Source organism: Rattus rattus, chromosome 2 (assembly GCF_011064425.1).
Source record: "Rattus rattus isolate New Zealand chromosome 2, Rrattus_CSIRO_v1, whole genome shotgun sequence".
In the NCBI taxonomy this organism is placed as follows: domain Eukaryota; kingdom Metazoa; phylum Chordata; class Mammalia; order Rodentia; family Muridae; genus Rattus; species Rattus rattus.
This window is the reverse complement of record NC_046155.1, coordinates 166,513,169-166,749,779: the sequence shown is the minus strand read 5'-3', so window position 1 is coordinate 166,749,779 and position 236,611 is coordinate 166,513,169. Positions and strand designations below refer to the sequence as shown.

Here is a 236,611-nt window from a genome sequence, read left to right as displayed (position 1 = left end):
CTCTCTCTCTCTCTCTCTCTCTCTCTCTCTCTCTCTCTCTCTCTCTCTCTCTCTCTTACTTGTCCCCAACACACACCCAGATGTGAACAGCCCAATCTCTCTCTTTTCCTCTTTACTCATCCTGACTCAATCAAGCTTGTGACTTGTTCCTTTAGCCCAACACATTCCATCTGAGGAGTCTGTGCCTATTACAGCCGTCTTCTACTTCCTGGGTCATTCTAAATCAGGAAGGAGGGGCCCCGAGGTGAGCTTGCTAGTGGATGAACAGGGAAGTTACAGACAACAAAGACTCTAAGCCCTCTACCACTTATGAGCTCTCTGGGTTCGTCTGCACTGCTCCTGGCCTCAGTGACTATAACTTCGTGCTGGGGGTGGGGGACAGTACCTGTGCACGCGAGAGAAGACCAACAAAGCCAAAGGGAAGAATGAACATTTGAGTCGGAAAACGTAGAACAATGTGTGCGGGTTTGGGGGCGGGCACCTTAGTGGTAGAGTGCTTGCTCACCGAGCACCTTCAAAGGCCTGAGTTCAATCTCTAGCACTGGAAATTTCAAATAAATAAATAAATAATAAAATCAGTGTGTAGCGGCGTGCAGTTGCGATTGCGGAGGACGGTCACAATCTCCCACATGACAGCTCACAACCATTGGTGACTTTAGTTCTAGGGGATCAAAAGACACTCTTCTGTCCTCTGAAGGCACCAGGCACATAAGTAGTAAACAACCACACACAGAGGCAAAACACTCATACCTATAGGTTTAAAATCTGAATGGATTTACGGCATTCCCAGGACAGCAACAGGAACCAGCCCTCTGGGGACTTGGGCCAACCCTCCACCCACAGTACCAGTCCCCAGTACCCAAAAAGTCCAGTACTCGAATGATTGTGTCAAGGGTTGTGGCTTGGAAGCATTTCCCCGAAGCGCCCAGTACCTGTGAGGAGGAACCAGTGATTGTAGATAATTATACGTGTCCCTCTCTACATCCCTCCCTCAAAACTCTCGTGACTACACCTTGGATCAACATGGAAGTTCTTTTCAGCACCAGTTATTCCCCTGTTCAGAGCATTTCCTTTGTCTGTGATTTTAACCCAAGGAAGAGGAAGGAGAGACTGAAATAGAGGATCTTCCATCTGTCCTAGGACCCAGAGACATTCAAAGGCCTAGGGACGTAGAGGAGGGTAACGCCAGTGTATGCCTCCATTTACTATGGTGGGACCAGAGGGATAACAGCCAACGGTCCGGTGACGTATTCTCCTCCTCTGGCCTCACCTTGAAGAGCAATAGTTGGGTGCATTAAGATGGACTCCTGAGTCACAGATGATGAAGCAGACCAGATCCGCCCCAGTATCACAGACACTGCTAGCTTCCTATCTACTTCAAGACCGGCTCCTGTGGGGGGTGGAGTGGAGGGATTGATGCCTAGTACCCCCCCGAGTATTTAGGCCTTGTCCTTGGTTTGCTAAGTAGACCCCGACACAGACCTGGGCTATCAGTACTTGTGAAGGTGTCCTTATGCACAAGGCTGCAGTGATGCTAAACCAGCTGCCCTTGTCTAGAAGACAGCCATTACCCAGGCAATCACGGAGAGGTTGTAGAGCTTTGGTAGGTACTATGTTGATACATGCTTTCCAAGCTGCCAGCCGGTTGCTGGAACAGGTAAAAGTAGTAATCCTGGGTGCACAGGATGGGACAGCCAGTAGGCTGGACAGGAGGCACACATACTTCAGTGCTGTCCCTCCACCAACGCCCAACATGGCCACCTACCTTGTACACTATTTGTGTTGCCACCAGCGCCCAGGTGGATCATGCACTGGGTTCATGAGGGGGCAGAAATGATCAGACACCAAGTGAGGACAGGAGGAAGAAGGCAGACAATGCTAGGATTGTGTTTTAGCTCATAGCCCAAAGTAGGAGGATAATCACCCAGTCTGTCCCCCAAACCTGCTTCACGGGCCTGTGTGGGGTGTGTGAGCTTCAGGAGGCCAGGGAAGACCTTGTGTTTCCAAAGAAGCCGCCCAGGAGTTCACACTGAACCCTGGCCTGACCTGACTGTTCTGGGCTGGTGAGTCTCCACTTTAGCCTGTCTCTCTACCTCCCCAGGTTGGATTCCAAGCCTGGGCCTCACAAACAGGCTTTTTTTCTGTTCATTCTGTAATTCACCCAGCTGGTGATGTTTTGTGTCCTCAAGGGACCTCAAATCCAAGTGTTTTGTCCGTGCTCTCCTCCTGGGATAAATAACATGCGCCTTGTTATACCAGGTTTTTCGCCTGCCTGGAAAGGGTCTCATGTAGCCCAGTCTAGTCCTGAACTCCAGATTACAGGCATGCACCAGCCTGTGCGATCTAAACCTGCTTTCCTGATTTTTTCAACCTAAGGGCCTCAGGGTCTAAGAGACAGCCCCCCGCCCCCTTCACCTCCCTCACATCTTTGAACTTCAGGCTCCACTCTGGCTGCACTAATCCCTTCAAACTCACCACTACAGAACAGTTCCCTCTTCAGTGCCCCGGGTGCCCACCTTATTGTACTTGGCGTGTAGCCACAGCAGGTAATAGACAAGGCCTTGATAGACGGCAAGCGTGTAATTGTTGTGGAAGCCCGAGGATTCAGAGACCAGAGGCGGTAGGGCAAGGTAGCTCTCCTTGCGTTCCACATGCTGTTTTTGGGGTACATCAAGTAGATGAATTTCTTGAAGGGGCAGATGTATTCAAGGAGATTATCTTGTTCTCCTGGGTAGCCATGGCAACAACATGTAAGGGGAGTTGTTGACAGTTCTTCAGAACATCCCCAGTCTACATTTCCCACTTTTGAGTTGCTGCTTCCCCCGAAATTTAACCTGGCCTATAACAAACTCAGTTCAGTGTCCGTGTGCTCAGCAGCCTCTAGACACACTGTTGGTTGTCCCTTGACTGGAACCCACCCCTTCCACCCCTCAGTCCCCTACGTGCAGCTCTAATTGATCCCTTCCCTCCATCCCAGCTAGGTTGCTTGCCTTAATTCTAACACCCACCTCCAAGTTGCCTTCCTGGTGGCACCATCTGCACGTTTCCCGAAGCTTCCCCTTCCCTCTATATAATCTCACTATATAGCCCTGACTGGCTTACATATTTGAATTCCAAATTCTTCAGCCTTGACCTCACAAGTGCTGAGACCACAGATCTGGGCCATGTCTGAAGTCTGTCAATTACAAATAAGGCTCCCACATCTCAAAACCCTCCCACTTCTTCCTTTCCCTCTGTGATGGTTTGTATATGCACGACCCAGGGAGTGGCACTATTAGAAAATATGGCCCTGTTGGAGTAGGTGTGTCACTGTGGGCATGGCCTTTAAGACCATCACCCTAGCTGCCTGGAAGTCAGTCTTCTGCTAGCAGCCTTCAGATGAAGATGTAGAACTCTCAGCTCCTCCTGCACCATGCCTGCCTGGATGCTGCCATGTTCCCACCTTGGTGATACTGGACTGAACCTCTGAACCTGTAAGCCAGCCCCAATTCAATGTTGTCCTTATAAGAGTTTTCCTTGGGGGCTGAGATGGCTCACGGGTTAAGAGAACTGGCTGTGGGTTAGGGATTTAGTGGTAGAGCTGGTTTCCTAGCAAGTGCAAGGCCCTGTTCAGTCCCCAGCTCGAAAAAAAAAAAAAAAAGAGAACTGGCTGTTTTTCCAGAGGTCCTGAGTTCAATTCCCAGCAACCACACAGTGGCTCACAATCATCTGTAATGGGATCCGATGCCCTCTTCTGGTGTGTCTGAAGACAGCTACAGTGTACTTTATTTATTATACATAAATCTTTTTTAAAAAGTATCTTTTTTAAAAAAAAGTGTTGTCTTGGTCACAGTGTCAAACCATAACTAGTACACCTCAACACCCTCCCACTTCCTCCTCACCCCTCAGGTCTAGCTCCCCCCAACCTCCCCACTTCCCTCCTCACCTCAGGTCTAGCCCTCTAACACCCTCCCACCCTCCTCACCCTCAAGTCTAGCTCCCCTCTTCCCCGTTGCCCTAAGCCCTCCAGCTGCACAGAACTCTTCCCCTGACCTGTCCCATGCTGAGCACCCATCCATCCCCACCACCAGGTTATGCTTAGGGTGGCTCCAGGTCCCACTCCGGGCTGGGAGCTCTGAAACAGCTTCACGGGGGCCAATCTTCTCACCGTTGGCTCCCTATTTTGAAGGGTTTGGGCAGGTCATACTCCATCAACTTTCCCACAGGCAAGAACCTCCTGACCAAACGTTCCTTTCCGTTGTCAACAAGATAGACCAGCTGGAGCCAGAAGGCAGGCAGGCGCGGGCGCACTCCCCAGCTCCCAACCTGCTCCCCATCTCCAATTTTACCAAACCCTCCTGGCACCTCATAGATGATTCTTTCTCAGAAGAGGGAGACCAAGGTCTCATCATTTGAATAGAGGGGCGACTTTTCCAGCTTCTGCAGGTTAAAGTAGGTGCTCCAGCCTTGGGATGGGACTATCCTGTATACGTCATAGCCGCCTTCCAGAAAGTACCAGATCTGTGGATCCAGCAGCATATATGAGTCTTCAGGAACAAGGTGAGCCTCCCTACTCTTCCCACTCCACTGCGCAGTCCTTGGGAAAGTCCCCACCCCCTCCGAGTTTCCAGGACCCTTTCAGAGTGGCACCTCCTACTGACCTTTATCTTGGGGTCCCTGAACGGTGTTCACTCTGACAGGGCAGGAGATTTGGAGATGAACAAGGAGGGCTTGGGGAGAAAAACAGGGTATCTCACCTCTTCATCTTCTGTGACAAAAGTTATATGTCCTTTGTAAGAGTTGAGCATATATTGATGGTGGACCTTTGGGAAGTCCAGAAAATGAAGTGTTCCCTATTGTAACTGTAGGCAGAGAGAGGCAGCTCTCAGCACGGAAGCATCTGGGGTTCTGGGGTACCTGTTTCACTGCATTCCCCATTACAGCAAGTAATCACAGACTGTGTATTCTAACACTGTAAACACAGCTAAAGGACCTTGTGACTGTGGTCAGCTTCCATTGTGCATGAGTGTCCTTGTGCTCTTGGACCTGTATTTCCCCATCTCTGCTTTCTGGGGTTATCCCAGGACTCCGCTATCTGGCCTAGGACAGTAAAAGTACTATCTTGCCTAGAAATGGGGTCCTAACTGCAAGCCCTCTGAGCCCTGGATTCAGTCATGCCTGAAGCTAGACCTTCATCTTGCCATATATCAGTAGATTCTTTGTGCTTAAGTGATTTTTTTGAGTCGTGTTTCTTTTAAAACCAAATGCATCAAGAAAAAGCAGTGTGCCAACTGTCTGTGAGGATGGCATGGGGCCTCTGGGTTCCTGAAGAGTAAGAGGGTAGATGGGTAGTAATCGTTCTCAAGTGTCCCCAGAAAACACTTCCTATCGCTCACATGTATCCAGCCCAGAGTCTCATTTTACAAAGGCCTTAGAGCTGGGAGGGGTGGCTCTGATCAGAGTCCTCACCTGAGCTCACTAATGAGGTCAGGGTCATGGCTTACCAATGAGTTCACCTTCCTAATCTAAGGACCTTGAGTGCTACTCTGGTGACTGGGGGAAAAGCCCACTGAAGGGTTGGAAAGATCTCTTATGTGCTAGCTCCACGCCCTCTCTTCTGGCTTCCACAGATACCTACACTGTATGTGTATACCACCTCCACACAGACATACATACACACACATACTTAAATAAAACTTTACTGGGAGTTATGGCATAGGCCTTTAATTTCAGCATTGGCAGACAGAACTTTGAGTTTGAGGCCAGCCTGGTCTACAAAGTGAGTTCCAGGACAACCAGGGCTACACAGGTGAGACCTGTCTCAAAAACAGATAAAATTATTTATATAAATATGTGTGCACACATGTGTGTGTGTGCGCGCACGTTCATGTGTGTGTGCAAGCGTGCCCATGTATTTGTGCCTGGGTCCCTGGGGAGGTGGCTTATACCTACCTTTGCAGGATGAAATTGCCCCAAATGTACAGCACGTTGTTCAGTGTGTTGAAGTACAAGCCCTGGGGAATCATAGGAGTGTCGGTGTAAGTCTCTGTACCAAGGAGCACCAAGAAGTCCAGGTTCTGAGCTGACCACAGCAGAAGAGAGGAAAAGAGTGCTCACCGGTCTCTTCCTGACCACTGTCCACCCTGGGAGCCACCCTTGCCCTTTGGTCCTACCTTCAGGGATAAACTCTGGTATTTTTAGAGAATATGCAGAGTCTCGAGGCTCTAGAGGTGCAGGGAAAACAGCACCCTGAAAACCTGAAGAACTCTCTGGAACCCTAATCTCACACCCCAACTGTAAGGGAAGCTAGGTTACTATTCTCCAAGACTCTGCTGTAACAACTGAGTATGGTGACTTAATCCCAGCACGCGGGTAGCAGGGGCATGTGGATCTTTGAGTTTGAAGACAGCTTGGTCTACATGGGGAGTTCTAGGCCAGCAAGGTCTACATATTAAAACCTTGTTTCAAAAAACAAAAACAAGGGCTGGAGAGATGGCTCAGTTGGTTAGCACTGACTGCTCTTCCAGAGTTCAATTCAGCAACCACATGGTGGCTCACAACCATCTGTAATGGGATCTGATGCCCTCTTCTGGTGTGTCTGAAGACAGCTGCAGTGTACTTATAATAAATGAATAAATCTTTAAAAAAAAAAACAAAAACAAAAACAAAAAAACCCAAAACCAAATAAAAACAAATCCCCACCCACCTTAAAGAATCTACTGGCTTTCCATTTACGATAGAATACCTTGTTGATTTATTATATTTACTCTGTGAATATGTGTGTGTGCACACAAATGCACATTCTTCAAAACAGAAGACGCTCTGAGGAGTCTTCTCCCCTTCTACCACATGGGTCCTGAGAATTGAGCTTAGGTTATCAGGTTTGGTGACAAGTACCTGTACCCACTGAGCCATCTTGGCCTAGAATATCAAAATGCCAGCATGCGCCCCCACACACTGGGGGTCCAGTTGGAGATTCTCCTGTATTGCTTTTTTTTTTGAGATCATGTATTTCAAAGGAAACATAAACTGAGCTTCTTGTGAGTATAGGACCTCCAGATGTGCTTTTGTTCCTGCAGGCTTCTCTGACTTCTGCTCGCTTCTCCTAGGACACTGGCTTCCCCCAGCCCACTGTACACCTTTCTGAGAGAGTAGCTGTGTGGGGTGGGCATACAGTCCACAGTCCTAGCTCCTGGCTCCGCCTGACTTTGTGGGCAACCGGATTTCATTTCCAATTAAAGTTGACTAGGTAAAACTGCACAATAGAGTCAGTTTTACTAACAGCAGCAGGTTCTCCCCATCGCAATGTATACAGCCCACTGGTTGGTGCAGTTCAAACTCGTTGGGGAGAGCAGAACTCCAGCAGTCCCCATAACCTTTCAAACACCCTTTCTCAAAGGCCTACTACTCCTACTCCAGAACCCACCAAAAAAAAAAAAAAAAAAAAAAAAGGTTGAGGATTTAGCTCAGTGGTAGAGCTTGCCTATAAACTCAAGGCCTGGGTTCGGTCCCCAGCTCCGAAAAAAAAAAAAAAAGAGTACCTGGTAACTTTTCACACATTGACCAACCATCCGGCACCATTTGGAAGAACCGCGAGGCCATCTGAGGGATCAAGACAGGCGCATTATTTTCCGCCATCAGCATTTGAAGGATCCCTACCCAACCAGCACCCCATCAGGGTCCTCCACACCTTGAACCTCTTAGTCCAGGGATTCTGGGGATCAAGCCGCCCTTCAGCCATTATCACTTTACACTTGGACCTACTGTCTCAAAAACATGGTTTAGATATGGAGGTGGGCTAATACAAGCCAATCAGAGCACATCCTGTGGCTGGGTGTTAGCATTAGTGCAGCAAGGTATGGTGATGCACAGCTGGCCCTCTAGCATTTACTGCTGATTGCCACACTTTGGCCCTGTTTTGCCTTTTTAGTTCAAGATGGCTTCCAGCTCTTGATCCTTCTGCCTTAAGGACTTCCAAATGTTGTGGATCATCTGTGAACCACCATGTCCAGTGGTTTATTTAATCTTTTATATTAACTCCTCCCTCCAAATACTACAGTATTGTCATCTGTCCCATTTTACAGATGGGAAAGTGTGTGAGGGAAACCCTGTTGGTAAAAGGCACAGATCTAGGGATTCCATGGAGCAGGCTGGTGGGGTGGGTGTTATCTACAGTTACTCACTGGGGCCAACAACGGGGCCTAAATCAACTTCTCTTTCTGTTTGTTTTTTTCCAGACAGGGTTCTCTGGGTAGTCCTGGCTGTCCTGGAACCTGTAGACCTGGTTGGCCTCAAGCTCAGAGATGGACCTGTCCTCCTCCTGAGTGCTGAGATTAAAGGTGAGCCACCTCACCTCTGCTTATCAACTTATTGACAGCTTTGCTTTAAAAAAGAAAAAAAAGGCTTAAACAAACAAACCCACTGTCTTTTCAGCTGGCCCCGGTAGATGCCTGATGGAAGCTGAGAACAGATGGCGGGTCCCTGAGGATTGGTGCAGGCCCTTTTTTTTTTTTTTTTTTTTTTTTTTCCATGTTTTTTTCGAGCTGGGACTGAACTCGGGGCCTTGGCGCTTGCTAGGCAAGCTCTACCACTGAGCTAAATCCCCAACCCTGGTGCAGGCCTTTAATTCAACAGGCAGACCAGGCAGAGCTCTGTGGGATTTGAAGCTAGCTTAGTCCAACACAGTGAGTTCAAGAGAGCAAAGTTACATGCTGAATCCTGTCTCAAAAACAAACAAGTAAAATGATGTGAGTGAGGGAGTCCTGGCCTGTCCCATGACCTCTGAACTCCCAACAAAGTCCTGTCTAACACTGCATGTGAGCCCTGCACCACCGCCTTATGGGTCCTTGTTTTTTCTCTGTGTGTTTTGGTGTGCCTCTACGTATATGTACTATCTGAGTGCCTGGTGCTGGAGGAGGCCAATGGAGACCATCAGATTTCCTGGAATGTGATTAGGAGAGCCATCTCTCTGTAAGCCTAGCTATCCTAGAACTCCTTACATAGACCAGGATGGCCACAAATTCCTACATGCTATGCACATATGAGTGGGGACACCATGTGGGAGTTGGTTCTTTTCTTGTGTCATGTGGGTCCCAAGGACTGAAAGCAAGTCCTCAAGCTTGGCAACGAGCCTACCCATATCCACACACACAGAACAGCCCTGAGTGCTGCCTCTTCTAAGGACACATGGCAAGGAATAAGAGCCCTAGGTGAAAGTATAGAAAACTGTCCCCTGAGTGCTCAGAAGACACAGGCTTTTACCTGTGATGGTCCCGATGTGAATATAACCCTCGTTCTTGCCAGTGGTGAGGGCTAGGATATATTCAGAACCATTGCCACCGACAAACACCGGGCACAGTTTCTTGATGCACTCACTAGACAGGACACGAACCCAGCCTCCTAGGGGGTTAAGCATGGAGACTCAAAACCAGAATGGGGTTTAGTCAGAATGAGGCCTGGATGCCAACCCTTTCCTTCTGGTCTTACAGAGCCTGCTACCTGTCCTCTTAGCCTGGAGCAACATGTCAGCTTGCTGCTGGGAAGCCTGGAGAGCAATACCTGTCATCACTTTTGTAACCCCTGATCCACCCAATCCTCTACCATGGAATTCTAGCTTGCTATGACTGGTTTGGGTTTTATGATAGGGTTTTAACACTGTAGCTCTGGCTGGCCTCAAACTCATCACTAGCCAAGGCTGCTTTCACACTTCTGCCGCCTTCCTCGGCGTGCTGGGGTCAGGTATGCACCACTGTCCTGGGGCTATTCATGGATGCCTTACCCCTTCTTTGGTTCCCTTGGTTTTGAACTGCATGTTGGACAGAGTGAGGCAAACCAGAGGCCCTTCCAGCTTGTAGCCACTAGCCAAAAGGTATGTGGCTTTCTGAGGCTGGGTGTGAGTAGGAATCACCAAGCTCAACAAGGAGACCAAGAGTTATAGTGCACACCTGGATAAACCTATGTCTGAAGCCAAAGTGCTCATGGGCTTCTGGGTCAGGCACCAATCCACAGGCGTGCCCCACTTCTCCTGCCTTGTCTCCCATCTCCGAGGGAGTGGTTGAAGCATTTCTCACTAAGTTTCCCAGGCTGTCTGGAATCTAATACATAGCCCATGATTGCCCTGAACTAGATAGTCTCAAGTGCTAGGATTAGAGGTTGGCAACACCCCTACCCATGTGTGTGCCACCCCATCTCCCGGGTCTCATGTAGCCCAGATTTATCTCAAACAGGGCTATGTAGCTAAGGGTGACCAAAAGCCCCCTCATCCCCCTATCTCTGTTTCCCAAGTGTTGGGATGAAAGGTGTACACCATGGTAATGCCTAGACTTTTTCCTTTCTGGTCAATATCCTTCTTAGTTTTGTTTCTCTGACACCCACATCCCCCACTCCCACCCCCGATTTCCCCATCCCAGTGTTCTCACTGCTGCCGCGGCTCTTGTCGAAGAGCGTAGTGTAGGTGCCTGTGAAATAGTAGACGAGCTGGTTCTGTCGAATGAAGAGCGTGCTCTCGGTGGCAATGGCATCATGGATAGTGGCTGAGAAGCCAAGAATGGGACAGTAATAGGAGCCGACCCAGCAACTATCAATACTCAGCTGCAGGGGCAGAGAGCGTGTGAGCCAGTGTGAGCCCTCAGCCTCTGAGTTCTAACTGCCTAGATAGTCACACTATCCCAGCCTGAGCACTGTACACAACCTGAAGTTAAACCGTGTACGATGTGTTCAACAGTCCCTGTACCCGTGCCAGAGTTCTGCTCCATGTTGAATCTGGAGAGATGGCTCTGTGGTTAAGGGCAACTCTCTCTAACTCAGTGCCCTCTTCTCGCCTCTGTGGGCACCAGGCCACCAGTGCTCTTAACTGCTGAGCCACCTTTCCAGAACCTTGGGGGGGGGGGGAACAACGTGCGAGAGAGAGAGAGAGAGGGAGAGAGAGAGAGAGAGAGAGGGAGAGAGAGAGAGATTGTATTTCAATGATAATCCCTGTGGAGGCCAAAGACACCAGATCCCCTGCAGCTTGAGTTACAGGTGGTTGAACTGCCATGTGGGTCCTGGGACTTGAACCCAGATGCTCTGGAAGAACAGTCAGTGCTCTCAACCTCTGAACCATCTCTCCAACCCTTCAAGAAATGTATTTTTAAAAAATATCTGGGGGTTGGGGATTTAGGTCAGTGGTAGAGCGCTTGCCTAGCAAGCGCAAGGCCCTGGGTTCGGTCCCCAGCTCCGGAAAAAAGAAAAGAAAAAAAATTTTTGAAACCTATGCTTCCTAGCAGTAAAATTTTTCTTCAAGCCCTGTTGCCTGGAGACTGGCATCTTTGAAGTCCTACTCTATAGTCCCAGATCCCCATCCAGGGTCTAGGACCCAGCACTGCCCAGAAGCCCGAGTCTGCACCTGCCTGCTGTCACTCACCTCCAAGAGAACAAAGTCATGGAAATTACTGTCAGAGAGCAAGATGGCCTTTTCATTATCAAAGCCCCCAAGGATGAAGACGGGTGTGTGGTCCATAGTGTACCACAGGGGTCTTGATTTCGAGAGCCTAAAGTGAGACGGCTTCAGAGAAAGGCTCTGTCAGGGAAAAAGAAGTACCGTTCAGCCCTCACCTACCTGACTGTCCCGCCATCTCCACTACCAGCCAAAGTTCCCGTCCTGACCACGAAGCCTCTGCGGCTTGTCGTCCCCTCCCTAACCTCACTCTCCACCACTCTCTGACCCAGGCCCAGCCTCTTCCTTCTTTCCCACTCACCCCCTTCACTCACGTCTCATCTTTCACCGCCCCACCCCCACCCCCAGCCCCCACCCCCCTCCAAGGCGTTAAGCCCTAGCGAGTACTCTGAGCTCCACCTCCACGGCGAGAAACGCTGCTGGCTGGGTGAATGTGTAGCAAGCACAGAACATGGGTGCAGGGCTGGTGGTGATGAGGCTGCTCTGGCGCATACAGGAGTAGGGAATGATTCCCTCCTTTGGAGCCTCAGCGTTCTTCTCTTTGAAGTGAGTACACACAGCATGTGGGCTGGCTTGGTGGGTAAAGACACTTGCCACCAAGCTCGGTTGTCTTCTGACTTACGTATATGTGCCCCATGTGTGTCCTCCACCACCAAATAGATACACGGATTAGAAAAGTGAGAATGAATCTGTGAGGCCTGGCTTGGTGCCCCACATCTAGGATACTCTAGTACTTGGGAGGCTGAGGCCGGAGTCTCACAAAGCTTGCTGGTCTGTATGATGAGTTCATAGCCCTCTGCAGACTACACTGAAACCTTGTGACAAAACACTATGCAGGAGCCGTGAGACGGTCTGGCAGGCAATGGCTCCTGCTACCTAGTCTAATTTAATGTCTTTGAGTTCAATGTCAGGCAATTCCACATGGCGGAAAGAATACAGGCTCCTAGAAGCTGTCCTCTGACCTCCACATGCATAGCATGGTATAAACACATACAAAACAATGTAAAAAAAAAAACAAAAAACAAAAACAAAAACAAACTACATACAACTCAGTGAGACAATGGGATGGACTGCCACCCTGTGCTTACCTGGAAACCTTGTTACTTTTCAGCCTCTGGCACTGGGGACTCTGTGTGTGTGTGTGTGTGTGTGTGTGTGAGAGAGAGAGAGAGAGAGAGAGAGAGAGAGAGAGAGAGCGCAACCCTCCCTCTCTAGATTACTTCTGAAAGAGGAACTCAAAGGTACAGTTGGGAAAATGGCATCTGGGGGCCAGAGGTCAAGAAAGTGCTCTGCGAGTGGGGTCTGTGTTGGTTTGGCGGTTTGAAGGCAATGTGCGTCTAATTCATATATTGTCCCGGCTGGCAGCCCTCACCTCATATCCTACGGTGAAGACGGGTGCACCACTTGCGTCTTTCCTCAGGAAGCCATTCATATTTACAAAGAACCTGCAAGCAGGCTCCAGTGAGGAGTGCCACCTCAGGGGATCCTCCCAGCTCACAGCCACCTCTCCCTGCCACCTCCCTTTTGCTTCCCCTGCTTCCTTTGGGATTCTGAGGGTAGCCTTTCCTCGGTGTGTGCACACTACCGGAAACAGCACCTTTTCCTGGGAATGAAGGGTCCTATGCCATTGGTGTAGACTTCCACCGAGGCGACCACCGAGCCGTTTTTCAAGGGCATGGGTGTGTACCAGTTCAGGATGCACATGGCCTCCGCGTGGCAGTCCCCTGCTGCATGGGGCACAAAATCACAGAGGTATTAGAGACTGCCAGAAGCCCGGGTGGGCCTCAGGGTGCTCCCAGACTACCTATCCCCACCCACCACCACCAAGCAGTTTGGCCAACCTCTGCTGAGCATTGGAGCAGCCTCCAACAGGATCTGCAGATTCTCGGGCTTCCAACGGTAGAAATTGATTGAGTGTATGTAGTCGATTTGGATCATGGGTTTCATCCCCAACAGGTGGCCCTTTCGGGCCAGCACCTCGCTATCCTGACGGGGAGAAGAACTTAGTTTCAGGGTCCAGTGCCCGGAGACTCCTGGAGTAATGCTCTGCACCTGAGCTAGGTGGACATAGCAGGCTCTCCCCACCATGGAAGGGTAAGAGAGCACGGCTGTGCAGCCTGCTGGGATGGCAAACACTTGTTCCCAGTGCTCCAGCGGGAGAGGTAGCACGCTCTTTAGTTCAGGAGGACATACAGGGGGTTTGAAGTCAGCCTGGGCTATAAAGTAAGACTGTCTCAAAATAAGCAAATCAATAAAATCTAGAAGCCGGGTGTACTAACATTCGCCATTTACCCTCTCAAGAGATGGAAATAGGAGAATCACCACAAGCTTGAGATCAGTCTGGTCTATACAGAGAGTCCTAAGTGAACCAGGACTGTGTATCTGTCTCCTAGGTTTTTAATTCTCTCTTCGGGAATCTGTAAGCACCAGGCACACATGTAGTATACAGACACATAAATGCAGGCAAAACACCCATGGACATAAATAAAATGTTTTAAAAAACGGAAACTTTCAAGTCAAGGGTGGTGAATTGAATCTGTGATCCCAACACTCAGATAACAGAAGCAGGAGAATCACTGTGAATTCAAGGGTAGCCTGATCCAAGCAGGGAGTTCCAGGGCCCTGTAGTAAGACACTGTCTCAAAAACACAAAAAGAGGGGTTGGGGATTTAGCTCAGTGGTAGAGCGCTTGCCTAGCAAATGCAAGGCCCTGGGTTCGGTCCCCAGCTCCGAAAAAAAGAAAAGAAAAAAAAAAAAAACACAAAAAGAAAGCTGGGCATGGTTGTACGCACCTAGCAACCTATCATCCCAGTACTTGGGAGAAGGAGGTAGGAGGATCCTGAGTTGAAGGACAGCCTGGGCCATATATGACCCTAGTTCAAACCAATACAAAAAGCAAATGGTCCTTGGGTGACTGCCTAGCCCCTTGATCTTTGTAGCTTAGTCAATTAACTTTTCTAAGAACAAATTAATACTTTGGTGATGAGTTGTATCATGAGTGAGTTATAGCTTTGGTGGTGTCTTGAGAAAGGATCTTCCTACGTAGCCCAGGCTAGACTCTGTTGTTCTGTAAACAGCATACACTGACGCTTCTTTTTTCACTCCCTTGCTTTAGATTTACTTGTTTTACTTAACGTGCATAAATATTTTGTCTGAATACATGTATGTGGACCATGTGCGTGCCTGTTGTCTGGATGCGTGCGTGTGGACCATGTGCGTGCCTGTTGTCTGAATACATGTATGTGGACCATGTGCATGCCTGTTGTCTGGATGCGTGCGTGTGGACCATGTGCATGCCTGTTGTCTGGATGCGTGCGTGTGGACCATGTGCGTGCCTGTTGTCTGAATGCGTGCGTGTGGACCATGTGCATGCCTGTGGAATTCCCTGGAACTGGGGTGATGTGTGGTTCCGAGCTACCAGATGGGTGCTAGGAATCAAACTCTGGTTCTCTGCAACAGCAACAAGTACTCTTAACCCATGAGCTACCTCTCGGGCCCTGTTGTCAGACTGCTTCCCTAGTAGGCATGGGACCCTAAGCTCTTTTCCCATCACAGAATAAAATAGAGTGCAGTGGTGCACACCTGAAATCCCAGTACACTCCCATGGAGCCTGCAGGGGTAAGACACTCAAAAGTTTGAGATTATTCTTTGCTACACGTCAGGTTAGCCAGCCTGGGTTTCATGAGACTCTTCATCAAAAACACTAATAAAAGCAGCAGGTGGCGATGGCGCACGCCTTTAGTCCCAACAACAAAGGAGGCGGAGGCAGGTCGATCTTTGTGAGTTTGAGACCAACCTGGTTTACATAGCAAGACCCTGTCTTCAAAGAAAAAGCCTACAGGATAAAGCACAGCATTTTCAAATCATCTGCATGACAAACTGCCCTCGTTCAAAATCTATAATTTTCACAAATCCATAGTTAAAAGGTAAAAAAACAAAACAAAACAAAAAAAAACAAAACCTCTTCATTCTAAAATGAGCAAGGGAGGCTGGAGAAATGACTTAGAAGTTAAGAGCACTGACTGCTCTTCCAGAGGACCCAGGTTTAGTTCTCAGCAACCACATGGTGGCTCCCAACTGTCTGGAACTCCAGTTCAGTGCACTTGACACCCTCTAGTAGACATACATTCGGGCAAAACACTAATATGCATAAAATAAAAAAAATTATTTTAGAAAATAATAAAGGGGTTGGGGATTTAGCTCAGTGGTAGAGCGCTTGCCTAGGAAGGGCAAGGCCCTGGGTTCGGTCCCCAGCTCCAAAAAAAAAGAAAAAAAAGAAAAAAAAGAAAAAAAAAAAGATGGCACATGCCACCTTTGATCCTGGCAGAGGCAGAAGGTCGAGTTCCAGGACAGCCAAGGCTCTGTAGAAAGACCCTGTCCTAAACAAACAAACAAACAAACAAACAAACAAACCAAAATGGACAGGGGGAGGTTGGCATGATGGCTCATACCTACAATCCCAGTACAAGAGACAGAGGCACAAGAACTGTTGTAAGTTCAAGGCCAGCCCAGGTTAAATAACATTATCCTGTATCAGGAAAGAAAGAGGGTGGGGCTGGAGAGATGGATGGCTCAACGGTTAAGAGTGTGTACTCACTGTTCTTCCAGATGACCAAAGTATGAGTCCCAGCATTTATGTCAAGCCACAATGGCTGGTAACTCCAATTCCAGGGATTCATCACCCTCTTCTGACCTCCATAGGCAACTGCATGCACATGCATATACCTCCATATCTATATCTATATCTATATTATACATATATAATTAAAAATAAGATGAATCCTTTTTTAAAAGAAAGATTAACTCTTAATAGACACACGGTTCTTATTGAAGGTAGCAGAAGCATTCAGGAGAAAGATAATGAGGTTAGTGTGATTGAGTGAGGGCAGCCCCTATATATAACATACACACACACACATATATGTATGTATGTATGTATGTATGTATGTATGTATGTATAATAGGCACCTATGTTTGAATGCTTGGTCCCTAGCTGTGGGTCTATTTGAGTAGTGTTACATATGGCCTTCTTGAAGGAGGTGTGTCACTGGGGATAGAAGGTCTCCAAAGTCTGCACTATTCCTAGTTCTCTTTCTCTGCCTTTTGCTTGTGAACGGAGGTATAAGCTTTCAGCTGCTGCCTGGTCGCCACCAGGTTCCCTGCTGTGGTGCTCATGAACTTTTATCAGGTTGCCTTGATCATGCTGTTTTTGTCATGGCAATAGAAATGTAGCTGAGACAGGTGTCTGACTCTGTAGATACACTAAAATGTACTGATATGTAGACTTTAGAATGTCACCTTCAGGGGCTGAGGTCACGGTGGTAGCATGTGCAAAGCCTTGGGTTCTGTCCCTAGCCCCTAAACAAAACAAATGACCTACATCTCAATTTTAAAATGGGGGAACCTCGGTGTTTTTGTCCCTATTGTGTTCTTGTATCTAGTGGGAGACTGAATCCCTAAGGCCTTCAGGGTGGTTGAAGACTACTATTAAACTGTATTGAAAAACATTACAGAAAGTGATGGGAAACTGGAGACTTACAGAAATCAGCCCACTCAACACTGTAAACTCTCACCTCTCCCGGACACGTAAAGTTGATTTGCAGGTAGTAAGGAAAGCTCAAATATTTCTGTAAGGAAAGGTGGGGGAAATATCTAGTCACTGACTCATGATCCCTCTATTTACTGACCTCAAATCCCTTTGATATTCTTGATCTCACTTCCCTTACCTCTTGCGGATCAACTGGCGAGTCTACCAACTTACTGAACACCTCAGACACTGTATCGACGGGCTGGTGTTCCAGAAATCGATCCTTGCTGAGATGAAAGCCTACATTCTCAAACTTGTTCAGGACAACAAGCCAGTGGCAATTCTGTAAAGTACCTTCCGTTCTCGACTTCAGCGACAGCAATAGCACTAGCCGCAGTACCCAGAATGCGCATAGGTTTGGTTTTCTCAGCCACACAGGGCTGACAGGGGACATGGCTGGCCAGAACACCATGTAGCTAGAACCTGGAGAACGTGGGGATCAACACCCACTTGCAAGTCGGCTAACTGAGACTGATCTCTAGGAAACCTCTCAGTTTCTGCCCTTTTTCCCATTCCTTTTTCTAGCCCCACATCTGATCAGGCTTCTGGGACCTGCCCTGATCCTGCTCTTAGGCCTTGCCACGCCCCTACTAATACTCCTCGCCCCGCACCTGCTCTTGGCCCCTCCTACAATACTCCTCGCCCCACCTGCCTTCTCTTACTGCAGCCCCTCCTCTACTAATACTCCTCCCCTTGCACCTGCTCTTGGCCCCTCCCCTACTAATACTCCTCGCCCCCACCTGCTCTTGGCCCCTCCTACAAATACTCCTCGCCCTTGCACCTGCTCTTGGCCCCTCCCCTACAAATACTCCTCGTCCCGCACCTGCTCTTACTCGCAGCCCCTCCTCTACTAATACTCCTCGCCCCGCACCTGCTCTTGGCCCCTTCCCTACAAATACTCCTCGCCCCGCACCTGCTCTTGGCCCCTCCCCTACACATACTCCTCGTCCCGCACCTGCTCTTGGCCCCTCCTCTACTAATACTCCTCGCCCCGCACCTGCTCTTGGCCCCTCCCCTACAAATACTCCTCGCCCCGCACCTGCTCTTCCTCCCGGCCCCGCACCTACTCTTACTATGGTCCCTACCCCTGCGGATCTTTTCACTCCGCTTCCTAGTCGCTCTCCCCGCCTTTACCCTGCTCTTGCTCTTCTCTGTTCCAATTCTTGGAACTCCTAACCTACTCTTTGCCAAGTCTCTCTTTTTTTTTCTTGCCTTGCCCGAGCCCTTCCTGCATTCCTCTCGACTGCTCCCCTCAGCGGTCGGCGACTGGGCTCCGCCCTCACAAGGTTCCCCGCCCTCACACTGCTCTTCACCACGCCCCTTTCTCGTCGCTTCTGCCTTGCTCAAGAACCGGTTTCTAGTGTTCGTGTTCTTTCGTGAGTCCTCGCCCACACATCCCTCCTTGCTAGACCCTTTGCCTGGGCTCGAGCTTTGAGTCTTTTTGGAGATCAGGTCCTCGCTACGCTCTCTCTCCTGGCCACGTCCCAGGTCCTGGCTCAAGTCTGGAGTGTTGCCATAGAGCAGATCGTCACTCTGTCTTCTCTCTTGGCCACGCCCCTGGCCCTGATTTAGGCCCGGAATATTGTCGTAGATCGAATTTACGCTCTGCCTCCTCTCTTGGCCACGCCCCTGGTCCTGGCTCAGGTACCCAGTGTTGAAGTAGTTCGAATCCTCGCTCCCCTTTTTCTCCAGGCTGCGCTCCTGGTCCTGGCTCAGACCCGGAGTGTTGTCGTAGTTCGAATCTTCGCTCTGCCTCCGCTCTTGGCCACGCCCCTGGTCCTGACTCGAGCGCCGAGTTTTGCTGTAGATTGGGTCCTCTCTCCCCTTTCTCTCCTGGCCACGCCCCTGGTCCTGGCTCAGGTACCAAGTGTTGATGTAGTTCGAATCCTCGCTCCCCTTTTTCTCCAGGCTGCGCTCCTGGTCCTGGCTCAGACCCGGAGTGTTGTCGTAGTTCGAATCTTCGCTCTGCCTCCTCTCTTGGCCACGCCCCTGGTCCTGACTCGAGCGCCGAGTTTTGCTGTAGATTGGGTCCTCTCTCCTCTTTCTCTCCTGGCCACGCCCCTGGTCCTGGCTCAGGTACCAAGTGTTGATGTAGTTCGAATCCTCGCTCCCCTTTTTCTCCAGGCTGCGCTCCTGGTCCTGGCTCAGACCCGGAGTGTTGTCGTAGTTCGAATCTTCGCTCTGCCTCCTCTCTTGGCCACGCCCCTGGTCCTGACTCAAGCGCCGAGTTTTGCTGTAGATTGGGTCCTCTCTCCCCTTTCTCTCCTGGCCACGCCCCTGGTCCTGGCTCAGGTACCAAGTGTTGATGTAGTTCGGATCCTCGCTCCACCTTTTCTCCAGGCTGCGCTCCTGGTCCTGGCTTAGACCTGGAGTGTTGTCGTAGTTCGAATCTTCTCTCTGCCTCCGCTCTTGGCCACGCCCCTGGTCCTGACTCGAGCGCCGAGTTTTGCTGTAGATTGGGTCCTCTCTCCCCTTTCTCTCCTGGCCACGCCCCTGGTCCTGGCTCAGGTACCCAGTGTTGAAGTAGTTCGAATCCTCGCTCCCCTTTTTCTCCAGGCTGCGCTCCTGGTCCTGGCTCAGACCCGGAGTGTTGTCGTAGTTCGAATCTTCGCTCTGCCTCCTCTCTTGGCCACGCCACTGGTCCTGACTCGAGCGCCAAGTTTTGCTGTAGATTGGGTCCTCTCTCCCCTTTCTCTCCTGGCCACGCCCCTGGTCCTGGCTCAGGTACCCAGTGTTGAAGTAGTTCGAATCCTCGCTCCCCTTTTTCTCCAGGCTGCGCTCCTGGTCCTGGCTCAGACCCGGAGTGTTGTCGTAGTTCGAATCTTCGCTCTGCCTCCTCTCTTGGTCACTCCCCTGGTCCTGACTCAAGAGCCAAGTTTTGATGTAGATTGGGTCCTCTCTCCTCTTTCTCTCCCGGCCACGCTCCTGGTCCTGGCTCAGACCCTGAGTGGCACGGTAGTTCAAATCCTCACTCTGCCTCCTCTCTTGGTCATACCCCTGGTCCTGACTCAAGCTCCAAGCTTGGCTGTAGATTGAATCCTCGCTCCCCTTTCTCTCCTGGCCACGCCACTGGTCCTGGCTCAGACCCTGAGTGGTATGGTAGTTAAAATCCTCACTCTGTCTTCTCTCTTGGCCATGCCCCTGGTCCTGACTCAAGCTCCAAGCTTGGCTGTAGATTGAATCCTCGCTCCCCTCTCTCTCCTGGCCACGCCCCTGGTCCTGGCTCAGACCCTGAGTGGTATGGTAGTTAAAATCCTCACTCTGTCTTCTCTCTTGGCCATGCCCCTGGTCCTGACTCAAGCTCCAAGCTTGGCTGTAGATTGAATCCTCACTCCCCTCTCTCTCCTGGCCACGCCACTGGTCGTGGCTCAGACCCTGAGTGGTATAGTAGTTAAAATCCTCACTGTGTCTTCTCTCTTGGCCATGCCCCTGGTCCTGGCTCAGGTACCAAGTGTTGAAGTAGTTCGGATCCTCTCTCCCCTTTCTCTCCTGGCCACACCACTGGTCCTGGCTCAGACCCTGAGTGGTATAGTAGTTAAAATCCTCACTCTGTCTTCTCTCTTGGTCACTCCCCTGGTCCTGACTCAAGCGCCAAGCTTTGGTGTAGATTGAATCCTCTCTCCCCTTTCTCTCCTGGCCACGCCACTGGTCGTGGCTCAGACCCTGAGTGGTATGGTAGTTCAAATCCTCACTGTGTCTTCTCTCTTGGCCATGCCACTGGTCCTGACTCAAGCGCCAAGCTTTGGTGTAGATTGAATCCTCTCTCCCCTTTCTCTCCTGGCCACGCCACTGGTCCTGGCTCAGACCTTGAGTGGTATAGTAGTTAAAATCCTCACTCTGTCTTCTCTCTTGGTCACTCCCCTGGTCCTGACTCAAGCGCCAAGCTTTGATGTAGATTGGATCCTCTCTCCCCTTTCTTTCCTGGCCACGCCACTGGTCGTGGCTCAGACCCTGAGTGGTATAGTAGTTCAAATCCTCACTCTGTCTTCTCTCTTGGCCATGCCCCTGGTCCTGACTCAAGTGCCAAGCTTTGATGTAGATTGGATCCTCTCTCCCCTTTCTCTCCTGGCCATGCTCCTGGTCCTGGCTAGCTCCTCTCCTTGGTTCCTGGGCAACCTGGCCCCACTGCTCGTCGCACCCCTTCTCTTTAAAGCCCTTCTCCCTCCCTGGTGCTTTCTCCTCAGCACCAGCCTGCCCTTCGGTGCCAGCCTTCTCCTTAGGGAACCTTTCCTGATCGTCGGGCCTCTCTACTCCTTGGGGTCTCGCCTCGCCTCCGGTTTTGTTTTCGCAGGATAATTGCTCCTCATTCCAGTCCTTTATCTTTCTACCAAGCCTGTCCTCCCATTTGGCTCTCTCTTTACTGAACCCCCTCTCGTAAATAATTCTTTCCTTGCCCCAGTATGTCTCTCTGCCTCGACTTCCCTCGTGATCTCTGGGTCTCTCCTGGGTAAAGATTGTCCTTTGGCCGCAAGACCTCCCGTCGTTCCACACCCACGCTGACTTCGCGATCCTCACTGTCCCCACAGACAACTTTTCTCTCCACCTCTCACCTCTCCTGTCCATTCCCTGAACCTCAACCTGCTCTATGTCCCGCCTCTTCTAGCCATGCCCATACTCGTGGGCAGGCTCCAGATCTTAACCACGCCCTAACCTTCACCCCGCCCTTTCTTTGCCTGGTCCTGCTCCTTCCCCAGCTTTTCCTTGCCTTGCCTTCCCACCCCTCCCCTCCCCTCCCCTTTTCAACTCCCTCCCGCCCCCCTCATCCCCTAGGATCCCCGCCCCGCAGTACCAGTCACTTGGTTAAAACCGGTCAACCGTTGCTTGGCAGCGCCTGTTCTACCCCTCTGGCCAGCTCCTAAAATGGCCGCTTGGACTTCCACCTTGCGCGAGGCACGCCTGTGTGGCGCGCGCGTTTCCATGGCAGCGCGCACCTCCCAGTCCCCAACAGGCGCTTAAGGGCTTGAGAACAAGGCTTGAGCAAGTCAGGCTCACAGGTGTGTGGCCCGCAAAAAAAAAAAAAAAAAAAAAAATTGCTGGAAATCGGTAGCTTTGTGCTCAGAAGGCCACGGAGGAATTTATAACGGTTGTTCTGACAGAGGCACTGTGCCTGCTTGACCTCTAGATCAAAACTTCTCCCGAGGAAAAAAGATTTTCCAGAACCTTTGTGGGATTGAGCTAAAGTGATCTGGAAGTGGGCAGATCACATTCAATTAGGAAGCTAGTTAAATATTAGCCAACTTAGAGTTAGGCCTCTCTAGTCAACAGCCTGTAAAAACAAAGGGCCAAAACTTTAGTTACTGGTCACACAAATAGGACCAGAGTCATGTCTCTGATCAGCCACACTGTGAACTGGATAACAACCTTGCCGGGCACTTAAATGGTGCACATTTGTACACTTCAATAAATGATTTAATTAAATTTAAAGATTACTGCGTAGTAGCATATACCTTTAATCCCATCACTTAGGAGTGGGGAGGCAGGGGAGCTCTCTGTGTGTTGGAGGCCAGCCTAATCGACATTGCTAGTTCCCAGACAGCCAAATCTACACAATGAAATCTTTTCTCAAAGAAAGAAGGGGGTGGGGGTGGGGGCAGAGGAGAAGAAAGAAAAGGAAGGAAAGGGAGAAAAGAACAGAGGCTGGAGGCTCAGGCATGTGGTAGAGTCTTTTGCATATGAGCTGATAAAACCCCCATTGCAAGAGAATCAAAAGTTTTAAGATCCTCTTAGGGAGGTCAAGGCCAGCCTAGGTTATAAGAGACCCTGTCTCAAAAAGGAGAAAAAGCTGGTTCCGGTGCTTTGAGCCTTCCAGTTCGTCCTCCGTCGAAGCTTAGAAGAGCTGGGGTTACAGACAAGTACCACTTCGTCCAGTTGCCTTTCCTGCATCCATGAGCTCTAAGGATGAAATTCAGGCTTGAGTGGCAAGCCCTTTATCACTGAACTATCTCCTCCGCCCAGCCCAAGCTGGTCTTGGACTCACATCCTCTAGTCTCTCATTCTTCAGCATATCCTGCCAGCATACGCCACGATAACTGGCAAGTAATTTCAGAACTAGTATGAAGCCTGCGTAGACCACCGATCTACAATGGTCCCTTTGGTCATTGTCCTCTCAGCCCCTGAGAGTTTAGCCATCTGCTACACTATGCTGTAGACCCAACCCTTAGGAAACTGAGGCATGAAAATCATGAGTTTGAAGTCAGCTTGGCTACACAGAAAGCATAATCTTTGGCCCAAGGAAACATTCGATGAGTTAACAATTTTCCATTATATCCTGGTGCCTGCCACATAAGCATTACTGATTATTTTTTAATACTTATTTGTATGTCTATGAGTACATTGTCACTGTCTTCAAACACACCAGAAGAGGTCATCAGATCCCATTACAGATGGTTGTGAGCCACCATGTGGTTGCTGGGAATTGAACTCAGAACCTTGGGAGGAACAGTCAGTGCTCTTAACTGCTGAGCCATCTCTCCAGCCTAGCGTTGCTTATAATAATCGGGTGAAGGACACTGTTTACACTGAGCTCCTATAGTAACTAACTGGCCAACAGGACAGTGTGACTCCTGTTGAAATTCTACACCACTAAGCAAAAGCCAAATTGTTTATCAAATATTCGGAGCAATAAGGAGAGGAGACAAAAGCTGAATCCTCATCCTGGCTAGTTATAAGTTCCCTGTAAACTCAGAGGTGCCTGCCTCTGCCACTCAGATGTTGGAATTAGAGGCCCAGCAAGTCCACACTCTCAACTTTGAGTCATGGCTCTCTAGCCCTGATGTTCTTTTGAGATCGGGTCCTAATATAGCTAAGGCTGGACTAGAACTCCCAATGTACCCAAAGATGGGTTTGAACTCCCAATCTTCCTGTCTCTGCCTCCAGAGTGCTGGGACCACAGGCTTGTCCTGCCTACCACTTTTGGCTTACTGAAACTTTTGAGACAGGTCTCACTCTGCTTTCCGGACTTCAAGCCCAAGGCAACTCTCCTGCCTCAACTTGCCAATTCCAGCTTAGATCATAAATGTATGTATGTAGGTATGTGCACACATACACACACACACACACACACACACACACACTGGAGTTATTACATCAAAGACCATCTAGGAGCTTTGGTCCTTATTAAGAAACAGAGTTCAAAAGTGAGGGAAGAATTAGGTGTTTTATTGACTCCCTGATGGTGCTATATAACAGGATTTACAAGCATTAGATTGCTGGGTGTTCGAGTACCTGAGGTAATGCTGTACAATACCCTTCATAAACAAGTAATCTGAGGCACAAATGAAATACAAGGACAAGGGTTCAAACTTACACACAGAGTTCTGCCTTCGAACCAGGAACAATTACCACTTGCCATTGTTGGTATCCTTTGTGTAGGGTGGGAAAAAACAACACGCACACATATATGCACACCCACAGATTGCTAGTTCCTGCATAACCTATGTGCAGATAAAGACTTGAGAAATCAGTCATACTTGGGTGGAATATTTGGTTTCAGACCCCGGGACGAGGGATTGAAGTGCATATTTTTTTTTTAAGATTTGTTCATTTATTATATATAAGTACACCGTAGCTGTCTTCAGACACACCAGAAGAGGGCATCGGATCTCTTTACAGATGGTTGTAAGCCACCATGTGGTTGCTGGGAATTGAACTCAGGACCTCTGGAAGAGCAGTCGGTGCTCTTAACCACTGAGCCATCTCTCCAGCCCCTGAAGTGCATATTTTACATATCAAACATGGCCTCCAGGTTCTCCCAGCATTCCTCAGTCCCTACCTACCATACCCTGTCCCCAACCTTAAACTTTTTAGCTCAGGGGCTTGGCTACCCTGCCCTTCCCCCAGAGGCTCCTCCCTATATAATCCAGACCTCTCTCTCCCTCCCTCTCCCTCTGTGTGTCTATGTGTTCTCTCTCTCTCTCTCTCTCTCTCTCTCTCTCTCTCTCTCTCTCTCTCTCTCTCTCTCTCTCTCTCTCACACACACACACACACACACACACACACACACACACGTGTGTGTCCTTTCTCTGCTCCCCAATCCCCCATGGTAATTTCCCTGGCCTCAATCCTTGGGACCAGTGAACTTGCCCAAGACCAGCTTCCCAATAAACCTGTCTTTAATCTAATCTAATCTGGCTTGGATTGACTCACTTCACTGGCAGAGAAATAACCTATCAGATGGTGGCGCAACCCAGAAGTCCCCAGCCTAATGGCCCATGTCTTTCCTGTCTACTCGGCAACCACTTCTGTCCCTCTGTCATTCTGTTATTCATTCATTATGTCATTCATCATCTCTTTGAACTCTGTAAGTTCCGTCCCCATCTAGTTTATTAGAGTCCAGGACCCTCCGGGTTCTCTCTACTGAGTCATGGCTGTACCAGAGTTAGCCTCATCTGAACAAAGACCAGGTCTTTGGGGGGAACCTCTGATACAGGGAGGTCTTCTCTGAGGTTACCGCCCCAGCATAAGCTGTTTTGATCTCGGACTATGAATTGGGATGCCAATTCAATAGTGTTGGGATCTCCAGCAACTGCTAGGAAGATGGATGCCACAGGATCTAAAGCAGAAATGTATTCAAATTTGAACTCCCATGTCCAGTTCTTTTGAAAGCTGTGTTCTCCCACTCTTCACCTCACTGCAGCCCAGTCCCCCTTCCCCACCTCCCATCTGTCCTCGCATGGCCCCAGTGGCAGTGGGGACAGCCACAGTAGCAGCAACAGCAATTCCAACAGTGACGGTGACTGACCAGCCTGCTCATTTTAAATCGTCCTGGTCCACCTACAGGAGCAGTGACAACCCATGGTCTCCAAAAAGATATGGACACAATAAGAAAGGACTGTTGGGGATGGGTTCTGTGATGGTTTGTACATGCTTAGAAGGTGGCCCTGTTGGAATGGGTGTGTCACTGTGGACGTGGCCTTTAAGATCTTCACCCTAGCTGCCTGGAAGCCAGTCTTCTGCTAGCAGCCTTCAGATGAAGATGTAGAACTCTCAGCTCCTCCTGCACCACGCCTGCCTGGATGCTGCCATGCTCCCACCTTGGTGATAATGGACGGAACCTCTGAACCTGTAAGCCAGCCCCAATTCAATGTTGTCCTTATAAGACTTGCCTTGATCGTGGTGTCTGTTCACAGCAGTAAACCCTAAGACAGGTTCTAATGCTTTGATTTCGTCTGGAACCTGCTTGTTCAAACCCTGAAGGTCCTGGTCCCCAGTTGATCAACCAATAAAGATGCCGGTGGCTAACGGTTGGGAAGGGGAGATGGGGAGGGGCCTTTAGATTTGCATGGGCTAGGAACTGGGAAAAAATGAGACATTCAATCCTTAGGATCAGTGAACTTGCCAGAGAGCAGCTTCCCAATAAACCTATCTTTAATATAATCCAATCTGGCTGGAACTGGCTCATTTTGCTGGTGGAGAAATAACTTATCATGGAGGTCAAAGGGGAATGAAATCTGGGGAGTTGGTTCTTTCCTTCCACAGAACCAATCCCCAACGGAGTCCTTTCTTGCTGGGTTCCAGGGATCTAACTTAGCTTGTCAGGATTATATAGCAAGCACTATCCCCTGATGAGCCAAATTTTGCTGGCTCAGATTTTGTGCGTGTGTGTGTGTGTGTGCGCGCGTGCATGTGTGAGTTTGCATATGGAAGCTAGAGTGTAATCATCTTTTTTCCTCAATCACTTGCCACACTATTTTTATTTTTTAGTTATTTTGTGGAGGCAGGGTCTTACTATGTAGCCCTAACTGTCCTGAAATTCACCACATAGACCAGGTTGGCCTTGAACACACAGATATTCCACTAGCTTCTGTCCAGATGCTGGAATTAAAGGTGTGTACCAGAGGGCTCTGCTTGAACCCTATTTTCTTGAAGCTGAGTCTTTCAAGGAACCTGGAGCCCACTCATTTGCTCTGGATACTCTAGCTCTGCCCTCCACCCACAAGCTCCAACCCCCCACCAGCCTTGGGATTACAAGGCTGCACCATGACATCTAGCATTTTTTAACATAGGGCTTGGTGAGAAACTCAGGTCTTTGGGCCTGCCTGGCTAAGCCATCGTCCCAGCACCTATACTTGTAAATTGTTTCTTTAGCACCTGAGGTAGACATGTGCCACCGTGAACATCCCTAACTCCCTTTGGAATTTTCTGGTGTCATTATCTGTTGCCCCTGCTAGCCTAGCCTCAGGACTCTCCAGCGTCAGCCACCACAGTGCTAGGATGACAGGTGTGCACCAACACACCCAGTTCCCCTGTGCGACTTCCCAGAATGGTTTGGTACTGAGCCAGCCTTCCTTAAAATTCTCAGTATACTGGCTGAAGTTCCTATTGCTTGCGCTAGGAATCACATGTCTGGGTTCGATGCCTGGGTCCCTGGCAGCCATTTGGACACCAGGAGGAGAGCACATTTGGAAGCTAAGTCTTCTGTGGAGAAAAGAGAATCTGACCCCAGGGCCACCGTGCTTTTCATAGCCACACAGAGTATCATGCTCAGGGCTCTCCCCGACAGTGTTCTGTCCAATTACAACTTAACAATTAGGTTACTTCAGTTTTGTGAGTTGTAGCCAAAATCTGTCTCTTTTTTTAAAAAAGATTTATTTATTGTATGCATATGAGTACACTGTCGCTGTCTTCAGATACACCAGAAGAGGGCACCAGATCCCATTACAGATGGTTCTGAGCCACCATGTGGTTGCTGGGAATTGAACTCAGGACCTCTGGAAGAGCAGTCTGTGCTCTTCACCGCTGAGTCATTGCTCCAGCCCGCCAAAACCTTTTTTTTTTTTTTCCCTGCCAAAATCTTTAAGTGATGTATTGTATAAATAAAATAAGTCCCAGCCCTGAGGGTTATACGTCCTTCTATAGCCTACTCTCATGTCCCTTTAAGCTTGGCACTATATTCCATTGAACATATCATCATCATGATCACCATCACCACCATCATCATCATCATCATTATTTTATTGCTTACATTGTTTTATTGCCTGGCTCCTGCTGAGTGTGGCACCCTGCCTTTGAACTCTCAAGCCTCCTGCTTCAGCTCAGGTTGCAGGCATGTGCTACTGGTTGAGGTCGCCTTTTAGAGTAAGCGTTATTATGGTCACCATTTAGGAGACAGAGTCTGAAAGGTAGAGTGACCGTCCAAATGCATTGGTGAAACATGGCCCAGTCACAGGGCACGCCCAGGAAGACTGGCTCCAGAGCCCACGGCCATCAATGCCCAGTAAAAGACATGGTATCACCACGGGAACTACGCTAAGCTGCTTGTCTCATGCCACTTGGATCTCGGCTCATATCCTGGGTCAGTTCCTTGCCTGTTAAGTCACTGAGGGAGATGCTGGCCCATTGCAGGCCTCTTCCCACAGGTACTATGGCCCATAGACACCTGAGGAGAAGGGACCATTTTTTCTCTTGACTGGCAGGTTTTGGGTTAGTTCCTGTCCCTGGGAAAGATAACCGCGAACATTTCAGGTCCACTCCTCAGTCCTGGCTACTCTTGCCTCTTCTGGTGCCCACTGGAGCTTGTCACTGTCAAGGGACCAGTCGGTCAGTTTACCTCACTGGCTGAAATGGAGCCCAGGGTTGGAGCCCAGAAGAACTGGATGTGCCAGATGAACTATGCAAGAGAGTGAGATACGGAAGAACAAGAACAAAACAAAACAAAAAGGCATAGAAACCACCACTCTCACAAAGTCAGAAAGCCCAAGCGGTCAGAGTCTGAGAAGAAATGGGAGAAAAGATAGGAGGAGAAAATGACTGTGTCAGGGCCCTGAGGAGCGGAGGACACAGGAGCAAAGCGGCTACTCCTCACCTCCCAGTGGAGAGTGTGAGTGTGCTTTCCAGTTGATCTAATCACATGGGGCCCAAAGCCCAGGCCATGTGTGTCCAGGTCGACAGCTACCTGGGGATGGAGGCGTAATTAGCGTGGGAGGCAGCAGAGAGATGCTGATGCAGATCTGTCCGGGCATCCAGAATGTCCACCTGGTCATCCTCATCCTGGTGGAGCCTGGCAGGGTCGGGATCCGGCAGCAAGATGAGTTCAGTGAGGCCATGGAGGTCGGAAACACGGCGGAAAGTCTGCAACACCAGCACCATGGCAACAAGGCCGAGGAAGAGGTATGCTATAAACATGGGGGAGGGGAGACGGAGAAGTGGCAAGTTGATCGCTCATCTTCCAGCTCAGCCTCCAGGGCAGCAAGGATGTGGTCCTAGAGGTACCTCTCCCTTGGGGCTGCTGGGAGGTTCTCAGAGCCCCTTCAACACCTCGTAGAACAGGGCCATTTCTCTGCCCAACCCCAGCCCCCACTGCCAGCCCGCAGGTGCCCAGCCAGCTCTCCAGCTCACCTGTGACAAGCACCTTGTAGAGGGATCGGTAAGGCTGGCCCGGGGCTTCCCCAGGCACATAGTCCCCCAGGCCAATGGTGGACAGAGAGATGAAGCAGAAATAGAAAGCATCCAGAAAGCTCCAGGCCTCCTCAAGGTAGGCGAAGACCGCAGCCGGGATCAGGAAAAATATAGCCACTATGACCATCAGTAGGGCCACCAGGTGCCAGCGGGCTGCCCGCTGCGGGTGCCAGCCCCAGCGCAGGCTCAGCCAGGACAGGGGTGCATGGGTGAGCAGCAGTGACAGGCGCTGGGCTGAGGCAGTCAGAAGTAGCATGGTGACAGGCACGCCCAGGAGTGCAAAAACGATGGAGAAGGCTTTGCCTGCATCCGTCAGTGGGGTCGTGTAGCCATAGCCTGTGGGGAGAAGAGTCCTCCTGCACACTGGCCCCTCCACAGCCTGAGGCTAACCTCCCCTCAACCCTACTGCTCCCCCACTCCACATCCTCCCTGATTTCAATCGTGACACCTCCATCCAAGAGCTGTGATTTCTTCTGATGCCCAGGGAAAATCCCACAAATAAACCCTCAGGACCTGCTTTGAGTTAGTCACATTTAAAAAAAAACTTTACCCCACCAAGTTCTGGGAGATCAAACCCACAGACTGGTGTAGCTAGATAAGCACTCTATGTGCCCCCAGCCCCCCTCACTGGGGAATTCTGGGTAGAGGCTCAACCACTGAGCCACACCCCCAGCCCCTCACTGGGGAATTCTGGGCAGGGGCTCAACCACTGAGCCACGCCCCCAGCCCCTCACTGGGGGATTCTAGATAGGGGCTCTACCACTGAGCCACGCCCCCAGCCCCTCACTGGGGAATTCTGGGCAGAGGCTCAACCACTGAGCCACGCCCCCAGCCCCTCACTGGGGAATTCTGGGCAGAGGCTCAACCACTGAGCCACATTCCCAGCCCCTCTCTAGGGGATTCTAGACAGGAGCTGTACTAGTCACATCTTGAACCCCTCACTGGGCATTCTAGGCCATCACTCATATCAGTCACATCACTGAGCCATTCCTGCAGCCCTTGCCTGACACTGTCAAGCTTGGTCATCTCTCTCTCTGCCTGCTGTCCCCCTCTGGGCTCTGTCCCCTCCCTGACCAGAGAACTGGAGGTACAGTTAAGCTACCATGAGAGTGCTCAGAACTGAATGTGGTTCCTCTGCCAGGTCAATAAGTGCCCTTAACCACATCCCTTCTGCCCAAGCATCAGACTCCTGCGTGCTGAGATGACCCATGTGAGCCACCATACCCAGCCTTATCATTCACCCAGTCACCCTTTCCTGTGTCCAGCACCAAGCAATCCTCTTCATCTTGGTGTTTTATTTCACTAATCTTCTGTGACTGACCTTGCAGTGTGCTGTTTTGATATATTTAAGTGTTGAGTTCTTTTAGGACACATGTGCACGCATGCGCACGTGAACGCGCGCACGCACGCGCGCGCACGCGCACACACACACACACACACACACACACACACACACACACACACACACACACACGTACACACACCACGTCCCTTACTAGTGATTTCTCTGAGGAATCTCTACTAATGACTAAGTCAAGCCCCAGGTTCCCCTGGTGTATTCTAGGCAGGTGTTGAACCCCAAGGCCTCTTTTTTAAGACAGCATCTCATTAAATCTTCCAGGCAGGCTTTGAAATTGGGATTCCTCCTTCTTTAGCCTTCCCGTAGCTGAGACTGAAGCCACCAGGCCTGGCCACAGCATGTTTTTTTTTTTGCATGCTAAGCTATATGAACCAGCTCTAAGACAGCACTTCCCTGTTCCCACTAACTGTGCAGGCTGGCTTTCAGAACTGACCTCAAAAGTCCTACACAGCTTGATGGAACCAAAACTCTCAGAGGACCAGAACACAGGGAACAGAACAAGAGCCCTGTGTTCCGGATTTGAAATCAGAGGTGCCACCCACAGTAGTAGAAGGGATCAGATGTATCCACAAGTTCCATCAGGACCAATGTACCTGGTATAGACCATTTCACCGAAAGTCAACGTTAGAGCCACTTGGCCTTCTATTTCCCCAGCTGTGAAGATGGGCTTAGGGGGCTGGAGAGATGGCTCAGTGGCTAAGAGCACTGACTGCTCTTCCAGAGGTCCTGAGTGCAATTCCCAGCAACCACATGGTGGCTCACAACCATCTGTAATGTACTACTCACATAAAATAAATAAGTCTTAAAAAAAAAAAAAAAAGAAAGAAAGAAAGAAAAGACTCCTTAGCTACTGAATCGTAGAACCGTATCTCCACTTCCTCTCTGTTGGCAACTTTACCAATGTTATTTGCTTTCGTTGTTTTGTTTTGAGACAGGGTCTCACTACATATTCCTGGTTGGATTGGAACTCACTATGTAGTCCAGGCTGGCCTTGAACTTGTAACAATCCCAGAGTGCTAGAACTAAAAGCAGGTGCCACAATGTTCTGTATTATCCTAGCTATGTGATTATGTCCAAGTTGGCCAAGCTTCTTAGCTGTATAGACAGACAGACAGACAGACAGACAGACAGACAATAAGTGGCAGCTACCATACAAGGCTATGGCTATGGCATTGCCTGAATTGTAACCCGGATGTGGTGAGTTCCTGCCACGCTTTGGCTGAGACATTGTGATCTTGGTTCACAGTTGAGGTGCAGCTGCGCAGATGCTCAGCCAGGCTATGTCCGTTGCACCTCTGACCCCCCTCACCTGTCACCCGTCAGAAGTGAGAAATCTGAGAGGAGATGTTAGGGCTGTGACCCACAGAAGTCCAGCCCGGGAGCAGGTCAAGCCGGCTCAGGGAGCTTGAGGAAAACTAGCCCCAGGGGAGACTGGTTCATTGTTTTCTTTGAAGAGACACCCAGCTGTTGCCAAGGACCTCAGTTTGCTGGTCACATGCCATGAGCACCCCAAATGGGGGACAAAGCCACCCACAGTCCTTTAACCAGCTCAATGTGGCTCAGCCTCCTCCCTGTTTCAAGTCCCCAAAGGAAGTCACCTCAGGGAGATGGAGGGTTGAAGAGCAGCAGAATCTGACCTCCAAGCCAGTGGTGGGGTTTCCCAGGTCTGTGGTCTGAGGACACAAGGGACTTTCTGAGAAGAGTTTCCCAGGGTTCTTAAGTGCTGGGGATGTAAGTAGGGGTGGGTCCTACCTGGGCCTCAAAGAAAGCTCTGCAGGGCGCTAATATTTGTGTGTAGGTGGTGCTTTTCTATTTTATTTGCGCACGCGCACGTGTGTGTGTGTGTGTGTGTGTGTGTGTGTGTGTGTGTATGTGTGGTGAGTGAATGTGTGTGCATAGGTGTGCACAGAGGTCAGAGGAGACTTGCCAATCTCTGACCCAGTGCTGGTGTGGCCATACTCAGCATCTCCACGAGCCCTGGGATTTTGAATCCAGTTTCTCATAGGCACCTCCCCCCATGGCTTCTCCTTCATCCTGTTTTGTCTTGTAGAGACAGGGTCTCACACAGTTCTGGCTGATCCTCTTGCTTCTACCTCCTGAGGACTGAGGTATCCCACCATGCCCAGCTGGGGAGTCCATATCCTTAAATCAAGACCAGGATCCTGGTTTAAAGTGAGGCCTCGGGGGCTGGAGGGATGGCTCAGTGGTTAGGAGCACTGACTGCTCTTCCAGAGGTCCTGAGTTCAAATCCCAGCAACCACATGGTGGCTCACGACCATCTGTAATGGGTGTGTCGGAAGACAGCTACAGTGTACTCATATATAATAAGTAAATAAATAAATCTTTAAAAAAATAAAAAAAAAATAGTGAGACCTTGGGGTCCTGGTTCCAGAGGAGGTACCAGCAGACATCATCTGGGATGTGTAAGTTCTCATGCAGCCAAAGCTCTCAAACCCAGGATATCTGAAGGAAGGAGTGAGGTAGACATTGCTAATGTCCTTTCTGGCTGTCAAGTGGAGCGAGTAATAATTTTGGGGGGTGGGGTTCTGTCATAGAGGGCCCTGAATGTCCCAGGTTGAGAGAATGTCGTGTCTCAGGCTGGGGCAGGGCTGGGTGGCAAGGAGATTCTCAGCTGTGGGGTGTGGAGGAGTTCCAGCCCCAGGACACCCCCTGTTTGTGAAATCCTCAGTGAGCCTGCTGGTTACCTGGGTAGCATAGTGACAATTTTGGAATCTTGTTGTTGGTTTTGTTTTGTTTTTTTTTTTAAACACAGGAAAAAAAGTGGGGGTAGAGAGATGGTTCAGAGGTTAGGAGCACTAGCTGTTCTTCCAGAGGTCCTGAGTTCAATTCCCAGCAACCACATGGTGGCTCACAACCATCTGTAATGGAATGTATTGGAATCCAATGCCCTCTTTGGTATATCTGAAGAGCAACAGTGTACTCATATAAATTATATATATAGCAAGCTCTTTCTGAAGTCCGGGGTGAGGGTGGGGTTAGGTGGAGTGGGGTGGACCTGTTTAAAAAAAAAGGAAAGGAAAAATCCACAAAGATATTATAAGAATATGTTTTTGTTTTAATCCTAGGTGTGGGACATGGGGCTGCTTTGGACAGTCCACAGCAGCTGACTACCATTTGCCTCGTTCCCTCGCAGGGGCTGCAGACAGTTTCTGCAATTGTGTCATCTGGAATTCTGGGGCCTTTTAAAAGGGCGTATGTAATGTTAGAGCCCTGAGGCCATGCTGGGCTGTTTGTTGGTCACTGTTGGCTGTGGTGTGCAAAAGAAACAAGAAGTTAGATCAAACGTGCCCCCAAGGAACTTGACTTCCTAATCAGCAAAAAGTCTAACAATAACATTGCCCCTTTCTGACCCTTGACCTTATTCAGAGATCTCTTCCCTTTATCCTTTTCTTTTTGCCCTTATTGGGGAGGGGGTTTGAAAGGGTGTGGGGGGGAAACCCCCATGAAATAGCAAAAGACAGCTACATGGTAGGAAAGAGCAGATAGAGAGAATTTGTTTGGATTGTGTGCTGGGGCGAGGATTGGTTCTCACTGAGTAGGATCCCAGTCTGGTGAAGGAATAGGATTCCCATTCATGAGTTTAGGCGTTTTGTGTTTTGAGGTACTAATGATTGAACTCAGGACCTCACACACGCTAGGCGAATGTTCTACCACTGAGCTACGCCTCATCCCTCCTCGACTGAGTTGAAAGAGACCCTCACGAAAAGGGCGAGAGGTTTAACCGGAAGTGGTTTGGGGTAGGAATCTCAACTTTGAGGACTTCAAGCTGGACAGCGATGGTTCTTCCGTGAGAACACTCTTCTGGTTCGTTCCTTTCTTACACCCAGCTGTTGGGTGTAAGGTCCGAGAACCCTAAGTCCAGAGTGGAAGAATACTGAGAGGTCCCAACAACCCAGGGGAGGTGGAAAGATGGGAGGAGCCCTGTATTAGAGTGGGAAATGCTGGAGCAGGAAGGGGAAATAGGAACTCTCAGTCTGGAGTTCTTGCTGGAGAGTGCCCAAGGCGGAAGGGATCCTAGAAATGGCCTCAGGTCTGGCTAAGGTCTCTTCCTAGAAGACAGGCCTCCAGTAATGGTGCCCTGGGATTACTGACTAGCATGCATGAAGGCCTGAGTTCAATTCACAGTTCACTGGGTCACTGAGTTCAGGAAGAAGCTAAAGTGGGTTGTTCCAGGAAGGACCTACCTGGAGCCAGGAGACAAGGCTGGAAAGAGATGGTGTGCCAGCCCTATTGTAACACAGCCCCTGAGGTTAGACCCCCAAGGAAAGTCCTAGGTCCCTGCTGATCATCTAGGATAATCCTAGGGTTAAGACAAGAGTGAGCCAAGCCCGGTGACACCTGTAACCTCAGCATTTAGGAGACTGAGGCAGAAGGATGAAATTCCAAACCAGCCTGCGCCTAAAGGGAGATGCTATCTCAAAACCAAACAAAAAGGCACCAGAAGGGATGCTATCTGATAAAGTATTATGAAGGGAGTCTCTCTACTCCGAGAGAACTGGGGTGTGTAGTACCTGAGAGGGGCAGCTCGGCTTGCACTAGGACTCTCCAAATGGAACAGCTGCAGCCAGTGCGGGTCAGTTGAGAATGGAGGTTGTTCCTAGAGGATCACCCGGCCCCGGGACTATTGGGATGAAGGTGTATGTTGAGGGACCTGGACGCTGGCCGGGAAGTGGATGATGGACGGCGCTCACTTACCCACGGTGGTGACTAGCGTGCTGGCGAAGAAGAGCGCCGAGGCGAAGTCCCACGCGGGGTCCGAAGCATTGGCGTGTCCCGATGCGTTGGCCAGCACTGCGCGCCCCAGCCGTCCTGCCGCCAGCACCCGCTCCACGAAGGCGTCCAGGGCTTGAGCCGCCACGCACGGGCTGTGCCGCAGCAGCTGCTCCCGCAGCGTCCCCAGCTCTGCCCGCAGCCGGGCTTCGTGCGGCCGCTCCAACCGCGCCACAAGCAGCGCGCCGAGCGCCAGGTACCCGGCGTAGGCGACCAGGGCGCTAGCCAGGAGCGCGCCCCGCCGCATGGTGCCCCTGCAGCCCCGCCGCCCGCTGACGTGGCCCCCGCCGGCCCACCGCCCGCGGTCCGCTTTTAGTTCCGGGAGCTTCAGGCGCGGCCACCGACGCCCCGAAGAGGAAGAAGAAAAGGAAAAAGGGGGAGGAGCGGGGCTGGCGGAACGCCCTGCCACTGGGAAACTGAGGCACGCCCAAACACCTGGTGTGTAGGTACTGGGACACCGGAGGGTGGAGTTCGACGCTCCGGGATCCCGGAGACAAATGGGATGGGGAGGGTGGCCGAGCCCTTTCTTGCTCGTAGTTCCTGTGGGAGTCGTGACTTCTTAACTCAGAACTGAAACTCTCCTCCGAAGTGGGAGCTTTCTGTCTGTAATCTTAACCACCCGGGAGGCTGAAGCAGGATCGGGGGCGAGTTCAGGGCAACCAGGGACAGAGCGAGACAGGCCTCTGGTGATCAGGCCTTAAAACACTTGTCTGACAACATCTGTACCCGGTCTTTGCCTGAGGCACCAGGATGTGGGATGAGTTGTGGGTGGGCGGGAGGGGGAGACGATTTCAGAATAATTGACCAGGAGTGTGTGTATGTGTGTGTGGGGGAATTGTTGGAAGGATTCTGTCTCAATAAATAAACAAAATATAACTTACTTTCATGGTGGCGCACCCCTTTTTCCAGCACTCAGGAGGCAGAGACAGATATATTTCTGAGTTCAAACCAGCCTGGTGTACATAGTAAATTCCAGGGCTACATAATAGGACTCAGTCTCAAAACAAAACAAAACAAAACAAAACAAAACCTATAAGACAAATGCAAAAGATGAACAAATAAACTTCCGGTGTGGTTGTGGTGACTTACACACAATACCCTTAACATCTGAGAAACAAACTGGGCCGTCACAGACTCCAGGCCAACCTGGGCTACCTAGTGAATCCATCCATGTCTCGAACAGGTACGGTGGAGTGGCTGGAGAGATAGCTAAGTGATTAAGGGTATTAGCTGCTTCTACAGACGACCTCCCTCGGTCCCACACATCCCCAGCGCTCACCTGGTAACTAACAACTGTCTGTAACTCCAGTTTCAAGGGACTCCAGAGAATCCAATGCCCTCTTCTGTCCTCCTGGGAAGTCAGGCCAACACAGAGTGCACAGACATAGGCAGGCAAAACACCTCTAGGCATAGAAATAAATAAGCTAATATATTTATATATAAAACCAGGGTAGGGATTCCTACCCTGATAGGTCCCTTCTACCCAGGAAGCTGAGATGTTCCTACATACATTTGAAATTTTAAAGGTGGAGGAGTTGGGCATAGCCCTGTCTCAAAACAAAACAAAACAAAAACCAACAAGAGGCAGGGGCAGGGGCAGGGGCAGGGGCAGGGGCAGGGGCAGAGGGCTCTCTCTGAGAGGCCAGCTTGCTTGACAGAGGGAGTTCCAGGTCAGCCAAGGTTACAAAGTGAGACATTGTCTCAATATTAAATTAATAGGTAAAACTAAAAGAGGTGTTTCCTTTATTTTCTCCTGTGGGTTGCCCCAAACCCCTCTCTGGCCTGAACTTAGAGCTCTCTTACAGCTGTATAGGGCAGACAAGAATCCTCCCCACAACTAGACCACAGCTCAGATACATGCAACAGGCTCTATTTATAAAACTGTGGTAATTCTTGGGACAGAGCCCAATTTAGGGCTGGCAATCTCTAGGAAGAGATGCCTGATAATAAAAACAGCAACAATAGTTACAATGTCCCTGCGAGGGCTTAGTCAGGCCCTGTCTGTGTACATATGCCCTTTTATGGAGGCCTTCACTCTCCCACAGGATTCCCAATAAACGAAGGGGAAAATTAAAGCTTACCGAAGAATGCAGGAACCGGTCAGATGGGTCAGCGGCTAAAGACACTTCTGGTCTCTGTAGGTGCCGCAGTACTGCACCCAAACCCACTTACCTCTACGTATTCACACACACACACACACACACACAAACAAACACAAACACACACCACGCCTAAGGACCTGAGATCAATATCCCTGGGACATGTTGAAGGTGAGAACTGACTCCTATAAGTATCCTCAGACCTCCATAGGCAAATGGTCACTCTCATGCCCACACTTACACACAGATATGCACGCACACACAACAAACACATACACAATGGAGTAAAAGGCAGACGTTATAGTAGTGCGTGTCTGTAAGGGCTCGGGAGAGAGAGGCAAGAGAACTGGAAGTTCGAGGCCATCCTCAGGTACATAGTGAGTTCAAAACAGCCTGGATTATGTGAGAATCCTTTCACAAATAAATACAGGAGACAGAACAGACAGGTATGGTGGTGTTCACTTCTTATCCTAGCAGTAAAAGGAGGGAGAGGCAGGAGAATGACAGATGTCGCAGGTCAGCAGTTAAGTGCACTTGCTACTCTTCCTGAGGACTGGAGGTTCAGTTCCCAGCCTCACGGGGCAGCTCACACCCATCAGTAACTCATTTTCCAGAGGATCCGGTGCCCTCTTCTGGCTTCTGAAGGCACATATGTGGTACACTCGCAGGCAAACTATCTATCCATCCATACAGACAAACATGTATGGTATCTTTTCTGAAAAAATTAAAAGCAGAAAAGAACAAATATTTTCGAGTTCGCATCATTCATGTCACATGGCTCACAACGCCCTATTAACTCCAGTTCCAGGGGCTCTAACGCCCTCTTCTGGCCGCTGTAAGAACTACACCCGAGTGCACCGCTCCCCCCACTCATACCCACATAGCTTAAAAAATAATAATAATTTTAAAGTTGAGTTTTAACCTAGTGGTGGTGTTGCACACCTTTAATCCCAGTATTCAGGGAGGCAGAGGCAGGCGGATCTCTGAGTTCAAGGCCAGCCTTTACTCTTATCACACCATTGCTACACCACCACCACACTGCTTTTTTTTCCTAAATTTATTTTTATTTCATGTGCAGTGGTAATTTGCCTGCATGCATATCTGTGTGAGGCTGTTGGAGCTTCTAGAACTGGAGCCATAGACAATTGTGAGCTGCCATGTGGGTGCTGGGAATTGAACCCAGGTCATCTGGAAGAGCAGTCAGTGCTCTTAACTGCTGGACTGCTGAGCCATCTCTCCAGCCCCCCCCCCCTTTTTTTGAGGCAAGGTTTCTATGTGTAGTCCTGGCTGTCCTGGAACTTGTTCTGTAAATCGAACTCAGAGATCCACCTGCTTCTGTTTCACAACTGTTGGGTTTAAAGGTATGTGTCATTATTAAGGGCCCTAAACTCTTGATCCTTTTGCCTCAATATCAGGACTGCCACATACCTCATTTTACCTTTTTCTTTTCTTTTTTTTTTTTTTTAAGATTTATTTATTATATATGAGTACACTGTCGCTGTCTTCAGACACACCAGGAGAGGGCATCAGATCCCATTACAGATGGCTGTGAGCCACCATGTGGTTGCTGGGAATTGAACTCAGGACCTCTGGAAGAGCAGTCAGTGCTCTTAACCACTGAGCCATACTGTCCAGCCCTCTTTTTTTTCTCCTTTTTTTGAGATGGTTTTAAGTAGTACATGCTGGCCTTGAACTCAGTATATAGCCACGGATGGTCTTGAACTTCTGAACCTCCTGCGACCACATCCCAAGTGCTGGGATTACAGGTGTGCGCCAACACATCTAGCTGCACTATTTATATAAAAGAGGAGCATCGAGGACCCTGCAATAGGCAGGGATTCAGCAGACACTTGTATATAGACAGATGCCTATCTATAGTCACCCAAGAGGCCCACAGCAGGCCCACATTGTCTGCCTTATTAGTTTTTTTTTAAAGATTTATTTATTTATTACTTATAAGTACACTGTAGCTGTCTCCGGACACACCAGAAGAGGGCATCAGATCTCATTACAGAAGGTTTTGAGCCACCATGTGATCGTTGGGAATTGAACTCAGGACCTCTGGAAGAGAAGTCAGTGCTCTAACCACTGAGCCATCTCGCCAGCCCTGCCTTACTAATTTTAAAAAGGTCATAGATGATGGATTGAAGACGAAGACTGAGGTTGAGAAATGGAGGTAGGGCCCAGGAGTCGGACGCTAACACAGAGGCAAAATGATGTGTCTCAACAAAGGACTACATCGGATGCAGGTCTTCTCCCTGAGAAGCCAAATTCAGACGAGGAAAGGGAAGCCACATGATAGGGTCACTTGCTCACCACCTCCTTCTGGAGTGCTATCACTTCCCAGAGGAATTTCCGACCATTTTTCTTTGCCTCCGATAAGTGAAAAAAAGAAGGACAGATTTTTCTTTGCCTCCGATAAGTGAAAAAAAGAAGGACAGAAAGGGCTAACCATGGGTCGTGGTGGCACACGACTGTAATTGCTGGATTTGGAAGGTAGAAGCAGGAAGATCAGGAGTTTGAAGTCAACCTGGACTGTGTGAGACCTTTTCTCATATCAAGTGGGGGCGGATTAAGGAAGAGAGAAAAGAGACCCTGAGTGAAACAAAGGAGGAAGTCGGTTTTCAGGGTTCTATGCTCGAGGTGCACTTGTGTGCATTCAACTGTGGGAGCTGTGTGCAGTACCTGTGGCAGACAAAAGTTTTGAGGGAAAATAGCCGTGTGAGAAAAATTTTATGAACTTCTGAGAAGTTGCCTAAAGGTACCTTCAAAGAAAGACACCGGCTCTTCTTTTTTTTTTTTTTTTTTTTTTCCATTTTTTTTTTTTTTTTTTTTTTTTTTCCCGGAGCTGGGGACCGAACCCAGGGCCTTGCGCTTGCTAGGCAAGCACTCTACCACTGAGCTAAATCCCCAACCCAAGATACTGGTTCTTCTGACCTAATATGCTGAGGGCCTCTTTTTCTTTTCTTTCCCCTTCTTTTCCTTTCTTTCTTTCTTTCTTTTTTCTCTTTTTTTCTTTTTTTGAAACTAGAGCTCACTATGTTCAAAGCATAGACTGCCTTTGAACCCGTGACTTTCTATTTCAGCCTCCTTTTTTTTTTGTTTGTTTGTTTTTTTTTTTTTTTTTTTTTTTTTTTTTTCAGCCTCCTTAGTATTGGGAATTCAGAAGTGATCCACTAAGCTGTACTTCGTTTATCAGCCTAAATGGATGCTGGTGCCACGTTCCTTTAATCCTCAGTCAGACATATCTCTGTGAGTTCGAGGCCAGCCTGGTCTACAGCGTGAGATCCAGGTCAGCTAAGGTTACACAGAGAAACCCTGTGTCGAAAAACCAGAAAAAAAAAAGTGAGTGCTACTTTTGTGTAAAAAGGATAGATGAGCGGGCATAACTGTGATAACCCATCATTCTCCCGCCTTTCACCCTTCTTCAGCCTTCCTGTGTTCTCAGCTAACTAAATCGAGTGCCTGCCTCTACCGAACTACATTTCCCGTCGACTTCCGCGCTCAACACTAGGAACGTTTTCCTTCCTGCCTGAAGCCTTCTCCTCCTAGGCTCCTACCAGGCTCCGCCCCGCTGCCGCTAAGGTCCGGCCTCTCCCTTTACGTCATGGGCCCCAGTTCCCGCCTCTTATGTAAGCCACCGCCCACTCAACCAGTTTGCCCCCCCGGGGGGCGTGGCTCACTCGCGCCATCGTGAAATCTATTGGGTCGCTCGGTACCATTGGGGTGTGGCTACGGAAACCGGGCGGGCCCATTCCGAACTGCGGCTGTGGCGTTCGCGGTGGTGGCTTCTAAGCATGCACGCGACAGGTTTGGCGGCGCCGGCGGGGACGCCCCGGCTGCGTAAGTGGCGTACGTGGCCAGCTGAGGAGATCGGGCGGGCGAGGGTGTGGCGGGGCCGTCGCGACGGTTGGCGAGGTCACTCCAGGTCAGACGGAGGTCACGAGATCCCGGACCTGGAGTTTCTAGGTGTGCACAGCGCAGGGATGCCACGTCCGGGTAGGGGGCGCATCGCGGGTATGTTCTTTAGAAAATTCCTTTAAAAGAAAGCAAGTTGGAGGAAGATTTAAGTGTGATGTTCAGAGAAACGCTACTTCCATTCATTTGCAGTCAGCGATTTGACCTCCTGTGCTACCCCACCTTTCCAAGGCTCTCCAGTGCCCACGAGCTGTCACCCACGCTCCGTAGTACGGCCCCTGGGCACTCCCTGTGCGGACAGGACCATATTTACAACCCATTTACAATCGCAACCAGTACTTATTGTCCTGTTAACCTCCTTTTTCCAGCTCTGTTAACCTCTTTTCCCAGATGTGAATTTGAATTCCTCCTGGTCTCTGTATATATATTTCTATGTCCTGTTCGTTTCATTTATTCATCTAACATACCATTACTCCAGTGAATCTTGTCTCAGGCCTTGGGCTAGAATTCGGGTACACACTAGTACCACCAAAGCCCTGTAGTTGTTGCTTTCTTACAGCTAGAGTTCAGGAGGAAGATAGAGGGAAAAGATAGAGTTCAGGAGGAAGGAAACGCGTCGGTCAACAACAGTAGTTGGGGAGTAGTAAGAACCAGAGAGAAAGAGGGGTGAGGGTGGGATCCGGATTGTGAGTAGGGTTTGAGGAGGTTCCATTTACCCCCTCGCTCCTTAGCATCTGGCCGGCCTGTGATGTGTAGCCAGCCAGCATTTATTCCTGTCATAGAACGTCCAGTACAGAGCAATGGGACTGCTGTGTGGGGGAGTGAGGGGTCAGTGCACACTTGGGAGTTGGAGGGAAGAGGGTTATGGGTTTGAGGCCTGTCTGGGGCAATCTGTGTTTAAAGAAAGTGGTGAGGGTTGGGGATTTGGCTCAGTGGTAGAGCGCTTGCCTAGGGAAGCGCAAGGTCCTGGGTTGATCCCCAGCCCTGAAAAAAAAAAAAAGAAAAAAAAAATAGTAAAAAAAGGCTGTAACTTTTTGGGGGTTGGGGATTTAGCTCAGTGGTAGAACGCTTGCCTAGCAAACACAAGGCCCTGGGTTCGGTCCCCAGCTCCGGGGGAAAAAAAAACAAAAAACAAAAAACTATAAAGAAAGTGGTGGGAGAAGTCAGGGGTGGATTCCCAGAGATGGCTCCAGTAAGGGCACCTGCCACAAAGCCTGACAACATGACATTGATCTATGGTGGAACAGAGAATGATTGTCTAACACACACACACACACACACACACACACACACACACACACTCCTAAGATGAATTAGTTCTTCTTAATAGGGTGCTGGGCAGATGGGTTGGGTCTGGGATGGAGGTGTTGAACTCAGTTGTTCGGGCTGGAGGTCTCCTTGCGTCCTCGAAGAGGGCATGCTTAATGATGAACCGTAGGGGACTCCTGGAGAGGGTGGCAGTGGAGGCCTGGGCCAACAAGATCCACAGTTGGGTTGAAGCTGAGGAGGGAATTCAGGAACCTGGGCGTTATGAAAAGGGAGAGCGAGGGAAAAACGTTTGAGCAGAGTCCCGAGTGTGACTCCTCCTGGGGGATTGAGGATAAAAGCACTGTGTGTGAAGGAGAAGAGGAGGCCTTGGGGCTGGGCCCAGAGCCACTGACTGGGCTGACGGCAGGTCACACAGGGCTGAGGAGGTGTTAGAATTTGATTCTCTGCATGGTGGTCCTTGATCTTGGGCAGAGGATGAAAAGGTTGACGTTCATTAAAGGGATCTTACTGGCGATAGGCCTGTAAGGCAAGTAAGGCATTTGTAGTTCAAGCACTGGTAAGGCAGAGGCAGGAGGATTACCCATGAGTTCAAAGCCAGCCCAAGCTACAGAGTGAGTCCTAGGACAGCAAGAGCTACATAGTGAGGACTTGCCTTTTTTTTTTTTCTTTTTAAAAGCCAAAAAGATAAATATATCAGAGGGTCACAAAGCAAAGACTGTAATCCCAGCCCCATGGGAAGGAAAGGTAGGATCTCAAGTTCAAAGCGGCTTATGTCGTTCCTTCTAAGTCAGCCGTACCTGGGGAACTTAGCAAGACCCTGGTTTTGGCTTTGTTTGTTTTTCTTTTGAGACAGGTTTCTACTATGTAGCCCAGGCTATCCTGGAGCTCACTATGTAGCCCAGGCTGTCCCGGAGCTCACTATGTAGACCAGGTTGCTCTCAAACCTATAGAGATCCTCCTGACTCTGCCTCCTTAATGTTGGGATAAAAGACATGCACCACCGCACCTCAGCAAGACCCTGTCTGTAAAATAAAAGGGTTGGAGGTGCAGCTAAGTGTTAAATCCCTGACTAACACGCACAAGGCCCTGGCCAGTGCTCAGTACCTTTAAAACATAGCATCTCTGGCTACCCACTGGAGACTTCCTTCAATGGGGCTAAGAATAGGCAAGGAACCTGGTGTGGTGGTGCCACACACCTAAAAGGCCCGCACTGCAGAAAATCGTGAGTTCGAGGCCAGCCTGAGCTACATAACAAAGCCCCGACTCAAAAAAACAGAAGGAAAAAGAAAAATAGGTGAGAACAGGCAAGACGCTTAAATCCAGTAGGCAGGGGCAGAAGGGAAGGTGAGAGGCACTGTGAGAAGCTAAGGGACGGTTGGCAGGATGTCAGAGGGGAGCAGGAGGGCGGGAAGGTGAGGCCTAGAGGCAGCTGGTGGGAGTGCTGTTGGGGGCAGCACACCTGGGACTCCGAAGGCCTTGGGAGCGGTCAGAGATGGAGCCAAAGGCACCGTGGCTGTGAGATTACACTCTGTGGGAGGAGGGCAAGAGTGGAAAATCAGGTCACCCGTTTCTGAGAGCTGGAAAGGATCCAACGCAGAGATGTCAGGGAAGGCAGGAGCCCTGGTCATCTTATCTGCTGCTATGTCTACTGTCAACAGGGCCTTACTGACAGACGCACCAGCCAGACGCTTCTGGGCGAGACATGTGAGGTGAATCGGTGGTTTTGTGGCATCTCGGGAGCAGGGCTGGAGGTTGGCACCACCTGGGTTGAGGAGCAAATGCTCATAGGAGTGGAACAAGCTAGGCCAGAGAGAGAGGCCTGTTGTCGTAGATACATGGAAGATGGAGGCAGAAGGGTCCTGAGTTCAAGACCAACCTGAGCCAGCTATATAATGAGAGCCTGTTTCAGAAAAGGTGTGGGAGGGGGTGGGGAAATGACTTAGTCAAGCCAAGTGCACCTTGCTCAAGTGGAAGAACCTGAGTTTGCACCTACGTAAATAGCCAAGCACGGTAGTCCCTGCTGTGACCTTCAGAGGCCAAGACAGGATTCCAAGGGCTTGTCATCTGGCCGGGGCAGCCAGACCAGCAAGCTACAGGTTCAGTGAGAGATCTTGCCTCAAAATGTGAGGTGGGGAGGGATTGAGAAACAGCTGTTGTTGGCCTCTGTACACACCTGGGCCCTGTGCGCACACACAAACACATACAGGTGACCCTGGAGACATTGGCTCACCGGTTAAGAACACTCGTTCAGCCAGAGGACCAGGCTCCGCCCCTAGCACTCATAGGGTGGCTCTCAGCAGCAGGCAAAACTCAACAACATATAAATAAAATGTCTTTAAAGCCAAAGTGGCGGGCTGGAGAGATGGCCCAGTGGTTAAGAGCACTGACTGCTCTTCCAGAGGTCCTGAGTTCAAATCCTAGCAACCACATGGTGGCTCACAATCATCTGTAACGAGACCTGATGCCCTCTTCTGGCCTGCAGGCATACATGCAGGCAGAACACTATACATAATAAATAAATAAATATTAAAACCAAAGTGGCACATGTTCAGGTAATCCTCTGGTCTCGGCCTCCTGTGCTGGGATTGCAGATGTAAGCCACTGTGCCCAGCTGCCCTGGCAGTGTGTGGGTGTCACAGCACCTTCACTCACGGTCTGACTGCTCCTCCCAGTGCTCAAGTATCTGGGACCCTGGGCTACCCTGTCTCTGCAGACACCACCTCCCACCCCTGCTTAGATCGGTTTGAGAAGATAAGGGACTCTTCTCGCTTCCTCTCCTCAGCCCAGTTCCGCACAGATTCAGCACGCCCCGCCCCCCAGCTCAGTACTTAAATGGCTACCTTCCAAATCCCCGCCCCAGCCCTGTCCGCCAGGGTCTCTAGCCTGGCCCACTCAACCGCCTCGACTTCCCGTGTTCCCCCCATGAAGTCAGATGGAACTCTTACAAATAACTTTGGGGTTTTGGTTTTGTTTTATGCCGTGCAGGGGAATTGAACCCTGGTCCCTGTATGTGGATGCTCGAGGTCAACCTTAGATTTCATTCCTCAGGCACTAGCTACCTTGGGTTTGGGGTTGTTTTTGTTATTGTCCTAAAGATTAATTTTTTATTTGTGTGTCTGCGTGTACCAGTAGAGGCCGGAAGTGGGTATCAAACTCCCTGGATTTGACCAGTTCCTTGGCGGTCACGGGTGCTGGGAATTAAACCTGAGTCCTTCAGAAGAGCTGAAGCACTCAGCACAGCTCAGCCCTTCTCCCAGGCCTTCCACCTCATTGTTGGTTTTGCTTTGTTTTTTGGGAGAGAGTTTTGTTTGGTTTTTGAGATGTCCTGGCAAACTGTATGCATTCCTCCTGGCTCTCCTGGAACTTGCTATGTAGACCAGGTTGGCCTGGGGCAGAGATCTTCCTGCCTCTGCCTCCCACACTAGAATGAAAGGCATGCAGCACTGTGCCTGGCTGGGCCAGCCCTTGAGGAGAGCGTGGTCTTGTGGTGCTGAACCTCAGGGTCCTTGGTCTTGGTCCTCTCTATGAAATGTGGGCAATAGCAATGCCTTGAGAAGCCCATGGTCATCTGGTACATGTCACCTTTTGTGACGCTTAGAGAAGCTCTCACCCATGCTCTCGGAGGGTCTTTTTCTTCCTGACCCTTAACCCTGTGCTTAAGTCTGACTTGGAGCATTTTATTGATAATTTAAAGATGGTAATAGCATCAGTTGAATCGGGCTGGCTGTGAGTAAATGAACTTAACAGTTGTGTTGTACACACAGGGTGGGGTTGGTGCTCCATACTAGCCAGGGAGCTGGCTGGGTTGTTTCCCATATCTGTCCCATAGGGCGAGCACCCACTCGAAGCTTGTTCTGGGAACAAGAGGCCATTCCCGCCCTGGGGACCCTACAGTGAACAAGAGAAAAGAAACAGCTCGTCTGCCAGTGGATGCTCAGTTGCTGTAGACATCAGTAGAAGAGGGATTGGTGGGGGTTTCCAAGAGAACACTGTATGTGTCAAGAGCTTGGGGCAGAGAGCAGGGAGCCACGAGAGTTGGGGGAGAGCATTGCAGGCTGAGGTATGGCCGGTACCGAGCCCCGAGCTGAGTATGTGCGTGTCAGGGACACTGAGGGGCCGGCTGGTGGAGACTCAGGGGAGTCAAGTCAGGAAGGGGTAGGAGCAGAAGCTCTGTTTGTCATGGTTGGTACAGGATTTATGCAGAGACCCCAAGATGAAGGGGCTGTCAGCATTGTCATTTGTATAGATGGAGAGGGAGGGGGTGAATGGTGGGTGGGTGACAGATGGGTAAGTAAAGGATGGATGGGGGGTCAATAGATAAATGGGTGATGGGTAAGTAGATGAATGAGTGGGTGAATGATGGATAAATAGATGATGGATGATGGATAAGTAGATGAATGGATGATGGATAAATGGATGGATAATGGATAAGTAGACGAATGAATGGATGATGGGTAAATAGATGAGTAGATGATGGGTAAATGGATGGATAATGGGTAAGTAGACGAATGAATGGATGATGAGTAAATAGATGAGTGGATGATGGGTAAATGGATGGATGGATGATGGGTAAATGGATGGATGGATGATGGGTAGATGGATGGATGGATGATGGGTAAATGGATGGATGGATGATGGGTAAATGGATGGATGGATGGATGATGGGTAAATGGATGGATGGATGGATGATGGGTAAATGGATGGATGGATGGATGATGGGTAAATGGATGGATGGATGGATGGATGATGGGTAAATGGATGGATGGATGGATGATGGGTAAATGGATGGATGGATGATGGGTAAATGGATGGATGGATGGATGGATGATGGGTAAATGGATGGATGGATGGATGGATGATGGGTAAATGGATGGATGGATGGATGATGGGTAAATGGATGGATGGATGGATGATGGGTAAATGGATGGATGGATGATGGGTAAATGGATGGATGGATGATGGGTAAATGGATGGATGGATGATGGGTAAATGGATGGATGGATGGATGATGGGTAAATGGATGGATGGATGGATGATGGGTAAATGGATGGATGGATGGATGGATGATGGGTAAATGGATGGATGGATGGATGATGGGTAAATGGATGGATGGATGGATGATGGGTAAATGGATGGATGGATGGATGATGGGTAAATGGATGGATGGATGATGGGTAAATAGATGAGTGGATAATGGGTAAATAGATGAGTGGGTGAATTGTTGATGGCAAGATAGATGGACAGATGGATGATGGACGTAGGGATAGTTGGCTGATGGATGGGTGGTAGACGTCACAGCAGGGGCTATTTTGGTGACCCTTGCCCCAGCTGTGGCAGGAGAGAGTGATGGAACCTGAGCAGAATTAATGAACCCCCTCCCTTTCTCTCTGCAGCCTCAAAGCGGAGGGTCCCAGTGTCCCAACCGGGCATGGCTGATCCCCACCAGTTTTTTGACGACACGAGTTCAGCCCCGAGCCGGGGCTATGGAGGCCAGCCATCACCTGGTAGTCTGGGTTACCCCACCTCTTCATCGGAGGCAGCCTTCCTGGCTGCTCCTATGTCCAACATGGCGATGGCCTACGGGAGCAGCCTGGCCGCTCAGGGCAAGGAGCTGGTAGATAAGAATGTGAGTGGGCTGGCATGGTGGGCTGTAAGCTGGGAGCAGTGTTGGTGGGGCCACAGGGCCTTAGGTTTGAGTTCTGCCTCTCCAGATCGACCGCTTCATCCCTGTCAGCAAGCTCAAGTATTACTTCGCCGTGGACACCGTGTACGTGGGCAAGAAGCTCGGACTGCTCGTCTTTCCCTACCTTCACCAGGTGAGTAGCACCCGCTCCTCACCTGCCTGGAAGCAGGGTGGAAGGACCCCCCAACCCCCACCCAGGGTGCTGCCACTGCCCCAACTCTCTCCACAGGACTGGGAGGTCCAGTACCAACAGGACACCCCCGTGGCGCCCCGCTTTGACATCAATGCTCCAGACCTCTACATTCCAGGTTGTCCCCTCCCACCAGTGCCCGGGTACATCTGGGACAGGTATTTGGGTGCCTGGTGCCCAAGAAGGGCTTCCTCCCTCTGATGAGTGTCTGTGTCTACCTTCCACAGCCATGGCTTTCATAACCTACATCTTGGTGGCCGGCCTTGCACTGGGGACCCAGGACAGGTAAGAATCCTGGACCAGGGCAAGACCTGGGGATAGGAGGCCAAGAGCCATCTGAGAGGCCTCAGCTCTCTCCTGCGACAGCCCCACCTTGTGGCCAGTCATTTCAGTGATACCTTTTACCCATCAAACCCATTTGTGCTGGGCCACCTTCTAAATCCAGCCTTCCTTCTTCTTGGCCTCCACCCACAAATCTACCCTTTATGTCCACAGTTCCCTAAATAAGCTGCTTCCCACCTTCACCCCTTATAATGTCTGCATAGCAGCAGCTAAAACAAAAGCTCTAAGAGTGGGCCTGGCCTCCTCCCCATCCTGTAAGCCGTCAATGGCTCGAAAGTCAAGCAGCTTACCTGGCCCTGCTGCTGCTGCCTCAGGGCCCTTCCCCACCAGTCCCTGACTTTGTCTTCAGCCCAGCTGTCCTTTCTTTAGGGAGGAACCTTCCTGACCCCCTCACACCGCTGAGGTCCCCATCTAAGACCTGACTTGAGTGTCACTGTCTAGGGAGAGACCCAGATCATTGGTGCTCTCTGTTCCATCTCCTGTGCTGTCAACACAGGGCTGCTTCGGCTGACGCTCAGGGGTGTCTCTTCTGGCAGGTTCTCGCCAGACCTCCTGGGACTGCAGGCGAGCTCGGCACTGGCTTGGCTGACTCTGGAAGTCGTAGCCATTCTGCTCAGTCTTTACCTGGTCACTGTCAACACCGACCTTACCACCATTGACCTTGTGGCCTTCTTGGGTTACAAATATGTGGGGTGAGTGCTCCTGCCCTTGCCTGCCAGTCCCAGACTTGGCCTCTTCTCCACACTGATTCCTCTGCCCCCTCAGGATGATTGGCGGGGTCCTCACAGGCCTGCTCTTTGGGAAGATTGGCTACTACCTGGTGCTTGCCTGGTGCTGTGTGTCCATCTTTGTGTTCATGGTGAGTGGGGCATGGGGTGGGCTTGGGGGGCGGGGTGAGGCTGAGGCTACAGGCCTCCTGGACAGGCTTGGGGGTGTTTTTGGAGCATCCAAATCTCAAATCTGGGGGCTAAGAGAGCCTCCTGGAAGAGGGAGTCTCTTATGTGGGTCAAGAGACTGTCAGGATGCTGGGCTGGGGGCCAGGGTTGCCCAGTACACAGGCTCGCTCAGGCTCTCACTCTCGCTCTCACTTCTGTTCCTATCTGCTGGGCTCTCTGCCAGCATGTCCCTGAGTCCTTCCAGCTGGAGTAGAACCCCAACTGGGGCCATGGAGACCGCCATGTTTGGGTGTTCTAATCTGTACTCCGAGTGAATCACCTCTTCTACTTAAGCCTCAGTTTCTTTTGTAAAGTGGGATGCGTGGTGACCGCACCTGGGCTCTTGGGAGGATTTAGAGCAAGCATGAGGGGGAAACAGGATGGCAAACACTGGCAGTGTCCCACAAGCATAAGCCTGGTCATCATGTAACGTTGGGGGGGCTGGAGAGATGACTCTGTCAGTAAGGAAGACCTGACTTCAATCCTTGGACCCCACATTTTTTTAAAAAAAGACCCAGAGTAGATATACCCTTACGGTCTCAGAGCTAGGAATGTGGAAACAGGGCATCTGGTGCTCATTGGTCTACCAGCCTAGCCTACTTGGTAAACGCTTGGTTAATGAGAGACCCTATCTGGAAAATACAGTGGACACTCCCCAAGGGTCCTCTAGCCCCAACAAATATATGTACATGTACACACGCACGCATGCACATCCAAAAACATCAGGGCCTGTGAAGTGTCTAAGCAGGTAAAGAGGACTTGCTACCAAGCTGGACGACTTGAGTTCTATCTCTGGAACCCAAATGGTGGAAGGAGATATTCCGGTGGGCGTGGGGGTGGGGGTGTAAGTGTAGGCATCTGAACAAAAACAGAAAGAAAGTAGCTCTTCTAACTTGTCTTCTGGAGCTGGTGTGTTTTGGGAGTGTTATTCAGTGGTAGGGCACTGGTCTGTGAGGATCTGTTGCATGAAGGGGGACCCTGTCTCTGGGTAGGTGGAAGCAGCCGGAATCTACAATTGGTAGGAGAGCCTCATCTGGCCTCTGCCTTTGCAGCTCACCATGGTTTGCTCTGTGTGCTTGGGGGAGGTAGCTATTCAATAGACCCTTCTAGGAACACAAACTGGAGGCCACAAAGGGGCAGGGACTCATCCCAGGATACCTGTGCACTTACGGTCCACCACGCTGACCCACCTTCCCCTTCCCCTTGCTACCCAGATCCGGACACTGCGGCTCAAGATCCTGGCTCAGGCAGCGGCCGAAGGAGTGCCGGTGCGCGGGGCGCGGAACCAGCTGCGCATGTACCTGACTATGGCGGTGGCGGCTGCGCAGCCGGTACTCATGTACTGGCTCACCTTCCACCTTGTACGGTGAGCTGCCGGCCTGGCCTCCAGCTCCCACACTCATCTCGCTTGACCAGGGCCCCCGCCCTCCAGGCCCGCGCTCTCCCTCCCAGCCAAGGTGCTCTTGTCGCCAGCTGCACACCCGCAACAATAAACCTGATGGGCTCGGCGCGGCCTCCGCCCCTGCCCGGCAGAGGGCGCCGGGGAGCGGAAAGGGCTGCAAGTTTAATAAGTTAATGGGGAGTCTTCTCTTTCTTTTTCTTCTCCTTCTTCACTTTGGGTTTCTTGGCCTTGTCTGAGGAGCGTTCATGCTTCTTGCAGCCAGCGGCGTGCGCCTGGAGAACCGAGGACAGTGGGTAGGAGAGGAAGTGGCTCGGTTGGAAGCGGTACTGGACCCGCCCACCACCCCCGGCAAGGAGCCTAGACTGACCCTGACCGTGGCGAGGCCAGGGTTTGAGGTGGGAGAGAACATGCTAGGAGAGGGACGGCCTCTTACCTTCCCCTCTGCCTCTGAGTCGCTGGAGCTGCTGCTGCTGCTACTGCTGCTGGAGTCGGAGGAGCCGCCAGGGCCATGCTAGATGAGGGTTTGGGGGTGGGAGTGTGACAGTGAGGACAGGGACTCGCTCGAGCAGCTTCCAACCCAGACTGGAAGGCAGATGTGTGGCCGAGGACTCGGAACGGAAGTTGGGCCCTCAGGACTCGATGCTGGTGGTGAAGTGACTTACCCTCGGCTTGTGAGCAGCGCCTGCCTCTGGCCGGCCCGGCGCCTTTAAAGGACAGTGTTTGGGTTCTCCCACTTGACCAGCCCCCTCTGGCTTCTTAGAACCAGGGCCCAGGGCTGCAGAGAAGAGGGGAGTTAAATGAGTTGTGTAGGCGACGGAACGTCCCTTCTGTAGGAATCCCAGGCTTTGAGTCCGGCCCCTTGCACCGCAAATCCACCACTCCCGGGGAGCGTACCAGCGGCCAAGTCAAACTCCATGGCGGTGACCAGTTTGTACGGATGGCCGGAAGCTTTAGGCAGTGCCTAGAGCAGAGGGTGGGACTGCAGGACCTGCCCACCTCAGGAATTCTGCGAAGCCCCACCCTCCGGACCTTTGTCCCTCTCAGCTCTCAGGCCCTGACTCACTGCACTGGCGCTCCCTGCTCCACCCAGACTTTCCTAAGTGGGAAGTGGGGGGTGGAAGTGACTGTAGGTTTCTGGGAGAATGAGACTAGTCATCAATTGCCCCCTTTGCCGGGGCACTTGCTTCGGAGAGCACCTTCCCTGTACACTGAACAAAGTTAAAGTGCACCCTGGGAGCGACGAGGTCCATTTCCCAGCTCCTCTGACCTGAGATGAGATAGTGTCTGAGGGACTTGGTGGCCAGACTAGCGTGCCACTGCAGCAGCTGAAAGACATCAGCAAAGTTGCACCCTAGGGTGATGGTGGAAGGCAAGGCAGATGGGTTAAACTCCTAGGCTGGTGCTTGGCGGAGTGCGCGGTGGTGAAAAGTGTTGCATTGTTTTGGTAAGGGCAGGTGTCTTAATTTGGGCTGCTAAACACAACAGAAGTGTTTAAGCAGTAATTTACCTCGTAGTTGTCAAGGCTGGGGGCCAGACATAGGCAGAGAGATCCCTAGGACAGAGATGGTCTGCTTCCTGCGAAGTTGGCTTGGCTTTTCATGTCTGAATATAGGATCTCAAATTAGGGACATGGCTTTGCCATGTGACTTTTGGGAACACAAACAGGAGACGGAGGCAGGAGAATTGAAAGTTCTATCATGGCCTGGGCTACACAAAATTACCAAGTGTTGGGCTTGGTGGCACACACCTTTAATCCAACACTCAGGAGGCAGAGGCAGGCAGATATCTGAGTTAAAGGCCAGCTTGGCCTTACAGAGTGAGGTCTGTGCCAGTCAGGGCTATACCAGACTCAAGAAAATTGTGAAGATCTGCCATGTTAATGAGCTGAAGGGTTGGGGATTTAGCTCAGTGGTAGAGCGCTTGCCTAGGAAGCGCAAGGCCCTGGGTTCGGAGTCTTAGTCACCCAGAACCTCCTGGAAGAAGAGAACTACAAATTATCTTTGGTCCCCCACACATGCACAAAACGATAATAGAAACAAATATCCAAAACAAAACACCTATATGTTCCAAAAGTGGGCACCTCTCGGCAGGAATGGGTGGCTACTTCAAGGATCAAGCTGGACATGAGCCACCTCGGATACAGATGCCTGCTTAATAGCGATTTGCAGAAATGCTTGCACTGGTCATGCAAGCTCCACATCCGTCATTGCGGCACGCACTTGGTGCTTACCCTTATCTGAAAAACTTTACCTTTAAAGGTATGTGTGAATGTTTCCATGTATGTGTGTGCTGGTGTCTGTGGAGGCCTTCCTTGGAATTGCAGTTACAGGCGGTTTTGAGTCACCACCACAACGAATGCTCCTAACCACCTTCCAGTACCTCAGCTCTTTAAATTTTAATCCCCCCCCCCTGAGCTGGGGACCGAACCCAGGGCCTTGCACTTGCTAGGCAAGCGCTCTACCACTGAGCTAAATCCCCAACCCCTAAATTTTAATTCTTACACATGATGATGCTTTGCCTGTGTTTGTATGTGCATTCATGCCTGCCGCCTGCAGAAGCCAGAAGAGTGTAGGGTCCCTGGAGCTGGAGTTAGAGTTGTGAGCCACCATGTAGGCTCTGGGAACCAAACCCAGGTCCTTTGGAAGAGCCGCCAGTGCTCTTCATCTCTGAGTCATATTTCTAGTACCCACCACCCTCTTTCTTTGAGACAGAGTCTCATGTGGACCTAACTGGCCTATAAGTCAATCTACAGCAAAGCACTGTCTTCAGTAACAGTGAACTCTGTATCCAAAACCCAACACCCACTCCACCAACCAAAGGAGTAAAGGCAAGGAGAAAAACAGTGGGGTGGAGGAAACGTTAATTGTGTGGTATGTTGGAGAGGGCTTGGATTGTTGTTTGAGACAAGGTTACTCTGTGTAGCCCTGCCTGTCCTGGAACTGTGTCTGTAGACAAGGCTGTCCTCAAACTCGGAGAGCCAGGTGCTGGGATTGCAGGTGTCCACCGCCACTGCCTAGCTATATATATATATTTTAATAGAGGTTGGATTGTTAAAGTGAAAACCTCATTGCAGATGTTTGCTTGTGGTTTTGAGGCAGGCTGGGTCTCCGATAGTCCAGGTTGGCTTCAGGCTTGCTGTGTAAGTGCAAGCCACACAGGTATGTCACCGTGCCAGCATGCTGTATTGTTTTGTAATTTCAAGACTCTACAAACAAACAAGGCCAGTCTGTACACCTTAGCAAGACCCTGTCCCAAAGGAACAAAAGGGGTGCTAGAGGAGGGCTTTCCCTTAGTGATAGAGCACTTGCCTAACATATGTGTGGCCCTAGGTTAAATCCTCAGTAAAATAAAAACTTTAAAGTTAGAAGTGGACCAGGCCTGATGACCCAGGCTCCAGAGGCAAAGGCAGGCAGAGTTTGAGGCCAGTCTGGTGTACGGAACAAGTTCTGGGACAGCCAGGGCTACCCCGAGAAACACTGAAGATATTGTGGTGGGTACAAGGGTTCACAGGTGCAAAGGCAGGGATGTGCCCAAGGATCTCTGAGGAAGTGGGGGTGGGAGGGTTAGATAAGAGGGAGAGGCAGAGGTACGGAGGGAGTGGGGGACCTTTGGTCTGTATCACCATGGGTGATGGGGAGGGGCTGTGTGAACAGTGCTGGCGGTTGAGGCCACGGCTCCTTACAGAATAGGAGAGAAAGCCTGTCCAGGCAGAACATAAATTCCAAGAGGGTGGGACCCTGTCTGCTCTGCTCCTCACCCAGACAAGTGACTCAGAGTGGTGTGTCCTGTCGTTTGGTGAATTGGTTTACCTCTGACCAGGCAGTGCTGTGCTAGCAGATCATAGGGGTTGAGGACAGGTACACCTCAATTACCCCTGTGAAGGTTAACACTCGCCTAGCACACTGTGAGGCCCATAATCCAAGCACTGGGAAAAGGAAGGAAGGAGCGATGGGAGGGTCACAGTAAGACCCTGTCTCAAAACATCAAGATGAGCGGCCAGAGATGGCTCAATGGTTAAGATAAGAGCATTTGCTCAACTCTCAGCATCCACAGGTATCCTTTTCTGACCTCAATGGGCACGGGGCGTGCATATGGTGCACATACATACATACATACATACATAAAAACAAGCAAAACAATCACACACAAACCTAAAAGAGAAAAGATGGCTTGAGGGGCTGTAGAGATGGCTCAGTGGTTAGGAGCATGCGCTCTGAAGACCCGAGTTGAGTTTCCCTGAACTCGCACCAGGTGGCTCACAACTGCATGGATCTGGCGATCTGACATCCTCTCCTGACCTGCACAGGAGTCCATGGCATACACTCACAGACACAAATCTACTTTAAAGAAAATCTATGATGCATTTGAGAACCCTTATTAAAGTAGGTTTTGAAAACTCTTAAAAAAAAAAAGAAAGATCTATGTTTAAGAAAACAAACCAGCCTGTGTGGCAGTGTGTGTCTGACGCCAGCACTCAGGAGACAGAGGCGAGTGGTCATCTGGAGTTTGACTGAGACCAGCCAGGGATATATAAGACTTTGTCTCAAAACAAAACAAAAAGCCACACAACTGACCGCTCTGTAGAGCTGGCTGAGACAGCACATGTCTGTAATCTCAGTGTCCTGAGGTGAGATGGGAGGCAGAGAGAGAATACAGGTTCTCAGAGACCAGCCAGTCCAGCACACACACAGAGCAAACAAGATTTGTCTGGACCAGAGAGATGGCTCAGCAGTTAAGAGCACTAACACTTCCAGAGGCCCAGATTCAACTCTCAGTGCCCACAAGGTCAACTCACAGCCATCTCTAGACCTCCTGTTTCTAGAAATGAAAGGCCTCATGGCCTTTGCTGGCACACAGATACACAGAACTAACAAGTCTTTAAAAAGGGAAAGAGCTCTTGTCTTGTGGTAAAAAGGACCAATGTGTGTCTACATACATGCACACATGCACACAAGTACAAAGCACACTCTGACTTCCTTGTGCTCCAGTGTCTACATACACGCACACAGAAAGCACATGCACGCACAAAGCACATGTACACAAAGCACATGTACATACTAAGTGACGGATCTTAAGGCTCAGTGGTAGGTAGAGCACTTTCCCAGAATCCAGTGAGGGGGCTGGGGGCGTGGCTCAGTGGTAGAGCCCCTGCCTAGAATCCCCCAGTGAGGGGCTGGGGGTGTGGCTCAGTGGCAGAGCCCCTGTCTAGGATCCCCCAGGGAGGGGCTGGGGTGTGGCTCAGTGGTAGAGCCACTGCCTAGAATCCCCCAGTGAGGGGCTGGGGTGTGGCTCAGTGGTAGAGTGCTGGGCTCCATGTCAGTCCCCAAATAATAAAGTGTTAAAAACCCAAATTTTTTTTTTCCTTTTCTTTTTTTTGGAGCTGGGGACCGAACCCAGGGCCTTGCGCTTGCTAGGCAAGTGCTCTACCACTGAGCTAAATCCCCAACCCCAAAACCCAAATTTCTTATCAGAAATGAACCCAAATGTCTTTGCAGAACCTGCTTGCCCTGAACAGGCAGTGTTCAGTAATGTCAACTCTTATCTTTAACCCTCCCCTCGGCAGGGCACAGGGGATTGGTGTAGAACCTCTGCCTTGGCCTCCCTAGGGTGTAGCTAGTAGCCCCGGGGCAGCAGGGCTTCTGTACCCGGGAGATGAGGAATGTCCGACTGTGCTGTCTCGGAGTGGGAGAATGGTGGGTGGGAGAGGACACGGCCTTGTCTCTGTACACAGGACACCAGACTCCTACCCTTCCCCTTGCCTTTCCGGAAGTCTCAAGCTTACGGAAGTTGTGTCCTTCCTTTTGTCACCTGTAAGCCCAGGCTGGTGGGAAGCCATTTCCACCTGCCCTTCTCATGTCAGGATCCTTCCCCTCACTGCTGCAGGCACTCCTGGGTCCTTCCCTCTTCTCACCTGAAGAAAAGGCACCCTTAGGGGCTTACTCCAATCCTGCCATTTTATTTAGTTTTGTTTTGAGACAGGGTCTATGTAGCCCTTGCTGTCCTGGAACTCTCTGTGTAGACCAGGCTGATATCCAACCCCTGGGGATTTGCCCGCCTTTGCCTTCGGAGTACTGGGATTAAAGGCCTGCACCGCCACTGCCCAGCGGACCCTGGGGTTTTGTTATTTCAACTCACAAAAATATTTCTGGTCAACAATTACAGCGGGCAGGGAAGCCAAGGTGCTGAGGGGCCCAGTTAGATAGCTATATGGCCAAGGTCCCTCCTACATGCTTGAGGTCAATGTTTGTCTGGAAACGGGATTATGGTGAGGCTTCGTTTAGTCTTTCCTGGAGTTCCCAGGAACAGGGGCTCAGCTCCTATAAACAACATTATCCCCATTCAACCACATCCTAGCAGCTGGACGCCCTCGAAGCACGCAGGGACTGTCCTCTTATCAGACTGAGGCACTGTACTGGCCTGTGACTATCGGGCTAAGCTCGGCCTACACCCAGTCATCAGTCCAGAGTTTATTTCCTTCTGCTTCTAAACTAACATCCTGGCTGTTAACCTCTAGACTCCTGGGCCAGAAAATGGCCTCCTAGCTTCTCATCTGTACAGTTTTCTTTGCTCACAGACCCCACATACATCCATGCATGCCTGGGCGGTAGGCTGTGACAAGAACACAATTAGGTGAGGGTGTGTCACAGTGGCCTGCCGACTGCCCGGCATCAACAAGGGGGTGTTATAAAGCTTTACACCAGCAATCAGCTGCCCCTCCTCCTTAAACAGGAAGTGCTCAGGATCACCCGTCCTTAAACCTTGAAACCCTAGGGCCTGGGGTTCCTGGTCCCAGGATGTGGCAAGGACAATATGGGTGTGTTCCCATTCCAAAGAGCAGCTTCACAGCTTCCTCCTCCAGGGCCAGGTACTCACCACAGTCCCACCCGTGGAGAGTTTGATGCAAGCACAACCAATTTGAAACTTCCCAAGAGTAAGACCTGCAGGACCAGAGGCCCGTGTGGGTGGACTCTCCTGTAATCCAGAGTCCAGCTCTCAACCATGGGTGTTCACTGCGTACGGACGCCACTCAGCACTTTCAATCCCTTCACACTGGTTCATCCCCAGGCAACACTGTACGACCCAGGAGCCTCAGGCTGGAGAAGGGTTAGCACACCTTACAGACTGGGTCTAAGGGTCTGCCATGCACTGGACCCACCAGGCTGACTTGTGACTTCTGGTGCACTCTCAATCACGGTCTTAAGGGTCAAAGACAAGTGGCAACTGCCCCATACTGAAAATGGAGGTGTTCTGGGGTGCTAGACAAAGCAGGGTTCAATGTTGACGGTGGTCTCATCTATTTAATTTTATGTGTATGAGTGTTTCGGTTGCATGTTGGTCGCCACTTGTGTGCCTGGTGTCCCGGAGACCAGAAAAGGGTAGTAACGGACAGATGGCTGTGAGTCACCATGTGCTGTTGGGCATTGAAATTGGGCCTTTTGCAAGAGCCATTTCCCTGCTTCAGTGTTCTTGTCTTTGAGACAGGGTCTTAAAGCCCAGGTTGGCTTTGAACTGAGATCTTCCTCCTGCTTCTGAGTGCTGGGATTACAGGCATATACTACCAAGCTAAGGGCCCCTGCCTAAGGCAGAACTCGGCTTTCCTGAGCCTCCCAACAACTCTATCACAAATGGACTCTGGAGGTCAGAGGACAGGTGGCAGAAACAGTCTTTCCCAACACCCAGGTCTAAGAGTGTCCGTAGCCAGAGAAGCGAGGCTCGTGGATATGTCCAGGAGAGTGGTCAGTGAGTACTCAGGAGTGTGAGAGGGGCTGGGGAGCCGGGCAGTGATTAAGGGCTTGGTTCCCAGGCCCTCCATGGTGGCTCACAACCCTCTCTAACTCTAGTTCCTAGGGATCCCATACCTTCTTTTGGCCTCTTTAAGTACCAGGCATGCAGCACATAGTAGACAAAGATACATGCAAGCCAAACAGTTATATGCATAAAATAAAAAATATTAAAAATTTTGGGGGTTGGCTGGGGTGTGGTGGTGGCGCACATCTTTAATTCCAGCACTTAGGAGACAGCGGCCTGGGGACTGCCGTGAATTTGAGGCCAGTCTGGTGTATAGTGGGAGTTCCAGGACAGCCAGGGCTACACAGAGAGCCCTGTGTTGGTGGTGTGTGCCTGCTCAGCAGACCAGGACCCTGGGCTCCACCCTCAACCAGGAATGGTCCAGGTACAGGACACACCCGAAACCAGCACCGAGGAGCTGGCAGTAGCACGCTCAGGTCATCTCAGCTATGGAGGAGCTCATGGTCAGCCTGGGACCCTGTAGGGCCTAAAAAGACAAATGCTCTGTGTCTAAGACAAGACAGGAAAGCGAAGACCTAACTCAAGGATGACTCAAGTCCTGAGATGAACCTTGGCACCTGTAATCAGTAGTCATAAGAAACAAAAATTACATAGTAAATTTTAATTTAAAAGGCCCACTTTATTAAACACATTCTTTCTTTCAGAATCCTGATTTTTAAAAAACCTTTATCTACTAAAAAACAGACATATAAATCAAGCAAACAGTTATGACTACAGGAATGGGGCTCCTAGTGACGCTGAAGGAGGCGATAGGTGGGGAAGGGCAGAGGGCTGTGGGGAGGGAGGTCAGGAAGAGGCTCTACGCAGCCCACAGGCTGGGAAACAAAGACCAAACTCCCTAATGATCTCAGGCACAAGCGTTGCTCTGTCATGGTGTCCCCCAGGCTCTCTGAGCACTGGGGCCTCTACAAGACACAGGTATTCTTCACCAGCTGCTCCTTGTCATCCGCAGTGCTCCAAACAGTGCGGAGAGCACGCTCCTGCTTTCTGCGAACCATTCGGATCAGGAACACCATAGAGGATCCCAGGAGGAGGATCAGGACCATGATGAACAGCCCCACCAGGATCACCGCTAAGGATAAAGGGGACAGGTAAGACAAGGAGGAACATGGCCTCAGAGGGCCAGTAGGGTGACCAAGTCGATCCAGAACAAGGACCAGATGCCTACTTCAACCTAGGAATCTGGAGAGACTGTCTGCCAGGGTAGCCCCTGCAATGCCACATATATAGAGTGGCTTTTGAAGCTCATGTGCGTTTTGCCTGCCTGAATGTCTGTGTATCGAATAGTGCCTGAAGACACCAAAAGAAGGTACAAATGGTGAGAGCCATCATGTAGGTGCTGGGGTGGGACTTGGGCAGTCAGACTTGGAGGTAAGTGCCCTTGCCTGCTGAGCTATCTCACCAGCCCTATTTTGATTTTTGGGGATTTGATCTCTACTCCCATGCAGCTGACTCTGGCCTTGAACTCCTAGATGGCAAGAGAGAGAGAGATGAGTCCCTTAAGGAGTTGGCCTGAGCAGTGCTGTCTGTCAGATGAGGGTGTACCCTGCAGAACCAGGAGGGACCCCGGGGTTTCTAACTGTGGATGAACAGGGGCTGCCCCACTCGGGTGGGGGTCCATCTCAGGCATGTGACTCCCTGTGCATTCACCTGGCTCCCTCCCCCATGAGCTATAGGACCTATCTAGCCTTTTGGGGCAATCCCCTACCCAACTCCACCCACAGCCAGCCCTCCAGACCTGGGCATCTTTCCAGCCCAGCCCTGAGAACCAGCTTCTACTTCTAGAACAAGGCCGACTTATAGGCCAGTTCTAGGCTCCTTCACAGGGAGAAAAGATCAAGAAAGAGGCCAAACCAGTGTGGCAGGTTCACAGGTAGCACTCATCTTCTGCACAGGCTTAGAACAAAAGTGGGAGGACACAGAGCCCCCTCCCCAGGCCAGGCTGCCTACTGTGTCTTCCTCCTGATGTCCCCGACCATCTCTGCACACCCTGACATGGCAGTTGAGTTCCCTCCAGGCCTGGGGTTGCCATCAGGCTTGTGTGCCCACTCTAAGCACAGGCTGCCTAGGAAACTCCCCACTGGGGCTCAGCATCCATCTGTGTGCAGTGGTCAGTGTAGGGCAAATGCCCACACAGCCAAGTTGCCTAACCATTTTCATAGAGACACAGCCCTCTGCCACGAGGACGCTCCAGTGGGGAACGATGCTGTACGTGGGGCAGAGCCCAGTTAACCCAGGAAGGCGTAGGCGCAGGTGGAAGGCAGAGGCCACCACTTACCTTTTGTGCCCGGGGTCAGGAAAGGATACATCTGCTTCCCTACGGAGAATGCAAACACTAAGGTTAGTCCCCCTTGTTCTCCGGCCTCAGAGATGGGACCAAAGTTGCTCTCCTCTCCCCAGGAGCTCTGAGACCTTGTCATTCAATGGTCTGATGGACATTTCCAAAGGCTTCGTGTTAGGGAAAGGGATGGGAAGAGCCTTAAGGGCTCCCATGGCCCGGGGACGGGCCAGCTGACTTACCAGAGCAGTGCTGCATGCACGCTTCCCGGGAGAGGTAACTGTTCTTGTTGCCTCTGCACCCGCCATAGATGAAGCTGCTACAGGAATTCTTTTCAACATCATAGTACCAGCGAGGGAAGGCTGCGCGGCAAGGCCCAGTGACCGCCTTTGGGACACAGTATTCTGGAAGTGTGAACAAGGGAGCCTCAGGAGGACAGATCAGCAGGGCCAAGGAGAAAATGGGGGGGAGGGGGAGGGAGAGGGAGGGGGAGGGGGGAGAGGGAGAGAGTGTGTGTGTGAGTGTGTGTGTTTGTATGTGTATGTTCCAGAACAGTCTTGAACTCATGGCAATCCACCTGTCTAAACATTTCTTCTGCCCAAATGCTGGGATCTCAACTGCACGCCACTGGCAGTGGGGGAGGGGCTGGCTCCATCCCAGGCACTTGTTGCTAAGCACGTCCATGTTACTGTAGTCCATGCAGGCCCAGGCACTTTGCCCTCTGATCCATCCTAGGACCCTCACCTTACATAGGCATCGGGACTATGTACAGGGCATAGCTCTACCCGCAGCCTCAGAGCTAGCGAGAATCAGGGTTCTAGGCAAATTTTGGAAGCACATACCCCTCTGGTTTCACTCTGCTGGCACATCTGGATTCCCAACAGCCTGAGATACTCACTGAGGCTCTAAAGTATAGCTACCTGGCAAGGTCTGGAGGGACTCTGTAACAAGCTCCTCCTAGTGAACCACTTCCCAACTACATAAGGACATAATTGATTAAGTTATACCTTCATAGTTGAAGATCTCACCAGCGAGGTCCGCAGAATCCTGCTTTCTGGGAACTGCAACACAAAGATGTGGTCAGGAGAAACACAGCACAATCCATCGGCCTAGCAGGGCTGACTGTAAAAGGGCCCACGAAGAAGGCTCAGGCGGTGCTGCCCTTAAGGGGTGGATCTGCTCTTGGTCCTAAAGTCCCCTGGAGCACAGGACACACTGAACACTGGAGGTGGATGGGACTCTTGCTACCTCAGGGGTTACTATGGAAAATAATCACAGCCATGTTTCTTGAGGCAATCAAGAAGATAGCTGTGTTTACCCTCTGAAGCACCCAGAAACGTGTTCTACTGGGCAATTTCATTCGGAAATATGCTGAAAATAAGTGTTAATGGTTCAGGGTCCTCAGCAGTCAGCAAGGGCCAGACCTCACCTGGAAGCCAGGTGAGCCCCAGAAGCCACAGAACTCCTATGTGGGCTCTGGTGTCAGAGATGCAGGGCCAGGGCCTAGACTGTGATGCATGGGACTACCTACTGGGAGAAATGTTGTCCCTATCAGGAGTATACAGTCTCCTCCCCGTAACCCTGTGGAAGGGCAGGTACTGCTGGCTCAGCTGGGCCCCTAGCCTGGGGCCTAACCCCAAGGGTACAATCACTACTAGCTGGCACAAGGGGCCACTCACCCAGGCTCCTGCCGCAGGGTCCCTTAAGCATAAAAGAGGAGCAGGGCGGCTACAGACAGCTCTACAAAGCAAACTAACACAAAGCTACAGGTGAAGGACAGGCAGGCAGAGGGCGAAGGACTTCTAGAGGGGAGGGGGGGCAGGACCCCAGTGGGAGCAGAGGATACAGGAAGGCAGACAGCAGCTTAGAGGGAAGGCAGGGCCTTGTGTGGTAAACACAAGTCAGCCCTGTTGCTAGTACACTGGAGGCAGAGGGAGGCATCTGACAGTTCCCATTGCAAGTATCCTTTCAGTTACCGCCTGGGTCCTTAGGAACCTACCGCTCAGGGCAGAAGCGCCATCGCTGCTCCTGGCCAGACCATCAATGGTGTTCTCTGTGAAGGACAAAGAGCAGAAAAGAAAACTACCATCAAGAGGGCTGCATGTGTCTCAACCAACCCTTGTGGAAAAGAGGTTCAGCCTGGGGTGCATGAGGGCCATGATAAGCTTTACTTAGAAATGAGCCCCTGGGACTGCCTAAGGACTCAGTGCAAGCTGGAGCGAAGCGACTTCGTGCAGTCAGGGCTCCCGGGGCCATGCCCATCTACTTGTTTTTAAAGCAGAGGTGGAGTTAGTGACTTCTGTTCCTCAAAATAGTGTTTCTCTGTGTGTCCCAGGCTGTCCTGAAACTCACTGTGTAGACCAGGCTGACCTCGAACTCACAGAGATTCATCTGCCTTTGCTTCCCAAGAGCTGGGATTAAAAGCGTTCACATACAGCACGTTACGACATATTTAACAATATCTAAAAATTATTTTGTGTGTATGTATATGTCATGGAACACACGTGGAGGCGAGAGGACAGATTTCAAGAGTTCATTCCCTCCTTCCACCACATTGGTCCCTGGAGTTAAGCCAGGTGTCACTTGGCCTTTACTCCCACCCCCCAGTCATCTCGGTATCCCCACTCAACACAGATCTTACAGAGAGGTGAATGGAGATGCTTAGCGAATAGAATAAGACATACCCATGGGTGGTCACATCTTTCCCAAGGAGATCGCCTCTACATTTGGGGGAGGGGGAAGTTTCTCTTTTAAACATTTATTTAAAACACCTTTGTGTGTACGGATGCATGAGTATGAGTTTATGTGTACCACCTGCCTACAGAGACCTGAAGAAGCCAAAAAAGGGCACTAGATTTAGGAACTGGGCAGTTGTGAGCTGCCTGATGTGGATGCTGGGAATTGAACCCTGGTCCTCTATAAGAACAATGCACACTCTTAATTGCTAGGTGGTCTCTCCAGATCCTTATTTTGACTTTTTGAGACAGGACTCTTTCCACCCTGTCACTCGGTCTGGCTTGGAACTGTACAGCTCAAATAGCCTCAGACTTGTTAGGAGTGGTTCACAGCCACGCGCCACCCAGCCGGTCTGTAGTTATTCACCTACGCTTTTCAAAGGCACCAAACAGGGCAAACGTATTTAATATTGCTGAACGGCAGTTAAAATGGCTGAGAGGACACAGTAGGCGTGAGGAGACATCTACAGTCAACTACTTCGAAGACTAAGGCAAGACGGTCAAAGTAGACAGCCTAGGCCACACAGACCTTGTCTCAAAGGGGTGGAGTGCAGCAACAAATGAAGAGACTTCAAAATGGTCAGGGATTCTGCTTGCTTGTTAGTTTTTGTTGTTGTTGTTGTTGTTGTTGTTTTGTTTTGTTTTTGTTTTTGTAGACAGGGCAATTCTGTGTAGTCCTGGCTGTCCTGGAACTCCCTCTGTAGACCATTAGGGCTCTCTAACCTACAGAGATCTACCTGCCTCTCCCTCCTAAGTGCTGGGATTTAAGGCATGCACCACCACTATGACAAAATGGCTAGGTTTTTCTTTTTTTAAGTTTGGGTTGTGGGTCTCTCTTTCTTTCTTTCTCTCTCTCTCTCTCTCTCTCTCTCTCTCTCTCTCTCTCTCTCTCTCTTTCTTTTTTGACACATTTGCTACATTGCCTAGGTTGGTCTCTTAATTCCTGGAATTCCTGCCTCTACTTCCCAATTTTGCAGCTGGAACTACAATTGGGTTACATCATGCTTGACATCTGATCTAATTTTGTCTCTAGCACAGATTAAGATAGTGGGTATAAGGGGCACGGGGCCAGTCTGATGTCTGTCACTTAGCAATCACCTCACCCAGGTTCCCTCAGTCTTCTCTGCCCTCATCAAGCCTCTTCCCCGCAACTAGCAACTCGCTAGAAGGTTTGCTCACTTAGACAGCCTGGTCCCCTGAGAGGTTCCAATTTCCATTACAAATTAATGAACTGGCACAACACACACCTTTATTCTCCCTCAGAACTTGCTTGCCTAGAAAATAGGTTGGCAGAGGGTCAGTGGCACTGGCAGTCCAGCCTGTGTTACACAGAGCGCCAGGAGACGTACAAGCAAAGGCCCACAAAGCCCTCAGGCTTTTGCATCTGGGCTCCAGTTCTGAACCGTGTCCGGGGAGATGCTGTGTGCCTTATGCTCACTGACTCCTGCTCATGTCCTTGTCACTTTAGGGGGACAAAAACATGTCCAATCCCTCCCCTCCACGAAGGAGAGGAAACACACTGAGACGGACGTTTTCTTCACTTAGATTCCTGACAGACAGTTGCCACACAAAAAGTGAAGGACTGGCCTGTACCATCTGAAATCATCTAGGTATGGTGGTGGATACCTTTAAAACTTAGCACTTGAGAGTTTGGGACCAGTGTCCCAAAAGGGGCAGAGGCAGGAAGACCAAAGAAGACGAAGAAGAAGAAGAAAAGAAGAAGAAGAAGAAAAGAAGAAGAAGAAGAAGAAGAAGAAGAAGAAGAAGAAGAAGAAGAAGAACAACATGTGTTAAGACACTAAATCACAACAATCCCTGTCCATTTGTCCACAAGCAAACTGAAGCACTTCACCCATTGCAGGAGACCAGAGGTCACTGCCCAAGGCCACTGCTGATCTGACTTCACACAACCTGATGATGTCTATCTCATCTCTGATGCATAGCTCAAAGCCAAGAAAGTCTAGCCACAAAGTGAGGAGTCAGAAACCACGAACACCACGGCCTATGGGGGACTGACTGAACAACGGGGCTCAACACAGAACCTGTCACAGCTTTAAGTCACCAGGCATATCTGCAAGTCAGGAAGGATAGCACAAAACCTTTGTGGGCAGCTCAGCCTTGGCCTGGCCTTGGGAACAGCAGGGAGGGATCCGGACTCAAGGCTGTGCTGGGCATTCAGGTTTATTTGCACTGTACGGGCCAATTCTACCTTCAAGAGTGGAGATGGGTGGATTTCAGGGCGCAAACGCGTGTTCACTCCTAACACAGCTCTGTGAGCTTTTCAGATCACTTGTCTCAGAGGATGCCTGGGGAACCTGAGCCTGTAAGAGTGCGCAGGACGCCAGCCTTCTTGGGGTGTGGTCTAGTGTTTGCACTCAGAAGGAGGAGGATAGAGGAGGCCAGGTAATAGGCTTGACTCTTTCTGATAAGTAGGGAGCCTGCAGTGAAACCAGTGTGGCCCCAGGAACCACCACTGGGTCTGCTTCTGCTTTCGAATCCCACCTCATCCCAGGTTCTGTACTGAGTGAAGTCCCAGCAGACAGAAGATGTGCAAATCCCAACAAGGAACTCTAAGTCTCTACTTCTCCCAACTCCAGTCTTACCAGTGACACCAGCACACTTGTCAAGACACTCCTCCTTGCTTGGATAGTTGTTACCATTTCCCTCACAGCCTCCATAAACAAAGGGCTGGCAGGACCCATCAGTGACATTGTACCACCACCTGGGGATGGAAGCCCGGCATTTCCCCACTACCTTCGAAACTCCACAAGACTCTGAAACAAAACAGAACCCATGTGGGTTGACGGGGACAATCCCAGGGTCAAAAGACACACATATATTCTGTAGGAGGAAGTTCAAGCTGTTCAAGATACTCCAAGAGGGAAGTGGAGTGTTCTGAGCCTGCCAGTTCCTCTAGACCTGTTCCCAAAGCCAGTGCTGACACTGTTGTCCTTGTATGAAAAGAAAACATCACCTGGTTACAATGTCCAAAGCACCTGCGGCAGCTGCAGGTGGCGTCTGCCCTTGACTCTTACCAGAAATGCACAGGTGAGGGTGTGGCTCGGCAGAGCACTCACTGGTCAGGCGTGTGCCAGGCCCAGATTCCAGGCTCTACACATCCTCCCACAAAGAGGATCAGCACATAGACACCCACACTCAAATCCAAGGCCTTCAGAGACAAGCTTCCTAACTCTTGTTTCCTGTCCTAAAGGGCAACCCAGCTCACAGGCCTGGGTTCCAAGGAAGCCTAAGGTTTGCCCCACTCCAATCAAAGGGAAAACACCAAGCATGGTATTCTAGTCAGACACATTTGCAGTCACTCAAAGAGGTTGGTCAGGGGGGCGTGGACAGGGCAAGGGAATCACCTGAACCAGGAGTCATTCTGGAGGGCCCATGCCTTCCTCTACAGTGGCACACTGTTCTCCCACCCCAGCCCGAGGGCCAATCTGAACAAGCACCCATACGTCAAGAGCTGTGCACTTGGCCACAGGTAGTCCTTGTTGCTCTCCAGCTTGCTCATGTCTAGTTTATTCTACTACTGGAAATAACCTTGGAAAACGCAAAGGACAGGATTTGTGCTTCTGTTGTTATGATGATGGACATAGAACCAGATATTCTCAAAACACTGATCTATACACACAACACATTGCTACTGTGTAAAACAAAAAAACTCCCCTATTGTATCTCCCATATCCACAAGTAAGTGTCAAGTAACAGAAAAGGAAGATTCCAGGACCAACAAGACGGCTCGGTGGTTAAAAGCACCTTCTGTACAAGCCTGATGACCCGAGTTCAACACCTGGAAACCCCCCACTCCCAAAAGGCTGGAAGCAGCAGTGGCTGGCATCCTGGATCACTCTTAGCCTTCCTCCCGCACTGGCTTAGATATGGTTGCTGCCACACCTGGCTTTCATGTAGCTGCTAGGGATCCAACCGCAGGTCCTCATGCTCGTGACCTGAACCACCTCCCTAGCCAGGCTCATAGCACAGATCTGTAATCCTGCTACTTGGAGGATGGACCAGAGGGATTGAAAGTTCAAGGCCAACCTAAGTTACAATGAGTTCAAGGCCGGCCTGAGGAGTTTATTAAGATCTTATCTTAAAACAAAACAAAAACTAGAAGAACTGGTGACACCTAACTCATCAGTAATGAAATTGCCTATTAAGTATTAGGCCCAAGGCATCTCACAGCAAAAAAGAAAAAAGCAGCAGCTGGTATACACCTGCAACAGGTAATCTGACAACGTGCCAAAGATCACAAACCACGGGTGGATCAGCAAAGCCCAGAGTAAACACACACAGAACAGAATCCTTTGGTTTCTATTTGGCCCAACCTACACACAACCAGACGGAGGCGGCAACACTGCTCCCAACAAGAAAAGATGAGGAGAGCCCACAAGACCTAGTCAGTATCTCTACTGACAACAGGAGGGGACGCAGTGCTACAGAAGCCTTGCTGAGCTGAGTCCTGCCGTCACCAGTGGCTACTGTGCCATTGTTTCCTGTGCAGTTTTAGGACAGTGTGGTGGTGCACAGACATAATTCCACTCCTGGGAGGTGGAAGCAGGAAGATTAGAATTTTAAGGCTAATCTCACTGAGTACCACAAGGCTCAATTCAAGGCTGGTCTGGCTAGAGTTGTCTTTAAAAAACAACAACAAAAACAAGCAAACCAGAACACTGAGAGGATGGTTTAGCTGCAAGCCAAATGCTTGAATGTGCTCTCTGGTACCTACTTAGTGGAAGAAGAATTCATTCCTACAGTTGTCTTCCTTCCTGTGACCTCAAGCGCTAAGACAAATTTTTGAGAGCAAACATGCACACAAATCTAACAACAATAATAACCTTCCCAATGAAGGAACCACAAAGTAATGCCCTTTACTTCCAAGCAAGGGCACTGGAGCTTGGGGAGGAGATCTAAATTCACACTGACCTGCTCAGAGCCCAGGTTCTGGGACAAGGGCTCCTCAGAGCAACCAAGGGGGAATGCTGAACTGACATCCACAGGCAGTGAGAAAACAGAACAGAGCTGCTTGGAAACAAACATTCCTTGGACTCTTTACCACAATCTGAGGGTTCACAAAGGCAAATCTCCTTCATCAGAAGCCTCTGCTTTCAGTTACAGGGTCACCGACAGTAATTTGCCAGTCATACTAGCCAATAATTTCAGCAAGTTATTTCGTTTTTTCTCCCCCACCCCACCCCGAGCTGGGGACCAAACCCAGGGCCCTGCACTTGCTAGGCAAGTGCTCTACATTGAGATAAATCCCCAACCCCAGCAAGTTATTTCTTATGAGGGCTTTACTGTTAAACAAACAAGATTAAAAAATGATTTAGTTGGGTGTTGTACTCAGAAAGCAGAAGCAAGTGGATCTTGAGTTTAGCCAGTCTGGTCATTGAGACTGTCTAGAAAAAGAAAGAAATGTCATTGGTCTGAGTACTACAGGTAACGGTGAAAGTCATGTACAGTTTCTATTTGCTGGTTTCTTCTTTCCAACCTTGAAGAAAGGTCCAGGGCCTAGATAAGCCTACCCATGAGTCACACAGCAGCTGCAAGTCCTACTGGCATGCACAATCACATAGGCCAAGACACAATTTTGGGGTGACGGGGTCCCAGGTGCTGGGATTACAGATGCATCTAACCTAAAATACAAAATTATTCCTACTGCTTCTAAAATGGGTAAGAAAACCAGGGAGGCTGGGCAGACGGGTGGTCACACGTTCTATGCAACCCCATAACTAGGAGGCAGGTACAAGAGGATTACCTCAAACTGGCCCAATCTACTCAAATGGTGTTTCAGGCTAGCCAGAGGAACAGAACAAGACTGTGTCTCTCTTGCTTTTATGCCTGCTACCTCTCTCCCATGAAAACCAGAAAAAAGCTGAAGGAACACACCTAACTTGGCAGGCATTTAGAACATCAGCTGCTATAAAATTGCAGGCTGATGTCTGGGAATGTTGTCAAGAAGAAACAGGTTTATCTGGTTCTCGGGTCACTGGTTTTAACCAAGACAATTTGCCAATGGTTCAATGACCTCACCCTGCTTTGCCAAATGGAAAGACTTACTGTCACCTTCCTTCCTTTCTCCTCCTCCCTCCCCTTCCCCCCACTTCCCTCCAGGAGCTGGGGACAGCATACCATGACAGGGACTGCCAGCAGCAGGCTGGGATGGAGACATCTCAGAAGGCTGAGGCAGCTCCTTGCAAAAAAGAATGGCCTCTGGGGCCCTAAGAAGCAGGAGACACATCCATCCCTCCAGGGGGATGGAATGAAGTCCGCAGTAGGCAGGAATGGAGACATCTCTGTAGCCTGTGGCATCCCTTTGTCAAAGACAGTTGTTCCCATTTCTCCTAACCTTAGCCCTGGACAATGGCTGTATACATTTCATTTGTGCGTGACTGATTTTCAGTTGACCTTGGTGTGCATAATTATTCTATTCTATCTGACTTTCCTACTTCTTTTTCCTTCTGCTCTGGTGAATTCTGTGAAACTAGATGTTCCTTGATGTAATGAATCTTAAACAACTGGAAACTGAGGCATAGGGGCACAGCACAGCACAGCCCTAACGGCCCAGGTGCATGCTGTGTGTTCTCATCTTGGAAACAGTGTAATAACTGCACAACAGTAGTTCCAGATTAATGCTTGACTTGCAAAGAAAATTTGAAGAAATTTTTAGAAAATGAATTAGAGGGGCTGGGGATTTAGCTCAGCGGTAGAGCGCTTGCCTAGTGAGCGCAAGGCCCTGGGTTCGGTCCCCAGCTCTGAAAAAAAAAAAAAAAAAAAAAACCTTGAAAGAAAAAAAAAAAAAAAATGAATTAGAGCCAACACTGGGACCCCACGAAAGGAAAAGGTTATTGAAGTTATGAAATGAGTTTGCACCACATTTGAGAGTGGTTCCTGGATAAGTTAGAACAGAACTATATATATAGAATTATATACTAGTAAAACTAAGTCAAAGTACTGGAATTCTTAGGAGAGTCATTGTGTGCAATGTAAAGGAACAGGAAGCTAGGGAACTGCTGAGTTAAGGGTGAGTTCAGGGTTAACTTGACTTGTTCTGGCCACTGCCTGGCAGCTTTGCCCATGTCATTTATCATTAGAGCTTCCCAGGAAAATGCAAGTAGCTGACCTCAGAACTCTGAAGTATAATAAGTCAAAAGTTAAAGTTTAAATAATGGTAAGTTTGCAATTACTATTATTTTGGCCACAGGCCTGGGAATAGGGGACACTTGAAACTTTGGGGAACAATCGTAATTCTTGGTTTGTTGTGGGATGTGGTTATTCTTTTGAATTTGATTTGGCAATGATTATACAATGTCTTTTTTCTACCTGCTTTTGGATTATCAATAAAAGACTGGGGCAAGAGAAAGGCTAGAGAGCATGTGGAGCACATGAAGTGTGCGTGAGGTGAGTGTAGAGTGTGTGAGGAGAGAATGTGTATAGAAGAGGAATGCAGAGTGTGTGAGTGTGAGAAAAGGAGCAAACGAGAGAGCACAACCTCCAGCCCAAAGAGCAAAAGTATATACGGCTTCAAGGAGAGAGAGAGAGAGAGAGAGAGAGAGAGAGAGAGAGAGAGAGAGAGAGAGAGAGAGCGCGCAACTTTAAGCATAAAACACTGCCTGTCAGTTTGTACCCCACAGCGGTTCCTGTGTGTTTATTATGCACCTTCCAGACATCCCTTCTTCCAGCTGAGAACTCTGATCCTGTGCCGAGGCTGGACCCCAACAGCAGGGTCTGTGTGCAGCTCTGCTGGCTTCCTGGACTCTGTGTGCACCAGGTTAGTATCTAACTCACAGCCTCCTAAGAGCTGTCCCCTTCTAAAAAGGACGTCACAGAGAGTTTAGGCTCTTAAACATTACCAATCTGATTTATAGGCTTAAAAAGACAGACTGGATCATTTCCCACAGCTGTGAGTACTGGCTGCAAAGGCAGTTTACTTTAGGAATATTTCAAAAGGCACAGGAAATACTGCGTATCACTTCTTAGCTTTATCACACAGTTCTAAAGGGTGAGCCTGGGGCCTCATATGTGCCAGGAAAAAAGCTCTACCTCAAAGCGACCTTCCAAACCCTTGCTGATCTTCTCATTGGCTCTCTCCCACCAAATTAACAGCCATCTGGATCTTCATGTTTTCTTTTTTGATATAACAGGTTTCATGTAGCCAAAGCTAGTCTTGAACTTGCTATGCAGCTGTGGATAGCTCTGAAGGAGTGATCCTCCTGCCTCCCAGCTTTTTCTTTTCAGAGGCAGGGTCTTACACTGCAGCCCAGGCTGGCTTTGAACTTAGGCCTCAGCCTCCCAAGTGCTGAGATTACAAATGTGGACCTCCTTACACCAGCTTCTTTCATGTATGTTTTTATATCCATTCGGTTTACTCTTGCAAGATGTGTGCATTCAGGTAACGAAACCTAGGGTATGACAGTTGTCACCTTGACAACAAAAGGTGTCAGGCAGCGTGAGAATGGACGTCTGCAACTACAGCAGTCGTTTATGTGCAGTAAAAACGAATTTCATAGAATTCCCAAATCACGACAGTGTCCCTGGATTTTGCTCAGCTATTCAAAAATAAACTCCTGGGTGCGGTGGCGCACACCTGTAAACCCAGCACTTATGGGTGGAGGCAGGCATTGTACAAAGAGCAGTTTAGGGCCGGGGAGGTGCTTCAGTGGGTAAAGACACTTGCCTTGGAAGCCTGAAGACCCAGGTTTGATCCTACACCCCACAAGGGAAGGAGAGAACAGACTCTTTTTGAATGCATGGTGGCATGCTAGTGTCTGCCCCCACTCACGGATACCATCATGTCACAAAACACGGTAATAAGTTAAAACAACAACAACAAAAAAAAGACAAAACAAAACAAAAAACCCTTTCACTCCCTTCTTTGAAGTGTTTAGAAAACATCATTTTCCACCATGGCATACCATTAGCTGTGAAGTGAGAATCCATAACATAGACTGTGAAGGTTTGCATAACACACAGTCCTCATCAGTTCATCCTTTGTGAAAAAGCCTAGGCAGTGTAGAAAGCAGCTGTGCTCTTCTCATTAAAGCTGCTTAGAAGTCTTAAGGGTAAGGCCAAAGGCAATCAGGTCATAGCTACAAAGATCTTCAGGTAGTGGGAGGTTCACAAGCTGTCACAGTAGCAAAAGAAATCCAGCTCCAAGCTGGGCCTGGCGGTGCACAGCTTTAACCCAGCATGCAGAAGCAGAGGCAGGTGACTCTCTCTGAGTTCCAGCCCAGCCACAGCAGGATGTGGAGAAGAGGATGGGGAATGAAAGCAGAGGGGAGAGGAGAAACCAGGAAAAGGCAACTGCACAGTGCAGGGGCAACTGTTAGGACATCCACATAGGGCTCCATGTTCAGTTTTATAGCAGCTGAAAAGCCTCACCAACACATCTGTTTGTGCTGGCAAGCAAAACAACTGGAGACATCCAGATAAGGGAATACTCCAAAAATAGACACGTGTGCACCGGGGAAGATAAAAAGACAGAGAATGGAGGAGAGTGGTTTTGTTTTGAAGTTAAAATTTTACAAATGTAGCCCTGAAACTCGCTGTGTAGATCTGACTGACTGAAAACTTACAGATCGCCTACCTCTCTGCCTTTTGAGTTCTGGGATCACACATCTGACTATCACTCCCAGCAGGGATCCTTTTAAAGACTGTCCTGAGATGGAGGGGAGTGTAGATTACCCCCATTCAGGGTAAGCAGTGCCTACCAAGTGGGGATGTGTGCTTGCCCTCCACACGCCTGCAATTGGGCAGATGCCCTTAGACTTACATGGATAGGAAAAAGAAAAATTGTTATAATCACACCCACATCTAAGGGCTTATTCTAAGTCCCATGTATTGTCATAAGGTACAAAGGAACAGTCAAAGGGAGTGCACAGTAGGAATCACTTAGCACACGTGCCTAGCAGCCTGCAGAGCACCCAGAGCCAGGGAAGGAAGCTGTGAATCCTGACTAGCTAGTTTCCCCCACAGTGACTCTGGCCACCTCCTCTTCACTTCCTCATTCACAGGAACAGTAACAGGACACATTCGGGGTGTGCATGTGTGCGTGTATCATTTCCTCATTCACAGAACAGTAATAGGACACATGCGGGGTGTGTGTGTGTGTGTGTGTGTGTGTGTGTGTGTGTGTGTGTGTGTGTGTGTGTGCGCGTGTGTGTATCTTACCACTAAGCCTGACACCTGGAATTTGATCTCAAGACCCAGTCGCTGGAAGGAGGGGATTGACTCCTAAGGGCTGTTTCTCTGGCATACATTTGCTTGTGAGGGAGCACATGTATACCCACACCCACAATAAAATGTAATAAAACTTAACAAGGGCTAGAGAGAGCGCCCCATGGATTAGAGCACTGGCTACTCTTTCAAAGGACCCAGGTTTGAGTCTTAGTATCAACATGGTGGCTCATACCCATCTGTAACTCCAGTCCCAGGGGATCTAACACCAACTGCCTGTCTGAAGGGCAGCAGGGCACACACGCAGCGCACGCAGGCAAAGCATCCACACCCATAATCTAAATAAAAATTGTAAAAGTTTAAATCCAATGGAATAAACTTTTAAAACATTCCTGAGATTGACCACAGGCCTCACAGGTTGCCAGGCTCCACCACTGAGGCACACCCAGCTCTTCGCAGGCTTTATTTTGAGGGCGGGCCCCGTCAACTTGTGCAGGCTGGTCTCAAGGTCCTCTACAGCCAAGGCCTTAATGCTTTCTTCTCCTGCTTCCATATCCCTGGTAGCTGGATTACAGCCCTGTACCACTAGGTCAGGACAAAAAGACTCGTATTCTTTGGTCCCACTTTTTCTAATTTAAGCCTGGCTAAAACAAATACCAGGCAGACACGAGCCTTGAGTGCAATGAGGAGGACGCTGAGGCAAGACAATCACTGCGCCTTACTAGCTCAGCCAGCAAGGGCAACACAGCGGAAGTGAACCCAAAACATCAAGTACACGGTTTTCAGTGGCTCTGAGGATAAAGCAAAGGCCTGCCTATGAAACTGCTGTGTCCCTCTGTATTACTAAGGACACTATAAATATAAACAGACCCAAGTGAAGACAAAGGCCTGCCTGTGTGATTTATACCTGTTTTGGATCTAGTAAGTACGGAAGTGTTTCTTGGCAAGTTTATTTGCAAGCACTGGACTATGACCTTCCTTTAGACTTAGCTTCCAGCTCTGGAACACTCTGTTAATATTTTATTCCTTGGTTTGAAACCAGGTCTCATGTAATGCAGGGTAGCCTCAAACTCCACTGCTCCGTAGCAGAGGATAACCTTCAACTCTTTCTTGTCCCCCACCCCCAAAGCCCAGAGTGCTGGAACATAGGCCAGAGTAACCACAACTGGTTTGCAGGCATCAAGGATGAAACCCAGGGCTTCAAGCATTGTACCCAAGTGAGCCACATCCACGCCCAGCCCCACACTCAACCTGGAGGCTACCTTGGCAAAGTAGAAAGTCAGCTTTTTCTGCAGAGTCCCAGAGGTGCACTGTGCTCCCTCCCCCATTCACGGCTGCAGAGCAGAACAGAGAGAACAGAGGTTCTTCTGATATAGTGAATACTGAGAACTTAGGTGCTAAGAAGATTAGTTATAAATGCTTAAAATAGCCAAGGGGTGGTGGTGCAGCTCTGTGGTTCCAATACTCTGAGGTCAAGCCTAGACTACTGTTATTTGAGGGGGAAAAAAGGGTTTCCCGAAACTCTACAAAGCAGCAGGTGATGGACAGGGAAAAGTAAAGAGAGCAGCAGCCTCAGGCAAATAGGACAGACCTGTAAGAATCACCACTCTCCCTCAGGAGTCCTCTCCTGACAATGTCTCTAGAGACTTGAGCCCTGTCTACACCATGACACTTTAGTACAAGGGTACAGAGGAGACACTGGGAGGCAGAGAGTAAGGGGAACTAAGGAAGGAAGAAACCTGGACTCCAGCTAGTACCTGGACATCTGGTGTGTTTTGCCTAAAAAAATAAGGTCTCATGTAGCTGAGGAGGGCCTCAAACTCCTGACCCTTCTGCCTCAGCTTCCAGAAAGGGGATTACAGGCCTGTATCACCACAGATACTGGACAAGAAGACAGTCAGGGTTATGTTTTAAAAAATATTGTCATCTGGGCAGTGGTGGTGCATGCCTTTGATTCCCAACACTCGGGAGGCAGAGACAGGTAGATGATCTCTGAGTTGGAGGTCAGACTGGTCTATAGAATGAGTTCCAGGACAGTTAGGGCTACACAGGGAAGGAAACCCAGACTCCGAACAAAACAGACAACACTCTATTTTCTTGAAACGCATGTACATCAGGCTAGTCTAGTACTCCACATAGCAGAGGATAACCTCCTTGAACTCATCTTCTGCCTCTACCATGCCTGGCCTTGTGCTGTTCTGATTGTTTTTTGAGAAGGGCCTCACCATGCTGCTCAGGGCTTACCTCAAACTTCTGGGCCCAGGTGGCCCTTTTGTCTCCCAAAACAGTATTTTAATCCTCAAGTTCTAAAGCTGACACACACTTTATCCTCTTCTCACTGTGCAGCCTTGCCTGGCCTGGAGCTCACTTTACAGAGCGAGCAGGCCACTCACTCTGAGATTCACTTGCGCTTGCCTCCTAAGGGCTAGGAATAAAGGCATGCAAAGCATACTCCACTCTTTGCCTCGTAGTGATCGACAAAGCCACTTAGTGGCTAGCGAGCGAGCTGACATATCTCAATGCTTACTTCCAGTACAAAGCCCACCAACTAACTACCGTCTCCTCTAGGCATTGGTGTCTAGTGACTAGAATGTGTCGTTATTAGGACTAATTCAATATTTATGGGTATTTATGAGGAAAGAACATTTATGACAAATCCTACCTAAATTACAAGGGTCATAAAATTTCAGTGTTGTGGATATAAAATCTCGACCTTTTAGATATAAAATATTTAGATGTAAGTTACATTTCATAAGCTGTCAGCTGAATATACACCACTGTCATCCTCAGTTACTACCTGCCCTACTGAGAGTCCTGCCCTACTGAGAATCCTGCCCTACTGAGACAGCTTGCAAGGAAAGAAGTCATTTCTTTTTTTTTTGACTTTTTTTTTTCTTTTCTTTTTTTTGGAGATAGGGACGGAACCCAGGGCCTTGCGCTTACTAGGCAAGCGCTCTACCATTGAGCTAAATCCCCAACCCTGAAAGAAGTCATTTCTAAGACCTCTTTGCCTCTCTGTGGCATATGCATGAGTTCCCTGTGTGTATCGTGCTTGTGTGTAGCAGTCAGGTCTCACACAGATGTGTATTTTTCTCTTTTTTGCAGGCTACCTGACAGGCAGGCCTGGAGCTCAAGAGATTCCTATGTTTCTGCCTCCCAGGGTTGAAATAAAAAGCATAGCGCACCATTCCAAGCCCCTCCACCTTATATTTTTGAGACAGGGGCTCTTACTGAATCTCTAATTTACAAATTCACCTGGTCTGGCTGCCTTGCCTTGCTTTGACTACAGGCCTACCTGTAATACCTGGCTTCTGACATGTGTAATGGGGAGGTCTTCATGCTTGTGCAGCAAGGTCTTCACTGGCTTAGCTGGCTCTCTAGCCCGCTTTGTTCAGTGCATTTAGTACGTATTTGTAAGTATATGTTAGTTAAATTAATAAGCATTTCAAATAGCATTGCCCACAAGCAGGACAACTCCCTTTTCAATGTGATACCAGTCGATACCATGTCCCGATACACTTCATCTCCTAGCTGCTACGTTGACCATTAGGGTCATACTAACCATGTAAGGAAAGAAAAGAGCCGGGAACTAATGACATGCTCAATGGATTGGTCGAAAAGTATGCCTTGCAGTTTAGGTGTTGGGGAAGTTGTAATTAACCCAAGATGCTTTAAGTCAGTGGAGGCTCAGGAATGAACACAGCTGGGCTCAGCTCCCATGGAAATTCCCAAGAACCATGAAGGAAGCCAGATCAAGTTACCATCAACAACTCTGATGCCCTAGGCTGGCTGCTAACAGTTACTGCAGCAGGAACTTAACAACTCATGACTCAAAGGGATTTCCAACTTGGGAGAATTGTTACCTGACCTTGGAATAATGATCAAAATCACCTTATTTCAGCCAAAGTGGTTGGCATGAGCCTGTAATCGTGGCTATTTAGAAGGCTGAGGCAGAAGACCCCAAGGGCAAAGCCTATCTGGGCTACTAAAGGAGTTCAACCCAGGCAACTATGAATCCACCTCCAGATAGAAAAGTAGACAGGCACGCATGACCATGCCTACCTACAATAGGAGCTCAAGGTCATTCTTAGCTATGTATGTGAAGCCAGTCTAGGCTATATAAGACACTGCTTCAAAATAACAAATTTAAAAATTACACAAAGTGCTTGCCTAGCGTATGTGAGACCTAGGTGAAACACCCCCACCTCTTAAAAAAAAAAAAAGAAAGAAAGAAAAAAGAAAATTTAGGGCCCTTTGAAATCAGGGAACAGAGCATTAGGTAAAGAGGCATTTCAATTTAAGGAATATCCCTGAGATCTGACCAGAACTCAAGATATAAAGAGCAGGCAGGTGTATGATGGGAATGTATAATCAGAGACTTGGGAAGTGTGTGTCCTGTTTCACAAGGGTCCTTGGCCTTGGCCCCTGGGTGCTGTGTGTGAAAGCAGGCCTGCATTCTGCTCAGGTTCTGTCGGACCTTCACACTTTCAGGCAATGCCCCCAAATAAAATACTTTAACTGTATAAATGCCCAACTTTGGAAATCATACAATTATTGTAGGTTGTGACAGCCTCCTGGGGTGAGTCTCCATGGATCAGTGTTCCCCTGCTTGCCTGCCTCTAAGTAACCTGTGGACCTGCCTTCCCACATATGACCAGTGGGAGACTCTCCCCACTGTCCTCGGCTACCAACCCTGGCAATGTCAGGTCACAGACCCTCAACCACACACAACCCTCACAGCCTGCTGTCTCCACCTCCATCCATCCACACCCTCATTTCTTCCATCTCTTTTCTGAACCTTAAGTAAAAAACTTAAGCCATGATGGAGGTGCACACCTTTAGTCCCACCACATGGGAGGCAGAAGCAGGGGGATCTGGGTCTGATGACAGCCTGGTCTACAGAGTTCCAGGACAGTCAAGGATACAGAGAAACCCTGATTCAAAAAAAAAAAAAAAAAAACAAAAAACCCCAACCAAACAAAAAAAACCCCAAGAGAAACAGAAAGAATAAATTTAATTAAAAAATTAACATTTATTTTGTGCCTCAGTGCTTTGCCTGCGTGCATACATAAAAACTACACACATACTTGATACCTGAGAAAACCAAAGGGCATGGCCCAGGGCTATGAATGGTGGTGAGCCATCATGTGCTTAGTGGGAATGGAACCTCTGCAAGAACCCTGAGCCATCTCTGCAGTCCCTCTGAGCCTTCATGATACCTTTCTCTAACAAGAATCTAGACCCATCTTGGGGATTGGTTCTAATGTTCTGTCTTATTTCAGTTTCCAAATGGCCTCGCTTCCAGAGGGGCCGGGAGAGAGAGATGAGAATCGCCATGGCAGGGAAAGAGAAAGATGAAACTTTCTCTGGTGAGTGGCTGGAAGAGTGACCCACCAGGAGCCAAGTCGGTTTAACTAACTCACAGCTACACCCCTGCTTCCACACCCGTCTTCTCCCAACTCCCCCAAACCTCTCCAGGGACGGAGATGTCTGTCATGAAGGGTAGAAGGTTCACTGCCCACCATCTGTCACCTGCTGACACACATCTGCTCCTCTCCAGTCCTTACCCAGGGCTCACCGCCTAGGCTGTGTTTACTCATGGGGATTTCCATTCAGACAAAGGAGCCTTGTTCTCTGTTTATCCTGCAACGACCTTGTCTTCCACGTCACCTCTCAGTCTAACACAACATTTAGATTTCTTCAGGACCCCAGTGTCCTCACCTAGGCTCAGCATCCATTCTATCTAGTTTTCTAGGTCTTTCCTTCCAGAACTTCAACTCTAACAGTCTGCTGGCCAGACCTGCCACCTTCCCACTGCCCCTCAGCCACTGGTGAAGACACGATTCTCTGAGCGGCCTTTCATAATCACTCCTGCCCAAGTTCCTCCACTTCCTTTGGTGGCACCATCGTATAGCTGGAATGTGCCAGAGAAACACCTCACCTGAGTACTTGACTTTCTTTGCTGAGAGAAACCAAACAACCACCTCTACAAAGAACCCCAAACCTATCACCACTGGCTGCCTCAGATGAAGCCGTTGAGGTTTTCAAACAAACAGCACTTGAGATAAGTGAGGGCAGCAGTTCACCGGGCTGGACAGCTAAGTGTGCTTCCAAAAGGTCAGTAGGTCTAGCCTGTTCACAAGGACATAGCCTCAACAGTCACTGTGTGTGACCTTCCAAAGGCCTGTGATGTCACCACATCAGGCTGGTTCCAGGCTTAGACCACACAAGAGCTTAGAAAAGCCATAACCTGACACAGTCACAGGCCATGAAACCATAGGTACAAGGCGACATACTGTCTGTACAGGCTGCTGGAGTCTGGTTTATACAACAGTGGTCAACCTCTGTGCTTCTGATTCTGAATCTCCGAGAGCTGAGCCTCTCCCCACTGGCCCTCGGCATTCCCAATGATTCGTGATGTTGCCCCAGTCTTTTTTTTTTTTTCTTTTTTTCGGAGCTGGGGACTGAACCCAGGGCCTTGCGCTTTCTAGGCAAGCGCTCTACCACTGAGCTAAATCCCCAACCCCTGCCCCAGTCTTAGACACAGGAATAAACCACTTCTCAGAAGCTGCCACACTTCGGCTTTCTCTTTCTTAACGCTAAGGCCTTTGGCCTCATGGCTATGTCCTCTTCTCCCACTTCCTCTCTCCCCTTCCTGACTTCCAGCCTCGGATCACAACCAATTTTACTCTAGACCCTCACGACTCCCACTACTAGGGACACTGGTCCCTTCTATCACTGTTCTTGTCCCGCTGTCTGTTGTCACTGCTTAGTCATTTAATCTTTGGCGAGCAATCCGCATGTAAGTGTTGGGCCCACTGGAATCGACGATCTGCGAACGCAGAAGCACGTCTTGCCTTGAGTCAGCCATGATCACTATCTTTACTGACACTCTGCGGAGACTCAGTGAATTCTTTCAACAGAGATCGTTTCAAAGTTGGCTAGTGCTTGTTTGAAGCAGTTGTAACACCACTTGAAGAAGCAAACCCCAGCTGCTAGATGTCAATACCACACTCTGAAACCAGATGCTCCTACACTGGCAGGCACCCTGGCAAAGCTCCTCCCTTCTATCGCTGCTGCTTTCCTTCTTCCTTGGGACATCACAGAGGGCTGTAGCCATACATGCTATCAACAGGTGTCTGCAGAGCGTTTTCCCTGTACCCAAAGCTGCCAACAGGTCTCCCGATCAAATCTCCACCTTCTGAGAGGACTGGATGAACGCCCCACCCCCTCCTGGGCTTTCTTTGGCCAAGCAATTTCCGCTTTGTTGAGCTCCTCACCCACTTCCAGCGCCACGCCTTCCTGGGTCAATACCCTTCATCTCCCTTCCTCCCTTCCTCCTTCCTTCTCTAAGGAACACTTTGCTAACCCTTACGCCTCCGCGCTCGCTATGCTCCAATATGTCCCCAACCTTTACGCCCCTCCACCTGCAGGACTGGCTCCACTGTCCACCCTCGCCATCCCTAAGGAGCCTGTGATTCCTTTGCGCACTGAGTAGCCCACCTCAGCTGCGGCCTCCTCTATCCCCTGCTCCCGGATCCCCCGCCTGGCCCTCACCGTGGACGTCTAGGTCTCTGCTGGCCGCCTGGGCCCCGGAGAGAAGCAGCGAGGCTAACAGGGCGAGAAGCGCCCGGCCCCGCCGCGGCTCACATAGCTGCGCCATAACCTGCTGCCCGCGCCGCGCGCCAGTCGTCGAGCCGCCGGCCGTTGAGGGTCTCGCGAGCAGGTGCGGGAAAGCCCACGGCCGCGCACGCGCACTGCAGGCCCGCGAGCTCAGGTGCGGCTTCGCCCCGCAGAGGACTTCGAGGCGCCCGGGTTCCCGGAAGCCCCTTTTTCTGGCTTTTGGCGCGTGCGACGCCTTAGTTGCCTCCCAACACGGTCCCTGGACGCCCGGCAACACTCTGCCACTCTTCCCAGACTAGGGAGGCCTCCACCCGTTGGAGGGGCGCTACGGAGAATGGCGGACGCTGGGACACAGGAGAAGTTGGCACCCAGGCAGGGGGTGGGGCGCACCTGGCGGGGCGGGGCGAACACGGCGCAAGCGCAGAGGGCCTGCACCTGGCTCTGTCGCCTGCACCTGGCAGGGCCCCGGCTCAAGGGAAGGGGGCGTGGTCAGCATTGGTCCCGCCCCAACCGGACCTTGAGAGGGGTGGGTGTGCGGAGCGTTCTCGCTTTTCCGTGTGGGCATCGGCCACGACGTCCTTGCGCCTTCGTACTTTCGCTGCGACTAAGGCAAGAGACACACACTTTTTAGAAACCTGTGGCTTTCTGCCCGCTTTACTTTAGCTTTCCTTTAGGTGTGAGGGATTTATCCTGCCAAAATTCCTCGTCCTCTGAGCCATAACCAAATGTCCAGGATTCAGTAGTGGCCAGGCCAGCTTGGCCTGTGTGTCGTCAAACAGGATCAGCCCGGAGTAGTGATGCGGAAGCAGAGGGAAGAGTGATCAGGAATGCGATGGGGAAATCCTAGAGTTGAATGAGCAGGGGTTGGGACAGTGAAAATCAGGGCATGACAAGAGCCCACATAGGTTTCCTATTTAGTGCGACTGCCAGGTAGGCAGGGCACTGCCTGGAAAGAGGTGACAAATCCCTAAAACGGCAGGTTTCTCTGGACCCTGTACAGAAAGACAAAGACAGCTATAAAGAGGTGTTAGAGTGAAGATCAGAAGCTTACATAGGATGAACAGACCTGAAAGATGGTGGAACACGGGGTCTGGACTGAGAACACCATCCAAAGGGGATTTACCAACCACTACCACAGCACCAGGGTGGGCTTCTAGATAGAGGCTCCATTTAAAGTGGATGAATGGAGCAAGCAAGACTGACAGAGGAAGTAGAAGACACTAGCAGGAAAATTAAGATGATCACATTATCATTGAAAATACTGCTCTTGGGCCTGCAAAGTGATTTAGAAAATACACCTGCCACCTGATGACCAGAGTTCGATTCCCGGATCAAACAACGGGCTTCCTGATGTTCTCTGACCTCCACATTGTAACCGTGGTGCCTACCAGCCCACGTATACAGAGACACACACACACACACACACACACACACACACACACACACACACAAATTAATGTATTTAAGAAAAATAAAATAGCATTCTTTTTTTTTCCCAGTTGGTCTCTTTTCTTTTTTCATTTTTTGTGAGTACACTATAGCTGTCTTCAGACACAGCAGAAGAGGGAATCAGATCCCATTACAGATGGTTGTGAGCCACCATGTGGTTGCTGGGAGTTGAAGTCGGGACCTCTGGAAGAGCAGTCAGTGCTCTTACCCGCTGAGCCATCTCTCCAGCCCCTAAAGTAGCATTCTTGTTACTGTGAACAAGGTAGGTCTAGTTACACAAGCCTGTACTCTGGAGGTGGGAACAGGACTAGGGTAGTTCACAGCCAACCCCCACAACAAGCATCAACCCCCGACCCTCAAACAAAAAGCAAAAACAAAACCACCAGGTGTGGGGTGTAATTAATTCACTTGCTAGAGCGATCACCTAGCATGCAGGAAGTCCAGAGTTTGGTTCCCAGCACCACACAAAGCCAACCTTCTTGGCACAGGCCTGTTAATCCCACTACTCAGGAGCTGGAAGCCAGAGGACCCCAAGCAAGAGTTCAAATTCATAGTCAGCATAGCAAACTCAGACCAGTCAGCCTGTGATTCACGAGACCCTGCTAAACAACAGAGAAAAAAAAACAACAAACAACAAACCTAAACACTGGAGGGTGGATCTGGAGCTGGAACAGAAGAAGTCAAGAACTGTTGGTGGAGAAAGGGCTGTGAGAAGCAAGCCTCGATAACTGAAGGCTAAGAGACAAGAGACCAAAAGCTACAGGGCTGGAGAGATGGCTCAATGGTTAAGAGCACTGACTGTTCTTCCAGAGGTCCTGAGTTCAATTCCCAAGCACCCACATGGGGGCTCACAACCATCTGTAATGGGATCTGATGCCCTCTCCTGGTGTGTTTTGGAGTGTGAGGCTGTACATTCACACTCACCGGAAATGAGCAAACCGTGTGATTATTTCTTTGTTAGAGTTATGGAGAACTTGCCCAACCACTGTTTACTTCTGGTTACTTTTGTCTAAAGACCAGCTCATCATCATCTCCATGAAAATCGGCCTATTTGGAAAGGTTAGCTGTCATCTTTGGAAAAGCATGGCTGTAGAGGCATAAGAGGGACAGGTAGAGCTGGGCTGGGCTGAACCCAGCTCCCAGGCCTTTGTTGCATGCTAGGCCAGCGCTCGCATGGATATGTGTGTATTCTTTTTTTTTTAAAGATTTTATTTTATGTATATGAGTACACTGTCACTACCTTAAGACACACCAGAAGAGGGCACCAGATCTCATTACAGATGGTTGTGAGTCACCATGTGGTTGCTGGGAATTGAACTCAGGTCCTCTGGAAGAGCAGTCAGTGCTCTCAACCACTGAGCCATCTCTCCAGCCTGCGTATATTCTTTATTTAACTTCTAATCTGCAGGTGCACTGGTGCACACCTTTATCCCAGTGGATCTCTGAGAGCCCTGCTTTATCTCTTTCTTCCTTATTCCTTCTAGATCGGATCTCTCGGTGAACCTCGATCTAGGTAAGCAGTCTCCTGTGTCTCCCACCCAGAACCGCACTGCTCTATAAAGTGAGTCTTAGGCTCAATAACATTTCCACACCCCCTGTCCTAAGATGATGATGATGATGATGATGATGATGATGATGATGATGATGATGATAATAATAATAATAATGACAATAACAGCCTGAGGAGGTAGGGAGGAGGATGGAGACGTGGCTCTGAGGTGGAACTGAAGCATATTACCCCCTTGGATGGAAGGATCCTTTAACACTGGTTTGTTTGGAATTGTGCAAAATGTCCTAAGAATGACTTTTTAGAGAGGATATAGGTTCAGATAGGGTCTGTCTATGTCTCCAACAATGGCTTCCTGTTTATGTATTTGTGGGCACGGGCATGGACTTGTAGGTAGAGGCCAGAAATCATTATCTGCTGTTTTCTTCAATCCACTTCCACCTTATATTTTGAGACTGGGTCTCTCACTGAACTCACAGTTTGATGATTCTGGTAGACCAGTTGGCTGGAGGAGCTCTCCTTGTCTTGAATTCTCTAGAACTATTGCACCTCTGTACCCAGCTCTTGTTTTTTATGTGCAGAAGCATTTGCCTGAACGTATGTATGTGTGCCTACCGTGTGTGTGCCTGGTGCCCTTGTATGTCAGAAGAGAATGTTGGTTCCTCTGAAACTGGCACGACAGGTAGTTGTGAGCCACCCTGTGGGCTCTGGAAGCAAGACCTGGGTTCCCTGAAAGAGCAGGCAGTGTTCTTAACCTCTGAGCTACCTCTCCTGTCCCTGGGCCAGGCTAACACATGGGCTAGGGGTCCTAACCCAGGTCCTCATGCCTCATGTCCAGCGCTGTTGTGTGGAGCTGAGCTCAGGGACAGACTTTGGAACAGTCTTTGGAAAAGCACGGGTTGGTGCCACCAGACCACCAGTGAGGCTTGAGCTCACCCAGCCTCTCAAGAATAAGGGAAGTATGGCTCTGCAAGTCATCTTACTCAGACTAGGAGAGCCAGAGTCTTTCCTTGACGCCCTTGGTAACATCACCATCTATTTATCCTTGTCATGTGATAGACTGTACTCACCACACTCACTGTCATTGCCACAGCACGAGCGCTAGGGAGACTCTGTCTTGTGCTGCTGCTTGCCGCTTGTTTCTAGTGCAGGGCCTGACTAGCGTGTGCTGGTGCATGCCCCAGTGCTGAGTGTGTTTTTGAGGAGCCCTCGGGGGCCAGAAGAGGGTATCCAGTTCCCTGGGACAGGAGTTACAGGTGGTTGGGAGCCACCGTGTGTGTACATGTGTGTGTGTGTGTGTGTATGTGTGTGTATGTGTGTGTGCGTGTATGTGAGATTCAATTCATCATGCTAGGTCCTTAGGCTTAGCACCAAGCCTGTTTACCAAGGGAGCTATCTCACTCCAGGCTATCTGTCTGTCTGTCTGTCTGTGGCAAGTCCACAGCTCAGCTTGTCCTGAACTCTGAAACTCACTCTGTATCCTGTGCTCACCTTGAATCCCTGAATCTCCTGCCTCCACCTCCTAAGCGCCAGAGTTAAATGCTGTTGACACCACTCAGTAAACACTGTGCACTGGAACAAGTGAATAAATGGACGAATAGATGGGTGGATAAGTGCGTGAATGAGTGAGTGGGGTAAACTAAATGATGATTCAAGTACTTGCTTAGCATCCCTGAGGTCCTCGAGTCTGTTCCGATCACCTTCTAGTCGAAAAAGAAAGAAAGGAGGAAAGAACGAAAGAAAGAATGAAAGAAAGAAAGAGAAAAAGTTGTTCCTCAGGTCTGGAATCGCGTCACTTAGGAAGTGGAGGCAGGAGGTTTAAGAGTTCAAGGCCAGGCGTGGTTAATAAGTTTCTCTTAAAAAGAGAAACTTCAGGGGTTACTCCAACCCACCCCCACCCCCACCCCCACCCCAACCCCTGTCCTGTACAGCTAAGCCCCGGCGCCCCCGCAACACCCTTCGCTACCGCCAGAGGGCGTAACAGGGCCGACCCCAGAGCGTGTCCCGGGACCCCGCCCTGAGTTGCGCGCCCCGGAGCCCTCTGAGATGGGCCCCCACCCCATCTGTATCCCCGCAGGACCCAGAGGTCGAAGCCTGCACATTAGCCTGCACGCCTCTGTAGGAAGGGAAACTGAGGCCCGCCGGTCGGAGTGGGGCGGGTCCCAGAACACGAGCCCCCGCCCCCGGTGGCCCCGCCCCACCCCGGCCCGTTAGAGACCCAAGCGCAAGGCAGAGCGCAAAGTGCAGACAGCGGGCGGCGGCGTGATGGCAGCGCAGCGGCTGGGCAAGCGCGTGCTGAGCAAGCTGCAGTCCCCTTCGCGTGCCCGCGGCCCGGGGGGCAGCCCTAGTGGGCTGCAGAAGCGGCACGCGCGAGTCACCGTCAAATACGACCGGCGAGAGCTGCAGCGGCGACTGGACGTGGAGAAGTGGATCGACGGTCGCTTGGAAGAGCTGTACCGCGGCAGGGTGAGACCCAGAGGGGCCGGGATTGGGGAACGGAGGTAGCCCGAGACCCTGCGACCTGCGACCCTGCGACCTTGGTGACCCCAGTACATGCTCACTGGTGCACCGACAGCGGCCTTTGCTAGGAGGATTCATGCCCCAAGGCTCTGGTCTATGCTTAGAGGCATCCAGCTTGTGGACACTCAGACATGCACTCAGGGTCCCCAGACGTGTGTGTCCAGACAACCCAGACAACTGGGAAGGAAGGTCTGGAGATGAGATGAGAAAGAAGGAGGGGGCGGGGGGCAGAGCCAACATATTGAGAGAACGGATAGGGACGGGGATGTCCTTAAGCCAAACATAGACATGGGGTGACAAGGGAGATAGGACAGCAGAGACTCTCAGCAGAGGAAGCAACAGTATACACAGATGACGGAAGTCACAGCCACTCACAGACACAGCACCAAAGTGAGCCGCACACAAACTCACAGGAACACAAGTGGATTAATTTAAGGGACAGCATGGCCTGGCATAGGCACAATAACGCACGCACAGCACAATCACCTCGGCGCCAAGTGAGGAGATGCAGCTGCACAGATACGCATCGGTTTCAGCCGCAGTGCTCCGAGCTCCAATACTATCTGGGGACACAAAGTGACTCAAGTTACATAGGGCCATTATCTGCTGTCAAAAAAAAAAAAAAAAAAAAAAAGGTCTCACTGCCTACAAACCGAAGGGCAGATGTCACAACTACACACACACACACACACACACACACACACACACACACACACACCTTGACGCACATACGCACGCACGCACGCACGCGCGCACATCTGTGGAAATTACACACGGAACTGGTAAAAGTGTCCCAGGAACACAGAGTGTTAGAAACCAAGAGCTGGGCCAAGAATGCTTGTGATGTCAGCACTGGGGAGGTAAAGGCTGGAGGGTTAGGGGTTCAAGGACAATCTTGGATAAGGAGACCCTGTCTGAAAAACCCAAAGCAAATGTGGTACGGTGACGTACCTCACACCTTTTAGACCCAGCACCGGGGAGGCCGAGGCAGACAGATCTCTGTGAGTTCAAGGCTAGCCAGGTCTACAGAGTGAGTTCCAGGTCATCCAGGGCTACATAGAAAGACCCTATTTAAAAAAAAAAGAGAGAGAGATAAAGATGGTCCCTACAGCTTGCCATGTCTGACACGAGATAGCCACACTGGAGAGGCAGCCACACTGGGTACACTCAGGTCAAGTAGGCCAGGCACACTTAGATGCCAGAGGTCCCATCTCCCACATTGGACAACACCTTCACTTCCCAGTTGGACAGCAGGACTTTAGACTGGGAAAGTAGAGGCTCTGGCCCAGGATATCTGGGTCTTGTCCACAACATAACCAGATATCTTTTTTTTTTTTTTTTCTTTTTTTTTGAGCTGGGGACCGAACCCAGGGCCTTGCACTTGCTAGGCAAGCACTCTACCACTGAGCCAAATCCCCAACCCCACCAGATATCTTTTATACCACCACCATGAGGCCTTAGCCTTCCCTCAGAGACGATTTCTGCTAGCCAGCCATGGTGAACCTAGGTGGTCACTTCTCTGACCCAGCAGCCTGCAATGTGGCCCAGGGAGGCTTGACTGGCCCTAAGCCCAGAAGCCCTTCTTGTCCCCATGGGAAGGGGCCCGCCCCAGCTGGCCCCCCTCCCCCACACCACTGCTAAGACTTTCCCTTGAAAGGGCAGAAGCCAATCCCTCCCGAATCCCAGAATCTGACATTCCGAGACTGGACCGGGCCTGCTTTGCCGAGTAGGAACTGCAGCCAAGGAGAGAGCCCTGTGCCAGCCAGCCCCAAGGCCCCCGGGGCTGAGCCAAGGGTGCAGGCATCGGGCTGGTACCGGGACCTGGGCCTCCTCCCGTCCATCTGCCACTCCCCTCACCCCCCCCCCCCCCCCCCCAGACCCAGATGTTTGACTCAGTGGCGCTGTCCCTGCCTGCCACATTATCACTGCAGGCCCGGTCAGCTGGGTCCAGCTGGTCCCGGCTTGGTGAAACGCCTCCAGAGCCCTGGACAAAAGGCTGTGCGGTAGGGCACAGGGGGAGGCATGGGCTCTGACCAGCCCGTTCTCCCTGGCCTTAGGAGGCAGACATGCCAGATGAGGTCAACATCGACGAGCTGCTGGAATTGGACAGTGAGGAGGAAAGATGCCGGAAAATCCGGGTAGGTGCAAAGGAGAGAGTCGCCCCTCCCCCCAGCCCAGCAACTCACAGGGCCCTAAACAGGACAGCCCAAGATGACATGTTTATTAAACACTTCCTAAGCCAGACACTAAATCCTCCACAAAACACTATAAAGTGGGCACATTTACCACCGCAAGGAAAGTAAGACTTAGAGAGGCTGAAGTATTTGCTCAGGGTCACGCAGCTTGTCCAAAGTTAGGAGCCAAAATCAGACTGCCCTGCTGCCCTGTCCTTCCCCTCTGACCGCCCTGCAGAGGTGTGGCCTTCTGGAGCTGGTTACTCTCAGCGCCTGCTCGAAGCCACTTGGGCAGTCCACCTTGGGGCTGGCAGCCTTTTGTTTGTTCCCTTGGGAAAGGCGAGGGCCTCTGAGGGAATAGGTGTCATTTATTTACTGATTCTTTGTCTTTTTTTTCCTCTGCCCCTGCTCCCAGGGACTCTTGGAGGCTTGCGTGAATCCCACAGAGGTGAGTTTCTGGTCTTTCCGTGAGTGGACGCTCACTTTTATGGGGGTGAGAGAGGGGGAGGCAGGCCGTGGCCAGGATGGGTGGGGACAGGCCTAGGGGTCCCATCTCTGTCCTGCTCTTTGTCATCCCCATCTTCTCCCCCTCCCTCTCCTCTCCCTCCCCCCTCTCCCCTCCCTCTCCCTCCCTCTCCCTCTCTTCCTCCCTCTCCTCCTCCTCCTCCCCATCTGTCACCGGGATCCACAGGCTGCTGCCTCAGAGCCCATCCCCCATGGGGCTCCTGTTTCTGCCCATATGGTGCCTGTCCCTTGCTGGTTGTCTGGGGGGGCTCACCCTCTCTCTCCCTCTCTCTCCCTTGTGATTGTCTATACTGTCCTGGGATTCCCTGTATACCTCTTGAAGGGGCCCCCATCCCGCAGGTTCTGAAGCTGGGCAACACGGCCACTCCCACTTCCTTCCCAGCTTTAAAAGGGAAAATATTCATGGTTCTACCCTTAGCTCCTAGATGCCTGAGAGACAAACGTCACCGCCTGTCAGTCTGCCTGGAGCTGGCTCAGACCTGGTCTCTGGGGACTATTTCCCAGCCTGAGAAACATCTCCTCCTTCCTTCTGAGCCTGTGTCTGTCTATAAGTCTCTCTCAGATCGGGGTCTTTGTCTCCCCATCCCTATTTCTACCTTACTTCATTTTATGTGGCTGTGTGTTTTGTCCCCATGTCTGCCTGTGCACCACACGCATGCCTGGTGCCCATGGAGGCCAGAAGATGGCTTAGGTCCACTAGAGCTGGACTTACAGACAGTTGTGAGCTGCTGTGTGGGTGCTGGGAACTGAACTCGGATCCTCTGGAAAAGCAGCCACCGCTCTTAACCACTGAGCCACCTTTCCGCACCTTTCCCGTTTTTCTTGAGACAGGTTCTCAGCCTGTAAATTCATAGCAAGCCTGTGGTACAGCTACAGACGCGGGGCGTAATTTCAGCCTCCTCCAATCTTTCTGCCCACCCCTCCCCACTTTCTCTTGCTTATCTTAGGCCCCACCCCCTCCCCCCTTGGCCCCATATCCCACCCTGAATAAACTGTTGCCCAAAGAGACACAGGCCTAGGGGTGGGAGGCCTCCCCCCTGCTCTGTTCTCAGAATCCCACTCTGTCCCTAGGACTTCGTCCAGGAGCTATTGGCCAAGCTTCGGGGCCTGCACAAGCAGCCGGGCTTCCCGCAGCCCAGCCCCTCAGATGACCCCAGCCTGAGCCCCCGCCAGGACCCGGCTCACACTGCCCCACCGTGACTGCGCCCGCCTCTGCTCCACCCCCAACGCCCGGATTGTTTCTAAGTTGTATTTAATGGTTCCGTAACTGGCTCTGGTGTCTGGATTTTCCTCTCTCCCCCTCACCGCCCCCCCTTACCCTGGCCTTCTGCAGCCCCTGCCCTCGGTCCCCAAACCACAGCTGGCCCTGACAGACGGAGAAACATTCCTCTTGGCCACAGAGCCTGAGAACATACCCTACTGACCCTAAGGCGTCCTGGAGACTCGCATCCTGTCCCCACCTCCCCCATATGGACCCAATCCCAGCTCCTGGGGAAGGCCAGGGCCAGATCCCTGGGCCTCGGGGGATGTGCGCGGCCCACTGTGACCCCCGCCAAATTCCCATAGAGCATCACACAGCGATGAGGCCACTAGTACACCCTATGGAGAGTGTGGTTGGGGTGACTGGGAGCCGAGGCCGCAGAACAGCAGTACATGGCATTGAAGTGGGAGAGAAGAGCCCAATTCAGCCAGGGGCGGAGTCCAGAAGTGCACAATGGGCTTAGGTACCAGGGATGGGAGGAGCCATTGCCCCTTCTCCGGGCAAGGAGAACAATGGGACAATAGAGGGCTTGCTAGAAACCGCCAGTGAGGGGTTGGGGATTTAGCTCAGTGGTAGAGCGCTTGTCTAGGAAGCGCAAGGCCCTGGGTTCGATCCCCAGCTCCGAGGGAAAACTAGGGGCGTGGCTCAGCAGTAGAGCACCTACTTAGCATAAACAAGACACTGGTTCCATCCTCAACAGAGCAAAAATATCTGGGAGGGCTTCCTGGAGGAAGCAGCATCAAGGCAAGAATTTACACAGGTTGCTTCAACCATATCTGCAGAGCCAGGCAGGGAAATCTACTGATGAAGAATTACTGAGGCCTTCCGTACTTCTCAGAAGTGGAGAGTGGCTATTCACTACAGCCCGCGTGAGATTGAAGCTCTGACCCCAAAGTTTGGGTGTCTAGGGAAACAACTCACCCATCTTAGTGAGACCGCCCACCCCACGTGCTACCCAGCTGCCTGTCCTGGACCAGTAAGGAAAGATGGTTTAACATCTAGCTCTTCCTGGCTATCCAGCCCCGCTGGGGGCCTAGCTGTCTCCACACAGGTGGGCTTCTCAGCCTCCTCCTCCCTCAGTGCAAAGGACAGGGATGGTGGGTGTCGAATGGTTCTCATCACCTGGCCTCTTGTCCCGGAACACTGTCTGAGCCACAGAACTCTCTACTTCCTTTTCACAGAACCTGTTTTTGGTTCCTCATGGTTGTGGAGGTGACAAACCAGAGTTCAAGCCCTGGATGTTCACTGTGTCAGAGCTGCAGTTGTCTATAAAATACGCACAAGGTCGTCCCAGATGAAGACTCAGAGGCCCAGATCACCTGTGCCATTTGCTGAAAAGCTGGGACACGGCGAGCCCTGGGGCTCATCTCTTTACTGTTTGACTATGGGAGCCTTATCACCGGGTCATTTTTAGTTTTGGAAGAAGATTGGCTAAATGTTCTTTATTTTAAGATTCATGTATGTGAGTACACTGTCGCTGTCTTCCGACACAACAGAAGAGGATATCAGATGAGCCACCATGTGGATGCTGGGAATCGAACTCAGGACCTCTGGAAGAGCAGCCAGTGCTCTAACCGCTGAGCCATCTCTCCAGCCCTACCTTCCCATCCCCCATCTAATTCTTACTAGGGTGTTGGTGACTGTGCTGGACAGTTCTGGGAGATGATCCCGTGAAAAGGCACTGCAAATATATACATGTGAGGTCATAGCAAAAGCACCAGGAAGCTGCGTGCCTCTGTGGTTAAAAGCCTAAACTGAGAGCCAGGCAGTGCCAGCACACCCCTTTGACACCGGCACTCAGGAGGCAGAGGCAAGCAGATCTCTGAGTTCAAGGCCAGCCTGGTCTACATAGCTCCAGAACAGCCAGGGCTACAGAGAGAAACGCTATGTACAAAAACCTAAGCGGGGCAGTGTTCTGCAGTCCTGGCATTGGGGCAGAGGCAGGAAGACTGACTTCCAGGATGGGTTACATAGCCTGGTCTTTTCTTAAATAGTAAAGTACAGACAAAGAGGCAGCTGCTAAAGGAGCTGGCTGCCAAGCCCGAGGTCTTCAACTCAGGCTCTGGGACCCGCTTGATGGAAGAAAAGAACCAGCTCCTACAGGTTGGTCCTCAGACCCCCTTCACATGTGCACCTCATGCAGAAATTCAAGGCCATCCTGGTCTACGTAGGGAGTTTGAGGCTAGCTATGGCTAAGTAGTGAGACAGTCTCTCAAAAAAGGCTGGGCAGTGGTGGTGCACACCTTTATTCCCAGCACTCAGGAGTCAGGGGCAGGCAGATCTCTGAGTTTGAGACCAGCTTGGTCTACAGACTGAGTTCCAGGACCGCAAGCTACACAGAGAAACCCAGTGTACTCATATAGATGAAAATATATAAATAAACCTTTAACAGAATAAAACAAAACAAAAAAAGAAAATATCCCTTCCCAAAAGGAGGAGGGGCGGTGGAGAGATGGCTCAGAAGCTAAGAGAATTGGCTGCTCTTCAGAGGACCCCGGTTCAATTCTCAGCACCCACGTGGCAGCGCTCAGCCATTTGTAACTCCACCGTTCTCTGGCCTCTGTGAGCACCAAGTACCACACGTGCAGGCAAAACCCTCACCCACTATGTCTTGAGAAGTCCTGTCGCCTCCATGAGCTTCCGTGCCTCTGTCTGTAAATAAAGGTGATTAGAGCGGTGCCTGCTTCCGAGGGCTGTGAGGTTTCTGGAAGAGACAAGGTGTGCACACAGGATGAACGCGGTCGAGGTGGGAAGGGGGGACAGCCCCCCGCCCCGGAGATGCTCTGCGTCACGTGCGGGTGGTGTGCTGTCCCTGACGGTGACTAGTGACCCAACTCACTACCCTATCTCGCTGTGCCACGTGCCTCCCTGGGGACCCTCCGCCCCCTACCCGGCAGACAAATGATGAGTTTTCTTAGCGTCCTCTAACAGTCTCTGCCCACCCTGTTCCCCTTTCCTCCAAAGTCGTCTCACCCCCACTTGGATAAAAATCCATTTCCGGGGTTGGGGATTTAGCTCAGTGGTAGAGCGCTTGACTAGGAAGCGCAAGGCCCTGGGTTCGGTCCCCAGCACCGAAAAAAAAAAAAATCCATTTCCACAGCTGTTGAATTGGCTCAGTGACATCTGCCATTGACTATGACAAACAGCTCCATCCTCAGGACCCACGTGGTGGGAAGAGAGAGCCTCTCTGCGGTCGTCCTCTGATCTCCACACGTGCCCTCTCCCAAATAATTTTTTTTTTTTTTTTTTAAGCTTCAAAAAGTCAAGTGTGGGTATTTTTCCTATTAGTCAGTCTTTCATTCTTTCTTTTGTTCTCAGTCTGAGGATCGGTCTTTTTTTTTTTTTTAGATCGGGTTTCTTTGTGTAGACCTGTCCTGGAACTCACTGTTTAGACCAGGGTAGCTTTATACTTAGAGATCTGCCTGCTCCTGCCTCCTGAGTGCTGGGATGAAAGGCGTGTGCCACCACCACCCAAGTGGATCTGCCTCCCCCCCCCCCCCGGAGCTGGGGACTGAACCCAGGGCCTTGCGCTTGCTAGGCAATTGCTCTACCACTGAGCTAAATCCCCAACCCCTGGATCTGCCTTTTTGAAATGTTTGTTTGTGTGCCCGAATGTTTTGTCCACACGTATGTGGGCAGCACGTGTGTGCCTGGTGACCAAGGAGCTCAGAAGAGGGTGTCAGTTTCCTAGGACTGAAGTTATACATGGTTATGAGCCCCATGTGGGTGCTGGGAATGCAACCTAGGTCTTCTGGAAGAGCAGCCAGGATTTTTAATATCTGGACCATATCTCTCTCTAGCCCCAACATAAATATTTCGAAAATATTTTTAATTAATTAATTTATTTTATGTATATGAGCACACTGTCTCTGTCCTCAGACACACCAGAAGAGGGCATCAGATCCCATTACAGATGGTTGTGAGCCACCATGTGGCTGCTGGGAATTGAAGTCAGGACCTCTGGAAGAGCAGTTAGTGCTCTTAACCGCTGAGCCATCTCTCCAGCCCTTAAAAATATTTTTAAAATAATATTTCTTTATCTCTACTGGCAGCATCCGCACCTCCTGGCTTCTTTCCCACAGGCCCCACCACCCTGCTTTTCTGAGTCCCAAATCCTCCTGTCAGCACTGCCAAGGAACACCTGTTGTTAGAGTTAACCTGATTAAATTTCTTCCAAAGAATTTAAGATGCCATCAAAAGACGCATGAGTTTAATTGAGCTCGTTGCGCTCCTGGCTCCAACAGCGCCGGTCTGTTAGAAGTTGCTTGCTATTAGTGCCCCCTAGCGGTTATATTTACTAACTGCAACCTATGCAGACCAGAAGTCTCCCAGTGTCTTCCCCTGGTTATTTGAGTCTTTCCCTCCCACTCACCCACCCTCCCTCCCCATCCATCAGGCTATCTTTTGTCTTGTCTGGGTCCCATGTTGCCTAGGCTGACCTAAAATTTCCTATTTAGCAGAGGATGACCCTGAGCTCCTGATTCTCCTGCATCCGCCTCCCGAGACGCCGAGCGTGCAGCACCTTGCCTGTCTGCTTGAGTTAGTTTTAAAGCTATATTCCAAAGTAGGTGTGGGCCAATCCCAGAGCTCTGGAGGCTGAGACAAGAGCTCAAGTTCAAAGCTGCCCTGAGATATAGCAAGAGACAGAAAAACAAATGCTAGAGATGTCCCAATCCTGGGTTTGACTTTCGGCACAGAAAAAGAAAGAAAAGAAAAGAAAAGAAAAGAAAAGGAAGGAAAGAAGGAAAGAAGGAAGGAAGGAAGGAAAGAAAGAAAGAAAGAAAGAAAGAAAGAAAGAAAGAAAGAAAGAAAGAAAAGATTTATTTTGACTCAGTTTCCAACGTTTCATGTAAAGCCCAGCCAGCTCTGCTTTCTAGTCCTTGGGGTCTGAGGTGAGACAGGGCATGTTTCAGGAGGTTTATGAGCCAGAGAAAGCTACTCCCTTCCCCTCCTGGTGTCCCTGAAGCAATGCAAGATGGGAAGAGAGCAAGACTAAGACGTCCTTTGAGGGCCTGTCTTCAGTGACCTAGTGACATGCTTCCTCCTGATAGCTCACCTGGCTATTAAGTTCTCAGCGGATTGATCCACTGAAGAATTTTGTGTCCATGCTGAAACTCCAGGCTGCGTTGGGACTCTCTGTACTGTGTAGGCTGTTCTGGGACTTGCCATGTAGGCCAGGTTGGTTCTGAACTTGAAGTGATCCTCCTGCCTTAGCCTATTTAAAAAAAAAAACAACAACAATATTTTTATTGATTATTTGGAAATTTTCCATCTTGTACCCCACCAAACTCACTCATTTCCAGTCTGCCGAGGTTTACCCTCCACCCTGATGACCTCCCCCAAAACAGAGGAAGAGGAGCAGGAGCAGGAGGAGGAAGAGAAGAGGAAGAGAGGAGGAAGAGAAGCAGGAGGAAGAGGAGAGGAGGAAGAAAAGGAAGAGGAAGAGGAGGAGGAAAAGGAGGAGGAAGAAGAAAGAAAAATTTCAAGTCCAATTTGTGTTGCCCACATGCTCCCTGTAGCAGTCTCAAACTCAGTGGCCAGCCCCTTAAAGAGCACCAAGCCCTTCCATGTACGCCCCCACCAGACGCCATCAACTGTGAAACGATGCACTTAGGCATCCCCAGCACAGATTTGTTTTGTTTTGCTTTTCGAAACAGAGTTTCTCTGTGTATCCATGGCTGTCCTCTGTAGACTAGGCTCAAACTCACAGAGATCCACCTGCTTCTGCCTCCTAAGGGCTGGGACTAAAGGCGTGTGCCACCACCGCCGGGAACCTATCACAGGTTTTAAGCATTCTCTTCAGGGCTTCCTGGCTAGACTGCTTCCTTTTTGGATGTTGTCCCAGAGGCTTTCCCTGCTTCTCAGTCTCAGCTGTAGGTCTGCAGCCATCCATGCCGCTGCAAAGACACTTCCTTGGACTTTACAGTCAGCAGCAGCACGGACCATGACTTCTGCATGGTTTCTGGTGACAGCCTGGGCCACGGACATCCCCATGGCCTTTGGTGGTGACATGGATCACGGATATCATCAACACGACCGCCTATAGTACCAGAGAGCATGGCTTGCAGTGGCAGCATCTCCACAGACTTCAACAAGGCCTCCAGTGGGAGCACAGACCATGGACATCCACACAAGCCTCAGCTGCAGCTCAGATCACGGACACCGTGGTGGCCCTTGGCAGCAGCGCAGGCCATCGACGTGGTCTGTGGCAGCAATATGACCCACAGATATCAATATGGCTTCAGGAAGCAGCAAGGACCACAGGGCATCCCTGTGGCCTTCAGTGGCAACACGGGCTATGAACAGACCACGTCAGTGGCCTGAGCTGCCACCAAAGGCCATGATGGTATCTGTGCGGCAGGACAGGCCACACACATCTACAGGGACCTTGCGCATCAACCCTGGCTGGGGTGGCAGTAGGGACCTTGGCTGCCAGCCCTTCCCTCAGCTGTAGCACGGATCGTGGATACCAATATGGCCTCTGGGGGCAGCAAGAGACAGGGAGGTCATGTGGCTCGTAGGCAGAGCCTGTGCTAGCTCCAGGCTGCTGCACGCCACCCTGCTCAGCTGACCCTGCTCGGCTCCCTGATGGATTCATTGTATCCTTCTCCCAGCCCCTCACCACAATGGCTTCTCTAGTTCCACCCCTGTCCACCGCGCACCACACACTTTCTCCATCTTTCCCACCTCTCCTTCAAGTATCCATTTAAGTGGCACTGCTAACTGTAGTGCCTCCCACGGTATAAAACACGCACGGAGACACACATGTTTGTCCTCCCCAGACAGCTTAAATGCAAATATTCATTGCCGTCAGTCATCGGTCTGGCTCAAGGTTTCTGAAGCACCAGGAACACGGAACCAGACCGAGACTCTTACTGGATATCCTGCTGTGGCCTAGACTCAGGGTGATCTCGGGGCTAGTCAGGGCTTCCTGGTGTGGGATCGGTACCACGCACCTTCCTGCTTTCGATGTCGACAGCCTCCTCCACTGTCTCCCTTCAGAGCCTCCATGTCATGGGTTGTCTCAGGCTTCCCCAAACTGCACTGGAGTCCCGAGGCAGGTACTAGACATCAGAGCCACCTTCAACCACAACCATGCTTCTGGTTTTCATCTTTGATGGTAATCTGGTTCAGAGTGCTACAGCCAGAGCAGGTCTTTTCTCTCTTTCTCTCTCTCTCTTTTTTTTTTTTTTTAAACAGAGTTTCTCTGTGTAGCCCTGGCTGTCCTGAACTCACTCTGTAGACCAGGCTGGCCTCAGACTCACAGTGGTCCACCTGCCTTGGTCCACCACTGCCCCGACAGTCTTTGTGCTGGTGTTGCGGGTGTGTGTCATCATGCCTGTCTCTTGTTTACCTCCAGACCTGGCCCCAGGCTGGCACCTAGCCTGAAATCCCCTGCCTCAGCATCCCTCCTCCACCCGGCTCCATGCTGGGGTTATCCGAAGCTCCGTTTCTCTGCTGCAGTTTGCCAAAAGGAAACACACAGTTCTGCCTTCCACTCTTCCAGCCACAGGCTTGGGTTTCCTTCCGGGGACGCTAGGCTACAGTCACATCAGAAGAGCCTCAGCAGGCAGACGCTCCTCCACCACGCCGTGCCCCAGGGTTTCTCCCCCTTTCCTCCAGACACTCAGGAACACTCTGATGTCCCTTTCGGTCCTCCTGTTGGGTACCTCTGTCTCTCCACCTATTGGTGACTGCCCTCCCAGGTCACCACTCTCCTTTCTAGATCTGTTTGCCTTGTCAATTCCGACTTCCCTCTGCATGTCAAGCAGTCCCAACTCCCAGTTGTCTCTCTTACCTGCCCATGGCCTCCAGACCATCCCCTTGACACACCAGGTTGGACAACGTGGCCTCTCTCACATGGACTCCCAGCCCAGGCTGCCCTAGCTCAGGGGATCCCACCTCAGTCCCTCCAGTTGCACCAGCCACAGATCCAAGCCATCTTGTCATTCCCAAGACTAGCTCTCTTATGCATAAAGGCTGTCCATTTTGCAGAGCAGGCAGAATAACACTAGACTCTAGTCACATGGAAGCAGCTAGAGTTTGCAGATGTGAATGGGCAAATAACTTTTGCTGGGGGGAAGTGGTGGTGAGGGTTTTTTGGTAGCTTAGTCCGGTCTCTAAATTGCTATGTTGCTACGTCCTGGTGTCGAGAGTTGGCCAGACGGGCAGTGAGAGAACGAGGAAGGACAGACATTAGACACATTCAGACAAGCTGGGATCAAGTTGACTATGCTCGTTTTGGTGGAAGGGACCTTTACAACTCAGAACCTCAGCAAAGGGGGGGAAGGTGGGGGTGGCTCAGCTCTGTCTGTGGGAGTTCTCTGTAGGGGAGCTGTCTCCAGGCCTGCACTGCAGTCATCAGCCTGGGGGAAGCCTAGAAGCTGCTGTGGGTATTTTTGTTATCCTTCACCATGGGGAAGCCACTGCCCTGAGTATGAGGCATCGGGGACCTGAATATGGCTGTACCTATGTCAAAGAACACACACTCAAAGCTTCCTCAGCTCCCTCAGCGTCGTCAAGGATAATGGAGAACTCCTGCGCCTCCGATCTCCACCTCCCAAGGCCTAGGTTTACTGATGCACAAAACAGGAAGCGGGCTAAGAGCTGAAGCTTTTTATCCTCAGCCTCTACCTCACAGGTAGTTACCACCGTGCCTAGCTGTACCCAGGAGGCTGTGATACCGGGTGTGGGGGTGTGGGAGTGGGGAGCAGACCTGGTGCCTAGGCCTCGAATAGGGTCAGAGGTTCAGAATTAAGTCTGCATCTCCTTGGCAGCCCCCAATATTTGGGATGTGGCTTCTCCATCCCGAAACACAAGAACCTGCTCTTCAGGACAAAGACTGAGCCATACTGCCCTCTAGTGGCCAGTCCTTTCGGTTCCCGATTGAAGAGAAATGACCAACGGTTTAAGATACCTTTAATGTCAGCACTTGGGTTGAGGACAGAGACAGATGGAGTTTGAGGCCAGCCTGGTCTACAAATCTAGTTTCAGGACAACCAGGACTACACAGAGAAACCCTGTCATGGAAAACCAAAATATCGATGGTGATGGTGGTGGTGATGGTGGTGGTGGTGATAGCTTTGGTCCCTAGCACTTGACAGGATGGAGAGGTGTCATGGATGAAGGAGGTAAGAATACCAGGACCTTGCCCAGTGATCAGGACACATAGGTCAGCCAGAAACACAGAAACACATCAGCTTCACATAGTGGGGTCAGGAGCTCCTTAGGGAGATCCCATAGTACTCTGGGATCCCACTAGGGATCCCTTCCTCCAACTTGTTATGCAACCAAAGCAGGCCTTGAATTCCTGATCCTCCTGCCTCAGCCTCTGGAAAGCTATGATCATCATGCCCAGACCCCTACTAACCTTTCTCTCTGCCCTGAAGCTACAGCCCAGGGCTGTCCACTGGGTGAAGTCCTTACTACAGCAGCTGAACCCGCCCTCAATTTAGGCTGCCCCAGATGTGTGACAGCACAGCCGGCCACCTTACTACTTCTGCCTGCTGGGTTCGTCTTCAGAAATGCACAGGGGACAGGGGAGTGGAGGGCAGGACTAATTTGAGATTTTGTCTATTTATTCAAGCAGTGAGGACAGAGCTATGAATGAGACCACAAACCCTTTGGAGCCACCATTCTTCTCTCTCTCTCTCTCTCTCTCTCTCTCTCTCTCTCCCTCCCTTCGTGTGTGTGTGTGTGTGTGTGTGTGTGTGTGTGTGTGTGTGTGTTTGTTTGTATAGCTAGCCTTGGCTATTCTGGAACTCGCTCTATAGACCAGGCTGGTCTCGAACTCAGAGATCTACCTGCCTCTGCTTCCTGAGTGCTGGGATTAAAGGCATGTGTCACCACCACTGAGGACCAGCGTTCTAATGAGTGGAGTGGAGGCAACAATGGACTAAATGGTTAAATGTGTCTATAGTATACATATATATATATATTATAAATGTATATATATGTATATAGGTATAAATATTCAGAAGGAAATGTACTATTAGCTCAAGACCAACCTAGTCAACTTAGTGAGACCCTTTGTCCAATAAAGAGTAAAAGGCCAGCTAGTGAGATGGCTCGGTGGATAAGAGCATTTCTCAGCAACCCTGTAGACTTGAGCGCTGCCTCACACGGTAGGAGAGCGGGCCTCCCGTGTGTGTTGCTCTCTCGCTTCCACACAAGCGCCACGCACACAGTAGGGGTGCTGAGTGGGCACACATGCATTCGCACATGCACACAAAATCAATGTGTCAAGTATCATAAAAAGAAGTATGACAGGTGGACTGGCAAGCCAATCCTGAGCCCTGAGTTTATTCCCAGGCCGCACACCCTTGTGTAATGGGATTTGGTGATGGGTGTGGCATGCTCTAAGGAAGAAGGGCTTGGAGGATGAATCTCTCTTGGAACACACTGCTTTCTCTGCGGTGGCCTATAAGATCTTACACCATCCGCGTCCTTGCTCACTTCAAATTTGCCTCACTTTTCACTCATTTTCTCTGCGTTAGTGTTTGCACGCGTGTGTCTGTGTACCTTGCCTGTGTCTGGTGCTCACAGAGACCAGAAAAGGATGTCAGACCCCTGGAGCTGGATTTTCAGGCGAGTGTGGACAGCCCAATGTGGATGCTGGGAGCGGAACCTGGGTCCTTTGGAAGGACAGGAGGAGTTCTTAACTGCTAAGCCATCTCTCCAGCACTAGAATGTGAACTTCTTGAGAAGAACAGCGACTTCGTCATTGCCGTATTCTCAGCACCAGAGAGTACCGGCCCATAGGTGCTATGCCAATGGACAAAGACATTGATTAAACCCTTCTGTTCTAAGACAGCTTTACAACAAGTTAGAGCCACTCACACCAGCAGGGACAGAAAAAAAAATATTCCTTACACCCTGTGGGTCATCCACATCCCTTGGGGTGGTGATGGTGGTGGTGGTGGTATGGGACTAGATGGTGGAAGAAGCCCCAGCTGGGACCTAGACATCCTCAGAGTGGGAAGGATGCTACAGTGGGATGCTCAGCCCCGCCCTGTATCCCCAGCAACCAATGGGTGCGCCATACTCCCAACGGCCCCTGGGACGTGTAGTCCCCGCAGGGGCGCCCTCGGGCGCCGCCGCGCGCCCCTAGACTCCAGGTCCCGTCGTGCGCCGGGAGGCGCGGGGATTGGCTGGGCCACGCCCCCAGCCCGCCCCGCTTCGCTCGCGCCGCAGCCCCAAGAATGAATGAAATCGTAGCGCGCTGGGCGGCAGAGCGGGCGTCGCAGGCCAGGCTGGGCCCGCGCGCAGCGGCAGCGGCAGCGGCGCCCCGGGCCGGAGGCGGCCCAGCGGAGCGGGCCATGGCCACCGCCATTCAGAACCCGCTCAAGTCGTGAGTGTCCTTCCCTAAGTCTGGACCCCTCCCTCAGGAGCGGGTCCTCCCCCCCCCGCACTCTCCGGGGCCGGGGTGGGGGACGCAGCGCGTGGATGGTATAAATGGTACTTGGGGATCCCCTTGCACCCCCACTCCCCTGCTGACCCTCCATCCCCTATCGCCTCTGGGGTTAGATACCGGAGCCCTTCTGGATCGCGGGGGCACCTCTTCTTTGTCGCTGTCAGTGAAGGAATGTGCCGCGGGCTAGGGGGTGGTGGAGGCCGTGTCCCCACCCAGAGTGGGGGTAGGGGCTTCACTCGCCTACTCCATCTCTGCTCCTCGGAGTCTTTGGGGTGCCCGACTTCCCCGGGTGGGTGGGAGGTATCAACCTTTAAGTACCGGCCAGGAGCCTCACGCATCTCACCCCATTCCCCCTCATCAAAGCACCATCCTCTTGTCGGGTCTTTCTCCAGGAACCCCGTGGCTGCAGAGTGGGAGCTAAGGCCATCCCCATTTGAGTCCTTACTGTCTCCTCTCTTTGCTCCCGGGTCTCCCAGACCTAGAAGTCTTGATGTCTCGGTCGGCTCGGACCGCGGCATTCCTCCTTCTCCCCGCCCATACCCATCTAACGCGAGCACCTCCCATCCCTTTGGGGACCGGTGCCTCGGGAGCTGGTGCTGGGAGCGCCCTCCCTCTCCGGGAATTCCCTCCCTTTCGGTCTGTGCGATACTCTCTGAGTGCTGGCTGCCTGCTGGGCCGGGTGACTGGACACCCGGCCGCCTGGGTCTGAGGCTAGCCCCTCCCCGTCCCTCCTCGCTTTTTTGCCATCGGATGCCAGCTTCACCTCTTTATATCTCCCTCCTTCCTTCCTCGGGATCCCGGACTCCCGGGTCCCAACGCTCTCTTTCCCTCCCACCCCCTTTCCCAGGCGGTGACAGCCGGCTCCGAGTGACAGGAGCGTGGCCGCTCCCGCCCTCTCTCCCTGCAGGAGAGCGGCACTCCCCTCCCCCGCTTCGGGCCCGGCAGAGGAGGCGGAGGGCGAGCGCCCGCAGCGCCGCACAAAGGGGCCGGGGCTACTTCCCCCTTTCCCCACCCCCTGCGCTCACAGACTTGACCTTGAGCCTGGAGCTTTGGGATGACTGGGGGTGTGCATCCCCCACCCCCGTCCACCCATAGAACAGTTGTTTGGACCCAAGCCCCTCCCCGGTCGCTTCTGGTTTCTGGGGGCGGGGGGGGGCGGTGAGAGTTAGGGGGCCGGGATTTACAGTGGAGCTAGAGGAACTGTCTGGTGCCTGGGTCAGTGTGAAGGGGAGAGTATGGTAAGGTGCTCCGCTTGCCTCTCATTCGAAGCCACGCACACCGAGGTCTGCCTTTTGGAGGGACACCCAGAAATCACTGAAGATTGGAGTTTCAATCTGGGTCGGTGGGTCTGCAGACACGTTGGAGGAAGTGTGCGTTTGATATGCTCTCTGCAGGAGTAGAGGGGGCAGCCAACCTCTTCAGGTTATCTTTCAAAGGGTCTGTCTATTGGGCTGGAAGTGGGGACACAACTTGCTCCTCAATGGTGCCGGAGCCACAGGTCGTGGTGGCCCACGCCTTTAATCGCAGATGCAGGAGAATTTCTGCGGGTCTGGTCTTCCCATGAGCTCCGGGCCAGCCAGGGCTAGAGCCAAATCCCCTTGGGAAGAAGAGTCCATTGGCACTGGCTTTAGTTCCTTCTGCCTGAATTCACACTTGGCTTTGAAGCCCACTCTGGGCCTCAGTGTTACAGTGTGGGTTGGGCAGAACAGCTGTTTGCATTACCTCGTGGGGGCAGCAGCCAGGCCCGTGGAGGCTGTTGTGTTATGGACGTGATCTTTGATACTCAAGCCACCTAAGTCACTAAATCAATGAAGCTGGCCCGGAGTACCTGACTTCCCGTTGACACTTTCGAGGTGCTGGGATTAACAAGTGTGTGCCAGCGCCAGGTCCTTGAGTCTTGTGGGTTTTTGCTTGTTAGTTTTGTTTTCAAGACAGAGCCTTAAAAACTCTCTAGGCACCGGCTACCATCCCATGCTAGGGTGACATACCTAAGCCACAGGATCTCACTAAAAGGTCCATCTTTGTCCACACTTTGCACAGAGCCTGACTCAAAGGATTGATGTGAATAGTGACTAGTTAGTATCATCACACAGGGCACTGGGCTGGGGACAGGAGAGTTGCCCGGGCAACTGAGAGGATGGGGGGACGGGGGGGGGGGGGAAGGGGGGAGCAGGTTCTGAGGAGAGAGTGTGCAGAAGGGTCTGTGATGGTGATGGGCAAGCAAAGGGAGCCAGGCCCTTTCCTGGTGGTTGCTTGGGTGTCAGAGGTGACCTGAGCTGGAGAAGGAGTGTAAGTAAGGGCAGGACCGAGGTAGAACCGTGGAGGCAGTTGGTGTGGTGAGGATCTGGAGGGTGGTAGAGGACTGTTACAAGGACCCTCCTAGCTGAACACTGGGCCTGGAAACTGGGCATATGGTGGTATGGTCTGGAGATGATACAAAGTCAGGGGTACCATTTATTCCTGGGTAGGACATAAATTAGACACCCTACCAGTGCCGGGGAACAGATGGGTCAAGGCCTTGGATGACTTGAGATGGGTGGGCGGATGGGGACATTTGTAGAAAGGAGCTAAGTCTTGAGATGTATTGTGTGTGTGAAGTGCGGGAAATCTTGAGACTTGTGAGGATGGGTGGACCGCCCCCTGCTGGACAAGAGTGGTTTTGTATTAACACTTGATATGCTAATTTATGCAGCCACTCTAATCAGAATGCTAAGTTATTCCCCAGAGGGTGGGGCTGAGTGAGTGGTGTATGTGTGTGTGTGTGTGTGTGTGTGTGTGTGTGTGTGTGTGTGTGTGTGTGTGTGTGTGTGGTGAGACTCAGTAGGTCAGCTCATTCTCTGGGGATCTCTTACTGTGGGTGATGGTAGGAGAGAAAAGAAGCCGAGGCTCCTGTAGGGATGGATGACAGGCGCATGAATCCTACATCCAGACAACAGTCAGGAGCTGAGAACAGGTAAGGTTTCCTCAGGATTTCAATGAGACTAGTAAAGGTTTAGTGTGGAGCGAGTGTTAGGCGCACAGTAGGTGTTAAGTATTCACTCAACAAATATTTGTTGAACACCTACTAAGGCAGGCTACTAATTCTTCCTAATAACAATGTTACCACTTTATGTCTTGGTACATTATCATATCCTCTTTGTAGATATCTTCTCTGTGGAATAAGTGAATTTATTAGTACCTGGCAGAGATTAATTCCAGCACTTGGTGGTGTGGAGTCACACACTAATTCCAGCACTTGGAGAGACAGAGGCAGCAGAATTGACCAGCTTGGGCTGAACAGCAAGATGCTGTCCTTAAAACAGCCACTTACCCTGTTACTATTGTAATCTTCAGTCCGTCGAGACAGGCCCAGAAAGCTTAAGTAATGCGCCTGAAGTCCTATCGGCGAGGATTTGAACCCAAGAAGAATGACGGCAGTTCTGTAGTCCTCTGTAGGAGTGGAGTGAGGTGGCCGCAAGAGTTATCTCTCAGTCACGATGGATTCTCTAGAGTTTGGAGTGCCAGGTGGCGTCTGGCGCGCTGGTGACACCGCCGGGTGGGCACCTGCGAGGTCCCCGCGCCTGTGGCTGGGTGTGCGTGAAGGTGGGGTGAATGGAAGTCTGCGAGTGTAGTGTGACTGTGTGTAAGCGGCCATGTGCGCGTGTGTGCGTGCATGCGTCTGTGCACGTGGGGCTGGGAGTGCATGTGAGTGAGCGTGTGCGAACCACTGCGTGATCCTCCATCCCTCTGGGTCGGAGGACCCGCTAGGGACTACCACTCCCAGCATGGCCTGGGCGGCCCGCCCTGCCAACCTGATTGGTTGAGATCCTCGTGCTCCCGCCCCCCGGGAATGAATGGATGGGCGGCCTCAGCGCCCGCCCGACCGCTGGGAGGACCGACCCGGCAGGGACCTGCTGGGGGCAGGACCCGGGGAGCAAGATGGCCACGGTCATCCCCAGCCCCCTGAGGTGGTGCGGGCGTGCGCGAGGCGGGGGAGTCAGCGCGGGCGAGTCTGTGTGGCTGCGAGTGCGTGTGTGTGTATGTGTGCGGCCGCTGGGGGTGGGGCTGGTGGGGTGTCAGGGGGCTGTCACCGCGTGCGGGGGTGCGAGTGTATGTGACTGTGGGTGTCTGGCAAGAATGGTGTACGACGCGTTGCTCCTGGACGGGTGGAGGGCGTGGGGGAGGGGTCTCCAAGGATTTTTAGGGGAAAGGGGTCATGTCCCCTCCCAGGGATGCTAGGGTTTGAAAGAGGGTAAATGATTTAGAGAAGATGGGGCCTGGGTACACTCGAGTCGAACCCACGCTACCTTTGTCTTGGGGTGTGGAGTGTGTGGTGAGACTTATACATTGCTTTTTGTTTTGTAGCTGAATGTGTGGGTACGTATAGGATTTCTTTTATTCTGCACTACCTATCTGAGTATTTGGGTCTCTAAGTGTGTGCACATGTCTGGTGAAACTGCACCATTTATGTTCCGTGTCTCTGGATAGGGAGGTGTGGGGCTAGGTCTAAATATTTGCACGAACAGAGGCAGACCGGACTGTCCCTCTGTTTCCAAGGCGTGTACCTGTGTTTGGGAATGTATTTTAAATTTGGGTTTGTTTTTCCCCCGGAGGGTGTGAATGTGTGTATGTGTACCTGTGTAAATCTCTGTGATGTCTTTGTATTGTGTGTTTGGCTGAAGTGTCTCTGGATGAATATGTAAGCGCATATGTAAATGATTCTAGGGTCCCTATCTTTTGACAACGTGTGACTGTTGGGATGAGTGTTGTGTGGTGTGTTTCCATGTTGTGGGGCTTTGTGGATAATCTGCCTCTGGACACATCTGGGGTCTCTGGATACATGGCATTCATAGGTAGTTCTATGGATATTCTTTTAAAATTTGGAATATTTGTGTTCTGCAAGAGATGTGCGGCTGTGCGACAGAGAGAATTTGTTTGCTACTCCTTTGTGAATATTGGGATATGTTTCTCTTTGTGTGTGAATCCCGTGTGGCCATGTGCGATTTGTTTGTATTGGATGTTTGGCTACATGTGTGGACGGGTCCCGGTGTGTTTTGGTCTGTTTCTATATTGTCTGTGAATACTTCTTAACCCGAGACATAATCAAGTTTTAGGTAACTGCTTCCCTGCCTGCACCCTGCCCCGCCCCCGGATCCAGAGGGGTGGGAGGAGATGGGGGAGGTGAAGGTGGACCTGGTCGGCTTGCCCTTTGAGGACCAGCGGGAACGGGCCGCCGGGGAGGGTGCTGGGCCTCCTCGCACCAGCCCTTGCTGACAGCCGCCCGCCCGCTGCTCGCCCGCCCCCGCAGCCTTGGCGAGGACTTCTACCGGGAGGCCATCGAGCACTGCCGCAGCTACAACGCGCGCCTGTGTGCCGAGCGCAGCCTGCGCCTGCCCTTCCTCGACTCTCAGACCGGCGTCGCTCAGAACAACTGCTACATCTGGATGGAGAAGACCCACCGCGGGCCTGGTACCCGCCGCGAGGCTGGGGCGGGGCGGGGCCTGCGTCCAGGGACCTCACTCTCACAGCCTCTCTCCTCTAGGTTTGGCCCCAGGACAGATCTACACTTACCCCGCCCGCTGTTGGAGGAAGAAACGGAGACTCAACATCCTGGAGGACCCCAGGCTCCGGCCCTGCGAGTACAAGATCGGTGGGTGGAGCTGTGTCCCCTGCGCTTGCTGTGGCCCCAGTCAAGGCCTTCAACCCCCATCCTGCTGCCCGTCTGAACTGTCTGAACTTCGTCTTTATTATCTCGAGTGTCTTCACAGCAGGCTATCTGTCCCTGGATGTCTTGAGTTACTTTCTATGGGTTCCTGAGCTGCCAGCTGTACCTGCTATGTGGGTCAGGGCGAGCAGGTGTATGGAGGACGCGGTGTTATCCATGTCTAGATGTATCAAGTCTGACTGTACGTGTTTCCGAGTGAGCTGGGACACACCCGTGTCTGGCAGTGTTTCTTTCTGTGGGTGCTTGAGGGCTGTCTCACCGTGTATGTGTTAAAGAGTTAGCCACAGTTCTCCAGCTGTGGGTCAAGACCCCGCATAACCTATTTACATTCACGATTTGTATCTGTAGCAAAATTACTGTTACAAAGTAGCAAGGAAGTCATCTTGTGGCTGGGGGTGACCACAACATGGGGAACTGTATTAAATTTAGGGTCACACTTTTAGGAAGGTTGAGAGCCACTGAGTTAAGAGTGTCTAGTTGTATTCGCTGCTGAGTGTTTTAGAATGCTTGTTCCTTTCTAGGTGTTTCCAAGAGAGAATATGTATCGGAAAGTGTGTATTTGATTGTGTGTGGGTGGTAGGTCTGTGCGTACCTAGCTTTTTCTGGGCTCTATGTGATTCTATCAGGGCATCCTGTTAGAGTAGTGTCTGTGAGAGCCTTTCTGGGTTAGGTGTTTCTTCTGGAGTTTTCCAGTGTGTTCTGGAAAGGCAGACATTGGTCTCGTCCTCTGTCCAAATGTGTGTGTGAAGGTTTGCTTGTATCAGGAGTACTGGAAGTGCTGACTGGCTGTGATTTCCGGTGTATGTCAGACTGTGTTTCTCTGTGCAAGTGTGTGACCACATTTGAGTGCTTCTCCTTGGGGTTGTCTCTGAGTGTCCAGGTGTATCACGTGGCCTGCCTGTGTCTTCCTAATTAACGAAGGCCCAGATTTCTCTGAAGCTCTGCCTGTCTCTTCCTGAGTATCTCTGTATCCAAGGACTTAATCGTATCTCTTCTGTGTGTCCAGCTGTACTCAAAGGTTGGCTGTGTTCCTTCGTGTGGCTGGCCATCTATCTGCATGTCCCGCATATGTGTCTGTATGTATCCTATTCAAATGTCTTTCTAACTTTCTTTGGGTGTATCTGAGGGTCTAGGCGCCTTTTCACTGTGCAGGTGTTTATGAGGGTCTTCTATTGTTCCTGAGGGTTTCTGGTGTATGCGGGTCTCGCCCTGTCTTCTTTATCTAGTAGAGCTGAGGGCATGGCTGTGTCTCCCCAGGGTATGGGCGTTCTTTCCAGGGCCCGAGTTGAATCCTTATGTCCATTGTTGGTTGAGCGTGGGAGAGGCTGCCCCTGCTACAAGGACCACGCTCCCACCCCCACCCGCCTGCAACCTGGGCACTTTGACCACAGCCTCTTCAACTGATACCTCTTTCCAACTGTGGACTGTCCCCAGATTGTGAGGCACCTCTGAAGAAGGAGGGTGGCCTCCCGGAAGGGCCAGTCCTTGAGGCTCTGCTGTGCGCTGAGACTGGAGAGAAGAAAGTGGAGTTGAAGGAGGAGGAGACCATTATGGACTGTCAGGTAGGAGCCCCCTCCCTGGCTGCAGGTGCGCTGTCACCACTATGCCTTCCTGCTCTGAGATGCCCGGCTCCACAGGGCCTTTGGGGACCCTACAGCCCCATTCTCCCAGAACACCTCTGCTTGTAGAAGGCTCCCTGACTTGCTCTCCCACCCCACCTGCAGCACATCAGTGCCCCCACCTTCTTGACCCCCCAATCTCCCTTCTACTGGGCCCAGAAACAGCAGTTGCTGGAGTTTCCGCATGATCTCGAGGTAGAAGACTTGGAGGAAGACATTCCCAGGAGGAAGAACAGGGCCAAAGGAAAGGTATCTTCCAGAAGCTTCTCCCTCCCACCTCCTCCCCAGAGCTATGTGAAGGAGTAGAGGGTTTTGCACCCATTCTTATGGGTGAGGAAATGGAAACTCAGTGGATTATAACAATTTCAAAATTGGAGCTTGTGGATCAGAACTGTCTTGCAGACCTGGGTGTGGCAGCCCACACTTGTAATCCCAATACCTGGGAGGCTGAGGCAGGAGAATTGCTCCAAGTTTGGGAGAAGCGAATCCCAGGCTATTCTGAACTCCATAAAGAGACCATGTGCAAAAAGAAAAAAAAAATTCCTAAACCAAACCAGCCACCCAGACAACAACAGCAACACACACACAAACACACACACACAAACATACCACACACACACACACAAACATGTATGCATACATACGAACACGTACAAACACGTATGCACAACCACATGTGGATATACACACAGACAAACACATGGACAAATATACACTCCACATACACACATAAACACACATATACATGCACACCACACACACAAGTGCACATGCCCATATGAACATATACACACATATACCATGCATACACACCACACATACAGACACATATGCAAATACACATTTACTACATGCACACAATCAAACATACACACACACATAACACACACACACACACACACACACACACACACACACACACCCTCCATTACGAGCAGTAAAAAGGTGTTAGAACACACCTTTAATTCCAGCACTGGAGAGCCTGAGGCAAGAGGACCTCTGTGAGTTCAAGGCCAACCTGATCTTTATAGCGAGTTCTCGGACAGCAAGGACTGTGTGGAGAGACTCTGTCTCAAAACAACACCAAAAAGAACTATCTAATAGGTGTACTGCGAGAAGTTCAAAGGCTCACAGCTAGAAAATGTGCCCGGTTTTAATGGGGAGATTTCATTATTGCTGTGTGGCTCTGCGATGGCACCCAGAGTCTCCTACTCCCATGACACCTGCTCTGTCACTGAGCCACACCCCCCAGTACTAAGAAAATTTTAACTTTTTTCTTCAGTTTGAATTCTCAAGTCTAAATGAAGAAACCCACTAGGGCACGGTAGCACATACCCGTAACCCAGAGGCAGGAGGGTCACTGCATGTTTAAGGCCAGTCTGATCGACAGAGTGATTTCCAGGTCAGGCAGGGCTACACCATGAGACCCTCTCTAAAGCAACGACAGCGACGACAAGGAGAACTCAAAAGCCCCAGGAATGATGAGCCTTTCCCTGGTTTCCTGGCTTCCTTACTCCTAACCCTCCTCCCTACAGGCGTATGGCATTGGAGGTCTCCGGAAACGCCAGGACAACGCATCCTTGGAGGACCGAGACAAGCCGTACGTCTGTGATAGTGAGTTCTGCCGAGGGGAAAGAGAGAGGGGGTGTGGGACCCAGGGACTCTCCCTTTTGGCCCTTGGCAGAGCAGGGGGGTGTGATCCTGGAGACCCGGGGTGGAGGAGGTGGCCCTGGAGTCTGACAACCACCCACTCACTTCCCCTCCAGTCTGTGGGAAGAGGTATAAGAACCGGCCAGGGCTTAGCTACCACTACACCCACACCCACCTGGCTGAGGAGGAGGGGGAGGAGCACACTGAGCGCCACGCCCTGCCTTTCCACCGGAAAAACAACCATAAACGTGAGTTGTGAGTTGGAGGGTCAAGGCTGGTGGGTGAGGTGCGAGGGGTGGGGCGGGGGCGGTGGAGACTGGTAATGTCTGGGGGGGTGGGGGCACAGTTAGACATTTCTGGAAAAAATCTTCACGGTTCCCTCCCCCACCAATCATAGGGATGCTGGCTCTGGGGTTGCCATGACAACCCACCCCATCTCTCTCTCTCTCTCTCTCTCTCTCTCTCTCTCTCTCTCTCTCTCTCTCTCACTCACTCCCTTCCCGTATTTCTGGGTCTGATTTATTGTTTCAATTAGAGCCTGGAGTGGGGTGGTAGATGATCCCCTCTCTTCCTAGACCTCCCTTGTCTCCTCTGCTATGCTAGGGTCCAGGGGCAAGGTCCCCAGGGTCCTTGACACCCACTCATGGCTGTTCCATGCCATGACAACTGAACCATGGGGGGAGGGGGCCTAGCTCACCTGTCCCTCAAAGACAGCTTCTACAAATCCACAGGCCTGACACAGAACCTTCTGTGCTGTATGTAACAATGTCCTCCTGATTAGGCGTTGCAGAACTGCGGGCTAAGCGTTGGCCTAGGCAAGCTTACCTGGGGGGTGCAAACACACGATGGTGGCAGCAGCCATGGGTTCTTGCTAAGGCTATGTCTATCCTCACACTTTTACCCAAATAGAGAAAACATACCCAAATAGAATCCTAAGAGTTAGGGTTCTGGTGAGCATTCCTTGTCCCTCCCCCAGCTTTCTTGCTACTTCCCAGTGCCTGGGCCAAGGGTCCGCCCCTGGGGCTGAGGCTGGGGACAGATGGGACCTTGCCTATGGTAAGAGCCCCTTTCTGTCCCCCTACCCCCAGAGTTTTACAAAGAATTGGCCTGGGTCCCCGAGGCACAGAGGAAACACACAGGTAGGGGCACCTCCCTCCTCCCCGACTTCTGCAGTAGTCTTTGACTGGCACGCCTCACCTGTCCTGTGCCCACCGCTGCCTGCTGTCTTTCAGCCAAGAAAGCACCAGATGGCACTGTCATCCCCAATGGCTACTGTGACTTTTGCCTGGGGGGCTCCAAGAAGACTGGATGTCCTGAGGACCTCATCTCCTGTGCGGACTGCGGGCGATCAGGTGAAACTCACCACGTATTTCTGGAAGATCAGGGGCGGGAGGAGGACATCTCAGAATCTGAATTTAGGGAGTGGGAGGCAGGCGAGTAAGGGGCTGTCCCTAGCCTGTCCTAGGGGCTGCCTCTGCTGCAGGGGTCTGTGAGAGACTGAGCAGGGTTGCTGGCACAGTGGGAACCAACAGTACAAGGTGCCCTGGCTTTGTGTTTTCCCGGCAAGGAGAGTAGAGAGAAGCTAGGGAGGCATTGTGGGTAGGGGACGGAGGTATGGGAGCAATTGCACCACCTGGGTGCTGTGAATAGCAGGATTGTGTGCTGTAGAACTGTGGTTAATACAGTGTGGTTTTCCATGGAGGCCTCCTGGGTAGTAAGGCTGGTCACTTGAGCAGCGTGGATGATGGACTGTGGCTGTGATGTGCTGTGGGCAGAGTGCTGTGGCTACTGGCCACTGGGCACTTGCGGGCAGTAGCTACGGCTGTCAGGCCGTGTGGGCTGTTGGCGTCTGGCTCTGGGAGATGTAGTTGTAACCGTTGGGTGTTGTGGGCAGTGGCTACAGGTGCCTTCGTGCCCTGGGAGAATGGCTGAGCAGATTCACACAGAGGAAGTTCGTTTGCTGGTGCCTGGTGCGGGATGGCCTTTGGTTTTCAGGGAAGCAAGGTGTGGGGACCCTGTTGTGGAACTCAGTTGCCATAGCATCCTGGTTGGCAGAGGTCGGCTGCCACGTTGCTGTGGTTAACAGGAGGGCTGGACGCTCTGCTGTGGGTATTGGAATGTGGCTGCCTAGCGCAATACTTAACAGACTGTGGTGGCCACGGTGTTGTGGGTGGTAGAACGTGGTTGCCACAGCACTGTGGGTAATGGAATGTGGTTGCCATGGTGTTCTGGGGAGCAGAGTGTGGTTGTCATGGTGGCTGAGTAGGAGACTGTGGTGGCCAACACACGGCTGCTTGCCCGGCAGTCCAGCTTCCGGATGTTGGTCTCAGGGTTAGGGTCCCACTGCAGAGCTCACCTTGACCTCTGGGTCGGGGCTGAGGATAGAGCCATTACCTCCCCACGTGTCAGTAGCCACCAGAGGTACAACGACTCCGCTAACGGCCTCCCTGCCCCTCAACCCCCAGGACATCCCTCGTGTTTACAGTTCACGGTGAACATGACCGCAGCTGTGCGGACCTACCGCTGGCAGTGCATCGAATGCAAGTCCTGCAGCCTGTGTGGCACCTCGGAGAATGACGTGAGTGCCCGCCCCACCTCCCGGGCACGTCCCCAGCTTCCCTTCCGGCCTGGCTCTGCCACCTTTGCTCGTGAAGCCTAAAGCCTTCCTTGTTCATAACCCCTGGGTGACCAGCATTAGCATGCATTACGGTCACCATCGTCCCTAGTGTTCCTTTGTCATATTCTTCCCCTTGACGCCTCCCAGCCTCCCTTGAGGCTGGTGCTCTGGTTCCCACTACACAGAGAAGATACTGAGCTCAGAGAGGGAGAATGACGCCTGAGGTCGCCAAGCTCAGAAGGTTGTAGGGCCAGCATTCGAACCTATATATTGCTCCCAAGTTGGTCTCTGGCTAGTTGAACATCGTTCAGCGTTCTGTAGCTACATAATCCAGACCACACTGTGTGAGCCCCGACAAGGCCAGTGGGCTCCACAGTAGAGACTGCAGAGCCAGTTTTCTCATAAGGGCCCCTGGGACCCAGCCCCTGCCCCAGCCCCCCACCCCGGTTTCTGGTGCCCGTGCCCCCAGGGTGCCAGCTGGGCGGGTCTCACCCCCCAGGACCAGCTGCTGTTCTGTGACGACTGCGATCGGGGTTACCACATGTACTGCCTGAGCCCTCCCATGGCGGAGCCCCCGGAAGGTGAGGGAAGAGATGGGTGAGACACGGGGTGGGTGGGTTGGAACATTGTCTTCCTGGTGGCAGAGACCATGTGCTCTGGGTGGGGACAGGTGGGGGGGGCGCTCTTCATCGGCTTGAGTCTAATTTTGTCTCACGGCTTCCCCCGCAGGGAGCTGGAGTTGCCACCTCTGTCTCCGGCACTTGAAAGAAAAGGCCTCCGCTTACATCACCCTGACTTAGACCTGGCTCTGCTGCTCCAGGACCTTTGGGTGGTGCTATCCTTGGCCTCTTGGAGCTCCTGACTCTTCCCGCCTGGTGTCCCCAGTGGAAGGGATAGGGTGAAGCCCAGAGAGGGGCCAAGGCGGTCTCCCTCTGCAAGTGGAATGTTACCCTGAGGGAGGGTGGGTCCAGCAGGGTCCCTCCTGTCCCCCATCTTCATTCCTTGACAAGTGGGCACCAGGCTTCTGCTCCCCTCAAAGCCATACCCCGCCTCTGGGCGGGCATAGAGGGGTAGTGGATGCCAGCCAGTGGCACGGAAAAAGCCTTTTTCTAAAGAAAAAGACAAAACGTGAAAAAAAAAGGAAAAAAAAAAGAAATTAATATATACAAAGATTCCTCTAAGCCTGGCTGGGTGGGGGGCCACTGAGTGTCTGCTGGGACCTGACTTTACCAGTTTCCTGAATGGCCCCTCCCCACCCCATTTCTGGAGTTGCAATTGTCTCAACTCCCATCTGAGGTGGGTACCACACCTTCCTCACACCCAGGCCAGGTGGGCATGGTGCCCACACACTGCCCCCTCCCGGTACCCACCGTGGATACTGCATGATGTGAACCATGGTTTTGAACTCTTCCTGCCCCTCCTTCGAGAGCCCCGCCCTGCGCCCACCCGGTGCCTGCCAGACCTGGGGCTTGCAGCTGGGGGAGGCCGGTGGGGTGAGGCAGGCAGGCAGGCAGCCAGCCCGCTGCAATGAGAAGAAGCACAGATTGCAATGGACTTCAGTTGTTTTTTGTTTTTGTTTTTGTTTTTGTTTTTTTTTCTTTCTTTCTCCCTTCCCAGCCCTTTCCTTCCCTACCCAGCCAGGCTGGGCTGCCTCCTTCCCCCCCTCGCTAGCCATTTTGGGGGTGGCAAGGAGGTGTGGTCGTTTCTCGTGGTTGTGTGTGTTTGTTGTTCGGGTTTTAAAAAAGGGAAATTGAGACTGCAAGTGGGGGGAGGTGGAGGGTCTGGGGGAGTCTGCCCCCAACCCAGGAGTACCCCCCTTGCCACCAAGTCTCCTTTATTGCCTGCCTCTGCTGTGAATTAACTTGTTCTGTGTATTAAACTGGGCCGGACCCCTCTGCCCACAACTGCTTCCATCTCTAACCTCTCTTGGGGTGTCACCAACATGGGAAGCCAAGGGGCCTCACTGGGGTAGAAGCCACTGTGGCTGGCCCCCACCTCTTTGCCCCTACACCATGCCTCCCTCTGGCTTTGTCCCAGCTCCTCCCTGTCTTGCTGGAGAGAAGAGGGGGATGGGGTGGAGGGGCTCCCACCCAGCCAGCTGTGGTTGCCATAGCAACGGGCTGCTGCAGCTGCAGCGGGAGGCAGCTCAAAGAGGGAGGTGGGAGTGAAGACTTGGGGGGAGGGGAGGGCTGGAGAGACCAGAAGGCAGCCCCCTCCCAGGCTAGGGTTCGGAGATTGCACCTCAGCCGGGCTGGCTGTCACTTGGGATTCCCTGTCCTGGGTGTGGCTAAAAGTGGAGGACTGGAGGACGTCTCAAAACACAGGGATTTAAGGAAACAGGCAGGGTGGGGTGGGGGTGGGAGTGGAGTACCAGGGCAATGGTCAGGAAGGAAGAGGATTCTGAGGCCACAAATTTACTGAATGAAAAAAAGAGGACAAAGCTCATTTGTGGGGAGATGCGCTAATGTGAGAGAGTCCCAGGAATTCCGAGGGAAGAGGACCGGGACGGGGTGGAAGACTAGTCCAGGACATAATAGTCTAAAAGAAGGAAAAAAAAAAAAAAAAGCCAGGCTCTGGCAAGACCAGGGGAGGGAGAAGTGGACAGCTATTTGGAGAGACAAGCAGAAAATTTACAAAGTCAGAGGGACAAAATGTGGTAAGGGGACAGGCAAAGCCCCCAGACAAAAGACACGGGGCTGAGGGAAGTGGGTTTTGGTTGGAAGGCAATAAAGAATGTAAGGACCGCCATCCAGGATGGTAACATACCATGTGGCTCAGAATTCTAGCACTGGAGGCTGAGGCAGGAGGACGGTGAGTTACATGTCATTCCTGGGCTATGAGACGTCTCTTTAAAAAGGGGTGTGGGGGTGCAGACAACAGAAATCTAGACAGTGCCAGGCAGATGAGGCCAAAGAGATAGTGTGGCAGGCTGAGGAGAAGTGGGGGAAGGGGGCAGGAAAAACTGGGGCAAGAAGGGAAAGGGACTACAGGGTGCAGTGCAGGCGCCATCAGGGTTTGGCGTGCGGGTGCGGGTGCGCGTGTGAATTGTGGGGTGTTGGGAGATGGTGGTATGTCTCCCAGGCCAGGAGAGGATGTGAGAACAGTTTGTTCCCGGGTTCCCTCCCCCACTTGGCCCAGGTTGGTGGGGGGAGGGCTGGGCTGGATGGGGCCCTGAGGAGGGTGGAGAGTGAGGATGTCTGAGTAGCTGGAAACCCTTGCGAGGGCTGATTCTCCCCTGGAACTAGGCAAACACCTTTCGGAAGACATTTGGTGGGGTGGTGAGGGTAGGGTGCGGAGGAGTGAGGGTGAGAAGAACGCAAAGACAGCTGATGGGGAGGGGGCAGTCCTGTCCAGAGAGGCCGACTTCCCACAGGAGGCGGGTCTTTAGGATCTTCCCGTGGAATTCCTGAGTCTAAATAGTCAGTTTGCCTCATGCCCCGCCCACCCGCGGATGTCCACAGTTTCGGCAGGACACAGATCCAGGGCCCCAAGTTTCAAGCCGCCCCCACCGGTCCTGCCAGGAGGGCCATAGAAAACCTGGTTTTGGCTGAGGCTTCAGGAGTTTGTCTGATATACTTCCTTTACCTCTGGTCCCCAGGGACCCCGGGGCAGCTCTCCGCTGCAATCCACTCCCTGCTCTATTGGCACAGAGAGGTCCTCCGCACAGTGGGACCCAGTGGAGAGATGAGTAGGTGGGGCAGGGCACAGAAATGTAGCTGGGATGGGGAGGGGTGTGGCTTGGGGCCCAGCAGAGGCCTTCGAGCCAGAGGCTTCACACAAGTCCCACAAACATGGCCGTACTTGCTTTCCCGGCAATCTCCCGTGTTTTTTGTTTCCAGATAGACTTACTTTGTGTAGCCTTGGCTGCCCTGAAACTCACTATGTAGACCAGGATGGCCTCAAACTCAAAGAGATCCACCTCCCTCTGCCGGGATTAAAGGTGCATATTACCTTACTTTGCCTGTTTTTTTTTTTTTTTTTTTTTTTTTTTTTTTTTAACATACCAGAAGAGGGCATTGGGTCCCTTGGATGTGGAGTCAGACAGCTGTGAGCATTGACCTGGGGTCCTCCGGAAGAGCAGCGGGTGCTCTTAACCACTCAGCCACTTTTTTAAGGGCTTTGATACCACTTGGGGTCAAGCACAGGGTGGCCTCAAACTTGCTATGTAGCTGAGGAAGGTCTTGAACTCCTGATGCCCCTTCACCTCCCAAGGCTGAGAGTCCAGATGTGTACCAACACAACTGGCCTTCAACTCTCTGGGATCCTCCTGCCTCAGAGAGCTGGGATCACAAGTGTGAACCATCACACCTGGCAAAAGTAGACCGTCCCCTCCCGCTTTGATGACAGGGTCTCGGTGCAGCCCTAACTACTTATTTCCAACAAGCTGGCCTAGAGTGCACAGAGATCCACCCACCTTGCCTCCTGAGCGCTGGGATTAAAGGCTTGTCTTACCATGCCCACAATGCAGACCTAGCTTCTTTTCTAACTTCAGCACATTCTACATCCTGAGGGTCGGGTTTCTTGTCTGGATGCCTAGGAAAAGCTACAGGGCCCATAAGTGTGTGTGTGCAGCAGGGGTGTGATATGAGCTTATGAGGAGGGAACCAGCACTGACTTTCGGGCAGCTGCCAGAGAGCACACCAGCCATTTCTATGAAACGTTTATTTCCTTTGAAACCTCCTGAAACATGCCAGAAATCTCAAGACAGGGATGGGAAGAGAGGGAAAAAAAAGACAATAAAGAATGATAAAAAATCCAAAAAGAACAAATCAACATGAAAAAAACAAGCCTGCTGCTAATCTCCAGTCATCAGAGTATCAACCTCAAATTAAATAGATTTCTTTTTTTGCAGAAATTCTTACAAAAATAATAGAACAAAACCAAAAATTATAATTTACAATTCTCAATGTACATGATTAGGTCCCCAAAATGATTTGAATGATCTGAAGATTCGAGGAGACGCATTAAAGAAAGAGATGAAGGGAGGGGGGAGGGGAAGGCTCCAGGTTGGGTTCTGAGAGGAGAGGGAGGGGCGGGGGCTGGAGAACCCTTCAGAAAGGGGATCAGGAGGGGGACATCACAGTAGTTGGCCAGGGTTGAGGACACTGGGTGGCCTGGTCTGCCACCATCATCCCATGTGAGTGGAAGGCATGGCAGGCTGCTCCCTCACAACCCAGGGTTCCCCAGGGTCAGAGGTGGGTCACAGGGAGCTGTGGGTACCCTTTCCTCAAGCCCTGCCCTTCAGCCTGGCCCATCAGGAGCAGAGCGCCTGTCCTGGTCTGAGGGCTGGGCCACCTATGGCTCTGGGTCCAATCTGTGCTGCCAACCGCTTGCTGCCTGCTGCCCCCATATACTCTGGGTCCTCACACCGACCTCCAGCCCACGGGGGTTGGGGAATCCACAGACTGTGGCCATTCAAACGTGTTCCGGCACAACTCTACATGAAAAAATAAATATATATATATATATTCTTTTCTGTTTGTTTTTAAAGAAGGAAAAAAAGGGGGGGGTGTTTCATGTTTCCTGGGTGAGCAGCGTGTCTCCACACCGAGCTGCCCCTTATTGCCTTTGGAGAATCTCTGGGGGCTGGGGGCTGCACTGTGAGTGCTCCCCGGGGAGCACAGTGAGCGTGTCTGGTGGCCACTGGGGGATGGAGTGTGGCCAGGGAGACTTGTAAAAGAGAAGAGGACCATATGGGGGGGAGAAGGCTATGCCTCGGCCCTGTCCCCAGGCCCCTCAAAGCCTCTGGAGTGGGAGGCAGTGGCCTAGTTGTCCTAGGGGAGGAGCCCGTGGTTGGCCGGATCAGTAGCTCGAAGGTAGAGGGGCCTGTGGCTGCTCGGAGAGAAGAAGGTAAAAAAGATCATATAAACAGTCCTAGCTGTACAAATGGGGTTTCTCAAAGGAGTGGGTCTGGGTGCTAGCGGTTCCCGTCCATTCTGGGGCCCCAGGAAAATAATTTAAACTCTGTGAAAGTGCTCCTGGCTGCTGTATGGAAGGGGGACTTGGGGTGATGTCCATGCTACCTGGAGCCAGTAGTACACTGGGGACAGAGGAGCCCCGGAGTGCCAGGGAGTGGGGGAAGGAAGGGCTCACTTCGTTCCATAGTTCTCATGCAGGGGCTCCTGGGCCCCTCCCACTGTCACAGCTCCAGGCAGCTGGGTCCTAGGAGTGGCCTACGGTGGCCTGCGGGGTGGCAGGGAGCAGCTGACAGGGGCCTGAGACACAGCGGAAGGTCGCAGGGCGGTGGGTGCGGGGCTGCGGCTGGATGCCCTGTTACCCCTGCAACCAGAAGCCCACTGCCTGCCAGCCAGGGCTGTCAGGGGCCGAGCCCAGGGCAGCTCAGAGTTCCTTCTTCTCCCTGCTGAAGAGCTCGGCGAACTTGCGAAGCTGTTCACTGGCGGCCTGCGACTCCTCCTGCAGTCGCTGGTTGTTCTGCCGCAGGCTGGCCACCTCTGACTGCAGCACCACCTTATCCTGCTTCTCCTGGGAGGGCGAAGGGGCTGGGTTAGTCAGGTGTGGCGGCTGAGGCGCTCCTGGTAGTGCTCAGGACAGGAGCGGACCACAGCCACTGGGTCCTGAGATGTCTGGCTGCAAGGGTTCAAGTCCCAGCTCTGCTTTTCCAGAAGAACCACCCAGGGCAGATGACTTCATGCTCTGCCTTCAACTCTGTGACAGGTGTTTTGGGAAGCCTGCAGGTTAATTTCTTCTTCTTCTTTAAGATATGGTCTTAGTATGTAGCTCAGGTTGTCCTCAGCCTCCCCAGTGCACCCCACCACTGACAGGCTGAAGTAGTCATCTGAAAGCCCTTCTCACTGCTACCACCCCACCCCACCAAAGCTTTCCTAGAGGAAACAGCCAAGCCTCACCACGGCAAGGGTGCCTGAGCAGGCTCTGCGCTTCCGGGGTCACGTGACATTTAGCGCAGGGAACCAAAGCCGTGCAGCATTAAATACTGGGATGGGGATCTGAACTTGGGTCCTGCCTTGTTGCATCGCCTCAAATATATGAACTAGTAAAGTTTCTCCTCTCATCCCCCTCCACCCTGATACGGGTGCATGGACACCACGGACACGATGGCAACGTTGCTAAGAATGTGCCCTTCCACAGAGGATTGTCTTCTTTTTATTTTTTATCTATTTCTTTGGTCTTTTTGAGGCAGGGATTCTATGTAGTCCCGGCTGTCCAAGCTGGCCTCAAAACTTACAGAGATTGGCCTGCCTCTGCCTCCCAGCAATGAATGGGGAGGTGGAGGCAGGAGGATTAAGGCTAGCCTGGACCATTTCCCATTAAGTTATTAGCTTGCCTTGCATGGTAGTCGCTGGATAAATCTACTATTCATTTACCCATTTTAACTTCCGTGTGTGTATGTGTGTGTGTGTGTGTGTGTGTGTGTGTGTGTGTGTGTGCAGGTGTGCACAGAGGTACCTGTGTCTGAAGAGAGCTCCAGGTGTCCTCTGTCATTTCTTTGTCTCTTTCCCTACCTGTGTCTATGGTTGTCTTGGAATAGGCTGGGAGCCAGCAAGCCTCTGTGACCCTCCTGTCTCTGCCCTGCTCAGACTGGGGTTACAGGCATGTGAGGTGCTATGAGGCTTGACTGAAACGCTAATTGGATGCAGTGGACTCCCACGTGCATGGGTGTCCTGTAATCTGTTCTACCATTACTCCCTTGATGGCCAACATTCGCCTCCCATTTTTATTTATAATTATTTATAATTACTTGAAGGCCTACCCTTGTGTGTCTCAGGCTGACTGACCTGAGAGCTGGGATTACAGCATCTACCATCATGCCCTGCTCAGGCAGTGTTGGAGCCCAGAGCCTTGTGCATGCTAGACAAACGCTCTACTGAGTTACATGCTGATTTTCTCTATCCTTGCTTGACTTGTCAATTTCCTGGTCATCATATTCCAGAGCAGAGGGGCAGAGTCGGGGGCAGGGAAGACAGTGCTGCCCAGTGCAGTGGGGAGAGGGAAAGGGAGGGAATGAAGAGGGAGGGGGGAAGAGGGGGAGGAGGGGGAGGCGAAGGCACACTGAGGCCTCACCTTCTGCAGGTCCGTGTGCAGCTGTTTCAGCATCACCTCCAGCTGGTACACCTTGCCCGTCAGATCCAGCGGTGACTCCTCACTGGAGAGACAAGGGAAGGGATGGGGTCAATCCTGAGACCTGAAACCTCGGAGGAGGGCTTGTACTCAAGAACTGGAAGAGACTTGGGGTACAGGCCCTCTGGCCTCTGGCTTCCTGAAAGCCCAGGGTATGCAAGGCATAGACAAGCAGCTCTGTGGGGAAGCCAGAGGCAGTGCCCTCCCACCCCTGGCTCCAGGCCGCCTGTGAGTATAGGCTGAGGACAGCACCAGGTCAGGCCAAGGCGAGATGGGAGCTGCCCTGAAATATGCATCCGCCCCTCAGAAGGGGTAGTGTGTGCTTTTAGGAAGAGCGTTCTCTGTGTACCCAGGAGACACAAAGAAGTCACTCAGCCTGCATGCAGTGAGCATTGTGGACGAGCTCATCCTGAGCCCGTAAAGCCCATGGTGGGCCAATGGACAGCACCACCAAGGATGGCACGATTCATTTCAGTGCTCGGTCTAACAGAATCACTGCCCTCTGTGGCCTGCAAAGGTGCCACACGGCTGCTACAGAACAGGAAGCCCAGGCTGAGACGGAGGACGCTGCCCACTCAAGTGCAGGGCTGGGACCCGCTGCCTGGGTTCTAGCTGTGGAGACCCTCCGCCCCAGGTCTGCCTGGCACTCTGCGAGCAGATGGCTCCTCTCCGCAAGGAGCTGATGCTAAAGAGATGCTTCGGGGTCTTAGACTTGGAGAGGTTTGGGGAAGGGCTGAGGCGGGGCTGCTGGGTCCTCCTGGCTCTCCTCCTCTTTTCCTCCCCTTCCTGGTCCTCATCTTAGGGAGCTGTAAGTATGAAGGGAGGTGGGAGGGTAAAACCCGGGAGTGGGCCCAAGGGCCACAGGTCCCATTTTCTACAGCTACAGGTCCCCGTCCCCACACTTCTGATGGGAGTCAAGATTTAAGACTGACAGGGCTATGAAGGGGGCAAAATACACTTCACAGTTTTCCTCAGAAAAAGGCTTCCAGTAACCATTAAGCACCGTGTAGTCCAGTGGCAAACAGAACCCTGTGGGAAGCACATGCAGATGGTTCGAGTGCCCTGGTAATGCCCCACGCAGGCAGCAAAGCCCCTAAAGCTTTGTCCGCTGAGTGTGAGTACTCAGATTCACGGCATTCGGTCAGAGGAGCCGGGGCGAGATGCCGATCCCTGTCTCCTTGTCCTCTCTCCTGAGGGTGGAGCTGCGTCTTAGCACCTCGGGAGGCTGAGATGGTCTGTACCGGCCCAGCAGTGTAGAGGGTGAGGACAAGTCTGCATCCTCAGGGGATCAAGCTACAGATGGATGAATGGAGATGGGAGACAGCTAGGAGGCTGGGGGGCGCTCTGGGGGCATGGCTCAAAGTTGGAAGTCCAAGCCCCCTTGTCCTGGGCCATCTTGGGTGGCCTGCAGGGCCTGCGCACTCCTGTCTTGTGCATGTGTGCTGTCTGCTGAGCTCTGGCGGTGATGGGCCCGTTTCCAGGGAAACTTACCTCATGGTGGGAGTGGTTCTAGGAGTCTGGGGGCCCCGCTCCAGGCTCAGATGGCTGTGCACAGGGCTGTGTGCTGGAGGGATATCTGGACTCAGGGCTGGGTCGTTCAGAGAGAAGAGGGACACAGCTCTTTGCACTGCCAGGGAGAAGGAGAAGGGGGTTAAGTTCTGGGTGGACAGGTAGGCGGGCCTTGACTTCTTCCTGACAACTCTTCCTGTCAATTCCTACCTATCTTCATCCCATTCTTCCCACCAACTCCTCTCTGGTCTGGTTTCATTTTGCTGCTCTGGCTGGCCTTGAACTTACAGTGAATCTCCTGCCTTAGCCTGAGCCACCACATTTCCCCCACCCCCCTTTTTGATAGGCAAAACATCACTGAGCTCAGTCTGGCCTTAAAGCCCTGGAAATCCTGCCTTAGCCGTCTCAGTGCTGTATTCGTACTTGTGTACCACTAAGCTGGGCTTTCTAAAATAATCTGTGTTCTCCTAGTGATATCTTTTCTTCTCTTCTCCTCCCTTCCTTTCTTCCTTCCTTTCGTTTGTTTGAGACAGGGTTTCTCTGTGTAGCTCTGGTTGTCCTGGACTTCATTTTGTAGATGAGGCTAGCCTTGAACTCAGAGATCTGCCTGCCTCTGCCTCCCGAGAGCTGGGATTAAAGGTGTGCACCATAGCTCCTTTTCTTTCTTTTGAAACCTTCTTTTTATTTATATACATGTTGTCCATGTGAGCGTATGTCACACTGTGTGGCTGCCTGTGGAAGCCAAAGCGGAGTGTCAGATTTCTCTGGAGGTACAGTTACATGTGGATGTAAGCCCCCAGCATGGACACTGGGAACCAAGTCAGATCCTCTGGAAGAGCAGCAAGTTTTCTTAATCAGTAAGCCTTTTCTCCAGCCCAGAATCTGAAGATTTTAAACAGGATCTTGCTATGCAGCTCAGGCAGGCCCCTGAGACTTGGGAGGACTCATTAGATAGAGATTCCTGTCCTTTTCCTGGTTCTCGGGTTAAATATCCAAAATTCATCTGAACTTACAAGAACTAATAAAGCTCATACTACATTTATACTACTATACCATATCTACTATAGGCAGGGGCTCCACCACTGAGCCATGCCCCCAGCCCCTCCCTGGGGGATCCTAGGCAGGGGCTCTACCACTGAGCCACACCCCCAGCCCCTCACTGGGGGATTCTAGGCAGGGCCTCTACCACTGAGCCACGCCCCCAGCCCCTCACTGGGGGATTCTAGGCAGGGGCTCTACCACTGAGCCACACCCCCAGCCCCTCACTGGGGGATCCTAGGCAAGGACTCTACTGTTGCTTATCTCTGCACTGCCATGGTTGGTTCATGAACACTTTAACAAGTCCAAGTTTATCTAATGTGACTTGTGGGGCAGAGAGATTTTACAGATGAGCAACTGAGGCATGAGGGGTTAATGGCTTGTCACAAAGCTCCTCACAGGCAAAGCTGGAGATCACATGTAGGCGGCAGTCTCCGGTTTCCTTGTCAACCCATTTGGTACTTCCTATGTTGGGAGCCAGCCTAGTTTTTAGATCTGGTCTTGTCCCCACCGCTCCCTCTCCCTCTCGACATCAGGGATCCCAGCAATGCTTGGCCTGACCCCACCCTGCAGTGGGGACGTCAGGGTAAGCCTGATGTCCTTGGGGCTACTGCTAGATGGCAGAATGCATGATACACAAGCACAGAAGCTCCATTTTAACTAAAATCATTCTTGCTTTTCTACTATGGTCTTTTGGATAGAGAGGTCAGCATAAAAAATGCCCACCCAGTCCATACATGCTGTGTGGTACTCTGGGCTGGGCTGAGAGGGTGGGCATTCAGAATTACAGGAAACACGACATGGCTGGGCTGGGTCGGGGTGGTGTCACAGCCCTGCAATTCCAGCACTGGGGAGGCTGAGGCAGGAGGACCACAAATCTGAGGCCAGGCTGGGGAATTCTGAGCTGGGCACAGTGCATATACCTATCATCCTAGTACTCAGTAGACAGACCAGGAAGGAGTTCAAGGCCAGCCTGAGCTACATGGTGAGTTTGAGACTAATCTGGGCTACATGAGATCTGTCTAAAACAGAGACAGACAGACAGACAGATAAACCCAGGGTCTTATAGCTGGCAGACGGTGGTCCACACCTTGAATTCCTGCACTCAGGAGACAAAGGCAGGTAGAATTCCAAGTCTGAGGCCAGCTCGGTATACAGAGTTAGTTCTAGGACAGCCAGGACTACACAGAGAAAGCACTGCCTCGAAAAACCAAACCAAACCAAGCCAAACCAAACACCCTGCCTCCCCCAAATCAATCCAAACCAACCCAAACACCAAACCAACCCACCCCCCCAAAACACCAAACATAGTCAATAAGCCAAGCCAAACCAAAACCAGAACCAGCCCAACCCACCTCTCCCCTGCAAAACAAAAGAAAGACAACAACCCAGGGTCCCACACCTGGGCGCTCCACCCTGCTATCCCCCAGTTCACAAATTCCCAGTCTGAATAGGTCCAGCCATGGGCGGAGCGTCTGGCAAAGAGGAGGTTGGTAAAGGCTTCCCCTGAGGGAAGGTGTGTCTTTCTTTCATCCTGCTGGCTGAGGTGGGGATATGGTGGCCAGAGTGCTAACAGCTTTCTCTGACACACGGGGTGTGGCCCTACAAACAGCAGGCCAGTGGCAATAAGGACTCTGGGTCCTGCTTGGTTTCCTGGACTTAGAACAGTCACCTGTAGTCCGACTGCTCAACCAGGATGGACTTTTTGTGAGACAGGGTCTTTCTACATAGCCCTGGCTGTCCTGGAACTTGCTATGTAGACCAGGCTAGCCTGCAGGGGTTTGCTTTGTTTTTTGGATGTGGGTCTTATGCAGCCTTCAGTGGGGCGCTGTTTGTGGAGGGCTTGCTCTGGGCCCATTTTTCACACTACCGTTACATAGCCCAGGCAGATGGTGAGGGATCTCCTTCTGTAGACCAGAAGAGGTTACCTGCTTGGGCTGCATGGTTAGCAAATGACAACGAAAGGCTTTGACTTTGCTCCCCGTGACTCTGGCACACGGGCGTGAGGTCGGGCAAAGCCGCAGGCCCTCTAGTTGTCTTCTGAGGACAGGTAACCACTGAGGACCAGGAGCGGTTGGGTGGAGGGTACTCACCTTCATAGGCCTTGGCCGCATTCACTAGGCTGGACCACTCAAGGCCAGCGGCCGTGTCGGGTAGTGGCATCATCCCAGGGTCAAGTCGTCGCAGGGGCCGGTCCCGTCCGTCAGCCAGTGAGAGCTCCGAGGCTGAGATGGCAGCTACGTGGGAAGGCGGAGACAGGGAGGTGGCTGAGCGTGACGGTCAGTGTGGAAGGGACAGGTATTTCATACTGGGCTGCATCAGGGAGAGGCTCCAGCAGGGCGAGGCCACTGTGAGCTGGGTGTCCGTGTGGCGTGGGTGGCTCTCTCTATATGGGATTGGGAGGTCCTGCTGAGGTGACGCTAAAGCAAAGCTCTGCAATGGGGGAGGCCGGGGATGGGGCAGCCCCAGGTTTGTGGAACACCCACGGAGGAGGCCTGGGGTGGCTCCGGAAGAGCAGAGGTGAGCAGAGAAATGACAAGCCTGGTGGTCACCATCTGAAGTGTCTCGGTCCTTCCTGAGGAGGTGTGCAGGCCACCCCTGAGATGTGGACAGGCTATCTGGCTCTCTCCACAGCAATGCAGGGCAATGCTGCCCTTACAATCCCATGGCAGATCTCCTCAGGACTGACGGCCTATGGAAGGCTGTGTAGTAACCTCCCTATGTGTTCCTGAAGCAAACACCCAGAGTCGTGGGTATTCCTAGTCCAGAGGGGAGACACCCAGAGTGGATGCGGCTGCAGAGTGGTCAGGCATGGGTGGATGGGAGAACCCCAACTACAGTCTGACAGGCGGAGGGGAGGGATGCTAGGCTGGAGAGTGTGGCAGAAGCAGAGTCTGGGCCCACATACACAGAACTCTCAGCCTCTTCTGAAGGCTCAGTGTTGGGTACGTCCTGGGTACCAGGCCCCACCTAGGAGCAGGCAGGGCCATCAAGACCTGGGTAGATGGTGCGTTAGGAAACATGGAGGCGTGGTTGTGTGCTGGCCCCAAGGGACGAGCACAGGGAGACATGTGATGGATCAGTAGCTTTGTCAGGCGGGAGGAAGAGGCTGGACTACCTGGAAGAGCACAGGTGTGGGGTGCCCTGAGGCAGGGACCGAGGAAGGGTTACAGCCTCAGAACACCAGGGCAGGGACACAGATACACAGACAGGGGTGCCGTGAGAGGACTAAAAAACCCTGTTAGCTTTTGGAGGCAAAGTTTCACTAGACCCTGTTGGCTTCAAATTCACTGCCCTTGAACTCTGGTCTTCCTGCTTTCGCCTCCTAAGTGCTAGGCACAGGCGTGCTCCCCCATACTTGGCTACTGCAGGAAGATTTTTAAGGGATGAGATGGCCACCTTGAGACAGCAGAGTCCCCTTTATCCAGCCTTCACGTGTGTGAAATACTGGGGCTTAGCTGGATGGTGTGGGGACACGCCCCAGCTGAAATCCTAGGCACAGAACACATGTGAACTTAAGACACGTCTGGAATTCAGAAAAGAAGGGGCGCCATATACTTCCTAACACCCTAACGGTGAGCAGCGTCCCGATGCAGCTCTCGCCAGTGCACACCAGCAGTGAGGCTAGCTGCCACTCCTACCAGCACGGGGTATGGAAGGCAGCTAGGAGGGGTGGCCTAAAATCCCAGCACTCCGCATCGAGGAAGCTGAGGCAGGCAGATCTCTGCGAGTGAGTCCCAGATCAGCCAGGGCTACTCAGACACTCAAGCAAAAGCCCCACATGAAAAACAGCCTCCAGTGTGTCTGGGTGGGCTGTGCCCACGTGAGCATGGTGTAGTTGTACCCACTGCCTGTCAGCGCGTGAGAGAAGGGCTCATGGAGCGCATCTATGCAGTCATTTTTCCCTTTCCAGTTGAGATGGGTGTTGCTAGGATTCTAGGCTGGCCTCAAACTCATGATCCTCCAACGTCCAAGGGTTGACACATAACAGGACACATAACAGGAGATGCTGTTCCAGTGGTCCACAGCCCATAAATACACAGGTGAAATAAAGGTGTGGAGGAATCTCGCCCAGGGACCCCACACTAAGCATGGCACAATTGGGGAAGTCAGGTCACTAAGTAAATGTTCAGGAAACAAGACTTTTAGGTGGGAGCAGGGAGGCTGAGAAGACAGAGCATCCAGGGGGCCGAGGATGTGAGCTCCTGTCCTTGCCCAGTAATAGTTGTTCCTTGTGGTTCCCTGGAGCACCAGTGCACCCTTCCCTCCCCCACAAGGCCCGGCCGCCTATGACCGGTGGTGCCTCCCAACTGCCCCGGGGAACCTGCAGCCCCCAAATGCCCAGGCTCACATTTCTTCTCTGGGAAGCCATTGCCAGTGGCTGGAATGGTGTTGGGTGCCCCGCTGGGTGGGTGGGAGTGCTGGTGCTGGCGGCGGGCGGGCAGTGTGCTGGAAGGGAAGGTGCAGGTGCTGGTGAAGAGCACGTCGCTGGGCAGGCCAGGCTCCAGGCTGGTAGGGCTGGCATAGCTGGGCTCCCGGCGTCCGCTACACAGGCTCTCGTCTGACAGTGTCCGCTGCAGGCTCTTCTGGGGGGACTGCTGCCAAGACAGGGTCAGACAGGGGATTGGCACGCTGGGTTGTGGGCCGGGCCTCAGGGGCTTTTTGGCAAGTTCTTGCCCACTCAGTATCCGTTTTTGTACTTTTACTGGTCAAAGCACTAGGCTTCCCCCAGGGCTCCCAACCTGTACCCATGGCTTCTGAGCCTGTCCTCCAGTTATACGTTTATATAAGCACTTTCTCGCTGACTTCGTACATGCCTTCTCTTTTCAGAGGCGGCCTTAGCTAACCATGTAACCCAGGCTGGTCTCAGTCTCCTGAGAGCTGGGATTACAGGCGTGTGCCACAATACCCAGGGAAGAGCTGCCTTGGTTCCCATAGACGGCCGGCCTGACAATGGGGGACAGCCAGGGCAGTGGAGGAACCACAGTGCCTGCCACTTTGGTCTCACTGTCTTTAGGGAGTAAGAGCCTAAGTTGTTTCTGGAGCTCTTCCTGTTTGTGGCTGTGCTCTGAGGAGCGAGGTAGAAGCATTTTCTTCTTGGGCTCTGGGAGAAAGGCATGAGACTCAGGGCCTTCGGGGCCTTCCCCAGCTGGCTTAAGTCCTGGCTCTGTCCCTGACTAACAAGAGACTTGCACTCCCCAACAGGAGCAGCAGACACCAAAGGCTGGGGACCTGGCGGAGAGCACCACCCCCTCCCGAACTTGCCACCAGGCACACGCACCCCTGTGTCCCGATCCTGCTCTGGCCCCAGGTTGTCCATGATGATGAGCTTCTTTAAGTCATCCTCGATGGTGGACTTGTAATTCTTCCGTGGGGACCGGAGGTCTCGCAGGGATGCCCTCAACCGTGGCTGACCAAAGACGTTTTTTGCATTGGTGTCCACCTGCCTGGAATGAGAACACTGGAGTCAGAGGGCTGTGGGCTGCTTCTTAGGGTCTGGCCTGGAGAAGGCTAGCCTGGGCCTCCTCTACATCACCCAGCTCCTTGTGCTCACTGTGCTGGGGACCTGCTACTTCGAGAGCTGTGGTACAGCAGGCCGGGGCGGCACAGCCACCTGCAGGAGGGGGCTGACTCTAGGCAAGTGACAGAGTGGAGCCCGTGTGTGAGACAGAAACTTGTTTTGAAGCAAATAAGGCTAGGTAGAGGGATGAGATCGGAAGCATTCTTCAGAGGGGCCGACATCTAGGGGGAAGGGGAGACAAGGGAGGAATCCACCCAGAAGAGCCAGCAAAGTGTTGAGGTGATGTCCGGGAGGAGCCAGGGACAGACTGACTGTGTGAGACTCCGGACTTAAGAGCCACTCTTCAGTTTGTGATTGCCTCCGAGGGAGCTGAGAGCAGGCCAATGTGTGTCCTGATGGGTATGCCAAGAGGATGGGTGGGCGGCAGGGCTCGTGAGAGCTGGGCGGGGGGAAGGTGAGCAGGTAGGTCCCTGATAAGAATGATGGGCTACCCCAGAAGTCATCACCCCTGCTTTAGGAACTCTGGGGTTTTCTGTCTCATCACATGGGATAACACTCCCCCATACCACAGGGTCCTGAGGTCAAACTGCTGTCACCCTATGCTTCCTGATCCAGAAGGTGGTGGGAAGTGGGCCACTGTCCTCCTCACTCTACATCATGCTGACCCACAGCTCTGTCCCCAGAGCATTCCAGAACTACCTCTGGGGTCCCTCGGCCACAGTAGACTGGGGCAGGGACAGGACAGGCTTGGCTCTCAATCACGCCCTGCTGTGAGCTCTCAGGTAAGCCCCATCACATCTGTGCTGCTTTAAATGAGGATGGCCCCCAGAAGCTCACAGTAGGTCCTTAGCTGGTGGAACTATTTGGAAAGGATTAGGACCTGTGTCGCTAGGGGTGGGATCTGAGGTTTTAAAAGACTCTCTGTTCCCAATGTCTTTCTGACTAGTGATTGTGTCTCGAGATGTGAGCTCTCAGGGTGGCTCCAGCACCAGGCCTGCCTAACCTGCTGACATGCTTGATGGTCATGGACGCTAACCCTCTGAAATGGTAGGCCCTGCATAAATACTCTCTTTACAAGTTGCCTTGGTCACAGTCTCTCTACAGCAATAGAAAGGCAAAGACGATGTCCACAGCTGGACAATGTCACGGCTCAGGGAGCTACTGTCAAGCACCCAGCTGGCCCCTGACAGAAGCCGATGTTTGGAACAGAGGCCCCGTGGGCTCTCAACTCTCTCCAGACCAGCCTGCTCCCCCATGGCTCCTTGCCTTCTACTCAGAAGCCCCAAGGGCCAGTGTGACTTGCAGGCCTCCTCTTGCCTCTGTTTGTGGCCTGGCTTCTGGCCTAGGACTGACAACCTGGGCTCTGACTTGAGTCCTTGACAGCAGCCAAGGCCTTGCGCTGGGCAGACAGCACCTTGCGCTGGGCCTTGGCGTGCTGTTTGTTCAGCATGCGCTAAGCTCTAGGCCCCTCAGGTTCCGCATGTGCCGGACGCCAGGTGCGAGCACACACCTGCAATCCGAACACTTGGGGGTGGGGTCAAGAATCAGGAGTTAAAGGTACTCTGTACTGAACCCGCGGCCAGCCTGGGCTACATAAAATCTTGTCTTAAAATACGAACTAAACCAAATGAGAGGCTGGAGAGAAGGCTCAGTGTTTGCTCCTCTTCCAGAGGACACAAGAGTTTGGTTCACAAGGCCTATGGTGGGCGGCTCACAACCACTTGTCACTCCAGCTCTAGGGAGTCAATGCCCTCATTGGCCAGCATATATGCACACAAACACATGTACACACAAACACACACACACACACACACACACACACACACACACACACACACACACACACAAAGTCAAGCAAACAAAAACCAAGCCACTCCTATGAACATAGGCTTGTTTTTGTTTTCTGAGACAGGGTCTCTCTCTGCAGCCCTGGATATTCTAGAACTTTCTGTGTAGCCACACTGGCCTTGAACATGTAGAGACCCGGTTTCCTCAGTCTCCAGAGTACTGGGATTAAAGGCACATACTGCCATACCTAATTTATTTTTCATTTTAATTTTTACATTTTATTTTATGAATATGTGTGTTTTGCCTACATGTATTTCTGGGCACTGTACTTGTGTACCTGGTACCTAGGAAGGCTGGAATTGTCAGCCCTGTGGAAAAGAAGTCAGCGCTCTAAACCGCTGGGCCATCTCCCCAGCCCTTATTTTGAATTAGTTAATTTCTCTGTGAAGATGGGATCAAACCCATGGCCTCACGCATGCTAGGCAAATACTCCACACCACACCACACCACACCACACCACACCACACCACACCACACCACACCACACCACACCTTGACCTCCCCTATCCTGCTTTTCCTTTGTTCTTCTTTTGGCTCTTTTGAGAGAGGATCTGTTATGTGGCTCAGGCTGGCCTGGGACACACTATCCTCCTGTCTCAGCCTCCTGAGTGCTTGGGTGAGCACATGAGTCACCACGCCTGGCTCTGACTGCCATGTTTATATCACAGACGGACTGAAAAATGAAAGACTATTGGGAATGTGGAACACGCCCACATTTGATTTAGGAAATACTTTGCTTACAGAGCATGGTTTCTGGGAGGTCTGAGGACTGATGGGTACCTCTCGGAGCAGGAGTCCCATTCCACTGTGGAGAGATGGGGCTCTCCCTTCTGAACTGTGAGTCTATTTTACCATGAGCATGGGTCATAAGCAGCCTAAAGCAGCCTAAAGCAGCCTAAAGCAGCCTAAAGCAGCCTAAAGCAGCCTGGCGCCTGGCCTTTATTGATTGTTCCTGGAGAAAGAGTCTCTGAGCCCAGCAGAGAAGCGAGATGTTTTGGGCTGCGGGAGTCTCTGAGGTCTGCATCTTCTTTCTGTTTCTCAGTGGCTGCCTGCCTAAGTCAACCTGCAGGCCTAGGGCATGTGGTCTCTGTCCCTTACAAGGAAGGAGTTCTCTGGGCAAATTAAAAGTTTACAGTTGAGAGGAGAGCAGGAAGAGGCAGAAGGACAGACAAAGCAAGTCTCCCACAAATGCTCTTCTGAGGGGGTGGAAGACCTCCCCTCCCCAACCTTGGAATTTTGGCTTTTCTCAGGGTCCTCAATGCAGGTTCCTCTGCTCTGTTGAGGAGCTGGTCTGTCTCAGTGTAGCTTTAATGGAGAAAGCAATCATCCAGCCTCCTCCTCTGGAAAGAGTGTAAAAACACCCATGCAATACACTGAAATGGGTACTATCTCATGGCTTAGCATGGATTTAAAAAACAAACAAAACATTTTTTATTTATTTTTGTTTGTTTTGTTTTAATTTTTTATAATGCTGAGGATGAAACCTAGGGCCATGATAAACAATTGTGTTCCCACTGAGCCACACCACCAGCCCCTCACTGAGGGATTCTAGGCAGGGGCTCTACCACTGAGCCACGCCCCCAGCCCCTCACTGGGGGATTCTAGGCAGGGGCTCTACCACTGGGCCACGCCCCCAGCCCCTCACTGGGGGATTCTAGGCAGGGGCTCTACCACTGAGCCACGCCCCCAGCCCCTCACTGGGGGATTCTAGGCAGGGGCTCTACCACTGAGCCACGCCCCCAGCCCCTCACTGGGTGATTCTAGGCAGGGGCTCTACCACTGAGCCACACTCCCAGCCCCTCACTGGGGGATTCTAGGCAGGGGCTCTACCACTGAGTCACGCCCCCAGTTCCTCACTGGGGGATTCTAGGCAGGGCTCTACCACTGAGCCACGACCCCAGCCCCTCACTGGGGGATCCTAGGCAGGGGCTCTACCATTGAGACATGTCCCCAGCTCCTCCTGGGGGGATTCTAGGCTGACCTGCTACCTTTAAGCTCCATCTTAAAATGCTAATACAAATAATTTCCTCAGAGAGAGGCTGGCTTCAACACTGCTTTTCTTCTTTGTCCAGCTCTCTGGCTGTTCTGATGCTGCTATGTATCTAAATGCTAAACACTGACCTGGTTGCTGTAAGACTAGCAGATCATACATACCAGCTTTTGTTATATAAACCTTGCCCCCTAAGTTATCCGTGATTGGTTAATAAAGATACCTACAGCCTGTAGCTGGGCAGAAGAGAGAAGAGAGGTAGGTGGGGCTTTGGTTCCCAGAATTGGCGGGGAGGCAGGGACAAAGAGGGGAAGAAGAGAGAGGAAGAAGAAGGAAGAAGTTGGCATGGGGAAGGCAGATTCTGAGTGCATGGCTATGAGGGCTGGCCTGCTGGGGTAGGAGCGGCCCAGGTAGAACATAGCAAGCAATACCTTGGGGTTATTGTCAGGGAAGTAGACAAAATCGCACAGAGGGTTGCTCTCTGCCCAGTTCTGGTGCTTGAAGGCTTATTATAAACACAGAGGTTTTGTGTTTTTGATTTGGGAACTAAATGATCTAAGGTGGGTAGAAGACCCCAAATACTATTCACCCCAACACTCTGGTCTCTAAGATCTAATGACCTTAGGGTTGGTGGCTATACCAGTCCCATGGGAAAGACACTCCATGGCTCTTAAGTGCAAGGCCAAAAGATGCGAAGGGAAAGGCACAGAAACACACCGCCGGTATCTGTGCTGACACACAAAAGGGAGCAAGGAGCCACAGAGGGTGCACATTCCCAGAACTGAAGTATGCAGGAGGCTGAGGCAGGGGGACTTCGAGTTCAAGGTTACCCTGTTCAGTGACAGTTGGGGGTGGCGGTTAAGAGAATCCGCTGCCCTCTCGGAGGCCCGCATTTGCTCTCCGGCACACGCACTGTGGCTCACAGCCACTGTTAACTCCTCTGCTTCTGAGCTGTGCAGGAGACAGGTGTGCAGGTGGTGCAGAGCAAGGGATGGCCACATAATCACGTGTACAGGGCCACTCACGCTCAGCACACGTCTGCAAGCCCAGCCCTTAGGGGAGAGAAGCAGGAGAGGGTGCCCAGGTCATCTTCAGCTACGTACTAAGTTCTGGGCCGACTTGAGAAGGGTTGGAAGGGAGCTCTGGGGCTGGAGAGACGGCTCGGTGGTTAAGAGCACCGGCTGCTCTGCCAGGGAACTCTAGTTAGATTCCCGGCACCCATGTGCAGGCCCACAAACTACAGTTTCGGTAGAGCCTGCGACTCCAGTTCCGGGGGCTCCGATGCCTCCTCTGGCCTCTACAAGCACTGCACACACGTGGTGTGCACACAGGCTGGCAAAAACATCCGTATACATAAAATGGTGATGACTTTAAAAACTGAAGAAGCAGAAGAAAAAGGAAGCTGTGTGGCGGCTTCCTCCTCCGGCAGACAGGGCAGGAGTTCAGGCAAGCACCGAGACAGGCGTGGCTATGCGCCATCCCAGGCATCTGCCCTCCAGATGGGGTGGCTCCCTTGGGACCAGGTTAATTAAGCTAATTAGTATGGCTGTCAGCCTGGCAGGGCTGAGGGTTCTGCCAACATGGCTGGCAGAGGCCAGTGGGAAGAGGTAGGGCCAGGCCTACTGTCTGTGGGTAGCTGGTGCCCAGGAGAGGCTCCTCTGGTTCTTTTCTGGGTGGCACTGAGCTGGAGTTGGGGGTTCCTGAGCCAGAGGAAGAAAGGAGCCTGGAAGCAGACGTCGACCACCAGGAGCCGGCACCCTCAGCCCACTGAACCCTCAATACCACTTCTGTGTCAGAAGAACTCTACTGTCGGCTGGGGAAACTGAGGGTGGCCATGCCCTCATGTGCTCTGAGTCACAAAGGGACTTCCTCAGCAGACAAGCAGAGCTCGGTGTGCTGGTCTGGGCCGTGGCCGGATGCTGTGTGTGTAACTGTGTGTATTCCTCAGGTAGCCATGAAGTATGGATTCCCACACCATCTCCACGTCCCTGGCGAGGACACTGATGTTTTTGGTTAAAACAAAGTGGTATGGAGCTTGGATGCGAACTTAAGTCGTGTGACCCACGGGGCTGCATTTGTAACCGCAGCTGCAGGCAGCAGCTGTGCTAAGACTGTCACCCCCTGTGGCCGCTTACTCTCCTAGGTCCTGGGATGCTCCCTGCTGCCAAGATTTTCTCCAGTCCCCTCCACGGTGCTGTGCGAGTGGTTGTCCTGACTCATGGATGCGGTGTTCATGCCTGGACCCCCAGCAGTGAGTACCCCTCAACAATGTTGCAGGCCCTCTGTAAAGGGGTCAGTAGAAGCTGTTCTAGGGGCCTCCTGTGCCTAATTCTCAGTCCCTGACAGGACCACTGGGCCTTATAAATCATGTCTCAGAGCGTACCGTGCGGTGGCTCTGAGGGGAGCGGGATCAGTGTGGCTGCACACTGGAGGACGGGCTCCAGCACGGCTCTAGCAACTTGAATTGTCCCTGGCCACACAGCCACCTAGCTGGGAGGTAGTGCCAGCCTTCCAGCTAGACCAGCCTTTGGGGTGGAGGAACCATGGATGCAGACGGTTCTAAGCAGAGAAGGCTGCCATGTTCTGGCCGTGTGCCTCTGGCACAGGGTGGCTTTCATCAGACACCCTGAAAGCCCTCATAGCATCCCTGTAGTAGGAACCACCACCCCATTTTAGAGGTGGACCCTGAGGTACGGCCAGTGGTGGGTCTCCCTCCCTTGCCATCCCTCTGGTGGCAGAGTGAAGGCAGAGCTGTTGGTCAGAGCCAGCGTGGTGTCCCTGTTGTGGCAGATGCTCAGGCCCTACAGCACAGGGCCTATTTCTCTCTAGCTCTCCAACCAGTGTGTGCTCCCCCCAAGATGTTTCTCTCAGAAGGGAGCACGCCATCTTCTATATGGTCCCCATGCTTGAGACTGAGAGATGAGATGCCCTTGGTTTGAGCCTTGAGTTTGCTGGGTCTTGTCTAGTTGGGGACCATGGTGCCTTTGGGAAATGGGGTAAGAGCAAGGCCCCTCTTGTGGGGTTGCCAGGAGGGTGTGGGGCGAGGGGGCAAAGCCTGGCTGACAGACCATGGTCCTTGTGAGCTATCAAGATTTACACAAGGCCTGCTGGGATTGTTGGAGACACTGAGTAGGCTCCTTAAGTTCCCTGGTGACCTTGTGGAGGGAAACTCCACAACACTGACAGGTGTGACAGATGCTATGACCAAGTAGCCCAGGTAAGAGACTCCGATTCTCCCGTCTCTGGGACGCAGAGCCCGCCATACCTGGTGACAGGCTGGCAAGGCAAGGTTTCTACCCCTAAGCCTGACCCCTAACAACAGTGTTGTATTTCAGTGACAGTGTCTGAACTCAAGGAATTTAGCCAGGAGTCAAAAATAGTGTTTTCTGAAAAACTGGGTTAGATGACTCAAGAGTCTCTCTCTAAGAGACAAGGTCATGATCTTGAGATGCTCAGGGAGAGTCTGAGTAAACAGCTCTGTGGCTGGGATGCGACTTAGCAGACAAGACCTTGCTTAGGACACACAAAGCTTTGAGGTTTGAGCTCTGGAAAATATAACATGCCCCTGTGCCACCCAGCAACTTTGTAAGTTGGGCCGGGAGGGATGTCCCAGTGGTTTTTTTTTTTCCGGAGCTGGGGACCAAACCCAGGGCCTTGTGCTTGCTAGGCAAGTGCTCTACCACTGAGCTAAATCCCCAACCCCTGGCCCAGTGGTTAAGACAAATTTCACTCTTGTAGAGGACCTGAGTTCAGTGTCTAGCACCCATGTGGTGGCTCAGAACTGCCTGTAACTCTAGTTTAGGGGATCCAACGCCCTCTTCTGGTCTTTATGTGCACCAGCATGCACAAAGCACACACACACACAATCACACAGGCAAACACCCATACACATAAAATAGATGAATCTTAAAATATAAAGCATTTAGTCAGTCTTTCAGATTTGAGATTTTAACAACTATATCAGTAGCCAGGCATGGTGGTGCACATCTGCGACACTAGCACTCTGGAGACAGAGGCAAGGCAAGTTTCTTTCTCAAAGGACTGGGGCTGGGGATGCAGCTCAGGGAATAGAACACTTGTCTAGTGTTTACAAGACCCTGGGTTCCATTGTCAGCACCAGGGGGAAAAAAGAGGTGTGTGTGTGTGTGTGTGTGTGTGTGTATGTGTGTGTTATGTGTATGTGTGTGTGTGTTTGTATATGTGTGTGTGATATGTGTATGTGTGTGTGTTTGTATATGTGTGTGTGATATGTGTATGTGTGTGTGTGTTTGTATATGTGTGTGTGATATGTGTATGTGTGTGTGTAGTGTGTGTGTGTTTGTATATGCGTGTGTAATATGTGTATGTGTGAGTGTGTTTGTATATGTGTGTGTGTGTTATGTGTATGTGTGTGTGTGGTATGTGTATGTGAGAGATCCGGATCATGGGTAGAGTCCTTGCCTAGTGTGTGCACTATACTGGGTTCAGTAAGAAAAAAACCAGTGTGAATGTGACTGTACCTAGAAACAGGGCCTCTGGGCAGCCATCAGGCTGAAATGAAGCCGCGGGGTGGCTGACAGTCTGGTAAGATTGGGGGACGGTGGCCACAGCCCCACCCAGAGGGAAAGGCCCTGTGAAGATGAAATGGGTGCTGGTAAGTGGAGCAGGTCCTCCTGCAAAGCAGAGGAGGCCAGAGGGGGCCCTGGAACAGACGGCCTCCCCTCACAGCCACCCATGGGAGACCCTGCTGAGCCCTCCAGAACCGTGAGAAGACATCTGCTTCTACAGTGCCAGTTTGTGTCCCTCAGTACAGTGGGCCTACAGAGCCACACACGGCAGGTGAGGCGGATGGGAGCTCTAGGCAGAGGGCATGATGTCCATGAGGAGGGGACAAGAAGACAGAAGGCACGAGAGGAGCCACAGCACACAGAGGAGCAGGTGAGGCTCTTCAGGGTTTGATCTTCTAGCTACATTGAAAAGGGGGGGAGGGGCTCTCGCTTAATGGGGTTGTAGAATCAAGTGAGATCCACGGCTAGTCCACTTACTGACCAAGCTACCCCAGTGTGTGCGAGGCGGGTCACAAGTGCCTGTGACTGAGACAGTGGCACCTGTCTTCCAGTGGGAGAAATGTGCGGTAGATCACAGTGAAGGGACACACACTGACAGTGGAGACTTGCCTGTCTGGGCTGGAAAGGCCTGTCTGAGCAGGTGGCATTAGCCTGAGACCACATGGAAGGAGACTGTCCCAGGACACTTAGAGGCAGTGCAAAGGCCCTGGGGGTGGGGTCGGCATGCATCAAACTTGAAGCCCAGCGTAGCTGGGGCAGAGTGAAGGATGGAGATATGAAACTGACCAGGCAGAACCCGGCAGGAGTCTGGGCAAGGAGGGTGGTACACGGCACATGGTACAGAGCATGCCCAGTGCATCGACCCTGGGATGGGGAGGGGCGGGGCGGGGCGGGGCAGCTGGAGACAGTAAGAAGGAGAGCGAATGACCAGATTCTAGTTTTCAGAGTCCCCTCTGGCTGTCAGTGAGACATGTGAACTGGATTTTCAGAGCCTGCCAACACCTCCAGGGACCATTTTCTGTCTCCTGGTGCTTCTCTTCCCCCAAGCTCTGTGTCACCCACGGATTTAAACAGCCCCATCCAGGTCAGGAAAGAAGGTGTTAAGAAGAACAGACGGAGGGGCCAGAAACTCCTCATCCAACAGACTGGGAGTTTGGATTTGGCTGTGTGGGCTCTGATCCAAGGGCCATCTCCTACTGCATGGAATCCTGAGCTCAGTCGCCTTATCTGTGAAGTGGGGAGAAGACTGTGTCCTCATGGAGGTGTTGTGAGCCTTCTATAAATGAATGCATTTAGAAAAGGCTGGAGACATGGGAATGGTGCTTGCCTCCAAACTGGAGGACCTAAGTTTGATCCCTGGGACCCACATGGAGGAAGGAGAGAACTGCCCTCTAAAAGGCAGGGGGAGTCTAGGCAGGGGCTCTACCACTGAGCCACACCCCCAGCCCCTCACTGGGGGATTCTAGGCAGGTGCTCTACCACTGAGCCACGCCCCAGCCCCTCCCTGGGGGATCCTAGGCAAGTAATCTGCTAAGTTATGCCCTAGTAACAAAGCCTTTTCTTAACTGCACAGCCCACTTCTCTCTTACTCTATACGGAGCTGGAGAGATGGTTCGGCAGTTAAAAGTGTTTGCTGTACAATCATGAGGACCAGAGTTCAGTTCCTGGCACCTATGTAACAAGCCAGGCATTTTGCCCATTCCTGCAACCCCAGCTCTGAGGAGAATCACAGTATCTTGCTGGATTCTAGTCTAACAGAGAATGTGGGAGACCAAGGTCCATGGAGAGACCTTGCCTCAGAGCGATAGGCAGAGAGGGACAGAGAAGGGCACCTGATGCATTTTTCTGGTTTTCACATCCACAAGCACATAAACTCACATAGAAAGAAATGAATACGTTCAAAGGCAGGCAGGCGGGCAGGCAGGCAGCTGGGAGAGGACTGGGCAAGTTAGAAAGTGAATGCCATGCAGGCCACATGACCCAAGTTCAACCCCTGGAACTCATGTAGAAAGATGGATGTTGGGGGACCCATCTAAACTACCAGCATGTCTACTCAGGGACGGGAGTGCTGACATACAGTCGCATGCTGCCATACTCAAATATATAGTTCCTTATTCACTTCCTGTCTGTCGTCCCAACTGAACTGTTAGTTCCCTAAGAACAGGGGTCTCTGTCACCCGTCTTGTTCACAGATATAAATCCTGGGTATAGAGCAGCACAGAGGGTCACCCTTTTCCTGTCCCAGGGAGAGACCCGGGTGGTCTCACGGTGGCACTTACTTCTTGCTTTCGGTGAAGGGGAGTGGCCGTGGTGGGGGCTCGTCTGCTCTCTTCCATCCCGTTGAGTGCTTGTTGTGTGCAGGCTGCTTGGAGAAGAAAGACTTGGGGACCGAGGTGGAGAGCTGGAAGGGGCTGCACTGGGAGAGCTGGGAGGGCCGGGGAGTCTCTGCACTGGTTGTTTTGTAAACCTGAGTCGGGTAGCCGGTCCTGGAACCCATGTCACTGCAGAAGCAAAGACAAACGTGTCGGTCAGTCACGCGACAGTTAAAGGGGCGCTGTTGATATAACCGCCTATTTACTGTCCCTGTGTGCACTGGGGTGGGACAGCTCTGTGGACCTGGCTCCCTCCTCCCACTCTGTGCTGAGGTTGTCGGGTTTGCACAGGAGGATCCACTGAGCTGGTACCCTCACCGCCTTATCTTGATGAACGGCTACAAGGAGCCTCCCGCTATCAACTGCACCCAAACTTTGGAAAGCCAACTGTGCCGGCAGATCAAATCTTTCTCCTGGTGATTGTTTTTGAGGAGGTCTCACACCCCTCCCGGGCTGGCCTGAAATGCACAGCCGTCTTCTTGCCTCAACTTCCCGAGGAATAACAGCAGGGGGTTATAGGTTTGTGCCACTATTTCTAGTTGTAAATTAACTTAAAATTTTTTTTTTTTTTTAATTCTTTTTTTCGGAGCTGGGGACCGAACCCAGGGCCTTTGCGCTTCCTAGGCAAGCACTCTACCACTGAGCCAAATCCCCAACCCCTAAAATTTTTTTTTAAAGATAGGAGCTGGGAGAAGTGTGCTCCGTGCCCCTCCAGTGGGCCTGAATTTGATTCCCCGCAATCGCCTGTAACTCCAGTTCCCAAGGGATGCCGTGTCTCTGGCCTCCACGAGAACCTGTAGTCACATGTGACAGTGACAGGCAGATGCACATATTTAAGAGTGTTCCAGGTCTGTCGTGGCAGCACTTCCTGGCAGGGCCAAAAGGACAGGGGTTCCAGATCATCTCTGGCTACATCCCTGGGGTTTTGGCCAGCCTGAACTACATCAGACCTTCTATCAAAACAATCCCCCACCGCAATACCCAAAACACCAGTGAAAACCACATCAAGGATGAACGTTTGTCAGACCCAATTTCGGATGCCCATGCTGGATCGCATGTGTCACGCTCCCAGAGTGGTTCGGGTGACTGGACTGTCCACGTCAGAGCAGCGTGCGGGGGCACTGGTTCTGCACGTGGCAGTGAGGGGAACGCAAGGATGCAGGAGTAAAACTGAACCCCACACAGAGGGTGCCAAGTAGAGAGGACGAGGCCACCTGACACCTCGGCTGCAGAGGCCATTGCAGAAAACCTTCCCTTCACTGTGGCGAGTGTGGATGAAGGCTTGGACTTTGCTTCCAGATGAGCAGGGCTGCCCGCATCCCCTGTGTGTGCTGGCTTTGTCCCTTCCCGCTAGTGAGTCTGCTTTCTCCTGAGAAATGTCCCACTGATGGCAATCCTGAGCTGCACGTGTATGGGGTGGCCTGTCCAGGGGCTATGGCCCTGCTTCAGCTAAGGCAGGACAGGGACATGGGGAGGTGCATTCTGCACTGGCGTCCTGTCTTAGCCACAGGCTGGATGGACATGGCCCTCTGGCTCCGTGAGGCTGTGCAATGTTACTGCTCCATCTGGGCTCTGAGGGGCTGGTAGGCGGGCCTGGATGGAGGATGGCGCACAGGAGAAAGCTGCGGTCCTGCCTTTGGGGGAAGAACGGTATTGGCCGGGGTGACAATGACAAGGGTGACCTCAAAGATCCTGGATACAGGCCTGGTTTTAAATATTTCCCACCTGTCACCTCGTACAGCACCGTCACTTCCTGCTACCAGTGCTGGGTTTCGGGTGGGGGCGCTGGGGCTGGGGGAGCCTAGGTAGCTTCTCTATAGTGACGCACGGGACCAAGGTTAAGAGGCCAGCTTCAAGCTTCCTTTGGTACTCGCCGAGGTCATCGGCAGGATAAAGGCGTAACAGACAGACTCGAAGCACAGCAGCAGCCGGTATTTCTGAACTCAGCTGTGTGTGTGGGCAGGGCCCATGCCAAATGCTTTAAATCCATGGCCTCGCTACGCACATGCCCTTGGCTGGACCACAGCTATCATACTGTTATCACCAAAGTCTGAGAGACAGGAACTCATGTATCCTAGGCTGGCCTCCTAACCCTCTTGCTTCTACCTCCTGAGTGCTAGGATTCCAAGTGTGTAGCACTGTGCCCAGTCTGGCCACCCATTATTGTCCCACCTGATGGAAGAAGGGAGGTTGGGTCTCAGCGACCAGGAGCCCAAAGGAGTTCAGTTAAATTGTGGCTATGCCCAGATAGCCCAGGGGGGAGGAGGGGACAGGCTGCGCTGCCTGGCTTGTCCCCACCCTCCTCTGTCTGCAGTGACCTGAGGGTCAGAAATGATGGGTCCTATGTCCATCGCTGTGTGCCACCTCCACCAAGTGCCACCCGCCAGCATTACAACCACTGTCTCTTCTACCTGCCTTCCCATTCTCCCCACAGTCACAGGGACCCCAGAACTCCTCGTAGTGCTGGCTCATGCAGACAGGCGGAGACCCCCACAGGTCCCACTCTATCTGCCGCCTCCTGTGTTCCTCAGTTTCTCCACTTGCCTGTCTTCTCTGTAGAAGTCACGTGATGCTATTCCTCCAATACCCAGGAATGTTTCTACTCCAGAGCCTTTGAACTGCCCCTCTGCCCACAGATCTTGGGCACCGCCTCAACCCCTAGAGTTCTAGGAAAATAGCCTGGGGTTTTTTTTCCCCCCTTGCTGACAGGTCTATCATGTGTGGTTCCAGTCTCCTGACACAGGCAGGGTGGGCCCCAGCAGACCCCCAGATTACCTTTTAGGGCTGTGCCCGAGATGGATCCCCAGACAGATCCGGAGACTGCTAGCGCAGCCCGGGGAGCAAAGCCACGTGCTTCCTGCCTGCTGGGAACGCCCAGCTGCGTCAGCTCCACGTGGAGCAGAGTCTCAGATCCCCCTAGCTGACTGACAAATTGCTCTGGAAACCAAGAGACTTTGGCATGTGCACTGCTTAGGGCCCAGGTAGTTATACGCCTGGGCTTGCTGGGCCATTCAGGTGCCCATGACAGGCGCCAGCACCTGGCAGGGGGCTTGGCCGTAGGGCTGCCATGACGAATGTCTGGGGTGGGGTGGGGTAGTGTCTGTGAAGCTGCTGAAGTTATGGACCTGCACGAGCAGATACAGGCTACGTGGGCTTTAAAGAAAAGAGCTGGGGCTGGGGGAAGGGGGTGGGGCCTTTCTGGGTGTGGCCGTGCACATCTTTTCCTGGCAGCTTCCACACTCTGCTCTCTCTCTCTCTCTGGTCTTCCTTTTAACAGCCTGTTTCTTTCAGGGAAAGACTGGAGTGCCCCACCTTCCCCCTAAAATTAAAGACTGATCTCACTATCTAGCCTAGGCCGGCCTCCATCTCACAGTCTTCCTCCTGCCTCTGATACTGTGGTTACAGGCCTGCCCCCAGAGTGACATTTAAAAAAAAATATTAAAAAAACCCCAAAACATCATTTTATGGGCTCAGCCCCCTTCTATGGCTCCCACACCCTCCAGGATCAGATCCTAGCAGCCAGTCACAGCAACGAGCCTGCTAGAGCAGGGCTCCTGCCCCCTGAGCTACTCTGATCTCCTGCCATGCTTCCCTGGGCGAGCCACCCCAGGGAAGCCATTCCCAGTGTCCTGCAAGGCAGGCCAGTGAGGTACTGGCACTGCTGCCGGCTGCCAGGACCCTTGTTTTCTCTGACAAATCAAGGCACTGCCTGCCTCTCTATTTTCCCCCTGAGCCTTGACTGCCATCTGTGTCTCACTTGGTTGTTGTCTGTCTGTTCATCTGTTTCCTCTCTGCATCAGAGTGTCAGCCCCACGAAGGAGGACTGGACTCTGTTCCCTGGAGCACAGAGGTATGGACGGCGCTGCCTGCCAAGGAGAGCTGGGCTGGTCCAAGATCCCCCTCCAGTCAGTGGCCAGTCCATGCTCCTCACGAACAGCAGTGAGCAGGAGCTCAGCCCTTGCCCATTCATTCCAGGCCTGTGCCATCTCTGAGTGGGTTCACCTCATTCTCCCTGGGACTCCACCCTCCGTCTTACCCCAAACACTGTTTTTTCAAAACCCAGATCAGGGGCCAGGGAGCCAGTTCAGCGGAGAAAGGCACCTGCCACCCAAGTCTGGTGACCTGAGCTTGATTCCTGTGACCCATGTAAGGGTGTAAAGAAGGACCTGACTTCATCAAGTCGCTCTGACGTCCTCACAGTGGATACACCATGCACACCGACCCACAATTAGAAGCAGCACACATCTGCCCATCTCCTCCTGCTGAAACCGTTCCTGGCTGTCTCTGGCCCTTAGGGTCAAACTTAGTAATTACTTAGAAATGGGGAGCCTGTATGATCTCCCTGGCCCCTTGGGCCTGTGCTCAGCAACGTGTGAGCTCACCCTCTTTCCCGGGTCCTAGCTCTTTGTACCTAAAGCTCCTTCTTCTGAGAAACTGCTCTATAACCCTACCTTTCTCTTCTGCTCTTCAAATTTGAGGCAAGTCTCACTGTGTGGCTGAGGCTAGCCCAGAAGTGACCATCCTTCTGCATCAGCCTCCAGATACACACACACACACACACACACACACACACACACACACACACACACACAATACAACACAAGCAGCCACATAGTGACACCAGCCTACAGACGCCAGCCAGCCTGCTCTGAGGATGCAGTTCATCCCTGACTTTGCTACCATTTGCCCTGTGTCTCCGTGGGGCCAGTCGGCACTGGCCCTCGCATGCACATACTTGCTCTTGAATAGATGGCGAGTGCTGGTTGGGTGGAGACAAGGCCGGGCTCCCGTGACAGGACTGTCCAGATAAGAGCCTCCCCGGTGTCTGGGTGCTGGGTTCAAGAACTATGCGGTCTTTTGTTGTCAAGGACCAGACCACGGTGGTGGATGCAGAAGGCTTCAGAACTAGTTGTCCGCTACCAGGGGCAGTGTGGTCAGCAGATGGCAGAGGTGCTTGGGGTCTCCTGAGATGGGGTCTGGTCCAAGCGGGTGACCAGTGACTGCCTTGGGGAATATGTACGTATCCGTGGAGGTGTGAAGAATGGCTGGGGGGGAAGAGCGTAGTGGGACAACACCGACAAATTGCTGTACTGGCTAGAACATCACCTTCACTTGTGAGTGGTGTGTGTGTGTGTGTGTGTGTGTGTGTGTGTGTGTGTGTGTGTGTGTGTGTTGTGTGACACAGATCCTCCTGTCTCAGCCTTCCTTGTGCTGGGATGATGGGTGTGGTATCACTACAACTGGCTGAATATGTTTCTTAAAACCATCTCAATGCTAACACTGTGGTGGCAACTAGGGGTACTTCCAGCACCTCAGAGGCAGAGGCAGAGGCAGAGGCAGAGGCAGAGGCAGAGGCAGAGGCAGAGGCAGAGGCAGAGGCAGAGGCAGAGGCAGAGGCAGGAGGATTACCATAAGTTTGAGTCCAGCCTGGTCTACATAGTTGAGTTACAGGCCAGCCAGAGTATGATCCAGTCTCAAAAACAGATCCTTTTCCCTGTCCTCCACCAGCACCAGCACCAGCACCAGCACCAGCACCAGCACCAGCACCAGCACCAGCACCACTGCCACCCTCTTTCCCCTGCCACCCACCCCCTGCCCACACACACACAAGAGGAGAGAAAGCAAAACCATAAAAGAAAGTCACTGTCCACAGGGTCCAGAGCAGTGTCTGTGAGATCGGGGGTGGGTGGGGGTGAGGTGGAGGGGGTAGGGGGTGGGGTGGGCTGGAAGCACTGCTGCCTCAGAAGGCAATGTAGAACCATTTAAGAGACAACATCTCCCTCCTCTTAGCACCCAGATCACCTCAGGCACCCCATTTTGGGAAATGCTGTTCCACACTAAAACCCGTTGCCTAGGAGAAAACTTCAGGAAGCAGCTTTAATGAGTAGATAAGAATGACTTGCAATTAGCATCAATTGTCTATATGCAAATTAAAGCTAGCAACCACCAGGGCCACTTGTACAGTGGGGCTCCCCCAACCCCCTCCACTTCTGGGTTTGGCAAATACTTCTCAGATATGGGGTAATTTGTTCCCACCCCCTGCCTCACCCACCATCCATGCCTGGCATTACTGCTGCCTTTATGTCATGGATTTCAAAACCCTACAAAAATTTTCTTTTCAGCGCTAGGGGTTGAACCCAGGACAGCTCCAAGGTGAGGCCTCTGGTTACACCTCCGGCCCCTGCTTAACTTGTTGCTGCTGTGTTTGTTCTGAAACAGGGTCTCACTAAGTTGCCCGGGCTGGCTTTGAACTTGTGATCATCCTGCCTCAGTCTCTCAATTAGCTGAGTTGACAGGCCTGTGCTACCAGGTCTAGCTCCCACCAATGTTCCAAGAACAGGGACCACAACAGGCTGGAAATGCCCTGCTATGTTCTTGTGTCCACGTCCGGGCACTGCTCAGTGGGCACAGTTCTACTTTTGCTCTGAGTGGTGACTGGTGTCAATCACCTGTGGGGGTGGGCCAGCGTTACCTGGGGCAGCACAGATCTCTGATTGAATGAATGAATGAATGAATGAATGAATGAAACAGTGAGGTCAGAAGTTGAAAACGACTTGTCTAGGAAGGTAGCCTAAGATAGCACCCTCATGCTGCCTTTTTCTCTGTTTCCATGGAAACCCTCCTGGGCTCCCAGAGTCAAGAGCTACAGAGATGGGGAAGCTGAGGACTCAGGCACTCCCAACATTGCTGGTTTTTCTTTTCTCTTTCCCAGCTCTCCTAGTTCTTGTGGTTCTGGGATTTGAACTCAGGGCCTCACAAATATTAGGCAAACATTGTGCTACTGTGCTACATCCCCAGTCCAACCATGATAGTTTTCAAATGTTAGAGACCCCGGGGGAAATCATGAAATCCTTCTAGCAAGGAGGAAGCTATGCTCCTCAGTTTACGACCGGAGCAGATCAAGGTGTGCAGCTAATGGGATTCACTGCTTAGAGCCCAGCTATTTCTATACAGAAACGCAGCTCTCTCCCATGTGAGCTTCTCAGAGCGTGGTCCTGAGACTGTGCCCGTCAACAGCTCACAGTGGGAGAGATGGCTCAGTGGTTAAGATCACTGAAGGCCTTTCCAGAGGATCCAGGCTCAACTCCGAGAGCCCACAGTGTGGCACAGAATCATCGGTAACTCTAGCTCCAAGGGATCTGATGCCCTCTTCTGGTGTCCTTAGAAGCTGGGCACACGTATGGTGCACAGACACATGAAAAGGGAGAAACAAAACAAAACAAAGAAACAAACAAACAGAACAACAACAACAACAACAACAACAGCAACAACAACAAAAGGAAAAGAATGAAGCCAGATATGGTGGCGTGCACCTTTAATCCTGGCATTCCTAAGGCAGAGGCAGTTGGATTGCTGTGAGTTCAGAGACGGCATGGGGAGCTCCAGGCCAGTTAGATCTACATGGTGAGACGCTGTCTCAACAGAAGTAAATTTAAAAAAAGAAACGAAACAAAGGCTTGGAGTTCTATAGTGGGTCACATGGGGTTCTATAGTGGGTCACATGGGGTTCTATAGTGGGTCACATGGGGTTCTATAGTGAGTCACGAGTGCACAGGCAAAGAGGCCAAGAAGCTTTTTCTCCCAGGAAGGCCCTGAGGTTTGCTGGAGGTCGTAGGTTTAGACCATCTGGGCAGTGAGGCTGTGGCCTCCAGAATCGTGTCAGTGGGCACCTCTACTGAACTCTGCCTCCCTTTCCCAGGCAGACTGCCCATTGCTTTCCCAGGAGACTAAGTGTGAGGGTTCGGCTGAGGTGTTTCCCTCTCTCTCCCCCACCTGCCTTCTTACCTGTGCTTCTCAGAGCGAGGTCCTGAGACTGCCATGCCCACCCACAGCTAAGAGCTTTAAAATAAAATGCATCCTCTTGCACCCCACCCAGGCTACCGAGGAAGAACTCAGGGTTGGGGGTGGGTTGATCAGGGGTGGGTTTTGGGACAATGGCTCTAAGCCAGAGGCTGGAGGCCAAACTGGACCTTTGGAGACCTCAGTTGCAGCTCGGGGTGGCTGGGGGAAGCATTTGCTTTCTCCACACAGAGGGGGATGTCAGAGATGCTCTAAGTCCCCTTTGTCCTCTGACCCCATCTTGAGACCAGAGAGCTACCAACACGTCCTGGAGACCTACGGAGCCACGCACAGCCTGCTCTACCCAACTGGGATGTTGTGTCGGAAGACTGTTCAGTCCCTACTTTTTTGACCTGAAAACACACTTGTGAGAAGATCTGAAACTCTTCACAGAGTTAGAACCATAGAGGGCAGAGAGAGGAGAAGACAGGGTCAGAGAGAACCAGAGACATGAAGGCAGAGTTCGGGGCTGCTCTCCGTCCGTCCGTCTAGGTTCTTGGAGGCTAACGGGTATACTGTGCGTGCTTGCCAACGTGGCTCTGCAAGCACGGCTCTCAGCAAGTGTGTGTGGGGCGAGGATCTCACACAGGGTTGAGGGTCAGAGAGGCGGTCAGCCCTGAGCGGGCTGTGGGTCTCACCTGGCTTGCCTGGGTGGGTCTCGGCTGCCCCCCACCAGACCCGGAGGAGTGCTGGAGCCCGAGGAGTACATCTTCGGCCGGTAGCCCTTGTTCTGAGCGGCCACCGCTGGAGCAGGGGAGACTTCCCGCCGTCTGTCTGCAGGGTGGGGTCTCCCGGCCGACTCTCGGCCGCCGCCACAGAGGCCTATACTTCCGGGGGGCTTGTGTGGCTTGGTGGGCCTCGGTGTTTTGGCTAGAGACATACAACTGGGGCTGGAGGTGTAGAGCGTGGTGTCGATGCCACTGTCACTCGAGCCTCCCTTGGAAAAGGGGTCTGGCTCTGGCTCCAGGGAGTCCAGGGGGTCGAACCATCGGTCATCACTATGGCTGCTGGAGGCGTTGCTGGAGAGGGTATTGCTGCTGGAATGGCTTGAGTACTGAGGTTCACCCTGGAAGGCAAGGCAGGTGTGTCATCCTGACTCTAGGGATGGGAGCCTCTGCCCTCACTGGCACCCTGGAGCCAGACTTATCCATATTCTGGCTCCTCCCTTACTGGTACAGTAACTCTACACGATGGGATTTACTTTCTCCTAGCCTCAGTTTATACATCTGTAAAATGGGTCTGTGGTTAGAAGTCCTGGCTCATCTGGCCCTTGGACTGATATATCTCAAACTGAATGTTTCTCACACCGAGGTCTGGGGCTCCCTTCCAAGCCCAGCTCCCTCCTTCCATCCTCACATCTTTTCAGCACCACCTCTGCAGACCTGCTGCCTGTGTCTTCCAGACACATCCAGGAACCGTCATGTTGGCATCCTCCTTTGCTTTCTCTGGGCCCTGTCTGCTGCCGCCCCCTCCTCTCTACCTCCCTAGCCAGATTTGCTCCCAATATGTGGTCAGAGGACAGTGGTGAGCATCTGTATGGAATCACGTCCTTCCCCGCCTCCTGAAACTCTCCTGCGGCCACTTCAGGGTCAGAGTCCTCAGCACAGTGTGGGCCTCAGTGGTTTGCCTCATGCTCTGCTGCCTAAGGCCGCCTCCTTGTGTCTAGATCATCGCTCCAGAAGCAAGAGCCTCCTGTATTCCCTGCATGTGGCAGGGACGAGTCCTGGGCCTTCACACTTGTGCCTCTCTGTGACACTTTCAGCTCTTTTTATGGTTCCGCTCTGACTTCATTCAAAGTCACCTTCTGCACTGGCTAGCTTCATGTCAACTTGACACAGGCTAGAGTCATTACTGAGGAGGAGCCTCCATTCAGAGAATGCCTCTGCAAGAGCAGGCTGGAGCAGGCCTGTAGGGCATTGTCTTAATTAATGACTGACGGGAGGACCCAGTCCCATAGATGGTGCCATCCTGGGGCCGGTGGTCCTGAGTTCTCTAAGAAAACAGGCTGAGCAAGCCATGAGGAGCAAGTCAGTAAGCAGCACCCCTCCACGGACTGTGTGTCAGCTCCTGCCTTCAGGTTCTTGCCCTGTTTAAGTCCTGCCCTGACTTCCTTTCATGATGAACAGGGCTGTGACAGTGTGAGCTGGATTGAGCCTTTCTTTCTGGAATTGCTTTGGCCCTGGTTTTGTTTCAGCAGGGCAGTGGTGATGTTGGCTAAGACACCACCTCCCAGGGCTCTGGTGAGTATTCCCTAAGGCTGCACTGGGCTTTCTTAACAAGTTGCTTCTGCCCACTTAAGGCTTGCTACCTGCATTGGGATGTCAGCTTCCTGAGGACAGTGGCTCCTCTGTCCTTTTTAGGGTCCGGGTGCTCAGCATGAGAAGCAAGGTTGCTAAGAGCAAACTAGACATACAGGACTCCATTTTCCAGCAGTCTTTGCAGGGACGGAGCACAAGCTATGGCAATGTGTGTGTGGAAGTGACTCACGCCATCTCTGGCCTGGGCTGAAAAATCTCCCCCTTGAACCCTTCTCCCTCCTACCCTACCGCTGGCTGCAACAATGCGGGTCCTAGCCTAGAGAGGGACCCAGGAGAGGGCTTGGAGGACTTGAGGGACAGCAAGTGACAACAGGGAGCCCAAGTCCCTGACTCTCCCTGTGCCACACTGCATCTCTGGGGATAGACTGACCTATGGCCCAAGATCTCTGAGATGCAGGGGTTGCAGGCACAGTACTTGCCTACCAGGACCTCCGTGGTGCAGGGAGGAGGGAAGGGATTTGTCAAAGATTACTCGGCTGAGGGCTGGGGCCAGGGTGTTATTTAGCCCCTGGAGAGGGGACTGTGGCTATGGCTAAGGATGAGCCCTGCTCCAGAGGCCACACCCAGAGAAAGCTGCCCAGCTGTCTGCAGCCATGGGCTGAGGAAGGGTGCCAACCAGCAACCGGCCAGCGCAGGCCTCGCTCCCTGGATGAGGCCGGGCACGGTATGGTGGGGTGGGGCAGTGACTCACTTTGGAATGCCTGTTGGGAGAGTCTTTGCCAGCCGCGTCCTGCCTGGAGGGATGCTTGCTGCCCATGCTTCCAGTCATGGCGGAGAGCCGGGCCTGGGCTGGCACGTGCCACAGAGGCTCTGCAGGAAAAGAGAACATACACCGGTGGGTGGTTAGTGGTGATGCAGGCCAGGGCCTGATAATCTGCTCTAAACTATGGCTGTATGGTCCCACTCTGGTTAACCTGTCTTCTCTTCAGGGTCTATCAATGCCAGCACTCAGTAGCAGAGGTATTTGATGAGCATGTACTATATGCCGGAAAGCATTCTTTGACCTTTATGTGGTTAACTGGGGGAAGCGTATGCCCTTCCATCATAGTCCCCAGAGGAGGCTGGGCACGTTTGCCACGTCCTGGCCAGCTGCAGCCATGCACAGCTCTTCCTGCTGTTTTGGAAGAGACACTGGAAGGTCTTTATTAAGTTTATGTAACACATTTATTTTATCTCTGCATGTGAGAGTGTGGGTGCCTGAGTGCCACGACAGATGTGTAGAGGTCAAGGGCAGCTTTTGGGAGTTGCTTCTCTCTTTCCACTATGCTGACTTAGAAGTCTCTTTTCTTTTCTGTCCCTGAGACGGGAGTTTTCTGTGTGGCCTTGGCTGTCCTGGAACTCGTTCTGTAGACCAGGCTGGTCTCGATCTTAGAGATCTGCCTGCCTCTGCCTCCTGAGTGCTGGGATTAAAGGCGCTAGCCACCGTGGAGTACAGACATGTACCGCATTTGAATTATAGATGTGCGCCACCACACCTGGCCTTCTGCGTGGGTTCTAGGGCTCTAACGCAGGCTATCAGGCTGGTGAGGCAACTGCTCTTACTCAGAGCCAACTCCCTGGCCTTGGGTTTATTCATTAACATTTTTACTACATCACTTGTTTGTGTGCGTGTCCATGTCCCTGGGGACTGAATTAAGGTCTTCAGGCTTGGTGGCAAATGCCATCTTGCCAGCCCCTTATGCTTGAGACAATGTCTCACTGTAGAGACCAGGCTGGCCAGGGACTCATTTTGACCCTCCTACTTCTGTCTTCCCAGTGTTAGGACTCTAGACACACTCCACCATGCCTGGCTGCATGGATCAGCTTGCTGGACAGGACCAGTACCACTGAAGTAGATATCGGAACCACCTCACGTACAAGGGTAATAACGATGCTCAGAGAGATTAAGTAACTGGCTTGAGGTCATGCAGAGAGAAACTGTCAAGTAGGAACTGGAGGTCAGAGAGAGTCTCTGCTGCCTAATCCCCCACCATTCTGGGGTTCCCGGCCTGCCAGCAACAACCAGCAGAAAGGGCCTGGACAGTGTCCCAAGGATACTGGGGCCTGGTGGGCCTGAATTAAGACCTCCAACCTTCCTTGAAGGGGAAATACTTAGGATTCTGCCTCATGTTTGGATCGCTGTAGTGGACCTGTGTCTGACCCAGAACTTACTCCAGCCCCACAGAGTATGAACTTACAAGCTGAAGTCCTTGAGGGCAGCCCGGAACCTCAGGACCCACGTTCAGTCTAAGGGAGAGGGGCCTGGGCCTAGGAGACACTTTGCTAACCTGAATGCTCTGTGGTACAGGAAAACAAGTGGCCTGTATCCACACCCCATGGATGATGGGGTTACCCAACAGGTTCCAGTTCAAATCTCAATTAAGCCACTCACCAGCGGCAACCTCGGGCAAGCGACAACCCTTCCCGTGCCTCACCTGCCTCATTCTTGTACCAGGCAGTCAGGCGCTGCTGCGGTGACTCAGCAGATGGGAACGTGGGGCACTTAGCTCAACGCACACATGCACATGGCACACGCCCATGGCGACAAGACAAAACCCGGCTGCTGACATCATGATTCTCTCTGCGGGGTGGCCGGCAAGGCCCTTTGTGTGCCGCTGCTTTGGGTCCTCGCTATCCCAGCCACTATTCTAGAACTTTCCCTTTTCATGATTTCTCAGCACAGATCTTCCCAGCGTACATGTGTGTGCACGTATGTCAGGGAAGGAAGAGGAGGCTGGGACTCTAGAGGACAGAAGGGAGAACAGCGGGGTCTGACACCCCCCCCCCCCGCCCCGGGGCCTCTGCTGAATGTGTAAAGTCTCCCCATTTTGTACTTTGCTGTGTTAAAGGAGCCAGGTAACATATTCCTCTCCTTTTTATAATGGAATGGGAAAATAACAAAAAAGACACACATCTGTCCTGGAAACAGACCTCAGACCCATGAGCTCGGCAGGAGCAGCCCACTGAGGAGGGACAAATGGGGTCACAGGCTCTCAAGGCAGCCAAGGGATGAATGGCAAGGACAAGCTAGCACCCCACCTGGGACACCCACGCTCTATAGAGTCCTCCCTTCTGCTAATCCTTGGCATGTGACTGAGGACACCATTCCCAATGCCTGGGAACCCCCAACACCTCCCAGAAGCATGTCCGCCTCTCTGCCGCTCCCTCCCGACACTTCAATAGCCATCTTCCTTTGGAACCCACCTGACTGTCCATCAGAGGTCCTTAGGCTTCAAAGGGTGACAAGGTTGTTATAAGAGATTGTGCTTTAAGCATTCATTCAGGTGATTTAGGTACAGAATTCATAATTGTGTGTGTGTAAGATCTTCAATCCCATCAGTCAAAAAAAATGGAAATTAAACTGGACGGTGTGGTCATACATGCCTGTAATCCCAGCATTTATGGAGTATGGACAAGGAGGATTAGAAATACTAGGACATCCTCAGCTACATAGTGTGAGGCCAGCCTGGGCTATATAACGTAACAAACAACTTTCTAAATAAATGCATGGATATGTCAGTCTAACCAGAATTGAATTAAAAGACACAAAGAAAACAATACTGTGACAGCAATATCCGTCCACCCCAGGGGCCCAAATAGAAAGGCTGTTAAGGACACACGGCCGGAGAGTGCTTTTATGTCACGGGTGGGTGTGGAACTGTACTTTGGGGTACAGTTTGGTGCAGTTTCTTATAAAGTCAGACACACAATCCAGCTGGTCTACACCTAGGAACGCATGCTCATGGAGAGACAGAGGAGCACGCTTCTAAGCAGCCACAAACTGGTCCCCTCAGCACCCCTCGAGCAGCAGAGTGGGGTGTACTCAGACAGTCAGATACAGAAATCCCGCACTGCACTCAGTCACGTGGCTGCCGGGCACTAGCATGACATTATGTCACAGAATCCAGAAGCACACGAGCAGAGGGCACATGGCCATAGTCTACATAGTCCAAATCCAGCCGAGAAGGGAGTCACCTGGGACTGACGGGGGGCTGAGGGGTGGGCTTTGGGGCCCAGACGGTCTTACCTGGTTTGGGGCGCTCCATGGTGCTCTCCTGGCTGGTCAGGCCACCTGAAGAGGAGTCACCGCTGGACATGCCATCGTGGATAAAGTGAGGATCAAATGACAGTAGTGGGTGTGGGGCGGCTGCATACCTGCAGGCAGAGAGGGAACAAAGGTGGGGCCCCGAGGGACAGCACCAGGTAAGCCCATGCCCTGCTTGTCAGTGGCTTTTTAACATCTAGGAGACTGCTGTGGACTGGAGCTACGAGGGAGCTGCTGGCAAGGCCATCTGCTCTTAACTGAAGCTCAGCAAAGAGGCTTGCCCGCCCCGGGATGTCTGCCAAGGGGGTGGTGGTGATAGAGAGTGCAGGGCAAAGCAGGCTTCTCAAGGAGGGAGGGTGCACAGCCACTTGGGCGACTGCCCTGCTTGCTCAGGGTTCTGCCTCTGGGCTGTAGAAGGGGGTTCTTAGCCCCAGCCTCACTGCAGACTCCCTTCTCTCTGAGGGAGCTAAGCAAATCAGGCAGCATTTGGTGGGTACAGCAGACCCAGGCTGGATAGGATGGGTTTCATAACCTCACTGGGGTCTTTGGCCTACTCAGGTATAATTAGTTCCTAGGCCAGAGCCTCAGTTTCCCTAGCTGTTAGGAGGGGACAAACAGGGAGTTGAGATATTTGGCCCTCAGGCTAGGACAGCGTTCCTCTGCAGTTGGGGGAAGATGTCACAGTAGGCAAGGCCCATGGGCTTCTGGCTTGAGAACAAGGCAGATTTGGGCTCTAACCCCAGCCTTCAGCTGGGGAAGATCTGAATTATAGTTCTTTTCTTTTATTGTTGTTGTTTTGAGGTTAACAATTCATTCTTTAAATTTCTTTTTATTACAGTTATGTAATGTGTGCACATGTGCCTGTACCACATACGTAGAGGTCAGAGGACACTTACAGGAATCTGTTCTCTCCTTCTAGCATGGGTTCTAGGGTCTGAATTCAGGTTGCCAAGCATTGGCGGCCGGTGCTTTACCCACCTAGAGATCTCGCTGGCTCTGCCTTTTTTGCCTTTCTGTATTGAGACAGCATCTCATGTAGCCCATGCTGGCTGGGAACTGGTTATGTAGCAAAACATTACCTTGAACACCCGCTTGTCCTGCCTCCCACCTTCCCTGATGCTGAGATCGCCAGTTGAGTACCACGAGACCATACTGGGCTGCATTGTGGTCTTTGTGTTTGAAAATCACGGTCAAGGTTGGGGAGTGGAGAAATCAGCAGAGATATCTGCTGACAGCACTGCACACCACAGGCAAGGGCCAGGGCTCTGGGGAGGTGGCGGTGGAGGGCCGGGAGTTCTCTCCCTGTGCGGGCTCCTAGAGATACCTGTTTGGGCTTGAATCTGGAATGACCCCCACCCCCAGAGCCCATGTTTTAGAAGCTTGATCCCCAGCTGGTGTTTCTATTCTGGAAGGCTAGAGGAGCTTAGGGAGTTGAGGTCTATTCTGAAGAAGTAGGTTGCTCCTGGGCTCACATTGTCCTTGGACTCCTAGCCTGCTGCGATGGGAACCGTTATCATCCTCCACACACACTCCTACAGACACAAGGCCGAGCAGCTATGGCTCAACCGCCCTTGAAACCAGAAATCAGTTCTCCGAAGTTGTCTTTGCCAGACACTTGGGTTACAGTGACGCAAAAGCAAGTCCCCCTCTGTCAGAACACGGTCAGGGAACGGAGTCGTGTGAGGGGAATCCTGAGAGCTTGTGAGAAAACCCTAAGAAACCAAGACAAGTCTTATGACCTCAGTGTCTTCAAAAACACGGAACTGTTCTTGGGCTGCGCTCTCATGCCTTCCTAGTTGTAAGAGGTAGGGTGAGTTTATTTCCGGTTGATCATTACTACTGGCGAGTGTTACTTGTATACATGCCCCTGTGGGAAAACGTGTTTTTGACATATGGCAACCCTCACCCTTGTGACTACACCTTACCATGTAGTTCTTAACTCTCACAGCACGACGTCTGCTGCTCTGAACGACGTTGCCCATTGCGAGAGACTAATGCACCTCACCCATCAGCTCCGATCTCCCAGGTCCCACTGCCTCTAGCGTGGTGAACGCCCCACACCTCCCTCATGCCCATCTGTGTCTGGTATATGGTACAATTATGGCTAAATGTAGGTTTTTAAGATTATAAAATATTTGTGGCTTCCCACTCCCACCATGTCATGGGCCAGATTTCCTGGCCCCTGGGATTGGCTTGATGGTGAAAACCAGTTGTCACCAACAAGCTGAAAGGAGCGTGATGGCAAGGGAAAATGGCTGCTAGGACAGTCTGGGTTCTCTGAAGCTCTGTTAACCAGAGGTACGACTCTGGAGAAGGTAAGGAACTTTGTTATTTTGGGAGACAGGGCTTCGCGCAGCCCTGGCTAACCCTGAAACCACTACATAGCTGAGGATTAACTGGAACTCCAGACTGTACAGTCTCTGGTCTGTGACAGCCCAGTTTAGGGATCTGGGCTCCGTCAGGCTGGGCAAGTGTTCTGTCAGCTGAGCTACATCCTAACCCCCTTTGTTTTCTCTTAGGCTTTGGTGCTAGGATCGAACTGAGATCCTTACTGTTAGGGACACACTGCGCCAATGAACTATACCCTCAGCCCCAAGTACATCTTTGCTAACGTAAGTTCAGATATTCCAGCATAACGTGACTGAAGTGGGCGGGCCAGAGCCCTGCAGCGCCTGGCAAGAAAAAGGCCATCTCCTTGCTCCCAAGAAAGGCAAGAAAAGACGGCCTCTGTGGGAATTAGCACTGGCTGCCACGTCTGATGACCTGAGTCCAATCCCAATGTGGGATCCACATGGTAGGAGGAGAGAGCCAAATCCTGCAAGCTGTCTTCTGGTCTCAACATGCATGCCATGAAGCATGTACACATTCGCATGGACATGTGCACACATGCACACATGCTATTTAAAAAAAAGGCAGTGTGCTGGTTTGATTGAGATAGTCTTGGGCATTTGAATACTTGGCCTCCAGCTGGTGCTGCTATTTTGTAGGCTTAGGAAGTGTGGGGCTGTTGGAGGAAGTGTGGGGTCGTTGGAGGAAGTGTGGGGCTGTTGGAGGAAGTGTGGGGTTGTTGGAGGAAGTGTGGGGCTGTTGGAGGAAGTGTGGGGCTGTTGGAGGAAGTGTGGGGCTGTTGGAGGAAGGGTGGGGCTGTTGGAGGAAGTGTGTCAGCAGAGGTGGGCTTTGAGAGTATGAAGGCTCGAGCCATTCTGAGTTTGCTCATTCTGTTTTGTGCTTGCTGTTCAAGATGTGAGCCTTAATCTGCTGTTTTAGCTGCCGCTTGCTGTGTCTGCTGTACCACCATGGCCTGTAGCCCTCTGGAATCCCAAGCCAGGTAAAGTCTTCTATAAGTTGCCCTGGCAATGCTGTTATGGAAAAGCACCAATCCAGGTGGCCTCTCATGTCCTCGGTCTGGCATGGCTTGGTGTTAGATAGAGCACCATGAAGAGAGCTCTGCCTTCCTGCCATCAGCCTGAAGGTGAGGCCATGGCTGAGGGGACTGCAGATGTGGAGGTCAAGGCTGGAGCACTTGAAGAGTGCTCCCTGAGCCCGCCCTTTCTGGGTTGCCTCTGCTACACAGAATACATTTCTGTGGCCTTTAAGTCTACGTTTGGTGTCTGTGGTCAAGTGACCTGATGACACAGGTCTTGGATGCTGTGGTTTGAATATGCTTGGTTCATAGGGAGTGGCGTTGTTGGAGGACGTGTGTTACTGTGAGCGTGGGCTTTGAGATCCTCCTCCTAGCCATGTGCGAGCCTGTCTTCTCCGGCTTCCTTTGGGTGAAGATGTAGAACTCCTAGCTCCTCTAGCGCCATGTCTGCCTGGACACTGCCACACCTCCTACCGTGATGATAATGGACTGAACCTCAAAACCAGTGAGCCAGCCCCAATTCAACGTTGTCTTTTACAAGAGTTGCTTTGGTCATGGTGTCTGTTCACAGGAATGGAGACCCTGACTAAGACAGACATGGAGGGAGTGCTGAGCCTCTGTAACCAATGGTGATGCTCCTCGCCTCTCTGGCCTTCGCTTTGGGAGAGGACACAGGAAGGAGAGATGAGCTAAGGCCCTCGACACTCTAGAGTCACTGCCAGCTCGAAGACACATTAGAGCTGGGCCTGTGGAGACCTGGTCGAACCGCTAATTCAAGCTCCTGACAGATGCTGGATTTTCTGAAAACTCAACTCCATGCCCCTGTCAAGAAAAGACAGACTATCTCCTTCCTAAGACCCCTCCTCGGCCTTAAAGTTCTCCCAAAAGAGACCGAGACACAGCACTAGAGGATCCAAGGGTCCATTCTTTTGTGGTTTTGTTTGTTTTTGAGACAAGGTTTCTCTGTATAGACCTGGCTGTCCTGGAATTCACTCTGTAGACCAGGCCAGCCTCCAAGTCAGAGATCGGCCTGCCTCTGCCTCCCACATGCAGCCTGGGCCACACAGAGAAACTGTGTTTTAAAAACAAAACCAACTAACCAACCAACCAACCAACCAACCAAATGAACTGTTCTAAAAAATGTAAGCCGTTTTCAGGGCTGGGGTGCGGTTCAGTAGGCATGCTGCTTGCTAGCACGCAAGGCCTTGGACTCATCCCGCAGCACCACGTATGTCTGTGTGACACTGTACACCTGTAATCTCAGCGCTCGGAAGCCTGAGGCAGGAGCTCGGGAGTGTGCTGGTTTTCCTGAGCCCCTGAGATGAGGCGTGGGGACACGGATATGAATGAGAAAGCAAGCCAGCTGAGTACCAGCATGTGTCTCTCTGCTGCTTCAGCCCACCTCGAACAGGCTTTCCTCACCAGGACTCACTGCACCAACTTAGCACCAAGCCGAGGGAAGCCCCTCTTCCCCGAAGCTGCTTCCTGTCAGTCATTTGTTCACGGCACACTATAAGTAACCACAGTGCCGTGATAGTTAAATCCGGATGGCTTAGGGTCTGAGTGTGCTGGGGACACCTGGCCAAGCTCAAAGTCAGGGAGACAAGGAAATGCAGAGCCATGAATCACAAAGGCCAGGCCTGCAGTACTGGAACCCCAAGAAGAGAGGTGTGGGCTTGGAAGAGCTAGATTCACGGGGGAAGGTCCCAGGGAGGCTGACCCCCACCCCATGAGTGTGACGGTGGGCGGTGTCTCCAGGGGACCATGCACGTGGTAACAATCTGGAAATGCTCAGAATTCTTGGAGCGGATGACCTGGGTCAGCCCCTGCTAGTCTCAGGCTTGACTGCTGTCCAGACTGCTTCCTGTACAGACGTGTTAGCCAAGGGGATTCACTTTGCTGAGCCCCAGCTTTACTTCTGCAAAGTGGGGATAATCAATTTATGTCACGAGGCTGCTGGAGGACTCCCTAAATCAGGCATAGGAGATGGCAGAGATCAGAGAACTTGGAAAGAAGACACACAGATGTGTCCAATCCCTCCATTATTTTTGTTTTAAGTAGCAAACGCAATGCAGAGGAGGAAGGCATCAGAGGCGGAGGAATGGCTGGAGCAATCAGATATTCTTGACAAAAATGGAAACTTGACCTAGACTTCTCACAGAAACAAAACCAAAACAATCAAGGACACTGACTGCATTGGCATCCACACTGGGTTTTTTTGTGAGGCTGAAGCAAGAGGATCTCATTGTAAAGCTCTGCCTGGGATACAGATGGGCAACTTAATGAAACATTGTATCAAAATAAAATAAAAAGTAAGAAAAGGCTAGAGATGCAGCTCATCAGTACAGCCCCCTGCCTAGAATCCCCCAGTGAGGGGCTGGGGGCATGGCTCAGTGGTAGAGCCCCTGCCTAGAATCCTCCAGTGAGGGGCTGGGGGTGTGGCTCAGTGGTAGAGCCCCTGCCTAGAATCCCCCAGTGAGGGGCTGGGGGTGTGGCTCAGTGGTAGAGCCCCTGCCTAGACTCCCCCAAGGAGGGGCTGGGGGTGTGGCTCAGTGGTAGAGCCCCAGCCTAGGATTCCCCAGTGAAGGTCTGGGCGTGACTTAATGTTAGAACACTTGGGTAGCATTAGAGAGGCCTTGGCTCAGTTTCCACTATGAAGGGGAGATAGGTAAGAATATCAGGGACTTAAAATGCCTAACAGTAAAATGTTTGATTTATATTAGGAGAAAGAAGGATAGTAGAAAATGTTTTGTTTTAAGAAAGACCCTATGAGGGGTTGGGGATTTAGCTCAGTGGTAGAGCACTTGCCTAGCAAGCGCAAGGCCCTGGGTTTGGTCCTCAGCTCCAAAAAAAAGAAAAAGAAAAAAAAAAAAAAAAAAGACCCTATGAAGAAGACGAAAAGAAAAACTGACAGCCGCTCATACAAAGGGCTCTTGAACACTGCAGAGCACTGAGTGAAGTAGAAACCAGGCAGAAGACAGACACTTCACTGGGGAGGATACAGACACTTCACTGGGGAGGATATGTGGCTGGCAGATCAGCATACAAGATGCTCGGCATGGTTGGCCCTCAGAGCAATGCAAATTATGGCGACAAGAGACAGCACCATGCACCCATCAGACACATGGCAGTTAGACCGTGGAGACTGGATTACGCATATGCTGCGGGTGGGGACGTGAGACGGATGTACCACATGGCAAGCAGCTGGACTGGGCACTGATCCCAGGAGAATGGAGACTTGTTTCTATGCAGAAAATGTGTGTGCTTGAACATACATGTTACATGTTCACAGCCTGAATATTTATAATGGCCCAAACCCAGAAACCCCCATGTATTTTTTATTTGGGTAGATGGTTAACCAACTTTATCAATTGGATGCACCTTCTCTTAAAAAAAAAAAAAAGGGCTGGAGAGATGGCTCAGTGGTTAAGAGCACTGACTGCTTTTCCCGAGGTCCTGAGTTCAATTCCCAGCAACCACATGGTGGCTCACGACCATCTGTGATGGGATCTGATGTCCTCTTCTGGTGTGTCTGAGGACAGCTACAGTGTACTTATATACACGAAATAAATGTTTAAAACAAACAAACAAAATAAACCCCCAAAACCAAACCCACCACCCTGCAAAGACCCCCAAAACAACAACAAAAACCCTGAAACTTTGTTTTATGAGTGAGTGTTTGCCTGCAGGTCTCTCTCTCTCAGAGGAGGGATCAGTCACCTGGAACTGGAGTCGCACACAGTTATGAACTGCTCTGTGGGTGCCAGGAACTGAGCCTGAGTCCTCCTCAAGAGCGGCCGGTGCCTTAACTGCTCCCTCACTTCTTATTTTTGAGAGGTGGTCTTTCTACGTTGTGTAGGCTGGCCTTGAGGTTACTCTGTACCCCAGGTTAGCTGTGACCTTTTGACCCTCCCGCCCCGCCCCGCCCCCACCCCTTTGACTGCCTTACAGTGTAGGGTGGCTGCGATTGCAGGCCCGTGACACCAGGCCCACCACTGTCACATCTGGTGCCAGCCAGTTGCTGCCATTTGCACTCTTGGTCCTTACTGAGGCCCAGGTGTCGTCCCAGCAAGCTACACATTCTGGAACCTTCCTTGCCTCTCTTTCATCGGGCCATTTTGCTCATTCGTGCTTCTTCCTCTCTGTAACAAACTCCCATCAATGTCCCCTGATTCAAATGCCCTATTCCTGGCACGGTTCTCCTGACTGGGGCCGTGTTCCCCTCCGATGTTGATGTGCTCCTCAGTTGTGCGGCTTGTGGGATCTCTCTCTAGCACAAGCAAGGGGGACAACAGAAGCCGCAGCAACCGAGTAGGTGGGACGTTCATCTTGGTATTTTACACAGCAGAAGCTCTTGGGACTGTGTTCTAATGAGGGCTGCACAGTGGCCTCTAGAAGGTAGAATGAAGGGTTCCTCTCCCCCTTGACTTTCTAACAGAGGCTTAGCATAGCCTCCAACATGGCGCGGAGTGGGGCTCTCAGGGCACTGCCTACCAGTGAGGACAGAAACTCCAGGTTGGGTCCAGGAGTGTGTCCTTGGATCAGTCCTCCTTGGGTGAGAACCTCAGGTGTGTTGGCCTGGTCCCTGGGCTAGACGTGAGTGGTTTTGCTCCGTTCTGTCATCATTACAGACCAAGAATTTGCCTCTTGTCAGCCCCAGTCCCCTGTGCTGCAAACATGGACCACCCGGCAAGCTGTCAATCTGGGAACAAATTCACACTCTCATTTGTGCATATGGACACGTGCTATGCCCGAGTGGCTGGCCTCTCTCTATCATATGTGGCATGTCCCTGCGGCTAGCCTCTGTCTGTCTGTCTTTCTGTGTCCTCTGTCTCCTCTTTCCCTCCACTTTCTCTTTTTTATCTCTCTTAACTGGGCTAAGAGAATGGAGGTGGATTGTGGCCACCATCATGTCAGGGACCACAGAGGGAGCTGAGGGGCAGGGCTGATTGCTCCCTTCCTTGGGGCAGGCTTCCGGGAGGAGCATGGCTGGGATTAGGAGGTTGGCTTCTCTGAGGGGTTTCCAGCAAGGAAAACCCCGGGGCACATGAACAGAGTACCTAGAAACCTGAAAGGAGGTGGCTGGTGGGCTGCTATATGGCATTCATAGTGACTGTGGCATTCCAGGGCCCTTGGTCAGGGCCAGCGAGGGGCAGATCTGAGGGCCAGCCATGCCAGAGGAGGCAGGGGTCACAGAGTCTGGGAGGCTGAGCAGACTGAGCACAGTGGTGGTGGGGGAGGGGCAGGAGGGATTCAGGATGAGACTCACAGCTCTGCCTGGTCCTGGTCACATCTCATGGGGACTTGAATGGTGTACTGTCCAGCCATGGAGATTTAGGGAAGATGGCTTACACTGCCAGGTTGGAGTTGGCTCTCAGGGGCAAGGATGAAATTGGAAAGACCATATGACCTGGATAATACTGATGGCCTGGTTTTGGTGTGTGGGAACTAGAAACAGACGAATGGGATGCTAGGGGAGAGGATGACTTTGCTCAAAACACCAAAACCAAAAAAAAAAAAAACCCAAGACCAAACAAACAAAACCAAGAGTCAACCACAGGCTCTGCCAGATTTGCTTAGCTCTGATTTTCTGTTCTGTTTCTTTGTTCTAAATTTTAAGGAGACAATGCCCTGGTGGTCATTTTCTGACCTCTTGGGGATGGGGGTGGGGTCCATAAACCCCATGACATGGCGGATGAGATAGTGAGGTGCCTTTCCTAGGAATAAAAACCTGCAGCAGCAATCACCAGATGACATCATTTCGAAAGCAAGGGGAGACTCTGACCTTTCAGGAGACGGCTTGTATCTGGCGTAGGTGGCAGAGCCTGGGGTGGAGAAGCTCCCAGAAGGCTGTCGGTAGGGAGGGACTCTGTCGGCCCCTGCTGGTGACGCTGCAAAAGGTGTCTCTGGGAAGCTGACAGGCCTGGAAAGACACAGGAGTGGGGACAGAGGCCAGCTAAGGAGGCATTCCTGAGAAGGGGAGGAGGGAGGGAGGGAAGAAGAGGGGAGGAGGAGGAGGAGGAAGAGGAGGAGGAAGAGGAGGAGGAGGAAGAGGAAGAGGAGAAAGGAGGAGGAAGAAGAGGAGGAGGAAGAAGAAGAGGAGAAGAAAGAGGAGGAGGGGGAGGAGGAGGAAGAGGACAAGGGAGGGGAAGGGGAGGAGGAAGAGGAGGAGGAAGAAGAGGAAGAAAAGGAAAAAGAAGAGGAGGCAGAGGAAGAGGAGAAGAAAGAGGAGGAGGGGGAGGAGGAGGAAGAGGACAAGGGAAGGGAAGAGGAGGAGGAAGAAGAGGAGGGGGAATGAGGAAGAGGAGGGGGGAGGAGGAAGAGGAGGAGGAGGAAGGGGAGGAAGGAGGAGGAGGAAGGGGAGGAGGGGAGGAAGGGGAAGAAGAGGAAGAGGGGGAGGAGGAGGAGGAGGAGGAGGAGGAGGCGGCGGCATACAACAGACCTGCCCCTCAAGTCCAGCCAAGTTCTGGCGGCTATCCACTCCTTGGATCTGCATGCAAGGGAGAGGGAAGAGGGGAGCCCCCTCCTCCCTCTGTGCTCCACACTCAGCTCTGCAGCTAGGACTGCCCCTGGAGCCAATTCTCTGCCCTTTCCTGGGAACAAAGCTGTTCCTCTGCCCCTTCATTTTAGGGAAACTTAAATATGTGTGTGTGTGTGTGTGTGTGTGTGTGTGTGTGTGTGTGTGTGTGTGTGTATTTAATTAATTTTTTAAGATATATTTACTTTTATTTGTGTATGACTACTTTGCTTGCATGTATATATGGATACCGCATGGGTGCCTGATGCCTGCGGAGGGCATTCGCTCCCTTGGAACGGGAGTGTAATGGTTGTGAGCCGCCATGTGGGTGCTGGGAGCTGAGCCCGGATTCTTGGCAAGAACAAGTGCTTTTAAGCACGGAGTCATCTCTCCAGCTCCCTTACTTATTCACGTTTGAGACTGAGTCTCACTCCCAGCTCTAGCTGGCTGGGAACCCACGATCTAGGCAAGGCTGGCACTGAGCTCACTGAGGTCTGTAGCTTGGTTTTTGTTACTTCGTGGGCTCCTCTTTCTTCCATCCCTTTTAACCTCCTAACACTAGATAAGAAAGAAAAAAAGGATAAAGAAGAAAGGAAAGAGGTCCCTTGATAAAGTCGAGGGTCACGAAGAGGGCAGTCCTTAGACTACTTCCTGCTGATTATAGCCAAGTTTGATCTTCACCATCAAGATACCAAATTTCTTCTTTTTGTTATTTCTTCTTTGTATACAACTACTCAACAAACTGCAGCCAACAACCAATAACCACTCAGGGGGTTATATACCCCTGAAAAGTCTCCAGAATTCCAAACAGCACACTTGCAGAAACTCTCTGCTGCTGGCAAAATCATGCCTCTGCTAGGGCACGAGGCAAATCACAGTCAGCTGCTGTGGACGATCTGAAGCAGCCCCACATATCCCACATTTGGGAATAAAACAAAAACATACAATAGTTGTGCGTGTGTGTGTTTTTAAGAGACCAAAATCCCAAAATTGTTACTACAGAGATCCAGCTGCCTCTGCCTCCCAAGTGCTGGGATTAGAGGTGTGCATTGCCTTGTCTGACTATTTTTATACTTATTTATATATTTATGTATTTATTTATAGAACAGGGCAAGACCGAGGGCCACACGCACAGCATGCTTTATCTCTTAATATATAATGCATCCAAGTGAGTATTTCAGCTGGGTCTGCCTGGTGGTCCAGACCTGTAATCCAAGTTACTGAGCAGTCTGGAGCAGGAGGCTTTTCAGTTTAAGGACAGTCTGAATAGCATAACGAGATCCTGTTCTACAGAAAGGGGAGTGAGCTGAGGATGTGCTCAGTGGTAGAGCATCTGCCCAGCATGCCTAAGGACCGAGGTTCAACCCCCAGTTATCCATAAACACAAAATAGTATAAACTAAATACCAGTATCAAAGTCCCTGAGGCGACTACCAGCTCAGGGACTTGATAGCGGCTATGAGATCCACTTTTGTGGGTCTCCCTTGGACTGCTTCCCAAGAAGCCAGTCCTGCAGGTTTTATTATTGGCCTTGGAAAAAAACCTTTCTCCAACCTCCTACAGAGAGTTTTCTGTCCCTGTCCTGGGCCCTTGGGCCAGCGCAGGAGCGGGGAGAGAAGGAAGAACTGATGGGGAGGGCAGACAGAGACGGAGGGATAAGACAGGAAAATGGCCAGGCAAGGTGAATACCTTTAATCCCAGCACTCTGAAAGCAGAGTCAGGGCAGCCTGGTCTACAGAGTGAGTTCTATCTAGGACAGCAAGGACTACACAGACAAGCTTTGTCTCAAAAAGTCCAAAAAAAAAAAAAAAAAAAGAGGGCTAGAGACGTGGTTCAGTGGTTAAGAGCACCGACTGTTCTTACAGAGGTTGAGTTCAAATCCTAACAACCACATGGTGGCTCACAACCATCTGTAATGGGATCTGATGCCCTCTTCTGGTGTGTCTGAAGACAGCGACAGTGTACTCACATACATGAAATAAATCTTAAAAAAAAAAAAAAAAAAAAAAAAAAAAGGAAAGTGACAGAGGGGAAGAGGAAGAGGAAGGGTGGGAAAGCAGAGAGGGGGGAGGGGTGGCTTGTGGGCAGGTGGGACAGTGGACAGCAGTGGTGTCCTGGGGGTCCTTACCTCTTGCTGTGCAGTGGCTGGGACTCCCGGAAGGGCACCCCGGGTGTGTGCTTCGGGAGTCGGCTCAGGGACTGGGCATGGCCGGGAGTGGCAGGGGTGGTCCACTTGGTGGCCGGCAGGGAGTTGTGGGAGGCAGGCCCGCTCCACTGCCAGGGAGCGTTGCTGCGGTAGGGGGGTCGGCCCCCAGGGGTAGCGGCTTCCGACTCCATCTTGGGTTCCGACGCACTCATGTCATAGGTCTCTGGCCACCCCCTGGAAAGACAAGTTTATTACTTGTAAGCTCTGGGCCCGCTAGCACACGGGCCTTCTGCTGGAGAGGGACCAGATGTCCTGCTTACAGTGGGCCAACTCCAAACTGTGGTGATTCATCTTAAAGCCTGAGAGGCGTCTTTCAAATTAGGGCCTGAAGCTTACGCAGGGCTATAACCCCTAGACCTGAATCTCTTTCTTCCTCCAGGTCTTGGCTTCTCTTCGTCCCTTCCCTTTTCTCTGGCTCAGGCCTCTGGTTGGCCAGTGTTTTCAACGAACCAGCCCCTCCCAACACCCCAAGCAGTACTTTGGGCCGGAAAAGCCAATGCCCTCAAAAATCAAAGGACAGTCCCTGCCTTGTTCCCTAGAATCTCAGATGCTGATGGAAGGGAGGCAGGTGACCTACTTTGCAAGGTGGCTTAAAAAAGGAGAAAAGCACACGAAACCCAGAACCCTGGAAATAGACGCAGGCCCGTGTCTGGCTGGCACATGCACCACAGTGCAGAGATGCAGCCTGGGGTGTGGGGACCCAAGCTGGGCAGGCGGCTCTGCCATCGCTGCCACGGTGTGCCACGCAGCACGGGAGGGAACCCGAGCTTACAGAAGGCTGAGCTCAGGGAAAAATCCTCCTCTAAGATCACAAGGGCCAAGCTCTGAGAGGCAGGTCCAGAGGATCTCATTCCGACGTTCCTATGGCCTGAGATGCTCGGGCCTGGCTGCTACAGAGCCATGTCACCTGAGGGCCTGAGGGCGTGTTCCTGTCCCAGGCCCTACTCAGGGTACCTTTCTGCAGTCGTGTGGTAGAGCTGATGTTCAGCGTTCCTTATGGCTGTTTTGGGGATCAGAAGCCCCCAGGCACCAGGTAGGGAACAATGGGGATGCACCCCTCTGACAGAGCCACCAGATAAGCCAGGCTGGCAGAGGTGCAGGAAGGCCACATAGCCTGAGATTGCTCTGAGCTCTGAGCCAGGCAGAGCTCACCCCTGGATGCTGGGCATGAGCATGTGATCCGTATCCAACCAATCGGGAACGCCTCTCATCCCAGACAAAGTGACTAGTGTAGGACTGTCACGGGCTTTAGCAGTTACTGTCAGAGCAGTGAGAGCAACCTGGGAGACACTGCTGGAATTACTGGGGTGGGGTGATGGCTTATAGGCAATTCTGCTGTGCTCCTCCCGGGGACCTAGTGGCACCTTATGTCATCGCTTGCTGCAGCCAGGTGTGATCTAGGCGCAGCAGTGTATAAAAAGGACCGTTTGCTCCCCTGCACCCTTTCTCTCTCTCTGTTCCAATGTGCTCCCTGCTGGCCTCTCTGTGTGTCCTTTCTGTCAGTCTTTGTGTCCCTTTTTTGCCCTCATGGCTCTGCTGCTGTCTGTCTGCCTCTACTACTTCTTCAGGTCCCCTTCCCCTCCCCTTCCCCCAAATAAATGTCGCATGGCTTGATTTCTCAGGGGGACCCCCAGGCATCCCCTGACACCGCACGCTGCCGCCGCCGCACAGCCGTATTATATTTTACAACAGGGCAGTATAAAGATCTATTTTTGCCAGCGTTGCTATGCTGGGGAGACCCAGTCCAGAGCTGTGTTGCCTGTGGTGGGAGACTGACTGAGAATGACAGCAACCAAGCTCAAGACCTTGAATTCTGGGTCCTCTGGCCTCCACTTCCCGAGTGCTGGGATTGCAGGTGCATGCCACTACATCTGGGTCATGCATGCGGTGGGAACCGAACCCAGGGCCACGTACGTGTTATGAGCACCCTCGGCTCCAGTGTATGACCTTTCACAGCTAAAGACACTGAGCTGGGCTGGAGGCACATGTCTTTAAACAGCACTAGGCGCACGGGGGCAGGTGACTCTGAGCTCGAGCCAGTCTGGTCTATATAGCACTCCAGGACAGCAGGGTTACATAGTGAGACCTTATCTTAAGGAAACAAAACAAAAGCCGAAACAACCGACCGAACAAAGCAAGCGACATCCGTGTCATACCCAGAAGTTGGCATTCCACGCCACTCCCTCGCCACCCTCCCTCCAGCTCTCACACGTTGTCTGCCCCCTCGTCCATGCTCCCAGAGCCTTGGAGAGGATGCCTGAGCATTCAACAGCCCTCTGTACTGTGACCAGTGTCTGCAGACACCACTGTCACTGTAAAAAGAGGCTTCTGCAACCAAAGCCGACAGCGCCACTACCCACCGGCACAAGCAGGGTTATTCAGAAGACATTTTGACAGGTCCATCAGGCCCCTACAGCAAACAACAGCAGTAGCGTTCTCCAGTGGGGCCTCTGGCCTTCCAAGCCAAGGTGGATTCCCTTCTGTGGAGCTGGCCTCAAATCCAATCAAAGCCACTGCCTGCCCCATGCCCACCCCCTTCTTGAGACTGGATCTTTCTTCAGAGTTGAGGCTGGCCTTGAATTCAGGCGCACCACCCCCCTCCCCAGACCTTGTGTATCTACTTCCGGGTCTATCTCTTCCTGTAGAACACAAAAGGGCTTACTCTGCCCTGTCCACTGTGCCAGGCCTAGCACTGCAAACGGAGCTTGCATATAGCACGGAGCCCAATAAATGTCCCCGTGTCCTGCTGCTTTCACACTTTGTATACCATCTGGAAAAGGTGACTACTAATGTATGTAATGTAATGTATGTAATATATGTAATGTATGTAATGGGTGCTGGGGAGGTACACACCGGGGACTTACGATGAGAACCAGTTCCCACAAGACCCTCATTTACGCCACTCCCACTGTCATTAGCCCTCTGAAACAGGGCTTATCAAAGCGGTTCTCAACCCGGAACCCCTTTCTCAGGAGTTGCTTAAGACCATCAGAAAATACAGATATTACATCATGATTTATAACAGCAGCAAACTTACAGTTAGGAAGTAGCAACAGAAATAATTTTATGGTGTGTGTGTGCACGCGTGTGTGTGTGTGTGAGAGAGACCACAACACAAAGAGCTGTGTTAAAGGGCTGCAGCATTGGGAAGGTAGAGAATCACTGACTTATAAGGTTCCTTCACTGGGGTCTTGGGTGACTTATGACAGGGGAACCCCTTGCAGTCATCTGGAAGCTGCCAATCTTGTCCCCTACCTGCCCCCCAGGGTGATGCTCTCTTACCGTCGGGGAGTGCCGTCTTCAAAGGGTGGGATGATGACCACCTTCACGGTGACGGAGGTGCGCAGCAGGTCGATCATCTGGTCGTGGCTTAGTGTCACCACGGCCACCTTGCAGATCTCTACCAGTCGGCTGCCTTGCCGGAGGCCAGCCTGCCAGGCAAACCCATAGTCCTCCACTTCAGCCACTGTCCCATCGTACTTCACATGGAAGCCCAGCTGCCCCAGCCCATTCCGCCGCAGGGTCATATCCACCGTCTCCCAGCCATTGGTCATCACCTGTGGGCAGTGGGTGGGATGAGTCTCAGCTGTTTGGCTCAGAGGCGGGCTCTGAAGACCCCTGTCCAATCAGTCCCCTCTGAGAGGGACTGGCGAGTCCCACTTGCCTTCGAGGTGTCACCAGGATCCCAGTCTGGGCAGGAAATATGTACATACCACTCTGTGTAGCCATGAACTGTATTCTCCAAATATTCCTGTTTCCTCCCTCTCCTCTCAGCCCACTGTGGTCAGCTGTGCGAGCTGTGAGCTGAGCAGGCCTGGCCTTTTGGTTGGGGTACTTACTAACTTACTTACTAACTAACTAACTAACTGATTGATTGATTGATTTTGTGGCACTAGGGATGGAATATAGAATTATGTGTATTCTAAGCAAATGTTCTACCACTGAGCCACACCCAGACTCTCATTGGTGGGTTCTGGGCAAATGCTCTCACCACTGGACATCTTCAACTCCTTACTGGTAGGGTGTGTGCGTGCGTGTGCGTGTGCCCAGACGTGTGTACGTACATGTACACAGAAGACATCAAGTGTCCTCTCTGGATCTCTGATTACTCCCTTGAGGCTGGTCTTTCTCTGAGCCTAGAGTTGGTTGCTTTTTAGTTAGGACAGTGTCCAGAGGATCCCACTGATTTGTCTGTCTGTCATGCCTAGCGCTGGAGTGAGAGGTCCACATGGCTAAGCCTACCTTTTTATGTTGGATGCTGGAGCTGAAACCTCAGGTCCTCACACTTTTATAGACGTTCCCACTCCACTGAGCCATCTCCCCAGTGCCCCCAGCCTTCTCTGTGACTTTTAATTTTGAAGCAGGGTCTCTCCCTGAATTGCCCAGGCTGTCCTTAGACTTGTGTTTTTCCTACCTCAGCCTCCCTCACTAAGGCCTGGGTGAACATTTAATTGCCGATGTGACACTGCATGGGCCTTTTTGGGTTCTGCCATGGAGACGAGTAATGTTCTAGGTACGAGAGGCTGTCTGGATGGCTGGAGGCCTCAGAGCTAGAAGAGGGTTGGGCAGAGCCCTTGGTCACTTGGATAACCGTGTGATATGATACAAACCCTTGCTGTTTTAACCATGAGTGTGTCCTGACCTGCACAGTGGTCCTAAGCATTGCAGTAAGTAGGGAGTGTGGTAGGCTGCAGTGTTAGGTGACCTTCACTGGCTTGGGGTCTCATGTCACATACTTCCACTTGGTGGCATTGTTCTTGGAGGCCCAAACCTCCCAGCATGGAACAGACCAGGTCACAAAGGCCTCACTTCTCATTTCTTTCAGCTTTGCTCATGCATGATGCCTTAGTGCTTATACATGAACGTAAGACATAAATACACGCTGACCGGAAGCCCCAGGGTCTGCCTACCATTAGTGAATCTTCTTGGGATGCCAAAAAACCCTTACCTTTGCTATGCTACCAACCTGCCAGGTAGGATGTGGTCACTGGAGCTACAGTGGCCCGGACAGAAAGGACATCACCAAGTCTTCTGCCCTTTTCTTCATGTATCTGTGTGTGTGTGTGTGTGTGTGTGTGTGTGTGTGTGTGCATGTGCACGCACGTGCAGGTCAGGGGAGGACAGTGAGTGTGCTGAGCTAGCCTTTCCCACTTTATTCCCATGAGATAGGCTCACTTTGAACCAGGCTAGCTTTCTGAAGTAGGCTTGCTATCTGCAGCCAGCAAGCCCCGCCAATCATCCTGTTTCTGTCCTCCACGTTGGTGGGGTATAGGTATGTGCATGGCCTCATTTGGCTTTTTATGTGGGTGCTGGGGGGGAGGGGTTGAACTCAGGTTGTCCTCGGGCTTCCGTAGCAAGTGCTCTTACTCACTGAGAGCCATTCTCCCCAGCCTTGCCAACCACTCTGTGACTGCACTGGAGGTCCACTCCTCAGGAAGGAATGGTCATAGCCTACGGTTTGGGCGGGCATAAGCCCTAGTGGGAAAGCTAGTTTGCTAAATGGAATGCAAGGTGCCTTCTAAACAGTCACGGTCTTGCCATCGATTAGTACTGCCATCAGCTTGGTCACACATGCTTCCTTCTATAGTGGTTTCTTGTTCCAGGGCTGGGCAAAGCAGTGGCGGTGTTAGCTGCAGGAGACTGGATGGCGGTGTAGACTACGCCGCCTACCCGCTCTTCCACTTCCACTTTTCCAATGTGTTTTGTGTTTTGAATGAGGCTACCCTTTCCCTTCATTAGGATGATCACTACTCACTGCTTGGGGAGGTCACTTCCGCAGGGCGGACCTCCTCACAAGCCGGGGTGCTAGGGGACAGTGCCTGCAGTCCATGTGGGTGTGTCACTGATGGGTGTCACTTGTGCTCCTTTGACCCACCTGACCAGCTGACAGCTGACCGCTGTCTGTGTACCTGGGGACCCACTCCACGTAGACTCAAGTTCTGAGGGAAAACAACAGCAGCAACAAAGCCCAACGCACAGTACTGAAAAGAAGGCAACGCGGCAGACGTGGCAAATGGTTGGAGCTTACTGGCTGAGTTTTCAATTCCAGACAATGAGATCGCAGGGGACATGTGACCAAAGGCTTGCAGGAAGGGAGTGACTAGGCCATGGGGCGGTCAGAGAGTTTCAGTAAGAAGGGATAGGAGTACAAAGGCCCTGAGGTCGCACACCTGCCTGGCAGGTCTGTGTGTGAGGAGCAGGGCGCGGTGGGAAGCGGCTCCTAGAGGGAGTAACAGGGAGTGAACGCACAGGCCGCCTGCTTTGCCTTTCACCTAGGGGAAGATAAGGGTTTGGAACACAGGACCCAGGTGAGCAGACCCCATGCTGAGGACAGATCACAGTGGAACAAAGGTGGAGAGAGAGAGAGAGAGAGAGAGAGAGAGAGAGAGAGAGAGAGAGAGAGAGAGAGAGAGAGAGAGAAGGGGTTGTGTGTGCATGTGTGTGCCATGTGTAAGTGCACCATGCACACACGTGTGTAGGCTCCTGCAATAATGTATGTGTGCATGTGTGTGTATGTGCACCATGCACACATGTGTGTAGGCTCCTGCAATAATTCAGGAGAGGCTAGGCATGGTGGAGCAGGCCTGCAATCTTAGCATTCCTGAAGCTGAGGTAGAAAATCACAGCTTCGACGCTAGCCTGGGCTACATGATGAGAGCATGTCTTAACTCTCCCCCAAATCCAGAGCCATGGGCGGCTTGTGTTATGGGGTAGGTATGGATGGGAGCGGGAGAAGCAGCTTCAGGCTGCTTGAAGGTGGCGCTGACAGATGGGGTGTGGATGTGAGAACAAGGGGGTCCCTGGCTGATTACAAGTTCCCTGACCTCAACCGAATAATGGACTTGGCCTTTCCTGAAACAGGAAGCATGGGAGCATGGGAGAAACCACAGCTTGCAGTGACTGTGAGGTTTCCGGGGTCACTTGGGCAGCCCTGGGAAGATTCTGAGGAAGCAGCTAGAGACCAGCCTTGTGTTCTGATTGAGAATGTCGGGAGGCAGAACAACTTGGAATCAGAGGACAATTCTGCTACCCGCAGGCCATGTGGGCACATGTGAGTATGTTCCTCTCTGAGCCTGAGTTTCTCCATCTACATCAAATGGAGAGAACAGCATTTAAGCTGGCAGAGGACGTTGAAGTGTCATGCAAACAACTCACTCGACAAACCAATGATTGGTCTGCGTTTGTTGAATGCCTACTGGATGCCTTCGTAAACTTAAGTTTGAGATCAGAAGTGATGTAGACCCCTGGGGTTCAAACCTTACCTTTTCATCAGAGTACTGACCAGGCCCGACCCTGTTCAGCCTCCCAGCTCATACAGATCGGGTATGTTTGGATTGGCCGTGCTGTGAACGGGACCTCACTTTCTGTCAGGCGACTGACACACTAGCTACAGTGGTTTCACTAAGATGTATGAATTGTGAAGTCAGGCAAGCTGAGATGGGAGTTTAACCAATCCCACCTGATTTAACAGAGAGTGATGCTACAGGGCGAGGTCATGGCCAAGCAAGTTGAGGAAGCTCGCCTAGACAACGTTAAGTCACTGATACTTTAAAACTTTCCTAACATATATGCAATCAAATGAAATAAAAATTTGCATATTATATAGGATCCCCCCCCTTCCTTCCTCTCTTCCTTCCTTCCTTCCTCCCTCCCTCCCTCCGTCCCTCCCTAAGTACTAGAGACTGAACTGAGGCCCTCAGGTACGCTAGGCAAGTGCTCTACCACTGAGCTCTGTCCCCAGCACTGACAGGATGGCTACTGTTTCTGTTTCCCGGTAGAGAAACTGAGTCACTATGATGTTTAAGGTTGCCAACCTGACTGGGAGAAGGGGTTACCTTACCTGTGGGTAATGACTGTGATTCTGCTAACTAGATAGAACGATCTGCCTACAGCGGGTGATGCTATTCCCTGGGTTGCCCCCCTACTCCAATATCTTATCATAGCTACAGGATCACACAGAGTAGAGTCTGAGTGTGTCTGGTGGTCACACCGCCAGAAAATGGCAATACTGGTGGTTGGAAGTCAGTCTATAGACCCCATACTCTTAACCACTGTGGGTACGGCTTTCTCTGGCATGCTTGGCACGCCGCTACCGACCAAAGACCTCAGAGCTGACCCCAGTGCACTCTATGCAGTTCAGGTGCGATCTCAGCTCTTCTCAACACAATGTTCCAGGCTACCATTACCTCTCATTTGATGCTAATTGACCGCTCTTGGTTAGGCCAAGCGTTGAGCTGTCCACAGGAAGGAATTAAGACTTTTTAGCCCTTAATCTGACCCTGCCTGGTGGTGCTGGAGATGAAACCCAGGGTCTCAAACATGCCAGGCAATCAGTACTCTAACATCAAGCTATATCCTGACTCAGGGATTAACTTCTTTGTTTTGTTTTGAGGCAGGATCTTTCCACATAGCTCTAGATGTCCTGGAACTCACTGTGTGACCTGGCTGGCTTTGAACTCACACAGACCTACTTGTCGCCTCCCGCTAGTGGTGGAATCAACACTGTGTGCCACACAAGCAGAGTGAGAATAGAATCTTCATCGTATTTTATGTCCTTGTCTTTTATTACAGAAAGTCAAACCATTCATGGTCACTGTGACTACTGGTAAGAAACAGAACTCAGTGTCTTTCTTTGTACTTTCTCGTTATTTTTTATGCTTCTTGCCCCCCCTGTATACTTTAACGGTCTAGACTGGGGTAGGCAACCTTTTGATATCTGATGTGGTGGTGTGGTCTACAAATGTTCTGGACCACATTCATAGCTATCCTGGTTTATGTGGGGCTCAAGGGCCACAGGTTAGACCAACCTGGTCTAGAATCTTTTTTTTTTTTTTTTTGGTTCTTTTTTTTTCAGAGCTGGGGACCGAACCCAGGGCCTTGCGCTTCCTAGGCAAGCACTCTACCACTGAGCTAAATCCCCAACCCTAGAATCTTTTACGTAGTTTTCACTTTTGTAAAAGTGTATGTCTGTGGGCCGGTATGTGCATGACAGTGTAGGGACTTGGCACCCATGGAGGCCAGAGGTTGGAAACCTCTGAGGCTGGAGGTACAGGCAGTTGTGAGCTGCCTGACGCAGACGCTTGGAATTGAGCTTAAGCCCTCTGCAGGAGCAGCACAGGGTCTCAACTTCTGAGCCGTCTCTCCGTGCCCAGGAACCTTTTCTTCTATTGTAATTCTCCCAGAGAAAAGCTCTCTCAGTTTCAGTACTGGGAAAAGGACCCAGGCCTTGTCAAACGCTCTACCTCTGGGCTTATCCTCCAGCTCCTCTCAGACTTTCAGTGTGTTACACTTGCATGTTCTACCTACTTTCAGGGGGTTGGTTGGTTTGTTTTTATCCTTCCAAGGGGAAGGGATGGTTACCACAGACTGGCCACACCTTCTCCAGAGCAATGTGGGCTGAAGGATTCACCAGACTCTGTGTGTGTGTGTGTGTGTGTGTGTGTGTGTGTGTGTGTGTGTCACAGAGCACGAGACAGAGAGTGAGTTCTGATTCTTAGGGCATGTTACACCTGACTGCCTGGGCCAGGGAAGGTATCACAATCCTTCTGGAACCTTCTGCCAAACATGCAAGACACCCACTGTTGGGCCCTCTTCCTTACCTTTAGCCTCTGGACAATGTCCCTGATGTCCTCCACAGAACCCTCTGCAGCCTGTAGAAAGATGTGGTCCCCTCGGCCGTAGAAGATTTTTATTGTGGAGGAGTCTGGTGTCCAGCCAATGACATCCCCACAGTAGCAGTTGAATACCACCTCCTTGGTGCGCAGGTCCAGGAGCACTACAAACTCGTTGGAAATCCCCAGAATGCAGTCAATCTCTGAGCCCTGGGCGTAGTCCTGAGCTGCCACCCGCCAGGCAATGGCCCCGGCACTGTGCTGTTCTGCTCCTGCCCTGGCCTTTGTCTTCTCCTTCTTCTTGGAGGTTAGGGAGATGAGGTTGAATTTGCCGGAGGAGTCAATGGGGGTGTTGGAGACACAGTTTTCAGCGAGGTCCTTCAGGTACTCCTGACGGGTCCTGGTGGCCATCGTATGGAATTTGTCGGATTTGTGAGCAGCGTTCTCAGCATTAATTACCTTGGCTAGCAAAAAGTCTCTGAAGACATCAGACTTGCGGAATGTGGTTCCGTTGGGGATTGGGGGGCCAAAAGGAGGAGCGTCTTTGGATCGGGTCACAGCCATGCTGAGGAGGGAGAAACCATTTAGAGGAGGGGAAAAAAAATCCAACTTCTTAAAACTGATAGGAGATATACTTGCAACCCCAGCATTTGGGAGGTAGATGAAGGATCGGGAGTTCAAGGTTGGTCTGGGCTACTTACAACCGTCTCTAGCCAGGGTGATAGCAAGCCAGGTGTGGTCAGCCTGGTCTACAGAGTGAACTCCAGGACAGCCAGGGCTGCACATGGAAACCTCGTTCCTACTGACACCCTCCTCCCCACCCCCAAAAAAGGAGATAAAGCGCAGATCTTGTCTCCTTCCTGTCTGCCATGCTGGAAATGGAACCATGGAGCTAGGCGAGTGTTCTGTACTGAGCCATATCCTAGCCTTGGGGTTTCTTTTATGAACGGAAGCATAGATCTAATCAATAAATGGTTAGTCAATTAGACTGGAAAGTTAAAGATATGTAACATTATGTATATATCATACACACGCATACACATGCGCACACGCACACAGTGCTGGGGATCAGACTCGGGTTTTCACATACTGAACAAGTGATTTACCACTGAGCTGCATCTTCCACCGTCCTTGGTTTTCCTAGACAGTCTAATGATGAAGCCCAGTTGACCTTGAACTTGAGACAGCCCATCTCAACTTCCTGAGTGCTAGGGTTACAGCTACAGCTCCTGGCTACAGTTACTGGCTTCACTTACTCTTGGTTTACATAAACTATGTGTTAGATTACGGTTTGGGGGGGAAAACACCAAACAACCTTCTGTCCTCTCTACTCTCTACTGTCCTAGTCAGATGCAAGCTTACTGCATGCCCGCTGATCACATGATTTGATTTGGCCGACGCCTTTAGGATGAGGGCTTGAACTGTGTGAGTGTAGGAGGGTTGGAGGAACCTGTGCTTTCATACTCTTAAGCTGCAATGGCATGGATGGGCCCTGGGGAAAGCCCACTGCTCTTAAGAGGGTGAGGAAAATCTGGAGCCTGCTTGGACACGAGCTGACTCTAAGGGAAAGGTCTTTCCCTGTGGGTTGAGACCCCTTGGTGGGGTGGTGCTGGTGCTGCTGAGTAACTCTTTCATAGAGGCTACTTATCAGATACCCTGTGTATCATGTATTTATATCATAATTTATAACAGTAGCAGAATTACAGTAACGAAGTAGCAACGAAATAAGTTTATGAGCTGACACATGAGCTATACTAAAGGGTCGCAGCGCTAGGAAGGCTGAGAGCCACTGGTCTAAGGCAGAGGTCAGAGCTGCAGTTCTTGTCGGGCACTGTCAGTGTCGGGCTAGCTGCCTGGCCGTGGAACACGTGTGTGCGACTTCGTGTTTTAAAAATACTCTATTGATATTAATATACTTTGTAAATCATATCAACAAAGATTTTGAAAATCTGTGTGGTGGCACATGCTTATAATCCAAAAACTCAGGAGGTAGAGGCAGGAGGATCAGGAATTCAAGGTCATTAGACCTTTTCTCAAAAAGAATAAATAAAATAAACAGACTACAGATTATACACTACCCTATTCGACCCAAACACAGCCCAATGCCTGCAGGCGTTTGGTTGACCTCTCTCTACAGCACCGTCCCTCATCTTGACAGGGAATGGGGTAACATTCACCCATCTGCTTGACAGGGGCTTCCTGGATGCTCCTCTCAGCTTTTCAGATACAGAGATCCCGGTCTTTCCACAACTGCTGACTCAGCACACGAATAAATAGACACTGACGAACAGAGTGGTGGCCAGGGCAGGACAGAAGCTCCTGCTTTGGACAGCAGTGTCTGGGGATGGGGTGGCGGTGGGGCTGAGAAGGTGACAGCTAAGACCCCAGAGTGGGGCAAAACACAGCAGACAGAAGGAACAGCATGTGGGGCAGCCCAAGTGGGAAAGAGTACATGCAGGAGGCAAGCCCAGGCCAGAGCTCAGGCGACAGGGGCATGCCACACATGGCCCTGGAGGAGTCTCACACTTCCCATCTGCCATGGTCTTGGAGGAAGGCCTATGTACCTGGGGTCCCACAGGCACAAGCTTCTAAGTGAGTTTGGGGAAAGGAGCCACTGGTAAGAGGAAAGATGCTGGGGTGCACCCACGCGCAAGCTGGGCGGAGAGGCCATCTTCCGTCACTTAGTGTATCGTGTTGTCTACTGACGACAGGGTGTAAGTTCGACCTGCAAAGCCTATGCAATGGTTGGTTTAACCATTAACGCCATATTCCCTGCTGCTAAATACAACTGTATTCACCTTTCTCCTTTCTTTCCTGCCAGGCCTCGATACCTTTGGCTTGATACCTTAGTCACAGCCACGGCTTTTGCTAGGCGGCCCCTTTCTCAGGGCCACAACTCTCACCAGCTTCTAGAAACTCCTCTCAGGCCCCTTGGTTTACGGGGTGGGCGATACTGGTTCCTTGCTGCCCCTAGTCCTGGATACGGCAGTTCCCTGCTGTCCCCTGAACCATCCACACTGAGTCTGTCAAGTCCTTGGTGGTGACAGCAGTGGCTTCTGCTTCTCTTTGGCTCCATGACAGAAAGAGATGCATCTGCAAAGACCACTGTGGCCGCCTCTGATGCACTGAGCAACCAAGGAGCCCCAAAGGTTAGCCTGACCCCTGCCTTTCATCTCCATCATCCTAGCAGTCTCCTTCCCGAGTGGGAGGGCCCCACATGCCCGCCGATCCGGCCTCAGTGGGTTCTCCAGCATCAACCCAGGCACTCATTACACGGGGAGAAGAAAATGTCTTCCACCAATAAGCAAGGGTAGGTGTGACCACAGAGGGTAGTGATGGAGCCCCAGCCAGGTCAACCAGGATCGCGGTCTCAACTCTAAGGGAGCTCTGCAACTTCCCCTGGCATTCAACTGCTCGCTGACAGGCTGGCTTGCCTCACATCCTGACTCATGATTTGGAGTCATGAGATTGTAAGCTGCTGATGGTTCTGGACAGCCGGAATGGCTGGCTCCTCAGTTTTAGCTGGAGGGGCTAGGCTTCTTTACAACCCTCAGGCTCAGGGAAGATGCTGGTGGCCATTAAGGAATGGCACAAGCAGAAGATGTGTGGCCACCAGGCCTCCTTGTCCTCTAGAGCTCAGCGGGAGCTTCTAGGACATGTGCAATCAGTCATTCAACTGTTGTTCTCTCAGGGCCAACAGTGTGGATCGCTGGCCTTTCAAGGTCCTCTGATGCGTTAGCCGGGCATGGTGGTACACGCCTGTAATTCTGCCACTTGTGAGAGAGAAGCAGGAGTCCAAGGCCATGACTGGATACACAGAGTTTGAGGCCAGCCTGGGCTACATGAGTACATGTATTCACACGCACGCACGCACGCGCGCGCGCGCGCGCACACACACACACACACACACACACACACACACACACACACACACATGCATGCACATGGTTCAATGGGGCCAGGAGGGAGGGTGGGGCAGGCTGGCCCCGGTATTCTCCTCAGAGCTGGGGGAGGCACTGAGGGTAGGTCTGCCCAGAGAGTGGGTGCCTTGGAATGGGTGAGGCACAGCTGTTGTATTACTAACATTTCCTTTCTTTAAAAAAAATCAAGAAAAGAGGAAACAGTGAAGCAAGGAAGGCAAAATGCTAACATCTGTTAAATCTGCTGGCGGGGCACATGATCCATTATTTCCTGCACTTTTCAGAATGTTTAAAATATGGCATAATAAAAATCTTTCAAAATTAAATCGTAAGACAACAGCAACAACAAACCTCCCCAAACCAAGAAGGGCTGTGTGTCAGGAAGAAGTCACGCTGGAGAGCAAGCCTGAGCATCCGGGAGGTGGGAGGCGGGAGCGGGCTGCTGGGACTATAAGGTAGGGGAGGAAGGCACAGACAGGAGGACAAGCACTGAGCGCAGCAGCGTACCCCTATATTCCCTACATTCGGATAGCTGAAGCAGGAGGATCACAAGTTTGAGGCCAGCCTGGGCTATATAGTTGAGTTGCAGGCTAGCCTGTGCTAGACAGCAAAATTGCCTCAGAAAAGCCAAGGGCATGGCTGGGGCTATAGGTCAGAGGCATAACACATGCCTAACATGAGTGAGGGCTGTGTCCAGGAGACACACATACACACACGCACACCACACATACACACATGCACACCACAACGGCCAACCCACTGTACCCCCAATCCCCAAAGAAATCCTGACTTAGGGGTGCTTTGACACATTAAGTTCGTCATGATGCCTCAAGTTTATAATTCCAGTACTTGGGAAGCTGAGGCAGGTGGATGACTATGGGTTCGAGGCCAGTCTGAGCTATAGAGCATATCTGAGACCAGAGTGGCTACGCAAAAGTCTACAAAAACAATACAAACCAAGCCCTAGAAATAAAGCAGAACAAGGGTTTAGTGGTGAAGTGCTGCCTAGCGTGGACTCAGCCTGCATTCGATCCCCTATCCTGTGCCACTCCCCTGCCAAAGTAGAAAGGTCTGAGGATAGGGGAGAAGGGCTACCTGGCTACCTCAGCCTCCCTGCTGACCTCGGAGACACAAGCAGGCTGCTTCCTCTTCCCTGGCACGTGTGAGCATCTGTTCTCTGTCACCTGGGCTATCTTTCAGGTGTGGAGAAACAGCCAGCATCCTGCAGCTGCGACAGTATGTTCTAGTAACGAGGGGGGTGGCCTTGGGCCAGGGCAATGACTGATGGTGCTGGTCCCCAGCAGCCACTGGGCAATTCGGCCCACACAGCAGCTCACATCAGCTGCATGCTAACATCAAACTATTAAATACCGCCAGCTCTCACAAGACCAAGTCTACCAGTGTACATGGGCAGGGGCCCTCGCGCCCCCACTTCCACTGCAACCATTTCCTAGACAGCTCCATGCTTGATGGTGACTGCAATGAGTGCAGAAATGAGGTCACTGTCCAGGCGCCAGCAAAGCGTCCCAACGCCTGTCCTTGGAGGGCAGTGGGAAACTGTCACGTATCCACTCGACAGAATTCTGGAATGCAAAGACCTCGGAGACTGCTGAGTGGAAGTCCCTAGGCTCTAGAGCAGAGGCTCTAGCCAGCCAGCACTTGTGCTGACAGGGAACACTATGTACAGGGACTAGAGACATAGAAGCAGCACTCTGGTGAGGACGGCTGGGCGGGGGAGGGGTGATGCAGCTGCACGCCCGCCCGCCCTCCTGTAGTCTCGGGAAACAGTATACCTGCTCCAGTCCCCACAGCCTGGGCCTGGGCTGCTGGGTCCAGTGCTTCTGAGGACCCAGTTCAATCTTGCTCCTAGTCTCCAAGGGCTTCCCCTTTAGGTTCTGGGGACAGCCACTAACGTGGGGTAGCCCTGCTATTGCAGAGGGTAAAGAACAGGCTTGAGGCCTAGGATACATGTCTATGTGGGGCTAAAACCTCCCAATTCAACATGCCTATCATCCTAACATTCAACCAGGAGGAGTGTGAGTTTGAAGATAGCCTGGGCTACATAGTGAGACTCTGTCCCCCAAATCTTCTCAAACCATATTCCCCAACAATACCATAAGCAGGGCACCCATGTAGGTGATCCCAGAGAGCCTCTACCCCAGTTTCATTGGGGTCTGACTCCAGGTCATCACCCCCGTAGCTCTCTGTTGTCACGTTCAACGCCAGGCCAGGCATTTAGCTCCTAGAGGCACCTGACTCCAGCCAGGCCAGAGGGACCCCACAGAGCCTCTGCTCAAGTCCCAGTGACTGACGGGTGAGGTTCTTTATCTCTTTCCCTCATTGAGACAGGGTCTCACGTAGTCCAGGCTGGCCTTAAACTTGATAGACGGCTGAGGGTGACCTTGAACTCCTGATTCTCCTGCCTCCACCTTCCAAACACTGGAGTCACAGGAATGCACCACTGTGCTTGGTTTACGTAGCACTGGGCATCAAACTCAGGACTCTGTGCGCTAGCTATGCCTTCTGTGAACTGAGCCACACCCCAGCCCAATCAATATTTACCCCCTACAGCTGGGAAGATGTTAAACTGAATGCTGCCAGAAAGGAAGTTTCCTTCAGGACCATGGGACACCAGGCCGAGCCTTCCTGCGCTGTTCCCAAGAGCCAATACATATGAGCACATCTCCCTGCGGGCCAGGATGAGGTGGTTTCCCATTACTTACAGGCAGAAAATTCCAAGAAATATAGGCCCTGCTGGGAACCTGGGAGCCAGGAAGAGAGGTGAGGTGGGACCTGCGACCAGGTACATCCTTCCTCAGCCTCTCAGGGCCTGGCTGTGGTGGCCAGGACATTGGCAGCCATACCTATAGCAGACATTCTCAGTGCAGGGGTTATGGACTCGGACGATGATGAAGACATGCTGGAAGTGCGAGCGGATGTTCTTAGGGGTGAAAGGTAAGGCGCCGGGCTCCTGGAAGATGATCGTCACGATGTCATTCCCTATGTGCCTCTTCCTCAGCAGCTGGAAGCAGACAGGGAGGAGGTGAGGGTCACAGTCCAGCTCTAAGAATCCTACCCGGACTGCCTTGCTGGCTTCCCATGCCCACTCCCACCAGAGGGCGCATGTGAGCACCGGAGTCAGGCCTTGTCCCTAGAAGCTCCGAGCCCTTCTGGCTCCCTCTCACTCAGGGGAATGGACAAAGCCAAGAAGCCCCACACGTGGCCCCCCAGCCTCTGACACAGCCTGTTCTCCTCCCACACCTGCCCGGATGCTCTCCAAACATTCCAGGAAAGCCTTCCTCTTGCAAACTGTGGGAATGGCTGTCCCCGCTGCCCGGGAGCCCATGTGGCTTCCTTCCTTTTACTCCTCCTGGAGGGATTTCTGTCATCCACAGCAAATCTAAGATCTGTCCTGCCCCAGCATGCCTTTCTTTGCCTTTCTGTATTCCTTATCTGATATTTATGGCCGCATTCTGCACACAGAGGCTCTCCCTCTCCCTGGTTTATCTCTTCCCTTTCAGGTTGTCAGTGACAAGAAAATGGGACATTGTTTTGACTGTTGCCTGTAACCGTACCCTTAGTTCCTAGCAAAGAGCTGGACAAACTGGAGTGCTTGGCAAACCGCATTTGCTGCAGGAGAGCTCAGGATGGAGACCTGGGATCTGCTCAGGCCAATGAGTCTGACCAGAGTGCACAGGCAGGGCCAATTCTAGGAGGGCTCTCTCCTAGACTCCTGAGAGTTGGGGTTCCAATGTCCCGGGGAGCCATGTCCTCTCCCCTGCTTCCATTTCCAGAATGGGTGTCCTCCATGGTGTCTTCTTTATTTGCCAAGACTACAACTGACATCCCCAACCCCTTTTTCTCCTTTTCTGGAGGGTAGGGAAGACAGGTCTCATGCAGCCCAGGCTGGGGACTCAAACTCAGGAAGCAGCTGAGGATGATCTTCAACTCTCCATCCTCCTGCCTCACAAACGGAGTTGGCCACTATACCCCGGATTGGCCTTAAACCAAACTGGGCAGTCTCCTGCCTAAACTACGCTATCCAGCCTTAGTTCTTTTTCACTTGTCCATTTTGAAACAGGGTCTTCTACGTAGCTCTGATTGTTCAGGAAGTCCTGAAGTACACCAAAGTCTAGAACTCACAGAGATCTACCTGCCTCTGTCTCTCCAGGGCTGGGATTAAAGGCATGTGCTGCCAAGCACAGAACCAAAGGTTTTTAAACTTAGTAATTTTTATGCATGTGTGTTTTGCCTGCACGTATATCTGTATACTAAGTGTGCCCTCAGAGGCCGGAAGAAGGCATCAGATCCCCTGGGTGGACAGTTGTAAGACACCATGCAGATGCTGGGAAGTGACCCTGGGTCCTTTAGGAGGAGCAGCCAGTGCTCTTGAGCGCTGAGCTGTCTCTCCAGCCCTGCCTGTTAGCTCTCTAGTTCTTCATGCCTCTGAACTACATGAATGAAGTTACTAAACACAAAAATTGCTTCCTATGGCTGACCCCAAGAGGCCTACCTCCCAGTCAGATCTTAAGTCTGAACCTTGCCCAAACCCTGAGTGGTAGTGACTCATGTGACTGCTTTTCATAAGATGGGAAAATTTGGTTCAGAGAAGTTAAAAGTGACCTCTGCCTTCTGTCCTGCAGGGATGAAGGCAAAAGGGTGGGACCCCCAACTTGCTTTTGACTTTGACTTTGCAGGACGAGCTTTCTCCAGGCCCTGGTACTTAGGAACAGGCCCCTGCTTCCTAAAGGTATTGGCTGCCTCGTGCCCAGGTTCTGCACATGGAAGCACGGATCTTTCCTAGTACCCATGCAGGATCATCAGGACCATGTTGTCAATGTGTGGAGCAAGGACCTGTGGCCTAGAGAGGTACTGTCACTTTCCTGAGGTCACACAGCAAGCAGGGGACAAAGAGCTCAAATTTATGTTTAATCCCAGTGCCAATGCTCAAAGTGTGTTATTAAGACAGCCTTAGGAAATGGCCTGCATTTGACCGGTTTTGGCCTACAGAATCTACATTGTGAGCTGTCCTAGCAAATGAAAGAACAAAAACAACAAAACCAAAACCAAAACCCATGTTCTAAATTCCTAGCACTCTGGGTTCCTACCCACTAGAAAGTGGTCCCACTGTCCCGTTGGCTTCCCATGCTCAAGAGAGGGAGCTGTCACATCTGCAGTCTCCTGTAGCCCCCTTCCATAGGTGTCTACTGCTATCTCCCAGCACCCAGCCACTGAACCATTCGCCCTTTCCAGGATGGCCACGTATTTCGTTCAGGCTTGGTTCGAGGGCCCACTCCGCGCCAGCCCTACTCTCCTTCCTCTGTGTGGCTGAGTGGTGGGATGAGAACGTGGACTGAGGGGTGCATCTCTGCCGTCACTCAGACGACCTGTGAGTGTCGCCACTACAAGGAGCAGTGGAGGGTGAGGACTCTCCTTCCCTTCTTTGTTCTTCAGGACAGGGTTTCTCTGTGTGGCCCTGGCTGTCCTGGAACTTGTTCTGTAGACCAGGCTGCCCTCAAATTCTAGAGATCCTGCCTCTGCCTCCTGAGCACTGGGATTAAAGGTGTGGGGTACACCATCCGGCCACAGGTCAGTGTTAAGACTGAACCTCAGGATCCAGCCATACCTAAAACCAGTCCTCTCCGAAAACTCTGGTTACACAACCCCATCTTATGCTTTGCTTGTGCCAATTTGGTTTGCGTATGGGGTAAACTCTGTTGACTTGTTTATTTTTCTCACTCTTAAAACTGGTGATGACTCTCAAGAGACCCCTGGAAGGGCCTGAAAGGAGAAGGGTCAGCTGGAGGGAAGCAGAGTGGCGCGGACCAGACGGGCATCGAATCGCATCAGGCGTTGCCTGTGACAGCGGGACAGAGGGCCACTGACCTGCTGCCTGTTGTTGGGAGTATAAGGGAGCAGGGTGGAGACGTGGAACATGATCTCGTAGTCCTGGTACGTCGTGTAGAGGGAGTGGGTCCCCGTGGAGTCGGCTGGGATAGAAACAGTAGTTAGTACCACGGTCCCTGAGCCTCTGGCTTTCTGCTGTATCCCACAGGCCATCTGCCGGTTTCAAAGCTTTTACTTACCTTCGCTTTTTAAAAATGAAAGAAATTTAAGGAAACCTCCCATTGTATTAATTATTATGTTTTTAAAGGCAAAGTCTAGCTATGTAGTCCAGGCTGGCCTTAAATTCAGTCTTCCCAACTTAGCCTCCTAAGTGCTGGTAACAGCATGCGCCACCATGCCTGGTGAGTGCCTTAGCGTTTACTATCAGCCAACAAACCCTCAACGACCTGCCACGCTCTTAAAATACTTGGCACTGAAAAGGCACCCTTCAGTACACGATCTCCTGAGGCTCACTGCGTGTGACAGGCGGCCCTCACCTGCGTCCCTGCTCTGTGAATACACATAGTCCTGTGGCGCTCTGGGGTGCTCTCCAGCTGCCCATGGCTGTGGCCAGCCTCACATCCGATGCCCACGGCACAGTGTGCACAGCGCGTGTCTAGGAGTGCCACTGCTGAGTCACACGCGAGGGATGACTTCACACCTCCCTAGAACACTTCCTGCTGCTTCCCGAGTGGGGGCGCTGTTCATCCTGACAGTGGTGCTAGGGACCCCCCACTGGCCTGCACCCTGGCATCACCAGACCTTTGAGCTGGTCAGGCAGACAAGCGGGGGTGGCTCCTTGACATCTCAGTGGTCCCTACTTAGCAGATTTCCTGATGCTTTCCCCTTCCCCCACTTAATTACTTATCTATCTGTCCGTCTGTCTGTCCACCCATCCATCAGCTATCTATTTTTTTTGAGACAAGGCCTTGCTCTGGAGCCCTGGCTGGCCTGGAATTCACTATGTAGGCTAGGATGACCTCGAACCCGGAGATCTGCCTCCCTGATAATCCCACTTACTCTTGACATCCAGCTGGGCAGCATACTTGGTGAAGCCCTTCAGACAGACCTTGTCGCCCAGGAGGTCCAGGAACTCCTCGAAGGCGGGGCCGGCCTCCTCATTGTTGTACATCTCCTCCTCCGAGCTCTGGCCCGCCTTGCAGTAGAGGATGCCGACCTTGTGCTTGCGGCATAGCTGTGTGGGTGGAAGAGAGGTGTAGGTTCAAGGGGGTTCTGGCCAATGGCGCATGGGGGTTCCTGAGCGCTAAGCCCCACACTGCTGGGACCTCTTGGGGACTCGATCCACGGCCCGTGGGGAAGGAACCAGCGTGTGGCATGTCCCAGAGGAACTCGGGACGTATACACTCTGTCATCTGTCTTTGTATGGCTGTGCCAGTGTATGGTGCTCTTCAGGCAGAGCTGGGAGCTGGGGCTGGCTTCCTGTAGATGACTGGGTACGGGATGAGACCCTGCCAAAGCAAAACCTCAGCTACTTGGGGTCTGCACATGTCTGGAAGTCCAAAAGCAATGCCAGGGGCTATGGACGGGCCAGATGGCAGTGAGTGGGTTTGTGTTCGTGTGCTGGCACACGTTCTCTCTCCCTCTCTCATAGAAACCTTGTGGTGTCAATCTCGTCCCCAGGCTGTTTCTATGACAGTGCTCCTGGTACCCTCACAATGTGCTGATGGCTCCCTCCTGTTGCTCAGTCAGGCTTATAAGTGAGTTTGCTACTTGTTAAAAATAAACGTAGAGATGGAGACAGAAAGGGTTGCGGGAGTGGGGCTGGGGTTCCTCAGCCCCTGGTTTACCCCTTGCTCGTCGAGCTTCAGCAGCTGCTCTGTGACTTTCGGAGTGTTGAGAGCCAGTCGCAAGCAGTGGATGTTGAGCTCCGGGATGACGTACTCCAGGGCATCCTTCAGGGGCAGGCCCCGCCCTGTCCCGTGCTTGGTGGCTGTAGGTGTGGCATCCTCTAGAATGGAGCCCCGCAGCGTGATGAGCTGCTCAACAGAGAGAGGAGATGGTCAGGGGTGATAGGGGCTTTGAGAGGGTCCTCCCTTCACAGACAGGTGTAGCCAGGCCTGGAGCTGCACTTCTGTAATCCTAGGTACCATGAAGGTCAAGGTTGGAGGGTTGAGGCCAAGGCTGACCTGGGATACACAGTGAGAGTCTGCCTCAATGAAAGAAAACCAGAGCTGGGTGTGGTGGGCTGTAGTCCTAGCTTTTAGGAGGTAGAGATGAGAGACTAGAAGTGTAAGATCACCCCTGGCTACAGAGTTAGTGGCTAGCTTCTCTACATGAGACCCTGTCTCAAAAAAACAAAAGCCAAAAGCAAAAACAAAACAAAACAAAAAACAAAACAGGGGCTGGAGAGATGGCTCGGTGGTTAAGAGCACTGACTGCTCTTCCAGAGGTCCTGAGTTCAAATCCCAGCAACCACATGGTGGCTCACAACCATCTGTAATGGGATCCGATGCCCTCTTCTGGTGTGTCTGAAGACAGCTATAGTATACTTATATAATAAATAAATAACTACTAAAAAAAAAGAAACAACAACAACAACAAAAAATCCCCCAAAACCCTAAAGCCGAAAACCAACCACACCCCCGAAAAGGGGAGGGGGATGATGAGAGGGACCCTAGGAGCTTGGAGGCCCGGTATGGAGGATGGGCCAGGAATCAGATTTGCTCTCTCTTTCCATGGTCCTGACCAAGGGACCATGGGTCTCTGAGCCTCAACCCTCTCTCTCTTCTGTGGGACAAAGGCAGGCAATGGAACAAGAAGGGGAGCTGAGTGAGACCGCACTTCTTCCTTGGTTCAGCACACACACTGGCTGCTGCCTCCTGTGTGCCGATCCACTCTAAGCAAAGACCCTGGAGAACTAACAGGTGGGAGGGCTGGGGCAGTCTAGTAGGAAGCAGGGCCCAGGATGAACCAAAGAGGCTCCCCGAGCAGGGGCGCTCAGTCTCTCCGGCGACATCTCGAGTGGCAGACATGTCAGTGTATGCTCAGAGACCTGCCCCTCTAGGATGCTGGTGCCACTTTGCATCTTGAATTGTGGCTCCTGCTGGGGTTCAACCGGCTTCATGGAAAACATCACCCAGGTCTGCAGTTTGGTCTGGGGTGGGGCTGGACACAAGCGTATGCATTTACGTGTCCTTGTGTATGTGTGTGAGAGTGTTAAACCTTTCCAGTTGCTTCTGCTGCACTACAAAGGTTGAGAATACTTAGTCAAAGGCCACCCCGTGCCTCTTCCCTTCTTCCTCAGATGTTACTACCTCCCAAGTGGTTCCTAAAGCTGACCACATGACCAATTCCAGGAAATGAAACGTGAGAATCCTGTCTGCCAGGACTTTTTACTGGCCCACGTCTTCTTGCTGGGGACAGTAGTGCAAAGATGAGCCCCCCGGCCCTGCCGTCTTTCCCCCTCGGCTGTCCCAGAAATCACCGAGTACACCAAGCTGGCCTCGAACTCAGAGATCCTTCAGTCTTCCGAGAGCTGTATTCATTTTATTTTTTTAAGACAAGGTCTTGCTAGGTAGCCTAGTCTGAACTTGCAGAGACCCTGTCTCAGCCTTCTGAGTACTGTCACTATAGGCAGGCAGCACCAAGATGCCTTAAGAGACTACCATTGCCATCTAGTACAATCTACATATATGTAGATACCTGGTCCATGGCCACCGTGATTAGGCTCGGGTATGGACTCTCAGGGCCAGTGTCTTCCTGCCTATTAGGAGCTTCCCGAATCTCGCATTGTAGCTGTTTTGTGAGGAGTGTGTTGGGGGCTGCGACGGAATCGTGGCCTGCGACGGAATCGTGGCCTGCGACGGAATCGCGGCCTGCTAGGGAGTGCTATGATCCGGATCCCAGGCTGCAGCTGGCAGTTACTGTTCTGTTATCTGGCTCCCTGCTCCACCTGAGTCAGGATCTCATGTAGCCCAGGCTGGCCTCAAATTCCTGACTCCTGCTTCTCCCTCTTGAGTGCTGAGACTATAGGCAAGTACCACCATGCTTGGCTTCTTTCTCTCTTTCTGAGATAGGGTCTTATTCTACAGTCTAGGATGGCCTTGAACTTGAGATCCTTGTCTCAGCCTCCCTAGCCCCGGAGTGACAGGTGTAGCCGTTGTTTACTGCTTTGTGTGTTCTCCTTCTCCATCCTTTTCCACCCTTTCAACCCTCTACCACTAGATAAGAGAGAAAAAAGGATACAGGGGAAAGAAAAGAGCCCCTGAATAAAGTCAGGGGCGAGAGGGGCGCAACATTATCATCAGACTGCTTCCTGCTGATTGGGGGGGTCCTTGGGGGCGAGTTTGATCTTCCCCATCAGGATGTCTAATTTCTTCTTCCTGTTTCTTCTTTGTGCATAACTATTTAATAAACGACCAACAATAACCAACAATCAACTAACAATCCACCCGAACGACCAACCAACAACCGACACCCATAACCCACCTTGGGGCCCTAGCATTTATATGTACCCTCTGAAAAGCCCCCAGAATTCCAATGGTCACACATTTGCAGAAACTATCTGCGGCTGGCAAAATCACGCCCTTGCTAGAGCATGAGGCAAATCACAGTCAGCTGCTGTGGACGGTCTGAAGCAGCTCATATCCCACACCTGGGAGTAAAACAAAAACAGACTTTTATAATATTTCTGTGTTTTAAAGAAACCGGGGGTTGGGGATTTAGCTCAGTGGTAGAGCGCTTGCCTAGGAAGCGCAAGGCCCTGGGTTCGGTCCCCAGCCCCAAAAAAAAAAAAATAAAAAAAAAAAAAAAAAAAAAAAAGAAACCAAAATTCTAAAATTGTCACTCGGGCGGCTTGCCACTGTGCCCGGCTTGGCGTCTTTCTCTGAAGGGTGTGCGTGTGGGACGCCAGCGTGTTGTGCGGAGAGGATGAAGTCTGCACTGCTGTGGATTTTCATCCTTCCCAGTGCTGAGCACAATTGCTTCCAGGATTTGACAACTGAGAATGGCACTGCTGGGGACAGCCACAGACGCACTTCTCGGTGCCCACGAACACATTTCCTTTTGGGTTTATACCCTGGAGATAAGCTGCTAAATCATTCAGACATGCTAATCTTCAGTTTTACCCAAAGTGCCAAGTAGTTTCCCAAGTGGTTGTTCTATCTACACCGCTAGCCCTGAGAGCCCCCGTAGCCACGTCCTCTTGACAGTTCTGGCCAGCAGCTTAGGCCAGGCTCTGGGCCAGCAGAGTAGGTGGTAGCTGCAGCAAGAATGCACAGAAAGATACCTGAAATACCACAAGAAAGAAAAAGGAAAACCCTCCCCCGGGGCCTGTTCCACGCACCCCAAACCCACTTGGTGCTGCCCCTTAAACACAAAAAGATGATCGGTGTTAACTGTAAAAACACAGTCTCCTAAATCAATGGGCACACAAAGCAGGAAACACATGCCACGGTTTTGCTGCCAGGCATGCAGCCCACCCTTGCCAAACAAGACCCAGGCAAGAGGCGTGTGGAAGGAACGGAGTGATCTCATGGTTGGGAGTTCCACGGTTCTGACTGTGCTCCTTAACACACACACACCTCTCTTATCGAGAGCAAAGCAAGCGTGAAACATGGGGAGCAGTGATGGCGTCAGGGGCTTGGCTCTCCCGTCTGGTTGGCCTTGGGGTTGTGGGCTTCCTTAATACAACCACAGGACCGGCATCTTGTACCCTACTGATGCTGTTCCACAGCGCTCTATGCTGGAGAGCCAGTGTGGACCAAGAATCCTCTGACCTTCAGTGCTGCCCGCTTGCAAACCTCCCGGTTCTCCTTCTGGCAGGGGGGAGGAGAAGCAGGGCACTGACAGGTCATGAGAAGCTGCCTCGCTCCTCCCTGCCTTGGTCCTCTGTCACTTCCCGCTGGCCCCATCTCTTGGTCTCCCCGCCCTTGTCCCACTGCCAGCCCATTTTCTCCATAGCAGCCTGAATCAGATCTGTGAGCCCTCTGACATCTGGTATCCCTTTGCTGAGGGTGACAGACCAAGTGAGCTGTAAAAAGGACACCGTGCCACATAAGCAGAGGGGCCTATCTGTGAGAGTCAGGCCCATGATCGAGCCATAAACAGGTTGGCTGCTCTTTGTGCTGGGTGGTAGGTCCCTTCAGGGACTTTAGGGAGGGCACTTGGCACTCTCAGCCTGTGTTTCTGATCCCCAGCATCGCTTTCTCCCTAGCTCTGCAACCCTGAGCAAACTGCTGAATTTTGCATCCCATTCCCCATTTCCTCCCTCCCTCCCTTAGTTTTTGAAACTGGTTCATGGAGCGCAGGCTGGTCCCCAACTCATGCGGCTCCCAGGCACCAGGACTGCAAAGGTCACCCACCACATTCCACTTAGGGTAGATTTTTACTGATAGAGTTTTGCTATGTCCAGTCCTGGCTGGCCTCCAACTTTCGAGATTTCCACTTTGGAGCCTCTCACCTCACTGCCTTGTTGACAAAATGGGAGTAAGAATGTGACCTTGGCCAGGTGTGGTTGTGCACACCTGCAATTCAAATACTCTGGAAGCCGAATAGGATGGAGAGTTCAGGCCAATTGGGCCAGCTGAAGGATCCGGTAAGGAAGCTCACACAGAGCTCACCACTGTATCTGAAATACAGTGAGATCTGGGCAGACCAAATAGCTAAGCCCAGAACCTTAAGGAGAAGGCTATGGTCTCCACCCACTTCTCCTCAATAGGACAAGTTAGAGATCTGGGGAGGCACACACAGGAAACCAGATGTGCCGACCCCACCCACAACAGAATTACACTTTTTCCCTTCACTTTGTAAGACCTTCCCCTTTACTTTGCATACTATGTATGGACTAGGTATTACATACACATATACAAAAAAGTAAAAACCAGACTCCTAAGCCTCCCAAAGCTAAGGCCTAACTGGGCACAGCAGTGTATGCCCGCAGTGCCAGCACCTGGGAGGCTAAGGGCTGGGACTGTGAGTTCCATGCCAGCCTTGGGCAGTCTGTCAAAGACTCCCACTTGCTAGGCTGAAGGAGTGCACTGGGCCAGATGGTCCGAGGCTGGCTGGGGCACCCCATGTGTCATCTAAGCAGTTACTGGCATGGGGCAGCCAGTGCTCAGGTGTGTAGTGCCTCAGCCCAGCCCTGGGTATGCCTCTGCCTCAGTAGGAAGCTTGGCTCTGCCAATACTCATATGCCATCTGCTGAGAGACACGGGCCCACTGGAGCCTGTCTGCTTGGCGGCTAGGGGTGGGCATCTAGGACAGACCAGCCGGCTGGCTTGGAAAACAGCCTGGGCCCCATGCTCTGGTTTGTAGGGGCGAGAGGTGTGGTTGTGTGGACAGGAAGTTGGAGCCCTGTCTAGTTCCCCGGCATGGCCCCGGCCTCCTGGAAGAGTTACAGTTATGACAGGATGGTAGGATCTGCCACTCAGAGCTCTTCCTGTCCTGAAGTCTTTGTGGCCACTTCCCAGCCTCACTAGGAGTCAGGAGGACCCTGTCCTCACCTCACTGGGAAGTCAGGTCACAGCTCCAAGCCTGTTTTACAGAGGAACAAACAGAAACACATGGAACCTGTCCAAGTCATGGGGCACTGAAGGAGGGCACTGGCCAGGCAGCCCGGGGCTGTGTGATCCTAACTCAGCCCAAAAGATCCTGGTGGTGGGAGTGGATCGGAGCAGGGCATCCCGGCTTTAACACTGGGTGACCTTGGAAAAGTAATTCTCTGGCTCCAGTGTCCTCATCTGTGGACACGGTGGGATGAGATGATAATGGGACCTCTGTGGTAAGAGCTGAGAGAAACCGCTGGGGCAACGTACCTGAAACACTGAGGTCAGCGCCCGGCAGTAACGTGTGTTTAGACTTTAGTGTAGGTTTCTAGGCTGCTGGCACAAAATGGGGACTGTGTGGCTCTCTGCCCTGCCCCCGCCATGGGAAATGAGGTGAGGCGAGCCTTGAAGTCACTGCTTCTCCTCCAACTCCAGATGATGGGAGGTCAGGCCTGAAGGCCTTACAGGGCAGCTCTGCAGGGGCTGGGGCCAGGGCTGGGTCTGCAGGTGGTGTGTAGGTGAGGGCAGACAAAGGCTGCATGGTGAGTGTGTGTGTGTGTGTGTGTGTGTGTGTGTGTGTGTGTGTGTTTGTGTGTGTGTGTGCGTGCACACATGCATTTGTGTGCTGAGGCTCAGGCTGGACTTGAACTGATGGCAGTCCACCTGCTTCAGACTTCTGAGTGCTGCAGTTAGAGCTGTGAGCCACCACACCAGCTCCCTGAGCTCCCTGGCCATTTCAGAGGTGCCTCCATCAACCATCCTGTCTGAAGATCTGACCCCCTGCCTCTGCCACCCATTTCCCTGCTGTGTCTTCCACCTTACCATGCCTACCTGGCCTGGGCTATGAGGGTGCCTTGTGTAGCACTGCTCTGTCTTCCCCCAAGAGAGCAGCCTTCGGGCCACTTTGCTGCTTTGGTTGCTACTGTACTCCCAAAGCACAGCCTGGGGCTGTGAGGCGACCGAGTCTTGGTGGGATGGGCGGCCATGAGCCAAGGGCAGCATGGAACAGCTTCAAGTTACCAAACAGGAGTCAGAGCAGAGCAGTCACCCCTGGCCTGCTGAGGAAGCACTAAAGTGCCATGGCCCTCAGTGCACGTGACATGATGTCATTTATCATTCTAGGGGGTGAAGAGTGATGGTTTAGCATTTAAGAGCACTTCCGTACGCGCCAGGCACGGAGGCGCACACATTTAGTCTCAGCACCTGGGAGGCAGAGGCCTCTATGAGTTCAGGGCCATTCTGGTTTATATAGGGAGTTCCAAGCCAGCCAGAGCTACACAGTGAGACCCTGTCCAGATAGACTAGACTGGATTAGATAGATAGATAGATAGATAGATAGATAGATAGATAGATAGATAGGTAGGTAGATAGATAGATAGATAGATAGGAAGACAGAAGAATGAAGAAGACGGAAGAATGAAGAAGAAAGAAAGAGCACAGAAGCCTCAGGTGCCATTGTCTATAACCCCAGTCCCTGGGGCTTCAATGTCCTCTGACCTCCATGGGCACTGCATGTGTATGTAAATGAACTCTTTCATCATGAACATGCCCGGTGTGGAGCAGGGAGAGGGCTGACCTGTGTCAGGTGACTGAGGCAGCTGAGTGGGGTGGCCAGAGGATGGTGGACAGAGAGCTACTTGGCCCCGCCCCTTCCTGGAGGGTCCCGACAGTTCTGTACCTGCTGCTCTGTCATAGATGAGGGTGAAACTACGGGCTGATGTGAGCCAGCCTGGGTGAAGGAGTGAGGCCCACACTGCGGTGCTAAGCCTGTGTGCCGCCACTGCCGCTGTGAGAGCATGCATTTGTCATGTACGCGCACAGGCTTGTCACTTCACCAGCATTTGCTCACGTGTCTGAAGCCGGGTGAACTGTCACCTCACATTCTGCCTCAGTGATCAACTGGCCAGAAAGGTGAGCAGAAGGAGAGAGGGGCTGGCTAAGACACGGGTAGAGACCACCTGCGGTCTGGACATGTGATTTTGGGGCCCCGCTCTCCTCAACCGACACAGAGCCTTGTGTCATCCAGTTGAAAGCCTCTGATGGGTGGGTTGACTGTTCTCATCTGTCAGCCAGGAGGAGCTCCCAAACCCGGCCGGCCCCAAACTCCAAGTCCGTGGCAAGAGTATCATGCTGGGTTTTTAATGCCGGCGTGAGGCCTGGCATACGGGATCCTGGTGTGTGGGCCTGTATCAGCTGGCGGCCACCTCTCTAGAAATGCCACCTTTAGGGACAGCTGGGGATCAGACTCAGAGACAGGGAGCGGTAACTCAAACCTCCTTTCTGTTGGATGTGGTAGTGCACGTCCGGAATCTCAGTGTTCAGAAAGTGGAGGCAGGAGGATCGGGAGCTCAAGGCCAGCTTCAGATACACGGTGAGTGGGAGGTCAGCTTAGACTGCATCACACACGCTCTCAAGAGCACACCCAGAAAAACACAGAAATATTACAAGAACGTGCTTTACGTTTAATCCCAGGTATAGGGACGTGGGGCTGCTTCGGACTGTCTACGGCAGCTGACTGATTTGCCTCGTGCTCTAGAAGAGGCGTGGTTTTGTGAGTAGCAAATAGTTTCAGCGACTGTGTGACATTTGGAATTCTGGGGACTTTTCTGAGGGTACATAAATGATAAAGCCCTGATAGGCAGCGGGGGTAGTTGTTGGTTGTTGTTGGGAGTGGTGGTGGGAGTGCTGGCTGCAGTCATGCTCAAAGAGGAAACAAAAGGAGAGAAATGAAGGAAATTAGGTTTCTAGACACCCCCTCCTCAACACACACTCTATTCTTTCTCCCCTATCTACTGATAGGGGGTGAAACCAGCACGGAGAAGGGGTGAGAAAAAGAACCCACAAAGTAGCAAAAGACCAGCTGCACCCAGGGAACTGTCGATCTCAGTGCGAGGGTGGCGCTAGCCCTCAGGTGGATTGTGTCCTAGATCTGGCTGCATATCTTTCTCACCCTCTGTCACCCCTGTCGGTGCCTGGCCCAAGGTGTGGGCGTGGGATCCATGGAGAGCCAGTCGGGGATCCTGCAGAAGTGAATCATCCTTCTGGATAGAAAGCTATCAGGGGGGGTTGGGGATTTGGCTCAGTGGTAGAGCGCTTGCCTAGGAAGCGCAAAGCCGGGGTTCGGTCCCCAGCCCCAAAAAAAAAAAAAAAAAAAAAAGAAAGCTATCAGGATCCAGAAGGCCTGGACTGAAGACAGCTTTCTGGTGACAGAAGAGAAGGGTGGCGGAGCCAACAGGGCTGAGCGAAGAAGAGTTGAGTTCTGCAGTCTCGCAGAAGACTGGGTCAATCTGTGACCGGAGCAGGTCCCATCCCGCACCGATAGTGACAGAGTTCAGTGAATCTCTGTGACTTTAAGCCAGCTTTTAAGTCAGAAATGCATCCTGTCACAAACCACTTGTGTTGGTGTGAGGGTACAGCAATATGCCTTCTCCCCATTGTTGGAGCTAAGCTTTAATCAGGGATGGCTGGGCAGGACAGTGGAATTCTTAGCTGAGAGGAACAGGCTGGTTGGGAGAGGTTGAAGCTGCTTAGCGTGTCAGGGCTTGTTGCTATGCCCCAGGCCTGCTCAGACTGAGCCTCGAAGTCTTCCTTAGTACCTGAGTCCTGGAAAGATCCCTCTCCTTCCTCCTCAACAGTGTCTTTTCCTCTTATGCTCACTGGAATCAATCTCTTGAAAATAGATTTGGTGGGCTGGAGAGATGGCTCAGCGGTTAAGAGCACCCGACTGCTCTTCCAGAGGTCATGATTTCAATTCCCAGCAACCACATGGTGGCTCACAACCATCTGTAAAGAGATCTGATGCCCTCTTCTGGTGTGTCTGAAGACAGCTACAGTGTGCACATATATAATAAATAAATAAATCTAAAAAATATATATATATAAAAAAAAAAAAAGAAAATAGATTTGGTGACCCTGAGCTTTGAAGTCACCTGCTAGGTTCGGATCCTGGCCTGGCTTATTTGCTACAACTTATGTGATTTCTGAGGATCAGTTTTCCCCTCTGTAAAATGGACAGACTCACAGAATACTGGACCTCTTATGAGACGTGGCAAGGAAGTTTGGCCTGGAACCTGGTAGAACCAGGACATGGAAGTGGGAAGGGTTTATGGCTCCTATTTACCCAGCAGGCATGTTGGCATCGGGCCCTACCTCGCGAGTCCGGAAGATTATCCTGTACTGGTACTGAGGTCCGTGGTCCTTATGATCCTCCAGCTTCTCCCGCTTGATGCTCACGGCCACTGGCCCCAGCTTTTCATCCACGCCAAAGTAATTGGCGTGCTCTGAAAAAGGAGAGCAGAAAGTGTGGTCAGATGTCTGGAAGGAGAGGGCACAGCCCCATGGCAGCCTGTCCGTGGGGTGATGGGAGCGGGGATAAGGCAGTCTCACATAAAACTCATGAATCAAAGGTCAACAGAGAAACCCTGAAGTTTGATCAAAGCTGGGATTTCTGTACGGGTAAAGTCACAGGCCTCCCCTGAGCCCCAGGGCTGTCATCTGAGGAACAGGGACTCAGAGGTTATTCAGAACTGGTGTGTGAGAATGATAGGTCATTAACCCAGGGCCACAGGGATTAATCCTGGCTCTGTTAATGGCTTGCCTGGTTTAGCTCCCATTAGCCGTTGTGGAGCGGTTAAGCCCTGAGCCTAGGGAGTCTCCTGCCAACACAAATTCTGGGTTGAGATTAGATGTGTGGCCCCAGCCAGGTCACATGATGAGATTCTTAGCAGTCAAATGCGCTTAACTCAGCAATGTGAGGATTAACTGAGTTAGCACAGCGCCAGGCTGGCACACAGCAAGCACGCGGCTTAAATGCTGGCCATTAGTAGCCCAGGACCTCAGAGGAGTTCAGGACCCTGACAGACACAGATCCCTAAGTCATGCCTGTGTCTAACCAGGCTTCTACAGATCCACGTAATGGGAATGCTGAGAGTAACAGTCATAAATAAGACAAGGGGCCAGCTTTCTGCTCTCCCCTTTCTCCTACACAAGCCGCCGAGCATTCTACCAGGGAACAGTTCTTTCTGATATCCAACCCTAGTGGGTTTTGGTTTGTTTTGTTGTGGTTGCTGTTGTTAAGATGGCGGCAGCACCCTGCCAGCAGCCTGCATGATTCTGGTTCAGGGTCTTCCTGTTGTAATCAGCAAAAATTCAAAAACACAACAGATAACGGACTGCTTTTTGTCCTCACCCTGGTATTCTGTATATTTAACTGACAGTTCCCATTTTTAGATGCTCCTGGGCGAATCTAAGGCTAACCCAAAATAATGGGTGCAAACCAATGAGGACAGCATCAGTACTAATGCACACTGTATTCCGCAGGTGAGAGTTTACTCCTGAGGACGCCACCAAAATGCTGTTGGTTTTTCTACCTACGCACAACGCCCAGCATCACAGAAATCCCAGGAGATGGTCAGTGCCCAGTAAACATTAAATCAACCATAAGCCTCTGTGGCTACAAAGAAGTTAATTTAGAAAAGCTACTTTAAACATTTTGGGGCTTAGACAAGGTCATGCTATACCATTCTGTGTTGTCTTTGCAAGTGCTTATGTAGACTAACCTGGCCTCACACTGGAAATCCTCCTGCCTCAGCCTCACTACTAGGATTCACCTGTGCATCACCACACTGGAGGGACATGACTATCTGCCCCCATACCTCTCCTTTTTGAGGCAGGGTCTTACTGTGTAGCTCAGCTCTACCTCAAACTGAAGATCCAGCTGCCTTGGCCTCCTGAGGGCGCCAAGATGTGCGCCAACATCAAACAGCCCTTTCGCCCCTTAGGCCCTTTCCATCTTGGGATCCCACGCTACTGACATGGAGCCTCGAAGCCTCCATTCTGCTGGCTGGGATCCGGACCGTCTATTTCACCCCTTCACCGTTCAGCTCAGTGCTATTCTGGAGGGGGTACAGGATCCACTACAATCAACCCCTTTTGTCCCAAGAGATCAGTCTCAGGGTGAAATCTCTCATAAAGTCAGCAAGCTATTGGACAGACACTCCAGCCCACGGTCTGTCTGACTGCAGAGACCACTCTGAGCCCTGTGGACGACCTAGCTGACAGATGCTACACCTGACAAGACCCATTTATTATTTGTTTGGTGGCGCTGGGGCCTGAAACGAGGGCCGAGTGCCAGGCTGTAGCTGTCCCTGTCCTTCCAGGCACCATTAGTAATGAGACAGGGTCAGATGGATGTAAGCAGGGGGTGTGTTTCAAAGACAAGCCCGGGCCTAGCCACTCATCACCTTTGCCCACAAAGTAGTCCTGGTAGTAGCGAGCGCCCAGGTCCACGTGCTCGATGCTGTACTGCCTGGGCCGGCTCTGTGTCCTCTGCTGCTCCTTGGGCACCTCCAGCACCGAGATGCTGGCATTTGTACGGTGGGTGCTCAGGGCGGGCTCAGCCATGTGGGCCTCGCTGCTGCCCCCTGGGGAACCCACGGAGGCCCGGGAGAAGCTGACATTGCGCTCTCGCTCCCCGCCAATCTCATTGCGGAAGTGCGGGCAGCTAAGTAGCAGGTCGTTGCTATTGTCGTCGCCCAGGTCCTGCTCCAGGTTCTCTTTGCAGTTCAGATCCTCCGTGCTGGTGAAGGTCGGGTCCAGCGTCCCCAGGCTGTGGGCCCGTGATGCTGTGAGTGCCACCATAGCTGAGGCAGCAGAAGCCGCTGAGGCCCCTGTGGTGGTGTTACGCCTCTGGGCCACCGACACCCTGTTGGCAGCTGCCTCGTTGAGGTCGAACAGCATGCTCTGCACGTCGAAATGGGCAAAGCTCTTCTGGCAGACCCATGGTCTGCTGGCTTCTGGGGGGCTTCGGCCTTCCTCAGTCTCTCCCAGGGGTCGCCCCACTTCCCCCTCCGGTTTACTGCTCCTCAGTTTCCTGAAGATGGACGAGTCCACAGTGTCCCCACTGCCCAGGCCCCGCACCGGTTTCTTCTGGGCCTTCTCCTTCTCCTTGAGAGGCTGTAGACTCTGGAGACTATCTTTGGTAGGCTGGCCATTGCGGGGGTCTCCCTTAGCTCCACAGCTGCCCGCTGAGAGGGCCCCGGGATCCACCCGCAGGAGCTCACTGAGGTTCTGGGAGCCCCGAGCCTCTGGCTGCTCGCTGCGGAACTCATTGAGGATGTCGAAGAAACTCTGCTCTGGTACGCCCTGCACGTCGATGGAGGACGTGCTGCCATACTCTCGGAAGAGGGGCAGCACCCCTGGGTGCCGGGTCCCCCTCGGGTCTCCGGGTTCCTCTACATCACACTCACTGAGGGTGATCTCGCTGCTGCTCCGATGCCGAAGAGGGAGGAAGGCCCGGCCAGGGGACCGTGGCCACCCGTCCTGGAATTCTACATCTTTGGACCTTCTCCTGGACAGTCGGTGGAAGGCTCTGGATCCTGAGGAAGCTGGGGTGCTGGAGGGGAGCTGTCCATTTTGTAGGTTCCTCATGGAATGGGCTACTTTGGTGGTCTTCACACCATCTGTGTCCTGTGAGGGGCTGGGGTTGCTCTGTTCTCTCAGGGCATCTCGCTTGGGCGGCCAGTCAGCCACTCTGGCCCGCACTCCCATCTTGGGCATGGCAGGGGTGGTGGGGCTAGGGCGGGTAGTGGCGGTGGCTGGGCTCTCACCAAGAGGCTGGGACATGCTGCCATTCTGGGCCCAGAATCCCATGGGAGTGTAGTCCCCGGGGTGTGGCCCAGGGAGGATATCAGTGCTCCTGGCCCCACAGCTGGTTGCCAGGTCCACACCATCATTAGGAAGAGGCCGATAGGTGGTCATAGTCCTCGGGCGCTGGAGTGCTGCTGCCCCTGGAAGTTGAGGTGCAACTCTATGGGGTCCCCTGGCCCTCAGCCATTGTTCAGGCCTGCCAGTCCTGGGATAAAGGGTGTTGGCCCCCGAAAGTGCACTTGAAGGTTGTGAGCCTGCAGAGTCCAGTTCTTCACCATCGCTGTGGACAGCAGTGCAGATGTAGCCTCAGGAGGCAGGTATCATGCGGGGGGCTCCAGATGCAGTGGCTCAGTGGGGCGGAGAGCGTGGAGGCTTCAGGCCACGGCCTGTGGGTGCTGGAGACGTCTTCTCGGCCATCTGCAAGGGGAGAAAAGAAACAAGTGAGGTGAGCAGAACGCTGCTGCCCAGAGGCAGGGGATGCGGCTTCTCCTGATGGCGAAGACAGCTTTACTCGTTTGAAGACTCGTTATTATGGAGCCTTGTCTGCCTGTTCTCTCCTTTCCTTTCTCAGACAGGGTCAAGCTATGTAGCTTTGAACTTGTAGAGATTCTCCTGCTTCTCCCTCCCGACTGGGTGCTAGGATTACAGGAGGGCAGCGCTGTGCTGAGCAGGAGTTAAAAGCAGAGAAAGGACGGTGATGGGGCCGCATCCCCAGCTCCAGCACCGTTAGGGCCTTGCCACTCGTGTTTCACCTGTTTACTGGTCCCGGGGATTGACCTGTGCATGCCAGGCAAGCGCTCTGCCACTAAGCTATACCAACGGCACGAGCTCATTCCATCCACAAATACTTTATAGTTCACAACGCTAGTAGACGAGGTCTTTGTTTTTTTTAAGATTTATTTTATGTATGTGAGTACACTGTCACTGTCTTCAGACACACCAGAAGAGGGCATCAGATCCCATTACAGATGGTTATGAGCCACCATGTGGTTGCTGGGAATTGAACTCAGGACCTTTGGAAGAGCAGTCAGTGCTCTTAACCGCTGAGCCATCTCTCTACCCCAGTAGAAAAGGTCTTAAAAACAAAACAAAACAAAACAAAACAAAACACCACAGTCTCATTTCATAGCCACCAGAGTTCACAGGAATTCATTATTAGCCCATAATACTGTCTGCCCCAAGTCCTGGTCTGTCATCTCAAAGGGCCTTTTGTTGAGTTGGTCTGCCCAAAAGAGGACCCAAACAAGGTCCTTAGTGCTCTGGTGGATGCTCTTCCTGTCTCACCCGCTCCGTCACAGCCATCTCCCCTGCTTCCCATTTCCCTCCGGGCTTAAGAATACACCTATTTCTCTACCTCACAAATGGCTTCCTACCCCCGTGTGGATGGGAACCACTGGTGGGTCCTAGTATCATAAGAAGAGGCAGGCAGGCTTGGCTACTCTCAGGTCCGCAGGGATGTGTCTCCTGTCTGTTAATGAAGCCACTGCTTCTCCTGCCCAGAGCCTTGCAGATGCTATACAGGCACTCGACTGCTGAGCCCAACCAGGTCTGAACTTTCATCTGACATTTCTCTTCTTTTTAAAGACATGCTTTCACATGTAGCTTGGCTTTGCTTCTTGTCATGCTCCTGCCTCCATATCCTCTAGAGTCCTGGGACTGCAGGAATGCTGGGATTATAGGTGTGTTCCACCGTGCCTGGCTAGTTTTGCGTCAACCTGACACAACCTACAGTTATTAGCGAGGAGGGAGCCTCAAGAAAACGCCTCCAATAGCCTTGGCTGTGGGCAAGCCTACAGGGCCTTTTCTTAGTGATCAGTGCGGGAGGGCCCAGCCCGCTGTAGGTGGTGCCATCCCTGGGCTGGTGGTCCTGGTGTCTAAAAAAAAAAAGCATGCTGAGCAAGCCACGAGGAGCAAGCTGATAAGCAGCTCCCCTCCATGGCCTCTGCATCACTACCCTCACTGGTTTTGGTAATGAACCATTAACTGTGAGTGAAATAAACCCTTTCCTCCCCAAGTTGTTTGGTCATCATGCTTCATCACGGCTAGAGTAACCCCAAGACAGGAGCATTACTGAGAAACTGCAATGTGTGTCCACAAAGTCAAAGGTGAGTTGGACATGGGTAGGGAAGCTGAGTTGCAGCCTCTGGCGACTGGAGGGTCCCACAAGATGGAGATGTTCACATCCGCTTATGGACTGACTCTACTATTAAACCAGCAGTTCGGGAACACAGGGGTGCTTCTTCCCAGGACGGCTGTGCAGAGCTGTGCTCAGTAGGGAGTTGTGTGGCCCTCGTACTGCACAGAGGCAGACTTTCTCCTCTGATGTTGGCACACTGGGGCTGTGTGAGACAACTGGAGGCTAAGCAGGGAACCTGAGCTGCTGTGGTGTGTACCTCCTGCCAGGTGGGCTCTCCGGATGGTGTTTGGCTCCGGTTCTGTGGACGCTTTTAATCGAACCTTGCTGTAAACACACGCAGATGTTCTACAGGCCTGAGGCGCTGTAAACATCTCCCCAGGCGTGCGACTGGGTCTCTCTGTGCTGTTCTGAGCTGAGTGGTTCCCCAGCCTCTGGAGTGTGTTGAGTGTGTTCCATGCAAAATAAACAACCCCCAAACCCCCCAGGTCTTCCCGATGGGGAATCCAGTTAGGAGAGAGGCGTGGTGTGTGTCTGTGAATCCAATGGCTCCAACTGTGGTGTGCCGTGGCCCAGTGACTGACAGTATCCCACTCTCACTGTGAAGTGGGGAAATTCCTGCTTCCCGTCTCCTTCCAGGCTGAGCATTCCAAACTTGAAAATCGGAAACATATTTAAGTGTCATGTGGGCATCTTGACACACGCCAACCCCAGCCTTGAGAGGCAGAGGCGGTGAGGATATGAAGTTCAGGGACACCCTTGGTTACACAGAAAGGTCACTCCTGATAGCATGAGATCAACCTTCCTTCTTCCTTCTTCCCTCATTTTAAGGTTTAAGTGCCAGTATGATGCAAATGGAAACTTCCTCTGATGATTTCTGGTAGGTTTAAGTGCCAATATTATGACTTCCCCTGATGAATTCTGGTCCCAAGCATTCTGGACTCCATTTGTACTCCCATTCTTCCAGGAAGTTTTGGGGGAACTTTGTCCCACTCCCCCCAGGTCTGCTGAATTTGGGGGAGAGGAGGTGGTGCATCTCAAACCGCAGTATATCTGGGTCTGTAGAGTGTCGCTCAGTAGCAGGGACACTGGCTTGACTTTTCCTGGGACTCTGGTTCCCTCTGGCTGGTGCTCCCAGTGGTTCTGTGAGTTACTTAGTGACTGTCTCTGACTGAGATCACCAAGCTTCTCTGGATTCTGGGACCACATACCAAGAAGAGAACTGGGGAAGTGTGAGTGGAGCAAAGGCTGGGCAGGCCCAGGGTTAGCAAAGGCAGAAGAGAAAGGCAGTGGTTAAAAGTCAGCAGGACCTGCTGGGTGAAAAGTGTGGTGGTTTGAATAGGTATGGCCCCATGATCAGGCATTGGAATGCTTGGCCCATAGGGAGCGCCATTATTAGGAGGTGTGACCTTGTCAGAGGAAGTGCATTATGGGGGAGGGGGTAGCAGGTTTTGAGGTCTCATCTGCTTAAGCTATGCCCAGAGTGACACACAGTCTCTCCTTGCTGCCTGCCAGATCAAGATGTAGAACTCTTGGTTCCATCTCTAGCACCATTGTTGGCCTGTATGTGGTTATGGTTCCTGTCTTGATGATCATGAACTAAACCTCTGAAGTTGTAGTAAGCCAGCCCCAATTAAATGTTAACCTTTACAAGTGTTGCCTTGGTCATGGTGTCTCTTCACATCCATAAAACTGGAAGATAGAAATTGGTACCAAGAGTGGGGTACTGTTGGGACAGGCCTAACTGTTTTTGTTTGGAGGATCATGGATTTTGAGACTTTGGGATAGGAAAGCAGTGGGATGCGTTAAGGGGGGGCTCAATGGGCCACCCTAGTAGGAACAGGGAAGAGAGTGGTGCTAAGGATGATCTCAAATGTGTGTGGGGTGGGGAGGCTGGCTCAAGAGGTTCCAGAGGAGAATTTAGTATTCTGTCTAAAGACCATTCATGTGATATTTTGGTGAGGAACATGGCTGCTTTTTTGTCCTTGTCCAAAGAGTCTATCAAAGGCTAAGGTAAAGAGATTTAGATGAATTATAATAACAAAGGAAATCTCAAAACAACCCAGTATAGACTCGGAACTGCGGTTCATTCTTATGGAGAGAGTTTTGATGAAATGGAGCAAGCTAACCAAGGAAATATACAAAATGTATGGTTCGATGATTAAAGGGGCATTAGGAAATGGAATGGAGCTAAATCCCGTGTTAAGGGATATTAAATGGAATTAAGGGAGTAGAGACCTTGGGGCGAGACCTCCCACTCAGCTAAGCTTCCACTTTGTGAAAGAGAATTAGAGAAAAGCTTAGGTCTGGGTGTGGTGGTACATGCCTCTGATCCCAGCACTCAGGAGACAGAGGCAGCAGATATCTGAGTTCAAGGTCAGCCTGATCTATAGAGCACATTCCAGAAGAGCCAAGCTTAGGCAGTGAAGTAAACCATCAAAACCAGAAAGCTGGTGAAGATGTACTTTAACAAGGAGGCCATGTTCCAGTCCCAGCAAGCAGCAGAATTTGGCAGTTTTGGCCATGTAGTTCTGGCTTTAGAATCAAGAATAGGAGACAGAGGTTATGGAATCTATGACTAAGGAAAGGTGCTGAGGTCAGGTGTGTGGCAGGAATGTCCCTACATGGAGGCCTAGAGAGGCCATTGCATGAAGCTGTGAGGGTGAAGCCTAGACTGCCCTGGAGACCTCAAGTTGTTGGCGATGCCAGAGCAGTAGGATGCCTGCCAGGGAGAGCTGCTAATGGGAGTGGAACCAGCCGGAGAGAGAGAAGTGTGTTGCAGGCAACAAGGCTGAAAGGAGTTGGAGAACTGAACAGTGCTTTGACATCAGACAAGGAGATGCAGAGTTTGGAGTTTGCCCAGCTGCTTTTCAGTTTGTTTTGGTCCAGTATTTCCTTACTACAATGCCTTTTGGAATGGTAATATATATCCTGTTCTGTGCCATTATATGGTGGAGGTATATTATCTGTTGTTTTTTTTGTTTTGTTTTGTTTTGTTTTGTTTTGATCTCATGGATTTCAGAAGAGACTTTGAACTTTGGACTTTTAAACAATGTTAAGACTGTGATAGACTATAAGGACTTTTGAAGTTGGACTAAATACATCTTGCATTATGTTATAACTACAAGCCTATGGGGGCCAAGGGGTGCAATGTGGTGGTTTGAATAGGTAAGGGCCCCACAGACTCATGTGTTTGAATGCTTGGCCCATAGGAAGGAGCACTGTTAGAAGGTGTGGCCTTGGTGGAGGAAGTGTGTCACTGCAGAGGCAGGCTCTGATATCGCACACACTCGAGCTATGCCCAGGGTGACACACAGTCTTTCTTTGCTGCCTGCTTGACCAGGATATAGAACTCTTGGCTTCATCCCCACCACGTCAGCCTGTATGCACCACGGTTCCTGCCATGATGATAATGAACTAAAGCTCTGAAACTGTAAGCCAGTCCCAACTGGGGACAAATTTTGTCCTTTACAAGAGTTGCCTCGGTCATGGTATCTCTTCATAGGGATAAAACCTTAAGACAGCAAGTGACCAGACTTCATCAAAAGGTTGCAATGAGGATGCAATTATTTCCTAAGTAGGGGCCCAGGGATGGCAGCTCCAGTCCTGGTTAGAGAGATAGGGCTGTGACATTAGGTGTGTCTTATTCTTTCTGCCTACAGCTTTTGTTGTTTCATGGTCAGGAGCTGGTGGGCCTTGCTTCATACTGAACCTCCAAGACTCAGGCAGATAGAAGACTTTCCTGGAGCATCCTTTGACCTCAATCCTTCTATATCATTGGGTAGAATGAGGTCATGTGGCCAATTTCAGTTGCAAGGGAGAGACAGAGCGGTACTGTGGTTGTCCTGACTGCTTGTGGGCCAGTGGAGATTAGAAGAGCAGATCAGTGGTCAGTCTGTGTTCCCACTGCCACTCGTGAAGTCTGGGGCCCAAAGAGAGTGGATGTTCTTGGTGAGGCCTTCAAATCTTAGGGGCAGTATAGCACAAGGGTGATCCTCTGTGGGCTACGGTGTCTGCTCAGGGCAGGACAGAGGGGAAGGCACAAACCATCCCACATGCAATTCTCCGATTGGTCCCAGTCTCTTCCCCAATAGCAGACCAGGTTTCCTTTGTGGGCCTCTGCCTACCTGCCTGTTCACAGTGGCTCTGTGCTCTGCTCAAGAACAACCCATGTACCCAGTCTGGTCCACTAACACCAGTGAGTTCTGTCCGGAATGCTAGGGCTGAAGGCTGCAGTCACCTTTTGGCCATGAGAGGAGTATGATCCGTGAAAGAAGGAAGCTAAGAGTTAGAATTCGAGGGTGCTTGTCATGATTCGAGGCTCTACACCAAGCTGGGCGTGAAGCCGGTCCCGTCCCACTTCCCCAATGAAGATTTCAGTCTTAGAATGGACTCTTCCGTGAACAGAGGTAGCACGTGCAGCAGCAGCTGCGGGGACGGCCGTCTTCCTGTGGGCTGGGTTCCTTTCTAAGCACCTGCCGTTTGCTAACTGCTTTTTGCTGAGCCTCACAACCCCACAGGGCAGCTTTCATCACCACCTCCATTTTACAGATGAGCGAACAGGAGCAGACAGATGAAGCCATGTGCCCAAGGCCAGGACGTCTGAGCCCAGCTCTTGATCCCTGATTTGGACTTGAGCCTTAACCCTTCCTGCAATCACAGGCAACACGCTGGACTCTGCAGCTTCCACCTCCCCCGTGGGAAGAGACAGACAGATACTTCTAGATCCAACCATTTTGCTCTTCGGCTGCTTATGATGTCACTGGGAGCAACTTGCTCACACTGCAGATAAAACCCTTCCTATCTCCGTCCATAGTCAGGACGGCTAAGCTTTGCTGCAGTAACAAATGACCCCAGATATGCGGCAGGGCACTCGCACATAGGTGCACATATGTCACAGGCTGGCTGATGGCTCTGCTTGTGTCACCTTGGCTTCCAGCGCAAAGTGGCTTTGCCTGAGGTGATGACCCAAGTTCAGAGGAAAGAGGAGTGGCAAGAACATGCCATGACCCTTAAAGCCTCCTGCTTCGGAGCGACACTCCACTCCATGGGCTGAAGTTACAGGGCCAGCACTGATACCGATGGGGTGGGTCACCAGAGAACTCAGTACAGAAGGCAGCTGCATCTGAGTTGAAAGGCACCCCCTGCCCCCCAAAATGGCTAAGGTTGGGCCTATCCATGCCATCCTTCCTATAGGCCCTCCCTCCCCTCTCTCCAGCCCTGAGGATCCTCCACAGCAGTCCAATCCTCCCTGGACCCACAGGCCTGGTCTCAGATGCAGTAACTTCTCTGTGGACAGCTAGCTTCAGCCGTGGTGTTCTTCCTACTACAGTTCAGACTGCCCTAGTGCCCTCAGACAGAGGACAGAACTCAATAATGTCACCTTAGCCCTTGTGCTTTCACTGGCTGAGGCTGGAGGACTGTGAGTTTAAAGCTAGATTGGCTACACAGTGAGCTTCTGCCTCAAACAGAAGAAGCAAGCGTTACAATGTCCCAGTCACGTGACCGGTGCATTCCCTGTACCAGCTCTGAACATGTGAAACCATCGCTGAATCAATGCATCCCTCCATCCCCTTTTAGAAACACGGTCTCTGAGTAGCCTAAGCTGACCTCAAATTCCTAATCCTCCTGCCTCAGCCTCCCAAGTGCTGGGATTTCTACAGAAGTCCACCACTGCTCCCAGCCTAGGCTTGATACTGTTGACTTGTCTAGCGCTTCTCTAAATCACTGCTATAGGTGTGAGGAAACAGCTCTGAGGGGAACAAAGAGGAGTCAGGGAACCAAGAGAAAGTGGGGCCCCTCTTCAGGGTGGTTGCCCTTATAAAGGGAGGAAATGCATCATAAAGCAGGGGCTATAACTGAGGGGTAGGGTCGGTGATCTGCATGACGGGAGGGAAACTGTGTCAGCTTTCCAGTGCTGTGAGCCTCCCCAGACCCCCCAAATGGACAATGCAAAAGAAGTTTGGTTTTGGCTCAGCGATCCACTGTATAGTTGCTTGGCCAAGCCCACTGGGCTTGTGGCAAACCCAAACATCATAGCAGGGAGTGCAGGTGGGACAGAACTGACCACAGCATGGAGAGAAATGAAGGAGGGATAGAAAGAAGGAGGGAGAGGGAGAGAAAGGGCCAGGGTCCTTGTACCCCTGCAAGGACATGCCTTCCAGGGATCAGAGTTCCTGTCATTAGGCCCCACCACCTTCCAACAGTAGCACAGGCTAAGACTCTAGCCTTCAGCATGTGAGCCTTCACGGAACATTCTAGATCTAAAGCATGGCAGCACTGTGTGCCAGAGTAGAAGGATGGCCAGGAAACCCTTACAGAGAACTGGACTAGAGGCATGAACAGAGGTTCCTGAAGAAATCCTGAAGAAACAGGTGTCTGTGCTTAGCCCAAGGAATTCCAAACCAGCGACTCTGGCACTCAGAGCAGAGAGTGTGGAAAGGAAGCGAGCAACTGGTTCCAGTATGCGGCCAGTATGCGGCCAGCATGGCAGTCAGGGAGGTCGGACAGCAAGCGGAAAGACATCGATCTGGAGGCATACAGTGTTTCTGACAAGGTTAAGGGGGCGTGACCAGAGCAGAGTCAGGAGGGCCGTGTAAGGCTGAGCAGCTGTATGACCTGGAAGTCCCAGGCAGTCTAGGTGCTTTTCCTTATCACTGTGATTGACCACCCGAGACAAACGACTTGGGAGAAAGACAGGCGCGTGCTCTGAGAGGGTTCACTGCATCGTGGTGGAGAGCTCAGATGGAACAGGGGCTGGGCTGTACCCCTCTAGCTCAGCCGGTAGCCCTTTATCTGCCACATAGCCATATAACCAAAAGCTTCCACTATCTTCCAAGACAGCGCCACTCGGTGGGGACCAAACGTTCAGATGACACAAGTTTGTGGAGCGTGCTTCGGATCAAGCCACAACCTTGGGGATGGATACTGCTGAGGGTCATGTGTGGTACAATTACTGGAATAAAGGGAAGGCTCCGGAGACCTCTGCAGGAGATGCTCCACGGAGCAGAGCTGCCGAGAGCCTGGTCCACTCGCATCCTCTGACCTCCAGTTGTTGCTGGCCCTCTGTCTTCTTCCTGTCACCTCCACAGAGCTCTCAGGGCTCCAGATGACTGAGTCCATGAGGTACTGGGAGGACTGGGGTCTCATTAACGGAAGGAAGGGATGGTGGGCTAATAAAACGACGAAGCCAGATATCCTCTGCCCAATGCGCCGTGTTCAGGCTTTCCGTGTTAGAATGAACTAACCTGTATGCACTGACAACCCCACACAGCGGGGACATCCACTGTGCCCATCTCAAACAGGCAAAGACGGTGGCTCGACGGGTAGCCCCGACAGTCTGGTTCCCACCCTTGACCACTCTGCTCCAAAGAAAAAAGTGTGCTGTGGGAACACATGACCGACACATGGATTCTGGAAAGAGCAACAGCTTAGTGGGCCCAGCTGAGGCACTGGGTTTCTTCCTGGCTGTCTCTGATCTCAGTCAAAGCTTGAGAAATACCAGGGACCACTTTACAGTACCCTCAGGAGCCAAGACGGATGGACGCACTGGAAATCTTATTAGAAGTGTCGAGGCAAAGACAAGTCCTTCAACCTCACTCAGGGATCCAGGTCTTGACCATGAAAACCTATGTTTTGTATTCAGTGCGAAAGAAGCCAGAGGATTCATGCTTCTAACTGAAAAGGGCAGTGTGCACCTGCAGCACTCGGCCTGGGCCGGCTGACCTGCCCTGTTTTTAAGGCTGTTTCATAGGCACGATTCTGCTCCCTTGGGGAAAGAGGCATAGTGAATGGAAATTATGTACTGAGGTTCTTGGGGTGCTCTCTACTTTATTTTTATACCATGGCATGTCAAGGCAGGTTCGCGGGCGTTCGCGCTGCTGTCAATACAGAAGAGCTGTAACGGCCAGATGCCCGGGAGCAGAGGCTGGGCGAGTGGATTCCTTGATCCAGGAAGGACAAAGCACTTGTAGCAAAAGTGAGACAGAGCAGAGGAGAAAGCAAGGTGCACCGGAGCCTGGAGATGGGGGGGGGGGTTTAAGTACACGCCAAATGCATGCTTACAGCCTGAATGCGTGCTTACGGCACGCCTAGCGCACAGCAAGGGCTTTATGCATGGACCTGCCTAATCCACAGGACGAGTCTGGGAGGGAGGGGCTGATGCTCCCCTTGCCTTAAAGCTACTGGTCTAGGTGAGGTGGTGCATGCCTGTCCAGGGGAGGCCAGGGGGCTACAAGCTGGCTGGCAGCCTGAGCCACACATCAGACCCCAGTACAAAACAAACCAAAGTCTGGAGACTCGCTTGCTCCACAGCTGGGCAGTCCCTGTGTCAGCCTTGCTCTAGGGCAGAGTCCTCAGGTCCGCCACGGAGAGGCTGGGCCCACTCAAAGGCTTACACTGCCACATCAGCCTCGTTTTGACTTTGTTCTCTTGTATAGTTGAGTGCACACTGGTTAAGGGCTTGTGTGCTCATGGGCTCATAAAGGGAGAGAGGGGAAAAACAAAGCAAACTAGCAAACGAGTCGATGCCTTCAGAGTCCTCACCGCCTGATCCTGGAGGTTTCCCCTGCACGGCAGCCGTAGGCTCCATCTGCCTGCCACCAAACTAGCTAGGCCTTGGGTACACAGAGGACCCTTTCTATACCTCAGTCTCTCATCTGTGAAGTGGAGATGACAGGGCTTCAGCCTGAGCAGAGTCTGTGTCTCATGTCAAGGCTCAGCGGCTCACTGCCTGGTGGTGTCCTAATAGGTACTGAGCAAACCAAACGTGGCCTCCTGGTGGCACCTGCTGAATCAGAGGAGCAGCCAGCGTCTTTCCCAGGAGCCCAGAGCCTGGGGTAGGGGAGGTAGCCCCTGGAGCACCTGTGGGAGCAGATGGACGAGGGAAGGTGTCACACCTCCCCCAAAGCGCATGTGGCTTGAACATCTTGTTCCAATCTGGGCACAGTCAGTCCCACTCTCTTAAATAAATGAGACTCTGAAGTGCACAACTGGAAAGCTGCTTCCTGGCATGTGAGCTTAGGAATGGGCCCACCCAGGAGCAACAGTGAGGTCCCCGAGAGGGGGAGGGTATGGCAGAGCCAGCCTCAGAGACAGGAGAACAGCCTTTGGGGGTGACTACATGTTGGGGGACATGGCCTCTGCTCCAGGCTGCCTGTGGGTATCATCAGGGGTCCATGCTGCTGCCTCTGGTTTCCACTGTCTCTGTAAGGGGCAGGCAATCCCCATGGGCCATATACCCAGGCCACACTCAACAGACGAACGCTTAGGGCGTCCCCCTGTAAGCCTTGCTCCTGTGGCTAAGCTAGGCTCCCGGGCAGAAGATGGCGTCCTGTCAGCATGGAGCCTGACTTGCAAGCTAATTCCAGCTAATTGCCACCGAAACCTGCTAGGATCACATCTGTTGGGCCTGGAGATTAAATCAATATTTGACAATCTTGATTAAACACAGCCAGGGAATCCTTGTAAAAGAACAGCTGTTCGAGCCGCATCCTGTTCCTGGGGGCTTGGGGGGGAAGGCTGGGCTAAGGAGTCTCTGACTCTCTAAGCCTTCACCTGAGGATGGCTGGGAGGCTGGGAGGATACTGGGGGCGGGGGAGTTAGGGAGAGTCCAGGAGACTGAAGGGCTTCTGCAGGGAGGGAAGGGAGAGAATGGGGTGCAGGATACACCCTAGGTAGCGTTCTCTTGCCGCAGTGGTCATGTTTCGTTGTCAGTGCTCCCTGATTCCTCACTGCCACAACCTTGTCAGAGCACAGGACACCAGGCCCTGGGCTCAAGCCTCTATCTACTATCAAGGGAATGCTCAAGCAAAATACCCTTGAAACAGGGAAAATATCCGAGATGGCCCACAGAAAGGGGAGGAAGAGAGGGACCCTACGCCTGGGTTTGCTGGCTCCAGGGTCAGCTCTGTGACCCCTCAGCAGTGTAGCACCTTTTGATGGCACCAGATGTCACAAGTGGGAGAAACCCACCCCCACTTCTGTAGTGGTGGGGCCTCAGCTGCAGCCTGCTCATCAGGCACTCAGGACTGCCTAGCTCCACCCCCAAACCCCACAATCTCTCCCTTATGATCTTCCCCACTTCACAGAGTAGAGTTCTGAGGCTCAAAGCAGCAAGCCACCTGCAGTGAGACCAAAGGTTCAAGTGGGATTCGAGCCTCGGTACAGCAAATCCACAGCCATCATGATCACAGCCATGGATACGGCCCTAATAAATGCCTGCCCTCAATCTCTGGTGACTGGCAGAAATGCTCAGGCTCTGGTAATCAGCCTGCCAGTGATCAAACTGCAGCCCCACTAAGTACCATGGAGAACTGCAGTGTCACATGTGTCCCTGCTAGTGTACCCAGCAAGAAGGTTCCATGAGGTACTCTGCACAGTAAATGTCATAACACAGACGCTGGTCCTGATAGCCATCTTTCCAGCCTCACTTGGGATACAGCTCAGGGAGAAGTGTTTGCTTAAGCAATTGTGAGGCTGAACTGACAATATATGGAATGTAGGGGAGGAGTAAGATATCCATAGGCCTTCAAGACACTGGCCATGATGGTGCCAAGATCAGGTCTAGGAGGCAGGGAGAGGCTGAAGAGAGGGCTTGGTAGATGAAGACGTGCTTGTTATGCAAGCGTGAAGGTCTGAGTCTGAATTTCCAGGATTCACATAAAAGCAAGGCATGGCAACACACACTGGTAATACCAGGTAGAGGCAGGCTGATCGGGGGGCTTGCTGGCCTGTTTAGTCTAGCCTAAAGGGTGAGCTCCAGATTCTGAGAGGGGCCCTGCCTCAAACAAACAAACAAACAAACAAACAAACGAGTGAGTGAGTGAGTGAGTGAGTGAGTAGAGAGTGGAGGAAGACAGCTGAATTTGCTCTCTGGGTCCCATGACACGTGCACCTGTACATACACATACATATTCCCCCTGCAGGACTGCCTTTGTCTGCCTTTGATGCTCACCATCTTGGCTCATACTCATTTAGAAATAGAACCGTTCAAGAAAATTAGTTACTTTTACCAGTGATTGAAGTAAAAAAAACAAAACAAAACAAAACAAAACTAAAACCAACATGGAGTTCAAAAGAATGGCATATTATCTTTTGTGCTAAAAAAAAAAAATCATCATATTAAAAAACCATGCTAAAACTGTTGTGGCCATTTTCCTCCCTCCCCTTCACACAGGTCAACATTGTGGAAAGGTCTAGAAGGCTGACGGTGGCTCCGCCTGGGTGATTACAGTGTACAAATCAGGTCCTCAGGATACCCAGCCTTCCCCCAAAGAGAACCCTCAACCGTGAAGCTCCCCAAGTCCAGCACCTCTTCTCCAAGATGGTGGTGCTTTTGAACAAGACACTTGAAATAGACTTTGCTATACCAGGTAGTGGGCTCATTGTGTTTTCTCCCCCTTCGTAGTCATTAAATATAATTTAGAGCTGAGTGTGAGGATGCAGACTGTAGTCCCAGCATTTGGAAGCCAGAGGCAGCTGGGTCAGTAGGTCAAGGTCATCTCGGCTATTCCATTTGAAGGCAGCACAGGCTCTGTGCTTGGTAAGCACACACAGCCAACTGAGTTATATTTCCAGCTCGAAACAATGTCAAATATACTTGTCTTAGATATCTAACTTTTTCTGAGTGGTTCTATCTTCATTATCTTCATTCACACACACACACACACACACACACACACACACACACACACACACACACACACACACACACACATGTACAACTTCATCTACACATATAATGTATCTTGATGATGTCACTCTCCTGATATCCCTGAATGTCCCTCATCCCTATTTTTAAAAAAATAGCTCATTAGGCCAGTGGTGGTGCACGACTTTAATCTCAGCACTTGGGAGGCAGAGGCAGGTGGATCTCTGTGAGTTTGTTGCCAGCCTGGTCTACAGAGCCCTGATGGCCAGGGCTATACAGAGAAACCCTGTCTCAGAAAACCAAAACCCAACCAAACCAAACCAAACCAAACCAAACCAAAAGGACAACAAAGAAACCCACTCAGGACGGCTGGTGCTGCCTGGGTTCGTGTGGGCGCGGGGCTTCTGCTACTCCCCCTTCCTCAGCAGCTCCTCTGCCATGGGTGGGGCCTTGTTGGATATGTGATTGTTTAAAAATCCTTTCTCTGCCTTAGAAGCACACACCCACCCTCCACCCATGGGCAGGGTCTGTGTGCAAACACAGCTCTACCTCTGGACCTGTTGGGAAAGGAGCATTTCTGAGGTAGAGGGGACTGGGAGATCCGGCCTGTGCAGCCTCAGAGCAACTAACCACGGGTTATCTGGGGACAGAGGAAGGGAGGTGGGCACAGAGCACAAGGGATGACAGGATGGCCGGAACATGAATGCCAGCCCTGTGCCTGCAGCAACACTACGGAAGGCTCTGGAAGGGTTACAGTTTCCTCTCAGGCCCATTGGTCTGGCTGGCAGATGGCGAGAGCTGGCTGCTCTGTTCATGTACCATCCTGCCCCGGGGCAGTGCTGCAGGGGCTGCTGCCTCAGGCTAGGTGGAAGGAGACAAGCTAGAGGCCCAGGCTCCCAGGAGGCCAGTGCAATGGTGGCCCGCCCAGCACAGGACGCAGGAATGGGGCCCTCCAGACTACAGTGTTTTTAAACAAAGGCACACGCATGCATGCACGCCATGCACACATGGTGAAACCCTTCTCCAGGCAATTTGGCAACCAATTTAAATGTAAAAATGTTTTTGCCCTCTGAACTAGTATCGCTAACTAGAATTGATCCCAAAGAAATAGCTAGAGATGAAAAAAAAAAAAAAAAAGATTAATGGCGTTGATTATAAAGGGAAACAGAAACGAAGATCGCACTGGCCCTAATGATGGCTTGTGCAGCGGGGGGAGCGTGGTCCTGACCCACTGATGACAGCCGCTCCTGCAGCAGACTACACGCGCTCGGAGAAGGGCTGGGCCGACTCTGCTGTTCATACTTCATGGATTTCCCCTGCTTTAATCCTTTCCTTTCCCTGCCATCTCCTCTCCCCTTCTCTCCCCTTTCCTCCGCCTTTTTCCTTTTCTTTCTTTCCCTCTTTTTTTCCCCCCATCTTCTTCTTTAAAGACAGGATCTCTCTAAGCTGTCCTGGCTGTCCTAGAACCTGGATATCCTGGAACTCCCTATGCAGTTCAGACTGGCCTTGAACTCAAGAGGTCCTCCTGCCTCTGGAGGTGTAGGACTATTTGCCTGAGCACGAGCATCCGTGCATGCATGCGTGCCTGCGTGCGTGCGTGCGTGAGTGCATTAATTGCAAGGGTGGGGTGCAGTTAAAAATGTTTCTGAGACCCTAACCTGGCTCTTCTACAAGTGCACCAAGTTCTTAAATCACTCTCCAGCCCAACCTCCACTTCTCTTTTCCCAGTCTCGGGGTTGGGGATTTGGCTCAGTGGTAGAGCGCTTGCCTAGCAAGCACAAGGCCCTGGGTTCAGTCCCCAGCTCGAAAAAGAAAAAAAAAAAAAAAAAAAAAAAAAAATGTTCTCTTTCCCCAGTCTCACTATATAGCTAGGGCTGGCTTTAAACTGGACCTCTCCTCCATCAATCTTCTGCGTCAGTGGCTCTCAACCTGTGGGTCTCCACTCTCTTTGGATCCAGTGACCCTTTTACAGGGTTCACCTAAGACCATTGGAAAAAACAGATATTTACATTGTGATTCATAACAGTAGCAAAATTACGGCTATGAATAGTAAGAACAAAGATAATTTTATGGCTGGAGCTTACCACGGCAAGATGGGTCGCAGCATTAGGAAGGAAGGTCGAGAACTACTGCTCTAAGTGCTGGAATAATGGTTGTGCACCCCCAGGCCCTGCTAGTGTATTTTCAACATGGGTGGGGGCAATCACCACCAAGTTTGGGGCCAGCCCAGGCTGCAGGGTGAGAACCTGTCTCAAAAAATCAAACAACAAACCCAAGGAAGCCCCCATACAATTGCATTTCCATTCACTCAATGCACAGCCCTGAGATCTCCAAGTGCAAGGCTAAGCCAGAGCTGGAGGCGAGGCTTAGCTATGGGCATAGCCCTAACCTACCTTGAGCAGCTCTGGGCTTGACCCCCAGCTTCTCATAAACTGGGTCCTGACCTGGCACTCAGGAGGTGGAGGCAGGAGAATTAGAGGTTCACGGTCAATCTTGTTTCTGAAGATAAAGCCAACCAACCAAAGGAAAAAAATGTAACAATTTTCTACATCAAAGCCAGCCTTCCCGGCTCCAGAGAGGGGGCGGCTATTAACCTTCTTTCCCTAGGGATCTCGGCAGACCCCAGGGCAGGCAGTGCCACTCCCACTGCAGGTGAGGTGGGGGGGTGGGGAGTGGGAGGATGATGGAGGAGGGGGTGATGGGGTGGGAGGTGATGGGGGTGGGGTGGGGGTGTGGGGAGTTGGAGGGGTGATGTTTTTCTTTGTTTCCTTTCTGGAACCACAACCTGGGTGTACCGAGTGAGGATGGAAGCTGCTAACACTGTCCCCTAGGACACCATGGCAGGTAGATGAGCTGGGTCAGAGGATGCGTAGCCAAAGAGCAGCTCTGGCAGGTTAATTTAGTTACTACAAAGGTAAAAGGAAGTCCAGTAGGGGGAGGGGAAGACATCTGTGCTTTCTTAGTAAAAAGGAGTAGCGCTCCCAGCATTTCCCTTTCAGCCTTCTGAATTTGAATGCTTCTGTCCTGTGCCACCCCCCCCCCACTTTTCCCCCCTTTTCCTGAGACAGGGTCTCATTATGTAGCCTTGGCTGGCCTGAAGTTCACTATGTAGACCTGGCTAGCCTTGAACTCACAGATTCACCTGCTTCCCCTCCAGAGTGCTGGGATGAATCAGAGTGATGGATGACAGGGATGTGCCTCTAGATGCTCGGATGCTGTCCCCACTATTCTTCTCTGTCTAGACATCCACCAGACTCATCTTCTGTCCAGGGACAGATCTGGTTCCTGAGCTTTGCCTTTACCTGGGGTTTCTGTCTTCCAGTAGCCACATCAGCCATGGGACAAGTCACGCCTACTGTGTGACCCTCCTCATCAAGGCCATTTGATGAGTGAAGGAGAGACATCCCAGCCAGTGTGTGCACAAGGCCTGTTCTCCATCAGGCCCCGCTCTAGGCACTGTTCCTATGTTGGCTCATTTGATCGGTACGATCCTTCTAGAGAGGTTTTGTCGCTATCCCCTCTGTACACAACAGGAATTGAGGCTCGAGAATGAACGTAACTTGCATGGGGCTGCATTGCTGGAAGACGTTGGGTTCAAATTCTGCCCGCTGACTAAAAATGTCCTTAACAGCTAAAATTCCCCCACCCTGGACCATAACCAAGGTGGTTTTGTCTATGCCTTGAGGACACCCTGGAGCCAGATCTGAGTGCAAGGCAGAGTTCACTTCCTGGTGCGAGCAAACACTCACTGGCTCCCCAAGGCATTCCAACCCTTCTTTCTGTTCACCTGCCAACCCCGAGGATGAAAAGGCTTGTGGAAGAGAGAAGGGCTTCTGATAAGAGAGTAAGAGGTAGGTGAAGTGGAGGCTTCTAGGTCTTTGGAAAGTTAGTTATATTAAACGTTTGCTGGGGCACACAAGTGAGAGGATGTCTTGCTGAAGCAGAGACGTGAAGGACTGTTGTCCTGAAGCAGACACGGTGAGCGGGTGTTCGGATACAGCTACCACATGAAAGGACCCGGGATAAGGAGCATAACCGAGATCCCACAGACAGTGGGAGACAGGCACTGAGCTTTGCTTTGGTTTGCTCCGCCTCGCTATTCTATGCTAAAGACACACATGTATTGGTTACCTTACACAGCGTTGTTGAGCTCAACTAGTGATACACCGCCATTGAGAGAAGCTCTCCCAAGAACTGCTCCTGAGGTTCCTGCAGTACCTCAGCGGCCTCGCCTCAGGCCGGCTGGTGAGCCTGGCGGTTTTGTCAGGATTGAACTACAGCTTCCTGGGGTCTGCTTCCTTGAAAGGATTGGACTGTAGCTGCTAGGTCGTGTTTGGTGTTTGCTACGGGGCTGAAATGCTGCCCAAGAAGATGCAGCTTGGCCCCAAAGAACCATTGCTATGCAGGTCCTCTTCCCCCACATCCTATTAACTTTCCTCTTCCACTACCTCTGCTGGAGGAGGGGTTGAACCCTTATTAAAATTAGGTTGCAAAAATTTTATGCCTACAAGTAGGCAGTCCATGTTGCCTCCCCTATAACCCCCTGCTCCACAGTCCCCTGCCACATGGATATAGGAGGACGTGACACTAGGAGCCAAAGCAGCCATCTTGTAACCATGAAGGTCAACGTGACTTCCGAAGCACAGGCTGGGGGTTTTGACACGTGGACCCATTAACTAATTCTAGAACTGTCTTCTTTCTTGGCTTCATGTTAGATAATCCACCTCCAATGAATGTGTGGGGCCCGGAATTCAATTCCGAGCACAGTGGACAAAGCAAAACAAACACAACACAAACAACAAAACAGAACCAGATCCCACTTTATGGCCATCAGGCTGGCTGGTGGGCAGAGGAGGCAGCAGAGGGCAGGAGGTGGTGGGCATTAGATTTGCTTGCAGCCAAGTTACTATGGTGATGTGAGTACCTGCAGCTCTGGAGAGGACGTAGGCTGTCCACTGTCTCTCAGCAGTGGCACAGTGCTTGGCACAGCAAACAGTTCGTTCCTATTGGGTGGCAGGGTACAGAGATTACACAGCAAGCCCTTTGGAACACAGATATTCAAGTGGCATGTGTGAGCGTCACTTCTTGTCTCCTCTCAGGGAAGGCATTTTCCTCTCCATGCCTCAGTTTCCTTATCTGCCACCTCTGAGGTTAGTGAGGAAGCTTTATTTAGCCAGTCCTCATTATGACACTAGGGACATGTTCTTGCACCACAGCCTCTGACAACTGCTCAATGTCTGTCAAATGGTGACAACTGACTCTGGCGTAGTGGGACACCGCTGGGATCTTAGTACCCAAGAGGCTGAGACAGGTTGAAAGGCCAGCCTGGGCTTGGGCTATGTGTATCGAGTTCAATGCCAGTCTGGGCTATATACATGGTAAGGCTGTCTCAAAAGGCAAAACCAAACCAAATCAAACCAGACCAGTAACAAAGGCAGTAATAAGAGTGACTGCTTGCTGGGCAGTGGTGGTGCATGGCTTAATCCTGGAACTCGGGAGGCAGAGGCAGGCAGATCTCTGTGAGTTCAAGGCTAGCCTGGTCTACGGAGTGAGTCCTAGGACAGCAAGGGTTGTTATACAGAGAAACCCTGTCTCAAAAAACAAACAAAGAAACAAACAAACAAGAGTGACTGCTAACACCGTCATAGCACATATGTAGCAGGCGTGGTTTTACCTGCTTTACCCATACAGTCCCATCAGACCAACAGAAGACCAGCACATAGGTAAGTACTATCGCCGGCTCCATTTTATAGACATAGAAGCTCTGGGACTTAGAGAGGGTTTGCCTATTTGCCAGATCACATGCTGGATTAAGATTCAAATCCAGACCACTGACTTCAGAACCTCCCTTCCTGAGTGTGTCTTCACCTCTCTTTGCCAAGAAATACCTGGTACTGACCAGACTGCCCATCGATGGAGATGGATCTGTGTTGAGAGCACTTGAAGTCTGGTGACCAACACCCACATCCGGCAGCTCACAGTCACCTATAAGTCCACTTCCTGGGGGTCTGACACTCTCTTCTGGCCTCTGCACACACATACCCATATGCATAAATAAAAATAATAAAGAACAAATCTTAAAAATGTGGCAGAGCACTTATTTATCAGCGTGTACAAGGCCCTGAGTTTGATCCCTGAACAGCAAAGGAACAGAGAAACAAGCACATCTCCAGATCACATTTTACACCCGTTAGCTGGCCGGTGCAGAGGAAGCAGAGTGGTGAGAAGCCAAAGCGGGCTGGGGGCGTGGCTCAGTGGCACAACTTTTTGCCTAGGCAGAATCCCCCAGTGAGGGGCTGGGGGCGTGGCTCAGTGGTAGAGCCCCTGCCTAGAATCCCCCAGTGAGGGGCGGGGGGCGTGGCTCAGTGGTAGAGCCCCTGCCTAGAATCCCCCAGTGAGGGGCTGGGGGCGTGGCTCAGTGGTAGAGCACCTGCCTAGAATCCCCCTGTGAGGGGCTGGGGGCGTGGCTCAGTGGTAGAGCCCCTGCCTAGAATCCTCCAGTGAGGGGCTGGGGGCGTGGCTCAGTGGTAGAGCACCTGACTAGAATCCTCCAGTGAGGGGCTGGGGGCGGGGCTCAGTGGTAGAGCACCTGACTAGAATCCCCCAGTGAGGGGCTGGGGGCGGGGCTCAGTGGTAGAGAGCACTTGCCTTGTATGTGTTGGACACTGGGTTTGATCTGCAGCACCACAAAAGCAAACAAAAAGGAAACGGAGAAGCCAGAGCTGTGATCAGCGAGGAGAGTGAGGAGGAGCTTGGGTGGAATGAGGAGGAAAGTCCCCTTTACATCAGCCCACCATTGCTGCCCAAGGCAGACCCTGAATTGGGGCTCACAGAGGCACAGAGGCACAGGCATGTCGACACTCTGAAGCACTTTTGCTGAGGTGTGGATCTGGTACAACTTGGTACCTCACACTAGGGGACCAGAAACGTGAGCTGTGGCAAGGAGCACCAGGGGGACAGTTGGACTGTCACTGCTGGTACACAACATTGTGGCTAGCTCTCAAACACAAGATGTTTTGTGAAAACCGTAAGAGACAGAAAACCCATTCCTGAGGCTGTTTTTGGAAGCTGGTGCGTTTTCTTGTTAGGAGATAGGGTTTCTTACATAGTCCAGGCTGGCCTCAAACTCAGAGATCTACCTGCATCTGCCTCCCAGGTGTGCAGCCACCACGCCCAGCTAGAAGCTGCTCCTTTACTCAAACTTCAAAATATATCGCGCAAGAATAGGTCCATAGCCACAGTCGTACCACAGACATAGGGATAGAGGAAACAAAGGAAGAATATCGACCCAGTGTGAGGAGGAGGAAGTTCTTCATGGCGCTAGTCTCTGCTTCTCTCCCTGTGGGGATGAGAGGCTGAAGGAGGCAAGCAGGAGGAAAAGACACAGGACTCAGGCCTTTTCCAAAGGAAAACCACACTGCTTTATTCTCAAAAGTTACCAAACCACTGGGTCTGTGAGCGTGTGAGCGCCAGTCAGGAACAGAACAGAGAGGCCTCTCTACCCTGTGATGGGCAGTGAGGTGCCTGGTCAATTCCCACTTCCTCAGCTCCTGAAAGAGGGACTCCAATTGGTCAAAGGCAACAGGGTGAGTTGCTCCTCTCTGATCTGACTGGCTGATGGGCAGGGACACATGACCTAAGATGGACCAACTATAGCCTGAAAGGGCCGATAGCTCATGGGGGAAGGGTCTTTTCAATGTGATCTTTCTCAATGCCCATAGACAAGAAAGCACGTGGCCCTAGATGTCACCGGAAGCCATTCTGGGACCTAGGGACACGAGGAGGAAGCCGAGGTTGAGAGCTGGCATCCGTGATACACATGTTGAGTAGCTGATTATATCCAGTCTGGTGTCGCCTACCCCTGGGCTTGCAGAACATATGAAATGGCTTTCCTGTTTGGCCAGATGGTGCCAGTGTGTTTGAAGCGCAAGAATCTCGATGTGGATTTGCGTGCTAGCAGCTGTCTTTGCTCTGTTTTTCTAAGGCAGGTCCTGTTACACAGCCCAGGCTGGGCTTATGATACTGCTGCCTCGGCCTCCTGAGCACTAGGATTACAGACATGTGTCACTACCCCTGGCCCGGCCAGTTAACTTTTTGATTATTAAAGGAAAATCTCTACAAGAGAGAAGTGGGCAGCGGCAGCGGTGGGAACGGGAAGGCGACTTCCTGTGCAAAGAGATGGCTTGCAGCTCTCAGGTGGCGTGTCTCCAACTCGGAGGGCACAGAGCAGTCCTCAGTGATGGCCTGTGAATGCAGGGCTCCAGAAGCCTCAGCAGAGTGGCCCACTGCATCCTCCCCATCCTCACGACAGCTGCCTTGCGGCAGGTTCTGTCCCCCAGCGCCTGGCAGCAGCAGGGGGTTCGTCCCCAGCTGCTGGGGCTGAGGATGAGAGGCAGCCCCAGCCCTGGCTGGCTTTCCTGCAGCTGCTCTGTTCCTGCATCAAAGGTTGCATTTGAGGATCTGGGCCACTGCTGTGCGCTCTGAGATGCCACATGGCCCGAGGAGGACCTCGGTGTGGCCCTCCCAAGGCTCCCATGCGGTGAAAGGGCACTGGAGAGGAGTGGAAAACAAAGGGAAGCTCTCTCTGAACTCAGCCTGCCCCTGCTCCGGTGCTCCTGTGACTTGGAGGTCTGTAAAGCACCGAGTCACAGCTTGTCACAGGGATTTGGAAAGCACTTAGCGGAGAGTGCCAGGCACATGGCTACTTCATTACTATTGTTATTTGACAGTGTGTAGCTATGTATTTAATCCCAGAAATATAGTTACATGCTGTAAAATATAAGTTTTTAGTATATATATTTGATGGCCCCCCTCCCCCTTTTCCTTTTAGCCTGGAACTCTGTAGGTAGAGCAGAGGATACTGAACCTCTAATCCTCCTGCCTCAGCCCCTGAAGTGCAGGAATTACAGGTGTAAGCCCCCGTATCTAGTACGTACTGTTTGATAAAACATCAAGTGTTCAAATATCAGAGTCTATGGGGCCATCTTACTCCAACCACCCTAACTAGTGGTGTTTGATGAATTTTGACATGCCTACAACTGTCTAAGTCTGGCTGACACATACTGAGTAAACTGTCCCCAGCACCTCCAAACAGATCTTCTCTGTGCCCCTTCTTAGGACAGGGTCTCGAGGGCAGTGTTTGGGGGCCCTGTGGAAGCCCAGGGGTGATGAATAACCTATTTCTACAAGATGAAGAGGTTGGAACCAGGGAGGCTTTCCTGTGCTCAAAGTCTGTCTTCCTTCCATCCTTCCTTCCTTCCATCCATCCATCCAACCATCCATCCATCCATCCATCTATCCTTCCTTCCTCCCTGCCTCCCTCCCTCCCCCTCCTAAATATGTGGGCAAACAGGAGGCTGAACAAGCAGCCTGGATCCTAGCCATCGCCCTGACCCTGTCATCTGAGGGCTGGTCTGCTGTCCTCCTCCTCTCTGGATGGTTGGTGACTTTTAATGTCTCTAGCTGCTGTTCTCTGACACGGGTCCCTGTACAGCTGCTACAGCCATTAAGTGATGGTGCGAAATCTGGCCAGCTCCCTCCAAGGCCTGAAGGTCGGCTCTTGGCTGCTCTCGGCCATGGCCCGCCTCTGCTGAGCCACCCTCGCTCTTTCTGTCTCTATCTCACAGTAAACTTCTCAGTTTGTTTGGAGATAAGGTCTCCCTGTGTAGCCCAGGCTGGCCTAGAACTCCAGATCCTCCCGTCTCAGCCCCACCCCCGCCTGATCTTAAGGTTACAGACATGTTCCGCCACATCCAGCACCACTGACGACTTTTTTCTTTTTGAGACAGAGTCTCACATAGTCCAGGCAGACCACCAACTCAATGCGTAGCTCAGGATAACTTTGAACTCCGGACATTCCCACGCCTACCTTCCAAATGCTGGGATTAGAGGTATATATCACCATGTAACACTGGCAACTTTTCAAATGAAAAAAAATTATTTTAGATTGTGTATTTTCCTTTATTTTTACGTAACAGATTTGTATACAGAGTCTCTTATTAGGGAATTTGAGCAAGACAGTAGTCTACAGTTCACATAAAGACTCAAAGGAACACGTTGCACCGACTGATTCTGTGAGGTTCCAAGAACAGCGATAACGGTAGCAATCGCCATGTTCTGAGCCTGGGTATGCCAGGAGCCGATTAATCTCATCGAATAACATCGTTATTGAGATTACCGTACACTCACATCGGATTGTGAGACATAACAGAAAAAGTTACTAAACCTAGTTTACGTGCTAACACTGGACACAAAGCTAGAACAGTATCATGACCACATGCAATCTATTGATTTTATTCAGACTTTTTTTCCTTTATTGTCTAAGACAGGGCCTTACACTCTACAGCCTGTATTGTCCTGCAACTCCCTACCACAGCCTGAGCTACCACTGAATTTGTGGTTACTCTCCTGTCTCAGCCAACTTTAACCTCCTGGCCATAGCCTTGCAAGGGCTGGGCACTGCCCCGCCCGTCCTACTGAGACCACATCATACTCAGCTTTTCTTCTTAGGAATTTTAATTTGTGCAGCAGGAGGGAGCACGGGTGCCGCAGCGAGTGTCTGTGGTGCCACACGTATGAGGGCTATGAGGTTGGTTCTCTCCTTCCATCTGTACGTGGGTTCTAGAGACTGAAGTTGGGTGACCAGGCCATTATGTGCTGAGCTACCTTGTCAGCACATTATACAGGTTCTTTATATGTGGTGTGTGAGCGTGCGTTAGTGCGCTGTGGGGTGTGTGGGTGTGTGTCTGTGGTGTTCTCCACAAGCTTATTGCATGCATGTTTATGTATTCACCACCATAGTGACAGGAGCAGGGAGGGTGTATGGTTGACCTTCAGTGAGCTCTGGTTTCACCCCGCCCCTGTTCTGGAAGACTTTGTCATGGTTAAGATCCCTCGAGCTGCCGATCGTGGCCCTGACTGCCTCCCACCAACGCCTATTCCTGGCCATGTAGATATGTCCATGGCCCAGCCCTGTAGCTCTTCCATGAGCAAATGCTTCCCACTGGACGCGCGGCACAGCATTCTCACTCAGCACTGTCCCCCATGACTCCTTCAGCCTACCTCACACACCCACCACAGCTCTCTCTGCTGAGGACGGAGGAGCAGTGCCAACACCCACAGCTTTGTTTACCTGGAGACCGGGGCTGTTTCCAGATGTGGTAAGGAGTAAAGCTTTCCATGGACAATGGTAGGAAGATTTTTGTGTGGACATCGGTTTTATTTCTCCGGGCTACGTGCCCAAGAGTTCACCGGCTGGGTCAGCTGACAGCTGTGTACTTAGTTTGTATGAAACTGTCCATGTGTTTTTTTTTGCATGGATGCCTTACTTTACATTCCTGCCAGCACTGTCTGAGGGACCCAGCTTCCACTCTTCACGGTGACTCAGTTTCATTCCTCAGCAAAGGTCCCCTAAGGGGCTGTTGTGGAGCAAGTGCTGGTCTAGAGCTGGGGACAAAGCAATGAACAAGACTGCAGTTGAGCTGTAGTGGCCATCCAGGAGGACTGGGAGGCTAGTCTGTGCTAACTGACCAGACCTCCACCTCCAAACACCGAAAGACAGGAGTTTACTGACTGACTGGCAGACAGGTAATATACACATCCACTGAACGATTATGCTAAGAGCTGAAGGAAGCAGAGGACACAATAATAAAAAAATGATGAGCGCGCGGGCTCTGGCTACAGGGCTAGGCAGGCTGGAGCCCAGTTCCAACTCCATTTACATCTACACTCACAGTATACAGCACAGGCAAGGGACCTGGTCTACCTGCATGTCACTTCCCCATCTTAAAACTAGATGGCAAGCCTGCTCTCGTAGCATGTAGGCTGCCTCAACAGAAGTAAACAGAATGCTAAGGGTGCAGCTCAGTAGAAAAGTTCTGGCTTAGGATCACTAGTGAGGGGCTGGGGACGTGGCTCAGTGGTAGAGCACCTGCCTGGGGTGGGGCTGGGGGCGGGGCTTGGGTAGAGCACCTGCCTGGGGCAGGGCTGGGGGGCGGGGCTCAGTGATAGAGCCCCTGCCTAGAATCCTCCAGTGAGAGGCTGGGAGCGTGGCTCAGTGGTAGAATGCTTGCCTAGGACCAATCCAAACTACTGGTAAAAAAAAGCGCCTTCACAAGTGCTGGAGGACTAAGTGGCTGGCCACAGCACACTGGCAGCAAAGACGGGCTTGATGGAGACCACCTGTTGATGGGCCTTTGCCTGCACCTCAGTCATGGAGGCAGTGCTGCTAAGAAGCCATACAGCTGTGAGGATTTCCAAGCGCTACAGGGCATGGGGTGCCCCATGTTCTGAAGGGAAGCCCATTCTGCTGAGGACTGAGAGCTGTGCCACAGTGGAGGAAGGGACAGCAAGGCTGCTCACTTACCCAGCAGCATGCAGTAGTGTGGCAACTAGGGCAAAGGGGAACCTGGGACTTTCCACACCCAGGGAATCTGCCACCATTCACAGGTGACAGCAGCACCTGTGCCCACCACACTCCGGGCCCACAGAGAAACCACACTTGGGAGAGAATGGCAGTGTGGGAACCCCTGCTGGCCTGCCTACGTCAGCTGATACCTGGCCAAGAGTAGTTGGTTGATATTCTATGAAAGAAGCAGGGAGATGCGGTAGGAGCAGGGAGCAGGCAGCTCGGGGCCTGGGAGAAAATGAGGACACCCATACAGAGAGCGGGAGGGAGCCTTGGCTCTGAGAGGACAGATTTATGAGTCATGGCAGCCTAAGACTTTTCTGAGGAGCGTCAGAGCTGCAGTGACCTGCTTTGTGGGCCTCCCATGATCTAGAGTGACCAACAAGCTGCTGTGTCCTAGGGCTGAATCTAGAACTGGGGCACCTTCTCTGGTGCAGAAAATGACTTTGAATCCTGCAGGTAGGGCAGCCAGTTGGCAGGGTGATGGTGGAGCCTCTGACCATGAGCCTGGCTTTACTGGAGGAGAAGGGCACCGGGATGCTAAGCCTTGAATGTGCACAGAGGAATTCAAAACCAAACCACCACTTCATTCCTTGCAACCCTTCCATGAGACCGTGGTCTCAAACCGTGGAAACTGATCAAGGGTATCATGAGTTCAAGGCCAGCCAGGGCTATATAGCAAGACTCCATCTCAAAGAAAAATAAATTAGTCACACTCTTCCTTTAAACAAATATCCTTCTGCAACTCCCAGGGGCAGGAGAAAGACAGTCCAAACTTAGGGCAGCTCACTGTGCCCACTGTGGCCCACTGTGGGAAGGCCCATGGTTGCCTTCCCTCACAATGCTGGGATGACTGTTAGCTTCCCTTACACAGCCAACACCTTCCTGCCTCAGGCCCTCGTTTGGTTTTGGTTTATCCAGAGAAGAAGCAAGACTCCACAAATCATGCAACCGAGTTTCCCGCGTTTGGGAAAATTGTAGGGGTCAGCACACCTACAGTGCGATGGACACGCCTGCTGGGTGAGCAGGGGAGATATTCTACCACAAACAACAGGGCCCCGGCCTGCCAGTGTGTGGGCTCCTCTCTACCTTCGAGATGAAGATTGATGGCTGATGCTTCAGAAAAGCCTCCCACCCCGTTCTAGAAGGTCCCCTCCCTCTGCTCTCTCTAGATAGTCCGTCTTTCTGTTAGTTACCCCAGGTAAGCCACAAGGCTATGGAGTGACTGCTCACCCAGCCAGTGGGGGTTATGATCAGACTCTTGGTGACACAGTGTAACTCCAACAGCAGCTCCTTGCTAAACACCCACAGCGCTTCTGCTTCCTGTGTCACCTCAGGGACTGGACCCCTGAAGCTGAGGCCGTATGAGGAGCTTCTCATAGCTCCAGGGGCTACCATGATCCCAGTTTACCAATGGGGATGACATGCTGGGCCTGTCCAACAGCAGGCAGTCAGTTTAATCTGGGGAGGATCCAGAGAGTTGGGCAACCTTTCCAATGACCGCACTTCCTAACATTTGCTGGCAACGGGAGGTCAGAAGCATAGAACCTGTCACACCGCATGATTGAACAGCTCATTTTCAAGGGCACTTCCCAAGAGTGCTAAACTCCCCCCACCTGAGAGGCAGCCATTTAAAATGTAGCCCGTGGTTACTATGTGTCACCCATGGCCTTAGCATTAGAGGGACACATAAATGTGTATAGGGCCACACATTTACCTGATGTATCTATGCCACCCTGTACCTCCCATCGGAGTGTAGAGGCCAGCTCTGTATCCTTCTAGCTCCTCATATGGCTTCAGCTTCAGGGGTCCAGTTCCTCTGTCTTCCTCCCTCCATTGGCCCCCATTTCCCTGCTTTTTCTGCCTCTCTTCACATTTCCCCTGGGCAACTGTTCCTCTCTCTGGGAGCACCCTTCCTCCAGTGATGACCCTGGACCCCTGGCTTTCAGCACTATGTTTTACTGAGGACCCTGGGTTTCTTCCTGCCGAGGCCTCTTCTGTCCACCCCAGAACCACATGCTCCTGCCATCTTGCCATCTCTCATAGCTACCTGGCCAGCCTAGAGCTGTGCGCCTGGGTATTCACACCTTCTTCTGCATTGTTTTTTTTTTTTTTTTACAAGGCTTCACACTGATGCACTGCTGTAGAGCCATCTCCTCCGAGATGAAGCATCCCACCTTGGAGGGGAGCTCATTATGACTCAGGGTATTGTTTGTCTGTGTGAGGCAGAGTCGCTCTCTGTAGTCCTGGTTGGCTCAGAACTACGTAGTCCACAGTGGTTTAGAGCTCACAGAGATGGGTGTGTCTCTGCCTCCTGAGTACTGAGATTAAAGTTATGAGCCACCATACCAAGTGATAGAGCCAGGATGTTCTAAAGGGAGATGAAACATTCCTTTCTTCCTAGAAGCTCCTTAAGATGAGGAGGCAAATAACTCAAGAGTTTCAGGAAGTTCCTGAAACTGACCGGATTCAGTAGGTACCTCTCTCAAGGTTACATAAACAGCAAGAAGTGTAAGATACTGTCAGACAAGACGCGCCACCTGAAAGAGACAGAAAGTAACCAAATTGCCTGGAAGCAGCAAATCAATGAATTGAAGAGCTGCCTGGAAGAGACGCTTTCTGATTTGTAGAGCTGCAGTTGCACAGCGAGCTCCAGGGTCCCAGCTTCTGAGAGCCATCATGGATGCTGGGTGAATGAGCTCCAAGTTATTTCTGCTCCTGTAAGTAATCCCTCACCCATACTCCTGTAAGTGACCCCAATAAAACTCATTGGCTCATTAAGTTGGACTTTGATGGTATCCTTTGGCAATCTGTCATTGGTCCCCTTATCTAGGGCAAGGTGACATCTGTTCACGTCTCCCAGGCAGAGTGTCATACAACAGGTAGCCCAACTCAATACCCTCACCACTCACTTGACAGTTGGGTCTAAACCTTAGGCTCCTTCCCCCACACCCCTAAGCAGGCTGCAAGTCTCTCTGAGTCTAAGTGGGAGCTGCTCTTCCCACACCATCACCTGCTTTACCGTGGTGGATGCTACAAGGAGATCCTGTTGCCCACATAGCCCGGGAGCCCCTACTCACATACAGGTCAGATTCCCTGCAGCCCTGTAGGGAAAGGGCTTGTGTCCCTACAAGGCTACACAGGGAGCCCTGCGCTCTTCCTGTTTTTGAGCCACTGAGTGCGTGTGTGATGGTATCTCCTTGTGATTATCACTCGCCTTTCGGTAACGGCATTACGAGTGGTGAGGTCTGAGCTCTAATGGTAACAGCAACGATAACGAGTTGTGGGTTGATGCTGACGCTGTATTTATTATGAGCCACACACATTTTGGGATTCCGAGCAGTTTGGGTTTTAGGAAGGCAAACTGGCCTGGTCTGGGGAGTGCTGATAACTCATCCCAAGGGGGCCTCTGCAGTGATGGTGGATATATCACCATAGATACGCAGGCCCCTGGGACCTGAGGGCCCATGACCACACCCCAGCTCCTCACTGGAGGTCTACATCTTAGCCCCCGGATCTAACATCAGTTTTGATTTCACGAGTCGCCATATTTCATAGGGTAGATGACATAAACACAGGTAGATGGCTATGTTGACTATATCTTTCAAGTAAAAATTTTACATTTATTCACTGTGTGTGCATGTTCATGCCACAATACACTATAAAGGTCAGAGAACAACCCGAGACAATGGCTCTCTCCTTCCATCACATGGGTCCTGAACAACAGCAAACCCAGGTCTTCTGCTTTGACAGAAACGCCTTTCTTTCCCCTCTGAGCCACCTTGCCAGCCCTGTCTTTTTGTTTTGTTCTTTTAGGAAAGGGTCTCTCCATGTAGTCCTAGGGTGCCCTGAACTCGTGATTCCTTTGCTTCGGTTCCCAGGCATTATGGGTGTTCACTGTCATTACCGTCTTGTTCTAGGTTTTTCATGTGTTTGCTTTGGGATGGCGAGGTCTCTCATGTAGCCCAGGCTGGCCTTGAATTCCTGATCATGACAGCACCACCTTTTCTTCCTACTGGAACCCCTATCTCAGTTCCACTCAATGGAAAAGGTTCCGTAAGCCTTTTCCCTACAGGGCTGCAGGGAATCTGACCTGTATGTGAGTGGGGGCTCCTGGGCTGTGTGGGCAGCAGGATTTCCTTGCAGCATCCACCACGGGAAAGCAGCCCCCTCCCACGGCAGGTATCTAGGTATCTACACACGTCAGCCCCTCCTCACATGAATGCCCGAGCTCTGTATCTTCTGCGCTGTCAGCCCATGGTCTCCTAAAGATGGAAAGACTTGATCTCTTTGTATTTTCAGAGTCCCAAGGAGGCATGGTATGCAGTCGGTGCTCAATAGGCACCACACGGATCTATCTGTGGCTACTGTATTCTTCACCTTTCCAGCTGGAGGTGGAAGTGCATGCAACTGCTCTGTGCACTGGGTTACCCTCCTGTCCCCGAGCTTTAAGATAGGAGAGCCTTAGTCAGGGCCTGGGCCCCTGAAACATAAAGTCAACTCTCTACCTGACCTGCCCCACGCCACATGTCCCCAAGAAGGAGTGCCTCCTTAGAGCCTCGCTTGTGGCTGGCAGTCCTGTGAATGAACAGTCACTAGGGGCACAGACGCTGCAATCGGATTTGGTGGCTGCTGGAAAGCGGCAGTCTCTGGCTGCAGGGGTTACAGCAGTGAAAGGCCTGGGGGGAGGGGCAGACGGAACATTTACTCCCTGGGAAGTGCTACTTCCACTTCCTGTTGGGAAGATGAAAGGTCCCACCCAGAGCTGATGTCTTTAGATAAGGCTGCAGGCTGCCTCATCAAACACGGTCACCTCTTCAGGGAATCACACGCGGCCAACCTCCAGCCCCCTGGAGACAGAGAGGCTGCTTAGAAGCCAGAGCCACCCTGGAGACCCTGTTAGCTGGAGGATGCTTCAGCAGCACGGATGCATGAAGGGTGTGGGCTAATTCGGGCTGACAACCTTCCAAAGAATCGCCCACTGGGGCGCTGCCCTCCCGCTCCGTCCGAGAGAATAAATCACACTGTCAGGTCTAATTTGGGATTCGGGTGATGGGCCGTACAAAGCATCCGTGTGTTCCGACTGCAGAGGTCAAGGGCAGTCACAATCCTGAGGCCAGGGCTGAAAAGCCTAGGGACTTCATGGGAAACTAGGCTGGGAGACCAACAGCTGTGGGTTCCTGGCCCGCACCAAAGAAAAGTCCTGTTTTCTCTTGGAAAACTCCTGGCCCAAGCCTTAAGCTAGCAGCAAATTCCCGTTCCCAGAAGATAGGCTGGTTACATCCAGACACACTGTGAGTTTGGCATTTGGTGGGTAGGGATCGCCATGGAGGCAGGGAACATTGGTAATGGTAATGGTAATGGTGTTGCTGCAGCTGCTGGTAGGTGGCAGCTACAGCTTTAAGGGCAAACACATATGAGCTGCCACAGCCACAAGCCATCAGCACCAGCAACACCAGCGTCATCGTCATCAGTATCCATTAAGTGATACCCCCACCCCGCCCCATGCTAGGCACTGTCCCAGGTACTTAAGTTTGTAAGCACATTTAACCTTTGAAACCACCTCTAGGGACAAACAGCAGCCCCCGTGGCTTAGGCTGCCCAAGTGGGCCCAGCCCGTGTGCAGCTGAGCCAGGAGCCTGGGTTGGCTGGACTCTGGGCTGGAGTGCTTGGGTTCCCTGTTAACCTATTTTGATTTGACTGACTTGGAGAAGGCAAAGTGAGGGCTAGGTGTCTGCTTGGGATGCCCACGGCCCTGTGGGTTTCCTGGTTACAGCTCTTGTCATTCTGCCGACATGCTGCACTATCGGGATGAGCACAGGGGTACATAGGATGTGTGGTCTGAAGCATCCTGCAGGGCGCCAGGCAGGCGGCAGAGTGGGGCCCGTTTAGACACAATAACTAAGGGTGCGGGTACTGTTGGTTGGGAAAGGAAGACCAAAAGTATTTTCCCTGTCAATTTACAAGCCCCCGCCATGCTCCTTGAGTCTGGCAAGGAGGCTGGATATGTGACTGGTGGCGCACCCCAGATCAGACCAAGACTATTGGGAGGGGCTTACATAGGGCATAAAGCAAGATAGGTTGTCTGTCCCTGGCTGGAAGATTCCGGACAGAAGCTGGACACAAGTAGCCGGGGCTGACATGGCTCTGGAGACAGGCTGCTGCCTGAATTCCGTCCAGGCCCCACTACTCTCTAAGCACTCTCCCCATCCCGTGCCTCAGTGTTCACACCACTTCTACAGGGCTATGATGGCGGTGACCTCATGGGGTGGGTGTAAGGACAGAGTGAGCTCATGCGTGGAGAGTGCTTACAGCAGGACCTGGCCCGGAGTCAGCTCCCATTAATAACAATTATTACCGCTCTGCTCCCCTGTGGAGCCAGACGCTGCTGGCCAGTTCACCATCTGACTCTCTCCACTGCCCTTTCCTCTGGCCAGAAAGTTGAAACTTAGATGAACTTTCCTACCTGCCTTGCTGAGGAGGGTGGTGATGGGACACCACTCTGCCCAGGGAGATGAAAGTGGTGTCATCTAGGGGATTCTGGGAGTGCTCACCCGGGTCACTGGAGTTAATCCCTACTTTTGTGTTATCTGGAACCAGAGCAGCAACCCTGCAGCCAAGCCGGGGAAAGCCCACAGAGATGGGCGGCATCAAGCCATGGCACTGGCCCACCACAGAGTGTGAGAAACTTTTTTTTTTTTTTAAATCAAAGGTTGTCAGCCTTCCCTCTAGCCCTTTGCACCAATTAGCCAAGAACTGTAGCTAACAGATGGGGAGGGTATGGGGACACTGCAAAGACACCTCAGTAGACACTGAGGGGGGACAGCTCTGAGCAGATGCTGGCATTAGTGGACGGGAGCCTGTGGATCAGCAGGGCTTCATCAGAGTCTTAAAGCTCCCTCCAAATGCCTTTGAATTGCATTTGGAAAATGATGATGGGGTTGGCAGGGGACACCGGGCAGACAAGCACCACCAAGTGAGTCGGATGACACTGGGGTGATAATCACAGACACCGTGGGTCCCTGGGCTAACACCCTGAGGAGGAGACATCACTTCTGTGATACTCTTCCCATTCACAATATCGCCTTGATAGAGTCAAGGGAACACATCAAACAAAGCTAAATCCAGACAGTGCGAAATCCCAGAGTGGCGTGCTTCCTGAGTCACAAAAGACAAGAGAGAGCTGGAACCTGGTACAGACTGGGGGACAGTAAGATGTCATGACTGGATGGGGAGATAGCCTAGTTAGTGAAGTGTCTGCTGCCCAAGCACGAGGACCTGGCACTCGTGCAGAGAGCCAGGTGTTGGGGCACATACTTGTAATCCCAGGGCTGGGGGGCAGATAAGTAGATTCCTGGGGATCACTGGTCAGCCAGCCTAACCTGACTGGAAGTCTGTAGGGTCCAGTGTGAGAAGCTGTCTCAAAAACCAAGAGAGAAGGCTCAGCAGATAAGCGCACATATTGCTGGCACAGAGGACACAAGTGTGGCTCCCAGGGTTTGCACGGGGCAGCTCACAACCACGGAACTCCAGCTCCAGAGGAACCCAACACCATAGGCACAACCTTTAGATTCCAACCCTTGGGAGGCAGAGGCAGGCAGCTGACACTGTGAGCTCAAGGCCAGCCTGGTCTACGGAGTAGGACGACCAGGGCTTTATAGTGAGACCTTGTCTTGAAAACAAACAAATAAGCATGCAAGCAAACCAAGGTGGCAACCCCTGAGGTCTAACACCTGCACACCCATGCAGAGCCTGCAGCTCAGGGAGGAACCACGCGGTTTCCCGAGGTTCACTGGGTTCCCCAGTGTCAGGGCCTCCCTGTCCTGGAAGCAGGCAACACTGCTTCCCCAGCGCCCTGCCATAAAGGCTGATGTTGGCGTTCAGGGACGCTTCATTAGGAACCAAAGAGCGTGTGCCCTGAAACCGACTTCACCACCTAAAATCTGTCACAGAACGTGAAGGAGCACAACACTTGTTAGAAAAAAGTAACCATGCCCTAATTCTCCCAATTAGCTTAGATCTATGCACCAGATAAGTATTCACCACACACACATATTCCAATCATGCGCCAGTGCTCGCCGAGTTTTGAACCTGCAGACAGAGAGCGGCAGCTTTCAGCAGGGTGATGGGCCCGTTCTGTGTCTCCCGATGTATCGGGGAATTCCTTTGTGAGAACTTTATAAAAACAAACAAAAAAAAGTGGAGTTTACTC

The 236,611-nt window shown here is 51.9% G+C and overlaps 7 protein-coding genes and 1 pseudogene across 23 annotated transcripts; 3 read left to right on the top strand and 5 right to left on the bottom strand.

The window, feature by feature from the left end:
• The window catches only part of LOC116892359, a 27,750-nt pseudogene extending 5,565 nt beyond the window's left edge, over positions 1 to 22,185 (bottom strand).
• A 5,396-nt stretch (positions 22,186 to 27,581) lies between these two features.
• On the bottom strand, positions 27,582 to 36,429 carry Kcnk6 (potassium two pore domain channel subfamily K member 6). The gene is made up of 3 exons (XM_032894013.1): positions 35,473 to 36,429; positions 29,337 to 29,732; positions 27,582 to 29,113 (listed from the first exon to the last, which is right to left on the bottom strand). Exons 1-3 carry the CDS (start codon positions 35,792 to 35,794, stop codon positions 28,890 to 28,892), a joined length of 942 nt encoding a protein of 313 aa, XP_032749904.1. The 5' UTR covers positions 35,795 to 36,429; the 3' UTR covers positions 27,582 to 28,889.
• Positions 36,430 to 41,379: 4,950 nt separating this feature from the next.
• On the top strand, positions 41,380 to 51,559 carry Yif1b (Yip1 interacting factor homolog B, membrane trafficking protein). Of its 3 annotated transcripts, none has more exons than XM_032894011.1 (8): positions 41,380 to 41,489; positions 48,227 to 48,459; positions 48,545 to 48,649; positions 48,746 to 48,824; positions 48,934 to 48,991; positions 49,585 to 49,740; positions 49,814 to 49,907; positions 51,198 to 51,559. In XM_032894011.1, the coding sequence occupies exons 1-8, from the start codon at positions 41,444 to 41,446 to the stop codon at positions 51,351 to 51,353; spliced, it is 927 nt and encodes a 308-aa protein (XP_032749902.1). In that variant the 5' UTR covers positions 41,380 to 41,443; the 3' UTR covers positions 51,354 to 51,559. The 3 variants fall into 3 exon arrangements, with proteins under 3 accessions (XP_032749902.1, XP_032749901.1, XP_032749903.1); XM_032894010.1 differs by having other exon boundaries at positions 41,390 to 41,498; XM_032894012.1 differs by lacking the exon at positions 41,380 to 41,489 and adding an exon at positions 41,536 to 41,663.
• Positions 51,483 to 52,287, bottom strand: C2H19orf33 (chromosome 2 C19orf33 homolog; the record flags this gene model as incomplete). The annotated part of the gene is made up of 3 exons (XM_032895177.1): positions 51,483 to 51,657; positions 51,819 to 51,896; positions 52,048 to 52,287. Coding segments are annotated over 3 exons (420 nt in total), but the record flags the coding sequence as incomplete, so codon positions are not given.
• A 7,493-nt stretch (positions 52,288 to 59,780) lies between these two features.
• On the bottom strand, positions 59,781 to 82,406 carry Spint2 (serine peptidase inhibitor, Kunitz type 2). 2 transcript variants are annotated; one of them, XM_032894008.1, is made up of 7 exons: positions 81,947 to 82,406; positions 66,811 to 66,981; positions 63,472 to 63,525; positions 62,480 to 62,533; positions 61,715 to 61,876; positions 61,473 to 61,511; positions 59,781 to 60,266 (listed from the first exon to the last, which is right to left on the bottom strand). In XM_032894008.1, the coding sequence occupies exons 1-7, from the start codon at positions 82,050 to 82,052 to the stop codon at positions 60,100 to 60,102; spliced, it is 753 nt and encodes a 250-aa protein (XP_032749899.1). In that variant the 5' UTR covers positions 82,053 to 82,406; the 3' UTR covers positions 59,781 to 60,099. The 2 variants fall into 2 exon arrangements, with proteins under 2 accessions (XP_032749899.1, XP_032749900.1); XM_032894009.1 differs by lacking the exon at positions 66,811 to 66,981 and having other exon boundaries at positions 81,947 to 82,401.
• Positions 82,407 to 87,055: 4,649 nt separating this feature from the next.
• On the top strand, positions 87,056 to 91,459 carry Ppp1r14a (protein phosphatase 1 regulatory inhibitor subunit 14A). Its single transcript, XM_032894007.1, has 4 exons — positions 87,056 to 87,434; positions 89,546 to 89,626; positions 90,078 to 90,110; positions 91,259 to 91,459. Exons 1-4 carry the CDS (start codon positions 87,234 to 87,236, stop codon positions 91,385 to 91,387), a joined length of 444 nt encoding a protein of 147 aa, XP_032749898.1. The 5' UTR covers positions 87,056 to 87,233; the 3' UTR covers positions 91,388 to 91,459.
• Positions 91,460 to 102,709: 11,250 nt separating this feature from the next.
• Positions 102,710 to 116,360, top strand: Dpf1 (double PHD fingers 1). 13 transcript variants are annotated; one of them, XM_032894001.1, is made up of 12 exons: positions 102,710 to 102,798; positions 108,149 to 108,309; positions 108,383 to 108,490; positions 110,000 to 110,127; positions 110,344 to 110,433; positions 111,720 to 111,798; positions 111,951 to 112,082; positions 112,923 to 112,973; positions 113,067 to 113,186; positions 114,300 to 114,412; positions 114,951 to 115,032; positions 115,181 to 116,360. In XM_032894001.1, the coding sequence occupies exons 1-12, from the start codon at positions 102,767 to 102,769 to the stop codon at positions 115,249 to 115,251; spliced, it is 1,167 nt and encodes a 388-aa protein (XP_032749892.1). In that variant the 5' UTR covers positions 102,710 to 102,766; the 3' UTR covers positions 115,252 to 116,360. The 13 variants fall into 13 exon arrangements, with proteins under 13 accessions (XP_032749892.1, XP_032749889.1, XP_032749897.1 ...); XM_032893998.1 differs by having other exon boundaries at positions 114,921 to 115,032; XM_032893996.1 differs by lacking the exon at positions 102,710 to 102,798 and adding an exon at positions 106,684 to 106,808.
• Positions 116,361 to 119,098: 2,738 nt separating this feature from the next.
• On the bottom strand, positions 119,099 to 202,648 carry Sipa1l3 (signal induced proliferation associated 1 like 3). Of its 2 annotated transcripts, none has more exons than XM_032893991.1 (20): positions 200,805 to 202,648; positions 198,712 to 198,842; positions 188,866 to 189,054; positions 188,078 to 188,252; positions 187,058 to 187,161; positions 184,036 to 184,193; positions 177,240 to 177,816; positions 170,923 to 171,197; positions 167,563 to 167,814; positions 164,704 to 164,841; positions 155,537 to 155,664; positions 152,222 to 152,340; positions 149,851 to 150,278; positions 141,281 to 141,502; positions 130,377 to 130,542; positions 129,447 to 129,693; positions 127,189 to 127,332; positions 124,040 to 124,175; positions 122,492 to 122,573; positions 119,099 to 120,934 (listed from the first exon to the last, which is right to left on the bottom strand). In XM_032893991.1, exons 1-20 carry the CDS (start codon positions 202,318 to 202,320, stop codon positions 120,791 to 120,793), a joined length of 5,331 nt encoding a protein of 1,776 aa, XP_032749882.1. In that variant the 5' UTR covers positions 202,321 to 202,648; the 3' UTR covers positions 119,099 to 120,790. The 2 variants fall into 2 exon arrangements, with proteins under 2 accessions (XP_032749882.1, XP_032749883.1); XM_032893992.1 differs by having other exon boundaries at positions 129,447 to 129,690; positions 200,805 to 202,535.
• Between the last annotated feature and the right edge of the window lie 33,963 nt (positions 202,649 to 236,611).

Coding starts and splice junctions, on each gene's coding strand:
- Kcnk6 (XM_032894013.1), bottom strand. CDS start 35,794: ATGCGGCGGGGCGCGCTCCTGGCTAGCGCCCTGGTCGCCTACGCCGGG. Junction 29,733..35,472: donor CACGCTAGTCACCACCGTGG/GTAAGTGAGCGC, acceptor TTCTCCCCACAG/GCTATGGCTACACGACCCCA. Junction 29,114..29,336: donor CTACAAGGTGCTTGTCACAG/GTGAGCTGGAGA, acceptor CCATGTTTATAG/CATACCTCTTCCTCGGCCTT.
- Yif1b (XM_032894010.1), top strand. CDS start 41,444: ATGCACGCGACAGGTTTGGCGGCGCCGGCGGGGACGCCCCGGCTGCGT. Junction 41,499..48,226: donor GCCCCGGCTGCGTAAGTGGC/GTACGTGGCCAG, acceptor TTCTCTCTGCAG/CCTCAAAGCGGAGGGTCCCA. Junction 48,650..48,745: donor TCTTTCCCTACCTTCACCAG/GTGAGTAGCACC, acceptor CTCTCTCCACAG/GACTGGGAGGTCCAGTACCA.
- Spint2 (XM_032894008.1), bottom strand. CDS start 82,052: ATGGCGCAGCTATGTGAGCCGCGGCGGGGCCGGGCGCTTCTCGCCCTG. Junction 62,534..63,471: donor TGGCGCTTCTGCCCTGAGCG/GTAGGTTCCTAA, acceptor TTTGTGTTGCAG/TTCCCAGAAAGCAGGATTCT. Junction 60,267..61,472: donor CCTGACCCCGGGCACAAAAG/GTAAGTGGTGGC, acceptor CTTTATCCTTAG/CGGTGATCCTGGTGGGGCTG.
- Ppp1r14a (XM_032894007.1), top strand. CDS start 87,234: ATGGCAGCGCAGCGGCTGGGCAAGCGCGTGCTGAGCAAGCTGCAGTCC. Junction 87,435..89,545: donor AAGAGCTGTACCGCGGCAGG/GTGAGACCCAGA, acceptor CCCTGGCCTTAG/GAGGCAGACATGCCAGATGA. Junction 89,627..90,077: donor AAAGATGCCGGAAAATCCGG/GTAGGTGCAAAG, acceptor CCCTGCTCCCAG/GGACTCTTGGAGGCTTGCGT.
- Dpf1 (XM_032893993.1), top strand. CDS start 106,699: ATGGGCGGCCTCAGCGCCCGCCCGACCGCTGGGAGGACCGACCCGGCA. Junction 108,310..108,382: donor GAAGACCCACCGCGGGCCTG/GTACCCGCCGCG, acceptor TCTCTCCTCTAG/GTTTGGCCCCAGGACAGATC. Junction 108,491..109,999: donor GCCCTGCGAGTACAAGATCG/GTGGGTGGAGCT, acceptor GACTGTCCCCAG/ATTGTGAGGCACCTCTGAAG.
- Sipa1l3 (XM_032893991.1), bottom strand. CDS start 202,320: ATGACCACCTATCGGCCTCTTCCTAATGATGGTGTGGACCTGGCAACC. Junction 171,198..177,239: donor ACATTGTCCAGAGGCTAAAG/GTAAGGAAGAGG, acceptor CACTGCCCACAG/GTGATGACCAATGGCTGGGA. Junction 164,842..167,562: donor CAGCCACTGCACAGCAAGAG/GTAAGGACCCCC, acceptor GTGTCTTTCCAG/GCCTGTCAGCTTCCCAGAGA.